The 288,358-nt window shown below is 43.0% G+C and overlaps 1 protein-coding gene and 2 long non-coding RNA genes across 5 annotated transcripts; all 3 read right to left on the reverse strand.

Moving 5' to 3' along the window:
• Positions 1-22,908: 22,908 nt before the first annotated feature.
• LOC310757496 lies at positions 22,909-26,216 on the reverse strand. Its single transcript, XR_014545268.1, has 3 exons — positions 26,192-26,216; positions 23,530-23,700; positions 22,909-23,316 (listed from the first exon to the last, which is right to left on the reverse strand). It is a non-coding gene; the product is annotated as an uncharacterized lncRNA (long non-coding RNA).
• Positions 26,217-43,001: 16,785 nt separating this feature from the next.
• SRGAP3 (SLIT-ROBO Rho GTPase activating protein 3) lies at positions 43,002-234,388 on the reverse strand. 3 transcript variants are annotated; one of them, XM_083600535.1, is made up of 22 exons: positions 233,449-234,388; positions 149,559-149,754; positions 137,895-138,057; positions 122,400-122,462; positions 116,100-116,285; positions 111,814-111,942; positions 92,481-92,702; positions 91,295-91,396; positions 90,087-90,284; positions 85,640-85,724; positions 79,579-79,606; positions 75,777-75,879; positions 71,259-71,319; positions 69,835-69,912; positions 68,264-68,398; positions 64,421-64,526; positions 63,936-64,163; positions 61,697-61,776; positions 54,785-54,965; positions 53,455-53,604; positions 52,893-53,220; positions 43,002-47,914 (listed from the first exon to the last, which is right to left on the reverse strand). In XM_083600535.1, the coding sequence occupies exons 1-22, from the start codon at positions 233,513-233,515 to the stop codon at positions 47,498-47,500; spliced, it is 3,306 nt and encodes a 1,101-aa protein (XP_083456661.1). In that variant the 5' UTR covers positions 233,516-234,388; the 3' UTR covers positions 43,002-47,497. The 3 variants fall into 3 exon arrangements, 2 of the variants coding, with proteins under 2 accessions (XP_083456661.1, XP_083456662.1); XM_083600536.1 differs by lacking the exon at positions 75,777-75,879 and adding an exon at positions 71,964-71,994 and having other exon boundaries at positions 233,449-234,376; XR_014544879.1 differs by lacking the exons at positions 43,002-47,914; positions 52,893-53,220; positions 53,455-53,604 and adding an exon at positions 57,990-60,144 and having other exon boundaries at positions 54,836-54,965; positions 233,449-234,383.
• LOC310757495 lies at positions 72,652-74,296 on the reverse strand. Its single transcript, XR_014545267.1, has 2 exons — positions 74,176-74,296; positions 72,652-74,143 (listed from the first exon to the last, which is right to left on the reverse strand). It is a non-coding gene; the product is annotated as an uncharacterized lncRNA (long non-coding RNA).
• Positions 234,389-288,358: the final 53,970 nt, after the last annotated feature.

Consider the following 288,358-nt stretch of genomic DNA (forward strand, 5'->3'; position numbering starts at 1 on the left):
TTAGCAGAATTACACAGCGTCTGTGTGTGAAAGGGCAGTAAAAAAGTCCAGACGTTTCTTCTATTTTAATACTCTGTTGGAAGCCACCCAGAGTGGCTGGGGAAACCCAGTCAGATGGGCGGGGTATAAATAATAAATTCTATTCTATTCTATTCTATTCTATTCTATTCTATTCTATTCTATTCTACAGGAGCCAATGAGCTGGCAAAGCAGGGACAGAATGCTCTGTTCACATGGTGGAAGAGCTCTCTCACTTCCTCTATGGGCAGCCCTCAGTGGAAGAGGAGACAAGGAGGAGGACAGGACAAGCAAGAGGGGTTTGAGGGGTAAGGGGGGTGAGCTAGGTAAAGTGTCAGATTAAGATTCCTTGTGGGCCAGGGGTTCCCCATCTCTGCCCTAGCAGGGAAGCCTGTAGCCCAAGCAGGGGCAACTTCAGCAACTCAGGGAAGAATCTCATGGGTAGCCTTTACTGGGAAGGTCATCCTATGCCAAGAAAGCTGGGAAATAGTGTTTGCTATTAGGAGGGGTGCAGCTGTGACTCTGACGCCAAACTGAATCCTTAGGAGGAGGCCCGGCAACCAAATTGCCCCACAACTCTCTTGCATAAAGGCCGGATTGTGCCCTGTTGAGGAACGAGAAATAAAAGGTAGGCCAGGAGGGGGAGGGGGACACAGGGAGCCCAACATTTACTGGATGCCAGAGGAAAGATAGGTTGAAAGAAACAGAGCAAAGAGAATTCCCCTCTCTGTTCTTCCTCCAACATACAGCTTTTGATCTAACAGATCTGAACTTGGTTTAATTTCCATTTGTTCCTCACATTCCAAAGCTGCAGGCTGAAGGGCCTCTCTGCTTGGCCTGTTTGAAATATAGCTTAGATCAATCTTTTGCTAAGCAATACAGACGACCCTCTGCAGCACAAAAAAAAGTCTGCAAAAGGATGGGAAGGATTTCTTAAATGTATGAGCTCACAGACCAAAATTCAACTTATTTGGCTACAATAATCTGAATGAGGGAGGGAACCTAGCTTTCATGCAGAAACAAGGAGCTTCTGGTGTTGTTGTTTTCCAAACTGCCTGTTACGAGCCTGGAGTGTTAAACTGTATGCCAGACCCCCCCTAATCCCTGGTTCCAGTGACTGTTGAAAGCTAATCAAATCTTCTAATTCCTGGAACAGCAAATTTAGCTTCCTGGTGAGATGATGGGAGATTCAGGGGCTCTGTTCAAGATGGCAAATGGGTGGGGTCCCTCCCTCAACATAAAAAGACAGAGCTGAGGACAGAGAGTTGCAGTGATGTGAGCTTCAGGCAAAGCAGCAAGCTGGAGAGAGAGAGAGAGAGAGCGCAATGTTTGATTTCTGTTTGAATCCAAGGCTGTGGCTATGGGAGAAGCAAGACCCTTTTGGGGTATTAATGCTGTGAACCCCTCCATTGTAGGCTCAAGTTGTATATGTGTATAAATAAACCATATATCATAAAGACACCACAGTCTCCGCTGTGCCTCATTTCCAAAGGAAACATGAACCTTAGATAAATGCCTGGAACCCCTGGATGCACCGCTCAGAGATTGGGGTGGCATGCAACACTGCCCAAGGGTGCGATGAGAGGACATGAAATATGTAAATATTGTTTATATGAAAAGGTAACCTTGAACCAGGAACAGACTTCACCTCACTCATAACTTGCCTAAGCTGTACCTCAACCCTGAGAGTTTGTCAGCAAAAATGAACCCCCACCCTTGTTGTCAATTAGCCAATGCAATGTATAACAATAAAAAATAATGACAAACATTAAAAGACAGCAAAATGCACTCTTCCTTCCATCCTTCTTTCTTCAAGGACAACATAAAACAATTTGCAACCTGGATTTCAAACACATTTTGAGAGCGGTGGTGAATTAAAAAATGCATCGCCTAGAGAATTCAAAACTGCACGGAAAGGTTGTTAAACTAATAGCTTCAGAGAGGGCTAAAGTTAATTATGTCTGTCCACAATCTATGGCTGCCCCTCCCCACGGCACCATAGTGCTGCTCTTTAAGGCTGCAATCCAATAGATACTTACTTGAGAGTAGGGATGGGTGACTCTGTTTCCCATTTTCCCAACAATAAGTTCACTTCTCCATATTTTCGCATTTGTGTGTAGATATTTCTTTAAAGTCCTAATGAAAATTCATCAGCATTTTAGTGTAAATTTCACCTAATATATACCACATTTACTCAAATCTAATGTTCACCTTTTTTGGCCAAATTATGTTGAGAAAATTAAGGTGTGCATTAGAGTCGATGGCATGTTTACATTAACCAGTCAGCAAATACTCTTTTTGGTTTCAAGGTTCTGAAAATTGAAGTGCGCATTAGATTCGATGGCGCATTAGACTCGAGCAAATACGGTACATTTTTGCAATTTACTCTGAAGTAAGGTCAGCTTTGTTATATATTGCAGCCCAATATATGACTTGTGATACTTATTTGAAATATTGGTTGGTTTACAAATAAACAAGACAACTATACAGATGATCAACCTCTAGATATACTAGTCTTGAAATGGGATGCGTCTCTCGAAACAAGCTTAGGGATGGGGGCATTTTGCATAACCAAAGAGTGAAATTTCATCAATATGTACATGAAAAATAGGATTATTTATTTACATACCACTGTACCAGACCATAGTCACTGAACAAAAGGATTAGTTTCACAGAATGTAAGAGAGATGTAATCCCTATTAAATTTATTGGAAGCTGCTTGAGCATATCTGAGTGCACGATCTGGCGCTCAGCATTAATGTCTTTCCTATATTAATTTTTGTAAAAATACAAATGTTGGCACGCTGAATTGTGATATTCAAATACCTTCTAAAGGTATTTATTTTAGCTTTTTTCCTAAGCCTGCCCCCACTTGGTTTTGTCATTTTTCCAGCCTCCCAGTTTACAAGCTTAATAAGAAAAGCAGTGTGGTGGCTGCAGGACAGATAAGTTTCTTACCCTAAATCTGTTGCTTTTACCTCCTCTGTTGAACCACAGGTGCCCGTGTTGCCTTTTAGCACTGTTAATCATTCTTCACTGAAACGAATTGGAAGTGAAGGCCACCCAAATGCTTCTTATATAAATGTTTTTGCATGAGCTTCAGATTCTAATTAGAAAACCTTAGCTGAGGTTCATGCCCTGCATTTTTGTCTCTAGAGTTAGCTTCTTTATAATGCTGTTCCTGTTGTTGTTCTACTAAGCTCACTTTTAACCCCTGTTAAAATGAGCTACACTAAGTTCCATTTTCAATATTTCCATAGGTACCTTATTTATTTTTTGACTGGGGGTGGGGAAAATATAGTAACTTGCTGCTGCGTTTCTGAATTGAAGGAAAGGATTCCCACTAGGCCTGGCATTACGATCCAAAAACATGAACTGACTTTCTTCAGGTAGCACCACAAAGGCAGGGGGTGCTATTCTGTATGCCAAGGGGTTCTGTGGTCCAATGCTAGTGCTTTGGGGGTCTTTTGTACTTCTGCAGATTGCATGATACAGTGGCTCAGCAGTGAAGCTTTGGCTGGATCTACACTGACCTGTTTAACGTTATTAGAACGTTATTACCATTGTTTTCTCCATCAAAACACTGTCTCCCTATTGCTAGTTGCTCTGCAGCGCTCTCTGATGTCACATTTTAATAAGGCATTATGAACGTTAAAAGTTAGACGTCATGCGTCCATCTATGTTATGAAAACCATTCCTTAACCCGACCTTAACATTAAAAACCATGAGTGTAGATCCGCCCTTTGTCTGGACACATTATGTAGCTATAAAGGACAACTGTGGTATTTAAAGGCTCTCCTGCCTTATTAACTTCTGCATTATATTTGAGCCTTCACACAACATAAAGCCACTTCCAGAAATATTGGGAACTATAGCTCCTTATGAGCATCATAAATACAGGTCACGAGCATGTGCAGAGCGCACTTGCCTTGTGGATGAGGAACTTTTCTTTGTATTTACTAAGATGATTCCACAGTGCAACAGTACTTTCAACCTGAAATATAAACTTGTTATTGCTCCACCGTATGTGTTATTACTGGGTTCTTGTACAAAGCAAAGCAAAATCACTGAGCCTGAAATCTGCTCTAGATCAGCCAAGAGTATGAGTTGCTGTCAGCTAGAATGCACAGGAGTTATGGATTACTATGATCTCGAGTTACAGGGCTGCTTTCCTCTGGATAGTCTGATGAGCGCATTAAGACAGGTGGCAGAGTTAGTTCCTTCCCTAGAACGTATTTTTCTGCCAAACCACAAAAACAAAAGTATTTTATAGGATCAGTTTTTTAAAAGGAAAGGAGAAGTTTGGTATATTTCCTGGGAACCTGCTGATGCAATATAGCTCAACTTGGTGAACTATTCTCCCCTTTTAACAATGGAATCCAAACATACTTTTGTTTATACCTCCCATCCACCCAAACCCTTTCTTAACTGTAATCTGTAATCATTAGGTTGCTTATTAAGTCACTCCCCCTTTTTTTCTTTGAAAAAACAAACAATAATTGTTCTTTGATGGTGCGCCCCTCTTATCTCAAATAATCATTTTCATACAGGGATAAGCTGTTCTTCATTAGTTCTCCTTAGTCCTGATCCTAGACAGTGATAAAAACTGAAATGAAAAACTGTAGGATTTCCCTGATGTCAGCACCTGCTTATCTTTCTTTCTTTCTTCTCTTTTGGCCAACGATAATATTAAATGACTAGTATTTCTTCTTTCAAAGGCATCTAGCTGTAGCATCTGAAAACCGGTAGATTTGCTCCCAAATCAGTGTGATGACAGGTCCTTCAGGCCTTTTACTGTAAAAGCCCCAGCCTGCCGTTTATTTGAGCTGGGTATATCCAATTCAGTTTTTGACAGCCCTTTTTCATTCATAAATATATGCAAAGCTCTGGGGCTTAACAGAGAAGGTTTTCTTATCAGCAAAGGGAAAATTAATGCAAATGCATTTGATTATTATCCGTCCATATTCCTATAGTACTCGGGAAAATCTGTAAACTAACAGCCGCTTCAAACAAGTCAAGATATTCCCAGCTCTTGTGCGAATAGCCATGCGACACAGATTAAACGTCTGTAAAAAAAATATCAAGATTATAAATCAGCAAGCTATTCATTCATATTCTGAACTTTTATAGCCTCTGTCTCTTCCCCCACCCTCAGTATATCTCTTTTTCTCCTACCTCTTAGCAAAATGAAATGTTTGCACAGAATCGACCATTAGTCTCTACAGCAGCATCATTGCTTCAGGCTGTAAGAAGCCAAGAAACAACATTTGGCAACGTTCTGCACAATATCATTAAGGTTCATAAGCACCTAAAGTGTTGAACAATTTCACAGAGAAAGGTTTTAACTTAGTGGTGGCTTCTGTACTTTAAATGCAAAATGTGCCAGTTTCCATCCCTGGCATCTCTTTGGAGGGTTGGGAAAGACTTCCATCTAAAATAGCTGCTGCCAATCTGTGTAGACTGGACTGATCTGTTTCAGAATAAAACAGCTTCCCTCCACTGGGAAAGCACATTAGTCATGCAGCGAAGAATATTTTCAGTTATGGAAGTGGATGTTTCAGCTGACTGCTTCTCGCTCGCAGCATTTCCTTAGGATGCCTTAATACCTGCCAACATTGCAATTTTCTGTGTTGTCTTCCTTTAATAGCTTTACCCTCAAGCCATGTTATGTATGCATTACCATGGTCAGTGATTTAGCTATTAAGGAGCAAAGTCAACCACAGAAAAGGAGGCAGGGAAGAGTGGTTCTATCCTGGGCCGGATTTAGGATTGCTGAGGCCCTAAGCCAGGGGTAGGCAACCTAAGGCCTGGGGGCCGGATGCAGCCCAATTGCCTTCTTAATCCGGCCCACGGACGTTCTGGGAATCAGTGTGTTTTTACTGTACATGAGTAGACTGTGTCCTTTTATTTAAAATGCATCTCTGGGTTATTTGTGGGGCATAGGAATTCGTTCATATTTTTTCTTCAAAATATAGTCCGGCCCCCCGCATGGTCTGAGGGACAATGGACCGGCCCACAGCTGAAAAAGGTTGCTGACCCCTGCCCTAAGCTACTGAAGGTAATGGGGCCCTTTATATGTCCAACTGTCCTTTGTCAACAACAAATTCTTTCTGATTTTTGTGTTGAATATATGCTATATGGTCATTTATGGACCTAATAGGTATCTAAAGCCATTTGCACATAACAAAATATGTATTTTATCTAAGTAATTGTTGAATTGAAATACAATTAAGAAGTATATTAATAGTGAAATACATTTTTTTCTTTTATTTTTTTTGGGGGGGGAGCCAAGAGAGTGGGGCCCTAAGCTATAGCTTGTTTAGCTTATACATAAATCTGGCACTGGTTCTAGCATACATGTATACTACTTATGAGCCTTACTATCTAAGGCAGTACTAGACCTCGGTTCCACATTAAGTCAGCGGTGTCCAGAAGAAGAAAAAATAAGGACCATTGGATAAATATGTTCTGGATACTTTGGGGTTTGCAGGGACAAACTAGACATGACATTAAATGCATCTTTGTATTTAATGTGCAGGTTCTAGAAGCTGCAAAGAGCAGCTGAAGTGGCTGATACTGAAGCGGCTGGATTACAGCGGATGTGGAGGGGGAATGTGAATCCTACCTCCCACACTGTGGTCCTGAGGAAAATCCCTGCTCTGTGGATGGCATTTGCTTGAGGGTAGAGGAATCCCTATGTTTAGGAGTAAGCAAGGGTAGGAAGCCCTTTCTGTGTAAACATAGTTTGCACATACTGGGTCATGGTAATCCAGTATTGCCTACAGTGCCTGGGTTCTGAAGACGCCACACTAAACTGTGGTTAATTTAAAACAGAAAGAGGACTTTCATCTCCTCTTTGCAGACATGCCAAAGGAAGAAATTGGAGAGGAAAGTGTATGAGACCAGGGCTTACTAAGACTCATCCTTATAAACCATGGTTTAGCACTACATCTGAATGCAGCCAGTCTTGAAGTAGTTACCAATGACAGGGCAAGGGCAAGGAAGATTGCATGATGATTATGCTTTGCATTTGGTCAGTAGTACTCTTAGACATTACTATAGAGACAAGGCCAGTACCAAATCCAACTTTAGCAATTAATCCATCTGGTGGAAAAAAAAAATATTGTGCTAGATGTGCAGTATTCCTTGCCTCAACATGCCCACTTCTCATCTCCATTTTCACTAATAGCACTTGCAATATTATTCCTAACATTATTCATTCGTCAGGTTTCTGAAACTATCATGTTCCCAAACCACTGAATGATGTAAAAGAAGACCACACGAGGCAGGGAAAACTGGAGGTATTCAAATGTAAGAAACATAACCATTAAAACTTATATGTAATTAGCAGCACTATAAATGCGACCTCAGGTTAAAAGAGATTTAAAAAATGCTGATGTTCAGTGTTTTATTAGTTCTCTCTTGCTTTAGTGCCATTATTAATGGTTAAGGAAACAAACAGCTGTCAAGGGAACCTGGAACCGTATCCATATTTGGAAGCCTAAAACACTGATGGGCTTTGAGTGTCCACATCCAGAAAGCAATATGATATCCTTGCTTTTTGACTTGACGCTAAAGAAGTTCCACTGACATCATCCAGATTGTTCCAGCTTGACCAAAAAATGAAAAATGTACATGGAAACAGTTGGGAGATTTGCAAACGAAACTGCAAACTGGAGGAAGCCCAAACAAATGCCCGGGGAATCAAATTATCTCTATTCTTGATCCTGCAGCCTGCTCCCAAGAATTAGTGTTCTGGCCCAGTGGCTTCAGTGCTCCACTTGATCCAGGGCTCCCCATGGAAGCTTACTGTGGGATTTGCTTCAGCCCTGAAATATGGGAAACAACAACAAGGAGGAAAGTCCCTGTGCGGGGTGCTAACTAAATGGGGGTCATTGCAGCCCAAATCCTCCTCTGAGCTTCTTGGGAGAATGGTGGGATATAAAATTCATTCATTCATTCACTTACTTACTTAAGGTAAAGGTAAAGGGACCCCTGACCATTAGGTCCAGTTGTGGCCGACTCTGGGGTTGCGGCGCTCATCTTGCTTTATTGGCCGAGGGAGCCGGCGTACAGCTTCCAGGTCATGTGGCCAGCATGACTAAGCCACTTCTGGCAAACCAGAGCAGTGCACGGAAACGCCATTTACCTTTCCGCCGGAGCGGTACCTATTTATCTACTTGCACTTTGACGTGCTTTCGAACTGCTAGGTTGGCAGGAGCAGGGACAGAGCAACGGGCGCTCACCCCGTTGCGGGGATTCGAACCACCGACCTTCTGATCGGCAAGTCCTAGGCTCTGTGGTTTAACCCACAGCACCACCTGCATCCCACTTACTTACTTACTTACTTATTTACTGCTTACATGGCTTCCTAGCAGTTTACAACTATAAAATAAATACATACATAGTTAAAATACACAGTAACAATTCCATTGGGACATTAAAACATCCTTAATTGAAATATATAATAAAAACTAAGCCAGATAAAAAGCATGACAATTAAAATAGTTAAAACAATCGGATCAGTATCTCAAGTAGACACATTTTTAAAATAACCATACTCTTCTTCAATGGAGCTCAGAGTGCTTAACATGTCTCGTCCTCCCTTTTTTATCCTTACAACTATCTCGTGAGCTGATAGTCGAATGGCCTGTGTTAAGCTTTTCAGGGCTTGAAACCATGTCTCCCTTTTCTGTCCCATACTCTGTCTCTCATATTAAAATAAGCCCCTACTGGCCAAACCTCTGGCGACCAGAAGTCATATAAACAGACTTTGGGGAACCTACAGCAAATAAATAAGCCAAGAACTGTGGGGTAGCCCAATTACTTCTGCTTATATTCAAGCTTTTACTCTCAAGTGCCTCACATTCTGAGGGGTGCCCCACATTTTTACTTATTAAAATGCCTTGATAGACTGATGCCTAATAAATTGGGTTTTAATCTGTATAATATTTGTGTACACCAAAATGATATTATTATGTTGAGGTTAATAAGTGCACAGTATGATTTTTAAAGGTCCAAACTTTATAAGTCACACTGTGGAGGAACTAGTTAGAAATTACTGAATGGAGATGAACACATTTGGAGAAACTTGGAAAGAAAAATATAATTATCCGGCCAATATGAATCTGGCTTGGATGTCTTGGCTAATCCTCCAGAACACATTATGACCTGTAAGCTCTCCAGATGCAAAGGGTTTTAGTTTTACGATTCCATTAGGAAAGGATCACACCACAGCACTTGGGTCAGAAGAGACTTGAAGGTGGGGGAAATTAACCACCCACAGAATGAGTAGAGTAGACCCACTGAATGGCTGGCAGCACAGCCTTAAGAACATTCTGAATCAAAGCAATTTTGCCTTCTCCAGACACAAATTTATCCCAGCCAGCAAGGGATAAACACTCTTGACAGGACAATCTCAGTGATCCCATCATATGTTTCCAGCGAAGACTGATGTAATTTGAAGAATGCGCATCTCCTTCAAATTGCTGCCACATCCATTAATTTATTTTTCATCTCCTTCAAGAAGTATGGTTTTTTTATTGCTGACACGAAAGGTCATTCTAATAGCATCAGTCTAGCCCGTCTCAAATCACACAGGAATCTGTCTGACTTGTGAATGAGTAGGAAGGAAGCACTGCCATGTTGGTCTCCGCTCTTGAGGGCAAGAGTTGCCCTGGCCAGTTCCACTGTGGCTGCATTCACAGTTAGTCAAGGCCTTGGTTTTCAGGTCAAAATGAACAGCTTTCTTGGGTGGGAATTTCTCCTGTAAATCCATTTAGGCAGCATGAATATTCCTCTTTTTTCTGTGTTGCTCAGCAACACTATTGTTTCCTCTGGTTGTTTACTGGTGATTCAGCTCCACCCCACCCCCCATAAGAGTGATTCCAGCTAATCAGGGATCCCATTGTAAATAGGATGATGCCCCCTACCCCAATTGTATAGCTAGCCACATTTTGGCTATGTGATAACATCGCTGAGAGCAACTTAAATTACTATACAAATATTTTCACAATGATGGCTGAGATGGGGGTGGATCATGAAAGCTAGAGGCATTTTTCAGCAGTTCATGAAAGCCGGCAGAAGTTTTAGTTGGGCTAGGAAATATTCCCTTTCTAGAATCCCAAAGACTGACTGCCAATCAGTGCAAGCAGTACTGAACTGGATGGATCAATAGTCTAAGTATAAGGCAGCTTTCTATGTTCCTAAGTTCTAGAATATATCATAGTTCCACAAAATAGATAACCACACAGTAGTCAATGGCTAACCTTAGGAGCCAGACCAACCGGTTAGTACCTCTGGCAGATACTGGTGCCTGGCTAGATCTTCCCAAGTATTCCCTAACAGGGCAACAACTTAAGCAATGTAAGTAAATGAGTCTATGGGCTAACAGACAAAGGGCAGGAGGCATTTTAATGCATGTCTGCCAGCAGGAAAAGGGGGTTTATACAAGAGCAAGGGGTGGGGAAAATAACCAATCACAGAGGGAGGGGCAGAATTACCTGGAAGTCTCATGAAGCTGCTTGGAGCTGAGGCTTTCAACAGATTGCAGCCTCCCCCCCCCCTCAAGAAACACTAGATTTATTCTTCCACAGTCATGCACACCATTTCATCTCTGGCTCATCTTCACCACTTACAGAATAATGTGGTCAGAATGAATCTCCATCAGTGCATATTCTGTTTCAAGGATTATTATCTTTTATTCACACGTAGTTTCCTAGAAATTGATCTGCCCCAGCAAGAGTGACCTAATTTTAAGAGCCAAAAGCTGTTTTTATATCCCCTTCTCACTGCAAATTAGCACCCTCTTTTTCACTGACTGAAGTCTGCTAGTTATTAATCATTTTTCTGCAGGCGTATCATGTTTCAGAGCCTTCGGTAATATGATTAGCTGAAATGCTGGTCTGTAATAAGCATAATATTTATGAAATCTGAAGTCAGGCTTTGTGGGAGGGGTGAGAATGACTGAAGGAGTTTCCTTTCTCACAGCCTGAATATTATAAGGCCCAAGCTCTTTTCTTCTTTATAAAGGAAAATTAACCCATTAACAATATTCCATCAAAACATTGAATGGAATACATGCAGCCATTGATCAAGTAGCCACTTTGCAGCAGTGTTGGTTTAACTACAGAGTGTTCATACACACATTGTCTTGTATCTCCCGCAAAGTGGTGAGAATAGTGGTGCATGCTCTGGTTATCTCACACTTGGACTACTGCAATGCGCTCTTTTTGGGGCTACCTTTGAAGGTGACACGGAAAACTACAATTAATCCAGAATATGGCAGCTAGACTAGTGACTGAGAGCAGCCACCGAGTCCATATAACACTGGTCCTGAAAGACCGACATTGGCTCCCAGTACATTTCTGAGCACAATTCAAAGTGTTGGTGCTGACCTTTAAAGCCCTAAACGGCCTCGACCAAGTATACCTGAAGGAACGTCTCCACCCCCATTGTTCAGCCCAGACACTGAGGTCCAGCTCCAAGGGCCTTCTGGTGGTTCCCTCCCTGTGAGGTTATAGGGAACCAGGCGGAGAGCCTTCTCGGTAGTGGCACCCACCCTGTGGAACACCCTCCCAGCAGATGTCAAGGAAATAAACAGCTATCTGACTTTTAGAAATCTGAAGGCAGCCCTGTATAGGGAAACTTTTTAAGGTTTAGTGTTTCACTGTGTTTTTATATATGCTGGAAGCTGCCCAGAGTGGGTGGGTACAAATAGATGGTGGTGGTGGTGGTGATTCCATTCTTTCTCTTGAGTCACCAATTTCGGATCAACTCTAGAAGCTTGATAAAACGCTCCTTACTTCTTTGCCAGCTTACTGTGTGGTGAGCTTCACACCATTGCTGTCACTTGCCCAACGGGTATCTCTATTCTGTTTAATCCACTGATTAAAATTAGGATGATGACTGACCTATTTTGTCCATACTTAGAAAGTAGGCCTGTCCTCACCTCAAATGTGACACATTTAGGTATTTGTGTTCAGTGCAGAGAATGTATGTGGAAACAACCCCACCAAACTTACGAATGAAGGCAGATATACTTCCCATGTGTGGTAAAAATGTCTGCCTACCTAACAAAGACAAATCCAGACTTGGTGATAAATAGGGCACATACACTTCAGACATAACTAAAGACTAAGTTAAATTTTCTGATATCAAAATCCTGCCATGAGAGTTTTAACTTTGGGTAGTTTACCTCACAATAAAACTCAAGTGAATGGAGAATCTGTGGCCTGCCCCTTCCCTCAATGTTGTTGGGCTCCAACTCCAACATGGCCAAAGATCTGGGATCATAGAATCATAGAATTGTAGAGTTAGAAGGGAACCTGAGGATTGGATTGAAGTCCAATCTCCTGCAAATCCAGGAATATGCAGCAGTCCCATATGGGAATCAGATGATGAAAGACTTACTTCAAAAGCAGCTGGGGGGCCATATGTTCTTCACCTGTGCTCTAGTGAGCAAGATTTTATTAACTAATAGATATTGAACAGCGCCTGAATATCAGAGCACACAATCAAACACTATAAAAGTCTAAAGATAAGCGAGGGAAATGCTCATTAGTGTTTAGTGATATTATTTAGTGATGGAAAGGAGAAGAAAAAAAACATAGTACTGGAGCATGCAGTAAAGACAGGCCTTACACAACCACAATCCCTTACTAATTCAGTTCTTGTTTTACCTCTGTTTCTAGTTACTAGATTCATGCTGCTTTTGGCAGTTCCTCACGATGTTGAACATTTAATCGTAGTGGAATCTAGAAATTCAGTAGCAAGAGGAGAATTGAATCCTTGGAGCCGATAATTGCCTGAAAACCTCAAGGTTTCCTAATGGAAGACCCAAACAGCTAATGTTCACTTTGGCGACATTGTGATTTGGAAGCTGCCTTAGATATTTCCACAGAGCTGATAAAAGTAGCCCTTCTCTCTCTCTCTCTCTCTCTCTCTCTCTCTCTCTCTCTCTCTCTCCCCCCCCCCCTAATCTTGTGTGGTCACATAATTCTGCTTGAAGCCTAGATGTCCTCTTTAATGATTTTACAAAAGAGCACCCCACTGCCTCCCCAATTTTGCTGCCTGCTCAGCTCTGTTTACTACTGTTTGGCCTGGCAGCGGTAGGGAAGATTTTCTGCTGAGCACCTTTGGCAGGGTCCTTCCATTCTACCTCAGCGACAGCAACACTGCTCTCTCCAGATAAAACCTGGAGTTCTAGGTGGAAAGGAATTACTCCCAAACTAAAACACAGCTTTAGCGGCATCATCCATGCTAGGTTTCATAGCAGGCATGCTGGAAGGCCTGTACAGCACAGGGGAATGGGAATGCAGGAAAGCATTTTGCAGAGCAGCAGCAATGAGATTAAGAGTCTCATGCTCTTCCAAGTGAGCTATCCCATAAAGCCCTGTGATATGCACAAATGAACACACACAGAATTCATACTGTCCTCAGCCCTCCACCACAAAACAATCCAGCCCATATCTTAGCTTTCGTATTTCAAGTGCCACTTACAATGCATCTCTTTGTAAATTTCCTGCACGAGTTTACTCATAAGTAGGTCTCGCTGTATTCAGTGTGGCTTGCACGGGACTTCCTGCAGTTTGTAGATTGTTATGAATGGCCTATGACAAAAGCACTAAGGATTGTCCTATCAAGAAGCAATCCAGCCTTGGCCAAGGGCTAGTACTTTTTGGCTGATCTCAAAATCTAGCAAATATTTTTAAAGGTTGAATTCGCGTTCCTTCAACAGGATAAACAAATTTAAATTTAAATTAGGAAAAACATTAAACAAGCACAGTCAAAATATTTCCGCTTGTACACTGAGTCAGCATGCACACGCACAAATCTTTCCTCCAGATGGGTCCCTTTTTTGAGATCTTGGCCAATTTAGCCCTTAGACTACAAATGATTATAGTAAAATGTCAACAAGCAACAAAGAAGTACAATTAAAGTGTCCTTTTCCATGGCAGAATCACTAAAGAGCCACTTTACATTTGAGCACTGTCTTTGGCCTCTTTTTGAACTATAAAATTGCAGTGAGTACACTGTTCCAGACATGTCCAATTGTCAAACATCTGAATCACCAAGTGAACATGCACACACATGCCCTAAGTTACTGAAGGTAATGGGGCCCTTTATATGTCCAGCTGTCCTTTGTCAACAACAAATTGCCGCTGTTTTTTGTATTGAATATATGCTATATGGTCATTTATGGACCTAATAGGTATCTAAAGCCATTTGCACATAACAAAATATGTATTTTATCAAAGTAATTGTATTATATTTAGGAAATGTACATCCTGTTGTTGTTTTTCTTCAAAAAATTTTGGGAGCCCCAAGAGAGTGGGGCTCTGAACTATAGCTTGTTTAGCTAATACGTAAATCCGGCAGAGAGAGAGAGAGTAAAAGACTTTTCAGGCAGCTCATTGATTCCCTAAGAACAGGCTTCGTGAGATGCCTCTTGCTGCATTCCTGTCACCTGACAGAAGATGCAGTTGATGGAAAGAGATGGTGCAGAGGATGCCCTTGCCACCTACCTCTTTCTCTTGCAAGTTGCTGCGACTGCTGTTCTGTGGGCAGTAGGTGATCCTGTTTCTCAGTGAGAACCCCTACCTTTTACAGCAGTGGGCCTTGCTTGGTGAGGAATCAGATCAGGTCCATTTCTCCATGCCCAACATCCTCCATCACTTCTCATAGTGTACAAAGATCCTACCCATGACTCACTTTCCCCACTGCGATTGATCGTCCACTGCTAGGATTGACTGGTGTCTGGTACAAACAAAGAACAACACAACAACCTCAAAGTGCATCCTCATGCTGACTGAAAGTGCACCTGAGGGGGCAGGCGCAGGAATCTGGAACACTCCATTGTCCCTTGGTTTTCAGTGAGCTGTGCTGACACCCCAGGATCCATCATGCCTTGGATGTATCTAGCTCCCTGTTCACTCTGCCCAAGTGTCTCCCTCCTCTCTTGGTTTTGTAGCTGGATGGGGAGCAAAAGCATGACTGGAGTGTATGACAGGTAAGTCTTCCTGTTCCAGCTGCTTCTGTGCCCACCATCTTATCAGACAGGAAGCTAGTTTGAAAACTGTAACAGCAGGTTTGATACAATTGAAGGGAGGCAAATGGCCATCTTGCTGAATTTGGCTCAGTGACGGAACCTTTGTAATAAGACATGTGGATCTAATCTTGATTGCACACCAAGAAGCTGAAATGTCATGGATTTTACTGTTTACTATATTTCATTTATATTTTTATGCTGTTCTTACTCTTCCGCTGTCTGCCAATCACACCTCCTTAGCTATGAAGAGTGGGGCAGAAATTATTTTAAATATTTTACACTTGTCAGTTTGAGGCACAACAACCTGCCTCCATTTTTCCAGCTTCCCTCATTAGAACTGAAAACCGTCCATCTGTTCCTCTGTCTTAACACTTGCCTTTGTTCAAGGGGAATATACCCTAGGATACTACAAATGCATGACAGGAGTCCAATCATTTTTCTGGCCCATTCCTGGATTTTGATTCCTGAAGTTATCACTGATGAATCTGTTGCTCACATCCAAGGACACAAATAGCCGTCTTCTAATGAGCCTCCTTAGGTCACAACTCACAAGTTATCTCTCCTTCAGGTTTCTACAAGGTTAAGTACCCACACCACCTGCCCACTCTGTGTGGCCCTGTCTGTAGATGCTGTGTTGTGATGGAACGCAGCACTGGGGAAATCTGTGACAAGGATGAAGCATATAAAGTCAGAGGGGCAGCAAAACTGCAACTGTTAATAGTAATACTGTTGAAGTTTGAAAGTGGTAGCCTCATAATGTGGTGTTTACTGCTCATGGTTTTTGTTTTTTACTATGATCCTTACCCTGGAACTCGAACTCAGGTTCTCATTAATAATGATACTTCTGTAAGTTTGGAGTGGGGAGTGGAAATAAAAGAATTAATGGCACTGGAAAGACTACAGGAAGCACGTTACAAGTCAAGGGAGTCAGCCAGCCCTGGATACCTCTTCTTTATGTTAGGGAGCTGCTGGATAAATGTCCAGTAGGTGCTTTTTGAACGGCTAGGAAATATGCAGAAGTCTCAAAAGGGAGCAAGCCTTTTCTCGCTCCTCCTAGCAAAGAACAACCTAGGCTGTGAAGAGGAGCACAAGATGAGAAACTTCAGGCTTTTATTCATTGACCTGGAGATAGAGAACAAAGAAGCGGCTGGATTCAGAAGGCACCTTTGGTGGGAGCTGCCTCTCTTTGGAGATTGGTTGTGGGGCAGTGGAGTTGCTTTTGGAGTGCTTGAACCAGCTTCCACTTGCCTGGTGCCTATCAGGTGCTTTGGGGGACAACCCCCATCAGCCCCAGCTCTACTGGCTGAGGATGGTGGCCATTGTACCCCAAAACATCTGGCACCAAACATCAGGTTGGCATAGGCTGGGGGGGTGGGTCATGTCATCTACCTCCATGGATGTTCAACTTGTATGTTTGTAAATATGCTGAAATAATACAGAACTCCGCTAGTCTCCAGCACACATTCAGACACATGGCATTGAGCCCTGACACTGTTTTTATAAATGAAACCCATTCCAGAAGTGGAGTGGAGAAGTAGCAATCGAAGGCTAACTCTTCCAACTCCTATCTGCTTTCTTTGATCCACATCCCATCTGCCAAGGAGAGTTCACTCCCAGCCTTGGTCTGTCTTTGAAACGGCGGGTACATGCAGTGAGAGGAAAAGGCAGGGAGCCAGATTCGTGGACATCACAGCGGGAACCCCTGACAAAGTGTTGTGCTAAGCTGAAGCCAAATGAGATCTTTTGAAAGGTGGTCCCGCTGCCACTCCAGATCAGCCAATTATCTATTTTCCTTTCTCATTTGTATGTTTTCATTCTTGGTTGAAATGCCTATTGAGTGCTGATAATATCTGATTAACGGTGAATTCAAACCAAAAATGGGACAGACTTGAAAGCAGGTGGAACACAAATCCAAGGAAAGAACAGGTGCACATTGCTTCTGGGCTAAGATCCAGCGCCTGCTTTTCATCTCTCACGCTTGATGATAATAATGAATGAAGACACCAAGATGTTCCAGTTCGTCTGCTGAAACCAAAGGACAAAAGTACAACTAATTATTCACCAAAGCACAGCACTGAAGTCTTCGGTAAACATTTGATTTGCATACCAGGTCCAGATGTGGCTTTCATCCCATTATCCTTTCTGCCTTGACCTCCCCAAGATTTAGGCCCATGTAACTTTAAGATGAGCTTCCTTTTTGCCAGAGAGGAAATCGCAGATAACATTACGCTAATGAGTGGAGCTTCTCAAACGTTTGGAGCGAATGTGGATGTTTGCTTTTTTTATATATCTTGGCAGTCAAATCAGCCTTCACATTATGCAAACTTATCAATCTCTTCACCAGTTGATTTGCATAGAGAGAGGTGCATACAAATACTGATTTCCACACCAGTTGATATTACATTTAGAAACAACCCCGTGTGTGCTAGCAAAGTGCCTGGCAGAGGATGAAAGTTTAATGTGGTGCTGCATGGAACAAACACGAATGCATTTCTTTATCCTCATTATGGATAAATTAATGGGGTAATAAATAATGTCACAAGGGAGCCATGCAATTGCTTAACTAGCAATAAGCACCTTAATATCCTTCAACCTTTTTCCAAAGCATTTGTACAAATAGATAAGCACCCCGGGCAGGAATGGCAATGCTTCTTTGCACTCTGGCACACTGAGAGTCCTAAATCAATGTTCAAAACAGCAGTAAGTAAAGCTGAATGCATATCCCACCCAGTGCTTTTTTTCTGAGGGCACTCAAGGGTACGCAGTACTGGCACCTCAATTTTTGTTGTTAAAAAGGATGGCACTTACCATAACAACTTCATGGTGAGTACCAAGACTTATTTTTCTGTTTAAAAAAGCACTGATCACACCCATCCAGTGTTAACTTTGGCATTATTTCATCAGATAAAATGGATTCGAGTTCACAAAAGTCTACGCCATATTAAAATTCATTTAATTTTAAGATGCCACAATACTTTTATATTGGTTCTGCTGCAACAGACCAGTATGACTATTACTCTTTAAAAAGAGTAATCTCATTTAAAAGAGGGGTTTTTGTGGGGGACAAAGTTGTTGAACGTGTTGTTGTTTTTTTTGTATTTTGAGAATTTTTTTAGGAATATCGGCAAAAACAACACTGCCATACGTCCAGATGTTCCTGGACATTTTCCCCACGAGTTCTGCCTGGACACTGCTTCTGACTACAGTATACTGGTTATGTCTCAGAAATTCCGGACGTATGGCAACCCTAATTAAAACACTGCTTTTACAAATGCAGCAAAGTTGCTCATTGTGGCATGTGGTGGCTACTTGAAAAAATTATGTATGCCAGCTCTCAGTCTGACTTTGGCCTATCATCTGCACCTAGTGAACATTTTGCTTAATATTGGATTGTCCACAGCAGTGTCCAAAGGAGGAATGGCCTCTGGGAGGAGTGAGGAGAAGAAACGCAATGGTGTATCAGCAGCAGCACAATCGGGCACCTTCATCTGCCCCAGCTGCAATAAAACATGTCTCTCCTGTATCAGTCACTACAGCCACAGCATGCACAGTAACTCTCCAATGGTTTGACTTTACCTGCTGCCGCCTCCCAAGACACACTCTTCCATTGTCTCCCAAGACAGACAGATGCAAACAGTGTTCCAGGAAACTATTTTTTAATGATCAACCGGTCCCATGGAGTAAAAAGTATAGCAATGTTAACTGTTAAAATTAAGGAGCAATCAAAATCATTTAGAATTTCAAACTGTCTTCTGTCCCTTTGGCCTTTTGTGTTTCATTCATTAGCTTCTGCGTCTGGAGCACTGGCAGTGAGTCCCATTGATTTCGGTGATATTTACATCTGAATAAGAAGAATCAGTGTGAGATTGCTTATATTTTGATGCTGAGTGATAGCCCTCCTTGACACTTGCTTAATTCTCTAATCTCAGAAACTCAAGCCTTTAATAAATATTAATTACAGGGTTCATTTGAACTGAGATTCTAGGGTGTGGAGGAACAAAAAATATTGTTCTCAAGGAAGAGAACAAAAGCAGGGCTTGATTTACCATTTGCGGGACCAGCAAGTCTGCCTCCTGCTGCTTCCTATGGTTATGGATTCACTGGTCCAATATAAACTCTAATGCTTCCCAGGGTAATTATTAATTAAAATAAATTGCGCAATACCATAAAATCTGCAGAATATATCAAGGATTTGAGTCCTGTTGTATAAATACAGGTACTCAGTGCCGTGAATATACTCTGAAAGACACTTATGGTAACTGTAGCAGTGATTCACCAATATGCTGTGGCCAGAAAATCTCCATTCAGTCCAACGAATCTCATTAATGACACAAAGATGTGTTAAGACAGGATGTCCCTCAGTTCTTACACTCCAGCTTTGGAACTCCTTTAATTCAGAGATTTGCCAATTCAGAAAATCAATTTTATATGGTGAAACCAGCAACATAGGAAACTGCCTTACACCAAGTCAGACCATGGTCCATCTAGCTCGTATTGGTGACATTGACCGGAAGGATCTCTCCAGGGTCCAAGCAGCATCTTTCCCAGGCTTGTCTGCAGAGCTACTGCTGTGTGTTTGGTTTTGTGGCACGGTGATCTTGTAAATGCATCCAAGCTTGTTGAGATTTGAGGTCCAGTACATCTCAGAAAACATTCAAAATGTGAGTTGATTCTGGAGCAGCTGAGTCACAGCTTCAAAGCGTTCACCGACTCTCGTGGTGCCTTTATGATTTCTGACCACGTTGTTAAAAGCGGGCAGATGAATAATCCTTGAACTTCTTCTGACAGCGAGCTAAATGGCTGAGATTGTTTCGCTGTGTTGTCGGGAGTTCATATCATAAGCATCAGGAGGGAGAATAAAGAAGGGAGAAATAAACAGGTGGACCAGGCAGGCTGCCACACCACTTCTGAATCAGCAGCAGGCAGGACATATCAAGTTTGGGGTGCTGTTTCCTCTAATTTCCCTGCACGTTTAACTGCTCACGTGTGAGGTCCACAGATGCTAGCTGTGTGACTCTGAAGGAGGGAATAATAGAACTTTGAAGCCATATCCAGGTGTTCTGCCTGCATCACATGAAGGGAAGCGTGAGGCAATGCTCATTGGCCCCATCCTTTAGCAATGTAATACATGTCTGCTCACTGGAAGGACAGATTGTGAAGCTGAGGCTCCAATACTTTGGCCACCTCATGAGAAGAGAAGACTCTCTGGAAAAGACCCTGATGTTGGGAAAGATGGAGGGCACAAGGAGAAGGGGACGACAGAGGACGAGATGGTTGGATAATGTTCTCGAAGCTACCAGCATGAGTTTGACCAAACTGCAGGAGGCAGTGGAAGACAGGAGTGCCTGGCATGCTCTGGTCCATGGGATCATGAAGAGTCGGACACGACTAAAAGACTAAACAACAATACATGTCTGATCATGAACTTGCTAAAGCCCAATTACTCATTTCAGCAGCGATCAGTAAAAGACCTGAGCAGCTCTGCTTTAGGAGTTCTGACCACCTGGGTTGATTCTGATGTGTCAAGTCATAGGATTCTGCAGCTGTGGCTGCTTTGGTCATGCTTACAGAGAGCAGGATGGCCTTGTTATGACTGCTGAGTATCTGGCACATATATTTTCACTCCCAACTGGGACCAGTGAAGGGGTGAGGAAGCCCCACGGCTGATGGAAGAAGAAACCTGGGAACATGCTCCTCCCCCCCGCCCCATACATCTGCTCTGCCAATGCAAACCCGGGAAAACATTGGGGTTGTTAGCTCCTCTTTGTCAGTTTCCTATACTCCCTCCATTGCCCTGTTTCCAGTGCTCTCTTAGCCAAAGGGAGCTGAATCTCCTGAACCTCTCGCATCTTGAGGAAACTGAGAACATGCTGACATCACTTTGCACCGCCTGCTAAAGCTGTTTCTCTTGACTTTGGCAGAGTCGGCTGAAAACTACCCAAGATGGAGAATGAGAAAACTTAAATTCAATTACCCCCATCTGCATCCTTGGGAATCTTTGCTTTGCCGTCATCATTATTCTCCATCAGTACAACAGGAATAATGAGGCTTGCTAATGTAAAGCAAAGTGATCGATGAAGTTCTTCCTAGGATTTTTGTTGTGGCGGCTCCTTCCGTCGCAACAGTCCTCTCTCCCACCAACTCCAGCACACCTGGTTCTTGCAAAAGCCAGTGTACGTTTCATAGTCTAGTTGAAGGACAGCCTGATTCACCCACATCATTACAGTAGATAAGAACATATAAAGAGTTGGATTGGGCCAATGAGCCATCTAGTCCCGCCTCCTGTTCTCACATTGGCCAACCAGATGCTTGTGGAAAGCCCAAGAGCAGGACCTGACTGCATCAGCCCTCTCCCCATTTCTGTTCTTTGTATATTGTTGTTTTACTGCTATGGCCGATGGCTGATGCAAATAAAGATTCATTCATTCATTCTCTCCCCATTTGTGATTCTCTGCAATTGGCATTCAGAGACACACGGATTATCAGCAATGTCACTATCATTATTGTGCTCAGGAAACTTAATTTCTATGTAAAGTTAACCCATGCCATTAAAAACGTTTCATTCATAGTGGTTACTAAAAAAGTAATTTATTCATTTTAAGGATGAACTTAGTCCTTCATATTCTAGGTGTTCATTCAATGCAGATCCACTGCATAATCAAGATCAATTACTTCTGGTTATTACCGCCTTATAATTAAAAAAGGGTTGCACAGTTTTACCACTTCAGAAGGGTCACAGAGTGGGAAGCCTAATCTCTGTTAGGACTTGAATGGAATCAAGGAAGGATAATTAATTAACCCTAGATTAATCAAAGCAGGCTACAATATATATATTTTTCTCTGCATCACGCAGTTGGTCCATCTGGATCAGTTCTGCCTACTTTGAATGGAAGAAGGATGTTAAAAATGTCCTGGGGGCCAAATAAGACTGGAACAGTTAATTGCACTAAGGCAGCAAACATCTTGCTTTTGCTATGTAAATAGCAGCGGAGGAGGAGGAGCCTGAACAGCCTTTCGACCATGGAGGTGGGAAGGGGGGAGGGAAGTTTAACTCTCTGCCTGCCGACCTACCTGCCCTCCACAGGTCAGAAAAAAATGCTTCTCTGAAGCTTCTTTTTGAATTTCAACAGAAGTATCAGATGGCTCTAGTGGGAGCATACTCTGAAATGCAAAGTTTCAGGGCCAGCCCAAGCCATTTTGGCACCTGAGGTGAACCACAAAATGGTGCCTCCTCCCTGCCAGAGAAGATGGGGTGAATGAAGATCTACATCAGGAACAAGGGGGAAATAAAGACCTACACTGGGAACAAGGGGGAAGAGACCAGCAGTGCCCCCTGTTTGCCAAGAGGCCCCTGTAGAGGAGCTGTATAACCAGCCTCCAAGGAGCACACCACTGCTGTTGCTGCCATTGTAGCAGTGGGTGATCCATTCCTTGGAGGCTGGATCTGCTGCTCCTGTGGATCATGCTCCCTGAGGCAGTTCCTTCACCTTGCCTCATGGAGGGCCGGCCCTGCTCAAGATCACTGGAACTGCAGGAAACAGAGGAGTAGGAACATCTCTAAGTGTTGGCCCTGAGACCTTGGAAATGCAAGGGATTAAAATAAGACTTTCTGCATGCAAATCACCTGTTCTACCATGGATATTCTCCCTCCCAGCTCAGAAGTAGAGTTATATTATTGTCTGTTTAGCACCAGAATACTTATTGTCCTTGTCCCAAAACGTGCTGCTGGACATCACAGCAAAAGGGCAATTTAACATACAATAAAAAAGCTAGCAGCTCAGCTATGCACTTGTGTTGATATGGAAAAAGCTCTTTGATTTCTTTATTTTTTAATCCATTTCATATTTACTTAGCTCCTCCTTTTTCTTGCTCTTACTACCTATGGCAGCTTAATTCTTACAAGCCCGCTGAATAAGATTTCCAATTACTCTTTCTTTACTTTAAAGAAAAAGACCCTTCTCTAGAAGTTTCATCTTAATTAAATTTGTTCACAATAGACAGAGGTCACTCCCATGCCGCCTTTAGAAAACATAGCAAGATGTCATAAATTTGTGTTGATTGCCATCTTCTGGAAGAAGAGGGAGAAGCCACCTCTCTCACTAAAGTAGATTTAAATTCACAAACATTTCCAACATCCAGAACATCTGCAGAGAGGATCTAGAAAATCACCAGTGGGTAGCTAGAAGAACTTTGTGTGGCCTGCCTTGACGGTTAATCCAATAATTTGTGAATTCATCAAGGTCATAATCCTAAAAGTACGGTGGAAACAAAAAAAATGCTAAAAAGGAGAATGAAGACCTTTGGGAGAGCTTATCTGTTTATGAGTTGTAATTGCCTGTAAATGTGAAATAAATTTTGCTAATTAGCCAGCTGAGGAGCAGAGCTATTACAAGAAGCCAGGGCAGGCCGTAGACATTTTGCTCTTGAGGTGAACCCTCCCTCCCTCCACCTTCCAGGCATACCTGCCAAGTGCCTTGGAAAAAACCAGGATATTCTCCTTTTTTTGCACAAGATCGTGGTGGCCATTTTGGGTGCCATTCTCTCGTGCCTCACAGTCGCCCTGGGAAAAGTGCTTTCTTCGGGGCCACTTGTTTTTGGATGCCTGGGTAAAAGTGAGGTGCAGGTCATGTGCTCTGAAATAATAAAAAAAACAGCTTGTCTGAAAGGGACCTGATTCTAATCTAGCTAAATGGCTAAGAGGTATGGAAGAAAATGAGAGGGCCCTTACACACACCTGCAACTGGGTGTGGGAGAGTGATCCTTTTGTGAAAATGACTCCATGAAACAACAGAGAGCCATTTCACAGAGAAATGATTGCAAATGGAATATATTATAAAACAAGACCTCACTGTATTTTTGTCAGGCAGGAGTTAAAACTAAAACTAAAAGACACTGAGCTCAAGAAAGCAAACCTATGTATACAAATAGAAGTTCTTTCTGGTTGTATGGTCTTTTTTTAGCTCGGCCATTGACTATTCATAAGGCATACACTTAGCCTACATAACCAATGAAGTGCGCAGCCGCCTTTTTTTTTATTCTGTGCCATCTGCAGACCTATTTTGTGTTGGAGAGAGGGGTTTGGAAGAGAGATCCTTACCCTCTTATAGCAGAGTTAAGCACAATGGCAAATGTTACCAAGCACGTTAAAACTTAGTTAGATTTGCATCTGCCACCTCTAAACAGATGTTCCCCAGGAAAATACTTAGGCTAGAATAAATCACAGACACTTAGCTTTGAAAAACCAAGTGTTTATTCACTGACTTTCCTGAAGTTACAGCAAACAACATGGGCGTAGCCAGGATTTATGTTAGAATCATAGAATCATAGAGTTGGAAGAGACCACAAGGGCCATCGAGTCCAACCCCCTGCCAAGCAGGGGGAGCAGGCTTTATGTTAGGGGGGCAGAACCGAGTTATCTGCGACACAATTGGTCAGTTAGATAAGTATCGTATTTGTATTTATTTACTTGATGGGGGGGACAGCTGCCCCCCTGCCCCTTCCTGGCTAGGTAAAACTAAAAGGTAAAGGACCCCTGGATAGTTAAGTCCAGTCAAAGCCAACTATGAGTTGCGGCACCCATCTTGCTTTAGGCCGAGGGAGCTGGCGTTTGTCCACATCTGCATTTGGGACGCGGGTGGTGCTGTGGTCTAAACCATTGAGCCTCTTGGCCTTGCTGATTGGAAGGTCGGTGGTTTGAACCCTGCGACGGGGTGAGCTCCCATTACTCTGTCCCAGCTTCTGCCAACCTCCTAGCTACGCCCATGGCAAACAAGTTCCATCTGATGGCCATAAAAATGAAGGAGAAAAGGCTTCCAAGTGACCTAAAAAGAAAATAACTTGATTTCCTTACAAAAAGGTTCATGCAATATTTGAGTTAGCAATGATTCAGGTTGTAGAATCTCCTTTTAGAGAGGTTCAGTAGACTTTCAGGGAGCTCCACCCGCCACAGGCAACCTGAGCTCAGGTTAACCCTTTCATGCACACAAGTAAGTAAGTGTATATTACAACATTCTGGTCATTCTTTCAAAGTTTGATATATAGCCATAAAACCTAGAAGCTTCATACTACAGTGGTACCTTGGGTTAAGTATTTAATTCTTTCCGGAGGTCCATTCTTAACCTGAAACTGTTCTTAACCTGAAGCACCACTTTAGCTAATGGCGCCTCCTGCTGCTGCCTCGCCACTGGAGCATGATTTCTGTTCTCATCCTGAAGCAAAGTTCTTAACCCGAGGTACTATTTCTAGGTTAGCGGAGTCTGTAACCTGAAGCATCTGTAACCTGAAGCGTTTGTAACCCGAGGTACCACTGTACAGTATTCTTTCTAAAAGCTGGGCTTCTAGAACATTCTTTTGCATATATTACTAAGCAACTGGATTAATGTCACTTCCTACCCCAACCCAAGCAATCATATTGAAACCACATCATATATCCCCAAATTTACTACTGGTGGGCCAATTTAAATAAGTTGTTGCATGTGTGGAACAAGGTCCACTTGCACAATGAGACTCTCCCCCCACCCAGTGCTCCCCCTGCATGCCACTTGTGCACCCTAAATCTGCTCTGAAGGGTGGGGAGAAACCCCCAAACAGGTTTGTGCTAGGGGCAGGGGGCACACAAGGGGGAGAGGAGAGAAACGTTCCTTTGCGCAAGCTGGCTTCATGCACACATTAAATGCCACTTTCTGTGCAACATTTCAAAGGTGATGCTGTGAATGTAGGCTTGTGGCCTTCTGAAAGTCATTGGGGAAACCCTAATATACCCCCCAAAATTAAATATTCTAATACAAAGGGATACCTTTCTGAGGCAGCAGTGCAACTACAGTGGTACCTCAGGTTAAGAACTTAATTCGTTCTGGAGGTCTGTTCTTAACCTGAAACTGTTCTTAACCTGAAGCACCACTTTAGCTAATGGGGCCTCCTGTTGCCGCTGTGCCACTGCTGCACGATTTCTGTTCTCATCCTGAAGCAAAGTTCTTAACCCGAGGTAATATTTCTGGGTTAGCGGAGTCTGTAACCTGAAGCGTCTGTAACCTGAAGTGTCTTTATCACAAGGTACCACTGTAATATGAGAAAGACCTGTTGGGAAGGAATTATTTTGGGGGGGGGGGTCTATAGGAAGCACACTTTGTGTTACTGCTGGCTCTGTTCCCATGATAACTTAAGTATGCTCTTCCTTAGGTTCTGATTCAGTAGGCAACAGAATGGGGTACAATGGAAAAAGGCATGAGCATTTGGCTGTCACAAAACATGTAACTCAGATGTCAAAGGTGAAGATGTGTGTCTTCAGAATATGATGGAAACCAACATATTGAAAGTCATTTGCATTGCAGGGGGTTGGACTAGATGACCCTTGGGGCCACTTCCAACTTTACAGTTCTATGATTCTACAATTCTAAGTTGTTTGATACTTCTCCACCTGGCAAGACACTGATTCTTTAATTTTGGTTTTCCCCCAACAGTTTTCAGTGCATGGTGAACTTGCTATCTTACCACACTGAGGTGCTTTCAGAAAGCTAGTATAGTATATAAAAAGGCCAGGAGGGAGAAAAATAATAATCATGATTTATCTTTTCACTTCAGATATGTGTGTTCTGCGCGTTCTTAAATTCTACTGAACAAAAAAGTATTTGCCAGAGGTAGAGACTGGGCACCTTTTACCACTACTAGAAATTCCAGAGCAGGGCTTGAATTTTCAAGAAATGCTCACAAGATGGCAGCACATCACTTTCGATTCAGTGGCAATCAGTCCTGGTAAAATCATTACCATGTTGCCAGGAGGGTAATGCTATTTTAGGACAGATTTATAGGATCTATTGGTTTGCACCCTGGAAAGAGAGAATGCACGAGTGTTTTAAGTTGCCTTACGGTGGTGAGATCTATGCGAAATGAAGTCTTGTGAAAAGCGACACACACAAATTGCAGCCTCCATATTTTTAAGGTACATATGGATAGGATTGCAGCAACACCCATACAGGGCTTTTTCTCCCTCCTGACCTACTCATGACACAAACTCTAGGCTGCCCTGTGGCATGGCAACAACAGCGACTTGGGGGGGGGGGTCAAACACAGCAGCAACAAACAGGATATAACAGGGAGAGAGGGAGAGAGAGCTCAGCAGGAACAGTGGCAGATGCTGAATCACAATACCTTGGGTACCTTGGGTTAAGAACTTAATTCGTTCTGGAGATCCATTCTTAACCTGAAACTGTTCTTAACCCGAGGTACCACTTTAGCTAATGGGGCCTCCCGCTGCTGTCGCACTGCCGGAGCACGATTTCTGTTCTCATCCTGAAGCAAAGTTATTAACCCGAGGTAATATTTCTGGATTAGCGGAGTCTGTAACCTGAAGCGTCTGTAACCTGAGGTACCACTGTACATTCCTAAGACAAATGCTTGTCAAGACATCCCTTCTTCTTGATAGGCCATAACTTCAAAACAAAACATCTTACAACCAGGGTATGGAACTGGATCCAGCCAGCAGGCCAGTTTTGTATCTCCCCTACTCTCATCCAAACAGGGACAAATCTGGCAGGTGAGTGGGACTGCCTGCCTGTCAATCACCTAGTGCCACAATGAAGTCAGTGGCATGGCACTGGGCAACTGGGACTTCCAAGCACTAATCAGGACTCACTGCGAGCAGCTTACAAAGTCAAGTGGTTGGCAGGGGGCGTGACTTGGGCCAATTGGGGAAGATGTTTGGGGGGGGGGTAATTAGGCCTGTGAGCCAGAGGTTCCTCACTCCCTGACTAAGAGGTAAAGCACATACTTTTCATACAGAAAGTCTTGGGTTAAATCTCCAGCATCTATAGGTGGAGTTGTAAAAGGATACCTTTGTCAGAAACCATAGAGAGCCTCTGCAAGTCAGTGTTGTAGACACTACTCAGCCAGTCAAGCCAATTGCCCCTTCCTATGCTATCATAGGGACGCGGGTGGCGCTGTGGGTTAAACCACAGAGCCTAGGACTTGTCAATCAGAAGGTCAGCAGTTTGAATCCCCGCAACGGGGTGAGCTCCCGTTGCTCGGTCCCTGCTCCTGCCAACCTAGCAGTTCGAAAGCATGTCAAAGTGCAAGTAGATAAATAGGTACCGCTCCGGCCGGAAGGTAAACGGCATTTCTGTGCGCTGCTCTGGTTCGCCAGAAGCGGCTTAGTCATGCTGGCCACATGACCCGGAAGCTCTACGCCGGCTCCCTCAGCCAATAAAGCAAGATGAGCCCCGCAATCCCAGAGTCGGCCACGACTGGACCTAATGGTCAGGGGTCCCTTTACCTTTTTTGCTATCCCTGGGTTACTGGTTCTTCCTGTCCTTCTGGACTCTTCACCACACCTCCACCATCTGTGTGTCTCCACTTCATACTCTTTCTTTTAGGAGCATTTAGGTCATCTTGCCCCCTTCCTAGAGTAGCTGCTCTCTCTTTTATTTATAGTCCTCTTTGTAACCTCCCTTGGTTCTCTGTCCAACTGATGCTGCCTCCCACCCTGCTGCTATTCACTACCATTCCTGCCTCTCTCTTGCTCCCCATCACATTTCTCTCTCCCAATTAGAGCTGCCTGGACTGAGTGACCGCTGGCGCTTTCTTGTGTGAAACCCACAAAAAAACTTCAAGCTGGGCCTGTCTACAGTCCAGGAACCTTTCATCTGAACACTGGTTTAATGGCAGTTGCCCTCATGTATCTGTCTGCCTGCCTCTTTTTATATGTAAACACGCACACACTCATATACATATTTAAAAGGAATAGATTAAATTTTCTGTTAACAATAATCAGGGCACAGCAACACGAGCCTTTATAGATGTTTAGATTCCCAGCGTGGCCTCTAAATCGATGGCTAAACTGGTTAAAAAAAGAGGAAAAACTACGAAGTCAGCATGCTGGAAATCAATCAGGAAGAATTATAGCAAGGTCTGGATTAAAAATGTGCCGGGATGACAGGGAATTAAATATTAATTTGTGTTGCACAGTTAAGGCCAATCAGTCTTTGGCACGATGCTGCAGCAAGAACAAAGGTCATGCGAGGAGGGCAGCCTGCCAGCACAATCCATCTTTCCTTCCCCTCCCTGCTCCCACATAAGCAGAGGGTTTTTTAAAAGGATGCTGTTCTAAGTTCTCAAGCGCCTAGACAAGTGCCTAGTGAAAAGAGAGTGATTAACCCTGTCCCTGAACAAGCCACCTCTCCTACTGAAGTGGTTCAGATACTCGGCTTGCCTTTTAAATATCACAACTTAACTTTTTGTCATTAGAAGGTTATATATATTTTGGGTCCCTGGCATGATGCACATCTGCACTGCAGAGCCCTCAGACATATGCCTTGGCACGCACCAAGGCCTTCTGACCCTCCCATTTTTTAAAAAAAACAACAACACAACTTTTTTAAAGAACAAAATGATTATTTATTTGTGGGGAGACTGCTTGCATTTTTTGGTTCTGCGTCTTATTTGTTTTGGGGGTATCTCAGTGTTTTGTCTGTTGTTTGGTGGAAGGTTTGTTATTATCACTAGCTTTTCCGCTGTTAAATTAGTGTGTTGTGGTGTCCACAACAGTGTTTTATATGTCCAAGTGTGTTCCCAGGCCAGAAAAGGTCGGGGACCCCTGTCATAGCATGTTGACTGAAAGGAATCATGCCCCTTCCCCTCCCCTCACTACAAGAGGGGTTAGGAGGAATGCCCTGGAGGTTGCCTGGGGCAACCCAGTCATATGGAAGGCATATTATTATTATTATTATTATTATTATTATTATTATTATTACCTCTTCTCCACCTGCCCCAGCAGCTGATGCCTGAGGTGGCAACTTCACCCTGCCTAATTGTAGAGCTGGCTCCAAGGAAAAAAACCCAAAACCAAGACAGCAGCAAAATGTACAAACTCCTGTCCTTTTCTGTAGTGTGTGAAGATCCCTAGATGTACAAAATGGTGGGCAATCTGTACTGCGCTTCACTCAGCTAGAAGCATAACTAGTACCTGCAAGTAAAGAATGGATAAAAGTGCCTGGGATCCATTTCCAAGTTGCAGTTAACAGATTCAGTGGTTGGTGAGTCCGTCTTATTTTGTATATACAGAAATAGGAACACAGGAAGCTGCCTTATACAATATGATAGTAGCTTAGTACTGTCTACTGTTAGCAGTTCTTGAGTTTCAAATGCCAGCCTTTCCCCACCCTACCTGCAGATGCCAGAGGTTGAACCTACGATGTTGTAAATCTCTATCACTAAGCTATGGTCTTTCCCCTCCCCCTTAGCAATCTGCTAAAGAAATATTTTGAAGACATAACATAATGAAGATCACATGTTTTGGGATGGGGGGTGATGGGAAGGTGAGGTCCCTGCAGGATTTCATGGAGCGAACTAAAAGCATCAGCCAGGGCGGGGGGTGGGAAATTGATCCCTTAGCACTGATATTGTAGAATAATTCATGGCATGCCTAACTTTAGTACCATAAAATGGCATGGAATAAAAAATGGTCATCTTTGAAAATGTGCACACCAACACGCACAAGTATGGGTGAAAGTCTCCCGTTGCTTTTTGCTTTGGTATCATCTGTGTTTGCACTTAAGCAATTTTGTGCTATCGGTTTTTAATCTTCAGTTCTTGTCATTTAAATGCGGAACAAATACCATCTGTGAAACTGACATTGTCCAGGTATTTGTTTTGTTGCCAAGGAGCTTGGGTAAATCACGCAAACCAAATTACAGAAAGGAGAACTGCAGATATTACCCAAACAATTGGTTAATTCCCTTTTTAATTCTTTCACCCTAGCAGGGGTGCCACCTTGAATAAAATATCACTGTGGGGGAGGAAAGCCCTGCCCTGAATATTCAATCACAAGATGCGGCACATGTGCACCATTTGAATGACAATGTCCATCAGCTTTGGGGGGCTTGGCCTCCATAAATACTTTATTGGGCAGGGGAGGGGGGCAAAGGAACCTCAGCCCCTAGGAGTTGGCTCCTATGCACCCTAGAGTAGGCATGGGGAAATCTGTGGCCTTCCAGATGTTGCTGGACTGCAACTCCCATCATTCCCTGGCCATTCGCTTTGCTGGCCGGGGCTGATGGAAGTTGGAGTCCAGCTACATTTGAAGAAGAAGAAGAAGAGTTTGGATTTGATATCCCGCTTTATCACTACCCGAAGGAGTCTCAAAGCGGCTAACATTCTCCTTTCCCTTCCTCCCCCACAACAAACGTTCTGTGAGGTGAGTGGGGCTGAGAGACTTCAGAGAAGTGTGACTGGCCCAAGGTCACCCAGCGGCTGCATGTGGAGGAGCGGGGAAGCGAACTCAGTTCACCAGATTATGAGTCTACTGCTCTTAACCACTACACCACACTGGCTCTTATCTCTTTTAAAGCCATCCAAGAAAGCAAATATATTCTGGCAGGAAAAAAAATTATTGTGCTGATTTGTCCTGCTGTCCCCCTGCTGTCCTTTTCTTCACAGAACATTCTCTTCCCATAAAAAGGTTTTGCAATTACTTCAAATTCCAAAGTATATTTATAAAAAATTCCCAGCTAGTTCAAGAACCTATGGCCCCATTCAAACCTGAATGGCCACACAAAACTTGAAACAGATTTTCAGAAAAGCGTATTACTATTACTATTCAAAACAGAAACTAGCAGATCAAAGCGGAGCACTTTGTAAGAAAGCTAGTGTTCCAATGAATGACATTCATAAAAGCACAAGCAGAATGCAGTTCAGAATTCTTCTTTGTTTACTGCAGTGAGAATACCTTTGCTTTGGCAAATTAAGCCGAACAGTATGCATGAAAGAAATGCATGAAACCCACTTGAGCTTGAGGCCTGTATCAGCAGTGCATCCAGAAGCCTTTCTGCCTTCAAGTACTTAGAGGGAGACAATGTAAAAATGTAATCTATTTAGCCCAAAAGAGGGTCAGCCTCTTATCATAGTCCAGATACACAGCAGAAAACCATTTAGAAACTCTCATAAAAAAGGATAAGGGGGAAGCAAAAAGGCAAGAATGCTACAGAAGCAGTCTAAGAAAGGCTCTTGTTCATTTAAAGCGTGAAAAGCTGATTAGAAAGATCACCATTATGATGCCAGAAAAGCAAGGAGAGCAGACAAATTTCAACTATTGCAGTGTAATCCTATATAATTCAGAAGTATTTCCTATTGCATCCAATGGGTTCTGCTCCATATGATTGAAAAGTAAGGCCTCACAGAACTGAGTGAGACGTGCTTCTGAATAAACATGTACAGTGGTACCTCGGGTTACATACACTTCAGGTTACATACGCTTCAGGCTACAGACTCCGCTAACCCAGAAATAGTACCTTGGGTTAAGAACTTTGCTTCAGGATGAGAACAGAAATCGTGCTCCGGCGGCGCGGCAGCAGCAGGAGGCCCCATTAGCTAAAGTGGTGCTTCAGGTTAAGAACAGTTTCAGGTTAGAACGGACCTCCAGAACAAATTAAGTACTTAATCTGAGGTACCACTCTATAGGCTTGCAGTCTATGCCACTAATCTGACTTCCTGTTCTCCCCTGACGCATCCCACTTAGACTGTGAAGCAATCCTCTATTATACAAATACTTCACATTCTCCTGACCCCAGAGTAGCAGAATCTGACTCTACCAAACCCATATGAGTTTAATTACATTTCCTGTACTTTAATTCAGATTATCTCCCTATTGAGATACACAATGTTCCCCTGCCTATTCAAATACATTGATATTCGCGGTACGTTACTGATGTTCTGGGGTGTTTTATGTTGTACATTGCCCTGAAATCCAATAGCATGGAGTGTGAAACATAAATGGTTTAATAAATCAATTAAGCAAGCTCTGCAGCCAAATTTTAATTGTTGAAATGCGAATCAGTGCACTTGAAGTAGAACCCTTCTCTGCCATTCTATAAAATTTGATGCAGTTGTCATCAGTGCTGGCTGGTGCCCGCCAGATATTTTGGACTACAATTTCCATCAGCCTCAAAGCAGCACAGTGTGATGAGATATGTAGTCACAAACGCTACTGATCAACTGCATTTATCTACTGTCTGTTTGCTAAGGCACCCAAGGCAGTTTGCAACTTCAAAATACAGTGGTACCTCTGGTTACGTACTTAATTCATTCCGGAGGTCCGTTCTTAACCTGAAACTGTTCTTAACCTGAAGCACCACTTTAGCTAATGGGGCATCCTGCTACCACCGCACCACTGGAGCACGATTTCTGTTCTCATCCTGAAGCAAAGTTCTTAACCCGAGGTACTATTTCTGGGTTAGTGGAGTCTGTAACCTGAAGCGTATGTAACCCGAGGTACCACTGTACTAAAACAAATAAATGTAAAGTTCGCCCTGTGGGGAGAGAAGGCTGTACAACAGGAGCAGGCAATGAAGTTTACCTTTACTTCATTTTTCTTCCCCACAGGACAATTGGTGGGGGAAGTGACAGAGTGGAGCACAGCCTGCTTTTGTCTTTGCCTCAGTGCCGGATTTACGTATAAGCTAAACAAGCTATAGTTTAGGGCCCCACTCTCTTGGGGCCCCCAAAAAAGGTAAAGGGCAAAAAACCTGGATTTACATTTCCAAAATATAAGATAAAAAACAAATAGAATAAAACCTACATACAGCAACGGTATTGTTTTGTTTTGTGTAGGCTCCTTAATAGCTTAATAATTATTTCACTATTAATATACTTCTTCTTAATTGTATTTCGCTGTTAATATACTTCTTCTTAATTGTATTTCAGTTCAACAATTACATTGATAAAATACATGTTTTGTTATGTGCAAATGGCTTTAGATACCTATTAGGTCCATAAATTACCATATAGCATATATATATTCAACACAAAAAACAGTGACAATTTGTTGTTGACAAAGGACAGCTGGACATATAAAGGGCCCTGTTACCTTCAGTAGCTTAGGGCCTCATCAAACCTAAATCCGGCCCTGCTTTGCCTGCCTGCCTCATGCTCTGAAAAACTCAGGAGGGCACCAGCTCGGGGAAAGAATTCAATGTAGCGCTAAGTGGGGTATGCATGTGTGGAACAAGGTCTGCTCATGCACTTTTCCAACTTTTGCCCACACCTGCAGGACCCCTAAACCTGTTCTGGGGGTTTCCCCAACCCTCTAGAGCAGATTTAGGAGTGGCAAGTGGGTGTTCGGGGTGGGAGGCGCAGTTTGTTGTACAGGGGAACTTTGTTCCATGCATGCAACACTTTAGATGAATCCCAACTTTTGCCTCTATGTATCCCTTTGGTCTTTCAGTCCCAAGTCTCTTCCTCTGCATGATGGCATAAAACGAAAGCTCCTGCACTGCTTGCTTAAGAAGAAGAAGAAGAAGAGTTTGGATTTGATCTCCCGCCTTTCACTCCCTTTAAAGAGTCTCAAAGCGGCTAACAATCTCCCTTCCCTTCTTCCCCCACAACAAACACTCTGTGAGGTGAGTGGGGCTGAGAGACTTCAGAGAAGTGTGACTAGCCCAAGGTCACCCAGCAGCTGCATGTGGAGGAGCGGAGACGCGAACCCGGTTCACCAGATTACGAGACTACCGCTCTTAACCACTACACCACACTGGCTGCAAGTATTTCATGTAAAAAAAAGGGGGTTTAGGGGAAGTACCCCAATATATAACATATAGACATTTGCAATTTATAAAAGAATACTGCTTCATGTGGTAAATAAAATATAGTATGTTGATATATTATGATACGTGTGATGGGATGGTGAGCTGCTTGTGCGTAAAATCCTGATCCCTCAGAGTTTGGCTAAGTTCCCAAACCTCTGTCTGTGATGGAGCTCCTTAAGCATGGCTCCATCAATCGCTCGTTGAATCGGACAGTGGGCGTTTACGGAACTTCTTCCAGCATAAAAGCTCCTTAACGGAAACGCGTCTTCTGGACTCTCGGCGTGACAGTTTCCGCCGAGGAGTGGGTGTCCCTACGGGAGGTCCTGAAACCTCTCCACTGTTCTCGCTTGAAGTATCTCTGAGCCCTCCCTCCGACTCACTTTCCCTTGTAACTCCACTTCTCCCCCTGCTGGTCCCCTCCTCCGCTGAGTGGTCTCTCTCACCCTCCATGAGCCCTTTCACCTCCTTCGTCTCAGATGACAGTTCCCTGACATCCACCTCCCCTCTAGGGCCCCCTTCACCCCCTTCCCTCCCCTCCTCTGCGGGAGGCGAGGGAGCAAAACCCCTGAAGGAACCTCCCTCATCTTCCGAAGTTTCGAACACTTCCCTCCACCTTTTGCTGTTCCCGGTTTCCAAGTACTCCTCCTCCTCGGAGTCTGTACCCCCTTCCAACTCCGATTCCCTGAATCCCTCCAGTTCCTCCTCATCGTTGGTGGTGCCAAAGTACTCCCTCCGGAACCTCGCTACTGTCTGAGGTTTCCTGGGGAACCTTTGGTGGAACGTTTCGATCAAGACCTCGTCATGGACCTCCTCTGCCTTCACCCAGGTGTTTTCCGACTCCGGTTCCCCTTCCCACGCGACCAAATACTCCACCTGATTACCCTTCCACCTGGAGTCGATGATTTCCGCCACATAGTTGCGGCTTTCCCTTTCTTGTATGGCTGGCCCCCGTGTGGACACCCCTTCACCTTCCCCCCTGTATGGTGACAGTAATGACCTGTGGAATACTGGGTGCAGTTTCATGTGGTTCGGTAACCGGAGTCTGAAAGCCACTGGGTTGACCTGTTGGATGACCTCAAATGGTCCCAATCTTTTGGGTCTCAATTTCTTGCAACTCCCCTTGAACGGCAACCCTTGGGTTGATAGCCAGACCCGACTCCCCACCCTAATTGTTTCACCTTCCCTTCTGCTCTTGTCTGCCTGCCTCTTATATTCTTCTTTGGCCCTTTCTAAGTTGTGTTGGAGTTGACGATGGATCGCTTCCATTTCTTCTACAAAAGGTTCAGCGGCCGGAACACTCCATCTCTCTCCTCCTTCCCCTGGAAACGCCCTGGGGTGGCACCCATAATTAGCCAAAAAGGGGCTCATCCCTGTGGACACATTCTCTGCATTATTGTAAGCAAATTCCGCTAGTGCCAACTTTTCGACCCAATCGTTTTCTCTGTCATTGACATAACACCTCAGGTATTGTTGAAGGATACCGTTTGCCCTCTCCGCCTGCCCATTGGTCTCAGGGTGCCTGGCAGTCGAAAAGTTGACCTCTACGTGCAACAAGCTCATAAGCTTCCTCCAGAATCTGGACGTGAACTGTTTCCCTCTGTCGGAAACCAGCCTCAAGGGGGCGCCATGCAGCCTAAAAATATGTTCTACAAACAATTTTGCTGTCTCTTCCGCCGTGACTGCATGTGAGCAAGCTACAAAGTGACCCATCTTAGTTAACTGGTCTACTACGACTAGTATGGCGGTTTTCCCCTGGGATTTGGGCACATCAGTCATAAAATCTATCGACACCGCCTCCCACGGTCGTTCTGGTGTGGGTAACGGTTCTAGTAACCCCGCTGGTGCCCGCCTTTCTCCTTTGGCTCTCTGGCATTGGTCACACCTTCTCACATACTCCCGTACATCCTCCCTCACCTTGGGCCACCAAAACTCCCTGGTCACCAACCACATGGTCTTGTGTTGCCCAAAATGCCCCGCTGTGGGATTGTCGTGCAGCTGTTTGAGTACTCTCCCCCTCAATTCCCCTTCGGGTATATATAGCGCCCCTTTGTAATACAATGCCCCGTTTCTTTCTTCAAAACCTCCGGGGTCTTCTCCCTCTCTCCTTAAACCTCTGAGCTTCTCCTGGGCGTACTCATCATTTACCGTTCCCTCTACCAGTTCTCTTTGCCCCACCCAGGCCGCACCACACACCCAGTGGTCCTCTGGGATAATATGTCTCTCTTCTGGCGCTCCCTCCCCCTCCAAATATTCAGGTTTGCGAGAGAGAGCGTCCGCTCTGATGTTTTCTGGACCTGGCACATAGCAGATTTCAAAATGGAATTTGGAGAACTCCTGGGCCCATCTCACTTGTCGTTGGTTGAGCACTCGTGCCGTTCTCCAATACTCCAAATTCTTGTGGTCCGTACACACTTGCACCTTATGCTGTGCGCCAATTAGTAAGTGTCTCCATCTCCGGAACGCTTCGTGAATGGCGAGTAGTTCTCGGTCATATACCGTGTAATTCCTCTCGGATTTGTTCAGCTTACGCGAAAAGAAGGCACACGGTCTCCATTCCGACTTATTGCTCCCTGGCTGAAGCAGCACCGCCCCCACCGCCCGGTCTGAGGCATCAGTTTCCACTCTCATGGGTTTTTGTAAATCCACATGCAGGAGCTGTTCTTCCGAAGCGAATGCCTTTTTCAATTCCTCAAAAGCGTGCTCCGCCTCCGCCGTCCAAACGAATTTCTTCTTGCTGCTTAGACAGTCCGTGATGGGAGCCGTTAAGTGGGCAAAGTTCTTGATGAATTTACGGTAAAAGTTCCCAAACCCTAAGAACCTTTGCACATCTTTTTTCGTTTTCGGTGTCTTCCATTCCAGCACCGCCTGTACCTTGCCTGGATCCATGGCTAATCCCTTGTCTGATAAGCGGTACCCCAGGAATTCCACCTCCTTGGCGTGGAACTGACACTTCTCCAATTTCACCCACAACTGGTTTGCTTGCAGCTGGCTCAGCACTTCCCTGACATCCTTTACATGCTGCTCCTCATTCTCTGAATATATCAGCACGTCATCGAGGAAGGCCACGCAATTCTTGTAGAGCAAAGGTCCCAGTACACGGTTCATGAGCGATTGAAAACAGGCGGAGCCTGCTTGTAATCCAAAGGGCATAACGAGATATTCGAAAGCCCCTAGGGGGGTGAACATCGTTGTCTTCCATTCATCCCCCTTCTTTATTCGTATCAGGTTGTACGCTCCTCTCAGGTCCAGTTTCGTGAATATCTTTCCCTTCCTCACCCTGGTCAAAATGTCATCAATCCTGGGCATGGGGAAAGTCACTGGTTCTGACACGGCATTTAGCCGCCGGTAGTCCACGATCAATCTCGGTTTATCCGTGTGTTTTTTGTCCACAAAAAACACTGGGCTGCCCCCCACCGCTCTGGACTCTCTGATGAAACCTCTCTTCAGGTTTTTGTCAATAAACTCCCTCAACTCCTGCATTTCCCTGTCTGACATGGCGTACAGCTTGCCCACGGGCAGCTGGGCCCCAGGGACCAGGTTAATTTGGCAGTCAAAGTCTCTATGCGGTGGTAGTTTATCTGCTTCCCTTTCGCTGAAGACCTTGCTCAGGTCAGCGTATTGTTTGGGCACCTTCCCTTTGTCCGCCACTTCCATCCCTGCTAGGGAGGCTTTTGCCCCTTCTGGCACCTTTCCCTCTTTGCAGTGTTCCAGGCAATGTGCTGACCCAAAGGAGACCACTCTCTGATGCCAGCCCACTAGCGGGTCATGCAACGCTAGCCAGCTCATTCCCAAAATGACTGGCGCCCCTCCCAGGGTGGCTACATTGAACGCTATCCTTTCAGTGTGCCTTGCCACCTTCATAACCATTGGGACGGTCTGTAGGCTAACTTCTCCCCCCAACAGCTCCCTCCCATCGATCGTGGTGACCTGCAGGGGGTTGCTTAAAGGGAGTGTCTGTATCTGGTGTTCAGCTGCAAACTCCTTGCTCATAAAATTACAGGAGCTGCCTGAGTCCAACAGCGCCTTGGTCTTTAGTGGGTATCCGTTTGCCAGCTCTAGCAGCACCTCTATTACTAGAGCTGGTCTTGGAGGTTCCGGAGTGGGCACTTTTACTGCTCCTTGGCCTGTCTGCAGTGCCCTGACAGTGGCAGACAGGCGTTGGCTTTTGCTGGCTCCTGGACTTCCTCCTCCTTCCCCCCAACAGCTCCCGCCATCCCTTGCCATTCCTTTCTTTGCGGGCAGACTCTGGCAAAGTGACTTGGCTGCTGGCAGAGGTAACATTTCTTGGCGCTCTTTCCCTCCTTCTTCCTCCCTTCACTGGGATTTGAAACTGCGCGCGCGCGCGCTGTTCCAACTTCCATCGGCTCTCCGGGCGGGAAACTGGGTTCTGGAATCTCTGGAATGCGGAAATCCCTCCAACGCTCTCCTTTCCCCTCCCGCTTCTCCAAGGCTCTTGCCTCCTGGCGCGCTCCAATGGTCAGCGCTGATTTGGTCAGCTGGTCCATAGACTCCGCCCTGGGAGCCCAGGAAAGTTCGTCTTTCACCGCCGAAGAAAGCCCCTCTTCAAAGAGCATTTGAATGGGTTCCGCCGATAGGTCCCACCCCAATTTATGTATCAACATTGTAAACTCAGTCCAGTACTCACGAACCGATCGGCTCCCCTGTTTGCAAGCCATCAATTGTCTGCGCACCAGTCCCTGTTCAATCTCGCTGGAAAACATCAAATCCATGGCGCGAAAAAACTTCCTCGCGTCCTTCAGCATGTCACTATTCCCTGCCATCAGGGGCCGGACCCAGTCTCTCGCCCCCCCTTCGAGATGGCCAATCACAAACGCCACTCGCGATGCCTCATCGGGAAAGTCGTTAAACTGCAGTTCGAGAGCATACTGCATCTCTGTCCTAAAGGCTTGGTAGATCCTGGGGTCCCCCCCAAACTTCTGCACCATTCCTGGCATCTTTCTTGCTAGTGTAGCGCCTTTTGCCTTTTCTGCATCCTGCGCCCTCCTTTCTTCTAGCCTCGCCGTTTGCATTGCTAGCTGGAGTTCCAAAACTCTGTACCTTTCTTCCAGAGTTGGACCTTCTCCAGCTCCTGCTGCTCCTCCGGCTCCGGCTGGGTTGCTCATGATGCCTCTCTGCACAAGCTGCTTTCAGGGACTGTCCGATTGCTGTGATGGGATGGTGAGCTGCTTGTGCGTAAAATCCTGATCCCTCAGAGTTTGGCTAAGTTCCCAAACCTCTGTCTGTGATGGAGCTCCTTAAGCATGGCTCCATCAATCGCTCGTTGAATCGGACAGTGGGCGTTTACGGAACTTCTTCCAGCATAAAAGCTCCTTAACGGAAACGCGTCTTCTGGACTCTCGGCGTGACAGTTTCCGCCGAGGAGTGGGTGTCCCTACGGGAGGTCCTGAAACCTCTCCACTGTTCTCGCTTGAAGTATCTCTGAGCCCTCCCTCCGACTCACTTTCCCTTGTAACTCCACTTCTCCCCCTGCTGGTCCCCTCCTCCGCTGAGTGGTCTCTCTCACCCTCCATGAGCCCTTTCACCTCCTTCGTCTCAGATGACAGTTCCCTGACAATACGGACTATTCAATGGGCACATTCTGGCTGGTAAGGTTTTTTGTGGGTTATTGAGAGCCTAGCAATCTCTGGAGGGCCACAGGTTCTCTATCCCTGAGTGATAGCAATGATTTGCTTAGAAGAGCCCAAATTAGGTTAAGCAGGACCTTTGGCTACATCTAGACACATATCCAATATCAGTATTCATAACTGAGAAGGCAGTCCAGGTCTTGGGTCCAGAAGTTCTGAGGAATAAAGCTATAAAGCAGTAATAATGGTGCTGAAAGCATGAAACAAAGAACTTTAAACAATCAAGCCTGGAAATGTGAAAGGTACTTACCTCAGTGTTTTTGTTCCTTTTATCGTTTTTAAACAAGCTCTCAACAGTAATGCCACAAACTCAAAACTGGGATATTTAGTATCTTCTGGATTTTCCTCAGATTTTATGTTGGTGATTGCTTACAAACCTTTATGGGAGACTAGCTTCCTTTTCTCCTGCCAACCTAGAAGTTCGAAAGCACGTCAAAAGTGCAAGTAGATAAATAGGCGGGAAGATAAACAGCGTTTCCGTGCGCTGTTCTGGTTCGCCAGAAGCGGCTTATTCATGCTGGCTACATGACCCGGAAGCTGTACACCGGCTCCCTCGGCCAGTAAAGCGAGATGAGTGCCGCAACCCCAGAGTCAGTCACGACTGGACCTAATGGTCAGGGGTCCTTTTACCTTTTAGCTTCCTTTTACTAATTTTACTGGGGACAACACTGAAAACTATGGTGGCCTAGCTGCCCCTATGCTCTCTTTGCAAAGTGCCAGCCAGCCTGAGCACTCGCAGAGGCTGGTTCTGAGGCCTTTGGCTGCTGCCAGTGAATGGATTGGATGCATCTATCCAGTTGATATATTTAACATTTCTAATGGTGCAATGATGCCCAGAGTGAAATTCAACAGTGCTGTCCTGAAGCATATTCGAGAGACCCCCGCCAGAATTCTGGGAGGAGCACTCTATGCTGAGAGTTGTGAGTTATTTCCCTTCCAGAGCTACAATTCCCAGAGTTCCCTGTGAAAAGGGATTGTTAAATCACTCTGGAAATCATAGCTCTGTGAGGGAAATAACTCTCACAACTCTCAGCACCCATAACAAACTACAGCTCCCAGAATTCTTTGGGCGAAGCCATAACTGTTTAAAGTGGTATCCTAGTGCTTTAAATGTGTCGTGTAAATGGGACCCTCATGTCAGCCCAAGGACTGTGATCCCAAATAGCTATGCAGAGGAGGATCCAAGGAGGGGAAGATGGCAAGTTTAGCACAGATGTGAAACCTCAGACAAATGCAGCTCTCTCAGCTTATCTGGCCTCCAGGATTCCAGACCCTCCAAGTGTCACTATTTTCCTGGGACATCCCTGATTTAGAGAAGCCATCTCAGTTTCTGATCCCGGAATGTCCCACTTTTCCTTAGGATGTCCCTATTTTCCTTGAAGAAATATTGGAGGGTATGGAGATTTCCAACCCCCAAGCAGCATGAAGGCAATCCTGTATAGCGAAGTTTTAAAAATGTTTACTTTTTGTCTTTATATATGTTGAAAGCTGCCCAGAGTGGCTGGGGCAACCAAGTAAGATGCGTAGGGTATAAATAGTAAAATTATCATCATGGAATGGGCGGTCTCTATTTTCATCAGAGATATGTTGGAGGATATGGGACTCTCTCTAGTCCATGCCCTCTTCTAGGTCACACTGCTCTCTGGCCTGACTGTTCACTCTCCTCAGTCTTCACTCATGTGCTTTTGTTGGGCTGGAACTTTGATAATACTTATTTTGCATACATGAAGAGGGGTGTGTTGAAACCTCTAAATTGTGCATGGCTTGAATGCATCTTCCTATCCAAAGGAAAGAGTCATGTTTGTTGCTCCACCCCATAAAGCTTTTTTATTTAGAAGTGCAAATCTAAAGTGTATATATATATAAAAACCCAATGCTAAAATATCTGAAAGGTTCTTGTTGAAGGTAACTGGTCACAAAGAAGCAGAGGAAGTGCAGAGACATGTTCACTACATTATTATGTTCAATTATTATGTTCAATACATTATTATATATATATATATATATATTAAAAACAAAGGATATTGCGTGATCTATCTGGCTAGTGATGGGCAAGCTTTCCTCACCTTCCCTCAGTTTCCTTCCCCCTTTAAAATGGGCTTGTAAAGCTTCCCCCAAAATGTGTGGGTTAGGGGCTCCCCCTTCTGCAAGTGCCCCCCCTTCTCAAGCACAAGACTATATTGTGTGAAGTTTTAACTGTTGCAAAAATGCTGTGGTTAGATTGTTGATGTGGTCAGATAACTCTGGCGCTCATAAGCTTGCACTGGCTGCCCATATGCTACTGGGACCAGGTTCAAGGTTCTCATATTAATTTATAAGGCCCTTAACAACTTGGGTCCAGGATACCTCTGGGACTGCCTGATCCCTTATATCCCTGCTTAAACACCAAGGACTTTGAGGGAATTAATGATCACCCATGGCGCCCATCCATGTTGCTTTGTGTCGAGTCTCAAGGGTCCAATTTTGTGGTACTCTCTTCCAGTTGAAAAATATGCCTGATGACAAAGGGAAGTCCATCAGCATCTGGAAGATAATAAGAGTCCTCATTCCTGCTATAGCTTATTGGTGTCCAACATGGTCAATTCTGTGATATAGGCTTCAAGTTTCATTCTTCACGTTCTAATTGTTTTACCCACTTTTAGTTTTATTACATGGAATTGATTCAATTGTTTATAAAGATCTAAAATTGTGGGCTGTTAAATCATCACTGGAAAAACGTTTGAGAAAAGGTAAACTGTTTATTCAACAGGATGAGTCCACACCCAACCAGTGGTTTGATCTACATGGCATCATCAGCATACATAACATAGGATCCAATCAGACACTCTAACTGAATGGCATTTTATCATACATTACAGAGACAATATCCATAAGAGGGGCGACAATCATTATACAGGGCAGCCAACCAGCAGTTTCCTAAGGTTTTCTGGCAAGAACAAAAAGCAGCCACTCAGAAGCAAATTGGATTCAGAAGGCCTATTGCCATACTGTGAAAACTGCAGCACTGCTAGGAAATTATATAGTCCAGGATTTACAAACCGAAAGAAACCCTATCAGGTACTGTATTGTTTAGTCAAAGAGGGAGGAAAAGTGCATGGTCTTTATATCATTAAAAGGTCTTAAACATTTACGTTGTTTGCTTATGACAGTTTCTGTACAGCAATAATATAAGGGTGGGTGCAATTGCTTTTAAGTCAGCACCGTTAACACGCATCACTTGGTTGAACAAAAGGAATACTGCCATCAAGTTACAAGGGGGTGAAGAAGAGAAGAGGCTACAACATCTACAGTCAGCCATTTCTGGGTGCAAGCTAAAGCAGCTGTGATTGAAGAAGAGCATTCTGATTTTATGGGGAGGATCAGAGGTCAATTCTATGATATTTTACTTGCTTTGCATTGGAAAAACCCTCCCCCCTCCATTTTAGAGTGCAGTGTCCATCAGTACTGTGACATTGAGACACTCTCCCATTATTTGCCCAGAGGCCAGTAAAGAAAAAGGAACAGTTTTCATTGTTAGGAACATTTTGAAGTTGAGAATTTTTTATTTTTTTATTTAAAGGCTGCATCTGGTATTTTCTTCAGCCAATTTAACCAACACTACAATCCCCCCCTTCATTTTGGCACCACACGCCAAATTATATATGCCCTGATATTGGTCTCAGATCAACTCAACACAGATGCTCCCATTACTGATTTAGGAATCGCATCAGCATGAACAAGACGTAATTAGCAAAGTGAGCAAGAGACGAATTTGCTTCATTCTCCTGCCCCCCCCCAATGATTTACAATATCCAGCCCATGCACTTCACATTCACTACTTTAACGCATTTTCAATTGTCCCTTGAAATTATTGTGTTGAGTCAAGCCAGATCCAGTTGTGTCTGAGGACACAGACAAATCTACCAGGAATTTCTCTGGTGCGAGACCGCACAGGAAATGGCACTTTGCAAAACGAAAAAGTTGCCAGTAGATTATTGTGCCCAAAACCTACACAACTGAACTTTGTAGACACGTGCAAACTCTACCCAAGATTTGATGATTCGACAACATATTTTGCCAATGTTGTGATTTTTGTACTACACACAAATGCAGAAGGTCTTCTGCAATTCCTAGTGGTTGCCTGCAATTTGACAAACACTGCGATTTGTATGTGAGTATCTTTAAAAACGCAAATACATTTCTTGTTCATACAACAGAAAGAAGAGGGGGAAACTTTAAAGCAATGCACCCACAGTATAACATTAACTGTACAAGAGATATCTTGATATGTCTAGTTCCCAAGCACATTTAATCCAAGCATTTGTTCCGGTGCTCAAAAGGCACTTAAAGATTTTTTTTAAAAAAACACAACCCCACCTACAGATGATGATGCAAAAAATAATTTATTTTTAAAAAGACACTGGAAGTGTATCAAAGTAAACCCTCAAATAAAGTCATGGTTTTGTCCTCAAGTCACTTTCAAAAGTATGCTTTTAAAAAAATCCTGCTAAAGCAACTGTTCCCCATGAGCTAAAGTGGGGAAAACGTAACTGGCAATGGAGATAAAATAGTTTGACAAATGAATTTTCCTCCACCCCCATCCCAATGCCTAAGACTTCACTTACTTGCTCTTTACTACAGCAAACTTAACATCTGCTGTCATAATGACCTTTGGGTTACTCTAAAGTTGGAAAGGCAAGGGAGGGGGGGTGGGAGAGATAAAAATAATTTGATGAATGAAAAAAACACACTCCTATATTAACTAATTGTGGCAATTACAAATGCCTACAACATTAGCAGACATGTAGGTAAACACAGTTTCTCTTTGTAATATTATATTAAGGAACAATAATAGAATAAACTACATACATTATTTTCCCTTCACACTATACATGGGAAGGTCCGGACTGTTTTAGGGATGGGGAGCTTGTTTTCATTTTTACCGATGCATTTTTGTTACACTGAATTATCTACTAAGTGCAAAGATTGGGTATCACTGGGTCTCAACTAAAATTTAGCCTTAAAAAAAAGTTACATTGTAGCAGTTACTTTTCATCATTTAAGCAGGTACACCATTATATAAACAGACTAAAACAGGCAAGGGGCAGTTAAGAGAAGAGGGAACATGGATGAAGCATGCTTGCACATGAGGTATTTAAAGAAAGGAGAATCACACAATGACCGTGTGTGTTTACTTCAGAGGGTAATAGATATCCCACCCAATACTTTGCTATTCTATGCATTTTATGTACATAGACGGGATTGGGGATGTATTTGTGCAAATAAAGAAGGATAAAATGGCAAGTTACTAAAGGAACAATCCTAAACTCATGGGAAGGTTGCCTGGCAGGCAACTGGGTACTCCCTCTCTGTTTTCAGTGGGGGAGACCAATAGCTGGAGGCCTCCTGCGTGCCATTGCTAATACAGTCCTCAGTGTCCCCAAGGGCAGTGAGGGCAAAATGGGAGAATTCCAGGCATATATTGGTGCAAATAATCTCCCCTCCCCTCCAGGCATGTCCCAGACACCTTCTCATTGAAACCAATGGCGGGGATGGGGAGGCAAAGAGCTGCCGCCGCCGCCGCCGCCACCCCAGCCAAACCCAGATCCAAACTGGTACAACCCTTGCAGGGCTTAGGAAGTGATGGGTCCTCCATCGCGAACTCCCTGCCACTGCCAAGCCTCCATAGGATTGCCTGACAGGTCCTGCTTTAAATATGGTACACCATCCTGAAAGATGGTAGATGCCATTAAAAGCAACCTCTAGGGAAACGAGTCCAGCTTCTTTTTAAATGATGGCCACTGCAAAATTAAAGCCAAAAGATGCCAAGAAAGCAAAGGAAAGTGCAGAGTTAATCAAGTGCACAGCCTGAAAGAGGTTTGTCAAGAAGCACAATGGTGTTTAAATTAAAAGTGAAAAAGTCCAGCCAGAGATGTACACAAAAAGGAGACAAAATAAAAAAATTGCAGCAAGAAGAGTCTTGAGTTCAGTAAATAGGGAAAAGTTTTAGCTATCATGCAACCCCGAGCTCTCGCTGCATAATTTTTTTTCCGCCTAGGTTAAATTTTAGAAAGAAACGTAACTTTGTTTTCATAAACTCCAAACAGCTGTATATTGTTATATAGTACAGTACAGAAAGTGCAAATTGTCACCTCATCAGATCAGTTATATATCTGACGTGGTCAAATATGGCTCATGCTATTCATGCAAGGGGACACAGTTTGAGTCAAGACCCTCTTGTGCTGCTGAGTCATTTTAAAGGGAATGTGATTTTACCAAAATCTTCCTTGCCTGTTTTAATCCAGATTTTCTCCAAAGGAATCATTAGGATGGGGGAATAAAATATTTCAAACACTATATAAGTTAGCCTATTTATTTATTGTTATCAACCACAGGTTACTTCAGAGTCCTCTTCTGTTTTGAAAACTTCAAGACAGCAGGAGTTGAGTTTCTTTTGTACACACATAACATTGTGCTACAACATGAAGTACGTACAGAAAATCCTAAGTTTTCCCTTCACGCAAGGGGAAGGTGTACTACTTTTAATTTCTTTGCGTCCACAGGTGGTATACTCCTTCCAACCAGGAAATGACCACAAGCTTCCATGTTTCAATGAACCAGTCTTTAAGAGATGAACTTGCAGACAAAAATCCATCCATCTACCTAGCAGGGTAAACATCACCATCAGATGCACTTCTGTATTTGCAGGACAACAGCTGAGCCAAACCCCCACGGTGTTTCCTTTTGCTTGCTGCAACTCTAATGCCAAGCCAAGCCAGTGTGAATATTCAGTTCAAGGACTGACCAATCTTCTATTGCTTAATGCACGGTTGCTGTGTAATCCACACACGCACACTCACTCACACACACAAAATCGCTCTCCAGCAGAAGTCTAGGGGTGAGTTTCTGAGGTAAATCTACTAAAATGTTACTGGGCTATGGACAGTGTCATATATATACTTCTACACAGACCAGAATGTTCCAGTGGTAATACATAAAATAGCCATCTTATTTGGCTACACCAAATATTTCCAGCAATCTTGATGAGTATGCGTGTAAAATATCATGAAATCCTTAAGCCACATCTACTGTCCTCAGTGCCATTGTTTTTCCAAGGGTCGTTTTCGCTGCCTTTTCCCTTCAGTATATGACATCATTTTGTACAATCACACAGGAAATGAAAATCGGGGTGGTTACCCATTTTTCCACCAGAGATTCCCTCGGGATGGTGCTAGCTACATGGTGCCAGATTTATCTGAGGAGCTATTTGGGAAGATCTTCTCTGTGGGTGTCACTGCAGGACTACCCATTCCTGAGCTACTGCTGCTACTTGATCGATGCTGGACAACTGGCCGGATGGGTCTCATGGGTGGGGGCCTAAGCTGAGCTCCAGCAAGCCGGGCTGAGAGGGCGGGCTTAAAAGTAGTCATCATCTCCGTGGTTGAGCTGCTGCTACGCCTCATGGCAGCATCAGGATCTCTGATCATGATGGTGTGAAGGGGGCTGGCAGGTTCAGAGTTGACAGAACCTATCTGAGGATTCTTCATTGGTTCAAGGGTGTCCAGGACAACGTCAGGGGCTTGTTTCACAGTATTTTGCCTTTCAAGCTCACGCAGCTCATTCAATGCTGTGCTCATTGTCTTCTCAATGTCCTGTAAACACAACAAACGGAAGCAGAGGGGTTAAACTGTTACCATTCTTGCATTAAATGACTTAAACCTGTCCATTACTTGTTTCTCATGGTCACTTCTTTGCTTGCATTATTCAAAGGGCTGGATTCAAAAAACCACAAATGGACCAATTGGTAGAATTTTGCCATATGTGATGGTGGAAGTCTTTTCAGTACTATTTTAGGTAGGTTCTAAAACAGCTCTCATGTTTACATTTGCCCAAGAGCTGCGGAAGAACATCAGACCATTTCACTTTCCCAGTGCTCTATTGCAGTAGTAGTGGCCCTCCAGATGTTGTTGGACTACATCTCCCATCATCCTGACCTTTGGCCATGCTGGCTGGGGCTGATGGGAGTCAGACCAGCAACATTTGGGGGGCCAAAGATTCCCCTGCTCTACTTTAAGATGTTGAACCCGTGAGCAACTCTCTGGACTATAAATAACCCTCAAAATTGCTGAACCTCAACAGCTCTCAGGATAATGTGAGCCCACCAATCAAGTGTCTTGATTAGGAGTTCACTTTCAGATGAAAATAAACCCCATGTTGTCCTGGTCAAATGGAAGTTAACAGGCCCAATTCTCCATAACTATTTGTTAATTAAAAGTATGTATAGTCTGCCTTTCAGCTTCCAACATTATTAAAAACATATCAAAATAGAAACATAGAATAAAAATAAAAAACACAGCATGATTAATGAAACTAAAGGTTGTATTATTGATTTCAACATGAAGTGAGTTCTCCCAGCCATGTTTTCAGTTATGGCTATTAATTCTCCAATGCTCTTCCATGCAATCCAGCAGGACAAAGTCCTCTTCCCTTTTCTGTATGGTACAAGTATACTGGTTGGCCACCTTCATGTTTCTGCTCATATGATGGCATCTGGCTGCCAAGAACTCTTTTCCCCACTATACTAACGAGTGGGAGTAGCGTCATCCATCATAGTCATTTAGTATTTACCAAGAAATCTGTTAGTGTATCCGTTTTGGATGGAAGGCATCTATCCTCCTATGCATTTAAGGATAATAAGCTGACATGAAGGTTTCACTAGAAGGCCATTGCAGCCAAAATTAGAGCCCAATTAAACTGAAGTGGGGGAAATGAAACACTACCCTGTAAATTATACCAAAGCACTTAGGAACACAGCAGCTATGCCAAGAGGGGGGTTTCCCTCCTATTCAGTATTGTTTTTTTATTCAAACCTCCGTAAGATTTTGAGTTGAAAAGTGCATGAGAACAGGAACAATCCAAACGTCCTTTGTGCTGGCTCGATGGGGGCAGGTTGGGTTGGAAAAAGGTATCCCTCCATCAACAGCCTTTGCTTGTGAAGTGTGGCACAGAGGTCCCCAGTTCTGCCTGCTGAATGTGCAGTTGGGTGAGCAGGAAGTGTTACCACTAGACCCCCCTGAAAGAGGGCATGCCAGGGGAAGGGCTGAGCCCATGTTGGAACCTGAGCTTGCCCCTCTGCTTTCACATGATGGCACTGTGACAGCTCCAGGCTGGTACTGCAATTTGCCTACCATCTTTCACGGACCATGGATGTGGCAATGGCCCCTCTTAAGCTGCACCAGGCTGTGGCTGAGGTGCGTTGTGCCTTAAGGCATTAGGGATCTGCAAGATCCCACTCAAAAGTAATGTGGGTGGAAGGTGGTATCAATACTGATCCAAGAAACTTTTCATCTTTAACTGAATCTAGTTCGGTAAAACAAAAATATTACTGTATCCTTTAACTTAATACTCCACAGTTATAAGCCTCTTGAAAGTAGGTTTGGTTTTTTTTAAAATAACTCTTTTGTTAAAATAATTCCCCCAACACTGTAGGCATCACAGATACAGGATGCAAATCCTATTCTGATCATGTTGACAGTAGAAGGAGCACAAAACAATTCCAATTCTCAATAAACTAGCGTTTTTACAGATCAGTTCTAATTATTATATTATATATTCTTTCCATTGTCATAGTTACTATTAGGCCATTTAAGAAAAATAATGTGATTACGATTAAAATTATGTTGTTGTAAAAAGAAAGAGTTGCATTGCCCACCCCCTTTACCTAACCCCTGACATTGGTACTTGAGCAATCTGCACAGTATTCAGCAAATAAACGGCTTCTTTCAGGCCCATCTAGTAGAAAAGCAATGTGAAATATACATTTTGTCACAAAGACAGGCTCAGCCTCGACACATAACTTTTGATAGCTACGTATGAACAATGCATTTTAGCAGCTTCAACCGATAAAACTGACCCATGTACTATCGTGGGGGGGGGGCACCACCTTGATTTTTGGATTGCATTATAGCAAAATTAGCATATGTATGTATGGCAATGGCCATAAACACTGTCATTTTATGTAGAAACAAAAAGAGTCATATATATTTACTTTAGGATGGAGACAGAAGGTGATTGGAAAGAGGTAGCGCCTCTCTTTGAAATCCCCTCCAGCTATTACACTTCAATGAAAACCATATGAATTCCAAGTTCCATAATTTTCATTTGCAAACAAAGGGGAAAAAAGAAGAAGATAGCCTTGGATGCCACATAGGTTTTGAGAAAGGATCTTTGCAGAACGTGGACTTGAAAATGTACACAGGATGTGCTGTGAGGCTGTCTACTCAGAACTCTACTCCAGAGTTCAATGAGACTTATTTCCAGTGTGTTTGGAATTGAAGCATCAGTGCTGTAAAGGACATATAATGCCAAATCACACCACTGGCAGCTTATTTGCTGAGGAGTACTCATTTGATTATCATGCTTCATTCTTTCATTTAATTTGAAGATTAAGTAACATAGTCCAATCCGAATTTTAAATAAGCGTCCTTGGCTATCCAGGACTCTTTTAGGTCCCCTTGAATGAACAATTAGCTATTTGCCACATTTCTTGCCAATGTGAAAAGGTGCTTTGATAAAACATAGAGGCATTTCTCTCTTTAAGTGTTGCCATTTGCTCTGACTTTACTAGCAATTTCTTTGTGCTCTTTTCTTTTTCCTTGCATTTCTTCTCTGCTGGTTAAAAGAAGGAAGATATTTTAAGAAAATAGTCTAGAAACAGAATTTGTGGCCTGGAGATCATGCCACCCTATTTTGTTTTTAGGACAAATATAATAGGCTGCTCTGTCTATTATTAAGGAAGGTTTTTTCTTTCTTCTAGATAACCATCATCTGCCTACAGAAGTTTTTAGATGCTCTGTTGGCAGTTCCCTCTGCTGGCCTCTGTGCTCACCCAGATTAGGAGTAATGGCCCACAGAAACACCAATTCATTCTAATAGCATAAGACAAAGAGCACCCACTGCTAGGCAAAGAAGTAATGTCATTCTATTTGGTTTACTGCTGTGCAAATTAAACACTAAACAAAAAAAGGAGGAATAAAAATGAGACGGAGTAAAGAAAAGAAAAACACAATTTGAATGAAAACAAAGTCTCCATAATCCTCAAGCAGGGATGTGTGGGATAATGGCATTAAACCTAAATCATCAAACTGCAAAAAAAATATATTGATGACTGCCTTTAAAAACTGAACACCACCAGCCACTAGTGTTACTATGGCGAAAAGTCGGACAGTAACAAGCAAGCAAGCAATAAAGTGACAACATAATCAATCTATCAACAGCCCACACAGAAAAGGTTGAAAGGTGTCAAAAGCTAATAAGTGTTAGATTGAAAATAAACAGCTCCACCAACCTTTGAGCAACCCAGGCAAGCAAAAGGTAAAGAGGCTCAGCTGAGAGTTCAGAGAAAAATGTTCCTCCATTTGGTCCTTAAAGGCTACCCACTAATACTGCCACTTACAGCTTCAGATTAAAAAAAACCCCAGAAGTCTCCCCTTCCAATCCCCTTGTTATCGTTTGTCTGGATGCTTTATTTCATACAAATCAACGTTTTCCTCACACATATTTCCCCCCCCCCCCCGCAAAGGTTCAAGTCTTGGTGGTGGCAGTTTTTGTTGGATTAAACTTCCCCTCCCTGGTCAAAACTGACTCAGCGACCTGCTATAAATTTTAAAGACCTAACCTGGTTTAGACTGACATCTAGTTTGGACCTGAGAGAGGTATGAACATTAATCTTCCCCTTATCACTAGCTGCTAGTTTATTGTTTATTTACTGGTACAAACCTGGTACAAAACTTCTCCCACTTGCCAGCCAAAATTGGCTCATAAAGCCAGTTAAAACTATATATTTTATTTTTTAGTTCTGTGAGCTGGCAGTCAGCACAGTTCAATGACCAGTATAGTGGTCAACGACCTATACGACCTAAAAATCATCTGGTTTTATGCAAGATTTCTGATCCTAGTCTCAGTTCCCGTTCTGTAAAATGGGAAAAATCAGGGAACCTTTTTATGAAGACATTGGTTTTGTTCAGATTCTAATGATATGCTAGCATGGCTCAGTTGGTAGAGCATGAGACTCTTAATCTCAGGGTTGTGGGTTTGAGCCCCATGTTGCATTGCAGGGGTTGGACTAGATGACCCTGGGGATCCCTTCCAACTCCACAATTCCATGATAATTAGCATTACTTAGCTTTTGCCTCTCTCTGGTCACAGGCTACTTTACTTCTTACTTTACACAGTTTGGAGACTGCTCAAATTCTCTAGGGGGACACATATTGCACTGGAAGGATAAGCACTAATGCGTTTTAAAAGTATTTGCGTTTTTAAGATTGAAATACACTGTAGTGGCTCAGCATATCAATCCCCTTGAGTAAGAACTTGAAAGCGGTTGGCTTCTGGTGGGTCACAGTGGTCAGTAAGCTTCAGTCCAGTCAAAAATTTAACTGGATCCACTGCGAAGTACAATGCCGTAAAAGGTTGGCATGGTTGTTGATTCACATACTGCAAATCTAGAAACTAGTGCATCTTAAAGAATCCAGTCTGGATGGCTCAATATAGACATGGCTGAATCCCCTGAAATCTGTTCCCTGAAACCCTCAGTGAATCTCACTTTTTCATAATTGCAGCCTCTCCTACCTCTGCAAGTGCTTCAGCTTCTAGTGACTTCTGATCCCCAAGACTACTGTGCCGAGTTGAGCTGCAGGTGGGCCTCAGTGGGTGGCCGTCAATCAAGGCCTTCCTGTCTGGATAATTGATGCTGCCAGCACTGCCAAAAGTGGCCATCCTGCGCTTCTCTGGGCTCTCAATCCTGCTTCTGTTCAGTGGTAATATGTGGGGACTGCTGGGACAAGCTGCTGCTCGAGGAGGGGTGTCTATCCCAGGACCAATTCCTCTGGGAGGGCTGTGTGTATCGCCTCCACTGCGACGGCGAGGGATTGCTGCCCCGTCGGATCTCAACCTTACTCTGTGAAGAAAACAACAACAACAACAAGAGCCTTGTGAAATCCCCACTCCAAGCTTCCAGAGTCATCTAGACTAATAAATGGATCTCTACAGACCCCTTCCATTTAAAACACAGTATAAACCATACAAATTGGCTCATAAATTTCCTCCAGTTCATGCACTGACTATCGTGCCCGTCACAAGAGGAGGAGAAAGACAACGCTTGCATCCAGATGAGAACAAATCAGTTTCCTACCGTCCCATTACTCCCCCAAATCCGTAGTCTGGAATATGGTCTGTTGGAGACTGGATGTCATTCTTTGATGAGGCTTTATCATCCAGCAGAGGTCCACTACTTGCCTCGCTGTCTGCCTTCTGACTCAGGCTGTCTGAGAATGCATCGTCCCTATGAATAATGAAACTCTCTGTCAGCCAGAACAGAATAACTGAATGCCTTCTGCATGAGGGAGAAGCTCTGCTTGAATGTGGAGGAGGGGGATGCAAATTATTGGGGAGAAGCGGAGCTGAAAGCAGGCAGCTCAAAGTTCCACTCTGCTGCCTAACTTATTCCTTTACCTTATGTAAGCCCCTACAGATATGAAACACAAAACTCTTGTGCAGCTGACCAACAGGGTCTTCGGCTTGTTTTCAAACCTTTTGCTCGCTACTACATAGAAGCCAGTTAGTGCAGCAACCTGTAGAGTTAATATATTAAATCTACAGGTTGCTGTACTAGCTGAAAGTACAGTACATACAAAATAGAATAGCAGCCAATGCCAATACAAAGACATTTTGTAAGAGGGGAAGAAACATATTAAAAAGAGGCCGCTTATTATTAGATATTAATTGGTATTGCTATAATGGGCTATTATTGGAATAGTATTGGAAAACTAATTTTAAAAAATAGAAGAAGAGGCCTTCTTTTGTGTGGATGAATGAACAGACTCAAGGAAGCTATGCATTATATGGCTCTATGCCCCATAGTTTTTTGGGTGGTGTGTGGGTTGGGGGAAGGGATTCTGTTGAACAAAGTCTTTGAAATTTTCACGCTTGCAGCTGTCAACATCTGGAAGAATATTCCACTTCTGCAATGGAATGGGGAATGATGCACAAATATGAGGAGGAAAGATAGTAAAAACATTTTTACAGCACAAGAAAGCTGAACTTTGATCCAAAGAACATGAAGAGTGGAAAGGGAGTTTTCTGCTTGACTTTTTCTAGATCAAGAATTCCAGATTTATTAACCAAATCTATCACGATATTTCAGTATATTCTGGATCTGACACACATACAACCACTCTCTTACATATTGTATCAAACTATCCTGGATGCAATTCCTGTAGAACATAGTAGACATATGCTTTTATGTGAATACTGCTTAAGAAGAATGGCACAGCGTTCTGCCAAAAGTGCAATTATTAATGGCATTAAAAAGGATGTGCAGGAGGGCATCAAATAAGATTTAAAAGAAAATAAACCCACCCTTCACTCTAGGAGTGAAGCACAAGACAACAGACCAATTTCCACCCAAAACAAACAGCTAACCTATCGCACTTCACTTGTTCAGCAAACTTCTTCCTACTTACATATCTTGCACCACTATGTACTGATGTGGTATGAGGCCATCCACACCATTATGGCGACCTTCCCACCAGTCTTCAGATGCTCGGTGGTACAATAGAAGTGAGGCACCTTTCTTGAAAGACAACTCGCGTGGGGACCGCCCAATGTAGTCAAACTTGGCAATAGCTTCAATCTGTTCCACCTCTGTAAGCAGGCAGGAGGGAGAAGACGAGAGAGACAATTAAAAGGAAGCTGCAGTAAGAAAGCATTGGAGTGCACTCTGTGATGTAAGATATGATTTCACTGAAATGTTTAGTTTTCTTAATAAAATTGGTATACTGCTTAATTGTTGAAACCTCTCAGTGGTTTACACAGTACAGCTAACACCATCCTTTTTCAATTTAGTTTAATGCTGTGACAAACTTCACAGCTGCCTTTGATTTTAGCCTCATTAAAAAAAATTGATGTTATTACAGTAATCTGAATTACTGGTAAAGTAGCAGCTCTTCATGGGGCGGGGGGAGAGAATGAAATACTAGGCCAGGATTATGCAGATGCACACCATCAATTGTGAAGACACCACTCCAGTTATCTCCACCCTTCTGCCACCATCCTACATATGCTTTTCAAGAAACTCAAAGAGTCCACCTGGATACACATTGGAGCTGCCCCAGTATACAACAGATCTCAGAATTAATGTACGCATTGTTGCAAATTCCTCCCATTCTGTCCAAAGGACAACGTACCCCAAATGGCAACAGATATTCTTCATATACTTGTTCACCTCGCCTGATACTTTCGTCTGCTTGCTTTTTGCAAATATGTTTCGGGGATAAGCTATAAAGTCACTGTGGATGCATGCCTTTGTATGGGAGTGGTCAGAGTCAACTCTGTATGAACCATCCAGAACCAGCCCACACGCTGTGGGTCATTTTGACAGGTGGGTGCAGCTGCTCAGCTATCAATCGCCTGACATATGACATCAGGTGACTCAAAGTTCAATCTGTGGGAGCTGGTGCAGATTGGAACTAAAATAGAAGATAAGCCACTCTCTGTTTAAAGAGCAGGCTGCCTTTTAAGGAGCAGGAAGAAACCTGTCTCCAGTACTACAGTGTTAAATCAGACACAAGCATCTACTGCTCCTTTTTAGCATCAAAGAGCAGGTAGAGAAGGCATCCCCAACCTTCGGCCCTCCAGATGTTTTGGCCTACAACTCCCATAATCCCTAGCTAACAGGACCAGTGGTCAGGGATGATGGGAAATGTAGTCCAAAACATCTGGAAGGCCGAAGGCTGGGGATGCCTGAGGTAGAGGCTTAGATCTGATCTTAATGCTATGGTTCTTAGATAAGGCAAAAGAGATCCCAACATCTGACATCATATGATGTCATGTGAGTGACAGTTGGGTGAAGTGTGCCCAAAACCTTGCTATGGGAAGTATGTACAGATCTTCCATTCAAACTAATATCTCACTGTGATTTCTACATATAACAATACGCACAGTCTGCCTGAACTGAAAAAACAGGCTTTATTGAGAACCTTCAGGTTCCAATTTACTGCCCCTCTGACCCATACTGTTCCAAATTTGTTATATTTTGTCATTTTCTGAACTTTGCCATTTTAAAATTTCTATTTACTTTTTGTATGTTCTATTATACTTATATTTCTAATATATTTGTATCTAGGATGGCTGAATCTGTCAATTTCAGTCTTAATTCAGTTTCCCAAATTTTGACATCAGTTTGCAATGGTTTTTTTTAAAAAACAAAACCATGAAGTCATCAGAATTTCATGCAAATTTCTCTTCATATACAGATTTCTGTATGCAATTTTACCTAAAATACACATTTTTGCAAAGCAAAATTCCTCAGTGCAGTGCATTTATTTATGTATGTTATTTATGTATGTTATGTATGTTATATGAATCTTTATTACGACCATAGGCAAGCATAAAATATCTGCATATTTACCCAGGTATATGCATTTTTGTCCACATTACATAGCTGGAGATCTGCACTACAGAATTTGGACAAATATGGAGGGCAGGCTCTGTTTTGTTTCGCATATTGTTTCAGAAAGTGAAAAATTAAGTTAAGTTCACCTTCAAATGTGAACTGAATTTTTCCTTCATACCTATTTGTCTCTCACCATTCTTCCAGAGAACTCAGAGAAGCATATTTCATTTTCCTAGGTGACCCAGGTAACAGCTATGTTCAAATGAAGTTAGCTTCAGAGGCAGAAAACTTTGGACCATTATTTACATCACCTCTTCTCTACATACTTGAAATTCATTCCCTCAACCTAGGTCACTTTCAGGATCACATAAATTGGTTGTCTAGTTCAGGCCTGGTCATTCCAAGCAGTGAATGAAACAAGATTTGAGACCTGTGTTAAATTCCCATTTTGGAAATCCATACTTCATAATAGAAGATAGCCCAAACTCATTTCAATTGTGGCATAGCTCATAATGGGGCCCAACTCTTAATGGGGTTGATCCCAATGAGTCAGACTGCTCTGCTAACCACCCATCCACCCTCGTCCCAATAACAACTTAGTTTTACAAAAGAAGTGGAGGAAAAATGCAGGCTTCTCATAGGCATCCAGCTGGCCACTGTGAGAACAAAGGCTGGACTAGGTGAGCCACTGTCCTGATCCAGCAGGCCCTTCTTATGTTCTTATGGCATGAAGAGCTGGCTTGAGATAGGAGAAACCTTGTAGGCCACTTATAAATGGCCTGGATGCTCCTGAGCATACATATAAGCTAGTTAAGGAGAAATCTGCAAGGTGTAGTCCAGGGTTCCCCAAACAAGGGTCTCCAGCTGTTTGCGGACTACAATTCCCATCATCCTTGACCACTGGTCCTGCTAGCTTGGGATGATGAGAGTTGTAGTCCAAAAACAGCTGGAGACCCAAGTTTGGGAAACTCTGGCCGAGCCTATTTAAATCTCGCATTTCTTGCTACTGTAAGTGAACTACAGGGTTTGTGTGAGGAGGAAACGGCAGGGGAAACTAGAGGCAAAATCTCCTATGTTGGGCTTATTTCTTGGGAGAAGTTCGCACACACCAGAAAGCTTGAAATAAAACCAAGCATATTAGGAGGCAAGCCAGAGGAATTCACCCACGACTTATTCAGAAGTGTATGGCTCTTTTTGGCACATTTCTTTACATATATTTTTAAATTATGAGCAGAGGAAAGAAATTCTAGAAAGTGTCCTTTGAGCTTGTTTACCTGATCCAGGGTACACAGGCTGCAAGTTCAGAACGGTTATCCTGAAATCAACAAGCTTTCCTCAGATTTGGTAAGACTACACAGAAATACAGGAGGAGTTCGTAGTCTTCCATCCCAAGGCTACCACATGAACAACATCAGTAAGGCAGAAAAGATGTAATTGTTCAGAGGCATGCCTGTATACATCTCTGTTTCCTCTATACAATGCAGAAAGTGAAATGTCCGATTCACTTGGACAACTGGTTATGCCACTTATTAGACCTTCTATAAGCCCACCCTGTGACAGATAGATAATCACTCACTTCAGGAAACTCCTGAAAGGACCAATTACCCACAGGATACCATCAAGCTAAGGATGTCTCCTGAGAGACCATCTTTCCCACTTTTAACTTGTCTTACCCCTTGGAGTGACTCACATAAACATGCAAGAAAATTAGAGGCTGAAGCGGGATAAGAAGCTGCTACCCTGCAACACAAAGTTATGTAAACAAATCTTCACTGCAGTGTGCCAGATTAATATTCTACAACCACATGTCACTTCCTGGACCACTCTAAAAAAAATGGTTTCCAGTAGATGCCATCAAGCACTTCATTAGAGCAATTTCATTTTTTTAGATGCTCAATTATCTTTTTTGGGACACAAAAAAGTCCTCAACCCCCTCCCATTCCCAGAATAGCATATCAAAGGTCCAAAGACAAAACTAAATTGGGAAAATGGACTTTAGGTATGTAACATTTTAATTAAGGGGAAACAAGTTTATTTGTTTGTTTGGGGCAGCACCTAACGATAAACAAGGCTTCTCTTAATATCCAGATAACAATAAAATAATCTGACAAGGATTTGGCATGGAACAGAGCATAAAAACCATGGTCTGCTAAAGATACTTGAGAAAGTTTTTAACTTCCCATAGATATATGTACACACAGGCACACACACACACCCCACCCCCACCCCACTGTCTCTGATGAGACACATTTCAGAGTTTTTCTGAAGCAATGTGAAATGTGCCAAAATCTGTTTACCAGAGACAAAAATAGGATGAGCACAATGCTTCTTTCAAACTACCTGTCTCTAAATAAACAGAAACAAAAACGAAGTCTAATCTGCTTCCAGAATAAAATGGTTTCAAAAAAATGAAGAGTAGATGCATTCATGAAGGGCAGGGTCCTATCAGTGGCTATTAGTCATGACAGCTAAATGGAACCCCCCTGATTACAGGCAATTTAGATGGTATGTTGGCAACAACAACCTGGAAGCACAGTACACCATATCATCTTGATTATGATTTTTTTTTCTTGGGCACTGTTTGAATCAGAATGCTGGACCCAAAGAACCTTGAGCAGATCAGTTCTTATGTTCCTGTGTGCAGGAAGGTCGAGACAGTTTTAGGAACAGACTTCAAGACCCGTCTTGGGCAATATTGGGAAAGGCATCTTACCTCTTTACCCAGTCCAAATAAAGTGACATTTGGTAGTAACAGGCAGAACCTATAAAGGACTCTTACAGAATTGGAGATAACTGTGGTGGCGAATGTGGGTTATTTCACATAATCTGAGAATTGCTATGTTCCTCACTAGGGCTGTGGGTTAGGTGGGGAGGGGAAAGAGACTAGAAGAGAGTATGTAAATTTATAAAATGAAACAACTCTTCTTCTCCATGCTTGTGTCATGGTTAATCACCCAGAAACTCCAATCAGAACTATTAACATAATCATTCAAGCATAAAATTGCCTAAATGGAAGCTTGCTTGCCTTTCCTTTTCAGTTGAGGTAGGTTGTTAGTCACCAACAGTGAAAAATGAAGGTTGACATCTCCCTCCCTTCCTCCCTTTAAACATCCATCTTCAATTATTGGAATTATTCTTTGTCCCTTCTCCCCGTCTTGGGCCTTTAGTACATTTCAACTGTTTTGAGCCACTGCTGCCATTTCCCCACAACATGCATCAACAGGGCACTGGACTTTATTTGCAGCGTTGAAGGGAGAATATTAATGGAACAAAGACCACAAAGCAAGCAGACAACATGCAGGCAGAGTCATGCAACAGGCAGGATTCTGTAACAATGTTTTCTAATCTGCAAAATAAGCCAATTGAAATGGCAACATGTGGTTCCAGGTTTATTAATTCTCACTGATGTCCAAATCAAACTTGTTCAGTCTGTAAAATAAAAATAAAAATAAGGATGGATGGGTAGGTGTGTGAATGGATAGAATACAAATCTCCCCCCGCCCCCAATCATGAAGGTGTGGAATTTAATATGGAACGAAGGAATCCAACTGAGCTCCTTAAGGCTACTGCCCAATATCCTTCTGTTCGTATTTCTGAGCTGAAAATAAGTATTTTGGGATGGGGTGAATTATAGCTGCAGAAATGTTTTAGCTGTGAGAATATTCAGATTATTTTATTCCGTGACACTGGTCCCCCCCAGCCCCATTCCCTTCTCTTTCCCTCACTCTGGTGATCCCAGTCAATCACAGATCACGTAGTGAGTGTGATTACCTTCTAGTGCTCCATAGCCAATAAGATTTTACTATGTGCTGATGGAAATTAAGGCAATTTAGAGTAAGAGTACTGTTTATTGGATTACTCACATGAATGATTCTAGCCATCAAGGGTCAGATAGTGAATTTATGATGCTATGAGGCTATATATTTCATTACGAAGGTAGCATCATTAAGGGCAAAGTCAATTCAGAAGAAGTAATGCAAATTAGTAGTGAACACTTTCAAAGCAATCCCTGGAAAATAATCAAAAGGTGGTGGGGGGAGATTTGCAACACTGCTGAAAATGTCCCCCTAAAAATGAGTACCTTCAGCGCAGCCCTTATTATTGATGCATAATTTTAAGCAGGTTTCCACAGTCTAAACCTTATCTATCTATGCAACAATCTTTCTGTGGTCATGGCAAGTACTGATGATAGCACAGATTTAATCAAAAGTGGGATCTTGTCTTAGAAATGGAAAAACGTGAACACCCTTTTGCAAGAACAGACTCCAGCTCCTTTAACTGCCGCAGCACTTTAAATACAGCAGAGAGTAAACAGAAAGGAGCAGATTCCATAGTGAGAAAGTATCAAGCTGAGGAGGTACTAGTTATTAATGAGAGGGGCTGTGGTGACAGCTTGATTTAAAACTCACCAAATCTTTTGGAAAGGTTCCACCAATATCAAAAGGCTGCCGTCACTTATTTTAATTAAAAAAACACTATAGATTTCTATTAAGTTCTATCACTGTTCTTCCTGGGAAGCATATTATCAGAAGCATATTAGGAGGTGAACATAACAGAACACAGGCCACTCAAATAGTTATTTTATCACAACATCTCCATTTTTTTATTCCCATGACACTGGAACAACAAACATAAAACAACAAACAATCCAGAGATGCCATTTTCAGGCCAAATGGAAGAAGGAAAGGCTAGCTTGTTAACTAGGGCATAAAGGCCAACTCCCATAATGCCTTGGAATGAAATCACAAATAAAACAGGTAACCTAGTATGCTCCCATATGGTCTACTTTGATTACATATCTATCAAGGCACTTCATCAGTATCCGCTTGCACTGTCAAACTCAGACATATCTCCCCCTGGAAGCAGCCATATGTTAGTCCAGGGTAATCTGATTAGGAACTAAATGCATGTTGCTGTTCTCCACACACAGCTCTTGATAGCCTTCCTCAGGCTCATTTCTACCTCTTGTTTCTACACTCACCATCGTCACTGGTGTGTGGCTCCGTGCCATTGTCATGGTCTGCTTCATCAATGGTTCCTGGTTCACTGTGTGGGCTGTCACTAGAATTAAGATAGGTCAAGTAAATACACATAAGTTTTAAAACAGAGAGGAAAGATTTGACAGTTCCTTGCTACTCAATGCACACATAAATCCACATTTCCTAGATCTAAGGTCTTAATTTTGTAGCAAATGAAATACAGTGGTACCTTGGGTTACATACGCTTCAGGTTACATACACTTCAGGTTACAGACTCTGCTAACCCAGAAATAGTACCTCAGGTTAAGAACTTTGCTTCAGGAAGAGAACAGAAATCATGTTCCGGCGGCACAGCAGCAGCGGGAGGCCCCATTAGCTAAAGTGGTGCTTCAGGTTAAGAACAGTTTCAGGTTAAGTACGGACCTCCAGAATGAATTAAGTTCTTAACCCGAGGTACCACTGTATGGAACTAAACACCACTGGATCTCTAATACGGGTTTATGTCAGGGAACAGATTTTGTTATTCCGGCCTGAATAAGTTGGGGAAGCACATATTTGTGTTTGCTGGACCCTAAGCTCACATGACAGGAAATGTTCTCTCTACTAGCTGGTCCCATTTGAATTTATTGATCCAGTGGAAACATTCCTGGGCTTTGCTTCCATCACAGAGGCCAATAGTGACTGGTGAGCAGGGCCCAAGCAAGCTGTCAACACAATTGTCACCATCTGCTCCAATCCCTCACAAAAAACCGCTGTAAGAACCAACTGCCTTCTGAGCGGGAAATAAAGGAAGAGGCATGCAGGTACTGACTATCACCACATGCTACTACCGTCACCACCCAGAACTTGCCCCTTCGCTCCAGAGGTCGTCATTTAAGACCCAGCTGGGCTGTAAGGAGAATAGGAAGAGAGGGTCTATCACCAGCAACTGTGATAGCATCACATGCAAATTTCGTCCTTTTTACAGACAAGTTTAGGAACAATTCAAATGCTATGGTGCCACACTGAGGGCCCCTGGAAACACATCTCCACAGTAGAAGGCGAGTCTTGAGGTTTGGGCAGCCTTTACCAAGGACTAAGCCTTTAGCCTGGCAGGCCCTGTGCTGTGGAATTCCCTACCAGAGGATCTGAATGAGTCATCCCTGCCTTCTTTTAGACATCATTGGAAAGCTGTATGGGTCAGACAGGACTTGGAACATGATTGGTTTTTTTTTAAAAAAAACAGTCTTTTTATCGATGTTATTGTAAGGTTATCTTTTTACGTTGGACACCATCTTGTTTGTTTGTTTGTTTAATGAAAGTGCAGCTTAAACATTTACATTAATAAATGAAAATATGCTTAGGTTGCATCCAATGTTAGTCCTACTTAAAGGAGCATAGGAAGAGACTGGTAGGTTTCTGAAGACATGGAACTCATTCCCCCTGCTCCAAAGAGGAATACAATAGGTATGTTAAATGGAAAATAGGTTTATCAATGGGTATTAACCATGAAGGTTATATAGGACCTCCACATTCAGAGGCAGCATGCCACTGAGTATGTGATATGGAACAAAAGTGGGAAAGGGCTCTTGCCTTGTTGCTTTGCTTATGAGATTCCAGAAAGCATTTTATTGGAGCCCCTGTGGGATGTAGGATGCTGGACTAGATGGAATTTTGCTCTGGAATCCAGCATATATTCACAAAATAACAGCAAGTCAGAAGCCCTATTTAGCTTCTAGCAGATACAACACTATTTCAAATCTGTTCTGGCTACTAACAGTGCAACCCTGACTATGTTTCTTCAGAAGCATGTACCATTGAATTCAATGGGATGCACTCCCCGGTAAGTGGGGTTAGGACAGCAGCCAAAGAGACTTAAAAACAAAAGGAGTGATTCTTTGTACTGCATTTTTTAAAGAGCAGATGCATCCAAGTAATATCCCTGCATTTCCTGATAGCATAAATTACTATCTCCTAGCTCAAATAGCAATTGGTTTCTTAAAAGTAAACTGCAGACACAGAGAAATGATCTGAATTAGCATTCTATTCTACCTGCAGGGATAAGGGGCTTTAAACCCAACCTGGATCAGACCTCCTGCACCTGCTATTTGCATCCAAGAAAAAGTTGTCATTAGCACCAATACAAATAGCAGGCATAGAGGACTACAGCACGAATTGTGTCAAGTCCAATTCATTCATTCATTTTTTAAAAATATATACTTTCAATATACCAAATGTACATTTTAATCCTGATCTCCTTACCAGTACTCTTCGCCACCTGTCATGCATTTTTCATAAACGGGTCCTTCCAGCTCCCTGAGGCTAGGGAAGATGGCTTCATGATTGATTATGATAGTTTTGATGACCTCGTTGACATGAGCCTGGCAGGACACTGGATCCTGCCCATCTGGAATATGCATCAAAGTTGGTCCAAAGCAGATGGCCAGGTTGTAAGGATCCATCATGTTCTCATCACTGTACTGTGACAAGCTGCAAATACAAGCAACCCACAGCGGCATCACCAAGCCATCAACTATTAAACACAAACAGGAGCTCCACAGGCATTTCCTCCAGATGAGTGAAAGGCAGCCATCGCAGATATCAAGGGTCAAGTGGCACCCCACCCTTACTGCCCAAGGACTGGGTTTGAACAGGAAAGAGAGAGGAGGAGGAGAAGCGAAGGCAGTTTACAAGGGAAGGGAATTTACGGCTCCATTAAATAGTAAGCAGCAGGTGAAAAGACTCACTGGTTGAGGAAAGCAAAGAGATATCTCATGACAATGATGACGGCCCGTGGCAAGGTAATAACGATTTGCTGGATCTGGTGCACTCGTTCTGCAACGCTTTCAATTTCTGCAACATAAGAACGTACAGCAGTCCATTGAGGTTCACAATCAGGCACACACATATAGCAGACCAAGTCCAAGGAGTTTTGTTGCTCATGTTTCTTTTACAGGCGCAAGCAGGGGTAGTTGACTTCAGCCCTCAACAGCTATTTCCTGCACCTGCCTCTATCTGTGAGACAGGTACTTGATTTTCACATTTGAGGGCCTAAAGGGGGATGGGGGACACTTCTGCAGTGGGGCTGCACCCAAATAAAGCACACCGCAGTCTGATAACAAGCCCGATAAGAGGTCTTGTGTATGCTTACTCTGGAGAACAGAACAATGATTTAAAGCTGTGGGAGGATACCTCAATAGTACATACTGGGTGTCACGAGTCTATCAAATGCTTTTTTCAGGAAAACTCCCAACTACCATCAGTGGGGCTCACTTATTTACAAGTACAGTGGCCAGCTACAACTGTGGGCTTTACTTTCCAGAGGACTTCCAACGAAAGAGGACAAAATTGAGTATTGGGGTGGAATCTATAACCAGAGGGAAATAGTTTTTTGCAGCCTGGAGATGGACTTTGCATTTTGACAGTTCTATCTTTTCCAGCAACAAGAGAATACAGTGGTACCTCTGGTTGCAGACAGGATCCGTTCCGGAGCTCCGGTCAGATCATGAGGTTTCCGCAACCGCATGCGTGCGGTGCGGTAGAGCGCTTCTGCGCATGCAGCGAAACCCGGAAAAATACTTTTTGGGTTTGCCGCATTCGCATCCTGAAGAATTCGCAACCAGAGGTGTGCATATCCAGCGGTACCACTGTACTAGACACTTGAGCTTCAATTGATACTTTTACCTAACAAACCAAGCAAAATTCATTTCTAGCTTTGGTGCTGTTGCTATGTTCTCTGCCTAACAAGGAACCTGTGTGTTTCGCTTAAGGCATGGGACAAATCTGGGTAAACAGCCTGGTTTTGGTTTGGTTGGTTGTTGTTTTTTTAAAAACGGGAGGAACAACTATTGTTTCTCTATCACAAAATCTATCCTAGGTGTATAGCCAGGTTTCTGCAGCACCTATCAGAGTCTCAGTCTTAAAAGTGAGACTACAAACTGACCTTGTGGATACAACACTCAATCTGACTTCTGTACTTTTTCATTTTCCTTGTGTTCCCCCTTCTACCACTTTGTGTAACAAGTCCCCTGAGGCAACAATTTTGTTGCACTGACTGATCATTTGGGGGGGGGGGGGCGGATAGAGAACTAATGCAGGTGTGTGCGAAATGGAAGGATTGAGACTCTGAACCTCTTGCTGAAGTGCTATATTTCTTGTGTCAATAGTAAAGTCATTCTATAAGTTCCTATCCTTATATAGTTAAAACACCATCCATACACGAGGGAGGTATCAGGAGGTTAGGGAACACCCTTTTGAAGAAGTAAGTACAAAAAACCCAAAAAAACTAAGGGGGCAAATCCTACCACAATCCGGTGGAGACCGTATGCACAATGGGCAAGGCATGTCAATTGCCGGGGGGAGGGTCAAAACCAGGCATAGGCAAACTCGGCCCTCCAGATGTTTTGAGACTACAATTCTCATCATCCCTGACCAGTGGTCCTGTTAGCTAGGGATGATGGGAGTTGTAGTCCCAAAACATCTGAAGGGCCGAGTTTGCTTATGCCTGGTCAAAACCAAAGAGGGAGGTAACAGAATGGAGTATTCTGTGTTTAGGCATAGCACTGCACACTGCAACCTTTTGTTGCAGGTTCCACTTGTATATACTAGATCTAGGACAAACGTTCAGCCCAGCTTTTTCAGCAATTTGAGGCTGAGGTAGAAACAGCACAGTCTCAGTCTTCAGCAGGGATGGGAGTAAAATCCAATAATCACTTCAGGATACTTAAGTGTTTTTGTTGTGAGCATATCTGAATATGTTCTGCCCACATTAGAGATTGTAAATTCACTCTACAGCCAATTTTGAGCATTACATTTTAGAATCAATTTCTGACCCTTCTTGTAATATATCTTTGTTTTCTTTCGACTTTCTGGTGCATATCAACAGCTCTGAAGTGAATTACTGAATTTTATTTTTGTTCCCATTACTTTCCTATTCTTATATTGTTTGGTTATGTTATTTGTAGAATAAAAAAACTTTTCTGGAAGGGGGGAGGGATTTTGTGACATATTGGTTGGTCCTAATAAAGACATTTTCCAACTGTGGATTTTTTCCCTATGCAGCCAAACAGCAACCTTTCCTTTTAAAATATACAATGTAAGTATACTTGTTCAGCTACTGTATATTTTCCCCAGGAGGCCCTAGGATTCATTCACAAAAGGCATTTTGTGCATTAATATTGGTTCAAAAAAAGTAAATAATAAATTAACTTGAAAAAGTCAAGCTATGATTTATTTTATTTAAATCTCTTCTTCCATACTGCATTTAGAACGTAATGGTTATCAAAATAGCTAACAATAAATAAATGATATGTAAAAAATATTCACAAGCTGGCTTTATGAATATAAAAGAGCCCTTATTCAAAAGCAGCTTGAACATTGGTATGCAATTTTAATTGGTCCATCTTGACTGGGCACTGCATGGCATTAGGTTGCATGCATTTGTATTCATATTTGCTGCTGTTTTCCACATCAGAGTTTCATGCAAATTCCAGCCTTCATTCCAGCCTAAGTGACAGGGAACTTCCTGTTTGTTTCGAGAGTGAGCCTTCCCTCCCAACCACATAATAAACAGTGGATTATGTGGCACTGCAGACTCTCAGGGCATGCAAATGCCCTGTGACATGCACAACGTTCTACGCTGCCAAAAGTCTCTCAGCTTAAGTTAGCACCGGCCAAGGGAAATCAAATCAGCTTTCTGTTGTGCGGCAGTCTGCAGTTTAAGCTCCAGAGGAAAGAAGGCTGCTCTGCACTCTGCAAGCCTTTCTTCCTTTGCAGCCGTATGAGATGATAAGCTGTATTTCTATTTTTTTTGGCTCTAACCTTTTACATTTTTTGTTCAAACCGGATGGTGGGAGTTCAGGTAGGAGCAGCTCTCAAACACGAAATATCCGCTCTTCTATTTTAAACAGTGTCAGAATATAATACACCGCATAAATCTGTTACACTGAAATTATCACACACACAGGACCCTGAACCAATGTGGAGTGCTCCTGGCCAGTCTTCCAATGAGTCAGTCATGCACTCTTCCAGGATATTCCATTAACGCAGACACACCTTCTGCTTCCCCCTGAACAGGCACTCCATGGCTACTGTGCATGCTCCTCCTAACTGGGCTCTTAAGGGCAGTTGTTCTCCTGTTTTTTTCTAAAGGGTTTTCCTTTTTGTATTTCTGAAAACTTTGGCATTTCCCCAAGCCTGCTAATACCCCACTCTCATTTCTCAGAGGACCCATTTTTGCTACATTGCTGTTGGCACTCAGCACCTAGGTTCCCTACTAGATGAAAGAGAGAGAGAGAGAGAGTCGGGGCAGAGAATAGTTAGGAGAGAAAGCAACCAGAATGTAAAGGAAGAAAAGTGGACCTACTATTGTTGCTAGAACATGGTTTTCTAATACTAATAACAATAACAATTTTATTATTTATACCCCACCCATCCCAGCCACTCTGGGTGGCTTCCAACACATATAAAAACATAGTAAAACATCAAACATTAAAAACCTCCTGATACAGAAGTAAATGAGAGAACAACAGATACCATGACTTGCACTGTTCACTGGCATGGTTCATTACAAATCGCTGACTTGTACTTACTTATAGTAGAGATCAAGTCTTGAAATCTTTCCTTAGGAAAGAGTGGATTTTCCAGTCCTCGGAAATACAGCTTTAAGACCCCAGCAACAGAATTAATGTCACGTTCATTTTGATCATCAGCAAGGGGATCTTCACCTGGACGAATAAATAAAAGGTTTATACCATTAAATTCTACTTCTGGATTAGGCAGAAAATCCAGAGCACTTAATAAACAAAGGGAAAGATCAGAGTAATTATTTTATCCAGTCATTTAATATAGTATTGTTTTGAATGGCATGGCACTAGCTTATAACACATCAGAGGTTACTGACATCAGGATAATGTGGAGTCATAGAGAAAATTTTAAGCCAGTGAGTACTGCCATTTGATATTCTTTCAGCCTCACTATTTTACGGATGATTCATGAAGGTACTGAATTTTTTCATGTATAAGACAATGCTTTTTGCTATATTTATTTATTCAAAAATTGGGGGGGGGGGAGTCTTATGGTGAATGCATAGGGTTTTAAAAAACAACACTACTTATCTTCCCATGACTGCCATGAAGAAGTTGACCTTTATAGGTAACCAGCTTGAGCGATCTCCCCAAAAAAGCTCAACAACTTTTGAGGGGCTGGTGGTCCACTGCTGCCACACACCCCACCCCAGGCACCATTGGGGGTTACCATGCTGGTGCCAGTGCTTTGAATTTGTAAATAAAATATCAAAGATGTTCTGTTTGATGTTTAAAATACTGATTTCTTAATTTGGGGTTCCAAAAAATAAGGGTCTTGTTATACATGGGGGTGTCTTATTCACAGAAAAATATGGTAACTCTGCTCAGCATGTAATATGCCCAATAGTTTAGAGTTTGGTCTTATGAAACAATATAGACAACAAACTGCCGTGAACAGAATTTCATCATAACTTGATTATAACATAGCTAAATATTATAGATACGGGGATGGAAGATAACTTAGTTTAGTCTGTATTTTTAAGCAAACTGACTTAATTTGTACCTTCTGAACTAAACATAGATGGATTAGAGTGTAGTTATCCATCAGATTTTAAACTTCCCTGACTTTAGTATTTGGCTCCAAACACGCATTAAAAATATGTACCATAGGATAAAATATGACAGGAAAACGCACACTGAAGTATTTATCTCTCATTTGCGGATGTTAACATCTGGTCGTATTTTATATTTCTGAAAGAAACTTGCCTAGAATGGAATAGATATTTGTAACACTCATTTTATAACACTCATTTCCCAAGAAGAAGAAAAGACATTCTGCATAGGGTCAAGACTTGTGTCTTTTTGGTTGGGCTGAATTCTGGCACTGAAAACAGCTTATGAGGCTTTCGCTTAAAAAAACTTGTGCCAGTAAAAGCTCCGCCTTAGGCTTTGAAAGATCCAGAGGTGAAACAGTATTCACATGTTGCAATCTGGGGTACAGCATTCTGCTATGTGGGAAATAGAATACAACAGATACTTGACTGCATCACCCTTTGCTAGAGCTTTTGTACTGCACTACAAGGTGGAAGGAAAACAGCTTCGCATCGTTTTGTGAGAAACACAGACTTCTCACATACCTCTCTCAAATGAGTTCTTGATATCATTGACTTCAACCTGAGATCCAGGAACTCTAAAAATACCCTGTTGTTGTAGACCTGGGCATAAAACAAGAGGTAAACGAAAGGCTTATTGCAGGACTTTGAATATCAGTCATTTATTTCAATTTAGAATTATCAGTCATTTATTTCCATTGCAAACCGCCCTGATAGCTCCATGTATGATACGGTATATAAATTCAATAAATAATAATAATAATAATGCTGAAAGAATAAAAATATAATTGAGAAAAATGTAAATTAGGACTGATTTTCACTTCTAAATGCTCTAGTACTAGGGAAGGCAACCGAAGGCTCAGATGTTATCCGCAGTCCACCAAGGCTTACACCCAGCCTACAAACCAGTGAATGCACTGCTATGGTCTGGACAGCTGTTGTTTGGCGGGTGTCAGGGCGGGTGTTGAGAGCAGATCAGCAACAACTCACAAAGTGTCAGTGAAATTAATTCTTTATTCAAAGAAACAAAACAGCTCAGGCCTAGTGAGCACAACCACTCTTCCCAGTATATCTTGCCCCAATGAGGCAGTTGCAAGGACTGAAGGACCCCGCCTTCCCATAGCTCTCTATGCCTCCTCCCTCCCACTCCTTCTCAAGTAATCTGAGACTCCGACACCTTGGCTGTCTCTGCTCTACCCTCTTCACTTCCCTGTGTGTTATGAGAGACTGGAGGGAGGGGAGCTGGTCAAAGCAAGATGGGGAGACTCCCTGGATTCTGCAGTGGCCTGTGTCATCTCTGCCTCTCTCTGTTCTCCAGCCTCCGCTTCTGTTTCTGGCCTGCTCTCTGCAGCCTCTTCCTGCTCACTGTTACCTCTTCAGCTTCCGACACACCCTCCTCCCAGTCTGCTCCCTCTTCTCCCTCTGACCACTCATCATCGTCCCACCACGAATCCTCTGGCTCTGAGCCTTCTTCCCCTGGGGGTTCCCCAGCTGGTGCCTCCCTCCATTCCTCTGCATCCAGCCAGTCCATGCCAGCTGGTGGAGGAGAAAGAGAACTTTTCCCAAAAGAGAAAACCTTCAATAAGCTGCATATGGTTAATGGGCCTTACATCACCTACCCTGCACTAGAACAATGCTGATACTTTATCATGATCTTGGATACACTGCAATAGATGGAAAGGCATCAGTTGATTTCTTTCACAAGTGTCTGGACTGAGGTCCACAAAAGCCAGGAAGAGCACATACAACCCAAGAATTTATCACACACAAAATGTTATTGTGTTGACGCTAAATCAATGCTATATAAACTAACAATAATTAAGACTCAGGCCCATATGATTAAGCAACGAAACAGGAATATCTGTTTGCATTTCAGGCAGAAGAAGTTCTTGAACAGAGAGTTTCTTAGAAAAACTATAGCCAACGGGAAGGCTACCAAAAGAACTTACCATATAAGTTGATGTACCGAATGCAACTTTCGACCACAAGTGGAATAGCCTGTCCTGAATCCTTTGAAATAACAATCAAAGAAAGAAAAATTGAGCATACTGATTTGATGAAGTCAGTGCTTTAGAAAACACATTCTAGCAAAGATTGCACAAAAAGTCTCAGGTTGGAAAAAGAGCACCATTAGTTTAATCATAAGAGTTAGCAATAAATTAAGATAACAATCGCTGCAAGTTTTTGAAATAGCGCTTCACATATGCTACATACTGTCAGCTTTGAGAAAAATCATAAATTAGAAGCTGGTCCCTGGAATCAAGCTGATTTAGTCTGAAGTAACGTATGGGGTATTATGCAGCTGGATCATAACTATCACTTTACAGAAATGTAGCTATGAGCCAGGCCTTCTGTAAAAATGCACTATTGCTTGGTTGTACCATTCAAGTGTTTTCAAACCAAGAACTGTTGCCTAGAGGCAAACATTTTTGAAATGCTAGCCTGAATCACAGAGGAAGGCAAGGGGAAAAGTTATCCTTCCACGAGTTTTGTCTTTTGTATCCATCACTAAAAACTTAATGTGAACTATAAGAGTATAGCGTATTTTTGGCAAGGGATTACAATTGCTTCCCTTAAATTTAGATTATGCTCATATTATATAAACATATATGATTTTTTTCCCCAGAAAGGGGGGGGGCTCTTCTAGTAAATACCTGGTTTCTGGTTCGAGCATTCCTTCTTCCTCTGATAAGCAAACAAAGCAGCAAAGTAGGGAAAAAAGAAAAGGTTAAGCAAGAATAAGATCAGTTAAAGTAAGCACAACTTCCAGAGGCTATGAAAGCTCAAATGCAATGGCAGCTTAGAAGGATCTAGTTGAAGCTCCAACACCCCATATAACTGCTTAGTATGCAATCTCTTGTCCTCAGTGACCAACTTTCAGATTACTCTTATAATAATTTATTGCATTCTCCTCATCCCCATATTTAGTTCTTCCAACAGACCCCCCCCCTCAGACCTCCACATTCGCAGGCATCAGCAAGACTATCTCACAGCCCTGCTGGCAAGAAAGTGAAGATTTTGCCTGTCAAGTTATGGGCATGCCTGAGTTGGCTCTTGGAAGTTTGTTTCTTTGACTCATTTCTTCCGCTTTGTGGGTGGTTTGGATTATTATTATTTTTGCTGCTCTGGTTTAAATTTTATATGTGCATTGTTTTATATTTATATTTTAGTTTGACTTTTTATTTTGTAAGCTTCTTTGAAGGCCTTCTGTGTGGAAAACAATGTAAGGTATTAATATCAATCTATACATAAAGCAAACCTTTCATAATGGGTAGATATTTCTTTGTTGTTTTCTGTGGCTGAGACCCATAATGAATATCCCTCAACTTTTTTTTTTAAAAAAAGGAGCATACTTTAGGATGTACTTAACCATCCATTTTGCCACCTGGAGCATAAGCAATAATCACAGGAGAACAAATAGAATTATCACCTCAGAGTAATATTTCTCTCTCTGGAGTTATTAAGAAAGCTCAGTTTAAATGGAGGCAAGTTTTCTTTTTCTTCTTATCCTGAAGCAGCCATTGCTTCTAGGAAAACATAGAGCTGCTGCTTTGGTTTTGATCTGACACTGCAATCTTATTGCTTGAAAATTCACCACCACTAGTTTCCTTCAGGAAAATCTTTACTGGAAGTGGGCCAATCCTTTTCAGATAGATTTCTAGTGGCATTAGTTCCTTTGGTGCAACACTGAGTATGTTGATTTAATATTAAAATATGAAGCTTAATGTAACTGGAATAATTAAAAAAAATACATTTGATAGTCCTACCATGTTTATAATCACTAGAAGGAAACAGCTGAAAAGTAGTGGCTGGTCAGTTTCAGGTGTGGTTGGATGAAGCAAATTATCTTGGCCTATTTCATAGTGGTTCTGGAGTTTGTTTTTGTACTGGAATGACTTTTGTTTGCCCAAAGTGAGGACTTTCATTAGGAGAAAGGCTGGGGGAGTGCAACATTGCTTATTCTTCTTGATCTCTCAAGTGGCTTTTGATACTATTGGTGTCACTCTATGACTTTGAGGCCCTGTTATATGATAGTTCTGCTCCTACTTACAGGGCGAGTTCCAGAAAGTCCTGTGTTTCAACCCACTGAAAAAGTTACATTCGACATGTAAAAAATAATCATGAGACTCTACCCTTGAAAGTATCCACAGTTTCACTTTTTGGGTGGCTGGTGGCTGGACATTATACATCTGAATGGTTTGAAGTGGTGGCAGTGTTAGATATTGGGGCATGCAGTAACAACATGTTGATCAGTGCACTGCTCTGGGAGTTGTGAAGCCCCTCACACCAGATGGCTGAACTAGCACAAAATGGAGCTCTTCCATGCAAGGAGGGAGCCTGGCCAAAGTTGGCAAGACTCTTTCTGGTGCACTTTGCTCAGAGAGAGATATGATAGGTGCAGGGTTGGGCAAGGCTGCTGATGTGGCTCCTTCCACAGCTTTATTCAGCGCATGGAGAGGGGTTGTGTCAACCCCTCGAAGGTGACTGAATGAAGATGGCATAGGCAGTGGACCACGCAATAGGAAATTAATGGGAAAGGGTAGGTGGAGAATGAGGGCTTGAAGTCAAGCTAGAGGAGACAGGGATGACAAAAGGAACTTCCTTGAGTTCAGGTGGCACCATAAATAGGAAGTGGGCAGGGAATCGGGAAAGCTAGGCATTAACAAGAAGGAAGGTAGCTCAAAGAAGTGGGGGAAACTCAACTGTGATGTCACATCCTGATTTTACTTATTCCACAAAGATCTCAGAGCAGCTTATATATGGGTCCTCACGTGGCCTTGCACCCAGACAGCTTTAAAGGGTCACACCTAGTTAGTAGAATTGCATTGGATGCCTTCACACTTCTCTCTAGGATATACATTAGACCCTGTGGTGGCAAAGTCCTGAGAGCAGGACAAGCTCTTCGACTTGACTTGATTAATACGCACCATAGACTTTTATAGCTATATCCCCATGTATATAGACAAAATCAGAGACAAGACTACTGGAGCCATTAAAAAAGCAATTTGCTCCTGTGCTGGAATAATAATAATGGGAAAGCTTAAATGTGTTTCTGTTTGCAATAATCAGTACTGCTTTAAAGAATACAGATCTTTCTAAATTCCTAAATCAGCATCCTATTTTTAAGCTGTGCCTAAGGCATAAAACTGAATGCTGAATGGAGATTGACTCCAAAATGGCAGCAATTCTTCAGCCCACTCAAAGCTTCTATTTCCTCAATGTCTGTTACACCATAGCTCTTTCCAAATAGCAGTGAGATCAATGCATCTTCTTCTGTAGCACTCAGGGCAATCCCAGACGCTGTGCATATTAATCTTTTATGGGATGGAGTGGGGACGTAAAAATGAGCCTGCCAAATGCTTATTTAAAGACATGCACAACTTTGCTGAACAGTTTTAACACAACTATATTAGGCTCATGTAAATAAAATGCTGAAAATACCTAGCTTGTCATTCAGTTAGCCATACACGGGACAGGTATGCAAAGCTCCCGCCACCTCACTCAATCCTTACAAACTGTGAGCCAAAGCTTGTTATTTCTTTTTTCTCACAGCCATTGGAGAACAAGTTGCTGAAATATTCTATTATTATTATTATTATTATTATTATTATTATTATTATTATTATTAATCAGGGCTTTTTTTAGCCGGAATTCACTGGAACTCAGTTACAGCATCTCTTAGGAGGGTGGCACTGCCATTCTAAGAGAACAACGGAGGTGTTCATGATGTGTTCCGGCACTTTTTTTCTTAGAAAAATAGCAGTGGCTTTATTATTCTTTTAAAGGTGGACATCCAGAATTTTCCAGAATTAGGGAGTAGGAAGGGTACCTCAACATGGGTCAAACTTTCTCAGTCACTCCCCTCTGTCACTTTCCTTCAAAACAAACATTCAGGAGTTTTCTGCCTGTGGAATAAATCGTTGACTATACATTTTGTTTCTGCTAATAGCATCTTGCCTTTCTTAAATTACAAAGAGCCATATCAGTCTGAGCACCCTAATCTTTTAAGGATTTTTGTTTAACTCTGATCCACTGCAAATCTCTTTTAACGGAAGGCAGGCATGCTGCATTTAAATTCCAGGATGTTCATATAAACAGCAGCTTATAAAACCTCGGTAGTTCTGCCTGCAGTGATAAGATATGGCAGATTGCAATTAGCACGCTGGCAGGCACAAAGAGTGTTGCGCTTCCATACTGTTCCACAAGGGTCATTACACTTATCTCATCCCTCCCAGTTGGCACAAACAGGAGTGATGTGCCTCACTATTGCAGTAAGGAGGAGCAACAGCCACCAATAGAAATTGTCACTGAGGCAGAGGCATACTAACCACTTTAATGGTGTGATGTGCAGTGCATGGGAAAGGCCAGGTCCAAGAGAAGGAAACAGGTCAGCAAGTTAGAAGAGAAAAAAATGCTACCATTACATCCACAGTGTCCACAGATTCTCACTGTTAGACAGCAAGTACCTTAATGAATGTTTCCATATTGCCGTTAAAGAGTTTATGATTATAGACTGAGAGAGGCCTAGGTCTCCTCATTTTCTGTGGCTTAGGGGGAAGACATGGGGGCCTGAGAAAAATGGAACAAAAGAGACCAACAAAACATCAACTTGAATACAATGGCAGGGAAAGATTTCAAAGACTGCAAATAAAAAAGAGCTAGAAGGGGAAAGGTCACTGTGAGGACGAGTGCATTGGCTCCAACCATATTGTGTGACCATTACCACCTTGATATATTCCTCATGTATCTGTCATTTTAAATATCAACGTGGGGAACCTAGGACATGGACTCACCTGCATCTCATGGGTACAATGCCAGCTCTCCACTCCGAAAGAAGAGGGGAGGATACAGGGCAAGAGAGAGCCAAGAAGCAACAATGGGTATGGAGACAGACAGGACAAGGAAGTGGGGGAAGTAGAGACACAGGAGCTTGTCCATATTTTTATGGATAACTTATAGTAAAACTCACTTGGGACTGTAGGTTGAGGTCAGCAATAGGCAAATGCTTTCCGCACTGAAAGAGGTTGTACTAGATCACCCTTCCCTTCCAACTCTACAATTCTATTATTCTATGTGTGCCCCAGTTTCTAGAGACCCAGGCCTTTGTCAACTTGTCTTTTAATGTAGCATCTTTCATTTCCAAAGGATCATCATCAGTTTTGCACACAGAATCTATTTATTATCATACTTACCCATGCTGGCTGGGACTGCTGGGATGTTCAGCAGTCCCAGACAGCATGGCCAATGGGTAAATATGATATTAGGTGTAGTCCAACAGTATCTGGAGGGCCACAGACATCTCCCTTCTGAACACAGTATGGCTGGCTTTTCCTTTTCAACACTTCCCTGGGGGGAAACCACTGGCATGGCCTAGCAATCCATTGCATAAACCAAACTGCTGACGTGGCAGGGACACATTCCTTACTCCCAGTGTAACTTTGGAAGCATTCAGTAAGCTTTGCCTAAGAGTGGGAGGAGATGGCAGCCGCTGGCCCTAATACTCTGATTGAAAGACTTTACAGAAATTCTAACTATATAAACCTATGGGAAGGCACTGGAACAATAATAGCAATGGACAGGCCTCTTGGGAGATAGAGGCCACAAGAAAGCTGGGAAAGAACCGCTTTTGATAGCTGGAGAAGATGGAGCAAGGGTCTGCACTGGGTGCTGCCTCTATATGTGTGGAAGGAATACCCCTTGGAGAAAGATGGGGAAGCTGTGCATGTTCAGGTGTTTCATTGTGCCCTTAGTGCCCCTGAAGTTTAAATACTTTGGATATTTTATCATGTATTTTTAAAACATAACCAACTCTAAGCAGGATAAAAACACTATGAGACAGAGTATATAGCTACGATTGCCAGGAATGCTGCAGTGCAGAAATAGATCTGTTCTTTTTAGGGGTAAACTCTGAATTTGGATTCAGTCCCACAGCCTACCACGGTTCTGGCATTTTAAGGTATTGTGTAAATTCTGTCCCATACGTGCCATTGTTATCCCTGGCTATAAAAAGACAGTCTCACTGAGAGAATATAAAGCGTTATACCTCTTTACAGTAGCTTGGAAATTAAAATTCATTTGCAGCCGATTAGAAAGGCTGTTTTTCTCACAGTCTGCACTGACCAGCATGATATGCAACTCAGTATTTCACATGCTTGGCTGGAAAAAGAGCTTCTCATGCAAAGGGGGCTACACTCTAACAGCCATCGATGCTAGCATTTGCAAAATTGTTTTCTCAATTTCTTCACTAGTACTGCAGTTTATTAAACACTGAGGCAGTGCTATATTTAAAAAAAAATGAGTTTGACAGCCCAGCTGTCCTGTATATCAGAGTCCTATATCCTACTGTTATACATCATGACAAAATTCTTGCAGCTGAGCTGAAAAGCAATTGCTGCATTTCTTTGAGAGTTCTTCAAGCAATGGAGAAAACCTCCCTCTCCGACCTCTACCTTCTTCCTCCTCAGCTGAAAGCATGCAACCATTTTAATGATTCTTCAAGACTGCGCCAAAATGACCGGCTTCAGCCCTGCAGGGTGCTATGCTGTGCACACTTAAGAAAGCTGAAGGGTGAGCAGAAGCTGCCTTTTGGTGCAAGGATAAAAATCTGTGCTCTGCGCAGCCCCTTGAGCAAAGTGAATTTCAGATGTTCAGACTTGTTCCTCTACAGAAACAAAAAGAAGAAGTCATCTGTACAGAGCCATCATGACTCAGGTCACAGAATGACACATGCTTTTATGAAGCAGGCATCTGAAAAGCTAACCATTGAACCTAGCAGGTAAATATTTGGGGCAAAACTTCTTTTCCTCCACTGAAGCTTTTAAATCAGGGGAAAAAACCTTTAGGGGACACAGATGTCATGGCTCCCAACAGACCTGACAATAGCTTGTAACAACTGCAGCAATTACTCAGTCCGCTTTCTTTTGGAACCACACTGGTAGCAATGGAGCCTGGCAGGAAACAAGAACTGTTGCAGCACTACCTGCCTGTTCCAATGCAGGTACCACTAATCTGGCCAGGAAGTAACAAGAGCAAAACAGTGCCTGTGTGGGAGCATCAGCGCTACCAGCTTCTACAGATTTAACAGCTACAGCTTCTCTCAAGGATCCTTGAAAACTAGAGCACTGGCATGTGGGTGGGGGCACTAAACACTACCGCAACCCCCAGATGCCCTTATAGGTAACTACAACAATTAAGTCAGTTTAAAACTGATGGAAGTTTGTAATGTAAAAATTTTTGGAATGGGAAAGGATTATTGTAGTCACAGGGGAGAGTGTGGCGGGGCAGAGACAGAGAGAGGAGTGAGTGAATTGAGATTATAGGATGGTGAGGGAAGGGGGTGAAAGACAGGGCAGCACACAGGGACAGTGCATTCCAAACCTCCAAATTTTTTTTTGTAAGTGCTCCTTACACTAAATAACTTTGGCCAACCTTGTCATACAAAACACGCACACTTCTAAATATATGTATTTCACCCTGTTACACAATATGTGTCCCTCCCTTCATCTCTCCCATTCAATCCTTCCCCAAGTGGCTTTTCATCGCCACTGCCTGCTGAATGATCTTTTCATTGCTTAACTGAATCAGGTTATGCTCTCTTGCCAATTTCTGCCAGCAGCTCTCCTTTTCTCGGTTTCCTAGACGCTGCTTATCCTTCTGAAGTGACTTCTTTCCCTTCAAACGCCCTTAGATTTTTCCTCACTCTCCCTTACCACAATTATCCAATATTTACTTTTATTCTCAATGCCTATCCTTCCCTATTTTTTTGTTACAGAGAAGGGATCATTTAGGAGACACTCCATGCCAAAAGGTAAGAGGAGATCAATCCTAGAGCTGGATGGATTGATGGATATTCTGCCCCTGAATGAATATCGGCAAGCAAGGGAGGTCCTGGCAGTTAGGCCAAGATGGCTGGTCAGTGTCATAAACAGACTAGAAATAAGCTCCAATATATCCATGGAGACACTGCAATGCACCGAGCTGACACAGCATTCCTCATGATTTCAGAGCCAGTCAGCTAAAAATTACACTGCAGGAAAAACAAGGGCCTGTTTGTCATATTTCTAATTAATCCATTTAGGGAATGCAGATAAGAGGAGGCCCCTGGAGCAGGGTGTTGCCCCTCCACAGCACAATGGCTAAAGGATTCCACCACACAAAAATCTGTTTATTGCAGATGCATTTTAAACCCAAGCAAATTTATCTTGCAGTAGCAATACCAACTAGTCTCCAGAATGCAATATTAAATTTATATATACTGTTTCCACTTACCTGGTTGTACCGCATTCAGCTCTTTCACCTGGGGTGGGGAAGAAATCACACATTAATTCCATCCTTGTTTACATAATATAAAAGGTCACAGCTATTTGGTTTGCTTTTTTTAAATCGGGGGCAGGGGGAACTCTTTTAACGTTAATCGACAAGTTAACTGCTCATACATGGCAAGTGAGAAATTGCAAGGGTCTGAAGACATTACATTTTACTCATAAAACCTCAGTTTACTATTAATTTACACATTAGGGAGTGTATCCAACTAAGTTCTACTCAGAGTTGACCTACAGAAATTAATAAACTTAATTTGGTCTTCTCCATTAATTCCATTTCTACTCTGAGCAGGGAATAGTGTTCAATACAATCCCTTGACTGCCGAAAGCCATCTTACAAGTCAAGAACCATGTTGACTTGAGAGCATCTCTGCACTTCCCTACTCCAATCAATTATCTCAGGATGATGCTCAGAGGCATTCGGAGCTTGTTTCCTTCATGAATCATAATCTCAGACATCAGCCTCAGCACTGCTCCTTGCATCTTTCCAATAGTGAGATTCAGACGCAGTGAGGATCATCTTTGTGGCTGCACAGAATCACAGAATTGCAGAGTTTGAATGGGCCACAAGGGTCATCTAGTCCAACCCCCTGCAATGCAGAAATCTTTTGCCCAATGTGGGGCTCGAGCCCACATCCCTGAGGTTAAGAGTCTGATGCTCTACCAACTGTGCTATCCAACTGCTGAAGACCTACTGTCTTCTAAAGCCATACAATAACTCTACCTAGCTGGAGTTAAGGGGCCAGCTGGGGATACAGCTGGTGAGGAGAGCAAATCTTTTAGCTGCATCTCTGGCTTTAGCATTTTGATTAGTATTATCTTCAGCTCTCTTATAGAGGCATTTTCTGCCTTGAGCCTTCAGGGATGATGTTTGTTAAGAGCTTAAATAAATTATTAAAAGATCCAGGCAGCTAGCATAAATCGAACAGCTCTACTGTCAATGAAGTTTAGTCAATCTGCACCAGATAAAAGATCTGTGCCTCAATAGCTCTTATTTTTAGCAGTTAAAAGAGCGGGGGATAAAGGGTGGGGGGAGGGAGATAGGGACGAGTACTGATAGGGACCACTATCCTTGGGAATCATGCAGAAGATTATCCCATCACCTCACTGAGGATATGCTAACAGCATGAGAATTCAGAGCAGTATTTAGCAGACCAGCTTTTCCTACAAGATAACTGCCTGTTTGACTTTAACCAGACAGACTCCCATGTTTGCTGTCTTTGCCCCTTCAAAGTATTTACAACAGTTGGGTTTGACAGAAGGTGGCATGCCACCACATACTGTTAAAGTGTATGCCATTCCATTTATAACTCTGTAAACAGATCCCTCATTTTCTTTGTGGAATTTCATTTGTTTTTGTTTCAGGACCAAAACTGCCTTTTTTAAAAAGAAAAAAGGAAAAAAAAGAAAGTTGTATTCTCCCTCTCTCTCTTAATCAATACAGTGGTACCTCGGGTTACATACACCTCAGGTTACATATGCTTCAAGTTACAGACTCCGCTAACCCAGAAATAGTAGCTCGGGTTAAGAACTTTGCTTCAGGATGAGAATAGAAATTGTGCTCCGGCAGCAGGGCAGCAACAGGAGGCCCCATTAGCTAAAGTGGTGCTTCAGGTTAGGAACAGTTTTAGGTTAAGAACGGACCTCCAGAACGAATTAAGTTCTTAACCCGAGGTACCACTGTATACGAAAGAAACATTTTTGGATGCAGCTCATTTCTGATTTTGAAATCATGTGCCCAAAGGGTCAACCTTAAAAGACTTGCAAGTTCTCTGTGTACACTTCCACTGGCAACATGAATTATCAAGAGATGATTGTAGATACAGGTAACAGTGAAAATAAGAAACGAGATCCCCATGAAAGAACAGATGAAGTTGCCTTTGGACCACTGGCTCATCCAGCCTGATGTTCCTCCTCTAAATGCCCTAGCTAACCTGGCATCCTAAGCACAAGGTAATAGTTGACTCCATTGCTCATGAAGAACATGTTGTTCAAAATGTGATAGGCTATTTATTCCTCTTAAAAATAAATAATAAACCTCCAGTGTCACTTCAGATTGGCTCTCCTGTTGTATTTATTATTTTCAGAAGCTGCCTCTACTTTTTAAAACATCTTTTTTAGCATGTAAAGTGTTGGACTAGGGCCTGGGAGACCAGGGTTCAAATCCCTTCTTGGCCGTGAAGATCACTTGGATGTGGCCTTGGACCAGTCACTGCCCCTCACCTAGCCTACCTCATAGAGTTGATGTGAGAATTAAATTAGGAGGGGGAAAATCATGTATGCCACCTTGAGCTCATTGGAGGAAAATAAATGCAATAAATAATTTTTTATGTTTAAATTGAAGGAGCAAAGAAATCTATTAAACAGTGGAAAGAATTTTCAGAATAAAGGATAATCAGGCAATGAAACATTTTTCCATGTGAAGTTGCGGACAGGCTTCAAGATTGTTGAAAGATCTTTTGTGAGGCACCTGAAAGGGTATGCTTGTGGTGACAGTGCCAAAAATAATCAACTACTCTGCCTTTTATCCTTATATGACTCATGGCTTTTGAATTTGAACTTCCAGGTCAGATAGTGAGTGAAAGCAGATAAAGGGAATTCAGAAAGACATGACGCAATTACTGGATGAAACCATGTAAGAATACTGCAATTTCTGATGAACTAATTAACAAATAAGCTAAAGTGCACAAAAGTGCAGCCCTAAAGCCCAGCTACAGCTTCACCTGGAAAGAAGGTATCATTTGTTATCTGCCCAAATAGAATATCCAAGATTGTGTTGGGAAACTGGTCAAGAGAGTAACGGCATGAGAGCTAAAGGAGCTGGGCCAAATCAAAGTCAGATGAAGGATCTTCATAAAAGAGAAAAGAGGAGCTAAGGTTAAAACTAGAGGTGACAGCATAGGCTCAGGACAGTGAGGGGCCTGGAAAAGCCACAAGCTGGCCCCGGAAGTAAGTTTGTGTGTGTGTATAAATAAAGGTGTGAGTCATGAAAAACTGGTCCAGCAACCTGGTTAGCAGAGGCAGCTGACCATCATACTAATGATGCAGCTCTTGGTAAATAAATAAGAATGCCTGGAGCCTTAGCCGGCCTATCTTGCTCTTGAAAACTGCTGAAGAATTGTTGCTAACTAGAAAGCTGACTAATAAAACATCCAATCACATCATGTGTTGATTGATAGTGTTGTCTTAGCACTGTCAAAACCTTAGAGGCTTCTTGTCTGAACTAAGGGGAGAGTCCATATGGGTCAGGCTTCAACTAGCTGCTAGCTCCGCCCTGTCTCATATGTTAAAAAGCTTGAATTTGGAATCAGCTGCTCTCAGATAAGCCTGGCAGCGTGCAGTGATTGATTATGCCTAATGAGACCTACTCCAATTTTAATATGAAACACAGACCAATCCACAGAAGGGGGTATAAAGAAACAGCCATTGTTCTAATAAGGCTGCATATGCTTGTAGGTTTACCAGCTCTGTGGCAGAGAAAAATTTCTAAGATAGAAGAGAAAGTATTGACACAATTTTTAAAAACAGTTTAAAGAACTGTGTATCAAATGCTGTCTCTTATGATGACTCAGGTCTTAAAATCATATTAACTTGGGAGAGGCAAATATCTATGGGATTAAAGCCAGCAAAATCCAATTAAACTTTTATATGTTTATATCTGTGTTACAAGGGCTGCAGTATTAAAAGTAGATCAGAGGCAACTGATTCCAAACTTTAAGAAGTACATTCACTCCTAGTATATGACAGCAAAATATAGCAATAAATCACCAGAAGCTTCTGCAAACTGGGCATCTCTAAAATGAGAAATAGTCCCTTGTTCACCAAGCACAACTTTTAAAAAAGTCTCATGGGCTCCAGTTCAGCTCAGGTTCCAATTTATATTCAGGATAGGACATAAATCATGCATTTAACCTTAGATACCTATTTGAGTTAAGGCAACCACTCTTCTTGAAGTATTTTTAAGGGCACACTTGTGCAAAGTAGAGACTTTTTGAGGAGATGGCATTGTTGGGGGGGGGCAGCATACATATCAGCCTCACAGATCCAGTGGTAGGAAATGACAGCTGTATTTTCTTCTAAAGGTAAAAGGTAAAGGTAACCCTGACCATTAGGTCCAGTTGTGACCGACTCTGGGGTTGCGGCGCTCATCTCGCTTTATCGGCCGAGGGAGCCGGCGTACAGCTTCCGGGTCATGTGGCCAGCATGACTAAGCCACTTCTGGCGAACCAGAGCAGCACACAGAAACGCCATTTACCTTCCCCCGCCAGAGCGGTACCTATTTATCTACTTGCACTTTGAGGTGCTTTCGAACTGCTAGGTTGGCAGGAGCAGGGACCGAGCAACGGGAGCTCACCCTGTCACGAGGATTTGAACCGCCGACCTTCTGATCGGTAAGTCCTAGGCTCTGTGGTTTAACCCACAGCGCCACCCACGTCCTATATTTTCTTGTGCTAAGCATTAATAAAACAAAGGGTCATGCGGCAGCTTACAAATTTATAAGGGGGTAAGCTTTTGTGGGTTTCTAAGAGTCTTTTTCATCAACATTTGGGTGAGGACAGGAGTTAAAGCATGAGCTGCTAATGCAGTTTCTGTGGTCCCACAGAGACCCTCCCTAGCAGGTCTGAAAGCAGCATTCTTCTGAAACCATGTGGCGCTCATGTCAGTTTCTTTGGTTTGCAAATGGGACTGCCCACAGTCCCTTTAAAGGTTGACAAACCTGACTTAAAAGCTCAGTCCCAAAGAGCTGAAAGCAACATGCTCAGGCCAGAATATGGCAGACCTATTCCCAAGTGAACAATCTCAATAGCAAACCAGAAGGAGACTAAATTGTAGCCTACAGCATCCCTTTAAAAGTTGATTAAAACATTCATTAGGCATTCCTTTTGGCATCAAGGACAATAATTATCACCAGAGGAGAGAGGAAAGGGCAGCAAAGTGATCCACAGGCAGGCCCAAACCATCAGCTCCACTATGTTGATAGATGTGGAAAGTCTGGCCTACTTACACATGCCTTGAAACAGGCCAATTATTTCCCAAACTCTGCTGTCAGGTAAAAAGATGAATGCCTCTCACACATGAGACCATGCACAGCTGTACTGATAGCCTGTTCCTCCCTTGCCTGCAGGACCTTCGCACAACAAGCCAACTGAGGCCAAATGATTTGAGGCAAGTTGCTTCAAATCACTAGTAGCAAAATACCTATTCTGGTAGAGAGGACCCAGCGAAATTTGGCTCAAGTTAAGTTACAAGAATTCCCCCTAGATAAAAAAAATCCTCAGCTGTGAAAAACACAATGCCTTTTGTTTTAATTCCACAGTTCAACATGACAGCTATCGAAAGAAGCATGCCACAAATCACCCCATCCATTGCACATATAGAGTATGCAAAATATTGAAATGACCATCTCATTTTTTTTATTGCCATTCAGTTATGATGCTGGAGGATATTTTGGAAAACTTTGTTCCAGATTATGGCTCTAAGCACCAATGCTATCATTTCACTACTTTGGGCTTTTTGGGTTTCAAAAACAAAAACTTACAAAGATTCTGAGGCAGGGGTATGGGGAATCCCAGTCCATTCACCTTGATAGTATTTGCAAACACAAAAATCCTTTATCCAAATCATTTATTTGCCAAATGAAATGGATAATTGTTAACAAGAACACAGCTACGGGGGCTTGGTGTTTTCATTTTTCTTTTTCACTAAACAAAGAGCAGGCAAAGCAGGGATAATGGGGCTCATCCCTAATGCCGAGAGGCCTGCCTTACGCCCTGAGGAACCAAATCAACGCAATGGGGCGTTCAAACGCCACTCTCAGCCAAAATTAAAAGTGAAAGGAGCAAAGATTTTCTGCCCCTCTTCTATTAAGCACGACAGAATCACTAATCACAAATGCTGACATAAGAAAGAAAACAATAGCAAGGGAGATTTAAGAAATCTAAGATCCAATTCTAAATCCTGTTGTGATTTAAAATGCAATCTTTTTGTTTAGGCTCATCTGAACTTACCTTCTCCCAGAGTCTGCTTCAGTAAGTCGTGTTTCGCCTGCAGCTTGGTAATAAGGTTGCTGCCATTCAAATACTCTTTAAATTTCTGAAGGGAGGAAACAAAAACAAAAACATTGCACACACACACAAAAGCATAGTGGGCAAAAAATATTAGCAAAATAAACTTTGAGGCATACATTTATTTCCCTGCGGTGCTGTTGAGAGTACCTTTCTGGAATGAAAGGATGTGTTGTGTGCCTTAATGAACCAGACTTCAGTTGTACATACAAAGATGGACCAAGCATTCAGTTGTCATTTGGGCTTTTTCTTTTTCCACAATTTCAGTATCAGTCCTGTTGATCTTATTAAGCCAGAAATCTTTGTGTTGAGCCATGTGCTTGGGGTTAAGGCCTCAGATCACAAGAAGCTCAAAGACAGCAGTTCAAAGAAAGCTTTCTTTTGTCCAGCTTCTGGGAATGGCCTCAATAAGTAAAGAAATTTTGTGGGGGGTGGCAGTGGGGTTCCTACAGAAAGGGCTCAGCTTTCATGCAAAGAGTGATAAAGCCAAGACGGATTCTCGCTGCATGAGGTCTGAGGGCTTGGCTGATCAGAAGCTTCTGCTGCGCTGATGGATTTCTTCTGAGTACGACTTTTATTTTGAGATTGCCTCATACCCAGTAATAGTGTCCTAGAGGCAAGTACCGTATTTTTCGCCCTATAGGACGCACTTTTTCCCCTCCAAAAATGAAGGGGAAATCTGTGTGCGTCCTATGGGGCGAATACAGGCTTTCGCTGAAGCTTGGAGAGCGAGAGGGGTCGGTGTGCACCGACCCCTCTCGCTCTCCAGGCTTCAGGAAGCTATCAGCAAGCCTAGGGAGCCCGCGGGAGTTCCCGCGGGGCTGTCTAGGCTGCGGATAGCAGCCTGCCACCCGGCGCACGGGGCGCCCTGAAGCAGAGAGCCCCGCGCGCCGGGCAGACATCGGCCAGCCCCACAAGCTCGGGGGACAGCGGGGAGGCGCAGCGCCGCCATCCCGCTGTTCCTCGACCTGGTTTGGAGGCTGGCGCTGGGCAGAAGTGCGCTTCTCCCCAGCGCCAGCCCCACAAGCTCGGGGGACAGCGGGGAGGCGGAGCGCAGGTTCCCCGACCTGGTTTTGGGGGGGAAATAAAGGGGGGGAAATTTCCTATATTTTCCCCCCAAAAAACTAGGTGCGTCCTATGGGACGGAGCGTCCTATGGGACGAAAAATACGGTAACTTCACAGATGCCAAGAGAAGAGGAGGAAGATATGGGGCTGGAGGAAAGAAGCAGGAAGTGGAAGATTCAAGAACTTAACACAAAACGCATCGTTGAAATTTCAGGATGCAAATCTCAGAAATCACTGAGTTTAAGAAGTAACATTTGTTAAATGTTACTTAAATGGAGTAGAGTAGATAGCATATCAGGATTCCCTGGTCCAAATCTCACTGCTGTCCTAAAGTTAACAAACAGCCTTGGGAAAGCCGCTTGACTCAGCTATGCAGCTGCAAATAAAACGTTTTAAGTGTGTTGTAAAGTGCATTATACAAATGTGACACTAGATGGCGATGGTGAGCTATGGCAAATTCAATATATATTTTTTTCCAAATGTTTCTTAAAAAACCATTTTCACGACTAATTTTTATATGTGCCTAGATTCCACCTCAGTCTCAGACCTCCCTTCCAAGATACAGGGATAATGGATGGCTGCTGCAAAGGTGATGGAATAACATGCTTTAAACAATTAAAAGCATTATGAAAATACTGAGTATTATAAGCTGTGCAATAACCAACGTGCATATGGGCTGGTTCAAACATCATAGCTGGAGGAGGAGGGGAGGACAGAGGGTGGAGAAAGAACTGTGGGTGGAGAGGGCCCCTTTCGCCATCCTTTGGACCCCCTGGGAAACCAAGCAAACCTGCTGTACCTGGAACTGGGTGCGGAGAGTACAGCTGACTGGGACACAGCTGTGGACAGCCTGATAAAATACCACCGACCTTGGGCCTACCCATAAAAGCAAGCCCTGCCATGGAACAGTAAAGTCTTAACCAATCAAACCTTAGTTAAAAACTAGCTGTACTTGGAAGTGGACCAGTAAGTTGGATTCAAGGGTTAGAGGCCAACTTGTGCAACCCCTGCTTAGCTTCTCCTCCTCCTTCCCCTGCTGTCCCCTATACCCACAAAGCATATCCAAAGGATCAGGCCCTCTAAAGAGCAAGAGATGGAAAGCTGATCTTGTGCCAGTGGAATTCCTGCTGGAGCAAGAGTTCTCTGCCTGACTTCAAACAAAGCCCCCAAGCCTTTGTATTGTAATAATGTAAGGCACAGCCTCCACTGTTTGGGGAGCTGATGAGACCGCAGGAAGAAAGAGGGGGGGAGAAAGAACTGTTGCACAACTAGCCTTCCATGTGTGTAACTGTTGGATACTACCCATTGTTAAATGGGATGTATTTAGGAAAAAAAGAGATATTTATATCACATAACACAATTTACCAGACATTTCTTGTGTTAGTTTAACCATAAAAAAAATGAACTGATATGCACCTCCTATACAGTTCCGCTTTGGCTTAACAGGACTTGCACAGAATAAGTTCTGTGCAAGTTTTACAGAAGACTGTAAAAAGTTTGTGAGGAAATTTTAATGACTCTTCAGGGTACCATGGATCTCTAGTTCTAGGCTGGAGAAACTGTGCAGGACAGGGCCAGAAGAGTTTACATTGTTCTCCCATATGAACAAATAGGAGCAAATAGTCACTGTAGAAACTGAGGAAGGGTTTGACTTTATTTTTGTAGGACAAACATTTTCCCTATCATCTATCTATCTATCTATCTATCTATCTATCTATCCATCTATCTTCCCTGATGTGAATTAAGGGATGATTAAACATTTTTCTTGATGCTCAGACTCCTAATCTTCAAAGCTCACAACTAAGTTTTGAAAGCCTGTGGTTTAAAAATTATTTTCAGTTGCTTTATTTTCTTAATCTTCTTCGCAGACATGGGGTCTAGACACATACCTAAAATTTGAAAATAAATAAGAACTGACATTTTATTTTTTAAAAAAAACAAACAAAATTCTGACAGTCCCATTGTAAAAGGGCTTCCAAGATGAGGTGAAAGTCTGATGAAATGGTACAACATTACTATAGAGGGGGAAATGAGGGACTCTGTGCTTGAATGGCAAACTAGGGAGTAGTTGGTCTTTAAAACATCTCATCTTAAAATACTTTTTAAAAAATAGTCCTAAAGGGATAGTGGTTCAGGGAATCCTGGTTCTGTTGTTTCTCCCAGTGAGGTCAGAGATACCTTTCTATAGGTGAGCCATACATTAGTGCAACCACTCTACATGGCTCCATATGGTGGGCTTCTTATTCCTTTCTGAACATCAGCCAAGCCCACTCCACGCACAGCACATCTAAACGGCCTACTTAAACTTTTCCAAGTTTCCAAACAAGTTTTCAAAATAACACCAAGAGCTACGGTGAATGTATAAGAACAGACAAACTGGTTTACTGCATTCTTGATCTTCTGTCTACAAATAAAGACCAGGACAGGCTATAGGTGAAAGTTGAACTCTGATTTACCGAAGTTGGAAAAGAGCGAGAGGCTGGCTTGTCTGGTTTTGTCACCTCAGTCCTTGAATACTCCCCTCCTCCATCCACTTCTACAGGGCAGGAGTTCCTTATAGAAGGGCTGCTTGTGTCATCATGTGAAAGTCACTCCTCCTCCAGATGTGACACAAACTTCGGTGATTCTGACAATTTCTGTTTCTCTCAGTTTCTCATTTTCCCCCAATCTTAAGATCAGTTAGTTCTCCACATCTCCACACCAGGTTGTGGTTTTTTAAAAAGTCCTCATGAAAATCCATCAGCAGTTTAATACATTTCCCCCTATTATATGAATTTTTTGTATGTAATGTTGCCCAATATACACAATTTCCCCTATTAAAATCCATTTTAATGTTATTTTTGTCAGAATATGGATTTTTACATAAACTTCACCCAAGTCTATGCATTTTTGTACACGTTACTTGGCTGGAGAAATGCAATGCAAAATCTGGAGCAGTGAAATTTTGGAGGAGGGCTATGTTGTGGTCAACATATTATTTCAGAAAGTACAAATTAGGTAGGTCCATCTTTGAATGAGAACTGAATTGATGTCTCCATCATCCCTAGACTCCCTACTGCCTTTCTAAGAGCTAGTCATGTGAATGTGTATGTGGGGAATTGAGAGGTCTATCTATTGGAATGCCAGCACGCTCTATTGTCACAAAAATGTGACGTCCCTACAGTTAAAATGGGAAGGGGAGGGGAAGCTACTGCTCTGTAAGAGCCAGCCTTTTATTAGCAGTATATAGTTTATACCCGCCTTTTTCCCTGACAGGGGATAAGCCTTCTTATCTACTGCTTTTTTACCACACTGTGCTCAATATAGACATAAGATTATCCTCACAGTAAAATAGAACATTTCAGTTTCTTGTTGGTTGGCTCTCCTCTTGGCAATGTTTATTTTACTCATGTAAGTCTCTGAAGCAGCTGATTTGACCGACTCAGTGGAGCGACTATGCTGGAAGGCATCTGAGACATCAAAATCTTCCACTGTCAGCATGTCTTGCAATGTCTGCATAGTAGCATCCAATGTTTTTCGCACCTGCAGAAATTAAAGGCACAGGCGATTACGAGACAAAGTGAATTGCTGTGACACAGTTAGGTCACCGTCAGTACATGATCTTCGATACACCAAGCTAGTCTTATTTTTTGAACTTGAAAGATTTCCTAGGGAGGAAAAGATAATATAGGGTCCCCGGGATTAGATGCTTTTGTGTATGGATGAGCAATTTGTTCTGTACCTGAAACCACATTAGAAATGAATTTTTTAAGAGATTTCTAGATGCCAGTTGCAATGACAATAGCACCCAACCAGGAAGCACTACAGGACACAGCACTATGAAGTTCTTACAGGAGTTTATAGCTACAGTGCTATAATGATAACATAACAGCTCCGCACCCCACGCATATCATCCTAGTCTGTATAAACTAGCAGGAACTGGTTTGGTGGTGTCCACCATCACCCAACCCACTGTGTGCCTTCCACCTTCAGGTGGCAGCTATAAAGAGCCTCTTTGTGACGTGCCCCATCTATAGTAGAGATTTGGTGCTTTCAAACAATGTAGCAAAACAAGTATTAGAAAGCAAGCCATTGTGCCTGTTTCCTGTCCAGAGTCAAAGACCTGGCATGGTTTTATTGTGCTCTTCTGGTTAAATATATCATTCATATAACAGGATGCAGGATGACCACATGGATGATCAGACAATATTTATAATATACTCAAATATACTCAAAGTATATTTATGTTGTTGGAGTGCTTCATGCAGGGGCAAGACCCTGAGGCAGCAAAACCCACTACCCCCTTTTACAATTTCAGGCACCCCACCCCCCACTTATGCGTGATCGGACTTGTGTGTGGCGCCCAATACAAACCTGGTCTGCGTTCTCCAAGGGATCACAAGCCCTTGGATTGAAAAAAGTATGCTTGTCCAATACAGTTTAATTCTTTAGCCATCTCTGTTAGTTTAAAAGTCACCTTGCAGAGAATTATTCGCATAAATGAATCAATAAAGCTTATTTACTTAAGGATTAAAGACAATTACAGCTCTCACCTCTTCGTTTTCTATTTTGAGCGTGGCAAGTCTAGACTGCAGCTGGTGATATCGCATGAGCAACTCTGTCTGAACTGGCTGCTGGGCACTCACTTGACATACCTGAAGGGACAACAGACAGGACTATGCAAATTCAAGAAGGATCAGAATATTGACAGGTATCAAAGAGCTAACACAACGAAGAATGCACATCCTCATGATTAAAATGTCCAAAAACTTTGGACTGATGGATATTAAAAACGAAAGACGGAGTACAGTGGAACCTCAGGTTACAAACACTTCTGGTTACAAACACTTCGGGTTACAAACTCCGCTAACCCAGAAGTAGTACCTTGGGTTGCAAACTTTGCCCCAGGATGAGAATGGAATCGCATGCTGGCGGCACGGCGGCGGCGGGAGGCCACATTAGGGAAAGCGTCCCTCAGGTTAAGAATGGTTTTGGGTTAAGAACGGACTTCCAGAACAAATTAGGTTCGTAACCCAAGGTACCACTGTATTTAATTTTTAACTAGTAGTATAATCCTTCTATTGGGGTTGAAATATAACCTCACTCAGACACAGAATACTGTGCATAGTTGTTATTTATGGCAATGCAGCAAATCTATTGTTACAAAATCTATTTGTTAGTGTTGGATTATAAAAGAAATTTCTCAAAGCAAGGATCTGACTTAAAGTAAAGGGACACTTGACCATTAGGTCCAGTCGTGGCCGACTCTGGGGTTGAGGTGCTCACCTCGCTTTATTGGCCAAGGGAGCTGGCGTACAGCTTCCAGGTCATGTGGCCAGCATGACTAAGCCGCTTCTGCCAAACCAGAGCAGCGCACGGAAACGCCGTTTACCTTCCCACCGGAGCGGTACCTATTTATCTACTTGCACTTTGACGTGCTTTCGAAATGCTAGGTTGGCAGTAGCAGGGACCGAGCAACGGGAACTCACCCCGTCGCAGGGATTCAAACTGCCGACCTTCTGATCGCCAAGTCCTAGGCTCTGTAGTTTAACCCACAGCGCCACCTGCGTCCCTTAAAAGGCCTAAATATTAGTAACTCCTTAATGCATTATGTATGTAGTACCTACGGCAACTCCCACTATCAGTGATAGTGAGCAAAGTGTTACGTCTGAAGGGAAGCTGGAAACATACTGCAATATGTGGCACTGAAAGCACTTTCTACAATGGTGATAGCATTACCTCATCCCCCATATGAGGCTGGTATTCAAACTTTAGTGGAGGACAGAAGACTTGGTTGCACATATCCATGACTGTATGCTTGTCACTCCGTGCATCCAGGTTGTCTACAGCATTCTCAATGATGTCCAGGCCCTCATGACGTGAGGTTTCTAGATTGTATTCAGCAGAAAGGTATGTTCTGAACGTCCGTGCCAGGCTGGCATGGAATCCCAAGTCACAGCACTAAGGAAAAGGGAGAAACAGTCATTTGCTTCAACCGCAGAAGCTAGTAATTTCTCCTATATTTTGGCATAATGGCCTTTTACCTGAAGAAAACCCAAATACAATATCTATTTCTTCTTCTTTATATTATTTCTAGAGCACCTATATAAAATGAGGTGTTGTCCAGAAAACAAAGAGAAAGACACAGGGCCTGCCTTCAGGCTTACACGCTAAGTTATACAGGACATGGCAAAAGGGCAGGTAAGCTGTGGGGAATGGTAAAAGTATGGAATCAAGGACACAATACAAACACTTATATGGGTAAATAATAAAAGTGAGTGTCCACTTTCTGGTATGAATCAATCCTACGAATATCACAACATAGGTGTCGTGTAGAAGCAACCTCCCAAAACTTTACCCTTTATCACTCATTGCTTGATCTAGGTTTTCTCTTCTCACATGCATTGATATATTTGATTAGCCACATTTTAAATCAAAGAAATGACATCAGTTGATCATATATACATTATGCAGAATTTTGTGGAATTCCCATGCAAGTTTGCATAGAACCGTATCCTTAATCAATAAATAGACTTCAAAAACAATCCAGGATTCAAAACAAATCCCTATTATCATAAAATCTTACTATAGTACAGAAGACGCCCCTGTTGCCACATCTCTTGTGACTGAGCAGCTTCTCATGCTTAATAAAATATTCCTGCATTATTCACCTTGGAGGGATATCTGAATTTTAATGGCTAACACAGAAACCTAATTTCTCCCTCCCATTCCAAATGCATAAACACAGGCAGTGCCTAACTTTAACATAAAAGTGCAAACATTAAGTAATTTGGTTACCTGCTACATCTTGGCTTACACTCAAGCAGGTAAAGCAAATCCTTCCGTAAGACGGATATGGAAATCTAGAGGTTCTTCATTATTCATCATAGAGTGGCAAGTCTATCAATGGCTACAGGCCATTATGGCTAAATGTTACCTCCAGGTTTGGATGGAATATGTCCCCAAACTACCATTTTCTGACAAAGACAAGGGTGCCACCTCCTTTCTGTTTGCGGGAGTGCTGTGTGGGTAGAATGACTGATGGACACTCACTGGTGAAATGGAGAGGGCGTGCAACTTTTAAACTATTTACCAACCTATCCATTAAATAGTGCTGTACTTTATACCCAGACCAGTAGAACTGGGTCTGACTCACTGCACTCAGCTCACCTACCCAAGACTAAGTAATGCACACCAAGTCTGCTCTCTTATCCAAGATGAAATCGTGGATAAGCAAGGACTTACAGTGAACTGACCTGGCATTGCAAAGCAACACCACCAGTCACAGAACACCTAATCTAGTTAATGTTGGGAGAGCTCTGTGCCCTAAATTGAAAGTGGGCACTCTACCTTCCATAGGACAATGTGGGACTAGGACTCAGAATGAAGAGGAAGGTGGTGGCCAGAAGAGCAGAAGAGCAGCAGTGGTGGCCAGAAGAGCAGGAAAAATATCCAGCAAAGTTGCAGCTGGAGATAACTGCTTTTTTAACTCCATCGGAGAAGGCAAGAGCTGGAAGAAACTTCCAGCTGTTATGGCTGCCTGCATTGCCTGCCAGAAGAGAATCTGTTCCCAGTACTGAGGTGCACTTGATGCCATACATTCCCTGAGTATGGGGATGTGTGAATTTGCTCCAAGCTTGCCTACCATTTACCATTCAGCTGAAGGCAGTAGACAAGTCATCTTGTTGCAATAATCCTTCTACTCAGTACAATATTGACCAGTTTTAGCATTAATGCTTGAATCATGAAAGACAGAGCAATATAATTCCATGACCTTGCATTGAATAATAAAAATGAGATGGTTGATGGAAACAAGAGAAAAGCAACACTTTGTTTTCCAAATATATGGCAGAAAGCTGCCAAGAGTGCATTTCCTGAGCTCTTGACTGTCCTCTGATCTCTTGTTATTTTCAATGCATGTTCACAAAAGGATTTTACAGCAGGATATTTTCTGCATTCCTAACTCAAAGTGAATATCAAAGCTCAGTTACTGCCATAATCAACTCTATCCAGAGACGACATCTCATCTTTACTGATGTGAAGAGACACCCCTCAATTCAAATTTAAATCATACCAAAGAGACGGATTTCTCTAACTGTGTGCAAAAAGAAGCAGCTCATGCATGTGCGCGCGCTCACACAGACACATACAATTCCCACTCTCAGGGATGTGGTGTGAACTTCTAGAAGATTTCAAAAGACAGCAGAAGTCAAGCTTTCAACAACTAATTTATGACACAAGCAAAAATATAGTTGGTGTCCCTTGGCTTAACTATGAATTAGCCTCCATGAAGCCAGATTATCACCACTGCCTTGGAGGGGGTTCGACTAGATGACCCTTGGGACCCCTTCCAATTTTACAATGTTATGATCCAATGATCCACTCCAGGTTACCAAACATTGGGCTCCTTTTTGAAAATGAACCAAAGCACAGAGGTAGTAATTCTAGATATAAACTCATGCAATTCTACTAAATTTTAGAATTTTAATTCAGCCACTGCCTGCTCCCAAAGAGCAACACTGTGTTCCACTGCTCCCAAAATATGCTCAGGCCAGAACAGTGGCAAACTTTCAGGGGAAAGGAGTTCCATTGCATATGACAGAGCTCCAGGAACATGTCCTAACACTTTCCATACTAAATTAATGCACTGGAGCAAAGTTATGGGTTGCAACAATTAACAAGGAAGGCGAAGGAAACATTTGAAAGGTCCAAGTCCTTTAGGAATTTTATAGGACTTTGTATTTTCTTATATAGCTATTGCAGAGTCTGGCATACTAGTGGAATTTACTCTCCGAGCACCTCAGGAAATAAGATGCAACCAGAGTTCAGCACTAAGTGCATCCTCCAAACAAACAAAAGGTTTACATATGCTCGTAGAGTATATTCTAAAAGTACTGTTCAAAAATTATATCCAAATGTTTCTACAAAATATATTCAAATTACCACTGCTTTGGCCAAGCTGAGCAGCAATCTGACTGGAAATTTGTTGACTGCTATGTCTGAAATCTAGTACCTGAGGCTAAAAGGCTCAAACTATGATCTGTGTCTGAATCTGCAGCAGCAATAACAAAAGCAACTCAGGAAGGTGGCACAATAGTTCCAGGAGAAGCTGTGTTACTCCTTGAAGCTCTCACAGTGCCACACTTTGGAAGAAGAAGAAGAAGAAGAAGAAGAAGAAGAAGAAGAAGAAGAAGAAGAAGAAGAGGAGGAGGAGGAGGAGGAGGAGGAGGAGGAGGAGGAGTTTGGATTTGATATCCCGCCTTTCACTCCCCTTCAGGAGTCTCAAAGCGGCTAACATTCTCCTTTCCCTTCCTCCCCCACAACAAACACTCTGTGAGGTGAGTGGGGCTGAGAGACTTCAAAGAAGTGTGACTGGCCCAAGGTCACCCAGCAGCTGCATGTGGAGGAGCGGAGACGCGAACCCGGTTCCCCAGATTACGAGACTACTGCTCTTAACCACTACACCACACTGGCTGTGGTGTAGGCAAGCTCTCCTTCCACCTTTCTCAGTCCTTAAGACTCCTAACAGATGCCAGCATATTGTCCAAGGTTTCATCAAGAAGTTCTGAACAGCACCTCGCAATTCTTGGGGTGGAGGAGTCCCATCCCACTCCAATCTAACAGGTGACCAGTTCTGTTCAAGCCTCCCTATAATAACAAACAAGTAATAGGCAAGGCATGGGTCTCCTAGAGCTCACTGATATACAAGTGCCCCCAGTTCCCTGGGTAAAAAGAGTTACTCTGGAGTTCAAAATTGGCATAGGAAACATCAGGACTACTTCAGTCCAAGTATCAGAAAGACTGAAGTCTTAGAAAATCCACATTACCGCCTTGGTCATAAGCATTTAACAGGCTCCATCATTTTATGGTGGGTCTCTTGAGTGTGAGTTTAGCATAATCCCGTTCAGGTACAGGGAACAAGGGTACAGGGAACTAGCACCCTAGTGTGGTTCTTAATGTCAGGCAACTTAGCAGAATCTATAATAATAATCTATGATTGCTTAAAAGCATAGGAAGCTGTTACGGATGAGATCAGTTATCACTCTAGTATGAAAAATGAGATCTCACTGTGACAGCCAAACTAGACATCACCAACACCACCACCACCACCACCACCACCATTTTATTTGTATGTCAGCTTTCCGTAGATAAAACCATGCTCAAGGTGACTTACAATATGATTTACATAATCACAAACATAACAAAAGTAGTTATAAATAAAACGCATCAAAAAGTACATAACCAAACTTAACCATTGCCACATAAATCATAAAAAAGCTAAAATGAAGACACAAAACCCTAAACAATACCCCAACCTGACAGCCTGTTCAGCAGCCTCAATTTTTATAGCTGGAGTCAGTCAGCGTCCCACCTCCCCAAGCCAGGTGGGAAAAGGCCTGCAAGACAGGGAGCAGGTCTTCCAGGACTCACAGCCAAGATGATACCTAGTCATATGATCGCTGTTGAGAACCAATCAGAAGGAAAGAATGTGAGGCATTGCAGATATCTTCCCTGCTATAGTGATTCCCCCTCTTCCAACAGGAGCGGGCCACAAAAGTCTCACAAAGAGAAGAGGTCCTGGAAACAGCAGCCATCACCCTAGTCTCTCACTCTAGAGTTGCTGTTGATGGGCACAAATCAAGGTGGAGGCTACTTCCTCAGGCTGTCCACAGCTGAGTTTCCCAGGGGGTCCCTTCCAGTCAAAGCTCTTTCTTCACCCTCTGTCCCCTCCTCCTCCTCCAGCTTTTCCAGACATGACATGGGAGATCTAGGGTCAGGCTCTCCTACATTTCATATACGGTGTTAACTGCAGCCACAGGGGGAAGGCGGAGTCAGATGAAGATACTGGATGAGGATGCTTATCAGAGCTCCTATGCCTGTTTCTCAATTAACACACGCATCGCACATAGCAATTTAGGGACAGTGGCTTAATTAGGAAAAAGCACAGAGAAAGGGTCCAGTCTGGCTCATGCATTCACACAGCTTCTATTAATACTGGGTGATTATATCTGCGTCTCTGTATCTGGCATACTGTGAACTCAGGATGCCACATTTTACTGTCACATCCTGTTGCCAGCTCAAGGCTTCAGCTGCAAATAGTCTGTGCACCAGGGCCCTGATGGAGGAAAAGCTGCTCAGTGTTGAAGGTGAGACATGGGAGGCCCTCAACTGCAAATGGACAGCCTCAGCATGACAGCAGCCTGCCTCACAGAAAGGGAGCCGGGGAGGGAGAGCAGGAGAGTTGTAACAACACTCGGTGAGAGATCAGTGCAACGACTCTTTTAAAACCTTCTCATAAAAATAAAAAGTTTGTACCGAAGGGAGAATTCAGTAAGTTTGCACCTAAATGCAAACTGAACCAAATCTCTCCACCCCACACACCCAATTCCTATGTGTGACCAGCAGGAGTATAATTCTTTCTGACTCCAGGAAGTGACAAACTAAGTTGTACTAAGGCAGGGGGAGGTGTGTCTCTTCTGCTTCTTTTAGCTAATCTGGGCAAAAGGACTCCTATTGGGAATTTCCCCCCGACCTTCTGTAGTTCCATTTCACGGCAGTGGGGTGCAGTGAGGAGAAAACATGCTTCCTAATACAGCTGCCAGTTTTCACCCCACTATGAGAAGGAAACAACCTCTTTCAAAGCCCCAATCTCACTTTACTGAAAATGTGAAGCAGCCATTGAGGGGTGTAAAGAGATTTAATCTGGCAAAGCTTTTAGCATTCCTTCCTAACACTCTATACAGAAACAGAATGAAATTAGAAAACAAGCAATATGCACAGTGGCCTAAATAAATCCCTCAGGTAGCCTGGGAACACTTGTAGAAGAATAACTAAAACCAGGACACTGACCAGCAGCTTATCTCCAGGATAATGATTGTGTTTAAATGTTCTCACTGTAGTCAATATCAGAAACTCTGATGGCTTCCACTGAACCATAGTACATTCTCAGTTCACACTGGGGGTTAGGATGAACTTGAACCAGTCTAAATCTTCTCTCAAGACTTTCGGGAAAATGTCACACTCCCTTGCATTTCACCTGCATTGCACAGAAGAATTCTGAAATGCTGCTCCTTATTTTCCTTGCTGGAAACATGCTGAAACCAGCATGTGCAGTGTAGTTCAAATAACCCAGCTGCTATTGACAAGTAGGGCAGTAGCCTGACTAACATTTTTTACAGCTCCTTTGGTCTCTGGCTATGAGCACCTTGCCTAGCACGCCACACTTCAGTGCCACAAAGAGGGGAGAAAAGATGTAGGAAAAGGTATTTTTTAAAATACCCATTTAGGAAAGTAAAAAAATATTTTAAAATGTGAAAGCTAATATTATTATAAATAAGAATGTATAAGAGCTGATATTACACTCAGTTTTTCAAGAATTAACTTTCCGGTGGACCCCTGCAGATTAGTGAAGTGGACCCTATAAAAAGTTGTGCTACCCCCTCAGTGTGGATTCTACAGTCCATCATCTGATTCTGATGTACCATGAAGCTATTGAACTATCTTTGCTCCCTTGAATAAAAGACAGCTAAACACACACAGAGACAGCTAAGCACACAATGGTTGGATGACCCCAGAAAGTGCCGAATTATAAACGGCTGGGTTTCCATATAGGTTACTAACCTGATGGTTCATGTAGTGGTATATACTAACAACCACTTGCAGCAAGTGTGAAAAAGAATTGCTAACAATTAGATTGTCCATTTCTGAATTGTGTAGAAGCTTCACATCCAAACCACTCCATTTGAAACGGCTGATTCACCTGTTAGGTAAAGGTGAAGGGACCCCTGACCATTAGGTCCGGTCGTGGCCGACTCTGGGGTTGCGGCGCTCATCTCGCTTTATTGGCTGAGGGAGCTGGCGTACAGCTTCTGGGTCATGTGGCCAACATGACTAAGCCGCTTCTGCCAAACCAGAGCAGCGCACGGAAACACCGTTTACCTTCCCGCAGGAGCGGTACCTATTTATCTACTTGCACTTTGACGTGCTTTCGAACTGCTAGGTGGGCAGGAGCTGGGACTGAGCAACGGGAGCTCACCCCATCGCGGGGATTCGAACTGCCAACCTTCTGATCGGCAAGTCCTAGGCTCTGTGGTTTAACCCACAGCGCCACCCACGTCCCTTGTCTTCACCTGTTACAACATTGTAAAAACAAAGAACTCAAGGGTTTTTATTTCTCTGAGAGTGACATAAAAGAAGCCCAGGTTGCATTATGAATTAAACAGAGAGGAAGTATACATGGCTACCCTCTTTGCACCCAGGCCTCAACATTATACCACACTTGCGCAAAGCAAAGAACTTGATCTCAGTGTGTTTTTTAAGTACTCAGTGGATTTTAGCATTTTTCAAGGTCACAACCTTGAAGTTAAAATTTAGGTGCACTATTCCTGTGGACATCTCTCCCACAGTATAGTATGCTGGTTCTGGCTTTTGCCATTTGTTGCCATATTTACAGTGGGACGAATGGCTATGCATTACAGGATGCAAGCAAGTTTTTCCTCTAAGTGTGTTTAACCAAGATGGGAGTTATTTCCTGACCTCTGCATTGCTCAATATATGTCCTAAAACCCTGTCTCTTAGTATGCCTAATGATAGATATTATTGCCCATAAAGTGCCAATCTTGTTCAAAAGTTTAGCTACAGTTAGTTAACTGGACTTGGGAAGCACACTTTATATATTAAAAAACAGTAACAGGTACTTATAACATCTTCAGCAAATATTTTTAACCTAGATTTTCTACTGTTCCCTGGGGCTTCCTCACAGTACTTTTCTTCTAGCTGCTGGTTTTCCTCACTTTACACTTTTCATATGTTACACAGAAGGAGGGAATGAAGAGTAATTCAAGCTTCTTTTTTCTTCTTCTGTAGACCATACAATGCACCCTCTGGATATATTTACTGTTGGAATATATCTTAAAGGGACCAGGGAAATTTAAGGCTGCTGCTTTCTTTCCAGGTATTAAGAACATTACTTATAGGCTGTTCCAGTAAGAATAACTCCATCATTATTAGAGGGGACTTAGGCTGCTTTTCAGTTAAATCTAACAAGCATTTTGAAACTTGTTCAGGGATCATTTCAAACTATAAAGCACACGCACACACACTTGTTCATAACTATGCAGATCCACAGAGAGAGAAATGAATAACTCACCCTTTGTTTGTGCCTTGTCGAGAGGAAAATAAATCCTTTATAAAGTGCAAGCTTTGGCAAACTACAATGTGCATAACTTGGCTGTACTATCAAGTGTGGTTTGAGTGAAGGCATGCCATCTAAACTGGCTATATTTTTAGGTTTATTAGCATTTTCTGAATGTGGGCCACTTTTCTTATTGTTATGGTCTCCTTCTGAGTGAGACAAGCTAATCATCTCAATACTTTTGATTATTAGGTCGTTTTACTGTGGAAAAACTCAGAAAGGCTACTGTCCCACTCATGTCACAGATTTCACGTCATAATGCAGAACACACTGCGCCCTCCTGAAATACATGCTTAGAGGGAACACAATAAAGATCTGGTGAAGTACACTTCTCGTACAAAGCAAACAACATTTTAATTCATGTGCTCATTCTACATGACTAAAATAGTTTTGTTTTTCATCTTTTAATTTTCATCTGTTGTTATAACTGTTCTCTCTGTTTTGTATAAATTTAATAATAATAATAATAAAGTTTACAAAATGAGAAAGGCAAGCAAGAGACAAGAAGTAAGAAGCACAAAGAAAATAGGGTTGGTTCACATATAACACAGATTGGTGTTCAGAAGTTGGGGCTCCCATGCTACCCCCTTCACTTTTTTTCCTCTTGTGAAACAAAGATTGGATTAAGAAGATTGCTGGTCAAAGTTCATACATGTTGGAAGTTTAATAAATCAATTAAAAGAATAAAAGTTCAAAAAATCTGCTTTATCTTGCACCCACACTTTCCCACCCCATATTTGTGCTTCTGGTGGGTGTGGCTGTCATTTTCTACCACAGTTTAAAATAGTGATAGAACAGCCTAACCACGTACTTCCTCATCTGAGGCATAGCAATATCTAATTAAAAGTGTTTGCCTTACAGCCAGGCTAGGAGTAGACTAAATTCCCCACATCAAGAAAGGCCCTTTCAGCCACATGAGCTTCCGTCTTGAGCTATTTTCAAAGCCACAAACCAAATGTCAAGTTTTCAAGTCAATGTGGGATTTGCCTATAAATTTAGCTTTAAAGAGCTACCAGAAGGGTGGGGATGTGGGGCATTTAGTTGCACATCTGCTCTGATCCCTTTAGGTCTCTTGAACCTTTAAATATTTACAGATGAACACTGTGAGGGTCATTTTGAGCTTAATTCAACTCAACACTCTTTTTCTTCCCTACACTGTATGGGACCAAACTGGCAATGTATGCTGATACACTTATTCTCCCAAGCGGATCTGATCCCTGCTGAAAGCAACAGGGACTTGTATTCAGCACCAAGTTTAAACAGCACTTAATGCAAGACCAGCTGCAATCAAGAGGCTTTACCAGTCCCATGGCTGATATCATATGATACTGGGTGACTGACAGGTGGGTCTGGCCAATCAAAAACAGCCTTATGGACCAAATTGGTCAGTCTGGTCTAATTTGGCCTGTAGGCCACATGTTCCTTGCCATTCGCTTACAGTAACCAAATTGCCACCGTGAGAAACTGAAAGATGACCCTTCCCAAATAGTCATGTGAATCAACTCCAACTTTAAAAGCGGAGGTGGGGGGTGGGAGGGACCAGATATCCTAAAGAGTAACTGCAACCTTTGCCTCCCATCCCAAAATTACTTCTTGCTTCTTGTGTACATAACAAGGCAAAGGAAAAGGAAAAGGACCCCTGGATAGTTAAGTCCAGTCAAACTTGACTATGAGGTGCATCTCGCTTTAGGCCAAAGGAGTCGGTGTTTGTCCGCAGACGGCTTTCTGGGTCATGTGGCCAGCATGAATAAACGGCTTCAGGCACAACAGAACACCATGACAGAAACCAGAGCGCATGGAAACACCGTTTACCTTCCCGCCGCAGCAGTACCTATTTATCTACTTGCACTGGTGTGCTTTCAAACTGCTAGGTTGGCAGGAGCTGGAACAGAGCAAAGGGAGCTCATTCCGTTACGGGGATTCGAACTGCCGACCTTCTGATCGGCAAGCCCAAGAAGCTCAGTGGTTTCGACCACAATGCCACCTGCTCCCACCGTGCATAACAAGGGCAGAGCACGCTTTTTAGCAATAGTCAGTCTAAAACAGGGATGGCTTACCTGTGGCCTTCCTGATGGTGCTGGACTCTAATTTCCATCAGCTCCTACCAGCACGACTAAGCAAAATGTAGTCCAGCAACATCTGAAGGGCCAAAGGTTAGTCATCCCTGGTTTAAAAGAACGCTGAAAATTACACAAGCCTCTGCCACATTTAAGTCTTTGCCATTTTGCTACTTGAAGCTAGGAGTCTGATAACCAAAGAGACAGAGGAGCTTTGCCCAGTACTTCCTGCTGACAGGAAGTATTTCTCATCTTTGTTTCACGTACAAAGGTGGGCGGGGGGGGGGGGAGTAACCTCCACAGAAGCTACAGAGGAAGTGAGTGGTTCAAGTGCTTAAAATTACCAGTGGCATTGCAAAATAGCCTCCAAAGCTGGAAGCAGCAGAGAAGAGCGGAATGTAAAAGCTGTGCATTCAAACTGCACTGAATCTTTTGAGAGAAACTAATTTCCCGTGATGGAAGAGGTTTATTCCTTTTTTATTGCCAGGCTGTTGACTTTATCTGAACAACCCCGTAAGCTAGGGAATGGAGAACAATTCCCTGTGTGACAAGCACACAGAGTGCAATGAGTTGGGGGCGGGGAGGCTTGATTAATTTCATTGTACACAGGTTGTACATTGACAATAAAGGTATTATTATTATTATTATTATTATTATTATTATTATTATTCCAAAGCAAAGGCACCCACCTTCAGTTCAGAAGGCAGAACAGTTAATGGGAGGTGGAGTCAGGGATAACAGTAAGTACAGTGGTACCTCTGTTTACGAACTTAATTTGTTCTGGAGGCCCGTTCTTAAACTGAAACCGTTCTTATCCTGAGACGCGCTTTCGCTAATGGGGCCTCCAGAGCGTGATTTTCGTTCGCATCCTGGGGCAAAGTTTGCAACCAGGAGCAGCTACTTCCAGGTTAGCAAAGCTTGTAACCTGAAGCGTTCGTAACCAGAAGTGTTCGTAACCCGAGGTACCACTGTACAGTGGTACCTTGGGTTACAGAAGCTTCAGGTTTCAGATGCTTCAGGTTACAGACTCTGCTAACCCAGAAATAGTACCTCGGGTTAAGAACTTTGCTTCAGGATGAGAACAGAAATCGTGCAGCAGCAGCAGGAGGCCCCATTACCTAAAGTGATGTCTCAGATTAAGAACAGTTTCAGGTTAAGAACAGACCTCTGGAACAAATTAAGTTCTTAACCTGAGGTACCACTGCACAGCTAAAAGTGCAAAACAAAACTTCACTATGTTACCGATAAGTTTATGTTGCTTTCTCTTTATTCAAAGTTCCTTTTTCCGGGAACAAGGGCTCTCAACTATTTTTCAAACCAGCAATTTTTAAGCTTCCATGCTTTTCAATTCAGTCAACTTATTGTGCTTAAGAGCCATCACAGTCTTAGTAGTAGTTTATAATCATGATTGAACTGTCAGATTATTGCTTCACTATGAATTCTAGTACCACAAGTCCAGCACCTCATATAGTAGCACTCAAGCATGGCCTTGGCACAAATACAAAATTTTCTAGCTAAAAGCTACCAGGGCACATTAGCAAGTGAATATCTCTTCTTGCCATCATTTTCTTTTTTTAAACGGCAGTTTTCAAAATACAGCAGTTCCTGCATTTGTGTTTATAACTCACTGCTAAACCAAAGGAAAACTGCTTCATGAAAAACTCAAATCGAGAAAACAGGCTCTCACGAAAAATCTCTCTCAGCTATCTACTCCAGTCACTTGGTTTTCTCTCTAAAACTTCCTGCCACCATTCCATTCCCCCATCAATCAATTCGCTTCAATAAATATTTACTGTAACATGTGTATGCTACCCAATAAAACAAAAGTGAAACATCAAACCATTAAAAAATAAAAATCCAACATAAATGCAACAAAACTCACCCAAAATTAAGAACAGCTTTTTTTTTTTTACTCTTATAGACCCAGATTACATAAGCTATTAAAAGGCCTGGATGAACAGAAAGGTCTTTTACCCGGTGTCAAAAAGACCACAGCACTGTTAAATATTCATCCCTGGGAAGGATATTCCGTAAACATGATGCCACTACTGGAAAGGCCCTTCATGTGGTAGTTATCCACCACACTTCATTTGGCAGAGATACCTAGAGTACGGCCTCTAAAGAGGATCTTATGGTTCAGGTAGGTACATATGGGAGGAAGGTGGTCTTTCAGGAAATCTGGTCCCAAGCCATTTAGGGCTTTAAAAATTAAAACTAGCATTTTGAATTGGACCTGGAAACAGACACAATAAGCAGCCAGAGAAGAATCAGGCTCCCTATAGGCTTCTCTAGAGTCACTAGAGAAGTGACTCTAGAGTGTGCTTTTGATCATGAAGAGCTTTTTCTGCAGGGATGGAGACCCTGCGACCTTAGAGAGGATGTTGCACTCCAGCTACCATTTACCCAGTGCAGATGGTCAATGCCACAGACACACACACACCCTTTGCTACACAGTGAAAATTCTATTCTCCATGCAATAAAAACTCTTGATGTCCTCCAAAATTGTTTACCAAAAATATCTGACTGACCCAAAACACCGCCGAGGGCCTTCTGGCAGTTTCCTCACTGAGAGAAGTGAAGTTACAGGGAACCATGCAGGGCCTTCTCGGTAGTGGCGCCCACCCTGTGGAACGCCCTCCCATCAAATGTCAAAGAAATAAGCAACTATCTGATTTTTAGAAGGCATCTGAAGGCAGCCCTGTTTAGGGAAGCTTTTAACATTTGATGAATCATTGTATTTTAATATTCTGCTGGAAGCCGCCCAGAGTGGCTGGGGAAACCCAGTCAGATGGGTGGGGTATAAATAATAAATTATTACTATTATTAAAAGGTAGTATAGTTAATGCAGCTATTCTTCGTATTCAACAATTGTTTACAAGTGGTATTACACACTGCGAAATTAAACTTCCTACTTTAAAATCAAGCTCTGAGTAACTGGGACAACATGAAAGTGGGTGTAAATAAACACTGCATTAAGATGCACATTCAGCTTTCTCATTTAAGGTGCTTACTTAACTGAGCTCCCATTCAACACTGGCAGCCCTGTTATTGATATTTAAGAGGCTATTTAATCTTTAATCCTAAAAAAGAAGTGTTATTAACTATGAGCCAGCATCATACACAAGTTAATGTGAAGTTTCTTTAATAATCCAAAGGTAACCTAATCTTCTGTAGCATTTTTGCATTTTAACATTTGTTCCAAAGGGCCTGAATGTACAATGAAAGTCGAAGTATAAAGTGCTTTCTGCGTAGAAATTAAAATATACCGTATTTTTCCCTCTATAACACGCAGATTTTTTCTCCTAAAAAGTAAGGGGAAATGTCTGTGCGTGTTATTGAGCGAATGTGTGGTCCCTGGAGCTGACTGTCCCAAGTACAGGGCAAAAATCAGGCAAAAATCATATTGCACCGTCACGGAGGAGAGGAGGCTGCTGCTTTCCTGCATTCTGCCTCAGGGTCTTACTGCCCACCTGCTTCTGTTTCGTTACTGTGTTTGCTCAAACGGAACAAAGAGCAGGCAAATCCCCTCCCCTCCAGGCAAGCAGAGGGGAAAGCGGAGCGTCTTTCCCTCTAATTCCTCTCCGTGCTCCGGTGCTGCTGCTGCTGCGTCTAGGGACTCGCAGGCAGCGGAAAACATGCAGGAGAGGGGGGGGGCTGGCTTGGGGGGGAAGACTTTTGCCTTCCTTCCCCCCCCCCCTTTAAACCCCTCTCTTGCATTCTTAGCCAGCTGCTTCTCCGCACACCCCTCTCGTGCTCTTTGTCCCTTCTATGTTTTTCCTTCCCTCCCCACTTAAAACGTGGTTACAAAGCACGGATCCACATGGATCCTCAGGATCTTTGCATTGGGTCACCCCAAATTCACCATCAGATCACATAGCAATGATCTGATGCAAAAACAGGGCTGCAATGGTGCAAAAATGTGGTTACAAAGCACGGATACACATGGATCCTCAGGATCTTTGCATTGGGTCACCCCAGATTCACCATCAGATCACATAGCATGTCCATGGCTACAGCCTGCACCAAAAAAAATCACACACCCACTGTTGCCTGGGGCTGCAATGGTGCAAAAACGTGGTTACAAAGCACAGATCGACAGGGATTCTCAGGATTTTTGCATTGGGCTACCCCAAACTCACCGTCAAATCACATGTCTGTGGCCACAGCATGAAGCACAAAAATGATACATCCACTGTTTCATTCAGATTTTTTTTCTTGCTTTCCTCCTCTAAAAACTATGTGCGTGTTATGGTCAGGTGCGTGTTATCGAGCGAAAAATACGGTAATGGCCACATTTGCGTGCAACTCTAAGCCAAAGTGTACAGTTTGATTAAACACAATCTGCATAGTGGCATGCTGTTGACATTCTCAAAGAATGATAATAGGTTAGTGAGATAAGATGTACTCTTTTCCCAGAAAAGAGGGCAGGCTAACTGGTATGTAATTTCCAGGATCCTCCCTGGATTCCTTAAGGTGTTTATTTTTAATGGTGTTTTGTTGGCCATTTTTCAGTGCTCAGGTATGGAGGCTGATATTGGGGATAAGTTACATATTTTTGTTAGAAGATCAGCAGTTTCACATTTGCGTTCTTTAAGAACTCTGGGGTGGATGCCATCCGGACCCGGTGATTTGTCAGTTTTTATTTTGACAATAAGGCCTAGGACTTCACATTGTGTCATCACTACTTAGCTCAGTTCCTTAGACTCCATTCTCGCTAAGGGTTAGGTGAAAATGTGCTGTGTATTCAAGTGTATGAGCTACCAAAAAAATAAAATAAATTTAAATTAAATTAAAGAAATGCAATTACCAGTATCAGTTGCTTTAGCCTAGGATGTATCTTGTTAAGACTTAATATCCTAATACAGTATCAAATTCCTTACTTTTATAAATCTCATCTCAAAGTTGCATGACCAATCGGAGGTCTAGAACCAAGACAAGACTCGGAAACCTGAGTCTTCTTTGGGGGCATAAAACATTGAATCAATATGGTCAAGTTATGGGCAAAGAAAATCCCAATTTAGCAATTAACTCACCAGATAGGCATGGGGAGAAAGTAAATCATTCATTTTGCAAAATGGTACTAAGAGGAAGTAAAAACAGTATTTCATAAGAAACGACGGGATAGAAATTGTGGCTAACATTGTGTGTACACCCTTTCTCAAACCAGCAGTGGGAACACACCAGATGCAGAATAAATGGGAGTTTGTACACAGCCTTAGTCTTGCTTCTCATAATCTAGAGATGTCTAGAATTGAAACAGATTTTCTGCATAGAAAGAATGTGCTCCTCTGCTGACCTATGGTCCTTCCCTTAATTTAGTGAGCAGAGGTTAAAATGAGGACTGCCCAAGTGTAAATAATTCCTGCTTGACTCAGGAAATCCAATATTATTCCTTGTTTATTGGACACTACGGAATTCAAAACTTGATGTTACAAGTCCTGGAAGATGTCTAACTGAAGGAATGAGTCTACTCCATTTATATTGGGATATTCTGAACTCTGCCCTATAAGGCTCTTCTGAAGCACACTATACATGTATGAAAGTCTGTTCAAACAAACAGCTCTTCTCTTGGGGAACTTGAAATTAGGACACACGTATACAGCTCATGCATCCTTAATAACACTTTGTTTTCTCAGGCAAGAAGAATATATAATTAGGCAAATTTAGTTGTACTGAATCAAAGATGTTTTGGTTTAAGTCCCCTAAAGGGATTTCCTGGAGTGAGGAATAAAAACCATCTGCTGACTCCAATGGAAGTATCAGAAAGGAAATATACTGGAGGGGAATGACATAAAAACAGCCAGAGCTAAACTGACATTCGGCAGCTCTCCAGGAAACCAGAGATTCAGCTCCATGAAAATAAAAACGTCGTACATCAAAATGTAGGAAACCTGAGGTGCAAATCAATCTCAAAGGCTCTCGGAGGCTCTTTGAGTGGGTGGTTCCCTGTCTAGGAGACAGGTACGTTACCTGTTCTGGATGGGCTGCACACCCTCTGAAGGAGCAGAACTACAAAGCCCTGAACAACTTAAGTCCAGGATACCTTAGGGACCGCCTGAATCCTTACATCCCAGTTGGATAAATGAGATCATCGGCAGAAGCATTATTGGTTTTTCCCCAAGTTGGCAAGGCTCGTTTGACAGCAACAAGAATCTAAGCCTTTAGTATCATTGGCCTAGTACGATAGAAAACCCTGCCAATAGAGATTCGGCAGGCGCTTTTGTTTCAACCTTTAAACACCTGCTGAAAACTCTTCTATTCCTCCAGGTTTATACAGGCAATTAAGAATATGCATTTCTATAATAAGTTAGCTGATCTCTGGTTTTAATTTTTCCTATAGTTTTTATTGCATGACTTTATGCATGACTGTTGTAAAACACTCTTATAGTTTTTATGAATAGAGGTGCAGGTGGTGACCATTTTAGCATGTCCAATTGATGCGCAATTGCAGACACACAGAACGTGGACATAATGGGGAGGGGCACACTTATGCATGCTCTGTTGATGCACACAGGGCCAGGAATGGTACCCCTGTGTGAAATGGTCACCGCCTGTATATATTTTAATAAATAAGTAAATGAATGAATAAAATAAGCTAAGCCTTTTACAGAGGGAGTGGGGTTACAAATTGCTCAAAACAGTTTGTTCAATAAACTCTGACGCGCTTCATCCAACGTGTCTACCTAAATATCTCAAAATCTTCATAAGACTTCAAAATCCCACAACAGGTTTCTCTTTTAATTCTAGCATGGAACAATAAATATGATTTAGAGGATTAATTAAATTAAATTACTTTACCTTCCAGATGCATTTACGTGACATTTAAACCAAAACTAAGGCTTCATACACAGACCACTGTTATTTACATGGCCATTACAGCAAACAGACGTCAATTTATATCCCACTAGTGAGAAGAAATGCCTTACTGCAAGACAGATTTCCCAGCATAAAACTGTAGAAACCTTATTTCTTGCATCATTGGACAGAACAAGTGCATGAATACATATGGTCAGCCTTATCTTGAGCCATTTCCAGCATCTAATGTGCTTACAAGGCTTTTTTGAAGTAGAATGAATAAGTGGAAAGTACATGGAATCCAGAGATTCCTAGTGTCCAAGCCTATAAGAGAAACTAGATTTATCTTATTTTATTCTACACATTGTATTAATTCTTATGCAGATGCCTTTGTAAGGGTCAGCCACCAACATATGAAATACCTGTTTTTAGGCATAACAGGTGCCATCTCTCTCTCGAGCCTTCCATAAAGGAGTGGGTTTTTTCTGGTGGTACTCAAATCTCAAAACTGGTACACTGCGATATCTTGGCTTCTAAAGCGAGCGTGTGGGGAGAGTGTGCCTTTTCTCTCATGCCCACAGCAATTGGCCCCTCAGCACTGCCAGCCCCAGAGGCGGTACTTCCTCCTCATCCTCATCCTGTGGAGGCACAGAGGCAGAAAGCTACTGGGCTGCCATTGCACCTGCCACTGCCACTGAGCCAGCTCCAAGACAGCTTCAAGGTGGGCAGCAGGCGAGCTGGGTCCATGGCGGTGGCCGAGCAGCACCAAGAGGACATAGCCTTCCTCAAAGCCCTCGCGGATGGTGCAGAGGTGGAAAGCCACGTCTCACAGCAGCAGCAAGTCCAGCTCCAGGCACTCATCCCACAACAAGCCCAGCCCACAGCATGGCCCACCAAGCAGCAGCCACAGCCAGTGGGCCGAGAAGCAGGAGCAGAGGAAGGGGTGCGGTGGGGGCGGGTCGCCCTAGGTGTCACCACTGAGGGGGCTGACAAAATGCCAAGCGGTACTCACCATGGGGCCTGCAGCGCGCCCGAGCGATGCATCTCTCCTGGAAGTGACACAGTGGCTTGGGCACCTGCAGGCTCCGCGCTGCCCCAAATGGTCCGCCCACCACCTTCCCCTCAGCTGTAGGGTGGCTGAGTAGGAGGAGGCAAGCAGACTCCTCAGAGGCCCCACGGAGCATCCTGCCCCGGGTCGTCCCACCCCTGCAGGTAGCTGCCCCCACCCCTGGGCGCAGGGCACATGTGCCGCCGGGCACATGTGCCGCCCCAGGCGCCTGATCGGTTGCTCCACCGCTGCCAAGAAGGGTATGCCATGATGAGTACCAACATCTTTTTTTCTACAAAAAAGGCACTGCATAAAATAATCTAATTGATCATGAATGGCCAGAGAAAAGATTCCCACTTTCTCTTTCAGCTCCCACCCGAGTACCTCTTCTTGTACCTCTTTGGGCTACAGCTTTACTAGTCTTTTTCTTCTGCCTGGCTACAGTCATGCCTGATCAAATTCCAAATTCCAATTCAAGGCCTTGACTGCTCTTCTCCCTATAGAATTATTCCAACACACTTCATATTGTATTCAGAGAAATAAATAGCATCTACTGCTGAGTTCCCTACGTTCTGCACTCACTGCATGTCCAAGTTCAGCCCAGTTTTAACACACCAGTGGTTCGAAAACCCAGCTGCCAGGTGATATGGTATGATAAACACAGTGAGAGTCTCTACATCCACTCACATGTCCTACAGAAGATCATAGTCCTGGGATGTATAAATATACTGAGCTAGACACAAGTAATTATTCAAAAATGTTGATCAGAACGTTGCAGTGCTGTATCTTGGTTCTGTGAGTAATGGGTAGCGAACAATGTTAAATCAACAATGCAGCACCACAGAAGCAAGGCAATTCTAGAGCACTGACATGCTCAGAGACACAAACAGGGTGTCAGGTGCAGCTGCCAGCTTGGGAAGAGAGCTGAGTATCTGCGCATTAACAAAAGAAAGAGAGAGAAATAACTCACAAACTCACATCAATCAGGTCTGAGACATCATGGATGTAGTATTTACTGACTGCTGCATTTGTTGCTGCCAGGTTCAGCAGATAATCGTTCCTAGCTTTAGTGCACTTCAGCTTATTTTCCGAGTATTTTGCTTGCCTCTGAAAAACATCAAAATGGTACACACATTTTTAAAAAGGTGAATAGGCCATCCCAATTCTTGCATTTGCATACCAAATTTTAAGCTCTTATAACATAAAAGCAGCTCTGATGACTAAAGGCTCCTCTAGTCCAACATCCTGTTTTTCACAAGCAGGACATAAGCATGGTAGCACTCTCCCACTTATGTTTTCCAGCAACTGATGATCAGATGCATGCCACCTCCACTGGTGGAGGTAGTATCTAGCCATCATGACTAGTAACCACTGATGGTCTTATTCCTCCATGAAATCTGTGATAAGGAGCACTGCACAGCATTGCTGTGTTTATGTAAAAACAAAAACAAAATTAAATTATGGTATTAGGGAGAAATGCAGCAGTTTTATCCAGCTGCAGCAATTTCTTCCAGATATACCCAGCACAGCAAGTGCATTCTATTTCAGTGAACACCCTACATCCACCAGGAACAGCTTGCACACTTGGAGAAAGGTTTCACATCAATCACATCAAACAGTTACTGGGGAGGATAAACTATTTCACATTCATATGGTATGCCTAGTCAATGATGTCAGACTTTTTAATGAAGAAATACGATACAGATCTAATATTCACTGCTGCCCCACTATATATATTGCTTTCCCTGCATCCTTGCTGAAGATTAATTCAGGCATTCCAAGTGCATCCCACTGTGTAGGATGACCTCATGGAGAGTGAATTAGTGTTGCATGGAATTTGCTCCATTAAATCTTCAAATCACACCCAGTGATGAGTGAAAGAAGTTGCACTTGAAGAGCAGTCTACATGCGTTGAAGCTAAGCAGGTTTGGATCAAGTCAGTGCCTGGATGGAAGATTGCCTGGGAACCATTTCTATACTTCCTTGAGTTCCATGATGGAAAAAAGATAAGAGATAAATGTCGTAAATAATGAACTTTGCTGAACAGCCAGATGTAACATATAAAGAGCTCTAAAGACTCTTTAGGGCTAGGGTTGTATAGTATACATGTACATTAATTTCCTTCACGGAAGCTAAGAAATGGTAAATCTGCAGGGAGCAGCAAATTTAAGATATACAAGGTCTCAGAATGCAGGAGCTGGCAGACAGTGTCAAACAGACTCAAAGCCCTTATTGAATAAGAACATCAAGTTACGGTAGAACCACTCTGCAGAAACCATTATAAGTGCTTACAAACAACTTGTTGAAGAAGTCAAATAGGAAATATGTGATCCTACTGGCTCCAGTTTGCAAACAGCATGTTACGTGGTACAAAGTATCAAGTGCTAGGGATCATGGTTTGTTTCACTCAGACAAACAAGCCTGGCCTTAACACTGTGGTTTGTTTGGAGTAAGACAAACCATGATTTCTGGTCTGGACACAACACTAAAGCAAGTATAGTGAACTGTTCTCTTTATGCCCCTCAACTACTAACACTCGTGTGCAAGTCTAGACATAGGCAAAATAGGAGTAAGTGGCTGAGGGTGTAAAGAGATAATGCTGCTAAAGCCTCTGTTGCTGCTCACAAAGGAGAGAAGGGAATTAAAGGAACGTTTTCTGTTCCACAGGTGTTGTCGAGTGAGGTGGCAGAATTCCAGGGTGACCCTGCACCACTTCAGAATGCTGGTGGAAGATGCCATTTTTAAAAATTAAAAAGCTTCCCCGTGTTTAAAAAAAGCACATCCAATATGATTATAACAGTCTGCTCTCTGCTGTGCTAGTGTATGTGTTCCTGTTTTACTAACAAAGAAAATTTTATGCATAAGTCTGATACGTATAAGTGGTATGGCCCATTCAATCACCTCATTCCCCTGAACAGAAAGAAGAGACTTGGAGAAAGTGCATTCTGGTTCAGTGGGCTTGAGGTCAGATAAGGAGTGTGCTGAGAACCAGTCAAAATTTTCTGGCACCCGTCACCTGTCCTGTGTGCAGGGTGCAAAAAACAGATGTGAGATAATTATTTGTATGATTTGTATAGAAATATGGCCTTTCACCATCCCTATACCCTCTTTAGGGCTAGGGTTCTATAGTATACACTAATTTAATGTTAAAAAGGAGGATGCCATGTTTAGCATATATCCTCAAGACTCAGTGTGCCTACAACCTGCCCAATTTTCTAACCACAGGGAAGGTCCCTCCGAGAGGAGAAGCAGCAACAAATATATCTGTGCATTTGCCAGTGGAAGGAAAGCGAGGGTGAAGGAAGGCAGTCCAATTAAAAACCACATAATCCTTCAAACCAACATCTCTGAAAGCATCTGTTATAAATCTATTACAAATCTGAGCTTCTTCAAATCAGCAGTCAAGTGCTTTCTATGGTATTTATTGTTCATTGGCACCAGAGTCAATTTAGGAGCAGAATGAATTAGCAGGTATAATTTAACACAACAGTTGGAGTGCTACCCTCTGGCTCTCCCTTCCCTTCCAAACCTGATTGCCTTGAGATTCAACCAGCCTCAGCCACTCCCACATAGCACTTTTCAGAGCTATTTTCTCATTTAAAAACTCTCAGTTTCACTTCCTGTTTGTACGTAGATTCTCCTCAGGCCCATTTTTAATTTAGTCATCAGATTCAGGTTCACTGCCCAGACAAGCAATACTGGATTAAAGGGCAGGCTACTATTATGCATAATACTTTGCTGCAGACACACAGCTCTAGCTCTGTTCATTATAGCAAACTGTCCCTTCCAACTGCAGGGCCCAAACATGGGAAAAGTGAGGAGGGATAAAATTTTCCAGGGGCTTGGAGATCCAAGGGCAGCCCAGCCTGGACAGAAAACCCATTATCATTAGAGAAATAGTGAGGCTAAATTGTAGATTAATATATTTAGCAAGCCCACCCATCATTGCATGTGGATGATATGTGGATATTTAATTTCATTTTTCTCTATTTCCAGAGTCTGCAACCAGAGTTTGAAGCATGGTTGCAAACTCTGTTTACAACGAACCATGGCTGCCTCTGAAAGGTGAAGGGAGAGACATTCTGCATATGAGGGGCACAGTACACAAGCCTGTGGCACATTTCTGATTTCCTAATTTCCATAGTTAGGACATCAGGAACGGTACCCTTAGAACTAAGGTTAATTCAGCTGTACAGTCAGAAATAATTTTGGTTATTTTCAGAGTGTTACTTTTGTTGCACTTCCCACATTTGTCTAACGAGCACATTACTGTGAATGGGTGGTGATCCCTGACTGTTTAATATTCCACTTATGACTGTAGCAATAGGAACTATCTTGCAAAAACAGTGTAACGTTCCACAGAGCACTAAACACAAGCATGAGCTGACTGCCACCTAGTACTGCATGCCCCCTCCATCTATTCAGATAAGCATTACTGTAGCAGACTAGATTTCCTGCTAGGTTCCTTCGCTCTGCAGTCAACCAAGCCTCTTGGAGCCAGAACACGACTGTCTCTGTTGGATCCAGGAGACGCTGCCTGAGCAGCTATTGTAGGACTTTTCTGCCCTTTTTGTACTGAATGTCTGGGTCATTTTTGTTTTGTTTGCTTTCTGAGCCATCACTCTGGAGGCCTTCCCTCCCTCCAGCTGCCCTTTTCAACTCTCCTAGTATTGGGCAATTTAATGGTTGAACACATTAAACCCTGCTGATGTAATACACCCCTCTCCTTGGAAGTGCTCCACAATGTGCCCCCAGGCTCTGCTTCTTGCAGAAAACCGCCTGCTTGTCTGCCTAAGACAGGCTTCCCGAACCTCGGCCCTCCAGATGTTTTTGGCCTACAACTCCCATGATCCCTAGCTAGCAGGACCAGTGGTCAGGGAGGATGGGAATTGTAGTCTCAAAACATCGGGAGGGCCAAGGTTGACGAAGCCTGGCCTAAGAGCTCTAGCTACCTGCTGTATTGGGGGCATTTCTCCACAACTAACAGGCAGTAAAGAGAAAAGGTTTTCTGCACGCCCATCCCAAGCAGTTCCGTCAGTGAAATTGCATGCAAACATTATCGCAAACAGGAGGCATTCCGAGCAGTTCCAATTCATTCAAAGAAATATTTCAGTAACAGAAGCGGCCAGTGATCACCAGCCATAAACCCTGGACTTGGGAAGCACTCTCAGTAGATGTGTGTTCATGAGTTGACGTGACACTGGCGACCGCATGGTTGGCATTGGCATCCTTCTGTCCAGCCACACGGAGAACCCTTCACTCACCTTTTCCTTCATCTTCTCAATCTTCTTGACAGAGCTGCGGCGCTGGGGCCTATCTTCATGCCGCAACAGGTTCACGCTGATGTCCCCTGCTTTGTTGAACTGTTTCTCTTCTTGCTTCTCGGCTTCCTTCAGTTTGCTTTCGGCACTGATGCTTTCAGCGTGGTACATATGGTATGTTTTCATCACCTGAAAGGTGAGGAAGTTCAGCGAGTCAGCTTATAACAAAAACAATGAATTCAGTGGTTGCAAAGGTTGGTACCTTTAAAGCACACCCAAAGCACTTTTCCCTGCATCAAAAAAACTGGGGCACTTTAGTTTGTTAAGGGTTGCTGGGAATTGTAACTCTGTGAGCACTAAACTACAGTGTCCAGAATTCTTTGGAAAAAATGAATGTGCTTTAAAGGCACAGAGTGTGTACGTAGCTCAAGACTTCCCCAGCTAATCATTCACTTCTCTTCTAATAGGCAACGTAGTTTACATTGTGTTTCATCCTCATAACAACTCTATGGTGCACCACCAGGATTCTCATTTGACCGGAGGGATTATGAGGCTGAGAGACTGTGACTTGTCAAAGGCCATACAGAATGTGATGAACATGTGTTTACAGATATGTATCTTATAGACTAGTTAAAGCACTGGGGGTGGCTGCAGCTCTTAGGTGTCAATTTCAGGTTTGCTTCAGCCTAGGGTGTGCAATCGCTCAAGGCTATGGAAGAAGAGGAATTCTGAACCCATCTACTCCAGACCATAACCATACATGTAGGCAACAGAGGACGAAAAAGGGATTTCATGCTAGAAAGCTGAAAACTGTAGTGGGGGTGGGGTTGAGAGGTATCTGGATCCATTTACTTTTAGAGAACCCTTTCACTTATTCTGCATTAGGTGACAATAATACAGATTGTCTGCAAGATACTTTATAAAATCTTGTTCATCCCCCCAAAAAAATCCTGCAAGAAAGGCTACATCATATTGGATTGGATAAGATCAAAGAATCTAAAATTTACTCCAGACAAGATGGAACTGGGTGTTTTGCTGATTTGGAGCAGGTATACAGTCAGCTTTGGATAGGCTTGGAAGATTCAGAACTGACAAAAATAAATTCTTCACACAGCGCACAGTTAAACTATGGAATTTGCTTCCATAGTTGGCAGTGACAGCTATCAACTTGGATGGCTTTAAAAGGTTAGACAAATTTATGAAGGATAAGGCAATCAATGGCTACTAGTTATGCTGTCTGTGTTCTATCTCCACTGTCAGAGGTAGTATACCTCTGAATACCAACTGGATAAGGGCTAAGTATTGTTGCCCTCGGGTCATTTCTGCTGGTTTCCCATAGGAATCTGACTGGCCACTGTGAGAACAGGACCCTGAATTAGATGGGCCTTTGCGCTGATTCAGCATGCTCATCTACTATTCTTATGGCTTGTGCTCTGCTGTAAAATGTCAGGCTCACAGTTTGGCAGGAGAGAGAAAACTCAGGGTGGGATTCATCTCAAGAATCCTGTCAGAGGAAGCCCTGTTGCTTGTGCAACAGAGATTTCCCCACTTCTCCATGTCCCCTGAAATTGCCTCTGAGGGGATCAAGAGAACCCCCTGGAACAGCATGCAGGGAGAAAAGGGGGTCGTCCCCTTTGGAAAACTGAAATGCTTGCACTAATGGAATGCTCAACTGAGTACAATGTTGAGTTCCTCTGTTGGAGTGCCAGCGAAAGTTTTTTTTGTGTGTTCAGACCCAGAAACCTCCTCCCGAAATAAATTCACACTTGACTCAAAATTTTGGTTTGGTTTTTGGCAGAATTTAGGCCACAACTTTATTGATTACAGAAAGTGACTGGTTGCATAGGCTCTGGTTCGACTAGTTCCCTGACATGCAGGTAGTGCTGACCCAGAGTTCCAGCATAGGTCAGCCAAAGGTGAACTCCTGGATAAGCAGAAAGCCGGGAATGGGCTAACTCCGCCACCCAAATGTCCCCCTGGACTCAGGCACGGGCACAATCCCCTCTCAGGGGTTGACCAAACCACTGACTCCTTGAATTCCTTTAATGGAATACCAACACATAGGGATGGCGAGAGTGTTTCCCCATCCCTATCACCTGAACAAGAGCCTATCCGCAACCTTACAAGTTGTGACGATTTGCTACGTAGCAGGTGAAACCCAAATGGCAACAGCCAATCAGCCAAGTGGGGGAAATTCCTGCCGTGCCCCTGTCCCAACGACAGACAACACACGATGGCATAGAAAGGTCAAGCGAATAGCCCTAAAAGTAGGGAGAGGTGGGCAGGTGTTCCGAATGCACGCACCAAAAGAGGAAGCTCTGGGTCATGGGCATGGGCATAAATAGGTCCCTCGAACCGTTTGGACTACATCCCATTGGCCAGATTGTACCCAGCTTCGAGGGACCTACCAATCGGGTGTTGTGGCTGACCAATCGTACCCACCCACAACACAGGGTGTCGGTTTTCCAGGTCTCACCACAATACGTGCCCTCTTTAAGGGAGGACGCAATTTCCTGAAAAAGTAAGATCTAATCCAAGTCATTCAGGTCCTAGTCATATCCAGATTAAATTACTGTAACACACTCTACATGGGGTTGCCCTGTAAGACAAGACACTTCAGTTGGTAAAAAAAAAAGAAAGAAAGTGTTAACTGGGACTTGCAGGTTGGATCACAAAACTCTAATGTTATGTCATCTTCACTGGCTCCCCACCAGGCTCAATTCAAAGTGCTAGTTTTAACTTTTAAAAGCATCTAAGTGATGGTTCCTCATTTATGGAACACTCTCCTCAGGGAGGCACACCTGGCGCCATCACTATCTGTCTTTAGGTGACAGGTGTGCCTTTGGATCTTAAATTTCTGCTTATCTTTTAGTGGGGTAGGTTTCTGTATATATATATATATATATATATATATATATATATATATATATATGGAGAGAGAGAAAGAATGTATTATAGGTTGTTTTTAATGTTTATTTTTGTAAGTCACTTTGAGTTCTGTTTTTTAAAAAAGCAGCTAATAAATAGGAGGAGGTGGTGGTGGTGAAAGAAAGAAGTCCTGACTAGATACCTAAAGAACTGTCTTCTCCCTTCCAAACCTACAAGAGAAAAATGGCAAATTCTAAGCTTCTGATCTGTGTCTCCAATCTGTCAAAATTATGGTGGGCAGGTATAAGACACAGGGCCTCACTGAAGACTAAAAACAACCTCCCAAAACAGAAGGTCTGTCTGCTTCCATCCCTAGCTACCATTCAGCTCTTCTTGCAGGGTGCTGTTTTTTTTTGGGGGGTGATGCTTCTTAATAATCTGCTGGGGCTATTTTTTAAAAGTATTTTTAAATAGTCTTCCATATAGTTTCTTTCTAAGCTGCTGCGGCTGTTTTTCAGGATTGCAGAGGCACATATTTGCCTAGAGCACACCTTGTTATGTAACTGTCCCTTCAAATGTCAGATAGAATCCAATCAGAGTCCTAAAGGACTTGGGCTGAATGTGACTTAGCTGGCATTTGCTGGCTGCTATGACATTTCTTTTTTTGCTTTAGAGTTAGTCACTAGATCCTGTTACTGCATTGATTAGCAAAGTATGCATATAGGTATATATGTATGTATGTATGTGTGTATATATATATATATATATATACACATACATACATATATATATATATATATAAAATATCTGTGTCACACACACACACAGAAGCATAGATATAAAAAAGCTCATTGCTTATTCTTACAAGGCATAGCAATAAAGTGTGTCACTTTTTGCATCATTAATTTGCATTACCCGAAGTATTCTGCAATAAATAAAACTAATATCTATTTATTGCACAGTACTCTAGGCAATGCATAGTAATAAAACTATTTCTAAATATTCTGGATGTTGCATAAAAATAAATTGGTTTTATGGCCCTGTTAACATGCATTCCACACGGTCCTCCTCTTCCACCAGTCTTTGCATATGATATCAGGGAAACATTTTTTTTTCACACAGTTACACAATGTGGAGAGGCACAGCCCATCAGACATTCCCAATGCCGTGTATCCATATTGCTCAACCATGCTTAGGAGCACAGACATTATTATGATCACGTACAATAAGGGAACATTAAAAGCATATCATATGAAGCTGCCTTATATCCAAATTGGTTCCTGCCTTAATTCTAGTCCAGGGTGAGAAACATTTGGCCTTCCAGATGCTGCTGAACAGCAACACCCATCAGCCCCAGCAAGCATGGCCAATGGTCTGGGCTGTTGGGTTATAAGTAAAGCACCAGCTGGAGGTTCCCCATACCTGCTCTAGGCAGTTAAGAAGAGCTGTTGTCCAGCAGCAGAGCATCTGCTTTGCCTGGCAAACGTCCCAGGTTCAATCCCTGGATCTTGGTATTTCCAGGGAGAGATCCCCATCTGAAAACCTGGACAGCCTCTGCTAGTCAATATAGGCAATACTGAGCTAGATGGACCAGTAATCTGATTTTGCATTAGGCATCATCCTATGTAAAGCATGGCCTCAAAGACTAACATCTTGAGACAGTATCAACCCATGATGATGCTTCACTCGCTTTGTTTTTGTCTTTTACACAGAGTAGCAAACTCTCCATGGACACTGGCATAGACAGCCAAAGTGCTGCCCTCCAGATGTTGCTGCCTTCCCATCCACCCAGTCACCGTGGCTAATTGTGAAGGAAGATGACATCTGTGCTCCAACAGCATCTGGAGCACACCATTCAGGCTACCACTGTTCTTTTTCAACCTTCCTGTCAACCAAGGATCTTAGGCTATGCCACACTGGTCCCCAAAGGAATACACAAAAGAGCTTATTTTTAAAGTGACCTGGCAACTGTATCCACATTCCTAGCTTACTTCTTTCTTGGCATAAAAAATGTTTTGTTGTAGAGAAAAATAAAAGCTGGAACTCATTAAATGGTTCTCTGTTAACCTGGAGTGAGAGCTTCAGCAGAGGGCTCTGTCTTGGGTCCTGTACTTTTCAACAACTTTGTAAATGATTAGAATGGAGGACAAGTAATGCTTATCAAACTTGCAAATGACACAACGCTGGGTGGGGTAGCTAACACTATAAAAAGACAGCATCCAGGTTCAAAATAATCTTGATGGGTTGAAATGCTGGGCCAAAACACCATGACAAACTCCAATGAAAATAAAGATAAAGTCCCGCATTTAGGTATGAACAATCAGAGGCACAAATATGAGACTGAGGTGAGAGAGGGAGATTAGAATACCTGGTTTGGCAGCATGACATGTGAAGAGCATCTAGCTGATTTAGTTGATCAAAAGCTAAATAGAATGAGGCTCTTAAAAAACACACAACCTAATTCAATCTTAGCTGCATTAACAAAAGCACAGCGTCCAGATCATGAAAGGTAACTGTTCCATTCTATTCTGCACTGGTCAGGCCACATCTGGAGTACTATGTCCAGTTCTGGGCACCCAGGATACCTCTCTGAATATTATATATTATGAGATTTGAGCACGGCATAGTTAGTAGAAAAACTAAGTTTATATATTAAACTAAATATCCCACATACCAATGTGAATTTAAACAGAAAGGGGGGAGTTTCCCCCCAGCTTTAATTATGAGAAAGTCCTTTGACTGTGCATAGTCTGGAATGTATGGTCTGTTTCAAAACTAACCAAAAACATGACCTCTTGATTGAGTTCCAAATGCCATGCCAAAATATCATCACCTTAAGCCATTTCTGTAATTTCTAGTATTAAATATATAGAGAGAAAATTGAAGCAAAGGCATTTGCAGAGGCAGGGGGATTGCCAGTTTAGTGGTGTCATACATGCCTCTTTCAAATCGCATCATAAACCATCTCAGAAACTTGCAATATCTTATATTACAAAACTGCTTAATGTACTTGTCACTAAACCCTCATGACCGTCTTCTTCCTTCATCTTGCCCCACCTCACCAGATGCCTTTACTACTGTCCCACTTTCAGTTAAGCATGCCTAAGCTGCAGTGCCTTTTGTTTATCTTGTGGTGATGGAGTAATAAACTTTCCACTGGTATACTACCTGCCACTACAATGAGATGTTTGCCACCAGCAACATGTATATTTCTCAACAGATATACAACTACACCTCTCAATTCTGGCACTCCCACCATAACCAGTATTTACAGTCACTTTTCATCTCTCCCTAGCTCCAGGGGAGTAGGAAGTAAATTCTGGGGTGATTTATTGGAGGAGGAGGAAAGTAAAAGAAGACCCTAGTGATGTCGGATTTTGGACTAAAGTCTGACAAAAAAAGTCATTTTAGAAGTGCAAGAGTCATGTTACTCACAGTGTAGAGTTCATTGGTCACCTTCAGGAGTTCTTCATGCATCTGAAGTCCAATTTCCTTACTCTGGAACACAAAACAAAAACGTTAAGTTGAAAAAAGGTAATTTTGTTACAAAGGAAAGAACTAAATGAACACGGAGGGTGGACTTTTAAAATGTTATCAGAGCTTATTTGACACTGCATCCAAGTTATTGTTACATTTCGCCCTATAAAGTGTTTGAACTGAATTGTATAGGTGAACTTGCCCACTGCAAAAAGTCTGTACGAGAGGCACTTCTATGTTCTTAGCACACTGTCAGAAAAAAATAAATGTTAAATAGAACTACAATTAGTAGAATCAGATATGGGCATCTTAGCAGTCAGAACAATAAAGCACTACATGGCTGGGGAAGAAAAATGGAAGATAGACCTTTTGACAAGGAATAGAGGGGGGAAATGGTCATTTAAGTTGTTATAGTTTTCCAAATTTATTTTTTAATTTGTCTACAAAAGAATATTGCTAATCCACTGCAGATGTAGTTCCATATTTATTATAACCACATTTTTCGTGCTTTCCTCACTTTACAAAAGAGCGGGAGAATTTTTGCAACAGAGTTAGTTTCTGGCAATTCAATAAAAAAAAAACCTCTTCTGAATGTGTTCCCAATTTCCTGAACAGCTATCCAGATGGTTTTCAAAGCCCGTGTTCTGCTCTGCAGTGGTGTTGCTTTTTTAAGCGGTGTGTGCATTTCAGTCATGAATGTGATTTTGGGGAAATAAAATTGCCTTGGGTTAGAGAAACGCCTTCAGCACTATATAAATGTAGTTCAAATCCTTTTTCTTCAGAAATTGAATTGGTATAATCCCAAAAGGGATGCAAATCACCATCTAGGCTCTGCTTCTCTCATTCAGAAATGTTGAGTCCAAATTACATGTGTTCTTTATTCTGAAACAGGCAGTAAATAAATGAACCATTAATGTAGTTCTCACAAACAGCAGATGAGGTAGCAAGCCATGTAACTCCACAGACTGGTTCCCTCCAGCTATTGTTGGACCATGAGTGTCAGTGAGCATGGCCAATGGTCAAGGATGATGGGACGAGTAGGCCAAAAACATCTGAAGGTCACCAGGTTGGAGACAGCTGTTCCAAGAGTTCTAAAGTCCAATGATGTCAGATAGCAGGATTGTGTGAGACCCCTGCCTGAGATCTTAAAGAGCCACTTCCAGGGCAGAGGAGATGGTTATACGCTAGAAAGACCAGTGTTATGAGTCCATCGAAGCCAGCTTCAGATGTTCATATATGAAAAAGCCTATGTTCAGCTGCAAGTGCTGTATATATGAAAAGTTGACACTGCTCCCAAGATACACTCTCTTTTATGGCTTAGAAGTTTAAAACAGGAGGTACCAGTGTGCTAAATCAGCAAGAGGAGCCTTCTCAACTGCATGCAGTGATGAGAAAAATATATTCTGTACATTTCCACTGATTTATCTCACAGTTTGCAAAACATGGCATTGAAAAAGCTTGGGGCCAAATCTTGTCTTAAGTTAAAGCTCCACTTAATTTGCTTAATGGAGGGTATGTCCTATGGACTTACCTCTTAGGCTTTCTGTATACTCTATGTAGCCTCACTTACAAACTTGATGTAACCCCAAAATAAACCTGAATTTAAAATATCCTAAAGTGGGGATAATCTACAAAAACAAAAAACAAAAAAATACAACTGGAAAAGAGGGGGGAGAATGGCATTGCTGAAAAAGGAGTACAGAAGAAACATGGGCATATATATATATATATATACGTGGGGATCCAGGGCACAGTCCTTCAATGGCTGCGCTCGTTTCTCTCTGGTCGGGGACAGAGGGTGGCGCTTGGGGGGGAATTGTCATCGCGCCACTCCTTGGTGTGTGGAGTACCTCAGGGTGCGATACTCTCCCCAATGCTTTTCAACATCTTTATGCGCCCCCTCGCCCAGCTTGTCCGGAGTTTTGGGCTGGGTTGCCATCAGTATGCCGATGACACCCAACTCTATCTGTTGATGGATGGCCATCCTGACTCGGCCCCAGACACACTGACCAGATGTCTGGAAGCTGTGGCTGGATGGTTACGTGGGAGCCGGTTGAAGCTAAATCCTTCGAAGACAGAGGTCCTGTGGCTGGGACGGGACGATATGGGATTGGGGGGGCAACTCCCATCTCTTGCGGGGGCGCAGTTAGTGCCAGCACCGTCCGTTAAGAGTTTGGGTGTAATCTTCGACACCTCCCTTTCCATGGAGGCGCAGATTGCAGCTATAACAAAGGCGGCATTTTTCCATCTCCGCCAAGCTAAGCAGTTGGCTCCTTACCTCTCTCGCCCTGACCTAGCCACTGTGATCCACGCGACGGTCACCTCCAGACTGGATTATTGTAACTCGCTCTACGTGGGGCTGCCCTTAAGACTGACCCAGAAACTCCAGCGGGTGCAGAATGCTGCAGCGAGACTCCTTACGGGGTCTTCGCTGCGAGATCACATTCATCCGGTGCTATATCAACTGCACTGGCTCCCGGTGGAGTACAGGATCAGGTTTAAGGTGCTGGTTTTAACCTTTAAAGCCCTATACGGCCTTGGACCCTCGTACCTACGGGACCGCCTCTCCTGGTATGCCCCACAGAGAAACTTACGGTCTTCAAATAAAAATATCTTGAAGGTCCCAGGCCACAGAGAAGTTAGGCTGGCCTCAACTAGAGCCAGGGCTTTTTCGGCTGTGGCTCCGACCTGGTGGAACACTCTGTCACAAGAGACTAGGGCCCTGCAGGACTTGACATCTTTCCGCAGGGCCTGCAAGACAGAGCTGTTCCGCCAGGCCTTTGGCCAGGGCACAGCCTGACTCCCTCCCTCGGCAATCTTCGCGGAGCTCTGGCCCAATAGTGGCCAGTGGCTTGAACTTAATTAATTTTATAATGAATGATTTTAGAGCGTCGTTTGTGTTGTACTTTTGTATTGTTTTATTGTTGTTAGCCGCCCTGAGCCCAGCTTTGGCTGGGGAGGGCGGGATATAAATAAAATTTATTATTATTATTATTATAATATATATATATATGAATGAAAGGGCATAAGGAAAGCACCTCATGATATTGTTTGTTTTTTAAAAAATAATTTTTATTAACAGGCCAATCACATCACATTATCCAAATCACATTAGTTCCAAATTATACAGCCAAATTTTAAATTTTGTTGGGGGTACCCATACATCAAGCTCCGAACGAGTCCAAACATCACTTATATTGCTGCTTTAATTAAACAGTTCTATCCAGTTCAATCCAGATAGTCCTTTATTACTTTCTTCATCTTCTTGTTGTTGCACCTCATGATATTGGTTACTTTTTGGTTCACACCATAAAGCTATTTTTTTTAAGTTCCCAGGGATAGAAAGGGGTGGCTCATACACTTCAGCAGAAATGTTAAAGAATGTAATGTAGCTGGAATTTTGGGCAAGTGTGTCCACTCCACACACATCCCTAAAAACCAACAGGGAGTGCAAATGAAAGGGGGGAGCAGTTGAAAGAAGACTGATATGCTCAGTGGGCACAGAATGCTGGCTGACTGACTGTTGCGGTGGGGGGACAGGACAGGGAGGAATCATGTGCCTGAAACTCTGACCATAAAAACAGTGCACACTGCAATATTTTGTCGCAAGGCCCTACATGTTCTTTATAATTTGAACAAACTTTTAAAATAGATTTCTTCTAAAACGGTGGCATACAACAAGCAGCTGGTATAATTTCATATCCCAGAATTTTATCACATGGTTGGTCTGAGCCAAGAGATCCCACATCTGACAGGAAGTCCTATAATTGAAGGCATCTGGGTAAGCCGTCTCCTGCCACTAGCAAAGACTACATTACTAAAATAAGGTGTTGGATATGGAGCATACACAGGCAGAAAAAAGTTGGCTCAAGACAAACAGATGTACACACACACACACACAGAGAGAGAGAGAGAGAGAGAGAGAGAGAGAGAGAGAATTTCTTTAACAGCAAATTCAAGTTTACCCCTTATTACAACAGAGGATTCAAATATGAAGAAATCACAAAACTTTTTCAGAAGTGATGAACGTTCAACATATGTCGAACGTTCCATCTGTGCAAGTATTTCCGCTCACCACAGAAGAATCCCCACTTCCCTCCCACTATGTGAGGTTTTAGGGGTTTGCCTGACCCACCCAATCCAATTGGGGGTGGGGTGGGGAGGAAACCCTGTTGCACAAGTGTCAAGAAGCCTTTATGCAGAGCATCCACGGACATAATTCATTAGGTGACTTCGGTGCTGCTAAGTGCTTTCCATTTCCACAAAATATCAGTTGCATAAACATGATAATGTGTCCAATACATGAAAGAAAACACATTGCTAGGACAAGGAAAGAGGGCACTGTTCTCCTTCAAATATCAAATAAGACTAAGATATTCTGTGCTTCACCTCTGACGCTTGTTGCTAAGGTAGCATATCCCTCTGCCATTTTGAATATTTCCCCAGAACCCTGGCTTAAAATCTCTCCATTTTGCCTGCCCTCATTGAAGCATCATTTGCCCAACATTCTTCAGAGACCCTATTAGCCATAACCCTTGTTAGCTTGCATCCACTATTTGCTAATACTTTTACACAGGGATGTATTATTCATTTTTGCTTATTTAAATGATTTATATACCACCCTTGAAGAAGTTCCCCATACAAGCAATTTTCTTTCAGCCCTCGAAAATAGCAACAGCATTATTTCTTTTGGTCTGCTGATATGCAAAAATGGGTATCAGGTAAAAACAACTGGTTGCAAAAGGGTGGGGGGAATAGTAGAAAGGATTTTTTTATTTCAGCTTTTATGTCCCAACTGCCTTAAACCACACATTACCTCTGAGTGATATTTTGTTTTTAAAAGAAAATGTTTAGCAGGAAAGGTGACAGTTCTAGCAATATGCCTGGAATGTTTTCATTGCAAGGATTTGTGATTTTTGCTGGCCCACAGCATCAGTGTTTAGCTTTCAGTGTACTCAGCTATAAACCTTTCCAAGGAAAATTTACTACTTTGCTCCAGAGGACTTATGGGTTTTATGCAGCAAGAAACCACAGCCACTAGAGGACAAGTGCCCTTTGTCATTATAACTTTGAACAGCTACTGGAACAAGCAAAGCAGTATTACTACTAAGTCTTATAAAGGTCTTGAAAGACAAGTTTAATATCAACCTAAGCCACCCCATCAATGGAAAAGTCACTGGTATGAGATTATAAAAGCTCAGTGAAACTAATGAGAGGCCTTGGGGCTTGGATCTGGAGAATGGATCATGTCTCTCAGACATGGATCATGTCTTGTTATAACAAAGGTTGTTATAACAAGTGGCCTAGCCTGAGACGGATGTGACAGTTTGGTCCACATCAGCAACGCAATCCTAAGAGTGGGGGCGGATTCTGTCAGGGAACTGCCATCGGAACTAGAGGAGGAGGCGAGGCCCCACAACGATGCTGGAGAGGGGCCAAGCAGGGAGAGAGGCAAGTCTCCTGTTGGGGAAGAAAATCAGCGCAGCACCAGGGATAGAGGGGGGCCAATGGGGGAAGCAGAGAGCAGGCTCCGGGACTCTTCACTGGACACCAGCGGGGAGAGCACAGGTCCTCCGCTACCCACGCCCTCCCTGCGCAGAAGACTTCCGCGCAGGGAGAGTAGGAGGAGACTGGGCGTCAAACAACTTTTATGTTGGAAAAGGTTTAAGAAACACCCACTGACGGATTCTGCCAGCGACTGAACAGCCACGGAGTGGATGGCTGTCCAGCGAGAAATGGTTTAACCAGCCAACCTAGCCCAGAGCGGCGGCTATTTACGCACAAGCAACCCCTAAAGCCATTACAGATTCCAAAGTTAGATCAGAAATCTAAGGCAGCAGAATGTTCTTCCATGCTCCACTATGCAACTCTAGCCTAAACCATTATAAATTATTATCATTGTTAAAGAATCATAAAGTTGGAAGAGACCACAGGAGTCATCTAGTTCAACGCCTTGCAATGCAGGAATCTTTTGCTAGCATGGGGCTTGAACCCACAGCCTGGAGGTTGAAACTATCAAGTTCTACCTACTTTCATTATCATCACCATCCACCTTGAACCAGCAGGTCCCAGTGGGAGTTACAACCATTTAAAACTCAATATCAGAATCAGTTAAAACAAATTCTAGTCGCGGGAATAGGGTGGGTCCTGAAACACACACCTCAGGTGTCAAAGGCAAGGGTAAAGAGGCGTGTCTTCAGCGTATGTCAGAAACTGTATAATGAAGGGGCCTGATGCACCTCTGTTGGGGAGGGAATTCCACAACCTAGGAGCTGCCACAGAGTGACCTCTCCAAAACCACCCTGCTGGAGTTCTGAGGGCAGTGAAACTACCAAGAAGCCTCTCTGCCAATCTTAACACCTGACAGGAGATGGTCTTTCTTGTGCCTTATGCATAAAAAGAGCCCTTCTAGGTCAGGCAAATTGCTTATCCAATACAGCATCCTGTTCTCACATTAGTTATGCAGAAGTCTATGGGAAGCCTTAAGGCAGAATGTGAGTGGAACTGGCAGTGAGGGTAGAACATAGCCTTACCCTACATAAATTTGACTAATTCTCTTTTAAAGTTGGTGGCCCTCACTACATCTTGTGGGAATCACACACAGCCATAACATAGTACTTCACACATGTTGTTAATGTGAAGTACTTTATGATGACTGTCTTGTACAGTGGTACCTCAGGTTACATACGCTTCAGGTTACATATGCTTCAGGTTACAGACTCCACTAACCCAGAAATAGTGCTTCAGGTTAAGAACTTTGGTTCAGGATGAGAACAGAAATTGTGCTCCGGCGGCACGGCAGCAGCAGGAGGCCCCATTAGCTAAAGTGGTGCTTCAGGTTAAGAACAGTTTCAGGTTAAGTACGGACCTCCGGAATGAATTAAGTACTTAACCCGAGGTACCGCTGTATCTTCCAACATCCAGCTTCACCAAAGAGAAAAGCTTCATTGTAACATGTACTGGCTTCCAGTACGTTTCCAAGTACAATTCAAAGTGTTGGTGCTGACCTTTAAAGCCCTAAACGGCCTTGGCCCAGGGAGTGTCTCCACCCCCATCGTTCAGCCCGGACACTGAGGTCCAGCTCCGAGGGTCTTCTGGCAGTCTCCTCACTGCAAGAAGTGAAGTTACAGGGAACCAGGCAGAGGACCTTCTCAGCGGCCTCCCTGTGGAACGCCCTCCCATCAAATGTCAAGGAGATAAAGAACTACACAATTTTTAGAAGACATCTGAAGGCAGCCCTGTATCGGGAAGTTTTTAATGTTTGACATATTCCGCTGGAAGCCGCCCAGAGTGGCTGGGTATAAACAATAACATTATTATTATTATTATTAAATAATTATTACTATGCTCAATTTGTTTTGGCATTAAACCCTTGCATGGGGCATTTGGAAAAACATTTGTGAATTTTTAAAAATACTAGTGACCTCAAATTGTGTATGTCTACAAAATATTCTGAATAATATTTTTAAATATTTAATAAACTCTTTGTTATCAATAGAACTCCTAAAGGTGGCAGAACATAATAAAACTTTCTATGTTGAGCATCATTTTGAAGCTTTGTTTCCTTTTGCAGGAGAGCGTATCAATATTTTTCGTTCTGCCCCTCCCTTTTTCTTCTTTCAATGTTGTTAAAGCAAGGCAAGAATTTATCACATTATATACTTGAAGAAAACATGTATCATAGGGAAAAATATAATATTGCACCTAGGTAGAAGAAACACTAGTGTAAAAACACTGGAGTGAGCTTGAAGCATTACCATCAGCTGTGATTTTAAACCACTACTATCATAACAATATGCCACATCAATAGACATACAGATTACAAGCTTTCATTCTTATAGGAGAATTGTTGTTGTTACTTATTAAATCTGTATTCCATCCTTCATCCGTAGATCTCAGAGTGGTTCACAACATAACAATACAAGATAAAAAAAACAAAATACATAATAAAAACAAGAATAAAAACAAACCAATAACCCCCACTCCCTGGAGGACAGGGAGGAGGCAGAGTTGTTACATTGGCTTAAAAGCAGAACTACGTCTATTGAAATGGAACCTCATTACCACCATAGCATGCCATATAAAGCCCAGCAATAAGAACAGAAACTCAAATGGTGGTGTGTGTTTTTTTAAGCTGATTTTGTATGAGCCAACTATGACTGTTAGCAGTAATCAAGATGCTAAGATTGTGTTCGTGGAAGACAATCTTACTTGGCTAAGAGTGATCGTCAAAGAAGAAGAAAGAAGAAGGCAAGATGCTAAACAGATACCCAGGGATTCCCTTTCACTTGCTCAGCAGAAATCATTTGCACTGTTTTATTTTACAGAATCCAAAGCACTTGCATTAATATTAGGGGACACGAGTTTCCAACAATCAAAGTGATTTCTCGTTAAGATCATGTCAGCACAGGATATTTCCTATGCAGCCTACCACAGAGACCTGTCTGGACAATTAGACACTCTCACATAATCCACCGTCTTGAGATTTTAGCCCTTTACCCTTGCAAAGTGAAATCTATCTCCTATGATTGTGGGTGATTAATTATTTATGCAAATGTCACAACACAATGATGCAATGTCTTCTGACACCATAAAACCCAGAGAGGCAGCAATGTAACGATGGGCCTTACTCCAAACCACAGTACATCTCAGAATGGCTATGAGATTACAGCAATGAAGGCATACCTGGAAGGAAAGATATTTCTAGCAAGGAATGGATACAATGGGAAATAAACCCATTTCAAAAATCCATTGTACATGGGATAGATGTATAACCACACACAACCAGCCAAGCAATTGTAGTACCTATATATGTGCATTATCTCCCTTTAGAGGTCAGCAATAAGCACAAATACAGTGGTACCTTGGGTTACATACGCTTCAGGTTACATACGCTTCAGGTTACAAACTCTGCTAATACAGAAATATTACCTCAGGTTAAGAACTTTGGTTCAGGATGAGAACAGAAATCGTGCTCCGGAGGTGCAGTGGCAGCAGGAGGCCCCATTAGCTAAAGTGGTGCTTCAGGTTAAGAACAGTTTCAGGTTAAGAATGGACCTCCGGAACGAATTAAGTACTTAACCCGAGGTACCACTGTAAAATGATTTACAAAAAAACCTGTCTGTTTAGAAATTACTTAATTCCTGGGAGTAACTGCATTACCACTAGTTGTAAGGAGGTTACCATGAAATAAACAACATTTTCTCCACTACAGATAGGTAGCCGTGTTGGTCTGCCATAGTCAAAACAAAACAAAAAATTTTTTTTTCCTTCCAGTAGCACCTTAAAGACCAACTAAGTTAGTTCTTGGTATGAGCTTTCGTGTGCATGCACACTTCTTCAGATATCTGATATCAGGTATCTGAAGAAGTGTGCATGCACACGAAAGCTCATACCAAGAACTAACTTAGTTGGTCTTTAAGGTGCTACTGGAAGGAAAAAAAAAATTTTTTTATTTTCTCCACTAGTCTGTAAAGAAGCTGAAGTACAGCTGGGTTTTTTAAGCATCGCTTTTGCAATATAATTTCCCCATAGTACTAATAGAGAACATCCCTATTTTGGGAAATGCAGTGATGAGCAAAAAAAATACTTTTATATTATCTGCTGAAGAACCAGAAAAGTGGCAAAGGAAAGTGTTTTGTGGAATCTGTCTCCAACACTCCCATTACAATCATGGGCCCAATTTTGTAATGCATCAATGTAACAAACAGAGGACAAGATAATGATCAGACAGTGGAGATCTAAGATTACTGATGTAAAAGCCTTGGGGTCATTTTAGCCATTTAGTCTTCAGTCTCCATCTAATCACCAGCAAGCAGTAAATGTACCAACATTATGAATCATAAAATCTCCAACAGTGATTAGGCAGGGCAGCTCCTAGGTATCTGAAGGTAATGGTTGCTCTTTACTCCTTATTTGTTTAGTAGTTTTGTTGTCCCTCATTTTCTCCTTGGCTCCTCTATAAAACTCCATCAACTTTCCTTTGTGCTTTAGCTGGATAGTGGCCTTTAGAACTAAACAAAGGATAACGTTTTCTTTTCCTAAACAAAAAAAAATTTTTCCTTCCAGTAGCACCTTAAAGACCAACTAAGTTAGTTCTTGGTATGAGCTTTCGTGTGCATGCACACTTCTTCAGATACACAGGTATCTGAAGAAGTGTGCATGCACATTTTCTTTTCCTGTTTCCTTCTTTTACACTGATTTCCTCTCCCCCATCTACCTGTCCTCACCACATCTTATCATTACAATAATAGTGCATTTCAAACTAACCAAATATCAGAACAAAATACCCCCAGATACCTTGGTAGTTAAGAGACACATACCAGCAGCACCATGTTCCTTACACCTTCACCTCAAGCATGCCCAGTAAATCCACCTGCCCTCACCCCTAGGCATGGATAGTTGGAAGTAGCAGGCTATTTGCTAAATCAATCATTGGGATCTACGTCTACAATTGGAATAAAGGCGCACCAGGAATTTCTATTCCTTGCAACTCCCTTTGCCCAAACCATACCCACAGAATAGCAAATGGAAGGGCAGTTGTGCAACAATGTTACCTACAATAAACAGGATCCTTTATGGCGTTTATGGTGGTGGTGTGCATTTCTTCAGCTTGGTTTAAGAAATTCTCTTCTTTAACAGCAGAAAACCCTGCGGCATGAAGAAAAGGCTGAAACTTAAGGAAGAGACCTTGGATCAGCTGCCCCTTCTTTTATATAGTTCTCTCTAAGTGATATCATGCGGGACACGGGTGGCGCTGTGGGTTAAACCACAGAGCCTAGGACTTGCTGATCAGAAGGTCGGCGGTTCAAATCCCCGCGACGACATGACCCGGAAGCTGTTAAGTGATAACATCAGCTGGCATAGAATCAATACTTGGTACGGATATTTCCAAGGGCTACTTCAATGGTTCTTAACTTGTGGTCCATAGACTCCTATGGGGTCCACAGATGGACTTCAGGTGGGGTCTGTGAACTGAGCTCAAAAAGGAAACCAATTTCTAATGCAATAAAATAAACTGTATGCAAAAAGTTTCCATGTATGTGTTAATGTGCATTTTTCTGGGGAGGACGTCCATAGCTTTCACCAGATTCTGAAGGGGATCCATGACTCAACAAAGGTTAAGAACCACTGGGCTACTTCGAACATTACAGGATTTCCTACAAAAAACACTTCCTATTTAAGGTGGTGGGGAGGGAAAAAACTTGGGTCTATAACTTATTAGAGTTGCATTAAGTATTTACTGTGCTCTGTGTACATGCTCTTGGAAGCTGTGACAAGCATACATGCACCATAACTACATATAGCAAAATAACTGCGCACAATCATCCTATTACATGATTATGCATGGTTTTAAAAAGAGCAAGCGTACAACAGAGTCTAATCATGTAGGTCAGATTTCGTATGAAATTTACAAAAAGTTAGAGCATTTATAGCAAACTTCTAAAAGGGGAGCGGGGAACTCTGCACCTTTAGTTGGGGTTTTGGAAATGTAACCTTAAAGGAATAAGAACGTAACAGGATCCTCTGAGACAGTTCTGCTTCTAGGGTTTAAAAATGTATTTACAATTCCACACTTGTGTAAGGCAGCTTAATCTCTTCATATCAGAAGGTGATAATGGCTCCAGGCCCTAAAAATCTTTACCTGCTGATTTCTGCAGATCAAGCTGCAGTTACAGGCACAAGAGAAGGCTGGGCTGCTTTGTGGTTAGTTGGCAACCCAATGTTCCACAGCTACCAAGGGGACTCCAGAAGCACCTGGGCATAGGAAAATGAATGGGTGAGGACTTTTTCTTTAAAACACTGAAGGGAGCACAGCACAGCTGAACATGGTTTGCCTTAGCTCATCAATACAGTGGTACCTTGGGTTAAGTACTTAATTCGTTCTGGAGGTCCGTACTTAACCTGAAACTGTTCTTAACCTGAAGCACCACTTTAGCTAATGGGGCCCCCTGCTGCCGCTGGAGCACGATTTCTGTTCTCATCCTGAAGCAAAATTCTTAACCTGAGGTAATATTTCTGGGTTAGCAGAGTCTGTAACCTGAAGCGTATGTAACCAGAAGCGTATGTAACCCGAGGTACCATTTTATGTTAAACCAATAGATGAACTGTGGCAAGGATGAAGAGTGTTAAGAATGACTTTGAAAGACGAGTAACATGCTTTTATTGATAATCTCCAGCTCCATGCAAACAAGTTAATTCACTGAAGCACTTTAAAATGGGGGGGGGGGTAGTTAACGATAGCCATTTTGTCTACTTATTTCTGAATAATTCTGCCGCTTCAAAAATCTCATATAGAACTTAATGGAGTTTACAGTTCCAGAGACAAAAACAGGTAATTGGTGGTCTTAAGGGAGGTAAAGGAGAAAAAGCTCCAAGGATAAACACTACTAGCAGATTGCTAAAGGCTAATAAAGCAAGGATAAATTATGGGTGTTTTTATATATCCCTCATATTTGCATCATGAAAATACCCATTTGCAATGGAAAAATTCACCACACATTACCATTCCTGTATGTATGTCCCCACAAGATGTCAAAACCAATTAATAATGGCTCAAAGAGGGAAATTAAAAGTGACATCTCTGAAACAAAATGTTGCTCCAATTTACCATCAGAGCAATCTACAACAGCTGTAGAACAATTAGGGGCTGTTCTTAACCCTTCTAGTGCCATCTAGCCTGCACAATTATTTTTAAGAAGAGCTTGAGCATGGCCTCCACAGTATGAAAGTTGGAAGGACTGCAAAAACAAAACAAAACACTGAAAAATAAGTTCCAGGAAATAATCTTGCATTGATGCAGCAGATGGGCCTCATTCACTTAGCCATTTAAGGTAGAGCCGCCAGATTATCTACCTCCTCAACATCTGCATGATAAAACCATTTTGCATTTGTGTTTTCTTTTGTTTGCTGATGTGAGCTAGCAAGACTGGATACAGTGGGTTTGCCGTTTAGGATTTTTAAAAAGTGTAGTGGGAAATACTCATGTGACAACATTTCAAGGAAATGTCTCGAAAAATATTAAAAGACTAGCTATTTCCAGGACAAATTAACATGTGAAAAGGACTCTAGTGGGTTTTTTTTTAAAATCACATTGTCACACATGTTATTAATCTGATTTATGAGCTGATCACTTTAAAAAGTATGCAAATCATGCTTGATTATAAATGCCTGGCCCAGATGGTGTTCTTTATTCTGGTCAGTAATATTATGGCTTCACACATGCCTTGGCTTTCCCAAATATTACAATAACAAACAAATAAGCACACAAATAAGAAAGGAAAGGCTAATAATGATACACAATGGATTAAAGCCTAGGAAAAGACCAGCTCCAGAATGTAAGGCGCGCACACAACAGTGACAAAATTACAGCATGAAATAAGCTGTTTAAAAATGGTTTTAGCTCATCATTGTTTCCCAGAGACTTGTGAGCTGTACTGAGACTTCAGCCTTAAGTGACATGTTGTGAATAGAATCTCAGATGCACACTCAACACAATAACTCTTTGCTCCGATTAAAAGCAGGTGCTGTGTGTGGCAAGCTGCGGATGGCATCAAGCTAATGCTACCTCTGGTTCATGCCAGGAACATATCAGCTTGGGGTGATGGCAGAGGGGCACTTAGTTGAGCAAACAATGGAAACACAGATCCCATTGGTTATGCTGGGGAAAGCTACAGTTCTAAAGGAATTGCCTAAGAGCCACTGTCCAAGAAAATAAACTGTTAAAGCTGTCAAGGCTTGAACAAGCACAGACTCCAGCTCCCTCTCAGGAGATGTCCACACTTCCATTTGCCCTGGTGCTTCCCGCAGGGAAAGCCACGGTGTGCTGCTGAATCGGAGCCAACGGCAATTAGATTTTTCCACAGATTGCTGTTTGTTCCAGTTCAGCGGCAAAGAGCTTGTTTTCCCAGGAAAGTTGCGGGGCAAACACAAAACCTCTTGGATTCATGCTTTATAGGTACGGGGCAGGCTGAACTGTGGCTGAGTCTACACTCCAGACAGAACCCCTGACTCAGTCAAAAGGGTCTGAAAATCCAACGTTCCACTGCTCTCGGAATGCCCACCAAATAATTCCTCACAGCTTGATCTTTTTTATTCCAATGACCCCTATAAAAAGTGGCCTTTAATGCCAACTGACGTAATGGGAAACCTCACAGGGTGCGTAGTCACCTCTTTAGTAACAACACAAGTCTAGTAGTTTCTTGGCAGAATGCCACCTGAAGAACCTCTATACATTGTATCTGCCAGGCCTCAATTAGAAGTACAGTCATACCTCGGGTTAAATATGCTTCAGGCTGAGCGTTTTCAGGTTACGCTCCGTGGCGACCCGGAAGTAACAGAATGTGTTACTTCTGGGTTTCGCCGCTCACGCAGACACTCAAAATGACGTCACAAGCATGCGCAGAAGCAGGAAATCATGACCCGCACAGTCACATTCTACTCAGGATGCGAACGGGGCTCCGGAACACATCCCGTTCGCATCCAGAGGTACCACTGTCCTGGTAAATAGTCAGTCTCGTCATACTGACAAACCAAATGGTTTTATAACAAAACATTTAGGGTTTGTCCACACTTGCCCGTGCCTATAAAGCACAACGCGGGTGGCACTGTGGTCGAAACCACTGAGCCTCTTGGGCTTGCCAATCAGAAGGTTGGCAGTTTGAATCCCCCACAATGGAGTGAGCTCTTGTTGCTCTGTCCCAGCTCCTGCCAACCTAGCAGTTCAAAAGCACGTCAGTGCAAGTAGATAAATAGGTACTGCTGTGGCAGGAACGTAAATGGTGTTTCCGTGCGTTCTGATTTCTGTCACGGTGTTCCGTTGTGCCAGAAGTGGTTTAGTCATGCTGGCCACATGACCCGGAAAGCTGTCTGTGGACAAACACCAGCTCCTTCGGCCTGAAAGCGAGATGAGTGCCACAACCCCATAGTCGCCTTTGACTGGACTTAACCGTCCAGGGGTCCTGTACCTTTGTGTGGAGTCTGAGCGGTTTTCCACTTGTCCTATGCTTCCTAGGCACAGGTCCAAGTGGTTTCGCGTTTGCCCCCCAGCTTTCCCCTAGAAAACATGCTCTCTACTGCTGAATCAGAACAAATGACAATCCACAGGGAACCCAACTGCCGCCATTTGGTCCGATTCAGCAGTTAACCGTAGGTTTTCCCAGGAGAAGGCAGTGGGACAGATGGGAGGTGTGGACGAGCCCTTATATATGTAACTTTAATTGTACAGTGTCAGTTTCTCCACAGTTAATGACAAGGAAACCCCAGAATACAGTTTTCTGAGAAGGCCCACAAGTCTTTATATAAGAGAACCTGTTCTGACTCATATGCTCTGGCATTTTGCCCCCAAAGTTCTCTCAGCACTGCTTCATTATGTGGCGCTTACTCTCTCAGGAGGCTATTGAGTGTACTATACAATAAATCAGATCAAATTAAGTGACACAAACATTCGTTTACCTTTTTAAATAGCCGGATGACATCCTCACTGATCTGGGAGAGTCTGACAATGACATTGTTCATGAAGATGTCATTCAGGGTAGCATGGTCTCTGCTTTCTCTCCGAGTTTGGGTCAGTACCAGATACCAGCAGTTCACGGGAGAAAGAAGGTGCTGATCCTTCCTATAAGCATACAAATTGATGGTTTAAAAAACGTTAGCTCACACATGAGGGCAGTCTTCTTGCTATGAGTAATAATGAGTTCCACTGACTAAAAGTTACTATCAAACAGGTTGAGCAGGCAAAGAAAGCCTGGATTAACTTTCTACCAAAAGTTATGTGCTTACAGCAGTTCACTATAAGAATCTAGAGCCAATATGATGATACAGTTCACAGCTAATTAAAAATTTTGTAAATAAAAATGAACAAATTTGGGAATTAGGAGTGGGCAATAGTTATGCCCTTTTTATACTAACAGCCCAATCATATACCACTGAAACTATGTCCTCTTTTATTCAATGTAGCTCACTTTCAAAATCTGTGCATTAGCAAATTGTATACCATAATAAAGTGTTTGCTTTATGATAGCAAGCAAGGTAAAAAGGAAACCATTTCCACTATGAAGTCTAATAACATACTCCAAACAAATTGGAAAATGTTCTTTTTCAAAATACACTTCATTCCAGCATTAACATTTTCAGAATAAAAACAAAATTCCATGAACACAGGTATATATTTAACTTCAGTTCCCAAATAAAATCGAATGTTTCTTAAGCCAAGTTGATAGGTATACCCCAGTATATAGTTTAAATGCAATCCACACCAACAAAGCAATAGTCATCGAAGAAACAGATACTGTACATGTTCAGCTGGGTACAGTTAAAGAGAACCAAGTTAGTTTCACTTTTTTGACCAAACAATTCCTATTCACACAAGTCTCTGACTATAAATCACAACCATAAACTGATTTGCTACACACAAGAAAACAATCAGCTCCATACACACCTTTTATTTATATACTGCCAAAAGACTTTGCCTTAAAAAGGCTAATAAAATTTCCAATAACACCACAGATAAAAACAGTAAACACATTGAAGACAAACAAGCCAAAAAAAGAAAAGCTGATAAAACAATAATAATCAAAAAAAGGCCCTCAAGTGTCATAAAAGGGCCAAATGCCTATCCAATACACACCCGGTTCAGCTTCCTCTTCCCAGCGTTAGAAGCCAAACAAGAGGCTGGATGCCAAATCACCCTGAACCACTGTCTTGTTGAGGAAAGAAAATTACAATGAACGATATTAGACCAATTCTTTGCCATTAAGAAATCTCAACAAGTCCCTAGAGAGCAGTCAAGACCCACAACGAACATCTCATCAAGTCAAGAATATTATGTGCCGACAAAGCAATGCAGCAAGACTTAGAAACTATGCAGTAGGGAACAATTCTGCATTAGTGGGGAGAAGGACTAGGTGACTTATTAGGGTTTTTCCATCTCCCAGGCCAGCTATCCTGACAAACCATTTAGAGGCCTCCTTTTGTTATAGACATTGTTGGCTGTACTGCCAGTCATAGTTTTGAGTCAGAGAATATTGCAGCTTGCTTCCATTCATGTAAACTGCAACAGTGCACAAGGGCTACAAATTAGAGATTGGAGACCCAGTGGAAGATTGGGCCATGAGCCAGCTTTTATTGTATCCATTCATACAAGAAAGCTAGTTGAAATTCTAGATGAATACAAGCCAAATGCAACTAACCAGACATGCATGGAAGTCCACTAATAGCTCAATAAGCCACTTGTTTTTGCTGCCTACACCCAGGACAGCAAAAATGGAGACGTTTTCAAACACCTGGCTGGACCAATATTGTGACTAGGACTGGCACTATTGCAAACCATGTGCCACGAGTTGCACAGCCCTGCTCAAGTCCAAGGACATCAGGAAATATGCACATTCCATTCTGCGGTATTATAACATACCATTGGCCAAGAAAACAGAAGAAATGGAGTTGTTTTTTAGTTTATACTTATGTTGCAACACACTTCACTTGTAGCCACTGGCCAGAAAAATACTGGGCTGCAGTAAACATACACCACTTTCTTCTCCCTGTAGCAGTTTGCATGATTAACATTGGCCACACTGTTCATTCTATGGTGCCAGCAGTTTCTTCTTTTCCCTTCCTAGCATCACTGTCAAGAAGCAGAGGCTGAAGTTACAGCCCTGCATTCCTATACGCTGTGTGTCTTGCAAAGTGTTAACTAAAGCTTGGTAACGCAGCTCAGCCGCTTGCTTCTCAACAAAAAATGCAAATCCATCTTAGCATCCCTGATGTAGCAGAAACATTTTTACACGTTTCAGTGATGTTCATTATCAACACAATGAACACCAAGAAGCGAAGGGATGACAAATGCTAGGAATGTGTAGCGCCACACTGTTCTGATCTGTCTCTCCCCATCTTATTAGCCGGAAAACATTCCAATTCTCAAAAGGATTTCTAACTAATGAGGGGACACTGATAATCATCTGGATTCCTTCTACACAGATACACATACACACCCGGTGTTGTGCATGAGCTTGGCAAATAGATCTGTTCATAGAAGCCATTTCCACAACTGAATATTTGAACCTTATGGCTTCATGGGGCTTTAAACAAAGCCATCATGATTAATGAAATTTTAATGGTTCCGAGGAAAACTGCCATGTTTTCAGGAGCATTTTTCCAGTGCACAGGCTACTCTTGGTAATGCTTGCAAAATGCAAAACATTGCAAGTACTAATGAAACCCCATACATAGGAGGATCTCAAAGCACTTATTATTCATTTTCAAAACAACTCTCAATGTGCGACCGCCAAGCACTAATTGGCTTATTATATTTTCCTATGTTAGTAAGTTGAAAAAGTGGAATGAAAAACCATGGAATAAGCAGTGTTCATGACCTTTAGAAGAACTAACTGAAGGACAGTAGAGAAGAAGGGATAACACACACAGACACAGACACATGCAAGAGTAGAGGATGGCCCAGGGAAGCTGGACCAAGGATAAATGGTCTCTCAGGTCAAAAAAAAGAACAGCCACACATGATCTAGATAAAGACCATTCAAGCAGTGACCCAATCTTTCTATGACATCTGTGTCACTAAAATATACCTACAAGCAACAGGGGAAATTTACTGATTGTAATTATGCTTCAGCATAAGTCTCCCTCCCCCCCTTCTTTTCTGCAGCAACCCATGTGGATATTTAATTAGTTCCTTTAACTTCTAGCTGTCCTTACAGTTTGCAAAGGGTGTGCTTTCTAGGCAACAGGCAGCAATGAAACTCACTAAAAATAATCAAGTGGCGTACATTACCATGGAGGGAGAATCCTCAGTTAACTATAGGACTGGAAGCAAACATTTTCATAGCTCTGAAGTCTGCTATCACAGCTTAGGAAACCCTCCCACATGGAAAAGAAGAGCAAGGAAGTACACTATGATATGATTTCAGCTCAAAAGCGTTTACAGAAAGCACCATTTCCAGACATGAACAGAGGACTGCTTCCATTCCTAGCCAGCTCATCAAACATTTTGGCCTGAACAGAAGTTCTCAGCTACGCTGACACCAACAGAAATGCTGCTTTTTCAGCTCTCCACAGTCTATAACAGAACAGCCAATGACAACACAAAGTGAGCACCGATGAACCAGAAGTGCACCTGTTGTTTATTGCCTCTTCCTTCAAGGCATCACTACTAAACTTTGCATAGGTCATTTGCCAACAAAAGAATCTGACAATCCAGCTGTTCTGCGTGCTCAACAATCTGGGGAACAATAGAAGATACCCAAGAGTGAAGGTCCAAAATGTGAGGAGTCAGCTATTATCTGTGTACAGAAACAGGTGGATCAAGGCTGCCCGCCAAAGGTTTTGCAAGGTAATCCAGCAATAGCAAAAAGGGCAGGGGAAAATAGTAGGCCGGGTGGTGCTGAAGATTATTAATGTATAAAGCAAATAAATGGTTCAGTTTTGTTAAGCTCATTTTCCATTTTCCCTTTGAAACCATAATGTTCAATAATATATTACTGCTGTTTAAAATTGATGAACCACTTTATAAGCCTCAGCAGCTTCTTCACTTCCAATCTACTATCTTAGAGCCTCCAAAAAGTGAGGAGGGAGAGTCTCATGACCTTATTAAGGCTTTCCTGGACACATGAAAACACCTTTCAGCTCAATGAGCAGCAGCCAGCCATCACAGCAGATACAAAGTGTGACAGAGCTACCTGTGGCCTCACCAGCATCCCAAAAAGACTGAAGCATTCAAAAGCAGATAATATTCGCTGAACTACAAAATTAAGCCCACAAGATGTTGAACTATCAGGGCAAGTACAACATTGATACATGCTTCTTATGGCTGTGCCTGTTTGAAACAAGTTGATAGAAAACAGATGTAGAAACAATTATTACCCTCTAGAACACAGTATTGTTAACACATATTGTTAAAACAGCTCATATTATTGGAATGAACTGCCTCAGAAGGTGGAGCACATTTTCATTAAAGAACTTATTAAACAAAGGTTGAATGGCCGTCCATGAAAGATGCTATAGTAGTTGATTGTCGGCAGGTTGGACTCGATCAGGGTTTACCAAACTTGGGTCTCCTGCTGTTTTTGGACTACAACTCCCATCATCCCTAGCTAGTTGCACCAGTGGTCAGGGATGATGGTAACTGTAGTCCAAAAATAGCTGTAAACCCAAGTTTGGGGAACCCTGGACTAATATACTTTGTATGAGTCTGTCAGATGAGCCTTCGTGGTCCAACAGTCAGATATGCTGGGCCTTGATTTTAGTAAACATCCTGGTCTGTTATGGAAGTGTGCTGGGTGACTTAATGCATAGTGCTCTCAATTCCATGCCTCAACTCACAGAAGCAAATGAGTAAGAAAAGGAAAGGCATGCAAGGCCTTCTACACAAAGGATTTTTGCAGGACTAAACAGTGGTGGGTACATATCTCCTATTCAGGGGTGTCAACTTGAATAAAATATGGGAAGCAAGTAAGCCCCACCCCACATAATCAATCACATGACATGGTGCACGTACACCATTTGAATGGCAATGCCCATCAACTTTTGGGGGACCAGCCCTCTCAAAACATTTATTGGGGAACCGAAGCCCCCTTGACCCCTAGGAGTAGGCTCCTATGCTCCCATTAGGGCAAGAAAAGTTTGCAGCAATCCTACTAGTTGGGCCTTGTGAGCATTTAAGGTCCCCAACCGTAATCTGCCGGTTGCCATCTGATTGGATTTTATTCTGATCCTGATCTGATTTTAGGATGCATTTTAATTGATTGCCTGATTCTATGTTAATGTGCTATACATTTGATGTTAGCCGCTCTGAGCCCGGTTTTGACCAGGGAGGGCAGGGTATAAATAAAAATTATTATTATTATTACTACTACTCTTAGAACAGGGGCTCCAAATGCTTTCCATTATGAGACAGTATAGTAAAGAGATTTCCTAGTCATCTTCAGATTTTCAATTTACACATATTGCTGCATCTGCCCACATTCTTACAATCCTAAAAGAATGGTGCAAAAACAAAGGTTTTAAAAGTGCCATTCTTCAAGTAGCAAAGAAAGACAGGCACATAGCATTAATAGCACACCTTTTCTAGCCCACTCACTGACTGCACACACTATATGAGGTACAATGAACTAAGTTAATATCCGAAGAAATACTAATCACCTTTGTAAATGCCTTTGCAGGGCAATATATATATATATTTATAAGATATTTATTAAGATTTTTTAAAGTATTACAATAAAAATGAAAAAAATAACAAAAATACAAAATAAAAATAGTTAAAAACACACAGATTTTCCATTGCTTATTTTCCTTTAGCTTGTTTCCCGGACCTCCTCATACCTCCCTTTTTTGTATTCCACTTCAAATTGTTGGTTCAGCAAATCCTTACCATTAGATTTTTACCTATTTATAACCCTTTTTTCATATTCTCTTAAAGCATTACAGCTGGAAACCACTTAATTTCTATCCAACATCATTCTAACATTCATTAATTTTACAATATTTCTGTAGATAGTCTTTGAATTTCTTCCAATCTTCTTCCACCGACCCTTCTCCCTGGTCTCAGATTCTGCCAGTCATTTCTGCCAATCCCATATAGTCCATCACCTTCGTCTGCCATTCTTCCAAAGTGGGTAGATCTTGTGTCTTCCAATACTTTGCAATGAGTATTCTTGCTGCTGTTGTAGCGTACATAAAAAAAGTTCTGTCCTTCTTTGGCACCAATTGGCCGACAATGCCCAGCAATGCAGGGCAATATAGCCTTCTATAGCTTCCTCTAAAGGAAGGTAAGAAAATGAAGCACCACAACAGGTTTAGACTTATGAAAAGAAGCTCTTTTAAAAGAAGCAAACCCAGGTGTGCCATGTCACTAGGTTGGTAAACAAGGACAAGAATAGTGGTGTTTTCACATTTCTCTCCAGGACAGATCTTGAATTTGAAACTCATACCGTGGTCTTTGTACCTGATAATGTTGCTGATGAACAAACAATTTCTTTGAAGGAAAAGAGAAGTTGCCTTGAAAATGTTTTGGAATGGAAAGGCAGGATAAAAGTGCTTGAAATAAAATAAATATAGTTGTTTGCTATGACAACCAGACTTCCTTGTTCTACTCTTCTGCATGGCTTTAATCACGTACAGGAGAAATCAGACGCACACAACACACTCCACCCCAAAGCTTCTGCAATTTAAACCGCAACACTGCAGAGCATTAAAAGACGACTATTTTCCTAACAAAGGCCACTATGCTTTGCAAAGGCAAGGCCTCTCACAGCATTTGTGGAACTCAGGGCTCTTTGTTTGGCAAATGGAATGAAGGACTGTATAAAAACAAATTGTTCTGATCTTCCATTATACTACTCATTCACTCCAACAATACTTAAGATTTTCTGTCTGAAGCAGCCTTAAAACCACTTTGATACAGCTCACAGACCACTCAAACTATATTTTGCATTTTCAGACACGGAGGTCCTTTACAAATAAATTTATAGGACTGAAAGCAGGATTTTCTTTCATTGACTTAAAAATATGAAATAGGCCTCTTATGCCTTATGTGGCAAATTAACTGAGCTTTGTCTAGTCCCATAGTATTCAAGCTGCTGTTCTTTTGGAACATTTTCTCCAACACTAAATGATAATCATTCTTTACATAAGCAATCAGTGAAAAGGGTAAGGGACCAGAACAAGATACAATGCTTTCATTAGATAAACCTCAGAACAAATCTGTCTTATAAACAACCTTGTAAAGTAGCTATCAGAGAGAAGTAGTAAGCAAAATGCATAAAACATAAAAAGCCATCTCTCTCTAACATGTAATTATTTTTCTTAATGCAAAATTTAGTTCAACGTCTAAACAATAGTTCTGAGTCTTCCTCCTGCCCTGCTCACACACCTTCATTTACAGCCCCCATTTTTCCATTAGCACAGAAGAGCCAGCACCCTCCAGCTGCTTTTGCTTGGGGACTTAGTAATAATTAGTTCAACATTCACAGTATGTTCCAGGGCCTGTTCAATCCATTCGCCAGATGCTACTCTTAGCTCCATCTGGCTGCCAAAATGAATGGAGCCACAATGAGCTGTCTTTGCTTTTCATCTGCAACAACAACCACTGAGTTAAAGGGTCTCGTAAGGATTTCTAGCCCATTAGGTTTCGGTTCCTCTTTTCATTTCACTCTGCCACCTCCACTATTTAGACCACTAGCTGAGGACGGTTTACATAAAGAAGGAAAGCCCAAAGTGTATGCTGGATAAAGGAGGAAGCATTACTGGTTGGGGAATAATTTAATCCAGAGTTAGGTGAGCAACCTGCACTGGATAGTTACAGGTAGGTAGCCGTGTTGGTCTGCCATAGTCGAAACAAAATTAAAAAATTATCCAGTTTGCACTGGATAGGTTACACTCCTCCTTAACACACAGGTTCCTATCCTGAGCAGCTGCTTCTGGATGCTCAAGTGATTAGGTATGCTTTTCATCAGGTTTGATTGGTTTCCCAACCATATCTTTTCTTGGGAAGGAATGATATAACCACAATCATTTGTGTTTTGGTAATTACTAGATTGGAAGACAGCAACATGTTTGTTGTTTGCTACCCTGGGCTCCTTTGTGAAGAAAGGCAGCATATACATTTAATAAATAAAGAGGCTGCAACTTGTTATTTTTGTCTATTTGGTGTTACAGTGGTACCTTGGGTTACATACGCTTCAGGTTACATACGCTTCAGGTTACAGACTCCGCTAATCCAGAAATATTACCTCGGGTTAAGAACTTTGCTTCAGGATGAGAACAGAAATTGTGCTCCGGCGGCGCGGCGGCAGCAGGAGGCCCCATTAGCTAAAGTGGTGCTTCAGGTTAAGAACAGTTTCAGGTTAAGAACGGACCTCCGGAACGAATTAAGTACGTAACCAGAGGTACCACTGTAAATTGTCTGGTATCTTTCTCTATACCGTTTATCTCCTAAAATTAAATAATAAAAATTAAAAAAAAAATAGGGGAAGTGAATGAGTTGATCAGCTTTGACCTACAGTTTTGTAAATAAGCACCCAGTCATGTTTTTAATGCAGCTACCTTTGACTTCAGAGGAAAGAACTACTTGGTCTAAATTGAGTTAGACCAAGACTTCACCTGCTGCAGATAGAAAGCTCCTTCCTTTCACGGCTGATGGCAGTGGGGGGGGGGCATTTTGCTGATTTCCCACCACCACCTGCTGACCCAAGCACCACCTCCCACACTATTCCAGAAGGTCCCCCTCCCCCACAACCCCTTCTCAAACAATTTGGGAGGTGACACTAGGAGCTGCAGAACAAGGGGTGAAATCAGCAGAAATGACCTCCCCTTTCTCCATTAGTGGGATCATCCCATGAGCAGAACCTTGCTCAGGGTGTGCTCCTGCTGTTGGAAGCAAAATCTGGATCCAGCTCAGTATGTTTATACACCTAAAAATGTAACATGTGCACATGACCAACATGGGCTGTCGGCTACATGCATTTATTACTATATTTATATCCCACCTTTTCTCCAAGACATTCAAGGTGGCAAGTTCTTCTCCTACATACATACACACACACAACACACACACAACACACACAGTAAAGTAGAAAGGTATCAGTAAAACTTGGGACAGGGGCTAGGAATTAAAACACTTAAGGGGCTACATAACTGTAAAAACTGTATGGAACCATTAAAAACTGGTGGCATTTTGGCAAAAAGAAAGATCGTACCCTGTTATCCTCTGAGGGATAAAGTGCTTGTGTCTGCCTTGCCTATTGTCCTAGACACACCCGAGTGAAACGAATACATATAGCAGGGAGTTAATTCCTTATTGTCAAAAGCAATCACTTACAGTAGCTTCTATGGGACTCTGAATACACTTGCACACAACTTCTAGCATCTAAGTGGCTGTTCCCAGCCAGTGTCCTCTGGAGCAGCTGCAGAAATAAAAAACCACGCCCCTCTCCATCAACTTAAGTACTTTCCCCCCACAGGATGCACATGCAGCCTGAGATGATACCTGCACAGCAGCCACCACTGTTCTTCACTCTTCAATCCTCTTCTGGTTCTAGGAGACAGTGGGGCAGGAGATGGTGGGGATTCAATCAGCCGCCCACTTGCCTGATCATCCTCTCCTCCTCTTCCGACAAGTCCGGTGTTCCACTCTCTATCCCTGATAGCTCTGACGCTTCTCCTTGGGGGGCACCAACCCCCATAAATTGCTGGCCCCCTCTCCTCTCTCCAAGTCAGTTTCCAGTCCCCTTGTGCCCAACACACATACATCCAAGCCCTGCCATCCCTGACACCTATTGAGGAAGGCCACCTAAACATTAGGAAGAACTTCCTGACAGTAAGAGCTGTTCAACAGTGGAATTTGCTGCCAAGGAGTGTGGTGGAGTCTCCTTCTTTGGAGGTCTTTAAGCAGAGGCTTGGCAACCATATGTCAGGAGTGCTCTGATGGTGTTTCCTGCTTGGCAGGGGGTTGGACTCGATGGCCCTTGTGGTCTCTTCCAACTCTATGATTCTATGATTCTAGGCCATTCCACAAAAAATGAGAAGGCTCTCCCTCCAGGCAACACCCAACTAACAGAGTTGGGAGGCCTATCAAGTGGGGTGGTGGCTCTGCTACAGATCTAAACTTCTCAAGAATGAGGGTTCTGGTCAAAAGGAAGTCAAAAGACAAGGGGTCAAGTTTCTCCAAAAAGTTGTTGTGTTATTCCAAACCGTGATAATAGAAGGCCACTGTTCTTCAAGCCTGGGTCCCCAGATATTATTGAACAACAGCTCTCTGATCATTTGCTAAGCTATCTGGGGATGACTGGAGTTGTAGTCCAACAACAATGACATATGGAAACCTATTTGTACACTAGGAGAATCAGAGTAAAGAGATTACAGTGGTACCATGGATCTCAAACTTAATCCGTTCCAGAATTCTGTTCCAAAATCAAAGCGTTCCAAAACCAAGGCGCAAAATGGATTAATCCATTCCAGACTTTTAAAAACAGCAACTTAACATGAATTTTGCTATCTAACAAGACCATTGATCCATAAAATGAAAGCAATAAACAATGTATTGCAGTCACACAATCCATTAATGAGTAGCTGAACTGGGTTCCACACGGCTGCAAAAACAAAAACACAAAATAAATAGCAAAAACAGACAGATCTCAGCGTAACACTCAAAACGGAAGTGTGGCACTCAACTCAAAAGCGTAGCACTCAAAACGGAGCATGTTCGGCTTCTGAAAAAAGTTCACAAACTGCAGTGTTTGGATTTGCAGTGTTTGGATTCCAAGTTGTTTGAGTACCAATGCGTTAGAGAACCAAGGTATCACTGTACAGGGAACTTAGCAATATGAAGTATATAGGATTTTAGTAATTCAGCAGTACAAGCTGCAGCTCAGAATGAGGTGGAGTACAGTGGAGTGAGAGACCATCACCATTCACCTTGCACATTCAAAAATTTTAGATCACCAGGAAATGAATGACACAAGGGATTATGTCCAACAGACAAATGGCAATGACAACACAGGAAGTACTTTGCAGCTATGATTGTCAAAAAGATTAAAAGGAACCAACTAAAAACAACCAATATGGCCAGGGGCAAGAAGAAGGTAAAAAATTCCACTGAGGAGCTACAAAACTAGACAGTATTAATATCCTCCTTTTCTTCTACATTCTTAGTTCATTTAGAGTTCAGAACCTCAAAGGCACATACTAAAAAGGATCAGTCATGTTCATTACTCCAGCTTGAAATATGGAACATTAAATATGCAAACTGAATTACTTTGTGGTTATAAATAAATATGCAATATCAATGCATGCAAGCTTTACCCACCAGAATGTCAGGCGTGCCCAACACGTTGTCAAAAGACTGACAGTAGCAGCCAACCCTTAAAGAGACTATTTTGAAAGAAGTAGGGAAGACACTAAAAAGTTTGTAAATAAGTAGCTCAGCAAACCCAAGAAACCAGCTGAGGAGAATACTGAATCTCTGTTAACATTTTTCTCATTTCCTCAACCACATCTGCTCCCATCAGTCATCTGAAAAGGCCCATCGCTTTGAGATCACACTGAAGACTGCATTTATTCAACAAGTCTGGGTCTCTTGTGCCTCCTTTCAGAAATAGAAACATATATGCTTACTTGAACTGGTGGTGTTCCCTGGAGCTGCGAATCTTGGAAGAAAATCTTTCCGCAAGTTTTTCTAAGTTCCTGGAGTACTCCAGTTCAATCTCAGCCTTTCTGCGGAAGAACTCCTGGAGGTCCTGCAGGAGCTGCAACCGGGATTCAGACTGCTGTTCTAGGCATTTGAACTGTTCCACCAACTGGGTACGAATTTCTGGACACACAAAACAGAAAGCGAAACAGCATTATAAACAAATGGTAACAGAGCCTGTAAGCGCTCATTTATTTTGCTGCCCTGCTAAAGACCTCTCAACATTGACAGCACTATATTGAGCATGCCCAGATAAGTACAGATTAACAGGCTACATAAACGGATTAACTTCACATAAGTACATAAATACATAAACAGATTGACTTTAAACCTTTAAACATTGGGGGAAGGGGAATCCTCTCTTATGTACCCTTGTAAGGGGGAAAGAAACTGGACTGAAATTGAAGTGTCAGCGGTGAGATTAGGTTAAGAAATAATTCTCAGTGTCTCAAAGAACTGGAATAAAAGTGGGAGGTGGTTGCATATAGAAGACTAGTCATATATTCATTTATTAAGATTTTTTACTCTCTCTTTTTTCCATGCACAATTTGGGGTCCAGAAATGATCACCCTTACTAAAATTACATTTTACTGATATCAAGCAGAATTTGACTGGAATTAAGCAGTACATTCGGAATTTAAGTATTTAAAAGCAAACCTTTATGTTATTATATACTACAACCCACTCTTCTGATCCTTTGTGATTCAACAGGTTATAACATACATACATACATACATACATACATACATACATAAAAAGCATACAGCCATGCCATCTGTGTTTGCGGGGCCTCCAATATTTCTGATATCTAAAATATTTGGCAAATTACTACTGTGTCGTAACCGCTAACAAATACTGACATTAAGCAACATTAGTTTCACCAATCTGAAACACTATAATATATATATATATATATATATACACACACACACACACACACACACACACACACACACACATATACACACACACAAGCGCACACATACATACATATATACACATACATATGCAAGTGCTTTTGCAATACAATAGTGTGATAATGGTTGAACAGAGATATTGTCCAAAATCTCCCAGACGCAGAACATCACATCCAATTGCTAAGGAATAAATACTGGTAACAATTCAAACTTCCATAGAAGCTCAGGACCTTGAATCCAAGATACCCGAGGTCTGTTTTTTGGCGCTGTGGTCTAAACCACTGAGCCTAGGGCTTGCCAATCGGAAGGTGAGCGGTTCGAATCCCCGCAACGGGGTGTGCTCCCGTTGCTCAGTCCCACTCCTGCCAACCTAGCAGTTCGAAAGCATGTTTAAGTGCAAGTAGATAAATAGGTACCGCTCCGGTGGGAAGGTAAACGGTGTTTCCATGCGCTGCTCTGGTTTTGCCAGAAGCAGCTTAGTCATGCTGGCCACAGGACCTGGAAAAACTGTCTGCAAACAAACATCAGCTCCCTTGGCCAGTAAAGTGAGAGGAGCGCCGCAACCCCAGAGTCTTTCGCGACTGGATTTAACCAGCAGGGGTCCTTTAGCTTTACCTAGCATAGTCTTGATTTAAAGGGGGGGAAATAATGCATTGAAGCGGTCAGAGGACTTGTTCTCAGGCTAAAAGGATACCCAATATCATATGGTGGCCTGGTTGTGGGTCATATATAACCCTCATTGTTTCCCTTGCATGTGTCCACCTCTACTGCCACATTCACAACAGCCTTCTCAGGACCAAAAGAAGATCTGGCAGAAACAGGATAGCCAGCAGGAAGGATAGCCAGCAGGCTAGGACTATAGTTGCTATGCTGCTCCAGCGCATGCACTCTGCTGTTGGGTCACAGCCAACCAAGTGCACGCACAATCTGACCACAGCATGGCAGAGCGCCATAGATTATGTCATGTGCACACTGGCCGCCTTCCTGCTGGTTCCTTGGTTTCTCATTAGGAGCGGTACAAAGTTTTCTCTGTTTCTCAGGGTGTCAGAAGTGGAGCAGGCTGGGTGCGAGTGGAGGCTTGCGGGTCGGTTCTGGGGGCCTGGAGGGAGGCCAGCAGGCTGGAGGCAAGCTGGCTAGTGGGTGAAGGAGCCTGTTTGTGTGTTGGTCTATTGTGAGCGAGTGACAAGGGGAGAGGGAAAAGGCTCAGCGGGGGAGAGGGGCTATCATTTGTATGCAAAGATGTGTGTTACAGAGGGATAAGACCCTTCAGGCTTTGGGCTCCCTCACCACCAATTAGTGGTACCCCACCAACCTCCATCATGCTCAGGAAATGGAGCCCTCTTCACAAAGAAGTTGTCTTCTCTGCTCTGGAATTTTAGCTGCAAGGAGCAGAGAATGAATGCAAAGCAATTTTCACTTCATTTGTAGTTCGGCCTGTTTTTGCCACACTCTCAGATGCATCTAGAACCGACAACTTTCAGAGATAAGTTTATAGACTACATGCACCCAACAGCAGCTTTACATGAAATATATCGAGATAAATTGGCTGCTTCCCATGCTGATGTTTATCAAGTTATAGCTGTATTCAGTAATATCTGTCAGATTAATATGCCCTCTTTAGTAAATCAGGCTCTCTTACATGATATATCGCCTTGTACATCAAGAGAAAAAGAATTGTTTCCTTTTGACGTTTATCTCCTGCCACAAAAAACCAACAGCTTCTCCAAACACAACTCACTTTTTAAGCCTCTTAGATAATGTAGCAGAGTCTGCAAATCTCTTTAAACAGGATTGATCCTTGGAAGACAAACAATCAGAACTGGGAAAGAACAATGTTTTAACTCTTAGCCTCTATTTTGAAAAGTGGCCTCTGGCTGCAAGAGGAACAATACCCCCATCTGTATTTATGGGTGTGGATTTAGCAAACAAAAACAAAAACTTTCTGTTGAATATTGAAAATACTTAAATGTTATTTTTTTCTGAATGGTTAAGGAATATGAGGAGTAGCTATCCCTTTTTTCAGATGAAAACAAAATTCCATTTGAATCTACTCAGACTCTGTAATCACCATCAAAATCTTTCAAGTCTACAGTTCTATAATTCTATGACTCTCTGTGTACATCTGCTGAAGGTGGTATGGAGGGTGGCAACCAGAAAATGAACTGTTTCCTAGTAGGTTGGGTATGTTTACCCCATTCAAGTCCATTCAGCAACCTTTGTTGTTGTTTTTTCTAAAGAAATGGTTTTCAAAAGAAATGATTTGGGCTGAACGTCTTCCTACTCCTACTTGCTTGCTTACATGTGAAAAATGAAGGTTTGTCAGTTAAGCCCTATTCAGATGTTTCCCCTCGTGTGATGACAATTGTGCAAGGAGGGAGAGGGAGGTTGAACTTCCCTGCCCTGTCACTTCTGTTGCATCCTCATCACCCAGTCCACATGCCCCTTACACAAGGGTGACTTGCAACTTTCATTGTAAGGGTAAATTGTGCAGGAGGGAGACTAATCTACTCATGTAGGCTCTCTAGACAACTTAGGACCTTGGAAAATCCGTACAGTGGTACCTCGGGTTAAGTACTTAATTTGTTCCAGAGGTCCGTTCTTAACCTGAAACTGTTCTTAACCTGAAGCACCACTTTAGCTAATGGGGCTTCCCGCTGCTGCCGCACGATTTCTGTTCTCATCCTGAAGCAAAGTTCTTAACCTGAAGCACTATTTCTGGGTTAGCGGAGTCTGTAACCTGAAGCATATGTAACCTGAAGCGTATGTAACCCGAGGTACCACTGTATTCTAAATCATGCTGCGTCTCTACACAACTAGAGAAAGCTCTCCACTGCAGAACTGCAGCCTACAACAAATGAAAGGCTGCAGGAATGGGGAAGGAGATGTGAGAGAGGTGCGGGGCCGGAAAGTGAGACCCCACTTCATAGGAGCCAGCTCCTAGGGGACGTGGAGGCTTCAGCCCCCACAATAAAATATTTGAGGGGGCCGGGGCCCCACAAAATTGATGGGCATTCCCATTAAAATGGTGTGTGCGCTGTGTCATGTGATTGATTATGTAGGGCAGGGCTTACCTGGGCCCCCACAATATTTTATTCAAGTTGGCACCCCTGCCCCACTTTCCTCCCTCACACAAGTGTAATTGTGCAAGAGGCAACACCTGAAAAAAGCTATAGTGAATAGGGAACAGAGGTTGCAGTCATGTACACATTCGTGCATATATCACTTTTTACTTTAAAAAAAATTACCTCCTGAGATTCCAGCATAAAATTTCCAGGCAGCCTTATTAAAGACTTTAGGGTATTCATGAGGAGCAGCCATCTACGCCCGCCCGCCCCCCGGTAACCCCCATACCTCCTGTTTTTCCTCAACCCACCGAGGTAAAGCACAGGACAGGACAACACCTATTCTATAAAAAATGATGGGGGAAGCTGAGGCAACACTGTATTCCAGATAGATCTGAAAGCACAATAGGCAGTCGTTGTATTCAAATCCCTGTTCTGTATTTGTTATTTTGAACTGCTGAAATATTTCAAGGTTTGGGTTGCTTATTGCCTTCTCCCAGGAATCCATTACTGGTTATTTATTACTATCCTTTTTTTTCCCTTTTCCGTGAAGTGGTTTATCCCAAAGAGCATATCTGAAGCACAGAGAGAGATGCTATTTATTATTCATCAGATATCAACCATAGTTGTCTAATTCTACTCTTAATTGGCTGCAAACAAGGATAGTAAATGCACTGGCAAAACACAATAAAGAGGAGGGGGAAACAGCATATGTAGCTCCCTGGTCTATGCTGAGAAACTACTAAGTACACTCACACAGCATCCCTTATTTGCTATTTTGTGGCGAAGAGGATTGGGATGGGCTCTAATTTTTTTAAAGTGGTTTATTGCCTAGATATCGATTACAAGCTGAAGCACAAAGAAAACACACACATTTATTTATTTATTGGCTTTAACATTTGTTTTGAAAAGCAGAATTGGCCATGACATCTTCTTTCTGAAGAATCTGAAGATTCACATTGTCTTCTGGCAGCTGCCCTGTATTTGTAGCTTTCCCAATTGAACAGTAACAGCAAAGGGACATCAGAATAATCACGGCTGCATGCCAAGAATGCTGCAGATTCCTTCTTACAGAAAGAGATTGCTCTGTGAAGGGTGGAGCTGACACAATCAGTCCCCTGTCTTTTCCCTATTTTTGCCACACTGGCCTGAGGATCTCTAGGCAACAGTCCCTCTTTGCCAAGCACACAAACAAGCAATCACACATTTTGCTGTCGTAATCAACAGACAGCCCTTCAGCTCCACAACCCCACACAGGGCACTACGCTAATGATGTGCCACTTTGGCATTTTCAAAGTTCATGCCGGAAGTTCACCCACATCAGCACCATCTGAGTTATGAGAAGACAAAGGTCAAACCTAACAGACACACAAACAGCTAGCTAATTGGTATCCAAAAGGCACTCAGCTGTGAGCAGACATACAAATAATGGATACAACTGGCAAACCCTAAATACAGGGGTCAGCAAACTTTTTCAGCAGGGGGCTGGTCCACTGTCCCTCAGATCTTGTGGGGGGGCAGACTATATCTTGGGGGGAGGGATGAACGAATTCCTATGCCCCACAAATAACCCAGAGATGCATTTTAAATAAAAGCACACATTCTACTCATGTAATTGATTCCCGGACCGTCCGCAGGCCAGATTTAGAAGGCGATTGGGCCGGATCCGGCCCCTAGTTTGCCTACCTATGCGGCCTAGAATAACAGGACCGTTTTTTTTTTTAAAAAAATGGAAAACAGGATTGAAGCAGAAGATAAAAGAAGGGGCTAATACAAAATAGCCAGGAAACCAAGAAAAATCTGCAACTAGCCTTTTATAGGGATTGAAAAGTTTTAAAATATTTCAAATGACCAAATGAGCTTACTTAAAATGATAAATTCAGGTTTACAATCATGATCACTTTGAATTGACAATAACGGCAATTTGGGTTTTCTGTGGAATGACGCTTGCTCCGATTCAGCAGCAAAGAGTGGGGGGGGAGGGAGTGTTCGGACACAGACCTGGAAAGCCTAGGAATTTAGAACACAGTCTCCTTTCTGTGTCTGCTTTGCCTGCTTCAGAAAGGTATTATCCACTAAATGAATCCAGGTATTTTCCACAATTTTCTGAGTAAGTGCACACATTCCATTACAGTATTCTCATAAGGGATTTAAAGGGGTGGGGTAGCAGAAACCAAAGCAGATGTCCCAAGAAAATTGTCCAATTGCTCCAAAATACAAAAAGAAGAGAACAAGAATGAGCTTTCAATACAGAGAACTACACTGTGGGGGGGGGGGACAGGACAATGTTGACTAGATCACCAAAATACTGGTGGACAACAAAAGAGGTTTAAAGACACTCTCAAAGCAAATAAAATAATTGTAATATAAGCACTGATAACTGGGAAGCACTGGCCTGTGCGCACTCCAATTGGAGAACAACCCAGTGTTCGAAACTCCCATTGCTCTAGGCGCATTTTAACAACAGGGAATTTCATCAGCGCAAGCACTTCCTGAGCTCTGGGTGCAGGACTGCACCTAAGATTTCAGATTAAAACTGCAGAGTGGAAGGAAAGGAGGACCTTTTTCTGCCTCCCCACTTCCAGCTACTCTCTGAAGACCTTCTTAAGGATATTAGGGGCGTGGGCAGGGGAAGGACTAGACCATGTGAAAAAAGAGCATAATATTTTAGCTGCAGTTCATTCATTTCCAGCTTTGTATTCTTGTTATAAAAAAGCACGCCTAGACAGTCCTTTGTTGTGCCCATAACCTAGGTTTAAGGTGCCATTTAGCTCCTAGCTTTCATATCTCAGTTTCTAACACTGGAACAGCCTTTGCTAAAGGTGTCATGGACTTCAAAGAAGCACGAACTCAGGGCAAAAAAAGGAGAACAAGCTAAGAGGAAGGCACGCTTGGCAAATTCACACTGTGATCAACTCCCACCTGGAAACCTATGTCCCAACTGTGGAAGGACGTGTGGATCCAGAATTGACCTCTACAGTCACTTACGGACTCACTATTAAGGCCTCTTTCATGGAAGACAATCTTACTCAGCTACAAATGATATCAAAGAAGAAGGTTTCAGTAAAACAGGCCTATATATAAGACGGATTGTCCTAAACCAATAACTTTTCCCTGTTGACAAACACAGAGATGATGTAAAGGAATACATAAGCAGAAGGTGCCAGAGTGCCAGCTGTCCACACACAGAGAAAAAGAACAACCAAACGCCCTAAACATACAGAACTCTGTTTGGCCTTGCATTGTTCTCCGGAGGTTACTCCAAGCCTTTTCACAGGTTCAGGCCTGTAACTAACACTCTACACACAGGAGCGTCTCAAATGCTTCCCTAACCCAGGCCATAAATAAGGCTTGTTTTAATATATTTTTTCCTGGTTTGTTCTCTTTGCCCTGCACCCTCCTGAGAAGATCCAGCCTCTGAAAAAGGCAGCTGCTTCTGGCATAGACAGACAAAAGAAGGGGGTTTCTCTAGCAACGGGGATCAGATGAAAGCTTTCAGAACCTCCTCCCTTCTCAGGTTTCTTTTCAGCGGAGTGGTGTTCACACAACTCCCACAGAGACTTAGACACAGAAGTGCCCAAGAATTTTTTGGGTGGGGGGGTTGGAGGGTGAACAGAGGATGAATCAATTGAATGTGCACTGTGCTCCTTCAATTTCCTGGTCTTTTCAGTAACTTTAGAAGCAGATGGCCCAGGAACTGAGAATTCTCTTATTCCAATTTCCCTGCTCATAACCCAAGCAAAGGAATCCGTCGGAGGACGTTCAAGTCAAAAAGCCAAGGACATTTTCCTGTAATTCTCCCCCAAATTCTCTCATCTTTCCTGATCACTTCAAGTGCTTGACTACAGAATATTCAAAACTTGCTATTTTAAGCCCAGCCCTGTAAAAACTCAGATGCATCCAGGCTGCCCAAACCAGTTGCAGTGATAGCGTACAATTTAGAGCAGCCTTCCACAGTATGGTGCCTTCCAGCTGTTTTGGAGTGCGGTTCCCATCTTCCCTGATCACAGGTCATGCTGGCTGAAGCTGAGAGAAGTTATAGTCCAAAACCAGGGAAATTTAGAGACACTCCTTTATTTGGGACACTTCGTCAACCTTACCAAAGTTGGTCATTTGTGAAAAAAGTCAAAGGTCACGTTCAGCTGGAGAAAGGCAGGACACAGTCTGTACTTCTAGGTGAACTATTTATCTAGCATTCATCCTGATTTGTTTGCACAAAGTTTATGCAGAGGTTATACAACATCCACTGCTTGCACACTCAGATTGGTTTGCAAGGAGGTTATACAAGGTTGCATCAAGCAACTGTTATCTCACACTTCCCAGTAGTAGTAGTAGTAGTAGTAGTAGTAGTAGTAGTAGTAATTATTTATTTATACCCTGCCCATCTGGCTTGGTTTCCCCAGTGCATTTTCTCCTCACTTTTATTACTGCAAAAAAATCCATTTTTGTTTGGAAGCAGGTCTGTTGCACAAGAACACCAAATCTACTTTGTGTAATCTGAATTTGCCAGTTTGTGATTGAATTCCACCCACTAAACAACAACAATCTGGAAGTGAACTTGTTCTCTGCAGTTTTAAAAAGTTGATTTTTATGCTCAGGGACTCAAAACCTTTGTACAACTTGGATGCGAAAAAGGAACTTATGAGTTGGATAATGGGCAACCTGTTCCTAGTAGCGCTTCTAGATCAGTCAGTACAGATTTACAGACAGTGCACCTGCAATGTTCTCCGCCTTGTCTGCCAGAGGAGTAGACAATTCTGACAATTTTGCTTAGGGGCAATGGAAACAACTGAAGTCCAAAACGTAAATTTGAACCAGCATCCTTTCACCACAGCCAACAAATTTAAATGCCATGCTTAGTGCCCTCACTTTCTAAAGAACCTTGAATTCCTTATGACAAGGAGAATCAAAGAACTGGAAGGACCCTCAAAGGGCATCTAATTCAACCCTCTCCTCCCAAAGCAGGAAATCTACTACCCCACTATTTCTGATCGTGTTACATTATTTAGCAGGGGCTGGATGGCCACCTAACATGATTTCCGGCATACCGTAACTAAAGCTTTACAGCTTCAGAAATATAACAAGGGCACAAGAATATTGGTGATAAAATAACTCTCTTTTGCTTAATTTTTGAGATACACCAGGCACCCACAATCTGTATTTTAAGGAAACAATGGAATACCTCAGGTTAAGAACTTAATTCGTTCTGGAGGTCCGTTCTTAACCTGAAACTGTTCTTAACCTGAGGTACCACTTTAGCTAATGGTGCCTCCTGCTGCTGCCACGCTGCCGCCACGTGATTTCTGTTCTCATCCTGAAGTAAAGTTCTTAACCCGAGGTACTATTTCTGGATTAGCGGAGTCTGTAACCTGAAGAGTCTGTAACCCGCGGTGCCACTGTATATTTTCTTGTTCTGACAGGCTTTTCCAGCTGGATTAATGGATTGCTTCCATGAGTGTCTATTTTACATTGTTTATGTTTTGCTTTAAATATGTGTTTGTGTGTTTACATGTTTTTTGCCTTCAAAAAAAAATCAGACATCACATTGAGATGATTGATGAAGATAATGAACTGTGATAATCAGGACTGCACTTGAAAGAAAATCATCTGAGTGGAGGCTTAGGAAAACAATTGCTTGGAAGTGATTCTCTCTCTAAAATTTTGGACAACACACAGAAAGCAATTTTTTTAGTGCCTTGGTGCAATGAACTTGCTCAGCATCACACTCAGCTTCTCCAACACACCATCTCTCACATAGAGGCTAACAGTGTTTTTAAAGGGGGAATTGGTTTGGGTTTTTTAACGGGAACTACAAAGTTATAAAAGCCATTCCCCAACCTTTCTGCCTCCTGCCTCGTACCAGTTGCTTAGTACTTCTGAAAAGCAGTTTATCCAGTTATTTATCAAAGCTGCCCTTAAAAAATGCCACCCAAAGTGATCACACAAAGATTTTCTCCTTTCCAGCTGAGGCTTTAATTGAAACTTGCATCACCTCAATAAGGAACCTTGCAGTCTCCTGCCCTAAAGCCAGCCAGATGGTCATCTCTCCTCCCTTAACAAGAATGGAAAGTCATAAAACAGTTTAAGATAGCTAGGAAGAGAGAATGAATAGTAATTCCAGATTAGAAAAGACTCATTCTTGGAATTTAAATTCACTACATTAAGTCAAATCATGAGCAAATGAATTGCTTTGTGCATCTTTTCTTGAACAGTCCAATTCTTGTTTTTAAACTCAACATGTTATGGCTAATATAAAAAATATCTGCTGTGCAATTGCCTACTGGGTCATCATAGCCATCTAAAATGGATCAGTTCAGAATAATCAGCTATAGCATTTGGATTTTCCAGTATGTGGTTCATCCCATCCACTTTCCTAAGTGAACATGCCGTTTAAGTGTGTGAAGTGATAAATGAGGATCCACAAACGCACTAGCCAGTGATGAGCAAACCTAGAGGTGTGTGGGGTCTTTTAAGGCACTCAGAAAGCATCAGGGCAGTTTCCTGCTTCCGGGTGTCCCTGAGGGCCCAGAACAAAGCTGGAGACAATAGCCTATGCTTCCCTCAACTCAGATAAGAGGCATTTTATGGTCTTTATAAGCCCACCTCAAATCACAGTTAATAAAGCTGAGTTGTTTCAAGCAACCATAGTTAATATTACCCACCGTTTAGGATTTGGGTGAAATGAAAAGCTGTGATTGAACTAAACCAGAAGCAACAGCTTCTGAACTCCTGTTCATGATGGCGCAGAGTGGAAGCATAGGAGGAGCCTGAGGTTTGTTGCAGTGCATTCTTATCACACTTAGGACTAGTCCACACCTCTGCTTGTCCGTGCCTGGAAAGCACAGGTCCAAGCGGTTTTCTGCTTGTCCCGTCTGCGTGGTTTTGCCTTTGACCCATCACTTTCCCCTAGAAAACCCACTCTTTAGTACTAAATCAGAATGGCAACCCATGGAAAATCTGATTGCAGCAGCAGGGCAAATGGAGGTGTGGATAAGCCCTAAGATACATGCCTTAGTAGGACATCCAAACAAAGCCAGTGTGAAAGCCCAGGGAAAGAGACCTTTCTGAAGCATAAAAGGATTCCTCTCTATTTTGACTCTAGAGCTTTACTATGCGACTACTCCTTGGCCTGAAAAGAAGTACAGTGGCACCTTGGGTTAAGAACTTAATTCGTTCCAGAGGTCCGTTCTTAACCTGAAACTGTTCTTAACCTGAAGCACCACTTTAGCTAATGGGGCCTCCCGCTGCCGCTGCGCCACTGCTGCGCAATTTCTGTTCTCATCCTGAAGCAAAGTTCTTAACCCGAGGTACTATTTTTGGGTTAGCGGAGTCTGTAACCTGAAGCGTCTGTAACCCGAGATACCACTGTATCACAAACCAAGTCTAAACCAATGAGTTAACCTGTAGTTAAACTCTAAAGAGCCTTTTGTTGTTGTCCTCATTTTAAAAACAGCATATTGACTCAAGGCCTGGATCAAGACACACACAGGATTCCCTGAGAAACAGCTTGTAATTGTGTGGTTTGGAAATGTAGGCTAGTATCTCTGAGGAACCAGGGTCAAGAAAATATCAACTCCTTTCTGCTGCTAACCAACCAAGCAGCTTTCCAAAACGCAGTCCCTTGTTTATTCTACGTCCCTTCTGAAAAGAATCAAATTGCCCCATTTTCTTATTATCCTACATCAAGTCCTAAATACACAACTCAGCATAAAGAGGCTTGAGTCCCAGGCCAGAGTCCAGATGGATTTGGTTAGCTGCCTTGCCTCAAAGTTGTGAGCGTGAACTGCTGGAACAAGTGGAGGCTGGTATTTTTAGTGGGTCCAAAATATGTGATAGTGCTGCTCTAATACTCACTAAAGCACATCTACATATTTTAGATGGCATTCCAATTTATTGTTGAATTTAGCTCTCATTTACAAAGCTCTCCATTCAGCTAACATTTGGCATTTTCACACTATGCATCTAACACCAAGTAAGGTTTTTTTTAAAAGGAGACGCCACTTTTAGTTTTCCTTTCGGATGTCTTCCAAGCTAAACAATGAGACTTGCAGTGTAAACAAGCTACTCCAGCTTGGTCAAATTGAACAGCAGTGCTGTGTTTCTGAAAATTGGGCACCCCAAGTAATCCACAAACTTTCTGGCATACTGGCAAATTCCCTAAAATAACTAACACCCAGAAAAGTCTGGCAGTGTCAATGGTGACCGCAGGAAGGCCAAGAGCCATTCAAACCTTCACTGTACTGTTTTTATTGCCTTTCAAATAATTCATCTGCTGGACAGAAGTTTATTGCTTTCCACAACTCACCTTGGCAGCAACTCAACTGTAATAGCCTAACTACCACTTAGAATTGCTATTTCACTCATATGTACATGCAACACACACCTTGCTATAATTCATATATGTTTTAAATTTGATCCTAGCTTTTTCCCTTGCACAAAAAAACAAACATAAAGCACTTAACTTGACTTCCAGATATTACCCATATAGGCATACAATGCAGAATGCACTGGATTTAGGTATATGACACACAATCGCATATCACTGCAACCAAGACGTGGCTTACCAGGACCACACAAGTGTGCTGCTCCTAGAGAAGAACTCATACCTGTTTTGCTCCTCTCCAGTTCTTTTTAGCACAACGTGACAGCTAAGCCACAGTTTGGCTTAGTGTGTCACCTAAAATCATGATCTTGGTTTGAGGTTTCTTCTTCTTGTGGTATGTGAAGAAGGCCCCAAGAGCTTGTCTGTGCTAGATATGCAGGTCATGACATTCAATAATGGCATCCTGGCAGTGGAGAATTCCTATTTCTCCGCACTATCTTCTCTATTAAATATATTAATGGTTGCTGTTCTTTAGGATCTTGTGTACATACATTATAATCAGGGGCATTCTTCTCATCACATGGGGGGAAAACAACCAGCACCTGATCATTGCTGAAAATAAAAAAAACAGCTGTTTAAGAGGGACAACTACAGGGGTCTAGTATTTTAAAATAAACTCATTCAGGAAGGTCACTCTAGATTTATTTTTATTCTCAAAGTTATACTACTTTCTCTTCAAATATTTTGGCAAACAACTCAACACTTCAATGAACACTCAGAAAGGGATAACAGCATTACACGCCCATTCTACTCGCCAGACTGTGGTTTCATGCTTTATCCTTTGTAAACAGGAAACTGTCCAATTATAGGATGTACTTTTTAAAGCCAGTGAAGTATCAGGCTCATTCCAGCAAAGCCTTGCTTGCTCTTCAAGAGCAGGTTTGCCCCTCTCTTGTCTACAAGATTCAGACAGACCCGAAACACAGGAGGAAAAATAACAATAATAATAATCAACAAAGGTGTCCCATCCAAGGGAGATGCCTAGCTTTTCAGTGCTATGTAGCACGTGCTTAAACCAAAGAGGAAAGTGCCCAAGATTCCCCTTTTTTAATGACATGCTTCTTGTGTTATCACTCCTCTTTAAAATCTCTGAGCCAACCTAGCAAGGGGGGGAAAGGCTTTAAATAGGCTACAGCTTGGGGTATTCCATATCAGGATATAGCTCTTCTGAAGACTAACTCTATAGAATGTAAAAACTGATGTTATAGGACCTTTACCTCTATTTAGTTTACGATTTTAAGGCAATTTTCTACCAGTAGTCCTGAGGTTTCACCTTTTTTATTGGCTTTCCAAAAAACCAACACCTTCGTCTTTTGGCCTTCAGTTAATCTTCAGTTCAGTCCATTTGTTTGGTGCTATTTTATTTTATATAACTTGCTTTTTTATGCCAACTACCGAATTATTTTAATGCATAATTTAAAGATAGTAATTTAATAATAATAATAACAATAAGCCAATTCACCTTCAAAATCTAGAGGTCTTTAGGCCACACAAAATGTAAGCTTGTACTGTTGTTGGGCTTAGAAGATGGGGCTTTTTAATAAATAATAATAATAATAATTTATTGTTTATACTCCACCCATCTGGCTGGGTTTCCCCAGTGACTTTGGGCGGCTCCCAACAGATTATTAAAAACATGATAAAACATCAAACATTAAAAGCTTCCCTAAACAGGACTGCCTTCAGATGTCTTCTAAAAGTCAGATAGTTATTTACAACCATGGATAAATACTGTTTACTTTAAAAAAGAAAAAAGATGTTATATACTCAGTTATTTTAAAATTTTACATACTGTTCTTCACCACGACTTACAGGCAGGTATCTAAAGAATTCTGAGGCTATGTACAGACAGCATGAGGTTTCCACGAGGTTAATTCTGTACTATGGTAACAAAGCTGGCCAAGGGCTTATCCATACTTCCTCTTATCCCCCTGCTTTCCAGGGGAAACTGCTCATTTGGAGCAAACAGCAATTTGGGTTTCCCCCAGATTGCCACTGTTCCAAACTATCGCCAAAGAGTGTGTTTTCCCTTAGAAAGGAGCGGGTCACGTAGAAAACCTCTCGGATCTGTGGAAAAGTTACTTCAGCGACTAGGCATCAACTAGCATGGGGATTTTGCCGCACAGAGTCTCTGGGCTTATCCCCACTTAACTTTCCTCTGCGCTTTCCAGGCAGGGTCCGCGCTTTAAAGCTCTGTGTCCAAGCAGCCCCTTCCCCACCCCCCTGGAGCTTTCCTCCCAAAACCCCACTCTTTAAAGCTGAATCGGAGCAAACAGCAACCTGTAGAAAACCCAAATCGTTGTTTGCTCTGTTTCAGCTTTAAAGAGTGGGGTTTTGGCTAATTCCTTTGCTAGTGGCAAGTAACAACTTCTTCTTGGCAACCAGACAACGACAAAACAGCACACTGCCATGTTAATCTGCAGAAGTGTCTCTGCTTGTCTCTCTTCTGCCTCGAAGGGCTACCGAGGCTTTTAAGCAAAAAGTGCTGAACACACTGTCTGGCATGGTAGAAACCAGCACCAGCCCTGTGTGTGCATGTCTTCTGGAGTTTGGCCAGGTCACCAATGTGTCTTAAGGGCAACTTGCCATATAAGACAAAATGAGGACCAGGTTACAGATGTATCCTGATACAGTAAGAATAGCAGTTTCTGTTGTTGCTTTTCTTAGATGGCTCCAAAGTCTGTGTGTATTGGAGGCAGTGAATTCACCCTTGTGTTCATCTTTCCAATGCAAAATCAAGGTCCAGGGATCCCACCACCATCTCTTTCCCAGGACTCAGCAATGGTACTGGTAGCAGGCGGAAGTGTAGGGCGGCAGGCAATCAGCACAAACGCTGCCTGCTCATCCCTATTAGTTTATCATTGCAAGTCTGCTCCAAATGAACTATTTTTTAAAAAAGTTAGCTTGCGTCTCTTTAAAAAAAAGGAGGCTTTTAAAATTATACAAGAGCTCTTATTATGAGCGTGACAAAAGTAAAAGCTCAAAACATTTTTGTCTGTTTTCAGAACCTCATCAAGTTACACTCAGGCGCATTTCAATGCGAAAAAACACAAAATGTGACTGAGGAATGCAGAAGTAACCAGAAAATCCCTGGCTTCCTTTTCTCCCCGCTCAGTTCTGCCTGCTGCTACTGTTCCCCTAAAATGTTGCTGGCTAGCTCCATTTCCACCTCCCAGCCATCTCATTACATGAGCCCAGCCAGCCAGGAGTTGGATAATTAAACCATCACCAAACAATTCCAATTTGCCAATGTCCAGTGATACCATCAGTAAGGTCACACAAACCCTCCCTCTGAAGCCCTGATGCAACTCTAGTTGCACCAAAATGTGCATGCAGGTACAGATGAGAGAGGTGCCTTCAAGCAAGCATGTCATTTAAAGCAGAGGCCAAATTACACTGAACAACCTCTGCCATTTCAAAATCCAGTTCCCATTTTTGTGCTGTAAACCACCCAGAATAGCTGGGGAAACCTAGCCAGATGGGTGGGGTAATAAAATAATTAAAAAATTATTATTATTATTATATATTAATAATAATATATTGTCATTATTTATGTATTGTTGTTGATGTATACTGGAATTTTGTATTTATTTGCATATGGCAAGTTCAACATGTGCAAGCCCATTTAACAAATTAAATAACGAAGTCCACAGTGATGAAAAGTGGATGATATATTTCCACCTCACACTCCACCCTGACCATAGCAAGCATTTCATGACATTGGCCCTCTTCCCAAGAAACCTCCAAGAGACACAGTTAGGTACATCAGTGCAATGCTCACTCCAGCCCTGAAAAAAAGTCAATTATTCCCATAGGCTCCTGCAACATATGAGGTTTTAAATAATTCAGGGAGAATAGAAATTTCAAAGCCAAAAGAAACACCACACAAGCACTCTGTCTTTTGGGTGGCATTTCCTGGTGCATGCGGAAGGTCAAGCTGTGCTCTGCAAGATGCCATTCTCCAGCCAAACTTGACAGAGGCCAGCCGCAACATTTTTTTTGCTGCCTGTGAACACAAGAAGGTTCGTGCAAATATAAGCAGGTTGCAAGAAGGCCCAGTTCCTACACATATATGTATCTGACTTGGGGCGCTTCCAGATGACATTTTATTCAGCATTCTACCTGATTTGTTTGCAGAAAGATTAGACTATGTTGGCTGTGAAATGTGCATTCTTTCTGATTTGTTTGTGGTGTGGTGAGGTTAAATGATGTTGCTTCAAGCAAGGGCTATCCTACACTTCCCAGTGCAGATTTCTGTCACTTGCCTTATCACAAAGAGTCCAGTCTTTTGAGGAAGCTGCTCAAAGCCTCCCAATCAACTATCATTGCACAACCTGAATTTACCGAATTTGACTGAATCCCACTCAAAACCAGCAGCAGCCTAGAAGCATCCTTGGAATCCCTTCTCCTACACCTTGACAGAAATCCTAAAATCCCCCACAGGGTGAGGAGGGAAGAGTTCACCCTAACCCTTAAAAGGAAACCTTAAAAGAAAACTATAAATGTTTGGCCAGGAATTTCCATGTAACGTTTTGAAGCGCCATTGAGTAAGTTGCTGAGCAGGAACAGCACGTCACAACTGGAGAGACTGATTAGTTAAGAACATTAGATGCATGTCATTAGTCAGATAGAATGAACAACTGCACCCTTAAAGGTAGAATACAAATCTGGAAATAAATACAGAAAGGAACAAAACATGTTAGGCATACCAGGCACAGGGGCACAAGTGGATTACAATGAAGTATTTTGCCTTTGAAGCCAAGCCTTCATTGTTTCTGAAGCAGGAGACACCACAGGGGCATGTGATGAAACCAATTTGTCTCTACAAATCATAAGGCAAAAGGGAAGCAACTATCAAGAAAAACAAGGTAATGAGGTCATATCTCATTCCACCAGCCCTCGTTTTCTTTCAAACACTGCATTAGGTATGTTGGTCTGAGAGAAAGTAACTCGTCCAAGGTCACGCAGTGCGATTCATTCCAAGCACAGATCTAAACCAGGTTCTCACTGGTCTAACTCCAACATTATCAACTGCTAGGGAATGTGTCTTCATTTCAGAACCAGTGACAAACTGAACCTCACGTGCTCCAAAAAATTCAATTTTCATCTGTTCCCAAAGAATTGCATTTGGCATTTAGTGTGTGTTCTGGTACTCACATTTGTATACATATTCTAACGGTATCTTTTTAAGGATATCTGTATACATATTCTAACGGTATCTTTTTAAGGATATCTTTCTCATGTGACAATAGCAGCAGGACTGGTTTTGCCAGCCACTGCCTAGATTCCACCAATTTCTTTTCCCAGAATGCCTCAGAAATTGCAGCATTCAATTATTTCCAGAACGGGGGGGGGGGGGGGGGAGAGTCATGGCTGCCACTGAAATGATGAGACGCCTGGGGCATTTCCAGAGAAGGGGATGAAGAATAGAACATAACTGTGCCGATTATAGAAAAAGAAACTTTTTTAAAGGGGGGGAGGGGCTCCAAACTTTCAAGAATCTTCTAAACTTCAGTACAATGATCAGGAAAACGAATAAGTTTCAATGTGTGTGAAAAGGTGCTGTTAGAAGAATGAGGAAATGCTGAAAGGATGAGGAAAAGGCATGAAAGGAATCATTCCTTTTCCCAATTGAAACCATTGGCTATGTAACCCAATAGCAACACCACTTTTACCTGAGAGAATGACAGATATAAACAACGCACCCTGAATGTCCAGGTACGTTCCTTATCAAACACATTCCAAAAGACACAGAGCAAGAATTATTAGAGTAGCAAGTGTCTGCAACTTCCTTCTGTCACATGGAGTTTCTCCATGAACAAGGGTTTGGCTGAACTTCTAACAGGGACTGCCAATGTTGCAGGATCCTGGAAAATAATAATCATTTTCCTCCCTCAAGTCCTCCAAGGAACATCACATCTGGCCCCTTGAAATTCCTTGCATCCTATCCAAAACTCAATTCCAAATAACAATGGGAAGCTCAGGTTGTGAGAAACAAGGTCTGGGATATATCTGAGGCAATCAATAGTATTAAAAAGAGACTGGCTATGGGATAATATCACATTTCAGTTGCCGGGGGGGGGGGGCAGAGTTGAACTATGCTGCACTGGCTTCTGTCAAGTTTTCTGGAAGGGAAAAGAAAGAGAGAAAATATGTCATGACTGAACATATTTGCAATTATCCTTACACTCACATGCCCCACCACAACACGGCAAATTGTATTTTACTAATTACGAGAACACCTCCCAAACCAAGTAGGGTCCATATTTGTAAGAAATATGGACCAAGCTAGATGTGACACTAGTTTTATGGATACAGTAAGCATGTCCAATTATTCCAGTGTAAACAGAAGACACCAGGGAGGGGAGGCAGGAACAAGCAGGCCTGGAACCATGGTACATGGACCCCCGTCCATGCATTATCCAGCTTTAAATTCCTCCTCAAAGCTATTCCTGGGATATAGGCTCCATTGGCACAACTGAAATTTTCTTTCTGGCTGTAACAGTAATGGGGGGGGCGGGGATTACCATGGGGATTGCAGCGCGTATAGAGGCAAAGGATTAACTCCCATTCCTGACTTCTGCAGTTCTGATCCTGCTTTCTTTCCTCCTCCCCCACCCCACAACTCATGGCAATTATTTACATTTTTTAAAAGTACGTATTAACTGCTTTCACGGAATGTCATGTCTCATTTGGCCTTAAGGCAGCATGGGGGATGGCTGACAATATTTTCCTATCCTATTTGCTCACTGAAGCTTTCGTACTATTTTGTCACGCAGAAGGAGCCCTGGACACAGCACTGGGAAGGGCAAAACGTAAGTCATTCATTAAGACTCACAAATGCCCAGAAGCCTACAGTGGGGAAGCTGATGCTTCTATTCACCAGGCACACAGGGATGACTCGTTAGCATGGAGGGCTCACTGAGTTCAAGGAGGAAATTACGGCATATATCTGGGACAGGGGGCTATTTCGACTCACCCGCATCTCTAGAAATTCCAGGCAAAAATTTCCAACAAATCTTGTGTTGTTTAATTCCCAAGTACCGTATTTGAAATAATCATGATTTCCAGACAATTGCAGATGTTGTTTCAACTGTTTGCCTATCCCTACAATCCCATTAATTCCATCTGGACCAACTGATTGCATATCTGGCTACTGAACTAAAACGATTAAAATTAAGAACTTGGAAACAAATCACTGGGAGATGAGAAAGAGTGCCATCCGTAGTGTCTATTCACTGCCCAAGATATTCTCATCTGCTCCATAAGATCTTCCTGTCATTTTCCTCATTCGGTTTCCAGTGATTGCTGAAAGCGTGCAGAGTTCAAGCACACCTGTGAATAGGGATCAATCACCTTCTTAAAGGGACTGTCACATGGACGATGTAGCAAATAGGTTTTGTGTTGCTCCACAGGGCAGGACCCGAAGCAATGCCACAGAAGATAGTGGGAGGGAGTGGTAATCTGATCTGCCCCATTCCAAAATTAAGATATGAGGGGATTACGGGATTACATGGAAGTAGCTCTGCCCCTCACTACCAACATGCCACTGGGAAGGCACTATACAGTGGTACCTTGGCTTGCATACGTCTTGGTTTGCATACATTTTGGATTACACAAACGTCAAACCCGGAAGTGCGTGTCCCGGTTCGCAACCTTTTTTTTTGGATTACGAACATTTTTATATATATTTTTGGAGGCCCCATTGGGTTACAACCTGTTTTGGTTTACAAACGGACGTCCGGAACAGATTGTGGTTGTAAACCAAGGTACCACTGTATATGCAATACCAGAGCCAGGCCCCTGCCTCCATCCTCCTCTTTGAAGCGGTTGTGCAGCCATCCTCCTCTACTCTCTATTCCTCCTGCTCTGACCCCCCCTTACACTTTGCTGCTACAATCGATTCCATAAAAACTGCTCTCTGACTTTCAGAAATCACACAATTTGCATCAAAAAGTTATGTATGTAGGAAAGGAAGAAACAAACTCCAAGGATCCTGGAAAAATTGGCCTATCCTTAAGGAACATAGCTCTCCTCAATGAATGCAGCTAAAAGTTACTAATAGCACACATTAAAAACTAACTTTTTTTTTTTTTAAGGCCCAGATCTGCACCACACTGAGCTAATCTTCAGGGGCTGAAAAGATTACACACCTCTAGGGCAACTCTGCTTCTAATGTTACCGTGGCAACCGTAAAAGCATCCCAAGTTCAAAGAAATCAGAAAACCTCCCAAAAGGAAGCAACCACGAGTGCATAGATGGAATCAATTCAACTTCAGAAACCTTAACTTTAAAAATTTTCACAAACCATGCACTAAGGAGCCCGTGAGAAAAGCGATTAACACTGGAGCTGGCAATTTTAATGAAGGCGGGAGCTGTTTTAGCTTACATGTTTTGGAACACTTAGACTTAGAGAAAGGCAATGTCCCTCATACTTAAAAACCAAGATCAGAACCTTGCACAATCTGGATGAAAAAGTTTGCCTAAGGAAATGCTTTTCTGCTGAAGGTCTCCCACTATAATTACTGTCTGGGCTAACAGAAATGACTCAGGGGGTTTGTAATAGATCTCAGGCACCAGACATCAGCTGCAAGACAAACTGTAAGCAACACAACGAAGAGGGGTTTAAAATCGCCCATTCTCCTACCTGAGAATAGGGTACAGGCAAGCTGTGAGTTTAAGATAGATTCCAAAGAAAGATAATAAAGAGGAAACAGCCATGCTGCATTTAAACCACCTTCTTATCTTAAAACACAAAGCTCTCAGCTGAAGGACATGTGCCACAAGGTAGGCTGGGGGTGTTTTAATGCCTTCCCTTGCAGTCCAAGCAACATGCATCCTCTGGTTTTTGCTAAAGGCGCAGATTTTAGACTCACCTGTCCCCAGCACTCCCAGTGGATCTAATTTAAAGCTGTTTTAAAGGACAGAAAAAATGCAAGTAGCAATACGCTTTATTTATTTGAGTTTGAAAAAGTATGCAGACACACACTGTATTACAGCTGCAGCTATTAAAGCCACAATAAACACAGAATGAAAAGGAAACGTCAGCTTCCTTTTTAACAGAAGAGGAGCCAACTGCTAATACTGCTGCATTAGAGCGGGCCTTCAGTGACTTTGCTCCAAACACTTGCTGCTAATTTAGGCAACATCTTGCCTGATAAAGAGTTCTGAAGAACTCAAAAAAATCACCACTGTTCTGGAGCATTTTTATTTGTCTTAATAAGGTATTGCCCAACTTTAGACTCTGGAGTTCTCTTTCGTATCAACCAACTTCGCTGCTGTTGCTTTCTATGTACCAAAATTATTATTCCTAGCTGTACAAACAAAAACACTGCAGTAAAATGAAACTCTTGAGTAAAGGATCCTACCAGATGGTGTCTGCTTTGGACATCATGAAGCTGACAAATGTGGCTGTCATAACTGAGGGGGAGGAAGAACAACAGCCACAACATTTGACAAACGCTCCCAACCCCAGCAAAAGGCTCATGGAGAGCGATTGAGAGGCAAAGGCACATCACTCTGCTCAGATATTTTAAAAATCTGCCAACCACAGTGAATCACTTCAGATGTTAGGGCCACCAACTTGGAAGGCTTTAAATGAGGATTTTAAAAAATCATGGCGGTAAAGACTATCAATGGCTACTAGCCACAATGGCTATGCTCTTTTCTCCAGTGTCAGAGGCAGCATATTGCTGAATATCAGCTGCTGGAAACCACAGGAGAGGTAAGGTGCTTTTGTACTCAGATCCTGCTTCTAGGCTTCCTGTAGCATCTGGCTGGCCATGGTGAACAGGATGCTGGACCAGATTGGCCATCAGCCTGATCCAGCAGGCTTTTCTCACATTTTTATGGCAAATGTCTGTGGCCTTCACCATTACATTCAGTTTCTAAAACACTCAAAAAACAAACGAATTAATAAAATGTACAAATTGACTGAGTTTTCAGAAGTTGCCTTATTACAAAATGTGGAATGCCCTTATTCACTCAGGTTTTTCTGTAAGTGATCTGGGGATTGGGGTGGCATACCTCTGCTGGATTTGCTGATCTGTTGTATGTAATTAAAGTGTGTTGATGGTTATTACGGGTTGCATAAAATGACATTGTCCCATTAACACGACAACTTCCGCATGCATAATGGGACTTCCTGTCCCTCTCTTCTCCCACATGCTGGCACCACAGGGCTGCAACATTCCCAGTGTAAAACACAAAATAAATACACAGATTTTGGAGAAGATGCACACGTATTTGTCTTAAAGTTCATAACTTATTATCTCCAGTGAATGCAATTGATTCCAATGTAGTCAATACCACTTAAATTAAGCTGCATACAGAAATGAGAACCAGTCTAATTAATAACCAATTTAATTAAGGTCCATGGCATCGTGGGTGTATAATTTGGTGACTGTCATCTCTGTCTCGCACACAAATGCTCACCGCTGCATTTTATTTCAGCTCCATTGTTTTATCTTCCCATCTTTTGCATGCTTTCCTCCTTCCCAGTGAAGGGTGGCACACATTTTTATTAGATAATTACAATGTAGTATAATTCAGCAGAACCTACACTTTAAACAACCTCAGATTACAGAAGGTAAAAATACCTTAGGCTAAATCAGTATATACACAAAGGTCTGTGCTGTGATGGAGGGAAGGGGCCACCAGCTCTGCCCACCTGCCTCTCATCACTGCTCACCATGATTTGGCAGTCACCCAGACCACCACTAGCTTTTTGTTCGATGTCTGAAAATAAAGTGTTGGGCAGAAGCTTGCATTAGAGCTGCCACAGCTGTTGCTGGAAACCTTTACATGCAATTTTAATTCAAAGTGTCCTAGACAAGGGAGGATGGGAGCACAGAGCAGCTTCACATGGAAATGGAATGACATCCACCCCACGCACAATTGAGAGAAAGAGTGGTTGTCCACAGTATCAGCCCATACAGCTTTTGTATGTGCCCATCCACCACAGGATCAACTTAGGAGAGCCTCTGTGATGCTAAAGCAGAGGTGGGAAACTCTTGGCCCTCCATATGGTGTTGGGACTCCAGCTCCTACTAGCCCTGACAAGCAGGGCCAATGATCGCAATGGTGATGTTCTACCTCCACTGTCATCATAATAATAAATTATTTCTACCCCACCCATCTGGCTGGGTTTCCCCAGCCACTCAGAGGCAGTATGCCCCCAAATACAGTCGTACCTTGGAAGTCGAACGGAATCTGTTCTGGAAGTCCGTTCGCCTTCCAAAACATTTGAAAACCCAAGCACGGCTTATGATTGGCTGCAGGAAGCTCCTGCAGCCAATCAGAAGCCACGGAAGCCCTGTCGGACGTTTGGCTTCCCAAAATCGTTTGAACACTCACTTCCAGGTTTGAACACTCACTTCCGGAACACTCACTTCCAGGTTTCGATCATTAGGGAGCCAATTTGTTCGGGAGCCAAGGCGTTTGAGAGCCAAGGTACAACTGTACCAGTTACTGAGGATCACAACTGGGGAAAGTCCTGTTGTGTTCAGTTCCTGCTTCTGGGATTCCTATAGGTATCTGGTTGGCCACTGGGAGAACAGAATGTTGGACTAAATGGGCAATTGGCCTGATCTAGCAGGCTGTTCTTATCATGATGCGAGTTGTAGTCGAAGACATTTGGAGGGCACCAGGTTGAAGAAGGATCCCTACACCTATACAGTGGTACCTCTAGTTACAAACTTAATTTTTTCCGGAGGTCCCTTCTTAACCTGAAACTGTTCTTAACTAGAGGTGTGCTTTCACTGTTGGGACCTCTTGCTGCCGCTGTGCCGCCAGCACACGATTTCCGTTCTCATCCTGGGACAAAGTTCTCAACTCAGGTAATTCTTCCAGGTTAGCGGAGTTTGTAACCTGAAGCATTTGTAATCTGAGGCATTTGTAACTCAAGATCCCACTGTATCTATATGAACCTGCCATTGTTTTAAATTCAGATTTGGAGGCCTTCATTTTGAACCTGCCTTTAAGATCAATTAGACCAGTAGGCCACAGACAGCATCATGATACTATTGGTAGTTTTATTTGCCATCTCATTCTTAATTATCCCCAGCCTGGAATTTGTCTTTTTCACAGCTGCCACAGACTGTCTCAATGTCTTCATCAACGTGTCCACTGTGACCCCAAGGTCTTCCTCCTCATCAGTCACTGTCAGTTCAGATCTGACTAGCATATATGTAAAATTAAAATATACCATTAGTTTTCCGTGTACAAGATGGTGCTTTTTGCTTTAAAAAAAATTGGCAAAAATTGGGTGTCGTCTTATACACAGATAGTGAATGCAGAGGGGGGACGTGCGATTAATGGCAGCAGCAAGCAGGAGATTAACAGCGGTGATTGGTGGCTGCGGCAAGGCCTGCTGGTGATTGGCTGTGGCTGCGGCAACTGGGCAGGTGATTGGCAGCTGTGGCGAGACAGGCAGGCGATTGGCGGCTGCGGCAAGTGTGTGTGTGTGCTGTTGGTGGCGGTGAGCAGGCAAGCAATTGGCGGCTGCGGCGAGGTGTGCAATCGGCAGTGGCTGTGGCAAGCGATCGGCAGTGGCAGGCAGGCAGGTGAGCAATTGGCAGAAGTGACTTCCCCCACCCCAAAAAAGCTAAACAACTTAATTTCTTAATTTTGAGTTAAAAAAATAGGGATCGTCTTATACATTGGGGCGTCTTATACACGGAAAAATACGGTATATATTTGCCCCCATTTTCTCTTGCTTACAATGAATTGCATTTGTTATTTAAATGCCCAAGCTCCCAGTTTTGAGAGATCAATGGATGTCCCTTGCTGTAGTCTCTTTATTTTATTTTTTATTTTTTAACCGGCAATTTCCTTTTTTTTTTTAATAAATATTTATTAAATTTTCCAATTTTATACAAACACAAAAAGAAAAAGAAAAAGAAAAATATTAAAAACAAACCAATTTCAATAACAGTTTTTCAATAACATGTTTCTTTGACTTCCTCATACCTCCCCTTCTTGTTTTCTAGTTCAAATTATTAATCCAGCAAATCCTAATCTCTTAACATTCCTTTTAACTAACGCCTTATTTTCCAATCAACTTTTTAAATTTTATGACTTAAACAATTTTAATCCCAGTTATTTTTATCATAACAGCTAGAGACCACATAAATTCAATCCAGCATCTTTCAGAGTTCGCTGTAGTCTCTTTAAACATACATTCACGTGTTAAAAGTGTGGGATGGTGTCCCATGCCACCTATATGTGATCCTTTAAATGTACAAGCCAAGGATTTAACTTGGGACACTGCATATGCAAAGCATGAGCTCTACACCAGTGAGCTGTTGCTCCTGTCCCAATAATCATGTGATAGGCTACAAAATTCCTACAATAAAGGACCTATCAGATTTATATGCAAGCACTTAGGCAGATTCCTGTGCGCAACTACTACATACACATATTTTGCTATGTGGACATGGTGCTCCCATTATATCTGAGTCGCAGGCTTGTGTTACTCCAGACTTTGTTTGGGTTTTCAATTCTACAGGTCTGCAAGCAAATCAACAGTTTTAACAGTTCCACATATATCGTGCATACAGTGAACTGACTTGTGCTGAATATAGCCTGAATTAAACGCCAAACTCTTAATCACATTAACTATTTTTCTTTCATTATCTCTTGAGTTCCTTATATTCATTCAAGCGAGGTGCCCCACATACAAGATACCTGGCAGCACATTTTGAAACCCAAATAGTGTTGGGTGGATTTAAATGATATTCCTACTTTCCCTTCTGTTCCCCTAGTTCAGAAGCAAGAACAAAACCTCATTTTTAACACTGATGCTGTTTGGCACTGGCTTGAAATGAAGTGTTAGAAAGGGTGGGGGAGGAGTGTAAAAATGCAAGAAATAACTGTGCAAGGCTTTATTAACATATTGCTACTTTTTTTGAAAATGTACTTGCCAGATGTTACCAAAAAGACAGTGAGAGGCAATGGTGGGCTAGTTTTTAAAAAAGCAGGAGAGCAAACGAACCACACCTGAATATGTGATGTTACCCTCCCCTCCATTTTTGTAGCATGTGTGCCCTACTGATCACATGTGAAGGTTCGTGGGTTCCAGATTCTATAGAGAACTAACACTACCCTTCTCTGTCAAACATGACCTGAATCAGGCCAAAAAGAGAGGAATTGTTATGTAGCATTTCACTTTGTTTGGAAGCTGTGCGCCAAGAAAAAGAATATACCACTATAGAAAGCTTCAGATGGAACAGATGCTCATCCTGTACTTGCAGGAGCGGGGGGAGCCCAAGATCACTTACTGTCTCTGCTCAAGTTGCTTTACTCCTTTCATTTCACTGTCACTATAATTAACAACTTTGTTCTGAAGAGGACAATAAAATTTGCAGTTGATTCTTTATTTCTGTTTTTGAGAACGGTGATGAAGAAGAAACTTGGTTGTGATGGAAGAGGGAGATTACCCATTGGGGGGGGAGACTTTCAAATGTGCATCCCATTACCTAGGACAGGGTCTTTGACTCTCTCATGATGAGCCTAGGGCAGGGGGTGGGGGAGGAGAGAGAGCTAATTAGGTTTGCCTGCTCTTCCCATTTGGCCTACTGGGGTGGATCTGAAAGGCACACAACCTCCTGTCCATTACTCTGGCATCACACAACATCAGGCACTGCACTGTTGAAGTTGTAGATCACTCAGGAACATCAGATTGCACTTTAAGTGTTCCTGATTCCTACTTTACAGCCCCAGCTTGAATTCAAAGGAAGAACTCTTAGGTGTGCTCCCAACTGTTCCTTTGTGGCTGCAGCTTTAAAGTTGAATCACCTGACTTCCATAACTTTAGCAGAACGAAGGGTGACCAGTCTCACCTACATATCCAAGTTGTCCAAAAAGGGTGGGCCAATTCTGGATCCAGGTCACCACCTCTGCAATAGACCCTGCAGTGGTTCATATTATTTTTTTACAGACAGGAATGTCTGGAGGGGCTCACTGGTCCCAGCACTCTTCTTCAAGGTTATTTTTCAATGAGAATTGCGTTAATAAGCTCAAAACATAATTTTGGGGGAAAGAAGAGACCAAGTTGCGGGGTAGGGATGGGTCACAGGGACAGGATGTGTGTGCAGCACATTCAGTCTCATTCTATGCTTGTCAGGACACATTTCAGGGGACAAGAAAGTGACTGGGGTAGCAAGTGACTTATATGCACAGGGACAGGGAGAATGGCCAGGCTCTGGAATGTCTCTGGCCAAAGGAGGGGATGCTGCACTCTCTGCCTACTGCAAACAGCTATCACTGAAAGGTAGCTTTACATTAGAATGGTGGAAGAGCAACCTAAGCCCATTCACTGTACAGTAACTCTCCAGCATAAAACAGAGTCCTGCTGTTTTAAAGCAGCAGAATCATGCCTCCATGCAGTTGACACTGAAAGGGCAGTCAGGTTCATAGATGTTATCTGCATGATGGAGCAAAGAGACTGGAACTGCTCTTCCACTACACAATTGCAACACCACCGGAATCTGAATGTATATGCCAGAGCCAAGTCAGCCCAGAGTCTAGCTTGTTGAGATGACTGACACATCACAAAGCCCTGAGAGAATTTGGAACTTTGTGAAGGACGTTGTGCATCTGTCAGTGAGAAAGAGAGACCAAACAACCAAATTCAGCAGTTCTGCATTTTCCCTTCTATCAAGGAGCACAGGACCTTGCACAACTAATTGCCAGGAGTCAAATTCTAGAATCGCATTAACCTCCCTGCCAGAAATGCAAATGGCAGAGTACTGCATCATTTCTAAATGAACAAAAACCAGGACCTGGTACCCCTTTGGGTAGCCAAAGTAATTTTCTATTTCCTAGATTTCAAAAGAGTTCTCAGCTCTGCATTAACCAACTTTAAAGGAAGGCTATACAAACAGAAAGGCTTAAAGTTCAACATACTGCCACTCAAAGAAACCTCAAAGGCCTTTATTGCTGAGCCTCAAACAGAGATGTCTGCAGGAAAACTAAAAAGCAATTAAAGCTGAAGCTCAGTCTTAGTCAAAGGGGGCAGAAAGACTCAAAATGAAAAACACACAGTTGGCAGAAGAGCCGTTTTGCATCTATTCAATCTATATATGGATCTTAACCTATCAGACCATGTTTACAAGATCAAAGTCAGTAGAGAACAGAGTCTCTCAGAAACATGCAACTCCAGAATTTTAAAATATCAAGCAAGGCCTGTACAAACTTTATGAATTGCAGCAAGGCACACACTACACAGCATCCCTCCAGGCACTGCAAGATGAATCATAGAATCATAGAGTTGGAAGAGATCACAAGGGCCATCGAGTCCAACCCCCTGCCAAGCAGGAAACACCATCAGAGCACTCCTGACATATGGTTGCCAAGCCTCTGCTTAAAGACCTCCAAAGAAGGAGACTCCACCACACTCCTTGGCAGCAAATTCCACTGTCGAACAGCTCTTACTGTCAGGAAGTTCTTCCTAATGTTTAGGTGGAATCTTCTTTCTTGTAGTTTGGATCCATTGCTCCGTGTCCGCTTCTCTGGAGCAGCAGAAAACAACCTTTCTCCCTCCTCTATGTGACATCCTTTTATATATTTGAACATGGCTATCATATCACCCCTTAACCTCCTCTTCTCCAGGCTAAACATGCCCAGCTCCCTTAGCCGTTCCTCATAAGGCATCGTTTCCAGGCCTTTGACCATTTTGGTTGCCCTCCTCTGGACACGTTCCAGTTTGTCAGTGTCCTTCTTGTACTGTGGTGCCCAGAACTGGACACAGTACTCCAAGTGAGGTCTGACCAGAGCAGAATACAGTGGCACTATTACTTCCCTTGATCTAGATGCTATACTCCTATTGATGCAGCCCAGAATTGCATTGGCTTTTTTAGCTGCCACGTCACACTGTTGGCTCATGTCAAGTTTGTGGTCAACCAAGATTCCTAGATCCTTTTCACATGTACTGCTCTCAAGCCAGGTGTCACCCATCTTGTATTTGTGCCTCTCATTTTTTTTGCCCAAGTGCAATACTTTACATTTCTCCCTGTTAAAATTCATCTTGTTTGTTTTGGCCCAGTTCTCTAATCTGTCAAGGTCGTTTTGAAGTGTGATCCTGTCCTCTGGGGTGTTAGCCACCCCTCCCAGTTTGGTGTCATCTGCAAATTTGATCAGGATGCCCTTGAGTCCATCATCCAAGTCGTTGATAAAGATGTTGAATAAGACCGGGCCCAAGACAGAACCCTGTGGCACTCCACTAGTCACTCTTCTCCAGAACTATTGGTTAGGGGACAGAGTTGGTTGTGATTCCAGTGGAGAATGTCCACCTCAGTAGAACTCATTCAAGCTAGACTGGGTTCTTATGTGTCAATTTCCAGAGGCAGGCTTGGGCACCAAATTGAGTCTTTTGCTTGCAGCATCTACTGTATTTGCATTTTGAGAAAAATGTTTTCCATAGGCATTTCTGCATGGGAATACCACAATGAAAGGAAATTGTTACATCAAAATTGGCCCTATGTTGGATTGCTGTCATTTGCAAAACTGTTCACTGTGTGTAAATAAATAATAATAAAATTTATTTGTACCCTGCCCATCTGACTGGGTTGTCTCAGTCACTCTGTGCAAGCAGCACATTCTATAACATCTGACAGTTGTCGGGAAAAGGAGCGAGGTCATATACATCAGCCCAAATACAAGAAATAACTCTGAAAAGGAACATATGATATATTCCTTCATTGCCTTAAGCTTACTTATTAATACATGGGCAAAACCAAACAATTCTAATTTAAGTTGAAACGCTTCAAAAAGGAGTCTTTAATTGCTTGAGGATTCAAGTCCCAAGAGTTATAAATATGTCTGTCCTGCTTTGACATTCAAAGCCTGCTGCAGAATAAAATAATGAATTTTGCATTAAGATAAGCAAAGAAGGTCACTGGTAAAGCATCTATCTTAAGGTTGCTGAAAATATAGAATAGGATGCACCCATGCATACTAAGCCAGAACTTCTCTGGAGGGGCGGGGGGACAGGACGTGAAAGGAAATAAACCATGTTCTTTAAAAGATAGGTGGATGTACAAAGACCCCCTTACATTTTCTTCAAGCTTAGCTCATTAAATTTTCTTTGAATGTCCAACTTTCCAAACATCTACTGAGACAGGCTCAAATGCACTTTACTGAGGAAGGTATTCTCTCCATGGAAAATTTCTTCCATCCCCTAACCAGTTTTGCCTCTTTACCATTTAGCTGGGAATTCCAAGTATGTCTTAATTGAGTACCGGGGGCATACATGGTGGGAGAGGCACTCTATCAGGGTTTTTGACAGTCAAAAGCAACACATGCTTCAGGGGTAGGGAACCTTTTTGGCCTAATGGGCCAAATAATCACCTGTCCCCATCCCCCAAAGCTAACTTTAACAGGTGGATGGGACAACCCACCTGTCAGTCACCAGACAAGTGACACTTTGGTTGTCCCACCTGTCAAACTTTGTGTAGCACTTCCTAAGCACCCCACAGTCAGCTGGTTGTCGGGCTCCTGGGAACCGCAGCACAAGGGCTTTGCTGGCCCTATATGCAACCCTTTACTGAGCACAGGGCTGGCAAAGCTGCTTTGCACAGGGATCAACTATGCAATCAATTTCTCCACAGGGAACTTGGTAGCGCAACTGATCCAGCAGTGTTGAAGTTCCCGCCCATCACCTCTGCTTTCCTCAGGGACCAGCTGTGCAATCAAGTTCCCCAATGGTAACTCAGTCACACAGCTAATCCAGTCGCATCTCTACCTGTCCCACATCTCATATTGCACCTGAAAGCTTACTGGCAGGCAGAATACTTGTTGAAAATGATTCCCACTACCCTGTTTCCATAGGAGTCCATTAATACAATATTTCTCCCACCAGCTTTTTGCCAGATACAATATTCATATGTGTCAGAGCTACCCTAGGTCCCAGCTCACAAAGGACCAACGCTGCTTCGTTGTTAAGTATAAAAGTCTTTATTGAAGTTCAGTTTCACTTCCAGAACCGCAGCGCGCAGCCCCACGTCTAAAGTGTCAGACCACTGATGCTCCGTCTGAGTCTCCTCCCCCTTGACACCAATTTAAGATTCTAGCCTTGCTCCACCTTCTCCGCTGCTCCTTCCTCCTCTGGGTCCGCCTGCCCGCCGGGGTTCCGCCCTTTCTAGCCTCTTCTCCCGCTGATTCCCCTGAGCCTTCTCCCTCCCTCCGGCGGGCTTTAGGAGCTGGTTCCCCATCCGGGTCTCCTGCTGTTCCGCGCGCCTGCACATTTGAACTTGGCGCGCGCGCGCAGCCAGCAGCTTTCCTCCTGACCGTTCCACTGCTGCTGTCACTGCTTCCCCCATCGGGGGGGCTAGCTGCAACTGACCTCCCCTCCGTTGGAGGCGTGGTCAGCCCTGACTCCCTCTCTGGAGGAGACACTTCCCCTGACACATGTGACTCCTCCCCCCCACTACGCTCTGGTGGGGAAACTGGTCCCGATCCTCCACTGCTGCTTTGGGGTTCCCCTCTGGCTCCTTGTTTCTGGTGCGTCCCCCCTGGGACCCCCCTTGCCCTGACCATCGGCGCCCCCTTCTGGGAATCTTCTGATTCGCTGGAGAAGCTCATGGAATCTCTCGGGCCACTGTCATACTCCCCTACGCTGCCCTCGGATTCTTCCCCTTCGCTCTCCCAATTCTCTCTCCCCAGTGCTCCTGCTCCTGATTCCCTGACAATATGCATATTAATGCAAACTATGGTTTAGAAAAGACGAATGCGTGTGAACCTGTAGCACTGCTTCCTGCCACCTCAATCTCTTAAGCATAATTGGCAACACTTCACTCTCATTGTGTTCAATGGGACTTACGTCCATTGCACAGGACTGCAGCTTAAGAAAATGGAACCATTATATATGTTCCACACTTTGAGTGCAACTTCCCATAACAAGATTTTTTCATCACCTGCAATACCAGCATACAGCAATTACCATAAATATTGGTATATGACAGTGCTACTTCTTGTTCCTTGGCCTTGGGCGTCAAGGAAATATCAGGTCCATTCTCCCCCTCCCTGCACCCAATCTTCCTCTAATGCGGGCCAGACACTTATGGGCTGTTTTATGTTGGTTTCTTGAGTGTTGGCATCTATCAAAACTAATTTGCTCCCGTTTTTGAGTTTTAAGAGAAGTGCCAACTTGGGGAATGACGGCAAGCAAATACTCTGGGTAAGCATTACTTTAAAACCATGAAGTAACTTTTTAAACATTAGCAGCAGCAGCATAGCACAGTACTGGCACAAATCAAATGACTAAGCAACCAAACAAAGAAGTAGAAAGCTTCTGCATCTTGGCTTCACCAAAAGCAAGAAAGCCAAAGCCAGAGGAAGCATGAGGAAGCAATTGTACCAGCAGCTTTTCCAGCCTCTGTCCAGAAGTTAAGCAGACTCTAAAGAACAGAGGGCCTTTCAGAAAGAATACCCACTCTAGAAAAGGGGGTGGTGTTAAAGCAATGTTTCTTTCTATATTGTGTCACGGTATCACAGGGACTCCATCCTATGCTGTCTGCCAGTGTTAAAACTTGGCAATGAAAGTCTCTTGACACCTTTTGTGGTTGATCTAGAAATCCACTGAAACTGGTATAATGAAATGAAGGGACAACTAAGTATTCCTATTTCCCCACGCACCCACAATCTCACAGTGCCAAGCAGTATCCTATATTACACACTTTTTCAGAAGTACGGCTGAATGTTGTCTTAAGACACTGGTTTCTCAAGCTATTTAGGAGGAGTCACAGAAGGGCTCCAACTTCTTCTGACGTTTCCTCTTGCTGATACACTTTCGAGCTAGAAGGCAGAATGCAAATTCACTGTGATTACTGCCAGTGTAGTAGCAGAAGCAGCATTCATTATAGAAGCAGAGTGGTCAATGTTTTATATATTTTGGGATGTTTTTGTATCCAAGGAGTTTCCCCCTCCACCCCCAGGGATTTTGGAGTCCATATGGCACCGGCACTCCAGACCCTTTCACAGTTTCTGCTCCACGCAATCATGATCACATGTTTTTGAAGAGCAGGGTTACACCCACAAACTCTGCCCCAGGAGCTGCACCCTCCCATCTTCCAAGCAGTGGATAAAAATGGTCTCCCATCTTCCAAGCAGTGGATAAAAATGGTCTCCCATTTACATCTGAGCACACAGAGGTTGGAAAGGTGGAGCTAACAGGTGCAACTGTCTGTCCTTGTTATGCCTTAAGTTGCAGTTAGGGGGGGTTCAGTTTATTTTTCCTAATAAACTAAGGGAATTACAAAAACAAGCAATTTTTAGCTTTGCATTCTTCCATCCTTTTATCTTAGGAAATCGGCCTCAAATACCCAAAGAGGAGCATGCAGTTCACAAGAATTAGTTTTGGTTTTTTTTAAAAAAAGAAAGCTATGTTCTTCTGAATCTTTTTTTAAAAAATACTTTGCTGTACAATTTAAAAAGTTTTATTTTATTTTTTTAAAAGCTTTCCTGAAAAAGGCACACATGGCTCTCTTGCTCCTCACAGAGAAAAGCACTCTGCTGGAAGTCTATACTGCAGCAGAATGCAATGATTACCAAGGGTCAATCTTCCCACTCCCTGCAGTATTATATCAGCACAGAGCTTTTCAATTCAGACATACTGTCAGCTCTTGTAGTTGGATGAGGCAAGGTTTTGTTTTTAAACACACTGAATGTGTTTAAACACATCCTCACTGTGATGCAGCTTCAACTGTATGTTTGGAGGCAATTAACATCCCAAAATTGGGAGGATGGATTTAAACTTGCAGGGCGTTGGGTGTCAGGGAGAGTCAAAGTTAAGCCAGCTGCTTAAAAATACAAGTCATACCCCGAGTCACTATTCTGGTGTTAGGCGACCCCTATTCCCCTCACAGAGATACAGTTCCCAGACTGGTTTAACAGTCAATATCCCTTTCCCAGGGAACTCTGGGAATTTTAGCTCTGTGGGGGGAGAGAGGTCTCCTAACAACTCTCAGCACCATTATCAAAGTACAGGTCCCAGGATTCTTTGGGGCGAAGCCATGACTGTTAAAGTGGTGTGATACTGCTCTAAATATAGTGCAGATGTGGCCAAGAGAGAAACACTGAATGCATCCTACATTCTCAAGGACTATATGAGATGAGAGACAAAGCTTTTATTAATGTAGAACCTGGGCATCCACGCAGCAGGAGCACTGAGCTAGCTAGGCAGGTATGCACCTCTCAGACATCTGGCTAATGCAACAGAATACCTGCAGCTGCACCTATGTGGATATCAAAAAACAAGAATGCAGCCATCTCTATTTAGATTCTGCTGGCCTAGCAAAGTTAGGCATTCCTGAAGCCCCCAAAAGACAGGAGCACTTAAAGGCCATGCAAATAAAGCATTACCAAATAAAATCCATATTGCCCTGTAATGAGCAAAAGTAGTATAGCCTTATTTGTGCTAGGCAGGATTTATGGGAACAACAAATGTATGTAACATAGCAAGAGAACTCATCTTTGAGAATAAGAGTAGTGCTTCCACCTTTGCAGCCCCATGTAAAAGTGTTCGCCTTTGATCATTCTTAAGCTTTCCTTTAGCCCTTGAGATTGCTTTCCTTAATCCTGTGTAAAAACTGCGAAGAAGTTACTTTTAACAGGACCTCATTATTGACTGAAAATCTTCGAGAGTCGAAAGAGGGTACTGTACATTACAGGGTTGGTATTTTCGCTGCAAGAGGATTAGGTTATCTCCAGTACAAAATCCCTGTTTGCGAGCTGAGGCTCTGCAGTGTAAGCAAATTATGAGGATGAGAAAGAAAGCATGCCTTCAAATGGTTAAACTTGGAAACAGGGGGACTGAGCGGAGGAGAGAAGAGGCAGAGGGAAAATTTAATAGATGGTACTGAGTGACCCACTTAAAAAAAATTATGCCTCCAAACCAAAAATGGCCTGTGCAGGTCTTTATCATTTGAAGCGTATACTAATCAGCTAAAATACTTTGCTTTCATGTCCTTTTGGTTAATTATCCCCACTGTGCATTTTCTGCTGCTCTACTGAAAATCACGGCATAGATGGGAAGTGAAGACTATGTTTGGTGTATCACTGAACACTGCTTACATTTATTTCCCTACTCCAGAACTAAGTTACTTCAGCTACCATGCTACTGCAGAATGATCATCTCCAAATCAATTTCTAGCTAACACACATTCTTATCTCCCTTCTGTACAGTTCTGATCACTGCATCTCAAGAAGGACACTGTATAACAGGGATGCGGAGAACACAGAAAATAACCAAAGTGATGAGGTGGCTACAACACCTTCCTTCTGCGCAAATGTTTATGACTTTTTAAGTTTAGAAAAAGGAAGTACTATCATGGTTTAGACAAAAGTACTTTTTCCACACACAACACATTCTTGAACGTGTGGCATTTGTTTCCCCCTTTCAGGGCAACGGGCAATGCCCTTCGTTCTGCACTCCCAGCTGCGGAACAATTTTGCTCCTGAAAACCAGGAACAAGAGCAAAAGGTAGTGGGGCACAAATACCAAAATAAGCAGAGATTCAGAGGGACTTCTGCCGAGCTCTGACCACAACCCACATCAAAATACAGAACTAAAGCAAACAGAAGTTCTCCCAACTCCTTATGACTATTCTTTATAGCTTGTGTTGTTAAATTTACTGCAACTAATTAAAAAGAACAAAACAACTTCTAGATTGGGCAGCTGCTGCACCAGAGCCAAAACTCTGAATCGGCCTGAGAAAACCAGTTGCTGGGGGTGGGGGGAGGCAAAGATGTCTGAAGGCAGAAGGACATTTTCACACATCTCCATCCTAGAAGTAGAGGCTTGATTTAATTAAATTAAATTCCCCACTCAAAAGCACAACTGCTCTCTACAATAGGGCAAGGGTCCTCAGGGTAGGTTCCTTAGAGAGGAGGGCAAGCAAAGACGGGGGATGTATTTTAGTGGCAGAATGTCTGCTCTTTGCAAGCAGAAAGTCCCAGATTCAATCCCCAGTGGGGCTGGGACAGCATCTGCCAGTCACTGTAGACAATAATGAGCTAAATAGACCCATGGTCTGACTATGTGTGAGGCACCTTCCTGAAGGAAGGGGGTGGATTCTTCTTTTCTCCTTAGCAACAGAACAGGAAGTGATGAGCGCTTGAGCAGGATAGAGAAAGTTTGTAAAGTGGTGATAGGTCCATCAGTGCATATGTCAAAACCACACCTCTTTGAAAAATCAGGTGATTAATGCTATATGACTGTCTAAACTTGGAGATAGCATAACTCTCCCATGCTTTTAAAATGTCACTTTTTATTTTATAGTAGTATTATTATCATCATCATCATCTAAAAAGACAACAGAAGGACTCTAGGGAAAACACAGCAGGTCAATGAGTAGGGAGCCAAGTAGTGAATGAACCAAGACTGAGTAATCCCAGAGTAAATACATTGTCTAGAAACACTCATACATGCAAGTTCTGTTCAGTATAAGGATATGAAGTTGGCACCTCAATGAAGCTAGTGCTACTCATGCCCAGTTAGGTACTCCGTTCTAATGAAACAGCTGAAGGAATGGAAAAATGGAATTTGCAGGGTATTGTGAAGAGGGGGGTAGGAAGTGGAGGCAAAGAAATCAGTATTGAGACTACTGGGGGCAACATAACCCAACATTTTCCGCCAAGACTGTTGAATACATCAATTTTATGCATTTCAATTTCTTCCACAACATCCTTATGGAAAAGTATGGTTGCTAATTCATCGCTTTAGACATCACTCCTTAGCTGGAAGACCAGAAATAGCCAAAAATTGTATAGGTATCTTCAGTGCCCTTTAGCTGTATCCAAGTTATATCTGCTACGTCAGCTGCAGTGTTTGATTCTCTTCTCTCTGCTGAATCAGTATGTCCCATGCCAATTTTAATTTCTATTCCTGGTTTATGCATATTTATTTCCTTATCTATCATTTGGATAGGTAAATCCAGTTAAGCTGTTTTATTGTGAAATCCAGAATTTTCTTCTTGCATGTAACTGGAATTTTTCAGTTCATCCTTGCATCTTTTCCACCACTTCTACAGGAGTAGCACCTAAATTGGCACCTGCTCAGAAATTCTCAGAACAGGAGCTATATATAACCAATATTTAAAGAAGGCGAGAAATGCATAAAGAGGGATTGGTTTTGCTGTACCATATGTCACAATGGGATTGCCAAAGAATCTGATATTTTCCTAGTTCACACATCACATTAAACTATAGTTTAACCATGGTTTAACACAAAGGAGCAGCACACTGGCTCATGCTACTCTAAGGCCCTCACTTTGCTCCTTTGCCACTCCTGGCCATGCCATAAGTCTATGCTTGTTGTGTCACCTGAACCTATACTTATGGTTTGTTTCTATCCAAATAAACCACAAGTAGTGAGCCAAGAACTAAAAAAAACTTGGTTCGCTGCTTGTGGTTTGTTTGGTCAGGAGTGGGTGAGAACAAAAATAGGGACTTTTCAGCAGCCTACACCAACACATTAAGCCACAGTGAAGCACAATGGGTGGTATCCAGCAAAGTAGCTCCATTAGCACAAGGCTTTCTGGCTATGCAGCAGAACTTCCCCTCCCTCAGCTCTCCCAGTGTGCTCCCTAAATCTGTTCTGGGGTTTCTCCCAACCCTACAAAGATGAGCAGAGGGAGGGGAAGTTCTATTGTGCAGACAAACATCCTTGAGCTAATGGAACTATTTCATTGGATCCTGACTAAACTATGGTTTAATGTGATCTGTGAACCAGACCAACTACCCCACATAACTTCCTAGATCACCTACATTGCACAAAATCATCATCAACATGTATCAAGCTCTACTGGCCACTCACAGGTTGCTGTTTTATTAGATTTTTTATTTGATTAAGGAGAAATGTTTCGCTACACAAGTTCCTCAGAAGTTGACCTGCCAGGATCTTCTCCTTCTTTATGGTTCTACTTGGTCCAGGAGCAAGTCGGGTTAGCATAAACATGATCCAGCAGATAAAGCAATAGACCAACTCTATGAAAAGTTGGCATTCAAAACTCACATCAACCCTTGGTTTGATTATTGCGATTGTCCTACTCTCAGTTCCTCAGGATGCTGAAAATGTGAGCGTGGTAGGACAATAACTGTTAAATTTGCAAGCTTGCTTTTCATTGGGCTTAATTGCATAATGTGCCTTTTCAACAGCAACTGCCAAGACTATAAATAACTGGTGTGGAAAAGACTTTCAGCTGTTAGTGCTGATATTCAAGAGAGGAACACAGGCAAAGACCATCCTAGAGCCGGTTCCAGCTGGCCTTTCCCTCTTCCTTCACCCCAGGGCTATGGACCATCAACTGTTCTGTGGGAAGGATCCCAGTTAAATTTACAGATTGATACTGATTGTGTTTCTTTTGAAAATGTAGTTTAGTGTTACTTGTAACCAGCCTTGGAAGGAGTTGTATTCTAAATCACAGGATATAAATAACGGCAAAAATTAATTAATGTGCTGTCAATCACTAAGATGTAGGAGGTGTTTTCAGTTGCCTCCGTATCGGGGTTTCAACTTTTAAAATTAGCCTTTGGTTCTCCATTTGTTAAAATGGGAACAGCCCAAGTTATTCAAAAGTAAACAAGGGAAGTAAGGTAAACTCTTTTGTTTAATTTCAAATTCTTATGTTTTATTAGGATTTCCAGCTCTGCATTCTAGAACCATAAAATAAATTGAGTGGTCCAGTTTAGTTTGTCAAACTACCTTTCCAAGATGTTCAGGGCTTGCACACAAAGTTTTTGTTTCTTATTTCAAGTCAATGTGGAAATTGCAGGCTTTCTCACCTCTCCACAAGCACAATTTCCTCTCCGTTTTCTCACCTAGATTTCTCACTCTATCTTTCACCTTCCTTCATACAATTCTCGTATTCTAGACTATCAGTGCTGCCACCTTAGGTCCCTGGCTCTTTTTACTAAGCCTTTCTTCCTAGCCTCTCACTTTGTAGGTCATCTCCCCAACCTCAGCAGAAAGCCCTCAGCTAAGACATTTCTTTACCACTGACACTCTGAGCCACTATAGTACTTAGCTATTGCACTGCAAGAGGGGGAAACTACAGTTCACAACAGTATTGAGAAGGAAGGTACATCCCTGCACACATTTTTCCCTGCTGAAATCGCAACAAAATTCATAAGAGGTGTCAACAAAACGCAACAGCAGGAACTTGGCCACAGAAGCATATTGCAGGCTGCACTGCAGAACTCCAAAGGCCACATGTTGCTGTTATGTGCAGGAGGATTCAAGCACCTCACCCACTGGCAACCAGAGACCTTGGGTATGAGGGATATTCAGCCAAATACCACCACCAAACAATTAGGTGCATTACAAACCAGTGCAATAGACATTCTTTTCCACCAGCAAACCAATTAGCAGATTTACTCTCAACTTTAATATGGGATGGCTGTGGCTTTTATACAATTTTGCACAACAGCTAATTCTGGGATAAACTGAAGTTCCAAATCCAAGCCTGAAATGCCCAATTTGAATTAACTGCAAAGTGCTCCTCAATGCAATGATGTTCCAGCTCACAAATTTGGGGCACTACAGAACCTATGTCAGGTTAGTCCACAGCAATCTTCCACAGCCTTTGCAGTAACTGCAAGAATTCTCCTTTTGCCTTTCTAATCTTGCTGACTTTTCCCAACTCTTGTCTGTTTAATGTTCTTTCCATGCAAGAGTCTTATATTGCACTTAACTAGGGCATTATCCACTTCAAAAATTATTCCTGGAATCACTACTAAGTGGGATTCTCTCACCAGGCTGTTAATGAAGAATGATTTGAAGGAGACATCTTTTAAAATATCGTAATAAAGTCCAGATGGAGCCCAGTATACTTTCATTGCTGCTGTCAATCTCTGTCGCATTTCACGTAATGAGATGCTGACATCTCAGTTCCTGACCAGCATATTTAGTTGCTATGCTATGGTGTCTGGAGAAGTGGGGTGAGGGGAAGGAAACCAGCCATCATTTGCAGACAGGTTTTTATTGCTTAGGCCTTAGGTTATGCATATCAAGTTTGGCCAGCATTATGCCATTCGCTCAGGAGTTATGTGATTTTCCAGCATCTATTTTCCAGGATGCTTTCAGACATCACATTCTCCAGTCTTCCAAATCATGGCTTGGGAAACTGGGAACAAGCAGTGTTGATGTGTGCTCCCCTACTTCATGTACCCTGCTTAGCAGATCATTTCCTAGTTTGAGAGAGGACAATTCTCCATGGCATTCAAACCAGCACATGGGTTTGAATTATTCCTTCAGAATGGGAAGGGCAAGGCACACACATAACTTGTTCCCAATCTAAACCATGGTTTGGATGATTGGCTGTATTTAGAAGTAGTAGAGCTTTTGCTGATATACATGGCCCAATACTGAAACGCCACATGATTAAGAATTCCGAAGTCTTGCATATCCAATCTATTCAATTTCCTATTCCAAATCTATCCAAGTTTCTGTTCATGATAAACTGCTGGCATAAGATCCCTGTTTCAGTTGCTGGCATCTCCAGTTAAAGGAGATCAACAGAACTAGAAGATATTTTTGCCCAAGATTCTGAAGTGCCATTGACTAGCTAGATTAGACTGTCATGGGATTAAATGGGCCATTGATCTTATACCATACCAAGAATAAAACACACTCACATGTATATTTCAGTACATTAGGAGCTCAAGCTCTTTCACCAGCTCCCATTCAAAACCTTCAAACATTTCCCTGCATGTTTTAAAAATAAAAACAATTACTAGAGCTTTCAAGCCATCTTTTAAAAAGGGGTCTTATATTAATTTACCTACAATCTCATCAAGTCCAGCAAAATTAATTAGGAAATCTAGATTCGATAAAACCCTGTGGCATTTATATGACGCAAGAGGTTCATTTATCTTTTGAAATAGCCACAATAAAAATTAATTAAGACTTTCTGTAAATGGCCAACACTGGTCAATATTCCAAAACATGATTGTTCTTCTATATTAACCCTAGCTAACTGAACTTTGACAGAAATCTTACAGAAGGCAATTCTTCACTTAGAATAATACATGCGAAGATCTGCATCCAGCTGAACAAAATCAATCCAAGCTTTTTTACTTCTAACCTAAGTACATCTTGCTGATGTTCTCCTTTTTCAATGTGATCACAGCCACTGCAGCGAATATTATTGTTCTGAAACTCTTTTTATTGCTTACACTGTCATTTCTAACTTAATCATAAGCTTGCTCAATTGGATCCTTGCCCTTTTCCTAAGGCTATTCATCCAGCATTTATGTTTAGAGGTTTTGCTGCTTCCATCTCATTCCATTTAACTTTCTTGCAATTATCTCTGCAGAGCTCAACATCAGGACAAAAATCTTCATCTGGGAAAAATAGCAAAAGGATAGGGCACGCAGCTCTCTGACTTGGATTCAATTATCCCACCACACAAATGGAACATGCTTCATCTTTTGCAGGGGAAAAACTCATTTTCCCTACTTCACAAGTTTGATGCAGATGATTGGAGAAAACAGGTGAACACACACACACACACACACACACACAGAGAGAGAGAGAGAGAGAGAGAGAGAGAGAGAGAGAGAAAACACGATCTTTGGATCCAAACCTATATGTCAAATCTTTATTCACATTTAGTGTCTGTCCAGATCCAGTAAACAAGGAGACCAAAAAATTGTGGTAGCCAGGATCTGCCCTTTCCTTCTAGGGTATGGCGGATAAGAGTAATATATTTTCTACACAAATAAACTCCAGCATGCAGAACCATTAAGATCCACAATAGAGAAAGGATTTTGCCTTTCACAAATGGCAAAGAGCATACCACCAATCGTAAACAAGCCTATGAAACAGAAGTTGGCCATCTTTGACACAGAGCAGCAAACATACCAATGGTTAAACTGAAGTGGCACAAAGGAGCAAAAGGAAAGTCTTGTTGGACCAGGCCAAAGGCCCATCTAGATCAGTATCCTCTTCTCACGGTGGCCAAGTAGATGCCCATGAGAAGTCTGTAAGCAGGAACCTAGTGCAACAGCCCTCTCCCTGAAGCTGGTATTCCCAGAAGCTGGTATTCAGAGTCATACTTAGAACCTTATTCTCAAACAAGTTCTCTAATCGTCTTTTAAAGCCATACAAGTTGATGGCCATCCTTTCCTCCTGTGGGAGCAAATAACATGGTTACAACCATGTGCTGTTTGAATAAGTACTTTTCAAGTGTGTCCTGATAAAGTTAATTACGATCTAGAAGAAAGGCATGTTGAAGTTTATGGCACAGCAGCAGCAAAGTGTGCCCCCCCCCCCTTAATCTTATACAGAATTCTTTTTTGTCAGCAATTTGATCCCAATAATTCAATAGCTGTTTTTTAAATGAGAAGAGTCAGACAACAGTGTTTGGATTCCAGAGCAGTTTTCAGCATTGCTCCAAACCTAGCTCAATTCTGCACGGCAGAGAACCTAGTACAGTGGTACCTCGGGTTAAGTACTTAATTCGTTCCGGAGGTCCGTTCTTAACCTGAAACTGTTCTTAACCTGAAGCACCACTTTAGCTAATGGGGCCTCCCGCTGCCACTGCGCAATTTCTGTTCTCATCCTGAAGCAAAGTTCTTAACCCAAGGTACTATTTTTGGGTTAGCGGAGTCTGTAACCTGAAGCGTATGTAACCTGAGGTACCACTGTATACAGAAAGGTCTTAAGAATCATGGATTATCCAGCAGATTTAATACGGAAGGGAACACTTACAAGGCATACACATGGATGCCCCCCGCAATAGATACTCAAAACATAACTTCCTGTTCTTCTTTATGAAGCCAGAAAGTCTTTGCTTCAGTTTAAGAGGCGTGTCTGAACACATTTGAAGCACTTGTTTCAACTCAAGCACCTCAACCTAGCCCTCTCACAGTTCGTACCACTGATCCTGCACTCAGACTTTTAAAATGGTGGGTTGGGGAGCAAGCCATATCCTCTGCACTGTAACAAAGCTCTCAGCTCAGGTGTGTACTCAATGCTGAGGGAGCTGTATTCCCTATACAATTAACATTATATCCTCCATAGGAGCCAGGTCATGGAAAACAAAATCCAAGTCCAACAGAGGGTAGATTGTCTCATTTCTGGGGCTACATATGAATCGGTATGTTGTACAGGCAATCCCTCCTCCAATTTATGCGGGGATTATGTTCCAGGTCACCACATGCGTCAACCTGCCCCCATTCCGGTGCTGAACGTTGTGCACATATGCGCAGTTGTGCATGCCTCTAACGCGCACAGATTGAAAGTTGCCAACACTTAATCAGCTGCTAACTGAATTTAAAATAAAACTCTCATACTCTTAGCACAATATCACGGTTTGATCAAAGTGCTACTATGTTTTTATTTCAGTGCTGTGGAACATTAAGTTTGCATTTATTTATTTTAGAGCACACACTCCAGACAGGAAGGAAAAGCCCTCTTTTTAAAAAGCGAGTTGACTGGTATTTCAGTTGTCATCATTTCACCACTGCCATCATCATTATCACTCCAGCAAGACGACATTTCTCCCCACTATTCCACAATGAATGGGCTTTCAGGTGGAACGCATATGACTTATGCGCTTGGGTATAAACCATCAGATTGAGTTCAAATAATTACAACTCCAGAGAGAAACCTGGCAGTTATTTGACATGGTTTGTTACATTAAATGGCACCCTATTTCTTACGTGCTGTATCTTTATTCACTTTGATGTATGATCACTCCATGCACCCCTTGATTGCTTTTGAAAAGCAATCTAAATTAATGTGAATTGGTAAAGGGTAATTATCGCTATGAATAATTAGTGCATGCTAATAAATGCAAATAGGACAAAATGTTAAGTCTTACCACTGCTAATAGATCTTGTTCTTGATATGCTTCCTACTAAGAGGGTTTCTACAGCATGAACAAAGATAGCTGTGTCCATAGCTACAAGGAGCATTTGTAGGGTAAGAGGCAATTTTAGCAAGTATTGCAAATACTGAGAGAGCTCAGTAATTTGGACTGAAAACTGCAGACACGGATAGGTGTTGGTAAAACAAAAAGGGAAAAAAGCGGTTTTAGTTCATGCTTTTTCTGCAAATATAGATACAACATTCCAATTTCAAAAGAATTTTCCTTCAGTTGCCACACTTATGGATCTACACGGTTCATTTTTAGTAGTTCTATCATTCATTGTTTATAAATAATGCTTTTTACCTCAGCTTGCTTTTTCATTTTCCATATATTAGAGTCATTACCAATTTCACTGGTTTCCTACTCTTATATTTTTATTGGTCTTAAAACTCCTTTTTAAAAAACTCTGACACGCAGTGACACACAGACAACTCTCATGTTAGAGAGTGTAATCACATGATGGGAGCGGGTGGCACTGTGGTCTAAACCACTGAGCCTCTTCGGCTTGCCGAATGGAAGGTTGGCGGTTCGAATCCATGCAACAGAGTGAGCTCCTGTTGCTCTGTCCCAGCTCCTGCCAACCTAGCAGTTCGAAAGCATACCAGTGCAAGTAGATAAATAGGTACTGCAGCGGTGGGAAGGTAAACAGCGTTTCCACGTGCTCTGGCACTCATCACTGTGTCCCGTTGCACCAGAAGCGGTTTAGTCACACTGACCATATGACCCGAAAAGCTGTCTGCGGACAAATGCCGGCTCCCTCTGCCTGAAGCGAGATGAGCGCTGCATCCCATAGTCGCCTTTGACCAGACTTAACCATCCAGGGGTCCTTTACCTTTACTTTTAATCACATGGTGCAACATTCATTGCTAATTTGCTTCACAGTGCATTCTCTTAAGCTGTAGAACTGTCAAAATACCAGCCTAATGCAATATTATTTGTTCTGTTATGCTTGGGATGTTTCGAAATATCCACTCAGAATTCAAGCAACTGACATATTGTTGCTGTTCATTATTTAAGACACTAGGTTTTAGTTTGCCTTTCTTGAATACAATTTTTGACTTCAGTCCCCAGACTACTGTTGGCCAGCAGGAATCAGGAGTAAAGTCTTTTTCAAGATGTTCCGCAAGAATAATTATAGCCACAAATGAGTTAGAGGTGGCACACATCCTTTTTGCCCTCAGACTTTTTCCCACTTGACTCATATCCCTTCCCCACAACCATAGTAAAAATAAGTTGTTTCCCTACTCTACATAGATGACAGAAGTGTGTATATAGTAGATTATATATAACTCTCATTTTATATAGTTCATGACACCTATGAATCATCTACAAATATGAGCACTCCTTGTTTCCTTCTTTATGATGTATCAGTTGTCCAGCCAGGAACAGAAGAAAGAACCATGTAGTTACCAATAATGTACAAGTAGGAAAACATCAGCCGCCACCAGACTACACAGATCAACAATATTACTCTAATCATCAAACTAAAGTCTAATGCTCTTTGGATCTGGGTTCAAGGGAGGTTACCATCTAAGCTTTGCAAACCTCTGTCAAAAAGGCACAATGCTTGTAGCCAAAAAATACACTGGAATCATGGGTATCTTTTCTTTTATTGTGTGTGCGCTTTGAGCGTACTTGAATATATTTGTCATCAATTTTTATGTACTACAGCAGGGATAGCTAGTGTGGTGCCTTCCACCAGTCAACATGGTAATTGGTCAAGGATGATGGAGTTGTAGTCCATCGACATCTGAAGGGCACCATACTCTGCTATCCCTGGTTTATAGTCTGCATGTGTTGGAATAAGCATCTCATATTTTGTTATGTCCTGGGAGGAAGCTATCTAGAAAGTTGAAATTTGCCAGGCAACATAATTATTGGCCTGTGAAATATATTTTGTCCCCATAAAATTGGTTTTTATTCCGCTTGAATTTTCTTCTGCATTGGGGTTCCTCAATCACAAATATTTTTGTTTTCAAGCTGCTTGAATTTTTATCTGCTGCTCTGCTTTTTCATATATTTTTTAAATGAGTTTATGATCTTAACTGCCCTAGGCATTTTATGGAAAGAGGCGTATAAATGTTTTTAATGATTTTTTTAATCATAACATATACTTACCTTTACTGCCAGAGACTATATGGAGTACATAGCAAGTCTGAATCTTGAAATTTCTATCTAAGCTTTGAAAGAAAAGGTTGCAATTACCAGTTTAGAAGAAGGGTACATAATATTCCAAAACCCATTCATAGTTATTTCTCCCCAAACAAGCCCTTTTGACCTTAGTTTTCCCTTAAATTTTGTGTACTGTATACAAGGTATGTTTTCAGTATAAAGGTTCTGTGTATATAGTATGCAGCTCTGAGGGATAGAAATAACTTGAAATCAATCTTGGAGGGCTATTGCATGATCTACCAGGTGCTGGCAGAAAAACATCTTTTTTAAAACAGCTCATTTGAGTTCCTGAAGGATAAGAATAGCATCTCACTTTCTTCACCAGCTCAATTTGGGCATAGTACTACCACAAGAATTACAGTTCAAAAACGTGGAGTTCATGACATTTGCATCCAGTCAGGGATCTTTTTGTAACAGTACTCATATGGAGTACCATCACCTCTTTTTTTGGTGCCCAAGGCAGCCATTTTGTGCTGGCACCCACAACACTTTCACCAATGTGAGTACCAGCACATCATTTTTTACACACATCAGGAGATTCCGTTATTCAGGCTTGCCTACATTGTGACTCCTTTTATAGAGGAAAGCTGTCTAAAGTGGTCAGCAGTCCCTTGAGCTTCCTTTGAGGTACATCAGCAGTGAGACCAAGCTACATAACGTTTGTGCAGAGATGGGAGGGAAGTGCTCAGGTTGCCATTCAGAGTTTGAAACCAGGTCTTCTTCTGGAAAAGTATCAGCGGCAGCCACTGAGCCTTGTAAGCTGTTGAGTTTTCCAACCTCTCTTACTCATAGCTCTATACCTTTTGGGTGGGGCCATTGTACAACCTATGACTAAGTGGTTTGTTCATGTTAGACAACCATGGTCAAGGAGCTGGACCAGGTCTGGATGATCCATATACCATGGTTTAATAACCCATGCCTTAACATTATGTGTGAACCTGGCCAGTACGATAAGTGTCAGGTATGTGTGCCCAGAATGATGTTATTACTTAATAAAATATTGCCTTTCACATGCAGTAAAAGGTGGCATACATTAAAACAGAAGTAAAATAAAATTACAGTTCAGAATACAAAATGGCAACCATTAGATCAATGGCAAAAATGTTAAAAATAAACCAGCTGGTGTTAATGGCTAGCAAAGGCCTCATAAAATAAATGGGGATAAAGCAAGCACTGAAATGGCATCATTGTAGGTGCCTGCCGCAGTACAGAGGGGAAGTAGCTCCTCAGAGAAGGCACCAATACTGCAAAGGCCCTCCCTGTGGGCTTGGCTAAATGAGCCTCAGCAGGTCACAGTACAACCAGGAGGGCCTCATTGAATTATTTTAATAACCAAGCAGGCTGATATGGTGGAAAGCACTGCATTTCAGGTAAGTTGGTCCCAAAATGTTTATGGCTTTGTAGGTGAAAACTGTTGTCTTGTCCATGGAGTTTTCTTGGCAGGGATACTGGAGTGGCTTGCCGGTTCCTGCTCCATGTATGGAAGTGAGAGCTGGACCATAAAGAAGGCTGATTGCTGAAGAATTGATGCTTTTGAATTATGGTGCTGGAGGAGACTCTTGAGAGTCCCACGGACTGCAAGAAGATCAAACCTATCTATTCTTAAGGAAATCAGCCCTGAGTGCTCACTGGAAGGACAGATCCTGAAGCTGAGGCTCCAATACTTTGGCCACCTCATGAGAAGAGAAGACTCCCTGGAAAAGACCCTGATGTTGGGAAAGGTGGAGGGCACAAGGAGAAGGGGACGACAGAGGACGAGATGGTTGGACAGTGTTCCCGAAGCTACCAACATGAGTTTGACCAAGCAGTGGAAGATAGGAGTGCCTGGCGTGCTCTGGTCCATGGGGTCACGAAGAGTCGGAAACGACTAAACAACAAGGTGAAAACTAAAATCTTAATCCTGGCCCTGCAGGACGCTAGCAGCCACCACAGGCCCTTTTCAAAGAGTTGTGTAAGAAGTGCGCAGTAGGATGCCCCACTCAGCATCTCAACTGCTGCATTTTACATTCGGGGCACCTTCCAGAGCAGTCCCACATCAAAGTATTACAGTTCTCCAAACTTGGGTTCACCAATGAATGAACCACAGTAAGAAGGCTATCCCAGTCTATGAATAGTTGTAGCTGGTGCAATAGCCAGAGCAGGCAAAAGGCATTCCTAGCCACTGTATCTATCAAGTGACAAAAGATGTCTCTTTTGTCACACCCAAACTATGCAGCTTCTGCTTGGGGAGGAGGGTGCAACCTCATCCACAGGGGGTGGGCAGCCCAATTATTTCCTATCAACTATTTTTCTCTTTTTATATTGTAAACCACCCTGTGATCTTCGGATGAAGGGCAGTATAGAAATAACAACTATTGCCTGGGTAAATAATGCATTTACAATAATAGGTAAAATGGATGCAGCAAGAAAACACAATGTACAGCCTCAGGTTATGTAATGGCTTTAGGGGTTGCTTGTGCGTAAGTTACCGCCGCTCTGGGCTAGGTTGCCTGGTTAAACCGTTTCTGTCTGGACAGCCATCCACTCCGTGGCTGTTCAGTCGCTAGCAGAATCCGTCAGTGGGCGTTTCTTGAACCTCTTCCAGCAAAGAAGTTCTTTGACGCCAAGTCGCCGCCTACTTTCCCTGCGCGGAAGTCTTCTGCGCAGGGTGGGTGTGGGCAGCGGAGGACCTGTGCTCTCCTTGCTGGTCTCCTGCGAAGAGTCCTGGAGCCTCCTCTCTGCTTCCCCCATCGGCCCCCCTCTATCCCTGGTGTTGCGCTGATTTTCTTCCCCAGCCGGAGACCTGCGTCTCTCCCTGCTTGGCCCCTCTCCAGCATCGCTGTGGAGCCTCGCCTCCTCCTCTAGTTCCGATGGCAGTTCCCCGGCAGGTTAGTGTTACAATTAATCTTATAAAACTGTACTGGTGTAGTTGCACAGATTAGCATTAGCACACCAACAAACCACCTCTATGGCATAGTATTTATGATTCTCTCAAGGAGCTTCCAACCATCTCCATCAGTAACTTAATTGGCAGAGACCAAATGCAATTGTCACCAACATAATAGCAGAATGGAGTTGCCCCACCACCCAAGACACAGTGGTATGGCACTGTGCATATCAACTGGATAAGTAGCAGTCCATAACAGTTCCTTCAAGATACGTAACAGCAATACATAAACAAGTCAAGACAGCTTTCTAACATCTACACTCTCTCATTTTAACTAATGTATACACACACAAGTGCCAGTAAACAACAAACACACAAGCCAGCTGAGGAATTGCTCAATAACTCATCAGTAACTACGGATGCTCATCCAATGTACATCTCCAGTGCCAGGAAGTCTACAGCCAGATGGATATTTTTACTAATGAGGAAGATCAGTTTTGGCAGAGTCTAGTTGGTTTTAGAAGAAGCAGAGCCCAAGGTTTCAAACAAACCACCATGAAGCTAACAGGGTTTTCATAATGTATATGCATAATAGACAGCATCGAGTTCTTCACTAAGAAGGATGAGGGTGTAGAATTAAAGATGATGCTCCCCAACCTTCAACAAACAAGAACCCAGGGCAAAAGTCACTAAGCCAAATAAGCATTCCCAACACAAAAATGTTTTGTTTTTGTTTTAAAAAACCTGCTTCCATAATTAATGTGTCAATTTAAAGAACAAAGATACGCAGCAAGTTTTTCCTTTCAAAAGGTAAGAAGTAATCCATGCAGTTTTGGACTCTGAAATAAAAATGTTACTATGCTGACTGCCTAAAGCAGGAATTGCTAAATTGTGTATTTCTTTTTGGGGGCATTCTGCTTAAATTCAACAGTGTTTTACTTGTTTAATTCCATTTTTGAATCAATTCCCATCAAATATATCAAAGCAATTTCACAATAAAAACACCAGTAAGAAAATTTCACTATTTCTTACATTTTAAAAAATGGCAGCAAATAAAATCATTTTCATATGTAAAAAACAATTGCTACTAAAAAAAAAGGTAAGAGATAAGAAGGAATACACATATGATTCAGTATTACTGTTATAGCCAGGCCCAAGGATTTCATATAACTCCTGTTTAATGTAGAGAAAGATGCCCAAGTATACAGGACATTGAAAATAAGACTGAAGGGAAAGCTGACATTTATCTTAATTCTAGATGACAAGGAAAGTCCCACCTGCCAAGATCTGTAGAAACCACTGAAGTATATCTTTCAAGATGACTGGGAGCCTGCTGGGGTCTAGAGAGGGGGAAATGGTAGACCACTGTTCTTATCTAAGCATTTGCATTCTCTAATAAAGCTCCATGAAAATTCTAACCTTCATTTGAGACACGTTAGAAGTTCTTTGCTTTTGTGACCTTTAAAATTTCCACTACCCCTCTCCCAATAAGAAGCTGTTTTCAGAATTGTTACTGAGGGGAATTGCAATACATTGTATGAAGAACAACTTTTAGGGCCTAAAATTCAGCAGTAGCACTGCAAAATCAGGGCAGAGACAGGCTGTACTGAGTCATTAGCAATGCCCCAACCCAACCCAACAGCCCTCTTGAAATGGCACAGAGTAATTTTATTTCAAGTAATTTTATTTCAAGCTCCACGTTTCCTAAATTTTGCTCTTGCGGGCTATCTTTACACTCTAAGCTATAGAAACCAAGTCACTCTTTAGCAAACGTAAGTCTAAAATATTAAATATCTTTAAAATCAAGTCAGTCCTGAGCCTCTTTCTGCCATATCCTTACGGAAAGAAGAGAAAGTCCTGTTCCATTGAGCTATTGGATAAGTTGGAGGGCATGAGGGAAGAGAGAAAGAGGGAAGAGTCTCCATGCAACAGGAAGCCCACTTGACAGCTCTTGCTGTTTATTTTCCCCCAAAACTCTCCAATACTGCAGGAGACTCTTGGAGATTTTTTTAGAGGAGGAAGCAGCAAGAGGCAGCTCATTTGATCTCCTTCCTCGCTCTCAGCAACACAATCAATCCTAAGGCGCTTTAAAGCTGAAGTTGAATGTCAGTTGGAGAAGGCTGGGAGAGGTGAATTATCTTAATTTACAGATGGTTCACAGCATCCACAGACAGACACACACTACTCAGAGCACTAAGCAGTCGCAATTTCTTTTTGTTGGTACCGATCCGGCATAATTCTGCATAAATCAGAACACTTTCAGTTGAATTCATTTGTTAAGTAACTGGGGAGAGGACAAAAAACATAACCAGGATATCTTCTGCCAAATTCCACCCAATGGTGTGGACAGCAAGCAGTGGAACAGCTATCAATATGATGACTGAGTGTTGACACTTATGTGCCAATCACACACACAGAGAAGTTGGGTCTGAATGACCCATTTGCAAGATAAAGCCCCCATCTGAACATAGTCCACATACATCCTTTCAAGGAACAAAAAAAAAATGGTTTTATCTAAGGGACCATCCACTTTGACAGGCTGTTAGTATTGTTGACATGGTTGAATTTTCCCCCCATCCAACCTCCTCACTTGTGAATATATGAATAGGCAAATGCACCTCAGATGCAATTTTCTGATTTGCCTCCCATCACAGTGAAACTGTAAGCCAGCTATTCAGTCCTAAGCTTGGAAACCTATTTGTCATATCAGAGATCAAGGTGTCTTGGCCCCTCTGGTTGTCACTGGCCAAGCTGCTATGATGTTATTAATGTCATTACAAATCTAACCCAAACAACTGACCGCTAAAAGGAGGGAGGGATCCTTATTTGCCTTCTGAGATGCACTATTACACCATAGGTTTTTAATTATACCTTGTTGGTTCAATTAATATGCACTCCCTCTCAGTCTTTTGCTGGAAACAGAGAACTCTTCCTGCTTATGTATGTAAATGCCCTACATTTAATTTTCCAGTTTCTAAATCAATTCCTTAAGGGTTTGTTTACATGCTCAGTGATGCCTGAAGTAGTTTCTGGGTATTGCTACGAAATCATACTAGAAATTGGCCATAGAACAGATAAGCCCATGTACATTAATATGTTAAGTGAATGAACACAGCAAATTAATATAATGCATGGTGTACTGCAAAAGTTACACTCACACAGAATACCATTTCTCGGCAGACACAGCCAGAGGATCCCTCAGCCTCCCTTGGCAACTGATTCAACCGCCAAGTCCATCTCCCAATAATCAAATTCAACAGCTTGTTAACCTTCGTTCAGTGACGAATGTGAAGAATGGTTTTTCCTTTAGTATTTGCAAGCTGTTGAGGCCCCCACTGATCTCCTTTTCACTGAGCTAAACAGTTTATTCACACATATGCAGTGCACCATAGCTGCAGTACCAGACTGAGGGTGGCATGGTTGGTTCTCCTGCACAGGACACTGAGCCAAGGGGGCTCAAAATAAAACAGCAACCACCTATATCAGGGGTAGGCAACCTAAGGCCTGGGGGCCGAATGCGGCCCAATCGCCTTCTCAGTCCGACCCACGGACGGTCCGGGAATCAGTGTGTTTTTATATGAGTAGAATGTTTCCTTTTATTTAAAATGCATCTCTGGGTTATTTGCGGGGCATAGGAATTTGTTCATAATTTTTTTTCAAAATATAGTCTAGACCCCCACAAGGTCTGAAGGACAGTGGACTGGCCCCCTGCTGAAAAAGTTTTCTGACCCCTGAACTATATGGATACCTACTGAGAAAATCCATTAAAAAAGCAACTATACCAAAGGGAATTGTTGTGAAAATTAGAAAGATATAATGGAGGTGACAAATTTTGTCATCAGGGCATCATATTACCAAAATCCATCCCTGGTAGCTGCTAAACATTTTGGGAAGGGCCACAGCTCAGTAGCAGGCTACATGCTTTGCATGCAAAATATCCCAGATCCAATCCTAAGTCTTTTCAGGTACCGTCAGAGACCTTGAGGTGCACATAACACCAAGCAAGACAAACAAGTAATCTGACTCAGTGTAAGGCACTTTCATAAGTACAACATTTCTGGTTTGACAAAGCCCTTCTTGAAAGATAGGAATCAGAAGAGGGGGGCGGGGGTGAATCCAGTGACCAACAGATGCCTTACAGTAGTCCTTCCTTCAGAATCATGAAAAGCATGCCAATATTGTCAGATACTAAAATGTGAAAGCCTTCTTCCAAAGGTTATTGGATTTTGCCCAAACATCAAGGGGTGAGGGGACAAAAAAACCACAGAGGGGACACCTACCGAGTTTGGACAATAAATTTTCAAAAATCTAATGATATATTTAACTTTTTAAAAAATAATCCATAGCTATTCTACAGTTTCTCATAAGGAACTTGCAACTCAGATCCAGACTTACAGTGCTATCGTATTAATACCTACTCAGAAGTAAGCCCTAAGCAACCTAGGCCATGGTTAGAGTGGCCCCACTGAAATCAATAGGTCTTAAAATAAAGTTTGGATCCAAACTAGAATCTCCCCATCTTGTTCCCTTTCCATTCTTTTTAAAATATTGCACACATTTTCAAAAGAGTGTTGCATTCACCACATTCAATGGCTATTTTTATGGCAGAATTGTGCAGAGAAAGCACAAGCTATAGCAGCAGGTGCAAAACACAGCTACTTCAGAATTCCATCTGTCAGTTTTAACGGAAAAGATTCTAGAAAAGTCAAATGTCAGTCAAAGTCTCAGACGTTTGAAGAGATGGATGAATAGGACAGATAGGCAGAGCTTCAGGTATGCATACCACTCTCCCTCCATCCCATGACTAAGACTTGAACGAACTATGCAAAGCAGCTACGCAAATATGTTCAATTTGTATTAATTTATACATGTCACAGATTTCAGCTTTTCATAGCAAAGAATTTGGAATGCTTAGAGGGTTTTTTAATCAGCGTCATCACTGCACACACAACTCTGATTATGCTTCCACTGTTTACCAACAACAGCTAGTTAAGATAGTTAACAACCCACTGCTTCACTGCTATCCAAAAGCATAAAGCAATTTGGTGACCATAGCAACAGAGTCAACGACTTCCTTCTATGCAAACACTGCCAGTCTACTGAATCATCCTAAGCAGAGCTCACATTAGCCATTAGGCTAAGTATGTTAAAAAGCATGGATCCGGCAAAATAAGGTTTCGTATTCCCTGAAAGCACATTGGATAAGAGTGTTACCTATTCCACCATCCTCTTATTATGTGAAAAGGGGGCAGTGGCCATATATCCAGCTGTGAAACACACACACACACACACACACAGAGAGAGAGAGAGAGATGAGAGAGAGAGAGAGAGAGAGAGAGAGAGAGAGAGAGAGAGAGAGCCCTGCACACAAGGCCATGATCCACAGTTGGCATTACTCAGAGTACATCTTTCTCCCTAACAGCAGCATGGAAGGATGCAGTGGCCAGCAATGCCTTTTGCCACCTTTGGCTACTGCACCAGCTACAACTGTTCGTAGACTGGGCTAGACTAATTACTGCGGCACGTTCACTGGTCAATGCAAGTTTAGATAAGTACAATACACTTTATTTGGGGCTGCCCTGAAAACTACCACTAATGTAAAATGCAGTAGTTAGGGTGCTAAGTGGGGCATCCTACTGTGCACATTATACCACTCTTTAAATATGTTTTTAAAACAGCATAAAATAAACAATTTATCAGCAAATCAAAACCGGGGTCGTGTGCACTTGTGGCAGCCATCCTGCTTTTTTGTGCCTACAACAGCTCTTCTCAGCAAGTTTCCAGCTGACTGGATGCTATGAGTGACATTCAATGGTGTTTTGCTTAGAGTAGGCCCATTAAAATTAATGGACCTAACTTATCCAAGTTAAATCATTTCAAGGGTTCTGCTCTGCATAAAATATGGCTGAATACAAAACCTAAACTTTTATACAATGCAAGCTTCAATACAGGTTGAACAGGGGCTTACAAAATTGTCATTTCTGTTTGTGGTGCACACCAAGAGCATTTCCAACGGCAGAGAATAGCCACCATGGGCACAGAAAACTGCAGCCACCACCAGGTGCCAATTATAGTTACCAGCTAAGTACCAGCTGCAACACACCGCATGGGAAGGTAAGAACAATATCGCAATCTGGGATTCTGACAAACTGATGACAAAGAGATTGCTGGCAGTTGTAAACTTCCAGGTTCTAGTGAAAATGTCCTAAAGCAATGAACAACTTCCTCTATCTCTGGTCCAAAGTCATGGTACACTTTTTGGGGTGGGGACCAAGCCGGCCCACCCATGAGGCAAGGTGAGGCAACCACCTGAGGCAGCAGAATCCAAAGGGAAAGCAGATCCCAACGTAGATATTTATTCCACACCTGTCCCCAGTGTAGATATTCACTCACACCTTCTTCCCTGGCAGGGAGCGGGACGTAATCTTGTGGTTCTCCTCAGGTGCCAGAATGTCTTGGGCCAGCCCGGGGTGGCGATGAGTTGTTCAACTGACACACTGAAACTCAGTATATCTATTTCAGACAGTAACTTGCTGTCGCTGTCATGGATAGCACGGCAGTCTAACAGCTACTGATGCAAAGCCAGCGTTCAAAGGGGGAAAAGATGAAAAGAAATACAGTATGGGAGGTTTTCTCTCTCCTTTGTTCTCTTCAATGGGCCCGTGGAATGAAATGTGTAAATCTAGTCCCTTGACAGAGGTTTGAAAAATGTGAACACCATCACATTAATATACTGTCCCTTGCAGGAGCCTATAAATATATCAGTTACACAAACTACAAGAATTTGGTGCTGGACTCAACTTAGCCCTTTAAAAATTATTCACTTGGAACCAGAATGAGATACAGCCTACAGCAAAACCAAGCAGGAGGGTATTTCTTTATTTTAAGAGATTAGCAGTGTCACTTTCCAAGCATCTTTACTGACAGCCACCCTTCCCAACAGACAGCAGTATTTATAAGAGTGTTAGCCTGTTGTCCTGGAGCACAGCTCCTTTGCCAAGCAAAGGGGGCATCAAACAACTCAGGTCTGCTGTAGAGTTTCCTATTTCTATCCTTAATAAAGGCAGAGAACAGCTGGCAGTGAGCCAAACTAATTATAAGTTACCTTGACCTTCTGAGGGTCTGAGGTTAAGCACAGCTCATAACTGGTCTAGCTTTTCCAAGCCAGATGAACTCATTTTCAAACCTGCCTCAGTTTTGAAATTCTGATCTATACTTTCTCAAAATAGCACAAACACCCATTCAAATTCTTTGCTTACTTTTTCTTTATACAGCATGATCAATGTACAATGTTAGCAAACAAAAAATAAATAAATAAATCCCTATCCCAAGGGGTTTTAGTCTCTTAAATTTAAAGGGGACTAACAGATGGACAACTAAAACAGATCCTGTGAGCCCATAGGGTTGCAGAGAGACTTCTACTCCAAGGGTAGAAGGATAAACACTTGCCATCCATTACTCAGCAATCTAAAGATCTTACTGTCCTTTCTACATTTGAACATATATCTTACAATAGTCAATCTTGTTTCGAAATCTATGTGGGCACATGGATGGCCTACATTAGGATTGATAGTTATTCTTAATGTAAACCAACATAGCCAGTGTGGTGTAGTGGTTAAGAGCGGTAGTCTCGTAATCTGGGGAACCGGGTTCGCGTCTCCACTCCTCCACATGCAGCTGCTAGGTTACCTTGGGCCAGTCACACTTCTTTGAAGTCTCTCAGCCTCACTCACCTCACAGAGTGTTTGCTGTGGGGGAGGGAAGGGAAAGGAGAATGTTAGCCGCTTTGAGACTCCTGAAGGGGAGTGAAAGGCGGGATATCAAATCCAAACTCCTCCTCTTCTTCTTTTCTCTTACACACACACACACGGGACGAAACAGGAAAGCTAGAATAGAAGAAGCAAGGGTAAGAGAGACAAATGCAGTTACACACACATGCATTGCAAGTCTATCCCTTCACAGGCAGGAGTTACATGCACACTATGGTCCTCATGAACACATGTGTACACACACAGCTTCTGTTTTCATTGGATAAGAATTATCCATTGGAGCTAATTGGAGCTTCCTTCCCAGTGTAAACAGCTTCTGGGGATATCAGTTGTCAGGATATCAATTAGAATGAAAGAAGTTAAGATATCAGCTCTACACAAAAAGTTTAATTTGCTCACTCACAGCTATTTACACTATTTTTTCCAAGTGTGCATGTAAATTGCACTCATGCAAATTTAATACATCACATCAAGTTTGGCCCTTAGCCTTGATAACAGCCGGGCACGCATACCAGTGTGTTCACTGCAGATGTACATTCTGAGAAGAAATTAAGGAGCAGTGTCCCATTTCTCTGCATCTCTGCTCCAGGTAGATACCACTAACGCCTTCATCCATGTAATTAAGTTTGTCAGAAAACAAAAGAGCGGGGGAAGACACCTGTTGCCATAACAATTAATGGTTCCATCTCTGCATCCCACCAAATATACACACAAAGTTCCAAGAGAGTTGGTGAGGAAACATAATTACTGTGGAAAGGAACAGTCAACACACATAACACTTATCTGTAAACATCTAGCCAACAGTCTCCCTCACAATTTTTTCCTGCTTCCTTGGGACAGCTGGCACTGTGCTGTCCCGTTCAGGTTGTGGAACAAAAAAACTTAACCAGGCACAAGGCCCTGAACCACTCAAAGCCACTTCAGAGGTTCATTCATCAGGTGAATAGGAACGAGAACCCTCACTTATCAGAATCACCATTCCCATAGTGGAAACCCTTTGTGCAAGAACTGCACCCACTTCAGAATCGGTCGATCACAGGCCAACTTGGGAGCACAACATGATGTCATCAACATGGTAGACTTAGCACCACACACTCCCACAGCCAGCACTTTGTGTACTACAGAGAATGTCTGAAAGGGCTTTCATTACATTTAGGAACATATTCATTCCTCTTTTCAAATGTAGACTTTCTTTGATCGCCCTCTTGTTCTTTGCAGAAGGTTTCTGTTTCACCAGAAATTCAACAACAGGTGGAACATAAATAAACAAGAGTGAAGGACAAAAAGCCTTCCAATCTAAGCCTCTGTCCCAACCATTATATACCACACTTTGTTCTGATTCCTTACTCTCAAAGGGCCCTCAAGCCAGTCATGGTTGGGGTATGTGGAGCCATAATGGCAAATACACTGGCTTAATCATGTTTGTCTGTCATTCTTTCCTCCATTTTCTCTGCAGAAAATAAACTATTGTGAGATAGGAGCTTCTACCCCTGTTATCAAGGGCTTATCCCTGCAGTGTGTATAACTGAACAGATTGCACAAGCCACCTTTGCTTCGACCTTTTGCTTCTTTACAATAAAGACCTGGATTTGAGAGGCTCCTCACAAGGCCGTTCTCACAAATGCAGTTCTTATACAGATCAGGCTGTAGGAAGCTACTGTTTACAAAACTTCACCTGTGCAAAGCAATAGTATTTAGGAAAGGAGCTAGAGTAGTGATTCCTAAACTATTCCCCCCACCCATAGAATATTTTAAAATTGTTGCTGATCTTGTTGGATCTCTTAATGATTTTTCTGCTGTTGAAGCTGCTGCAACTGTGCTAGATGCTGTACAATGTTTACTTTTTATGTCTTATATTGTGTGTTATTGTATTGCAATTTGAATTCTATAGAATACAAATTTCAATACAACAAACAAATTGCAATACAAAGTGCTTCCATATTAGGTGTCTGGTGTAGAATTACCATGCTTCCTTCACTCAGTTTACAGGGTATCCACAGAATACCGTCATCCAACTATTGCCATGTTCCCTGTCATTGTATGTTCTCTGTGGCTCTTCCCATCCTATCAGTCCACAGAAAGGTGCCTCCAGACCATCACAGTTTTGTGGGAGGGATTCAAGTGTATACTGCAAATTTAGGTTTGTGCAATTCAAGCACTCAGAAACAAGTCTGCTTTCTAAGTACCTAACTTTTAACAGTTAAAAAGGTGATGGAGATCGACACTGAAAAGTGTGGGACAACAATTGACAGGAAGATGCACAAGCTTGGTGCAAGCAAATCAGGAAGAAAGCTCAACAAACAGAAGAACAGAACAGGTGCAGAAATTCTTAGCACCACTCTTCCATCTTTTTCCAAGGATCAGTTTTGACATGGAAAGTGATACATGGGGCAGAAAAACCTATCACAGTCGTTACAACTTTGGCTGTGGGCACCATTTTATAACCCCATTTGTTTATTTTTAATTAGCTGTGTGGAGAGCTCCTACCTCTGTTGCCACAATGCCAGGGACCCCACTCCCTCAGCCTCACTTAACTACATTTTTAATTCCTTTGCTGCCACCAATTCCCTCACAAGGCTTTACAACCTCCTAGTACTGTGAATCTCCATCTCTGCAAAACCTGTCACCTAGCAACCACTGCTAAACAGGCTCGTAACATCATAAGGCCTCATGGCAGTTACAGAGGTCACCGATTATATCTTCCTTTAAAACAGGCTTCCTCAACCTTGGCCCTCCAGATGTTTTTTGGCCTACAACTCCCATGATCCCTTGCTAGCAGGACCAGTGGTCATGGATGATGGGAATTGTAGTCTCAAAACTTCTGGAGGGCCAAGGTTGAGGAAGCCTGCTTTAAAACAATAACAAACAGACATTATATATTCTCCACAAGCATTAAAACACTTTTCCTGATATTTTTAAAGCACTATAGTGCTATATCTGATGCAGTCACACAAATTAAGAAATAATTTTAAGAAACTGTTTCTAGTCACTATCATAAACCACACTGCTAAAATAGAAGTGATGGGTAAAGGCTTTGACGCAAGGGAGGGATGGTCTTACCTTAGAATTAATGCTCTGGCTGCCATGTAGTGCCTGTGAAGGACCGTGGCACCCAACACAAGAGTTGAAATTGCAAGAGAAGGGAGCGGGATGTGCTGCTGTGTGCACACCTCCAGTCAAGGTGCAATAGCCCTGCTGTTTGTGGAGGTCAGGTAGGAGTACACCTTAAGTATTTAGCTTAGGAGACCTTCCTTCCTTCCTCCTGATAACCTTAACCTAAAGACAAATGGTTCAGCAATAAAAACATTTCAACACACACACACACACTGCTCCTGCAGTTCAGTCTTGCATGCATACAGGCACAAGTACAATTTTCGGTTGCTTTTTGTATGACGCCAACCATGCTATCCAGTGCCTTCGAATTGCCGCATGAAAGAATTGCCATCCAGTCATCTGCTTGCTAACCCAAAAGATTAAGTGGATTCTGACAGGCAGAGTTTTCCAAGAACCTGCTGACTTAGTTGAACTCTACTGGCCTATATGCAGAAATTGTTCTGGATGTTAGCTTAACAGGACGCACCTATGATAGATTCAATTTGTTTCCATTAGGGAGGATCAATTAATCTTTATTATGAATAGCAAAAACTGCAACTCTTGCTTGTGGCCTCCTGGCTACTGCTTCGTTCTGTATACTGTATTAAGCCTCCTCAATCCGTGTGTCAAATATCCTCATGCAGAATGGACTGCATTTGAATCAAGCACCATAATAATGCATGCTTACAGAAAGAGTAAAGGATGAAAACTGTCATCACATATAAACCCCTAGGGTATAAACCAATTCCAGAGACATCCATCACAGTTATTCATGCTTAAGATTCAGGATTCTGATTTCACACCAAGATGTAAATTATGAAAAAGGGGTCAACAGTCAGTTCTTCAACCAGTGTGTTTCCTCCAGCTTTGCTATTTGAACAGAAATAGGGCATGCCAGCAAACTGAACACTAGTTTGGCCATCAATCTTGTGCTTTTCCCATCGTGTGCAGAACTCAGAGCTCGGCAATGCAGAAGAATTAGGATTTCATGTGGCAAGGCCAATTCCAAACCAATGCCCACAGTTCATATATATTTTGCAGGAAGAAGGCAGGTGCAACTACCTCAGAACTCTGAACTAAAGAGTCAAGTAGTCTGTCAGCCACCACGGAAGAAACTATATGCTTACAAACACACACCAGCTGAAAGTCCTTGTGCAGCTTCAATTACTCTCAATGAAAGCAAAATTATTCCACCTGTAGTCCCTTTTTATCTACGTCCATCTGTTCTCTAAACAGGTGCTAAGTGCCAGTGCTGTTCATGCAGAAGTCACAATGAAAAAAGGTACAATAGTTACATATCAACCAACACCCAAGGGGGAAAGTCTGCCTTTTCCTTATTATTTCATTTCTCTTTACTATCTCTCTCAGAATCTATCACACTGCCCTAATGAACAAATAAAGGCAGTGTTGTTCAGTTGTATTAAATTCCTGTTAATTCACAGCAATCCTCAAAGCATCTTGTAATAAATGAAGGAAGGCAGGAGAGATTGCTCAAAGCAAAATAAATAAATAAATAAACCCACCCCAAAATAGAACAATTTTAAAACAGCATCTGTATAAGCACTTACCAATCTAGCACAAAAGTTTTCAAGAATGAATTCCAGTGATTCCAAAAATGCTATGAAAATAACCACCTGGAGCATTTGTAAATGGAAAGGGAGAATATAAATGTAACCAGTTAACAAGTATGGATTCCCTAAATGAAGAATTTCATAAGGAGGGCTCTGTTTAGGAACATAAGAAAAAGATTTACCATTATCTCCATATGACAAATTTGCCTTCCAAACACTTAAGCCAAGATTCTGAGCATGTCGAGAGAATAAAGACTGCAGTTTCTCCATTATAACCTTAGAATGCTGAAGTCAGGGAGTTGGACCTTGCTTGGACTAAGCAACTTTTGTGAGGATTGCTAGAGCATCATCCCAAGTCATTAACAGCACACATCTCTGGTTCCATTTCTCTCCTGGTTCTTCTATTGGCCAAGATGCCCTTCTGGGCTGCTAAAGGAAGCAAAATTTATCTTCTGCCCTGTAGCAGCAAGCATGGATGAAGAGGTAGGCAACAGACATGGGGAAGAACACACCAAGAGAACTGAAGGAGGATTTCTGAGACTGCAGTTCAGCAATTCCACAGTTTACCATGTTTTTTAATGCATCCTTAATCCTAGGCACAACCCAGTGCTTTTATCTCCATGGGGAAACAGATTCCAGCATCATTGGGGATTTTTAATACTGTACTAGCATAGCAAAGTGCATAAGAGGAGCTATGCTCCAAGAAAAATGTTTACATGCTATGTTTTTCTAGAAGTCACATTCATGATATGATCCTCACTACTTTGTCTTAATTTTATCCCATTTCATAGAGCAATTATGAATAAATTTTCATGCCACACAAGACTCAAGCTTGAAGCGTCTAGTGCTCCATTCACAACTATTTTCATGGCCCTCTCAAATGCACTAGTAGAAGACAAGGCCTTTTACAGCTACTGTTGATAAAAAAGCAAAAGAGGAAATATGATTATGGGTATATTTTGCAGTCTAATATAGAGATTGCCAAAAGATGAACACCAAACTAGCATTTGCAACAGTTAATGAAAGATTTAGCCAAAAGCAAAACAAAACAAAAAAACCACTACCTAACCACCAGAGAAGATATTTCCCTGCTATATTTATAAGGCTGTATCAAAAACAATTGCCTTTCTACCATTAAAGCATATTAACTCAGCCATGTTTTAGAGATCTGATAGTATACACTTGTTGTTCTGGCAAGACAAAACAACACAATCATATGTATGACACAAACAAGGCAAACCCATAAAAGTCAGTGGTGCTTACTCCCAAGTAAGTGTTGTAGTGGCAGGCCAAAGTATTATGCCTGAAAGCTTATTTTTAAGAGCTAGATAGTCAAGAATCTACCATGTCTTTTGGAATGAACTTTAATTTGCCTACATTAAATAAGTTCCAATCCCTTCACCACTGAAATGATGTGTGCTTTGTAGAAAATTATTCAGTGGCCTAAATTGATTGGGGTCCAATTTAGCATGTTGATTTAACTTAGTGGAGAAAATTGAAAGAATTATCCAATGTTATTTTTATAAGCTGTATAAACACCTCAGTTTTCTCTAATTGCCCAAAGTATATGAAATGAAATATTCAGTTATGGGGGAAAATCAGCAGAACATATGAAATGCCCAGTCCTATACAAGCCTACTCAACCAACAGCATTTATTCATATATGGTAGTTTTAATGTAGTTTAATTTTGTTTTTACTTAAATAATTATGATCCTAAAATATTTACAATTCAACAGCATGCAGTTCCTTTATATAAATTAAATACAAGAGAAAATGGCACTAAATTGTTAATATACTGATTTTAACATGCCCAAATAGTTATGCAATTATATGCTTCCAAGGAATAGGTCACCTGAAAACAAAGTTAATTATAACTTTGAAACTGCCCAATCTGGTACCATATCCACTCATGATCCTACGGATTAATTTGGTCATAAAGCAATGCTTTTTCACATAAGGATCCTTTTCCACAGAAAAATGCAGTGGTGGAAAATGTTCCACCCCACTTATTCTCATTAGCATTTATTTTAGTGCATCTATTTACAGGTATTACAATCCAGTGTTCAGATAACATGCAAAGGAGAGCGATGGGGATGGGGAGCCCATTGGCCTTCTTGTGGAGACTGACTTGTATCAGGTTGTATCCATAAAAACCCCATGGGCATTTTAGAACCCTGGAAAAATCAGAGTGATAAAGCACAGGGAGATTCTGCAGATACAGGAAACACTCCACAAGGTCACCCTCCATGAGCTATGTGGGACAACAACTAAGGGGGAAGAGTTAGGATACTTATCCTCCCTGTCCGTCTGTCCCCCCTAGTGTTCATAAAACATAATTCATAATGCCTCCCTAGCACTTTTGCATCAGCAAAAACTGAACCTCCAAAGTATCTGGTCCCATCTAGTCTACTTTTGTGCTACTACAGTTTCATTCTTCTACATTCCAGCCTGTTTTGCAAAATTATAGAATCATAGAATCATAGAGTTGGAAGAGACCACAAGGGCCATCGAGTCCAACCCCCTGCCAAGCAGGAAACACCATCAGAGCACTCCTGACATATGGTTGTCAAGCCTCTGCTTAAAGACCTCCAAAGAAGGAGACTCCACCACACTCCTTGGCAGCAAATTCCACTGTCAAACAGCTCTTACTGTCAGGAAGTTCTTCCTAATGTTTAGGTGGAATCTTCTTTCTTGTAGTTTGGATCCATTGCTCTGTGTCCGCTTCTCTGGAGCAGCAGAAAACAACCTTTCTCCCTCCTCTATGTGACATCCTTTTATATATTTGAACATGGCTATCATATCACCCCTTAATCTCCTCTTCTCCAGGCTAAACATGCCCAGCTCCCTTAGCCGTTCCTCATAAGGCATCGTTTCCAGGCCTTTGACCATTTTGGTTGCCCTCCTCTGGACACGTTCCAGTTTGTCAATGTCCTTCTTGAACTGTGGTGCCCAGAACTGGACACAGTACTCCAGGTGAGGTCTGACCAGAGGTCTGACCAGACTATTACTTCCCTTGATCTAGATGCTATACTCCTATTGATGCAGCCCAGAATTGCATTGGCTTTTTTAGCTGCCGCGTCACACTGTTGGCTCATGTCAAGTTTGTGGTCAACCAAGACTCCTAGATCCTTTTCACATGTAGTGCTCTCAAGCCAGGTGTCACCCATCTTGTATTTGTGCCTCTCATTTTTTTTGCCCAAGTGCAATACTTTACATTTCTCCCTGTTAAAATTCATCTTGTTTGTTTTGGCCCAGTTCTCTAATCTGTCAAGGTCGTTTTGAAGTATGATCCTGTCCTCTGGGGTGTTAGCCACCCCTCCCAGTTTGGTGTCATCTGCAAATTTGATCAGGATGCCCTTGAGTCCATCATCCAAGTCGTTGATAAAGATGTTGAATAAGACCGGGCCCAAGACAGAACCCTGTGGCACTCCACTAGTCACTCTTCTCCAGGATGAAGAGGAACCATTGATGAGCACCCTTTGGGTTCGGTCAGTCAGCCAGTTACAAATCCACTGAGTGGTAGCATAGTCAAGACCGCATTTTACCAGCTTCTTTACAAGAATATCATGGGGCACCTTGTCAAATGCCTTGCTGAAATCAAGGTAGGCTACATCCACTGCATTCCCTTCATCTACCAGGCTTGTAATTCTGTCAAAAAACGAGATCAGGTTAGTCTGACATGACTTATTTTTCAGAAATCCATGCTGACTATTGGTGATCACAGCATTCCTTTCTAGGTGCTCACAGACTGTTTGCTTAATGATCTGCTCCAGAATCTTCCCTGGTATTGATGTCAGACTGACTGGACGGTAATTATTTGGGTCCTCTCTTTTCCCCTTTTTGAAAATAGGGACATCTATAACATCTAGGGTTGGACTATACTCCCTAAGCATGGTCCAAAGGTGTATGAGGCTGCCACATGGTTCTCTGTTCATAAAACTATATCCTCTCATGAATGGACACAATTAAGAAAATCACTATGGTAATCTAAAAGATTTAGACTACCAGATTTTGTAAGAACTGCCATAAACCATACCGAATAGACCAATGTGTTCTCATTTACATTGGCCTCGTCCACATATAATGGTAACTCAAACTATGACTTATTTGGACCACATGAACACACCGGTTCTTGCTCCTTTCTAGTCCTTTTAGCACAGTGTGGCATGGAAGACTGAGCTCCCTAATACTCAAGCTCCATTCTTCTTATTCAGAATGCAAGCAACTAAATAAACTTCACAACTATTCTTCGCAAACCCACCAAAGACAAGCACCCTGGTCCATCTAAAAAAAAGAGACAGAGGTTGTGCTTTTTTCTGTCTTACATATCAGCTCTCTTAGAAACGCTTTCGTCGGCCTGGCAGAAGTTCCTGGATAATGGCTTTAGTGGGTGTTTAATAGTGGAACTACATAAATCCCATTAAAGCTATCAGAAGTAATGATGTGGCTGCACTGTGCACCTCTGAAAGGAGGCTGTGTTTCACTGTCTGTGACTTTTCTAATGAATGAGGAGAGTCGGAGATCTGTCAGAGTTTGAACATTAGCACTTGAGTACACAAAATGGCAAGTTCACTCCAGGGCTATGCCAAACGGACAAATGTTTACAAAAGTACATGCAGACAATGATATTTTTGAGAAGTTTCATCTATATTGAAAATTGCCTGCTTCTTCTTTTTGATGGAGACACAAAATTCTTTTGGGGGAGGGGATCCAAGTACCTAGAATTTCATTTTTCCAAAAACAAACAAAGCCTGTTTTGAGGTCATTTTTTAAATAATGACTGCCACCATAAAAATGTCTGCCTCCTTCGTCACACACTGGGGGCTACTGCTAGGATGGGCATCAGCTGAATGAATATCTGCAGGAAAGGTGCAAATGAGAACAGCCAGAGTGGGTACAGGACCCCTAGAGCAGCTCATTTTTTCCAAGAGTTGCAGTACAGTTATTTTTAAACCTCAGCTGCTAAGAAATATGTTTTTACAGATGGATTTCTTTCTTTTTTCCCTTCCTTTTTGATGAGCATGTCTTACAAAAATTCCAAAGATGTTTTATTTGAATGCACATCCAAATGTCCCATGTTTTTTGGGGGTACGGCAGGTAGGGGAGAAACAGAGATTAGACATACGTGGGTTTGTTATTAATCAGAAGCAAATCTCACCGGATTCCAGCATTATGTGACTAACTGCCAAGGAGGGATAGGAGCGAAAGATTGGGTTCAGATAGTATCTAAAGGCAAGTCTACCCAGTTTGCTCTTTGCAAAGCACAGCGACCCTTCAAACTGCAGACTTCTCCAAATTATGCAATGCAGTTCTCTAGAACAAGCAATGTGTACTAAGGTAAATGCATATACAGCTGCATATGTTAGTGAACATGTACACAAATAAACATTTTGGAAAATATAATTATAGAAATATGATTTGCAGAAATATGTACGTAAGGCAAAACTGCATATGAAAAATGCATATTAACAGAAACTCACACTAAAATGCTGGTCAATTTTTATGAGAACTTCAAAAAAACAATTCATAAACTGTTGCGGAAATGTGGAGAACTCAACTCAAAATTGGAAAAATGAGAAAGAGAGAAACCATAAGTGACAGATCTGCCCAGTTCTAAAAAGGTAAAGGTAAAGGACCCCTGACAGTTCAGTCGCAGATGACTGGGGTTGCGGCGCTCATCTCGCTTTACAGGCCGAGGGAGCCGGCATTTGTCCGCAGACAGTTTTTCCGGGTCATGTGGCCAGCGTGACTAAGCCGCTTCTGGTGCAACAGAACACCGAAACCAGAGCAGTGCACAGAAACGCCATTTACCTTCCCGCTGGAGTGGTACCTAGTTATCTACTTGCACTTTTGGGTGTGCTTTCGAACAGCTAGGTTGGCAGGAGCTGGGACAGAGCAACAGGAGCTCACCCTGTCGCGGGGATTTGAACTGCCGACCTTCTGATCGGCAAGGTTTAGACTCAGTGGTTTTGCCCAGCCCAAGTAAATTTGCCGACGAATGAGTGAAACCATTCAAAGAAACAGAATCTGGGGGCTTTTCATGAAAGCATCTGTCCTCAAATTACTGGGATAATTTCACAAAAATTTGGTCAAATCAATTTTGTTCTTCTCAAAGTCACTCTTGCAGATTTTGATCATTGATCAGGGGTTGGGGAGACTGTCCTTTCATTTTCTGCTATCCATCCCTTTTCATCCCAGGTAAAGAGCACATTTTAACACCCTTTGGCCTCCTCTTCCATATTCTTACTGTGGTTAGCCAGAAGTAGTGGATTCAAGATGGATCAGGGGAAGGAGTACCCAACCTACAGAAATCAAATGCTGTTTAGCAATATCTGCTAAAGACTTCCAATCTGTCATACCAGCAGTTGGAAGGTAAGGATTTCCCATTGTTTATTGTGGGAGAACCTCAGCTGAATTTAGGCAATGTGCTACACAGAAACAGTTGAACTCCTTTGAGTACTGACTCTGTGTGTGTGTGTGTGTGTGTGTGTGTGTAGCTTTTTCCCCAGCCAGAATTCAACAGAATTCTGTTCTGGCACCTCTCAGGTGGGCACCATTGCCATTATCCGAGAACAAGGTAGGCATTCATGGAGAGTTCTGGCACCCCTTTTTCTAGAAAAACAGGAGTGTGTGTGTACATTTTCAGTGTACCTTCTGTATTCAGGTAATACACTTGAGGGTTTGCAGATGTCCTTGTTAAAAGAAAAAACTGGGGAGGAGAGAAAGCTAAAGGACTCTCACAGAATACCCCAGAGAATGTTCCACATCTGTTTCATAATGGTATCTTTTCAGGTTTGGATCTGGCTGCACTAAGTGTGCCTTCACTCGCTCTGTGGGGGTTTTCTGTTTATAGTCTAGTTTATCACTTGATGGTTAATGGATTACAGAGCACAGATTCACACTTGAGCTCCCTCCTTTATAGCTCCTGATACAATGGATCAGAAAACCGCCATTTAATATAGCCATAATATTTGTCAGAGCCTATTGAATGCCTTGGAGCCTTCCACTGCAATAAAATGCATGGAGTGCGTGCATGTTTTTGAATGTATGCATGCTGGCTGTCACCTACTCTGTACTAGATTTCTCCTTTTGGGGCAGGTACCTCCCATCTACATTGCCTTTATCTCAAGCCAGCCAGGCATATTTCTCTCCTGGAAATAATGGGCAAACTTCTGTTTACCAAAACTCTCATTTTGATCTCGCATTCTGCAAGACATTGCAGCCTTCTGCTCAGATGTCGAGCCCCATCCCTAGTACAGGGGGACATGCCTCTTCAATTTTCTCTCATTATCATTTTCATATGTCAGCTGTTCTACTGCCAACATGCTGTTTCTATTAGATTTCTCTCCCCTCCCTCCTTACTAGCCTACTTCATTTTGGAGGAGTCATTCTTTTTAGAGAGTCTGTAACTGAGACCTAAGCATGATATGTATAGAGAGTTAATTTTTTGTGTGACGGTACCTCCACGTTTTTTGCTGCCCATGGTAACCATTTCGTGCTGGTATCCATAGCACTTTTATCAAGATATAAGCCCCAGCATCTCACTTCTCATAAAAAATGTGCTAGATACAAATCTTCAGAATTATCTTCAAACAACCCTTTATCTTTTAACATAGAGGTGAACATAGGAAGCTGCCTTATACCGAGTCAAACCATTGGCCTATCTAGCTCAGTATTGTTGATACCAAGAGCAGCTCTTCAGGCAGGATTCTATCCCAGCCCTACGATGCTGAGGATGGAATCTGGGACATTCTGCATATGAAAGAGATGCTCGACTACTGAGCTATGGCCCCTGAGGAGTTTAAGATGACAATTTTTTAAGGGAAACACCCAATTTAGAGATACAATCTGGTACAGACAAAAAGACACCATAACACCACTCACACTGGCTTTCAAAGAGCTTTTGGCTAAAGCAGTACTTTGAAACAAGGGCTGGGAAGTATAATGTGGGGGTGTTATCAATTTTAGACCATGGGGTTGGAAGACTGCCATCACTGCTGTCAGAACTTCAAAAGGCAAGAGGGCTTTTAACTAAAGGTTTTTGGACCACTTTCCTGAATGTTCAAGATTGCAAGGAGAAGGCTTTCCCCCCCAAATACTGCCTGCCTTGAAAAATATGCTCATATTTATATCCCACCTATCGCTCTGTTATGAACCACAGCAGCCAACCGAAGAAATACAAAACCACAACTGGCCTAAACTGTTCCAACTGCAGGACAGAACGCCACCTATGAACCAGATTGTTTGAGTCCCAGACTTGAGCTGGCATTTGTAGGATTTACTAGAGATTATCAATGCTGTCAAGTTTTGGCAAAATTATTATTTTCAGTTTAGGCCTTCAGAGGAAAGAAACCATACAGAAAACACAGAAAAGAGAACTGCTGCCATTACAACACTGCTGCTGTCCAAAGATGCTGTCCAACTTGGCACCCCATATCATGTCCATTATTTAATATCTGACCTCATTTTATTCTAGGCCTAGTTCTGTCTTATCACACCTCGGCCTACAGCCCCTGCTCCATTCCATTCCAATGTTCCCTGTTGGCTAAAGCCAAAACTAGTAGGACTGAAACATTTGAAATTAATATGAGTCTAACAGATTGCAAAACAGTATTTAGGGGACACTTTCCCCATAGATTCTACTAAACGTTTAAAAAATTGCTTCCCAACTGACAGAAGTACTTATTTTCAAAATCACAATCTGCAAGTGCTGCCTTTAAAGATATCTCACCTTCTTTCACATACAGAAGGAAATGACCATTCTAATGTTGGTCTACTTCTGTAAGTCATCTAAAAAAAAAAATGCTTCTTGCTTCAGAACCAAGTTATGGAGCCACATTCAGGAGTAAATGTAAAACATAAGAAGCTGCCTTATACTGAGTCAGACCATTAGTCCATCTTGCTCAGTATTGTCTACATTGACCAAGCCCACAAAAACAACAACTGAGAAGCAGATGAAGTTGCCTGGACAAGAGGAACGCACCAGGGTTGGATGGGGTGCCCATGTTGCTCTCTGCCTGGAAGCTGCTTCAAGGACCCCTTTCCATCCCAACACCTTTTCCTGCTGGAGATCCTGGCAGATTTCCTTCTGCTGGCAAAGCAGGTGCTCTAGTGTTGAGAGCCAAGGGGGTGCTCCAGGTGGTGCACGAGGACTCCAACGCCTGATAGGTGATTTTTGCGCCTCCACCCATGGGCCTACACTGCGAGCGAGGGCCAGTTTTGCCAGCCCCTGGGTATGCCTCTGCTGGTCAACCAACTGCAATTTCTTCAATCAGGTGACAATTCCAGGCTTTACAAAGAACTACACATTAAGAAGATGGCAGGAACCCTCAGTGCAAATGTCACATCCGTTTTGGGCTTGCCTGATCTTTCAGGGGAACAAGCAAAGCCACTTATGCTTTCAGCCACCACCACACAGCCCCCATTAATCTGAAATTTCAGCCTCTGTTGGCTCTGGTTCTTCGAGTTCTTGACCCATGGCTCCCATTTGGCTCATGTTCCAGCCTCATACCCCAGTGCTTTCCCAACTTCTTCAATTTAATAGTGGCTCGCCTCCAATCAGCAATTGTCAGGGCAACCTCAACCCTGCCATCTCCAAATTAAGCTTCTTTCTCTGAGCTCCCAGTAGCTGACCTGCTAAAGCACCTTGCAATTTTAGATGCACAGACCATTCCTGGCCCTCAGCATTAAGCTATCATTAGCTTATACATTTCATTAATGCAACATATATCATCTTGTGTTGATGCAAAGAGGTAAATAAGCGCAATACATGCCCTTTTCAGGAAGGAACAATTAAAAGCTTTCCTTTCCAGGTCTTCGCTTTCGATGCTGGATTGCTCACTGCCTGGAATAATCAGCTACTCTGTAATTTGGTGCAGAGTTTTATAACACCATGATCAAAAGCCATTACACAAACAATCCTCCCCAAACTATTTCTTTGACAATTTCCAGGCGCCGTTACATTTCACTTCATCTTAAAAGCCACCTTGTGAGCATTAGGAACAGAGCAATTAGCTATTTTATGCTTACAGGCTTAGAATCACACAGCAGGTGAGAATCTGATCATCTACTAATCTAGTCCACTGTACTGAGGCTGGTTCCCCTCTGCGTTAATCTACATCCACCTCCATGCAAGAAAGGTTACATCTGCATCATGCATCTAAAGCACTCTGATACCACTTGAATGACTGTGGCACACACACACACACACACACACACACACACACCAAGAATCTTAGGAACTGTAGTTTGTTCAGGGTGCTGACCTTACAGAGCTATAACTCCCAGCACCCTTAAACAACGATGATTTCGCCATCCAATGGCATGGATTTATAAGATGGACACAAGACCTGATGACAACAACAAAGACACCACAGACAAGTGGTGAAATCTGGAAAGACTTGTTAGGATGGAAAAACAATTGTGAATATACATATTCTACACACAAGCTTATTATCACGCAATGGAAAATGCATGCAGCCTATATTTTTGTACCTTGACTCTTTTTTATTGTTAGTGTTAGACTTGTTTGCATGAAAAACTTAAATAACTTGTTTTAAAAACAAACAAACACGAACTACAGTTTCCAGGATTTTTATGACTGTTAAAAGTGCCATTAGAATAATTAAAATGTATGGTATAGCTGTAACCAAAACTGAATGTCACCCACACAACAACAACAACCACAAAGAATGGGTGTGTGGCAAACAAGGCACCTTGTGCTAGAGGCACCTGTACAGTTTAACAAAGTTTAGACTATAGCTAGTTTAGACTATTTGCATCCTGACATCTTCAAGGGAAGTTTCTCTCACCCCAACTGTATTGTGAAGGATCAAATTCAAACAGCAGACTATGCTACGTGGATTCCCTGCTCTTGATCTACATCAGCAGCAGCCAGGACTGAAGAAACCCATTGAATCCTCATGGCCTCAATTCATGCAGCAAGTTCTGCTTTATGACATAGCTAGAACAATGCACAATTGCCACAGGGTGCCAATCCCCATTGCAAAAATAATGATCAGCACAGTAAGAGCAGCTGTGAACTGAAATCACCCATCGTCACAGCTTAAAAGTTCCCTCACATGTTTGTGCAACAGACACTACTTTCCGAAAGTACAAGACTGGAGAGCATGTTGACGCTAAGGAACCATTGCTCCATGTTATAAATTCCTACGCAGAGAACAACTTAATGCAGAAATTTGTCTTTACCTAGTACAAACCACAATATGCTTTGCCCAGCTCATATCACAGCATGCAATAAGCTCACACGCACCCATGCAGGGTCATAAGACACAATGACATGTAGGTAATACAGCAATATCTGCACATGCCTTCCATGTGACCATTTTGTAACATGTAAAACAACCTGTACTTACCCAAGCTATGAGCCACATATCTATTTACGAGTTAATTGACAGTTGTTTCGATACTAGCATACCTTTCCTAGGATTCAGTCCAAGGCAACTATCCATAAATGCTGTGCAGGTGCTTGACGAATGTCTGGAAGCAGTACTAGGTTGGCTGAGAGCCAATAATCTGAAGCTGAATCTCAGTAAGATAGAGATGCTGTGGATGGTGGTTCTCATGTCCCGGAATTAGGTAGTCATCCTGTTCTGGAGAGGATTGCACTCCTTCTGAAAGATCAGCCTGGAATTCCAGCCTGTGTTTCACTTTGTCACTATACCCAGGTGGCCTCAGTGGCAAGGAGTATCTACTCCTTGAAATGATTCAATCAATCAATCATTTTAATTGAGCATGGTTTTGGCTTTGGAAAGGCAGCATACAAAGTGGACAAACAACATATAAAAAACTACATTACTGCAAACACAGAAAAGCAGACATAAACAAAAAGCAAGACATCAAAAAGCAAACAACCAAACTGAACCACTTCTACACAAACCTTAAAATCCGAAATAAATATACAAAAAATGAACAGCAACAACAGCAACAACCTCCCCCAACAAAAATCCCCAACCTCAGTCCAAGATTCTGTTCAACAGCCTCAGCTTTTGCAGCTGCAGTCAGTCAGGGCTCTGCCCTCCCAGACCAGGGGGGAAATGGCCTGCAAGGCACAGAGCAGGTATTCCAGGACTCACAGCCTAGTCACCATGATCCACACTCTTTATGGAGTTTTACAGTGCCCCCACACTGACAAATTTTAAAATGGACTTTGAAATCCACCTCCAACTGCTTTTAACTGACATTTTAATGTTCTGTATTCAATGGCTGCCTTGAAAAAATAATGCCCTTGTTTATACTGAAACTGATATTTAATGATATAAACAATTTTCTGCTGCTATCATAATATTTTCAGATGGCAGTTTTATGGATTACAATATTTCATAGTGAAATGTTATCTTAAAATGTTGTGAGTCAACTTGGGAGGGTTAACTCTGAAAAGTGGCTTGTAAATAAGTAAATTATCACCTGCCTTCCCCCTACCTCCAGCCACTAGTCACAATGAAACCAAAGGCCACAAAACAGTAGAAGGCACATGTAGAATTCAGCCCCTCTCAGCAAGCCTCCCCCCAAAACATATCACCTGTACTGCCCATTACCCTAGGATGAACAGTTGGACATGGCAGATTCTACTAACACTACAAAAATAAAGCAAAGTTATTCACAAACCAACAGCAGCCACAATAGGGAATCCAAGTGCTACAGGTGACGGCATCTAGTTAACATTTTCTCACACTTGTCAGAAACCTTCTCCTTCCAGACAAGCAACTTAAGATACAGAAGCCCCCTTTTCTCACATTCCAAAAGCATGTAAAATCTTTGGGACCTGCCACAAAATACTTCAGCTGTTCCACAGCCCCTCCCACCTTCACATCCTGCTTGTGGGCTTTCCAGAGACATCTCGTTGACCACTGTTGGAAACCACTGTTGGAAACGGCTGGATCATTGATCTAATCTTGCAGGCATCTTCTTATGTTCAGTTCAAGAATTAAATACTCTGCCAAGTCAGCTCTCTTAGCAAAATGCTTGGGCTTTCTTGTCATCTGAACGCCAAAGACGAGAGACGCATTAAGTAAATAAAAAGACCCAGTGCAATGACCCAACAGCAGAAATGCATTCTTTTATCTGGAAGAGGAAATAAGAAAGAGAAGCCTTGGATGATCAAAATGAGTGAACATCGGAAAGAGTTTTGGAGCAGTCCATAGCAATAAAAGGTTGAAGGATAAGGGATGAGGCCACATTCTGTGAACCATATTACAGACCCACTGGTATATAGAGGAGGAGACGTCCAAAACTTGCCATGGGTGATAGCAAATGCTGTATCATGTAGGACAGATATAGCTCAACTGTGGTCCTCTAGACGTTGCTGGACTACAGCACCCATCATCCCAGCCCACTGGCTGGGACTCCTAACAACTTCTGAGGTTAGCCACCTCTGATTTAGGACAACTTACTGCAGGAACTGAAGCCCTCACATCAGGCCCACCAGCAAAATGCCATCCATGTAGATCATGTGATCCTGACTCAAGCAGCAAGTTGCCATCACAGTTAGCAAGTCCTGCCTCATGTACCCTGGGAACACCACTGTAAGCACTCCCCTTTGGTTGCCAACTGGCTCGTCTTCAACTGGGAGGGGCTATTTAGATCAAGAGCTAGCTTTACGGCAGAGCACCAGCCCCGAGTTAGTATGTACTGCAACTATTTAAATCCAGGGCACGATAATATGAAAATTGCCCAAATTATACACAAACGGCTGACAATTAGCATACAGCAGCATGTGTTGTGACAGTTGCATCACTGTTCAAAGCAAAGCACTTAAGACCGAAAATGCCGAACACAACAAACAGATACACAAGACCAAAGATCACTTCCCAGTCCCAAAAATACCCCTTTTCAGAAGGTCTGACAATGATCCAAGAAGCAGCATCGATCTATTTAAAGTAGGGAGGCGGAACCTTAGGGCCAGGGGAGAAACAAGACCCCCCAGATCTCTCCGTTCATAGAATGATAGAGTTGGAAGGGATCCCAAGGGTCATCTAATCCAACCTCATGCAACACAGGAATCCATGCAGCTCTCAGGATTTTACCCAAGCCATACCTTCTGCCCCCCAGCCTTCCCTAGGCTGCCTCCATGCCCTCAAGTCATGGCTGTAGCCAAGAGGGGACAGGGAGGGGCAGCTGCCAACCCCCCATCAAGTAAATCAATACAAAATAACCACTGTATTTTTCTGTGTATAAGACTAGGTTTTTTCATCTTATGCACAGGTAGTGTTGAGGGCTGTTTTCTTAATTTGGAGTCCCCAAAAATAGGGGGTGTCTTATACATGGGAGCGTCTTATACACAGAAAAATGCGGTAACTGAGGTTCTCCCCCCCCCAAAAAAAAACCATAAAATCTGACACCCCTCCAACATAATTCCTGGCTACCCTAATGCCTTGAGTACTTTGGCAGGCTAGGATGTGCCCTTTAACTCTGATAACCCTTTGGTTGCCTGAGTAGTGACGTGGGGGCGAGGTATAGACACGTCTGACTGTTGCATGGCTGGGAGCTGGAAAGTTAATAATCACCTCTGCTGCCCCGCCTCCTTCTTCCTCTGACCACGCCCATGGCTGCCATAGAGAGTTGGGGTGGAAAAGGTTCCCCTCTCCTGCTTAAAAGCATCTGGGAGATGATGGGGTGGAACTCACCTTGAAGGTGACTCAACCAGTCTTAATTCTGCTGCTCAAAAGAGTTCCCAGCTTTTAATTTAGTGCTTCAATTAATATTGTGCTTAGTGTGTGCATTCTGATTATTTTTATTCAGAAGCTTTCCAAGTGTGCTCTGGGAAGAGGAAATAAATCTGAAAGTGTTTCTTCTCAATATAAAATTTAACTGTATTGAACAGAGGAAAGACCAGATCCCCATAGCTATCCCTAGTCTTAAAGCTACGTAGCCCTTTTAGAACTCTCTCTGTCTCTGTCTCTGTCTCTGTCTCTCTCTCTCTCTCACACACACACACACACACACACACAGACACAGAGGAACACTGCAAGCTACTCGACTACTAACAATGAAATAACCGCTGACTAAAACACAACATTATGGCAACAGCAGCAGATTAAGAAGTTTCCTGTAGGAACTACTACAGGATATCCAAGAACAATTATATGGGATAATATGTTCTCTTTCATTTTAATCTGTCAGATCTTGCCTCTATTGAAGTTAATGGGAAAATTTCCACCAACATGCAAGAGTTCCCAGATTTCATCCTGTCTATTTTGGCAAGGGATATCAAACTGCAGCCCTAGAGACTCAAATATCTGTAAAATGGTCTAGTCTAATGCCAACCTTCCCATCACAGAGGGTGATACCCAATGTTAATCGGAGTATGGATCTGCTCTGTTAGAGCCACTGAAATCAATACGCTTAAGTCATTTGATTGGGTGGGTCTATTTCATGTGTGGCTTAGCTGGATAACATCCAAAACTGTTCATTACAAGGACTGTGGTGCTTACACAGATAGTCTTCTCTTGGTTTTACTTTGGTACTTCCATGCCTATAGGTGTTGAAATATACTCAGAGTCGCAAAGTGATTTCATGCTCTTTATTCAGCTCATAGTGGTGAGGAGGAATGAATGAATGTCCCCTCAAGGTATCTGCTTTATATACATTATTTACACAATGGGCTGCACATGATTGGCTAATTCCGGAATTCTACTGTAAGCCAATCAGGTTGTGGATTCACTTCTATCTGGAGCATGATTGGGTGGTTCCTGCCAACCAATCATATTGCTGCATTGTTCTAGGACCAATCAGACTGCTGCATTCTGAATCCTATTGTTCTAGGACCAATCAGACTGCTGCCTTTTGGATCCTATTGTTCTAGGACCAATCAGACTGCTGCAGTTTGGATCCTATTCAACTCAGTACATAACACCCCTCCCCTCTAAGTTCCAGTCCTGCCCGGGAGGTCGCATTCATAGTCCTCGAGGTACGCCGGTGGCCTACGTGTGCGTTGCGGCCTGGGGTGTTCCCTGGTCCGGGGTTCAGGTTCTGGCTCATGTTCCAAGGATGCTGGCTGTGATGGGCCTGTTTGGTCTGGTGCAACCGGCTCGCTCAGTCGTGGTTCTGGTTCCGGTGTCCTTTCGGCCTCGCGGGTCCTCTCTGTATTTACTGATTCTGCCTCTCCTGCTTGCCCCTGCTGCTCTATGGGCCTCACTGCCCCTCTGTTCCCTTGGGACTCCTCTGACCTTTCCTCCTCCTGGTTTTCTCCCGGGAATCGTCGCCGTATCTGGTCGCAGTGGCGGCGCCAGCATTGCCCTCCATCCGTTAGCACCTCGTACGACACGGGACCAGTGACCCTGGTGACTGTGGCGGGTACCCATGCTGGGCCTGCCCCAAAATTCTTTGCGTACACTGGGTCCTGGGCCTCGAAGGTCCGGGGGTTCCTGCCTTCCCCCACCACTACCTCATCCTGAGCTCTATCGGGGTGAAGGCGGTCCAATCTGATTGCAAGGCGCCGACCCATTAGTAGTTCAGCGGGGCTCCGGCCAGTCGTTGAGCTGGGGGTGCTGTGTTGTGCTAGGAGGAATGTGGCAAGGCGGTACTCCCAATCCCCTTGCGTCATGCGGCTAAGGGTGTCCTTGGTGGTCCGCACCATGCGTTCTGCTTGGCCATTGGTGGCAGGGTGGAATGGCGCCGAACGGATGTGGCGGATGGCGTTCTGCGCTGTGAAGGTTTGGAATTCTCCTGACGTAAATGCAGTCCCGTTGTCTGAGACGAGAGTGTCAGGGAGCCCGTGGGTTGCAAACAGCCTGCGTAGTACCCGGATGGCTGCGGACGTAGAAGTGGACGGTACCAGTGCGACTTCCAGCCATTTGGTGTAGGAGTCCACCACTATGAAGAATATTTTCCCCTGAAAGGGGCCAGCGAAGTCCACATGCAGGCGTGACCATGGTGCTCGGGCGGACTCCCAGGACTGGACTGGGGCCCTTGGGGGATCTGGGCGGGATTCTTGGCAGGCCTGGCAGTGTTTGACCCAGGCCTCTATCTCTCCGTCGATCCCCGGCCACCACACATAACTCCTGGCAAGGGCCTTCATTCTTACTACCCCTGGGTGTGTCTCGTGTAGGGCTGTGAGGACCCTTTTGCGGAGGGGCTGGGGAACAACGACCCTGCTTCCCCATAACAGGCACCCCTTGTGGGCCGACAGTTCATGTTTGCGGGTTGTGTAGCCGGCGAATTCTGGCCCGGGGCTGCTGCTGGGCCATCCCCTCCACACCCAGTCCAGGACCCGGGAGATGACCCTATCTTTCTTGGAATGGTGTGCAACTTCTTGTGCCTGAATGGGGCGGTCGGGAAGCAGCTCCAGGCTCATAACCTCTTGTGCAGGTGCTGGGTCGGGGCCTGTTTCCGGTAGTGGTAGCCTGCTGAGGGCGTCCGCATGGCCCATCGCCTTCCCAGGGCGGTGAATCAGTGCATACTGGTAGCTGGCAAGGAAAATTGACCACCTGAGGACACGAGGAGACAGCACTTGGGGGGTCTGCTTTTCGGGGGCAAACAAGCCAAGCAAGGGCTTGTGGTCAGTCACCACGGTGAAGGGCCGCCCGTACAAGAAATCATGGAATTTTTTTACTCCCTTCACGATTGCCAGACCCTCCTTGTCGATTTGCGAGTAGTTCCGCTCGGTTGCGTTGAGTGTCTGGGAAAAGTATGCCACCGGTACCTCTCTTCCATCCGGAAGTTGGTGTCCCAGGACAGCGCCAATGCCATAGGGTGAGGCGTCGCATGCTAGCACCACCGGCAGCCTCTCGTCGAAGTGTGCCAAGACCGAGTTTGAGACAAGCAAGTCCTTGACTGCCTGGAATGCGGCCTCCTGGCGCTGGCCCCACACCCAAGGGGCCCGCTTGTCCAGGAGTCTGTGTAGGGGCTCCGCTACCGCCGCCTTGTGGGGAAGGAAGGAATGGTAAAAGTTCAATAGTCCCAAGAAGGCCTGAAGTTCAGTCTTGTTCTTGGGCGCTGGGGCATCACAAATGGCCCGTACCTTGTCCCCAGTCGGGTGGACCCCTTCTGCGTCCACCATAAATCCCAGAAAGTCCACCTGAGGCACTCCTAGTAGACATTTTTCCCGCTTCACCTTGAGACCCGCCGTCTGGAAACGATGCAGAACGGTGCGGAGGCGGTCCTCAAACTCCTCTGGTGTGGGCCCGGCAATCAACACATCATCGAAGAAGGGGGTGACGCCAGGAATCCCTTTAAGGAGAGAGTCCATTAGGTTCTGGAATATGCCTGGTGCCACGCTGACACCGAATTGCAGCCGCTTTACCCTGAACGCTCCTCTGTGTGTCACAATCGTCTGTGCCTCTGCTGTGGCCTCATCTACTGGCAGTTGTTGATATGCTTGGGCCAAGTCCAGCTTGCCAAAAATTTTCGACCCAGCCAGGGTGGCAAGGACATGGCTGACCACTGGCACTGGGTATGCATGGGCCGTGAGGGCCTTGTTTATGGTACATTTGTAGTCTGCGCAGATGCGGACCGAACCATTCGGCTTGACGGGTGTGACGATTGGGGTTTCCCAGGGGGCATTAGGCACCGGCTCCAGCACTCCTTGCTCCACGAGTCGGTCCAATTCCTCGTCTATACGGGGTTTCAGGGCGAACGGGACCCGGCGGGCCTTGAGCCTGACTGGTCGTACTGCGGGGTCAAGCTGTAGAGCAATGGGGGGGCCCGTATACTGTCCCAATTTCCCATCAAAAACCCCCGGAAATTCCTTGCATATGGCGTCCACGTCCACTTGTAAGGTAGTGTGGTTCACCCCGGTGATGGCTAGCCCCAGTGGTCCAAACCATGCCAATCCCAGTAAGCTAATGTAGGGGCCCTTGACCACGAGCAAGTCCAGTTGCCGCGTCCGCCCTCGGTATTGCACCCTGAAGGTCCCCACCCCCATTGTGGGGACCTTACGTTTCTGGAAGTCCCGGAGGGTGAATGGGGCCGGCCTGAGTTTGGGACCCCCAGTAGGACACAGTTTCCTTAAGGTCCTTGCCGAGATTATGGATAGAGTTGAACCCGTGTCAAGCTCCATGCGGCATGGGGCCCCCTCTATCTGTACCTCTACATAAATTTTCTCTACGTTGGGGTGGGGCAACTGGTATACCTGGAAGTCCGTGAGCTCCGTCGAGTTGCCTTGGTGTGTTGGGCCCCGGGACCTGGGGCTCTTGGATTGGTCATCTGATGCCTGGCGTTGGGTGGGCCGAGCTCGACACACCCGGGCGATGTGTCCCAATTTTCTGCACTGCCTGCACTCTGCGTTGCGGAAGCGGCAGGTCCTCCTCTCGTGACTGTCTCCACAGCTTGCGCAGTTCCCTGCTTCTCGTCGAGGCAGCTGTGGTATGTGGGCTGCTTGAGTGCGCTGCTGTACTCGGTGCACCTCCTCCCTGTTGGATCCTGAGTCGTCGGTGAGGTCTTCGTGGTGGACCCTCGGTTGGGACGGCTGGCTCGGCCATGCCTCTTGCGTCGACCTCTCGGCAGCTTCCGTTGCCAGGGCCTCCTCCAGAGCGACCTGGAACGTTAGGTCCTTCTTAGCGTAGAGGCATCGTTGCAGCTTCTCATCCTTCAGGCCACCGACGAGGCGGTCACGAAGCATGTTCTCCAGCTCTGAGAAGTTGCAGAACCGGGCAGCTTGGCGGAGAGAGGTCACAAACCCAGTTATGGTTTCCCCAGGGGCTTGCCGCTTTGCATAGAAGGCATTCCGACGAGCCACCACAGAGGGCTGTGGCGAAAAGTGCCCCTTCAGCTGTTCCATTATTGTTTTGTATGGAACAGTAGCGACGTCTTCGGGTGCAAGGAGAGCCCGGGCGATTTCAAACGTCTCCTCTCCGCAGATGCTGAAGAATATTGCCCTCTTCTTGGCGTCTTCTTCATCGGTGACCCCTTTGGCTTCTAGGAGGAAGGTGAAACGGGAGGCGTACGCTTCCCAGTCTCCAGATGCTGGGTTGAACGGCGAGAAGCTGCTGTCGGTTGCCATTCTGAGTTCCTTGTGTCCCGGAGCTGAAGCCTGGATACACGGTGCGAGGCAGCGGTGCGGCAGGTGGCGGTGCTGCGGTGCTGTGTGTGGCAGTCAGCTCAGCGGGATCCCACCTTCGTCGCCAGTGAAATATACTCAGAGTCGCAAAGTGATTTCATGCTCTTTATTCAGCTCATAGTGGTGAGGAGGAATGAATGAATGTCCCCTCAAGGTATCTGCTTTATATACATTATTTACACAATGGGCTGCACATGATTGGCTAATTCCGGAATTCTACTGTAAGCCAATCAGGTTGTGGATTCACTTCTATCTGGAGCATGATTGGGTGGTTCCTGCCAACCAATCATATTGCTGCATTGTTCTAGGACCAATCAGACTGCTGCATTCTGAATCCTATTGTTCTAGGACCAATCAGACTGCTGCCTTTTGGATCCTATTGTTCTAGGACCAATCAGACTGCTGCAGTTTGGATCCTATTCAACTCAGTACATAACAGGTGTCATATGATTTTATTTACGGATTTAAAAAAAAAATAGTTTTATTTTATTATGTGAACATATACTGCATGAAACTAATATTTTCAAAGGCCGCCCAATGACCATTTACTGAAGGATGGGCTAGAACGAATAACGTAATCGACACGCACCACCTTGAAAGTTGTTTTCTAGTACTTTATTAAGTCCTTACACACACACTCAATGTAATGTAGGCTTCCAAAAAAACAAAACAAAATTGAACTACTTGATAAATAGCATACATATCGTCTTATGACATTATGTCACAATCACAGGAGGAGCACCAATGGTTGGTGCAGATGGCAGAGCTCACCATTAACTTTGCCATCAAACACCCCCCACCCCAAATCTTTTGCTGGCACTACTCACCATTCAGCACTGAACATGCACATGCAAAGCTAACCAGACTACTTGCCCTTTCAGCATCAGTCCATCAGTAATCCATGGATTAGCAAAACAGACGTAAACACTGATACTTCATGTCATGTCAGTCCCATAGTAAACACTACAATGTGTGGGGTGAAGTCCGCACCATGTTTCAGGTTTATACTGCTAATGGGCTTTGATTTTATCAATGAATGAGAGGGAAGAGAGTTCTGTTTTTCTAAATGCTTGATAAAAACCAAGAATGCAATGTGGTGCGTGGGTTTTATGTTGCACTTTGGGGTGTTGCTTAACGGACAAGAGGAGAGAGATGAGGCTGTGGCAGAAAACAACAGGCCGGATCCCACCAGATTAGAGCAGAACCTTCATCCAAGGGTGTGTCATCCATAGGTACTGGTGTGGAAGCGGAACAGATACCCAAGCTTCCTTCCTCCCTTGTGCAGAGCCTCCAGCACCGATCAGCTGAGATTGCTTGTCCTCAGCCCTACCCATTCCCCTGGGTTGTGTAACCTAAGAGCTAAGGAAGGCAACGAAAGGGGGGGGTGCTCTGTGTAGTTTTTAAAAATAAATAAAAGATAGGCTTAAGACACAGGCATATGAAGAAATGCAGACCCTTTCGTCTTAAAATGCTATTTGACGTGATGGAAAAGGCACCACATCAAGAAGCATCATTCTACATATGGGAGATATACACACACGCATATATAAATCGACGCCTACATACTCCATCTATGCAAATGCAAATCTAGCCAGCCACATACATATCTGTTATATACAGATGGGTGCCCCCGCCTACACCGAAATGGGGCTTTAATCGAAGGAAGGCACCATTTATCAAGCGATTTCGCGAGAAGGCTCCAGACCTCGCCGTAGTGAAGATTTTTTACTTTTCTTTTCTTTTTTTTAAGTGAGGCTCTTACTCTGAACCGAGACTGCTAAAAAGCCACCATTCACACAACTGCAATGCAGCTTTTACTACCCCCACCGCGATTCCCACCCCCCAACCGCACGACCTCTGCCGTCCACAAAAGCGAGCCATCGGCAGCCAGGGCTTGCTCGGACAACGCAAGGGCTTTCACAATAAGATTAGCGGTGCATAATAAGATTTATAACAATGAAAATGGGAGGGCGGCAGAAGAGAAAGGAGGAGGGGAGGGAGGCTGGGGGAGGGGAGGAAAAGGAACCGGGTGAAAGTGAGAGAGAGAGAGAGAGAGAGAGAGAGAGAGAGAGAGGTAGGTACAGCTTCCACTCACCTTTTACTTGAGTTTCATATTCTGCTATGATCTCTTTGTCTTTCTTGAACTTTGCTTGAGATGACATCTTCGGGAAGATCTACCAAGATCCCAAGGATTATTATTTTTCCCCACCCTCCTCTCCTCTTATCTTTTCTTTTAGGAGGAGCAGAAAGTCTCTCCCTCGGCTTGGTCTGCTCCGCCGGATCAGCTTTGCAGCCTTCTCCGTTTCTCACTTTGCTGCAAAGACAACACAGCTTCTCTTCTTCGCTCCCTTCCCCGGCATTTGCCTTCAGCGACCGGCGATCAAGCAGCAGCAGCAGCTTCAGAGAAGAAGAGGAAGAAGAAGAACCTGGCAGATCCAATAATCTACAGCTATTGCCCTTGTACTAACAAGAGGAGTGAATGAAGCGCCGGGGGTGCGGGTGGGGGGAGAGAGGGAGGAGGAGGAGGAGGGTGTGTCACCTGCACCCAAGTAGCCTTCAAAGAGACGTTCTGTGTTGGAGAGGACGATTCAAAAAAGAAAGAAAAGGCGGCGATCCAATAAATCAATCAATAAATAAATACACAGCCAAGCCCTGGAAGCAGCTGAGGGGAGGGGAGGGGCAGATCAGAGAAGAAAAAGCAGCAGCAGCAGCAGCACACGCAAAGGTTCCTCCTTCCTTAGCATGCAGGCAAACCCAGAGCAAGGAGGAGCGGCGTGAAAAGCTCTCTGGCTGTAATCCAAGGGAAGGTCAGGTTGCAAACGGGGATCGCATCCCCGGCTCCGCCTCGACCCACAGACATACACGCCCCCCCTTTCCAAGCAGGCTCGAGGCTCCCGATGCCGAACGGGGAAGGTGACAGGCGGCGAGGGGTGGGGATGGGGGGGAGCGAGCGCCCGAAGTTAGTTTGGCTGCTGCGAATGCATTGGCTCCGGTCTGCGGCGCCGGTGCACGGAGCTGCTTTTGACTGCGGGCTTGAATTAAGTTCGCTCCACGTCACGCACAGGCAAGGCCCCGCCTCCCGCATTTTGTAACAACGGGCACTTTGCAGCCTGCAGGGCGCTTCGGCTCACTGCAAGGGGCAGGGAAATCGGCAGCAGCCCCGCCAGCAAAGCAAAACAAACAAACAAACAAAAACGTGCAACGGGGGGAGATCTGCGGGAGCAGTCCTGTCTCACAGCAGCGCCTGGCCACCTCTCCTGCGGAAATAAAAGATTTGGAGGGACGGGTAAATTCGAGCAAATTGGGTCTAGAATGATTTACATTTTAAAGAAATTGCCTTGATCTCACTATTTGACAGAGGATTATTTTTTTTAGCACCGAGCAGCGTAATAGTTTCCAAGTTAGCTTCGTGCAAAGTTTAGGGCGAGGGGAGGGAGGGCGAAATCAAATTCTGTGTTGCTTTGCCCTATAGGTGGTTCCAGGTAGGAAGCTGAGATCGCAAGCAGTCGTCAGCTTTTCCGGGTGCACGCTTGGCACGTTAGCTTCCACACTGCTGCGGGCGGTTCTTGGCATTTTTTGTCCCACCCCTCCATCACTCCTTTCCCCGCCCTTTTCCCTATTCTGGCAATGGGTGCCCACTATTGGCGCTGTAAGTTATTGACAATGCAGCAGATCCACAGTGCGGTCGTGGGCATGCTTGCTGAGAAGTAAGCCCTGCAAAGTTTAGTGGGACTTCCTTATTTCCTGTGTTACCTGACCAATCTGGTGCCAGAGGGTATCGAATAAATGCCTGATTTTGCTGAGCGAGGGGCTCCTGGGCCTTTGGCGTACCACAGCTGGATGGATCTGGCCTGTGAACCACAAGTTTACCACCCCTGGTAAATAGGCTAAAGAATGCAAAAAGGGTCGTGCTGGATCTAGCCAAAGACTCATTTGATCCCACAGGAAGCCCACAAGCAGAAATGCTGTCTTACAGTATAATCCTCAAAGTAAGCACCAATGAATACAGTGCCACTTACCTCCGTGTGAATAAGATTGCAGCCTTGCTTGCTATAGCTATACAGTGGTACCTCAGGTTAAGTACTTAATTCGTTCCGGAGGTCCGCTCTTAACCTGAAACTGTTCTTAACCTGAAGCACCACTTTAGCTAATGGGGCCTCCTGCTGCTGCTGCGCCGCTGGAGCACGATTTCTGTTCTCATCCTAAAGCAAAGTTCTTAACCTGAGGTACTATTTCTGGGTTAACGGATACTGTAACCTGAAGCGTATGTAACCCAAGGTACCACTGTATTGCACACAGAAAACTGAAGTTAAGAAATAGTGGGTGCTTCCAGACTATTGATATTTTGGGGTGGCATTCAGTCACATACTGGTAAAGAATGAGGTTTTGCAATTATACTGGATTAGGAAGTCTTGCACAGCAAAACCACTTCCCCAACAGGCTTTTGGTAATAAAGTGATGGGAAAACACACTGGGAAATGGGGGGATAACACTTATTCGGACCCAATGTAATCTAGTCTGCCCTCAAATAAATCAGGAAGAATGCTCGTTAAGCAGGTCATCTGGAGGCACCCGGTGAATTACTGCAGGCCATATAATGAGTCCAAGGAAGAAGTGCCATTTGAGCCCAGATACAAGGGCAACCCTCTCTCAACTGGGACTACACGCTTTCAGAAATTAATCTTATGTGCGACTCTTGTGCTTCCACAATGATACACAGAAGTGAATCTCACTGTGTTTGATGGAATTTACTCCCTGCATAGGACTGCAGCCACGAGGACCTTTGCGTACACACCATACATTTAAAGTGCATTCACACTCCAAATGATCCTGGGTACAGTGGTACCTCGGGTTACGAACAGTCCTGCTTACAAAAGCTTCAGGTTATTCCACAAACCCGGAAGTAGGTGTACCGGGTTGTGAACTTTGCCCCAGGATACGAACACAATCCGCTTTTTGGGCCACAGGAGGCCTATGTAGGGAATGCGCCTTGGGTTAAGAAGGCTTCAGGTTAAGAACAGACTTCCGGTGTGAAGGGAACATATTAAGTTCATAACCCAAGGTACCACTGTATTGTAGTTTACCCCTCAAAGAGCTACAGTTCCCAGGTCTCTTTGAAAACCACAGTTCCCAGGATTCTTTGGGAGAAGTCATGTGCTTTAAATGTGCCTTAAATGTACAGCTATTTAGTTCTTCCAACCCCCCCAGCGCAATTTATTTCTGCACTGTTACTATTTGCACTTATTTATGCTGTCAGGATAAGTGAAATCATTTTAAAACACTTTAAATTCAAAAGTGCAATGGAAATTCTGAGTAATTATTAAAGATTTAAAAATATCAAGCCAACAGTGAAGCACATACGAATGATCATTTGATTTTAAAGGAAAACTTATGCACACTTAACTCTTTTGGATGGTATCCAACATGTGAAATGTATTCCAGGAAGGCAGACAGGCATACATGCATTTATAAGCTATCCATTGCTACTGTGTTTGTTTGCATTTGTGGTCATTTTGAATTACAATGCCATCTTCCTCCTTCCACCTCCATCCTCACTATAATGTATGCTGAATATTTAATTATTACAAAGAGCAGGAAAGTGATGTTGCTTCATAAAAACTAAGCCAGACATGGAAAATCATAGACCCTGACTATAACAACCAAATGTGTACAGGTGAAAGAGTCTGATCACATATTGCAATCTACTCTGGAGTAATGTATTCTGTGTCTTCATATGTTTAATAGGAAAAGTTAATTACATTTCTTAATTAAAATAACAAAAAGGGGATAATAAAACATCACCCACCACAAACGTCATAATGAATGTGTGCCCATTACTGCCCATGTCCAAAGCCCACCTTTTTAAAAAACATGCTGGCGGTATCTACAGCTGTGGTGACTGCACAACCCTTCTGTTTCTCTTAGAAGTATTTATGCAGCCTGAGAAAAGATGGAAGGACCACAGGGAACATACAGGTTCACGACGATAGGAAAAAAGTGCTGTGTGGATGCACTGTATCAAGTGAAGGAAGTGTGGCGACCCCACATTTAACACCTAGTGTGGAAGCACCCTTAATGTTGGGTGAACTTCAACTCAGCAGTTATGAGCTTTCATGGTGAGTATCCAGGGGGAAAAAGATATTCTTTTATTTGAAGTATTTTTACCCTACTCTTTTTTTAAAAAAAAGGCTTCCAGAGCAGTCTACAATAATATAACAAAGTTGCTTTTCTCAGTTTACAACAGAATGCAAATCTAATCTATTTTTGAGGGTGAGGGTCTCCTGAAGCCTTTTGCTTCTTTTGCAGGGGCAGGAGTCATCCCTCTCACCAGATCGTCCCTGCCTGTGGCTGGTGAGGGTTGGGTTCTTTAATTCCTCTCAATAACCTGCACTGCTAAGAAATTTTGCTACTTGCTTAATAATTAAAAATTGTATCCCTCCACCCAGTGAAATGATAGTCAAGAGACTCAGGAGACTGCCCTGGAAGGGACTGTGTAATAACAGTGTTATATCACACTGTATATCAGTGTTTCCTGATATAAACTGCTTTTAAAAAGAAAAATTGACACTGACTCCACCTCTTAGTTATTACAAGGGCAGTATCTGTCATTTACAGGAATTGTGTTATATGCACCCTTTTGAAATTTTTGAAGGTAAGGCATTAAGGTGTGGCAGAGGAAAAAGCTTTCCTGTATTTGGGAATATATCAAAGCCAGGCAGCTAAAAAAAAATTAGAGTAGCTTCCAAATTAAGAACAAGTAGCACCACCAGCACATACAGGCATAGACTTTGAATAAGAAAATGAGATGAAAGGGAGTTGGGAGGGAGGAGGGGGAAACGAACCCAGAAACTTTTCTGTTTTTTAAAGGTTCTCTTCCAGCTTGCAATTCTGGCATCAGCACATTCATTTCACCTTATCATACTGCTCGCTGGGAATCGTAGTTCTCAGCACCAGCTATGGCAGAGAGATGCTTGGAAATTCAGCTCCACACAAACACAGCACACCGCCAACAAAAACAAACATATGCAGGACTTGAAGCGGGTTTAACATGTAGATAGGAAACAAAAAATGTGTATAAGAAACAACTGAAAGAACTAACCACAACAGTGAACATATGCACCTGACAAAAAGGCTGCTTAGTTGAGTCACATAGTTCACAACAATAAATAAGAGTTTCATCGAGAATGGTAAACATTAAGGAACTTTGTAGTTCTACAAAGGAGCTGGCTGTGTAGTTCATTCATATAGTTTCATAGCAATCAAAGATAGTTTCAATGAGAACAAGGGGTTTAGCATTAAATAACTTTTGTCCACGCTCTTACAATACAGCTGGCTTTAACGTTCACATAGTTTCACAGCAAAGAGAATCTCAGGCTGTGTACAGATTACTGTTTACTATGGCTCCAATGTGCTCCCATCAGTGGCATTTGAAGCCAAAACACACATGACATTAGCTACAATCCATTTGTAGCCTGCAGTTTCTTGAGAAATACTCCTGTTTGACGCATTTGCCCACTAACCAGCTTTCATCCAATGTGAAAACAAGCCGTGTGACTCAGCTACATTCATAACAATAATATGTTTTGAATGCGTTATAAACATGCAACGCCGTGTGGCGCCAGAGAGCAAAAAGGAATTGATATTATATTTTTACATAGGCTTTTTTGGGGGTAACGATTTAATTTCTGACTTACTTATAGCGTTTTTAACCTGTGCCTAGATCCACCCAAGGTTAAGATGAAGTGTGTACATTTGAGACAGCCATCGCACATGAATAGATGACAGCTTCGCTGAGCTTCAAGAGGTTGCAGACACGCGGAAACAAATTAGGTAGTGCGTACTGGGTGAAGACATCCCTGCTCCATCTCTGGTGTGTATAGCAATGTAAAAAATGCAGCTTGAAATGTAGCAGGAGGAAAGAACCTTGCAGCATTTTAAGTCACTGACGTGTGCTTAGCCTCAGTAAGAGCAAGGGAGTTTCCATTTAATAAAATGTTGCACATACATCTACAGATCAACTGGCTAGGCAAGTGATGTGATGAATGCTGACTGCGTATGCGCAGATGTAACCAAAATGAAACATAACTTTGAGAGGAAATAGCTCAATACAAAATATATATAACAATACAAAATATATATAACAAAGCATTACAAGCTGAACAAATTCTTTTTCTGAATTAAAGAATGACGAACTCTGGCAACCTGATTATTTCTCTTGTACTGACTCCAGGCTTAAGGCATGAAAAATATTTGTGTGCAAGACCCTATAGAGCTGGAGAATCAGAGTTAATAGCTTGACCTGAATGGATCACAAACCCAATTCAGTTTTGTTTGTTTTTTAAATTTTTTGCATAGAAATTTATATCCCACTCGTCAGTATGTGGGTCTCAACTATGAGATGGTAAAGATTACCTGTACCATATTCACATTGCCAAATAGCAATTTTAGAAACGGAGAGAACAGCAGACTGTGACAACTAAGGCAGTACTGGATGGGAGACAGAATTAATATATTAGCACAGGATGGGACAGGTTAAAAATGTGGGAGACCCTATCCAAGATAAATGCTTTTGTAATGCATTAGCTCTCCAGCACTGATATTAAGATGCAACTTCTCATGCGTCCCATTGAAGGCAACGGACTTGATTCTCCCCTTCTCTAGGTCTATAAATTCTCAATAGTATTTTTGCTTAATCTTTGCCTCTGCGATATAATAGGGAAATCAAAGAACAACGGTGGTATTGCAAAACACTATAGTAATAGCAGAAAGGAAGGAATTTGGGTCCTCTGTGAAAGGATCTCAACTACAAGCACTAGAGCAGACGTCTTTTCAAAGACATTAGAGAGCAGCTACCACTCCACGTAGACAATGCTGGGTTAAACAGATCATTTTTCTGTCTCCATATAAGGGAGCTCCTTGTGTTCTTTCCACCTACACAAAGCTATGTTGCCTGACAAGTCATTTCTAGGTCAAGGCTTGCTGAAGGCTTAGTTAGGGCTTCCACTGCAACGCTGGCTAGTTAAGCAAATAACTGGAGAATTGTGTCTGAGTACTCAGGAACACCTAACACTAGCACTAAAGCCTTTTATTTTTCCATTGCTTTTAACTGTGAATCATCATAAGATTTAAGTCAGTCTATGGGTAGCCCAACTGTATCTTCACGCTTCTACAACAGTACTGAGCACCTTGATTCAAAGGCAATAAGTATGATAGTAAGAATATAGAAAGAATCCCACTAGATCAGAGCAAAGTCTGTGTGTCCCAGGAGCCAGCCTCCTCCTTAATCTTGGCATTGTCCTTGTACAACATAGCAGGGAGGAGAATGGGGACAAAACTAGAATTAGTTAGCTCTGCTTGTAATTGGCTCTGGTTCCACCCATTGTTGGCCTCCCTGCCTTCTCAATGAGCATCGCCCAGCACAGTACCTGGGAACAGGTACTGCACTATGTCTTCTGCTTTATGTGGGATTCTTAAACCACCATTCGCCAGCAGCCATGCTTTACATTCAGGAGTAGACAAGCTTCCCCAGCTGTATGAATAGATCTGTGTGATACAGGTCTACTCGGTATCATTTTTAAATTTATCTGTTGCTATTTTCTGTGTTGCTTTTGTTACATTTTGTGTATCACCTTGAGACATGTGGGTAAAGTGATTAATATAGAAACTAACAAATAACAACATACATACATACATACATACATACAGTCAATTGGCCCTGTTAAGACATTTAATTCACAAGACTGCAGTCTTCAGTTGAGTGAATAAAGCCCTTATGGCTACTTAGCCCTGGCTTAATTGCTCAGTAATAATAATAATAATAATAATAATAATAATAATAATAATAATAATTTATACCCCACCCATCTGGCTGGGTTTCCCCAGCCACTCTGGGCAGCTCCCAACAAAATATCAATAATAATAATAATAATAATATAAAATATCAAACAAAAACATCCCTAAACAGGGCTGCCTTCAGATGTCTTCTATAAGTCACATATTTGTTTACAGTGGTACCTCGGGTTACATACGCTTCAGGTTACATATGCTTCAACCTCATTCTTTACCAGTATGTGACTGAATGCCACCCCAAAATATCAATAGTCTGGAAGCACCCACTGTTTCTTAACTTCAGTTTTCTGTGTGCAATACAGTGGTACCTTGGGTTACATACGCTTCAGGTTACAGTATCCGCTAATCCAGAAATAGTGCTTCAGGTTAAGAACTTTGCTTCAGGATGAGAACAGAAATTGTGCTTTGGTGGTGCGGTGGCAGCAGGAGGCCCCATTAGCTAAAGTGGTGCTTCAGGTTAAGAACAGTTTCAGGTTAAATATGGACCTCCGGAACGAATTAAGTACTTAACCCGAGGTACCACTGTATTTTCTTGACATCTGATGGGAGGGCATTCCACAGGGTGGGTGCCACTACCGAGAAGGCCCTCAGCCTGGGGCCCTGTAACTTCACTTCTCACAGCAAGAGAACCGCCAGAAGGCCCTCAGCGCTGGATCTCAGTGTCCAGGCTGAACGATGGGGTGGAGATGCTCTTTCAGGTATACTGGGTCAAGGCCATTTACTGCTTTAAAGGTCAGCAGCAACACTTTGAGTTGTGCTCAGAAATGTACTGGGAGTTTAAAACTTTCAGCATTTGTTTTTGAGACTTAAAATTTATTTTAATCACCTTTGCAACGTCCATCAATCAAAGCTCCGACGTGATGGACTTATCATACAGCAATAAGGAAAAGTGGTGGTTGGAGTGTTCCCCATGGACACTGGAAGACACTAGAATCATCCTCAGAAGAAAGATATAAAAGGTAAAGGTAAAGGGACCCCTGACCGTTAGGTCCAGTCACGGACGACTCTGGGGAGAGATATAGGAGTCATAAAAACAGTGGTCTTATTTAATCTCTACAAGTGCTGTTCTTGAAAGATCTGTAGCTGTTTCCTTCATTGGACTGGCTACTCTTTTAAGGCCAGAAGTGGCCAGTGAAGACACCTTCCTTTCTGTGTGTCTTTATAGCACTTTTTACACTCCATTCTGGAGCCTCCAGATCTTACAACCATAAAAGGTGGCGTGGAACAGTCTGCCAATCCAGACAGCTGGCCATATTAACAGTTCATACAGCCAGCCTGTGACTTCAACCAGAGAGACTGCCCCCCCAAAAAAAAGATTATTTAGGAAGTGTTTCAAACTATTTCTTCAGATAATATTCTTCTAATGTATGGAGTACAGCATATAGACTCATATGGCAGGAAGTGTTCATTGTGGAAGTGTTATGTACTGAGTTGAATAGGATCCAAATTGCAGCAGTCTGATCGGTCCTAGAACAATGCAGCAGTATGATTGGTTGGCAGGAACCACCCAATCATGCTCCAGATATAAGTGAATCCACAACCTGATTGGCTTACAGTAGAATTCCAGAATTAGCCAATCATGTGCAGCCCATTGTGTAAATAATGTATATAAAGCCGATACTTTGAGGGGACTTTCATTCATTCCTCCTCACCACTATGAGCTGAATAAAGAGCATGAAATCACTTTGCGACTCTGAGTATATTTCAGGAAGTAATATATGAAGCAAGTTATTTTGTTTAGTTTAGTTAAATGGAAAATATTTGTATTTTAGAACTTGTTTTATGGTTTTAATTGCCTTTGGGGGCCTAAACTGTGGCTGGAGAAACCCAGCCAGATGGGTGGGTATAAATAATATCAATAGTAATAATTTTATTTATTATTATTATTTATTACTAAAATGCAGTGCATTAAGTACTTTTAAGTAGGGCTTGTTCACACTTCCACTTGTCCTGTGCCTAGAAAGCATGGGTCTGAGCGGTTTTCCTTTTACCCTGCTCCTTTCCCAGGGAAAACCCACTCTTTAGCGATAAGTTGGAACAAATGGCAATCTACAGAATACCTGAGTTGCTGTTTGCTCCAATCGAGCCCTAAAGAGCAATTTCCCTTAGTGGAAAGCCACAGGACAAAGGGAAGTTTTTAAGCCCCTTTTTAAAGCAAAATATAAACATAAGGAATGCTTATTATATAAAATCAGACCAGTCTTCCATCTAGGATAGCACCAGCTATCCTGACTTACAGGCTCTACACCAGGGATGGGGAACTTCAGTCCTGCAGATGCTGTTGGACTACAACTCCCACAATTCCTGACCATTGGCTATGTTGGCTAGGGCTGATGGGAGCTGAAGTCCAACAACATCAGTTGGTCCACAGATTCTCCATCCCTGCCCTAAACAGATTGAGGCTTGATCATGAAGCAGTACCAGAATCTGTCAAGAATGTATAACTTGCTGTTGAAATGGAATACACAGGATGAGACGGTTAAATCAGCTATGATTAAATGGGCACAAGACATTGGTCATGACATTATGTTTGCTGACTGGGAACAGTTATGGACTACCGGTATAAAATTTACGGCATGCAATGCCTTAAGAGAGAACATTATGAAAATGATTTATAGGTGGTACATGACCCCAGTCAAGCTTGCAAAAATCTATCATACGCCCAATAATAAATGCTGGAAATGTAAGGAAACTGAAGGTACTTTCTACCACCTTTGGTGGACGTGCCCAAGGATCAAGGTCTTCTGGGAAATGATTTATAATGAAATGAAAAAGGTGCTTAAATGCACGTTCGTAAAGAAACCAGAAGCCTTCCTCCTGGGCATGGTAGGCCAATTGGTGTCAAGGAAAGATAGGACGTTTTTTATGTATGCTACAACAGCAGCAAGAGTACTCTTAGCAAAGTATTGGAAGACACAAGAGCTACCCACACTGGAAGAATGGCAGACAAAGGTGATCGACTACATGGGACTGGCAGAGATGACTGGCAGAATCCGTGACCAAGGGAAAGAGACGGTGGAAGAAGATTGGAAGAAATTTAAAGTTTATCTTAAGAACTGTTGTAAAATTAATGAATGTTAAAATGTCTTGGGTAATGCAAAATAGAATTGCAGTGACAAACAATTGGATATGAGAAAAAAGATCTAAAGAAAGTGTTATAAGAAATTGAAATTAGGGGTTGCTGGAATGATTTAAAACAGGGATGCAGAAAGGGGAGGTATGGGGAAGTCGCTGAAAGAAGGTTTAAGGAAAGAAAGGTTAAGAAATCATACGTGTTTATATGTTTGTTTGTTTATGTATTGTGTTGTATTGTCTTTTATTATGTGTTGAAAAACCAATAAAAAATTTATAAAAAAAAAAAAGATCATGAAGCAGTACCAAGTACATTAGTTTTTCCACTGAGCTATGCTCCTAGTAAATTAGAAAAATATAAAGGAAGCTTGTTATGTCGATCAAATTATCTTATATTTTGTTTTGGAAAAGACAAAAGAATTTCTTCTCTCTGAAGGCATTTGTTCAGTTTTGAGATAGCGATACACTTTTTACAGAAGAGTCCTATATCCAAGTTCCACAGGCACAGCAAATGCATATCTCATTTTCCGGCCCCAGCATATTTAGAGTTTAGAATTGCTCTGCCTGACTATCTAAAAAAGATGTACAGTGGTGCTTCTGGTTACATACGCTTCAGGTTACAGACTCCGCTAACCCAGAAATATTACCTCAGGTTAAGAACTTTGCTTCAGGATGAGAACAGAAATCGTGCTCCAGCGGCGCAGCAGCAGCAGGAGGCCCCATTAGCTAAAGTGGTGCTTCAGGTTAAGAACAGTTTCAGGTTAAGAACGGACCTCCGGAACGAATTAAGTACTTAACCCGAGGTACCACTGTAAAAGCATTTGCTGAGGTGAGGACACCAGCATCAGATTCTCCAGCTAACAAGCAAGCTCTACTGTAGTCCTGAATTTGATTTTTTCTGGCAGTCCAGACGCCAGACTCAGTCCATGTCTCCCCCGCCCCCACCCCATCTGAAGCATAATATTCAAGGCCCATCCACTTCCTCAAAGATTTGTGACTATTTTACCAGGAAAGCAAAATCAATATGAAGGCAATAACATTGCAGTTATATAATCTCGGCGAGCCTGGCTGCTCTTCAGACATCACTAAAAATAAAGCAGCAGCATCTGGAAAACTTGTTACTCTATGAATCAGTGGTCTTGACTAAATATATTAGTATTTGAAAAGAAAAGGGAAAGAAAGGGACACTTTGCATCACTTACCAAGCAGACAATTTTCAAATAAAGGAGTGTGGGAGGAGAGAAAGGCATCTCGTTGTAAAAATAAATACTTTACAGCTTCAAGGTATAAGGAAGCCAATGGTAGCTATAGCAACATGGTCACTCCAGTAAGGCTAATACAGATTACTTCCAGGGCAGTAGCCTTGATTATGCTCAAGAAGCAGAGGTAATGCTAGCTCCAAGTGAGTCCTAAATGAAGGAGAATTCCTGAAGCTCTGGCTGGCAAGCATTGTATATGACTTCAGAAAGTAAGTATTCATGATATACAGATCATGCACACTTTAGAGAACGAGGCAAAGGTTACTTGAGTTACTTGCGTGGATAACCACACATGCCTGAAGCGCTCTATCTCCTGACACTAGAAGAGAGAAGAGTTTGGATTTGATATCCCGCTTTATCACTACCCGAAGGTGTCTCAAAGCGGCTAACATTCTCCTTTCCCTTCCAACAAACACTCTGTGAGGTGAGTGGAGCTGAGAGACTTCAGAGAAGTGTGACAAGTCCAAGGTCACCCAGCAGCTGCATGTGGAGGAGCGGAGACGCGAACCTGGTTCACCAGATTACAAGTCCACCGCTCTTAACCACTACACCACACTGGCTCTCTTAGGAAAGTATGCTTAGACTGAAGCGCACAGGAGAACCCCGTCATAAAACAGATGACAAAGACACATATCTTTGATCAATCCATTCGGGTTCTAATGCAAGCATTAATGACGACATTATTATTGCTCTCACTTGACGGAAGATGATAAGCTGGGATGGAAGAACCTTGATTTTTCCTGATTTGCGTTTCCAGTCACAGCGCCCGCCTCCCTGTGCAGTGGCTAGAATGTGCTGAAGGTGCACGGCAGTTGGATTTCAAGCGTCAATGGTGGACCAGAGTGGAAACATCCGATCCACAGCCCACCAGTCTGCCCACTAGAGGACCCCTGATTGGCCAGTTCAAATTAATACTTTTGGCGGGGAATTCTGTCCTGCAATGCAGTTGGCTGGATAGAGTCTCAACAGGCCATGCTCGTGCATCCTGGCTGCTGGGGATGGTGACTGTCCCACAAGGGGCCGCAACTGCCACTCACCTGGAATCAGGTAAGTGGCCAGTCTTTCACATGCATAGATATTCAGGCAGTGCACAAACCCCCAGTGTGACCATGTTTCACAGTGTCTTGCAAAGGGTTAACTCCAAATTGTGATTTGCCATCTCCACGGGCTGATATATATATATGTATATGTGTGTGTGTGTGTGTTTGTGTGTGCATGTATCTCAGTTGATTGCCCTGGATGATTACTGCACACTTTTGGTCTGGCAACTGAATATATATGCACCAAATGACTCAGTGGGAATGCACACCATGTTTGAAGTGATATAAAAGTTCCTGTACATGGAATATATAGCTGTGACTAGGGATGGGGGAAGACATTCGCTTCACATACGGTATATTATTATTATTACTACTACTATTATTATTATTAGAATTTATATACCACCCTATACCCAGACGTCTCAGGGTGGTTCACAGAACAAAATCAAAATACAAAACCACAAAATACATAAACAAAATAAAAATAACCCCCCCAAAAAAACCCCATATTTTACAAGGGCGTAGGATTTTAATGTGAACCTACCTAATATGAACTTTTTGAATCAATATACAAAGTGAAATTTTAGAAATTTTAAAATTCACACTTTTCTGAATTTTGCAGTGCAGGTCTCCTGCCAAATGATGTCAATAAAATGTCTATATAAGGGGACAGTATACTTAAAATGCATATATATTTGTGAAAATAACATACATATATTGGGGAAAAATGCTTGCAAAAATGTGTACATTAGGCAAAGCTACAAATAAAATGTGTCTGTTTAGTGAAATGCATATTGAAATTATGCTGGACCTTTCTGAGGACCTTTTCAAAAAATAAAAAACAACTGATGCAGAAATATGATGAAGCAAACAAGACTGGAAAAATAAAAATCCAAGAAAAACGGAAAACAACAGGCTTGACCATTCCTACTTGAGACAACTCACTGCTGCACACAAGTCATCACTTAGCAGTCAACCTACCTATATGAATATGCATGTGTGAATCCACCCTGTTCTACAGCAGAGTCATTACAATCAATATTCATGGAGGGCTAGTTTGCCGTTTCTCCACTTTCAATCATCTTGGAGAAAAGAGTAACAAGTCCAGTGCTCCTCCCTCCCCTTGTTCACTTCGAGTTATTCAAGCATCTAGCCACAGGCCCTGCAATCACTGCACAGCAATCTCCAAATAAAAAGGCATTTAATGAATAATACTCTGTTTTGTAGCACACTTCTGTGATTAAAAACCTTTCCTGCTGAAGTGCATCTGCTTAACATGCTACCCCCTTTGGAGAAGAGACCACTATTTTGACTGTTCTCCCATCATGTTTGCAGTCTGTTCTATGCTCTGTGTCTTCTCAGTCGCTCGATTTTTTAATTCCTCCCCACTCTCTGCAGTTGTCCCATCCTCTCATGAGAGTCTGCTAATATTCAGAAGTCAGAACTTACTTACTTGTGTCTGACAACCAGCTGGTGGACACAATAATGCAAAACAGGGAACTTTCCAAAACTCTAAGGTCACACGTATACAATTTTAGGAAAATGGGAGGCTCCTCAAAAACAAAATATCCACAATGGTTTGCAGGGCTATGATGTTATGAAATAAGGGATGATGTCTTCAGATCATGAAGGGAGAGCTGCCATCATTTGTGAGGTACACCACTGCTTACCTTCTAAAATGATAAGATGCTGGGGTTCTAAAACCTCTGCAAAGCACACCCTCCGCTTTGGAAGCTCCCAATTCTCTAAAGTTGTCTTGCTGATTACAGTTCTTCAAAGCCAAAGTGGATAAAACATTAGAAGATCTTCGATATTGCTTTTTAAAAACAATAGAAGTCATAAGGAATCATGCAGGGCAAGGGTGAAATTTGATTGGCACTGTGACACTGAAAAGGAGCAAACCATTTTCCCCATACTGTTTTTCTGATTAAAACAATACCACCAGCCAATGCGCTATTTGCTCTATGGGGCAAAGTATACAGGTACCACATTAGTTAGGCTAAAGTATCCTAAATACAGGGACGCGGGCGGCACTGTGGGTTAAACCACAGAGCCTAGGACTTGCCGATCAGAAGGCTGGCGGTTCAAATCCCCGCAACGGGGTGAGCTCCCGTTGCTCGGTCCCTGCTCCTGCCAACCTAGCAGTTCGAAAGCATGTCAAAGTGCAAGTAGATAAATAGGTACCTCTCCGGTGGGAAGGTAAACGGCGTTTCCGTGCGCTGCTCTGGTTCGCCAGAAGCAGCTTAGTCATGCTGGCCACATGACCCAGAAGCTGTACGCCGGCTCCCTCGGCCAATAAAGCGAGATGAGCGCCGCAACCCCAGAGTCAGCCACGACTGGACCTAATGGTCTGGGGTCCCTTTACCTTTACCTATCCTAAATATATTTAAAATCACTCTCTTATTTATTACTTCTAAATATGGTAGCTAAGGCTTCTCATTGGAAGAGGTTCCAGCTAAACTTCAGTGAGTCCTGGCACAAACTTTTGAGTTTATCTGATTTTGCAAAATGTTCTGTGATTGCTTATTTGTATTTTTTCTTCTTCTTTGAAGAGTGCTATAGAAATGAATTAATCGAATAGACAAAAATCCATAAGGAATTTGCACAGGCAGGATTGCAGAAGACTAATTACCATGGTTATGTGAAAACTAATCCAGAACTGAGAGATGGAGGTGCCATTAATATTAGCAAAGATAATTACTGTGAGTCAGTATCAAAATCTTTCTCACTGTTGAGTCTGTGTTTGGAAGGCTTCCACCTTATTCCTCAGAGAGATATGCTGAGCTCCACATGCCAGTTGAAAAACTGTTTATTAGACTGCAGGCATGTCATATCTGTTCATTTCATTGCTATCGGATCTCAGGAACAACAGAAGCTGTCGGCAGCTAAGGTCAACCTTCAGTATTTTTCCCAGTTTTGTGGCAGGGAGATTTTCAGCTGCCTTTAACTCTGCTTCCATTGAGAGACAAGCACTGTGCAATTTGCAAGCTGCATATGATGTCTCACTAGACCAATTATGTCGCTACAGAAAAAGTATATTTCTTTGTTGATCCTGAAATATTAAATTTTGTCATAATCACAATCTCACTATAAGGCTGGGAATAGCTTTTAATCTCCAAGAAGCAATAATCAAAATTAGTTTCTAATCACACAACTTTGGTGTCTCTTGCCTTAATCTGAGCAATCTACCAGTGTGGTGTTTTAAATTAAATTTAGGTATTTAAAATTAGCAAGCAAACTATAGACAGGTGTACCAGAACTATTATTTTAGACAGAACAACTATCTGATATTCCAAGTCCTCATCATTTTGTTCCTCTGATGCAGGAATAGGGAACCTTTGGAAGTTGGACTACACATCCCATCATCCCTGACCACTAGCCATCTGGAAGGCCAAAAAAATCCCATACCTGCTCTAAGGCCAATGTTCTGACAGGATAGGTCTGAAAGCTAATCAATCTCATGTTTTTTATTGTGCAGTAGAACTGTAAGTGAAAGCTGGACCATAAAGAAGGCTGATCGCTGAAGAATTGATGCTTTTGAATTATGGTGCTGGAGGAGACTCTTGAGAGTCCCATGGACTGCAAGAAGATCAAACCTATCCATTCTGAAGGAAATCAGCCCTGAGTGCTCACTGGAAGCTGAGGCTCCAGTATTCTGGCCACCTCAAGAGAAGAGAAGACTCCTTGGAAAAGACCCTGATGTTGGGAAAGATTGAGGGCACAAGGAGAAGGGGACAACAGAGGACGAGATGGTTGGATGGTGTTCTCGAAGCTACCAGCATGAGTTTGACCAAACTGCGGGAGGCAGTGGAAGACAGGAGTGCCTGGAATGCTCTGGTCCATGGGGTCACGAAGACTCAAACACAACTAAACAACAACAGAACTGTAAGAAGAACCCTCTGTATAGAATTCAGAGTCAATCTAGTTCATAACTCTATTTTTGTAGTATGTACGTAACCCACTGAGGTTTTTTTTTTAAAATGTGGGGTTGTTTATAAATTCTTAAGCAAAATAAAAATAACCTGTGTCTTCCACATTGTCCAGCCAAGTTGGTTCCAGAAAACAAAGGCCAGAGCATGAAGAGAACAGTCTGCCCCTACTGTCTGCATTCATTTCTGTGTGAAATCACAGTAGACTGAATTAGGCACTTCAAATAACAGAACTATTGCTGCCCCATAATATCATGCTGCCTATTTTCTCAGCTCTTTCTTCTCACTTCAGAATAAGACAACAGCCTATTATCTGATGCACTAGTGAGGAAATGCCATAGGTTGTATCCAATGTTCCACGAATAGATTTCTACTCTCCTCTCAATTCTCCAATATCTGCTCCAGAGAGTCCTTCAACCCTTCAGAGCCAATTTTGAGAGCATGGGGGGGGGCTGCAGGGGAGAGGAAGAGAAAGGTCTGTTCCACAGGTGAAAGACACTTGCACTAGTGGAACAGAAATGTTGAATATAGCCCCATGTGCTGAATTACACCACACATTGCCAGGAAGATGTGACAAGTGTCTGCTCTATATGCCATGTAACATGTCATCCCACCTTAAGTGATAGGATATTCTAGGTACAACCCAGCAAACCTTTGTCCAAAATACTTATTTCATGGGGCTCCATATAGGTTTCTTTTAACATTTTCTGGTTTTAACCATAGCGGGCTTCAATACTTTAGCAGTAGAGAGGGAGGGTTGCTTAAGTCTTTCCCTTCTGATTTTCCATTCAAAATCACGTAAAGGTAAAGTGACCCCTGACCATTAGGTCTAGTCGTGACCGACTCTGGGGTTGCAGTGCTCATCTCGCTTTATTGGCCAAGGGAGCTGGCATACAGCTTCCGGGTCATGTGGCCAGCACGACTAAGCTGCTTCTGGCGAACCAGCGCAGTGCAAGGAAACGCCGTTTACCTTCCTGCCAGAGCTTTGACATGTTTTTGAGCTGCTAGCTTGGCAGGAGCAGGCACCGAGCAACGGGAGCTCACCCCGTCACGGGGATTCAAACCACCAACCTTCTGATCGGCAAGTCCTAGGCTCTGTGGTTTAACCCACAGCGCCACCCGCATCACCAAAATCACATACGCATTCCCAAATTGCTTTTCGCTCCATATAGGAAGGGATACAAGCCCCTGGATCTTTTCCCCAGCTGTGAAAAGCAGCTAGAGATGGGACTTCGAACAGAAAATAATCTAGAAGCAAAAGCCTTAAGTAGCCCCTCTCCAGTTCATTTGTCTATTGAAACTCACAGCTTTAGAGAGGGATTTCGGTTTAAAATGACTGCTTGTAATGTGTAGTATTGGGTCTAGTGCTGCAATCCTATACACACTTATTAAGGATGCAATGCTATTTTTACTTAGAAGGAATAAGCCCATTGAACTTGCTTCTGAGTAAACACACTTAGGACTGAACAGTAAGGTACCCAGTGGGACTTTTTTGAGGGGAAAACTACATGCAGGCTTAGCACATAGCATGAAGCTACATGTTCTGTTTCACCTTAACTAATAGCACACACATAGGCATCTGATTGTCACTGTGATGGCAGCAAATGGAAGGGGAGGCTTATTCACCCCTCCAAAGGGATCACAACAGAGACCCCACAGGCAACAGTACTTTCACAGCGAGAGACAAAACCATCTATCTCTTTTGAGGATATGCTTGGTTGAGAGCAGCACCCCTCTTAACATCTGCAGGCAGTGATCATCCTGCAGGTGATCAATTGCCTATAAAGAGTCGTTCAGAAATGATTAAAATAGCATGGTGTGTGAAGTACAAGAGCTCTTCTTCTCCTGCTCCAGTGCTAGTTCCTTTTTTTGGTATGTTGTTGCTACAGCAACTATGCACCAAGAAAAAAAAGATGACAGAAAGTTATTAAATTTTGTAGCAATTTAATTTTCTCTGGAGGGTTTTCTTTTTCCTTCCTAGGAGAGAATCCTACTTAACTAATCACGTTACAGATTGCAAATGGAAAATATGAGGCACAAATTCCCTGCACTGCTTTCCCCTTCTTCCCTTTAGAATCCAGTTAGACCAGATGGGCCTTGTTCAGAATCATCCACTGGTTTCAAATATCTTGGGGGTTCTGTGTGTGTGTGTGTCCAACCAGTCTTGATACCCAATACTAGAAACAAATCGTGTTTTCATGCACTTTAGTCTGTGTTAATGAAACTGTTAAAAGTGCAGAATAATGAAACTAGATATTATCGGGTTTGTATCCAATGCTAGTCGTACTTAGAGTGGACCCATTTAAGTTAGTGGACCAGATGAACTTAGGTTCCTCTGAGAAGAACTTAGTTGGATACAACCCATAGACTCTTTAGTGTTTTTGAGGAGTCAGTCAGGCCTAACAAAGGGCCTGCCAACACGACTTCCATTCTCAGTGTGCAAAAGCCAGACAAGAAGGCCAGAAAGCATAAGAAAGCATCCATTCTGCCAATTTCCACCCATGTTAAGGGTGTCCATTGAGGGTGCGTTTCCTGAGAGCTCCCATGCTCAGCAACTGGCAGTACCTCAGCCCCCGCTGCTACTGAATACTTGGAATTCTCCATGTTGGAACAGCCACATTTTAGATGACCACACACACACACACACTTTTCCCCTCCACACGAGTTCAAAGCAGCTTACAAATATAAAAGCAAAAATTAAAAGAATGATCCAGTTGTTTAATCTCAAATTATCAAGAACACAAAAGAGCAGCACTCACAGACCACTAGATGAAACAGCAATATAATAAAAATTAAGTTTTAAAAGGAATGTCTTCAACTGCTGGTGGAAGACAAATGAAGAGGAAGCTCACCTAACGTCTTGGGGAGGGAGTTCCAAATACAAGGGAGTCACTGCGGAAAAAGCCCTGTTGAGTTTGCCACCGACTGTGCTTCAGAAGGCACACACAAGAGCAGTATAAGAGTTTATCTTAAAGGATGGGTAGAATTGTAAGATGGAAGATGGTATTGGCTAGATGGTCCTGGAGGTTGAGAGGGAGGAAGGGAGCAATTAGGAGTAGAAGATAGCTACATGCTTTTTTTTCTTTTAGGCTTGGTAGGATACAGGCATACCAGACTTAATGAAGGTTGTAAAAAATTCAGAAAATATTATTGGACTTCTAGGATGCACAGACAGCCTGATTTGGTAAGGATTTGTATGTGTGTGTTTCCAAACAAGTGCATCTGACTATGTTAAGTGGATACAGCATTGTCCATAAAACTGGAAGTCTTCAGCTTCAAGTCCCTGAATTGCTATGGACTTTCTTGCTTTGATAAAATCATTGTCTCTCAGTCTTTCTTCAGCATCTGCAAAATGGGGCTATTGCATTACCTACATTATAGGGTTGTTCTGGGGTAAATTACAATGTGTACTGAAAAGTGCTATATCATTATCAGCACTGCGAAAGAAAATATTCCTTTGTAGGAGGAAATTTTAAACTACTAGTTAGAAAGGCAAAGTGCTGAAGTTTTCAGTGATAGAGCTCTTGATAAAATGTCACAGCAACTTTAAAAAGAAAGGCAGAAATGTGAGGAAAACAAAACTGGATTAAATTACTAAATACTGAATCTTTCAGCCTTCATGAGAGTCAGAAAAAATGGAAGCATATAACAATAACAGAATTACTGTTTTGTTCTTTCATATCCTTGAAAATATTGGCAGAGGAAAAGCTCACCTACGCAAAATGTAGGATAACAGAAAGAAATCTGTGGTGTCAGGACTGCCTCTAGGGTTGCTCTTCGTGAGATTAACAACCCTTTCTTGAAACTACAGAGAGCTTTGTTGCATCATAACAAATGTATGGTTGCATAAGATTTCATGAGCTACAGCCCACTTCTTCAAATTTATTAGACACAATTTATTAGGCATTAAGATCCTACAAGACATTTTGCCATTTTTGCTACAACAGACTAACACAGCCACCACATCCCTGTCCCAGAAGCCAGTTATGGTTTACCAATTTATGTACACAACGTGAAACATAAATGCACACTTAACATTTGTGTGTGTGTGTGTGTCTGTGTGATCATCTGCAAATGGTTTGCATACATTTTCCTATACAGAAATCTTTTGCTACATAATCTTTAGACTCGGAGAATTCAATGTAGTGGGCTTTTCAAACATTCTGCCCTTAAAAAACTTTATGTAACATTTCTAAAATCGAATCTTGACATTGTCACTGATATTTACCGCAGAAATTTCTGAAATACAAATCACTCAAGTCAAAACACCCAACATCTGTAGAGTCTTAACTTTTAGGCTACAGTCCTATGCCCTATTACCAGGGAGCAAACAATACTTAACTTCTGAACAGATTCATTCATATATATATATATATATATATATATATATATATATTTGCACTGTTAATCTCTTTCAAAACTCAGCTATTTGCAATTGCACAGCTTAATTTCGACAGTGCTCTAGTCACCGTCTCCAGGTTAACAATAGCCACGTGCGAATGTAAAACTTTCTAACTTGTTGTAGGAAACCTGTTTTTGTTTTGATGGTAAAATAAACCTTTGGTGGATTCTGAACTGTTGCCTCTAAGAACCTGCAACAAAAGCCAGCAGCTGTGGGAGGGTGAGCATTCTACAATCTGGCTGTAGACCTCAGGATGCCCTCTCAAACTCTTGGAAGGCCTCTCTCTTTTGTCTAACAGTAAATCACTGCAATACACTCCCTCGGTTCCCCTCATTACTAGGCATCTCGGGGCGAGAGAGAGAGAGAGAGTGGGACGAAGGGAGCCTGGGAAACTGTGACTTCACTGTTTTTATCCTACAAAGCTCTATTGTTCAGGGGCTTCGGCAATTCATTTTAGTAGGCCACAGTGTACCCTTTGCTCACTCCAGCCAATGGGGCGCACACAAAACGAAAGGAAGCTACATGCAGGGGTCTTCTGTTAAAGTGACAGCAATTGAAAAATGAAAGGGGGGCTGAATGGAAGACGTGCTATTGAGTAAGAATTTTGCACTCTCATTAGACCTGAATTAAACTGGTGAAAGGGGCCTTCCCATGGCAAAACCCAGAAGCTTCAGTCACTCTATTCACAACTTCATTGTGAATTCAGGCACGATAATGTCATTTCCTGAAACACAAAAATGCAAACTCCCCCCCCCCACAGCCGCCCAGTAAAACATGCCTGTTTTATTAAGAAGACCTTCGCTTTAACACCCTCCACACAGAGTTCATAGAGAATCAAAGTGGGTAAAGTTTTGCCACTTTCTTTTTCCAGTATTGATAGTGCATCTCTGCTGCATTTGGCATCAGCTGAAACAGGGATACTGCGAGACACCTGCTGCTATGGCTAACTCCAGCTGGTTTTGTTCCATCTCTCTCTCTAGCAGCCAAACTGGGGCTCTTCCTTGCAAGCTCCACTCAGTTCCCTGTCAGACTCCAATGCCCCCAAACCATAGACATACCTGAGCCTTTTCTCTCCTCAAAAGTCCTTGCAAGGGAGACAGGTTTGGGGGTCTCCTAAATATATCCCTGCTTTGAAGTGGATTGTCACAAATGATACAGTTTCTAGCTATTGTATCAGGTGAGTGGATGATGGGCAAGAGCAGAAGCAAGCGCCAAGGTAGATGACCAACTCACTAAGTCATTTACCTGTGTATTACAGACAGCTGTTTATGCACTTGAGCAAATGCACACAATTCGGGTGTTTCTACACACCCATTGGCGTCTCTCGATCTAGGCAAGCAAGAGGCATTATCACAGTTCAAAGACACATTCCAGCCAGGCCAAAGCAATTGAGGAGACCATAGAACAGGGCCGGTGAAGCAGGGTGGCCTCGGAGAGTCCTGGGACCCAAACAGAGAGGCTTTGAAAGCTGCATTCTGCCTCCAGGCCTGAGATTCCCCACCCCTACTGAAATTCTAAATTAGGGTTACCATATTCCAAAAAGTGAAAATTCGGACTCACACACACAAAAATGCTGTTTTTAAGGGAAATTGGCAAAAATAACACTGCCGACATGGGTTGCCATGCATCCAGATTTCCCTTGATATTTTGCCGATTTCCTCTCGGAAACTGCTTCCGACTGCAGTATTCTAGTTATGTCCGAGAAATTCCGAACATATGGCAACCCTATCTAAATTAACTCACACCCCATCTCCACTATACATTAAAAGTACTATTATACCACTTTAAACAGTCATGGCTGCCTCTAAAGAATTTTGGGAACTATAGTATGTTAAGGGTGCTGAGAGGGTGTTCTCAGCACCCTTGACATACTATGTTGTTGTTGTTGTTGTTTAGTTGTTTAGTCGTTTAGTCGTGTCCAACTCTCCGTGACCCCATGGACCAGAGCACGCCAGGCACTTCTGTCTTCCACTGCCTCCCGCAGTTTGGTCAAACTCATGCTGGTAGCTTCGAGAACACTGTCCAACCATCTCGTCCTCTGTCGTCCCCTTCTCCTTGTGCCCTCAATCCTTCCCAACATCAGGGCCTTTTCCAGGGAGTCTTCTCTTCTCATGAGGTGGCCAAAGTATTGGAGCCTCAGCTTCACGATCTGTCCTTCCAGTGAGCAATCAGGGCTGATTTCCTTCAGAATGGATAGGTTTGATCTTCTTGCAGTCCATGGGACTCTCAAGAGTCTCCTCCAGCACCATAATTCAAAAGTATCAATTCTTCGGCGATCAGCCTTTTTTATGGTCCAGCTCTCACTTCCCAAAATTCCTATTTTGGGAATACTATACTTCCCAAAATTCCTATTACTATACTATACTATACTATACTATACTATACTATACTATACTTCCCAAAATTCCTATTCCCCTCAGACAGCTACAATTCTCAGTTCCCTAAGAAGATGAATTGATTGTTAAACCACTCTGAAAATTGTACCTCTGTGGCATGAGAGGCCTTCTTGCATCCCTACTTTACAGCAGGGTTAGAATTACTTTCTTAGACTATGCAATAGCAAAAAACAAACAAGATAACTGCAGTATTGAGAGACAGTTGCAGAATTTATTAAATAAGTATTAGGAGATGAATTAACAAGGAACCTAATTGAGTCATCATTAAATTATTTAAAGTATAGGATTGAACAGTGCTATCTGAAATTTGTCACATTTTTTAAATGAGCTACAAGCAGCTAAATGGAAATAAAATGAAGTATCCACAATTGATGACTGTTTGAAAAAGGTTTGGCCTGGCAGATCACAGAAATGTTAAGCTAACTAATTTTGTTATAGTCTGAACAGCATAAAGATAAATTTCTTGAAAATTTGATAGCCTGTTCTCCATACTGTACAGTCGTACCTTGGATCCTGAACGTCTTGGTACTTGGATGTTTTGGCTCCTGAATACCGCAAACCCGGAAGTGAGTGTTTTGGCAAACATTCTTTGGAACCTGAACATCCGACTGGGCTTCCACAGCTTCCGATTGGCTGCAGGAGCTTCCTGCAGCCAATCAGAAGCTGTGCTTTGGTTTCTGAACATTTTAGAAGTCAAACGGACTTCTGGAAAGGATTCCATTCAACTTCCAAGGTACGACTGTACTAGTATAATGAATCTGTGTATCCTTTTTCTTGTATTACTATATTCTATAATGTCTGATGTTAATGCTTCCAGACCTCAGTAACTTCAAATTTCTGATGTTGTGGTTCTAGAATGGTTAAACAGGCTTCAGATAAGAGATCTTTCCCAATCCTACCTGAACCTTCTAGATGCAAGTACTTGCTCCACCACTGAGCTATGGCCAGTAATAATAATATACTTCCAAAACAGTTACTCCCAGTGGTAGACTACATTTTGGGGGCCTTGGAGTTTGAACTGTTATGGGGACCCCTTCACAAACAGCAATAAGTTCTGGGTGGATACTGTTCTCTTCTTCAGTGGGGTTGTCCCATGACAGATCACCACAATTTTTTGGTGGGTTTCTGATATTTGCCGTGGAACAACTCCATTGAAGAAGCTAACAGTGATTACCCAGACTTTGTTGCTGGTTGTGAAGAGTCCTCCCTAACAGTTCAAGCTTCAGGGCCCCCAAAATGTATGTCCACCACTGTCTGTGTTTGAAGGTAAAGTTGCAGAGAGTGTGAGGTGGGTCAGTTCCTGAGATGCAAGGCAGTTCCTAGATACTTAAAAGAGTATGGACACAAGCCCATTTCACCTCACAACACATGGCAGCTTCCAAATGCACATTCCACTGGCTTCCACCCACTAACATCCATCAGCTTCCACCAGATCCATTGTCCGTCAGCCAGATTCTAGTCATGGATATCTGTTGCCTTCCATCTGCAAATTGGCTGACCACTATCCTATGCACATTCCAGCAGCTTTCATTACCAAACTTGCCTCCAGTGCATGAGAAACATCACCCTGCCGTATGATCACCTGCTTACATGCGCCAGATCATCTCCTCCACATTACGGCATCCCTGTAGTCTGCCTGAGAGAGATAGGCAGAATGGGTATTTCAATGTGGCTCATAATAGGCTTATCAAGGAAGGCAGCAGTAGCTCTGTCTTTGCCATCTGGATAACAGTCAGCACACCTACGGAGAAGAGGTTCCCATGGTTTAAGTGTTCTTGGAAATCCTTGACTAGGAAGAAGACCAAGCGATGCTGATCAGCACATCCATTGCCCATGGTGTTCTTTTAGGGAAGAGCAAAAGGGGAGTTGAAAGAAGACCTAGCAACCTCAAGGAGAAAGGGAACTGTCCTCGCATTACCTAATAAGCCTTGTTGTGGTTCTTTTCATTGGTGGCTTCAGATAACTCTGGAAGGCACACACAAACACACATGGCGACTGGGACAGCTCATTTGCTGCCACCCTCCACCCAACCATATCCACTGGCTTCCATCCGGCAATATCATCCTCTAGCTTCCGCCTGCCAACTTCCACTGGCTTCTGCTCAGTAATATCCACTGGTTTCCTTCCATCTACCACATTCCCTCACAGCATCTGGAGGCTCACCTCTGCCAGTCTCTGAAAGCACACATACACCAACATTCACCTGTTGCCTCCCATATATTAACACAAACACACCTCAGAACATTCAGCAGCAACCAACCACTCCATCAGCCGCTCTCCTATCCATTCACATATGCGTTCCAACCTCAATCCATGAATATTCAAAGAGCTTCCATCAGCTCGGTTGCAAAGGCAAACTTCCACTAGCTTAAATCCACAAATATCAGCCAGCTTCAACCTTGGGACATCTTTCAACTTCCAAATGCACACCCCATCAGCTTCTGTCCACTAACATCCACCAGCTTCTCCCAAATCCATCACCCAATATCAGTCAGATTCCAGCTGTGCATTTCTGCTAGTTTCAGCCTGAAACTCACCACTCCTATATGCAATTCCACTGGCTTTCGCTAGTGAACTTTCACCTCCTCTGCCATGAGCCACATGCCACTTCCAGATGATTGCCTGCTACAATCTGACAATTTGTCTCTTCCAAGTGGTGTCACCCCCACACATAGCTGTCAACGTTTCCCTTTTTTTAAGGGAAAATCCCTTATTCCGAATAGGATTCCTCGCAAGAAAAGGGAAAAGTTGACAGCTATGCCCCCACAATCTGCCTGCAAAAGAAAGGTGGAACAGGCACATTAAAAATAATGCAGGGGCAGCTGTGTTTCTACCTACCAGATAATGACTTACATGTTCTTAGGAATTCCCACTTTGCCCAACAATGGAAAAAGCTGTTGCTGTCAGAACTCTTCCTCCTTTGTATTCCAAAATGGTACTAGACTATTTTCTACGCTGGGTAACCTAAACACTGTCCCATTGCCTCAAACATTTACTTGACTGCTGGTTTCTGCTGATGATCAGCATATGATGCCGATCCTGGCCCAACTGCACTAGTGACCGTTTCTGGGCCCAATTCAAAGTGCTGGTGCTAACCTATAAAGCCACACACAGCTTAGGACCTCAATACCTTAAGGACTGCCTCTCCCCATACAAACCAACACTTGTCATCCAAAGGCCTTCTCTATGGCCCTGCTCCTTGAGAGGTTTGGAGAGTGACAAGAGAACTGGCCTTTTCTGTTGTTGCTCCCCATTTGTGGAATGCTCTCCCCAGAGAGGCTCACCTGGTGTCATCATTATATGACTTTAGGTGCCAGGTGAAAATATTTCTCTTTAACCAGGCCTTTGGCCATTAAACAATCAGTAGCCTTTTAAAAGTGGGCAGACTGTTACTGTATTTTTTTCTGTGATCTTTTTTATTGTTCTTTATTATCATGCTATGTAAATTAAATTTTTAATGTTGTACACCACCTTGGGAACTTCAGAAAAAGGGCGCTATATAAATTGAATAAATGAATAAATAAATAAATAAATAATGATGCAAGAAAGCCTGTAATTTGATTTTATGTGCTTATTTTCCCCAGTCCCAATCTCTCCTTGGCCCTTTCTTTTGTAATGTATTTCCTATCAGATTGCTCTAATCATGCCTTTCATTGTGGACTGCCCTAAAACCTGGCTGAGATCTCATCCATGGCAAAACTATGTTAATAACCCATATAATATCCAGGTTGCCTGTCTCCACAGGAAATCATCCTTTATTAAAATGTTCCACTGGAAACTAATATAAACTTCTACTGAACTATTCTTACATTAAATCCATAGTGGATGATTTAATACTAGCTGGTGCCACTGAGCTGTGAATTCTCTTGCCTCGCCTGTCCCACTTCAGTTCCTTATTCCATACAAAAAATGTATTATGTATAACTTGTTGTTGTTTAGTCGTTTAGTTGTGTCCGACTCTTCGTGACCCCATGGACCAGAGCACGCCAGGCTCTGGTCCATGTATAACTTAGTTTGCCATTAAATTATTGTATTTGGTGTCGGAACACGCCTGGGGGGCACACGCAGCCCCTGGAATGAGACAAAGCTCTCTGGGTGTCTTCTTGATGCAGCGCAGCCCAGGACATCCATAAATCTTCAGTCCCAGCATGCACCAGCAACACATATCAGAAGACTATGTGCATGCTCATTCAGCAGAGTATAGCAAAAACGATCGTGGAACGTGAGTGTGATGGGATGGTGAGCTGCTTGTGCGTAAAATCCTGATCCCTCAGAGTTTGGCTAAGTTCCCAAACCTCTGTCTGTGATGGAGCTCCTTAAGCATGGCTCCATCAATCGCTCGTTGAATCGGACAGTGGGCGTTTACGGAACTTCTTCCAGCATAAAAGCTCCTTAACGGAAACGCGTCTTCTGGACTCTCGGCGTGACAGTTTCCGCCGAGGAGTGGGTGTCCCTACGGGAGGTCCTGAAACCTCTCCACTGTTCTCGCTTGAAGTATCTCTGAGCCCTCCCTCCGACTCACTTTCCCTTGTAACTCCACTTCTCCCCCTGCTGGTCCCCTCCTCCGCTGAGTGGTCTCTCTCACCCTCCATGAGCCCTTTCACCTCCTTCGTCTCAGATGACAGTTCCCTGACATCCACCTCCCCTCTAGGGCCCCCTTCACCCCCTTCCCTCCCCTCTTCTGCGGGAGGCGAGGGAGCAAAACCCCTGAAGGAACCTCCCTCATCTTCCGAAGTTTCGAACACTTCCCTCCACCTTTTGCTGTTCCCGGTTTCCAACTACTCCTCCTCCTCGGAGTCTGTACCCCCTTCCAACTCCGATTCCCTGAATCCCTCCAGTTCCTCCTCATCGTCGGTGGTGCCAAAGTACTCCCTCTGGAACCTCGCTACTGTCTGAGGTTTCCTGGGGAACCTTTGGTGGAACGTTTCGATCAAGACCTCGTCATGGACCTCCTCTGCCTTCACCCAGGTGTTTTCCGACTCCGGTTCCCCTTCCCACGCGACCAAATACTCCACCTGATTACCCTTCCACCTGGAGTCGATGATTTCCGCCACATAGTTGCGGCTTTCCCTTTCTTCTATGGCTGGCCCCCGTGTGGACACCCCTTCACCTTCCCCCCTGTATGGTGACAGTAATGACCTGTGGAATACTGGGTGCAGTTTCATGTGGTTCGGTAACCGGAGTCTGAAAGCCACTGGGTTGACCTGTTGGATGACCTCAAATGGTCCCAATCTTTTGGGTCTCAATTTCTTGCAACTCCCCTTGAACGGCAACCCTTGGGTTGATAGCCAGACCCGACTCCCCACCCTAATTGTTTCACCTTCCCTTCTGCTTTTGTCTGCCTGCCTCTTATATTCTTCTTTGGCCCTTTCTAAGTTGTGTTGGAGTTGACGATGGATCGCTTCCATTTCTTCTACAAAAAGTTCAGCGGCCGGAACACTCCATCTCTCTCCTCCTTCCCCTGGAAACGCCCTGGGGTGGCACCCATAATTAGCCAAAAAGGGGCTCATCCCTGTGGACACATTCTCTGCATTATTGTAAGCAAATTCCGCTAGTGCCAACTTTTCGACCCAATCGTTTTCTCTGTCATTGACATAACACCTCAGGTATTGTTGAAGGATACCGTTTGCCCTCTCCGCCTGCCCATTGGTCTCAGGGTGCCTGGCAGTCAAAAAGTTGACCTCTACGTGCAACAAGCTCATAAGCTTCCTCCAGAATCTGGACGTGAACTGTTTCCCTCTGTCGGAAACCACCCTCAAGGGGGCGCCATGCAGCCTAAAAATATGTTCTACAAACAATTTTGCTGTCTCTTCCGCCGTGACTGCATGTGAGCAAGCTACAAAGTGACCCATCTTAGTTAACTGGTCTACCACGACTAGTATGGCGGTTTTCCCCTGGGATTTGGGCAGATCAGTCATAAAATCTATCGACACCGCCTCCCACGGTCGTTCTGGTGTGGGTAACGGTTCCAATAACCCCGCTGGTGCCCGCCTTTCTCCTTTGGCTCTCTGGCATTGGTCACACCTTCTCACATACTCCCGTACATCCTCCCTCACCTTGGGCCACCAAAACTCCCTGGTCACCAACCACATGGTCTTGTGTTGCCCAAAATGCCCCGCTGTGGGATTGTCGTGCAGCTGTTTGAGTACTCTCCCCCTCAATTCCCCTTCGGGTATATATAGCGCCCCTTTGTAATACAATGCCCCGTTTCTTTCTTCAAAACCTCCGGGGTCTTCTCCCTCTCTCCTTAAACCTCTGAGCTTCTCCTGGGCGTACTCATCATTTGCCGTTCCCTCTACCAGTTCTCTTTGCCCCACCCAGGCCGCACCACACACCCAGTGGTCCTCTGGGATAATATGTCTCTCTTCTGGCGCTCCCTCCCCCTCCAAATATTCAGGTTTGCGAGAGAGAGCGTCCGCTCTGATGTTTTCTGGACCTGGCACATAGCAGATTTCAAAATGGAATTTGGAGAACTCCTGGGTCCATCTCACTTGTCGTTGGTTGAGCACTCGTGCCGTTCTCCAATACTCCAAATTCTTGTGGTCCGTACACACTTGCACCTTATGCTGTGCGCCAATTAGTAAGTGTCTCCATCTCTGGAACGCTTCGTGAATGGCGAGTAGTTCTCGGTCATATACCGTGTAATTCCTCTCGGATTTGTTCAGCTTACGCGAAAAGAAGGCACACGGTCTCCATTCCGACTTATTGCTCCCTGGCTGAAGCAGCACCGCCCCCACCGCCCGGTCTGAGGCATCAGTTTCCACTCTCATGGGTTTTTGTAAATCCACATGCAGGAGCTGTTCTTCCGAAGCAAATGCCTTTTTCAATTCCTCAAAAGCGTGCTCCGCCTCCGCCGTCCAAACGAATTTCTTCTTGCTGCTTAGACAGTCCGTGATGGGAGCCGTTAAGTGGGCAAAGTTCTTGATGAATTTACGGTAAAAGTTCCCAAACCCTAAGAACCTTTGCACATCTTTTCTCGTTTTCGGTGTCTTCCATTCCAGCACCGCCTGTACCTTGCCTGGATCCATGGCTAATCCCTTGTCTGATAAGCGGTACCCCAGGAATTCCACCTCCTTGGCGTGGAACTGACACTTCTCCAATTTCACCCACAACTGGTTTGCTTGCAGCTGGCTCAGCACTTCCCTGACATCCTTTACATGCTGCTCCTCATTCTCTGAATATATCAGCACGTCATCGAGGAAGGCCACGCAATTCTTGTAGAGCAAAGGTCCCAGTACATGGTTCATGAGCGATTGAAAACAGGCGGAGCCTGCTTGTAATCCAAAGGGCATAACGAGATATTCGAAAGCCCCTAGGGGGGTGAACATCGTTGTCTTCCATTCATCCCCCTTCTTTATTCGTATCAGGTTGTACGCTCCTCTCAGGTCCAGTTTCGTGAATATCTTTCCCTTCCTCACCCTGGTCAAAATGTCATCAATCCTGGGCATGGGGAAAGTCACTGGTTCTGACACGGCATTTAGCCGCCGGTAGTCCACGATCAATCTCGGTTTATCCGTGTTTTTTTTGTCCACAAAAAACACTGGGCTGCCCCCCACCGCTCTGGACTCTCTGATGAAACCTCTCTTCAGGTTTTTGTCAATAAACTCCCTCAACTCCTGCATTTCCCTGTCTGACATGGCGTACAGCTTGCCCACGGGGAGCTGGGCCCCAGGGACCAGGTTAATTTGGCAGTCAAAGTCTCTATGCGGTGGTAGTTTATCTGCTTCCCTTTCGCTGAAGACCTTGCTCAGGTCAGCGTATTGTTTGGGCACCTTCCCTTTGTCCGCCACTTCCATCCCTGCTAGGGAGGCTTTTGCCCCTTCTGGCACCTTTCCCTCTTTGCAGTGTTCCAGGCAATGTGCTGACCCAAAGGAGACCACTCTCTGATGCCAGCCCACTAGCGGGTCATGCAACGCTAGCCAGCTCATTCCCAAAATGACTGGCGCCCCTCCCAGGGTGGCTACATTGAACGCTATCCTTTCAGTGTTCCTTGCCACCCTCATAACCATTGGGACGGTCTGTAGGCTAACTTCTCCCCCCAACAGCTCCCTCCCATCGATCGTGGTGACCTGCAGGGGGTTGCTTAAAGGGAGTGTCTGTATCTGGTGTTCAGCTGCAAACTCCTTGCTCATAAAATTACAGGAGCTGCCTGAGTCCAACAGCGCCTTGGTCTTTAGTGGGTATCCGTTTGCCAGCTCTAGCAGCACCTCTATTACTAGAGCTGGTCTTGGAGCTTCCGGAGTGGGCACTTTTACTGCTCCTTGGCCTGTCTGCAGTGCCCTGACAGAGGCAGACAGGCGTTGGCTTTTACTGGCTCCTGGACTTCCTCCTCCTTCCCCCCAACAGCTCCCGCCATCCCTTGCCATTCCTTTCTTTGCGGGCAGACTCTGGCAAAGTGACCTGGCTGCTGGCAGAGGTAACATTTCTTGGCGCTCTTTCCCTCCTTCTTCCTCCCTTCACTGGGATTTGAAACTGCGCGCGCGCGCGCTGTTCCAACTTCCATCGGCTCTCCGGGCGGGAAACTGGGTTCTGGAATCTCTGGAATGCGGAAATCCCTCCAACGCTCTCCTTTCCCCTCCCGCTTCTCCAAGGCTCTTGCCTCCTGGCGCGCTCCAATGGTCAGCGCTGATTTGGTCAGCTGGTCCATAGACTCCGCCCTGGGCGCCCGGGAAAGTTCGTCTTTCACCGCCGAAGAAAGCCCCTCTTCAAAGAGCATTTGAATGGGTTCCGCCGATAGGTCCCACCCCAATTTATGTATCAACATTGTAAACTCAGTCCAGTACTCACGAACCGATCGGCTCCCCTGTTTGCAAGCCATCAATTGTCTGCGCACCAGCCCCTGTTCAATCTCGCTGGAAAACATCAAATCCATGGCGCGAAAAAACTTCCTCGCGTCCTTCAGCATGTCACTATTCCCTGCCATCAGGGGCCGGACCCAGTCTCTCGCCCCCCCTTCGAGATGGCCAATCACAAACGCCACTCGCGATGCCTCATCGGGAAAGTCGTTAAACTGCAGTTCGAGAGCATACTGCATCTCTGTCCTAAAGGCTTGGTAGTTCCTGGGGTCCCCCCCAAACTTCTGCACCATTCCTGGCATCTTTCTTGCTAATGTAGCGCCTTTTGCCTTTTCTGCATCCTGCGCCCTCCTTTCTTCTAGCCTCGCCGTTTGCATTGCTAGCTGGAGTTCCAAAACTCTGTACCTTTCTTCCAGAGTTGGACCTTCTCCAGCTCCTGCTGCTCCTCCGGCTCCGGCTGGGTTGCTCATGATGCCTCTCTGCACAAGCTGCTTTCAGGGACTGTCCGATTGCTGTGATGGGATGGTGAGCTGCTTGTGCGTAAAATCCTGATCCCTCAGAGTTTGGCTAAGTTCCCAAACCTCTGTCTGTGATGGAGCTCCTTAAGCATGGCTCCATCAATCGCTCGTTGAATCGGACAGTGGGCGTTTACGGAACTTCTTCCAGCATAAAAGCTCCTTAACGGAAACGCGTCTTCTGGACTCTCGGCGTGACAGTTTCCGCCGAGGAGTGGGTGTCCCTACGGGAGGTCCTGAAACCTCTCCACTGTTCTCGCTTGAAGTATCTCTGAGCCCTCCCTCCGACTCACTTTCCCTTGTAACTCCACTTCTCCCCCTGCTGGTCCCCTCCTCCGCTGAGTGGTCTCTCTCACCCTCCATGAGCCCTTTCACCTCCTTCGTCTCAGATGACAGTTCCCTGACAGTGAGTGTAGCATTCTAAGTATTTATTAAGCAATAAATATAGGACAAAGCAATAATGGCGACCTCTCAGTTCTTCTCCAAGAGAGAGAGAGAGTAAAGAAAAGTACAAAAGTACAGTACAGCTGAAGAGAGATAAGACTGACTTCTGTTCTCACACTTTCCAAGCCTAGAAAGTAAACACTGACATGTGATGTAACAATCACACATCCAGAAACGGAGAAGTGAAATGCTAACATCTGGTATATTAAAAATATAATTTAGTCAGTCAATAATTACAAAAAGAATTATTATTTTTTGTTAGCAATGGAGCTACAACTTGAACGCTTTCATTTTGCCAGTTTATGAGGAGCTGGCAAAAATCAATAAACACAGGAGAAACCATAAACATTATAGAAAAAAAATATTCTGAAAATTATAATGGGTTGTATTTAACCAAGTTCTACTCAAAGCAGAACCACTGAAATTAATGGACCTAAGTCTGTCATGTCTATTCACTTCTGTGGGTCAAGCCACTGCTTGTGCTTTGATGGTATGGACCAATCCAGGTTTAAGCTTTAAAGAGCGGGTTTTCACAGGGAAAGCTCCAGAGCAAAAAAGGGTGCTTGGACACAGAGCTTTAAATCACAAACCATGCCTGAAAGGTTAAGACAAAATGCAAGTGTGGATAATGTTGTGGAGTGTAGGAGTGATTTTTTAAAAAAACAATTTTCCTGTCAGACTGGGAATATCCCCTCACCCACCCAAGTTGAGGATACTCCACCATTCTTCAGCAGAGTTTCTTTTCTTTCAGCAAAGTAAACAGCTCGCGTATATGTCAAGCAAAGCTTTAATGATAAAGAAAATTGAAACACAATAACATACTGCCTGAGAGAAACTAAAACAACATCATGAGGCAAGAATGACAGTTGGCCTCTCTAACTGAACTTAAGTGAACACCCAAGGGGAGGGGCTGATTCTGGAGCATAACATAAAACCCCCACCCACCAGATGCCAGACATTCTACTATTCAAATTAGGCCCCAGTGTTTTTCTAACAGATAAGCCCTAACTTGTTCCATTAGTATGAGTTCCACTTGTACAAGGGAACATCCTCCTCTCTCCGCATGGTGGAATGGGAACCAGTTACAAGTCAAAAGAAAGAAGCTGAGGAGAGAGTCAGGTGATCAGAACCCAAGAAGAAGCTAGATCCAGTAAATATTATTGTAGCCCAAATCAACTCTCAGCCTAGGTGGGTGGAATCACTCTGGTAATTGGAAGCCATCTACTGTCTAGGAGAAATACTCCAAACTTTAGCTCTGGTGGCTTACCACAACAGTCAGCTGTGCATCAGTTTCCACTTCTAACTTCTCACAAAGGGATATAAGCGTCATTCTGGAACATGTCCCAATTCTTTTGGTAAAACATGGGGGTTTTTTGGCTGACAAATACATGTTAAAGAGTTCCCTGAGGATAAGAAGCATGAAAATGAATAGTCTAGGTCAGGGGGGGCGTCCAATGAGGCACCCTGCAGACGTTGTTGGACTGCAGCTCCCATCAGCCTCAGCCAGTGTGTTTTTCTGGGGGGACGCAGGGGTATGCATACCCCTAAACATTTTCTGAATCTTTGTACTTTTGTTCATTTACTGTATTTATTTTTCCCAATTTGAACTATAAAATGGTGGTTTTCTTGAGTCAAAATGAGAGTACCCCTAAACATTTTTTTTGAGGGGGAAGCACTGGCCTTGGCCAGTATGGCCAGTGGTTGGGGGTTATGGGAGTTGTGGTCCAACACTATCTGGAGGGCACCTGGTTGACTATCCTAGTCTAGGTGATTGACAAAAAATATACATCAGTAGAGAATCAGGCCGGCACATCTCTGATGTTTGAAATTAAAGCATTGCCCTTAGTAATAATAGAAAGCTTTAATTATTGTAAATTAGTTGTGGCTGTACTACTGTTGTCCGCCTAGAGCTTCGTAGTTGGGGGTAAGCTGGAAGAACTGAAATGGCCGAATTATTCATTAATGTTTCATGCTGTGGATTAGAATGTGATTAGATTTCTCTCCAAACTAGAGACACTGCCAGTATTGAGTTGCACCCAGGGGTTCTTGGCTTCAGCATTTAATTTGCCAGGCATCGCTCTGTTGAATCTCCACCCCCCCCCCATTCAGTCAGATGTGAAATAGTATGCCATAATCACAATTCCATCTTGAGCCATAGACAGTCTTTTGCAAATGAAGAATGCAAGGCTGGGTATAGATTATTCACTACACTGCCAAACTGAAGCAAGTCTTGCTTTGAGAGCAAACTTGCTTGCATTCCCCTAAACACCTTATTTGCTTTCTAAAGCTTAAGTGTCTACCCTTTTAGGAGGCAACAGTTGATTTTCCTGTCATGACCAGGATATTGCATCATTCTGGGACATTCTACAGAAAAAAATGGTAGTCCTTACTGGTGTCCATCATTATTTTCCCAGAATGCCTCAGAAGTATATGCCATGTGGGAAATTCGGGGGGAGGGAAACATGACTGGGGCCTCTTAAAAGAGTTAAACCCCAGCAGCCCTAAAGGACTGACAAAAGAGATAATGAAAACCAGCATCTGTACACATTTGTTACCCATGGCATTCTTTTATAATAATGGAAATTGAACCAAATTGGGTCCATTCACTTCCATGTATAATTCAAACCTGGTGGAGGTGTCAAGTATTGAACCCTGGGGCATGATGCATGCAAAGGAAGCGCTCTGTCACTGAACTATGACCCTCCCTTTACATTTGTCATTGCTGAAGTTCAGTTTCTATCCACTCAGCCCCACAACAGATCATTTTAAATTTTTAGTCTATACCTGGTACAGCAACAAAAGGCCTTTGTAAACATTCAGTGTGCTTCTAGCTATTCATACCTGAAGGAATATACCTGAAGGAGTGTCTCCACCCCCAACGTTCTGCCCGGACACTGAGGTCCAGCTCCGAGGGCCTTCTGGCAGTTCCCTCCCTGCGAGAAGCGAAGTTACAGGGAACCAGGCAGAGGGCCTTCTCAGTAGTGGCACACGCCCTGTGGCCCTCCCGTCAGATGTCAAAGAAATAAACAACTGACGTTTAGAAGACATCTGAAGGCAGCCCTGCTTAGGGAACTTTTTAATGATTGATGTTTTAATGTATTTTTAATCTTCTGTTGGAAGCCGCCCAGAGTGGCTGGAGAAACCCAGCCAGATGGGCGGGGTGTAATTAATTAATTATTATTATTATTAATAATAATAATATTCATGGAGGAGGGGTCTCTATCCCTGATGGCAAGTCCTGCCTGCTCCATACACTTCACATTTGGACTTCAGCATGTGCATTTATTTCCATGCAAAAGGTTCAGCCAGTGTGGTATAGTGGTTAAGAGCGGTGGACTAGTAATCTGGTGAACCGGGTTCGTGTCTCCGCTCCTCCACATGCAGCTGCCTTGGGCTAGTCACACTTCTCTGAAGTCTCTCAGCCCCACTCACCTCACACAGTGTTTGTTGTGGGGGAGGAAGGGAAAGGAGATTGTTAGCCGCTTTGAGACTCCTTAGGGTAGTGATAAAGCGTAGCTCTGAAATGTAGTGGGGTGGCTGCTTGCTTTTTTGTACAGGCATCCCATCTCATCTCCACAATTTCCCCCTAACCTTGTGCTACATTTCAGAGGTACTGCACAGAGTCAAGAACCTGCCTCTTAGAGGAACGGGGTTATGGGGGAAGGAGATAGATATTTTGTTGGCCAAAAAGACAGCTGAAAATGGTTGGCCTTTGGTGTAGACCCATGAATTCATAGGCATGTTTTGCACAAGCTGCTCGCTCACTGTGATCTGAAGCACTTTGGAACTTGCTGGTTAACCCTCAGGCCATGTTGTCCTGATTTTACTTGTGTACCTGACAAATCATTGATGCCTCTCCAGATTCTTTAGGCTCCCTTTGGCAGCTTCCTCTTGTCATTTATTTAAGCCGAGGGAAGTGAGCTGACACACGGCTTTGGCTTGGAAAGATTACATTATCCAAGTGTTGTCCTTGGCTGAGAGGCGCATTCACGATTTCCTGATAAAACAGTCAGCAATCACGATGCCAGGCCAGTGTTTTGGAATGCCTGGAGCCTAGATAAAAGACTAACAACTAAAACAGTGAAGTCAGAGCCCTTGAAAAGGAAGAGCAGATGGACTAGCTCCCCAGGGAATAAATCTCTGTGGATCCAGGGGCATCTGTGGAAACTGTTTCTTCTTGTGCTTACCCAACAGATCAATGGAGAAGAAAAGCGGGATATGTCTGATAGATAATCATAAGGAAGGGACTTGGCTCTCCTAGAAATGCCACACCCAGAAGTGCCCCATCTAAATCAGTGGCCAACAGACACCTTCCTTCTTTGCAATAGCTGCTTGCCTTCTCCCCTCCCTCCTGTTTTTAGTGTTGTACTATAATGTTTTAGACAGCATCTTAAAAAGCAGAGACATCACCTTGCCAACAAAGGTCCGTATAGTTAAAGAGCTATGGTTTTCCCAGTAGTGATGTATGGAAGTGAGAGCTGGACCATAAAGAAGGCTGATCGCCAAAGAATTGATGCTTTGGAATTATGGTGCTGGAGGAGACTCTTGAGAGTCCCATGGACTGCAAGAAGATCAAACCTATCCATCCTTAAGGAAATCAGCCCTGATTGCTCACTGGAAGGACAGATTGTGAAGCTGAGGCTCCAATACTTTGGCCACCTCATGAGAAGAGAAGACTCCCTGGAAAAGACCCTGATGTTGGGAAAAATGGAGGGCACAAGGAGAAGGGGACGACAGAGGACGAGATGGTTGGACAGTGTTCTCGAAGCTACCAGCATGAGTTTGACCAAACTGCGGGAGGCAGTGGAAGACAGGAGTGCCTGGCATGCTCTGCTCCATGGGGTCACGAAGAGTCGGACACGACTAAACGACTCAACAACAACAACATAATGTTTTAATTCTGTTATCATCAGCCTCATTGAGCTCTGTCAAGGAAAGGTGGTGTGTAAATGGCTTGAATAAATAAATAATGGCAAATTGGAGGCTGAAATGAATCAGCTGATTTGCAAGGGGCTAGTGGGCAAAGATTTATGGCGTTGGGCCTTTTCATCTCATCCAACTTGGTGGAGTCCTTTTAGTAGTAGTTGTCTCATTGCAGTGATGACATGAGCCAGTGTGGTGTTGTGGTCAGAGTGTTTAAATAGGACCTGGGAGCCCAGGGTTGAAATCCTCACTCACCCATTAAACTCACTGGGTGGTCATTGGGCCAGCCACTATCTCGTAGCCTGATCTACCTCACAAGGTTTTGTGAGGAGAAAATGGAGAGTGGAAGATGTGTGTATGCTGCCTTGAGCTCCTTGGAGGAAAAGTGGGATATAAATATCAGAGATTAATAAACAGACAGACAAATAAATAATGCAAGTGGGCCTGAAGTATGAGGCAAACCTAAATACGCTGAGATTGTTAATCAACTTGAGTTCAACACATCTCAAAAATTAAGCTGGCCAAATTTAGGTTACTTTTTATATTAATGCATCTTTAATCCGAGCCAGCTCTGGATTGCAAGAAAACTTAGCCTTATGAATCGACACAAAGCCAACTAGCAAATAGCAATGATGTGAGAACTTTCCCACTGTGCTGAGTCACAGGTAAATCAGGTTCTCAGAACCATAAAATAAAATAAACAAAACAAAACCCTCCCAGCGTTATTCTAAGCCATTTTTAATGGTGCTCTGTGTCTCACAGTTAGGATCCCCACAGAGAGTGCCTGTCTTGCTTTCCACTGCACTTCTTCACCAGAGGGAACAGCAGTTGGCCCTCTCAACATGCTGTCAGGTTGTATCATGTGTATAAGACTATCACATTTGAAATGCATAATGCAATAAGAGGCTATTATGATGCACCTAACAAGATCCATAATATGAAAAGTATGTTTATAACCCAGCTGTATTGTCTTCTCTTAATATCCTACAGCTAGCATAATATCAAGAGAAAACTAAAAGAAAAAAGGACGACCTCTACTCGGTGTTACAGCAAAACACAGCAATATATATGCATCACATTTTAAAAAAATATCATTCAAAGGCTGCTGGGAAACACTTCTCTTGGTTGGTGTCAAGTGGAGCCTTGCTGTTGTGTTTATGATGTTAGGAACAATTCCTTTACGAGAAATTGGGCTCAACAGAATTTGTTAAAAATGATCATATTCAAAATTGTGGAAACTGTTATTGAAGAAAAAGACCATAGGATAAGATCCAGTGTCTTACTAACAGAGATTGTTGTCAGAGATTCTAAGGTTTATCCCTCACAGAGCTACTCCAATGTGATTTTTTTAAATCAAAAGAATGAGAATTAAAGACCCTGGAGCACCCGGAAAAAAACTTTTAGTTCACCCAGGCTTTTGGCCCTTAATTTGAAGGGTACTTAGGTATTTTAGGCCTCTTTTTCTGCTTGTCTTTTCAATGGGGTGGCTTGAGTTGGATCTTCCATTTTATATATTGCTATAGGTTTTGAGGGCCTGAGTTTGTGGGTGCAACGCACTCTTCTGTGTACATTTAGTAAATGTTAGAATATAAGCAATACTTGGAGTAGTAAGAGAACGTGCCAGACATTGAATTTAGCAGTGTAAAAATACAGGCTAAACTTGTTTTTTCCTGACCAGGGAATTACCTGGAAATAAGCCATTATGAAACAAAGACAGAATCATGACCCATCAAGATTGGAAGAGACCCAAGGGTCATCTAGTCCAACCCCCTGCAATGCAGGAATCTCAACTAAAGCATCCATGACAGATGACCATCCCACCTCTGCTTAAAAACCTCCAAGGAAGGAGAGTCCATTACTGCCCGAGGGAGACCATTCCATTGCTGCACCAGATGTAAATGGGGGGTATTTAGTAAGACAAAAGACCAGTAGTTTCTGTTTAGGACTGCAGTTTGCCTGATGTCAGTGAACAGAGGAAAAGTGTCAGTTTTGCAAGCCAGAGGACCAGAGTACAAGGCAGGCTGTCTGTTTTATGCTGCAAAGAGGGTCAGACCCGATATTTGGGGTCTCTTGGAATCTGAGGCTGCAGCAACGGAAGGAACAGGACCCTCCTGGGATGTGAATGCTCTGCACGCTCTCCATCCTGGCTCAGGTTGTAGGTATGTATAAATAAACCATATATCATAAAGACACCACAGACTCTGCTGTGCCTCAGTGTTGCAAAGTGAAACAAGTACCCTGGTTAGCGTGCCTGATAACCCTGGAATCCCATACCACTCAGAGACTGGAGTAGAGTGTAACAATGCATTGTGGATGAGCAGTTTAAGTTCTTATTCTATTTTCATTTTTACACCCGATTTTAATACCTGCTGTTATTTTGTAAGATGCTTTGAGTCACTTTTGTGGAAAAAGTGACAAATGCAATTATAACTAACTAACTAATGGAGATCAGGAACTGTGTGTAATGGAAGAGGCAGGCCTCCTTTTATACTCTAGGAGTGGACCCAAGTGAAGCCTGCTGCTCAGTTGGGCCCGCCCTCTGGATGAGTGCCTGCCCCTAAGCCTGCTCGCCATTGGCCAATTAGGCAGCAGGCTTGGATTCAAACTTCCCGGCAGCTGAGGAGGCTCGTTTGGCCTTCCGCCTGCTGGAAATCCTCCACCGTGTCAAGGCTGTGTCGGATCAGTAGCAGGGAAGGAGGGAGCCAGCTTCCATTGCCGCTGCACCTATTATGAGGTAAGCGGGCTTCAGCAGGGATGAGGAACGCCTGTGGTTCTCCAGGTGTCTCCACAGTGGCAGAAAGAGAGAATAATAATAATAATAATAATAATAATAATATAATAATAATAATAATATCTTTATTGTCATTGCCCCCTCTCAGGGACAACGAAATTACTTGAGAAGAGAGACAGAGAGAGATTTGGGAGGGTGGATAGGCAGAAAGGAAGAAAATGAAGTATTTTGCCAACTCTGGCTCAGGCCTTGCCCACAGAGGACCTCTGGTATGCAGCCCTTCAGCAAAAAAAGGTTCCCCCAGCCATTTGCATGGATATGTTTAGAGCTAATGCAGTGATTCGTGATAAAAGCTAATACATATATTTATCTACTGTATAATATGCAATATAACCGTAGAGCTAATCATCATGAAAGCTCTATCTTACTCAACCCACTGTAGAAAATGACCCCTAAAAAGTGGGTGAGAACAGCCAAGTCTGTAGAAACAGGACCACAGAAAAGATCTCGTTATAAACAGATACATTTTCTCCCAGACCTTGAAATCTAACCTGTCGTTTCAAGGAAGAAAGCAAATAGAATGAATGTTCCTATTCTTATAGTCATATAATTCTGAAGAGCTCCTGCAGCATCCATATTTAATGTAGCAACTGGAAAAAAGAAACAGCACATTAGTGTTATGGCTTTGAGCTGCAATTAACCCATTAAGTCCACAGAAACAAGGCCAAAGGTCTCAGAAAAGCCACTAGAAATTTGCAAGAGGAAGAAAGGGTTATAAATCATAAAATAAGTTGGTTTCTGCTCTGACCAACAGAGGAACAAGATATTTTAAAATGACATTGGTCTCAAGAACCAAAGTCTCAAAGATGTATTAATACTTCACCTCCCATCAGCCCCAGTTATAACAGCCAATAGTAAGGGAAGATGAGAGTGTAGTTCAGAAATGTCTAGAGGGCCACAAGTTCCCCATCGTTGCGTTAACATGGCAGAGATGTGAGCTAAATTATAGACTGGTGGAACTGAGGAAAGAACTTGAAAGAATTTAATAAATGCACATCTGTTACCTGATTAAAGAAATTTCAGCTAACTAATTGTGTGAGCTTTAATAGGTTAAATATCCATGCATTTGCATATAAACAAAATACTTATGAAGGGGAAGCTTTTATTATTTTCATATTGTTGTGGTGGTGGTTTCATTTATATGCTGCTCTTCATGAAATATCACAGAGCGGTTTACAGAATAAAACCTTTCAATACAACAACTTCTAAATAATTATAATTAAAACACAAAACGGCTCAAAAGGATGGGCCATCCACACTTTTGTTTTTTCCGTGATTTCAAGTTAGTTGTCTGGGAGTGTTTCTTCTCTCTCTCAGTGCTTTCCCTTGGAAAACCTGCTGTATACTGAATTGAAACAAACGTCAATCTGCAAAAAACCCAAATGACATTTCTTCCAATTCAGCAGTAAACAGTGGGTTTTCTTGGAGAAAGTGATGGGACAAAACAACAACAACAACCCCATCTCAGGTGATGTGACTTAAAATCACTTGAAATCATTGAACAAAAGTGTGGATAGGCCCTAACAGTGGCTTTGCAGAAAAAAACAAAGAAAAAAGAAACTCAAAAGAGCAGTGTGTACAGTGCTATAATCATCCTATAACAACAAATGTAATACAGACTGCTTAGCAGTGCCCTAAGGTCCTGCTCTGCAGACAGGACAAAGATCCAAGTGTACAGAGATTTCACCAGCAACAGAGGTTTCGTAGATAAAACTGTGTGCATGTCACAGCAGGTGCATTGAGCCTCAAGCGACAACAAAGGATCCAGACGCACCGTCAAGCTACATACCAGCTTCCATCAAGAGCAGGCAACCTCCCATTTATCTGGATAACCACCCCCTAACAATCTTATCTGGATTGAGCTTCAGTTTGTTGGCTCTCATTCACTCTATTACTGAAGCAAGACAACAGTCCAGCACATCCACCGCCTCACCTGCAGATGTAAAGGGAAAGTAGAGCTGTTTGTCATCAGCACATTGCTGACACCATACTCCAAAACTCCAGATGACCCCACTCAGCAGTTTCATGTAGATGTTAAATAGCATAGGAAATAAAATTGAGCCCTGAGGAACTGTACAGGGAAGGCTTGATGGGGCTGAAATGAACACCCCAAGCATCACAACCATCCAAGTAGGACCGGAACAACTGCAAAACAGTGCCACCTACTCCCAACTCAGACAGCCATTCCAGAAGGATACTGTGGTTGATGGTACTGAAAGCCACTGACAGGTCAAGGAGAATGAACATGGATATATTTCCCCTATCTCTCTCCCAACAAAGGAGACCAAAAGCAGGGTGACCAAAGCAGTTTCAGTGCCAAAACCAGGCCTAAACCTCAATTTCATATCCTTCTTTCCCAGATTTGCGGTAATATTAAAATACAAAGAACTAATCAACAGGGACATCAGTCAACCTTTTGACCAGAAAAATACATTTGTGTACTGAATAAAAATCATATTTTTTTAAAAAATCATGAGTCACGTTCCACGTGGGCCAGTGGTCATAAGAGTGCCAAAAGTTACATTAGTCACAAACATTCTTAGCCAGATTGTGAGCATTATTTGAGGATACATTCTCCACTTTGACTTAGGGGAAATGATGCAAATCCTTCAGTCTTGTTTAAAAGTCTTTGCATAAAATCAGACTACATTGTGTATCAATAGCAGGGACTTTTTGTGCTCATTGTGTCTGTTTCGATTCCTATAAAAAGCTGTCCCAATTTGGTCTCCCTTCTCCACCCCAAACCACAGAAGACATATGAGCAATCATAACAGATGGTTCATTCAAATTTGTTTTGTATTGTTTTGGCAACATCTAGCTTTCTGACACTGCCAGAATGGGGTGGGAGAGGTGGGAGAATCCACACTGGTTTTCAATTAATACAAATTTGGTACAAACGTTTTATGTCTGCATGTGCGTGGTGTGTTTATAGAACTTCCCCCATTCCATTCCAAGTGCCATCTAGGAACAATATGTCTGCAGAATGCAAATTGTATTTAATTTTATGTGACAGCACATGAATGTTTATCTTTCATTTTTATAAATACGCTAGGGACTGCGCCCCCACTCACTCCACTGCCATTCCAACCACATTAACCCCCTAGAGTTCCCCCTTCCCACCCCATGCAGCTACTAAGCTTGCTTTTCACCACCCCAACCCCACTTCTGAAGTCTCTTCTCTCTTCTGTTTTGCAGCCCTGCTATGCACCCAGGTATTCACTTTCATCCCTTCATTTTGTGCACCCCCTGCACACAAACCAACTCCTGCTAACCTCCTGCATCTTTTTCCTCCCATACATTCCAAATACCAAGCACCTTTTTCACCCTCTGCCTCATTATGAAGCCACCATCCCTTCCTATTCTTCATGCCCCCAGTCATTTTCAACCAGAAGCATATCTAGGCTCCTTTGCACCCTTGGCAAGGAGCTGTACTGGCACACACAAACACATCCCTTACATTGCTCCGCCAAGGCACCAAGATGAGCCTGTGTGCCTCACCTGGCCGCCCAGAGTAGCGGCCTGGAGAGCTCAAGGACGTAGCCACTCCGAGCCAGAGTGGAGAGCTGTGAATTTTTTGTGTCTCCAGTGGGGGCTGTGTGATGACAGCCTTACATTCATATATCTATGAGAAGATATGGCAAACAAAAATAATGGCCCACTGGATTTACAGAATGAACAAAAACAAGCTAGCTGCCTGTCATCTACCCACAACGGAACTATTCTCATACTGGATATTCATTAACCATTTGGAGGGAAGAGTTAGTTGAGGAACGTTATCCATCAGTGCAGTTGCTATGACAGAAGCAGAAAGTCTGTGAGGCTAATGAGGAAAACCCACACCGAGCATGGGGATAGTAATGGGAAGGAGCCAAAGTGGTGGTAGAACCAAGGAAGCAAGGTGGCTTTCTTGGAAAGTCAGGGGGCTGCATTTCACACACTGATGCAAATAATTGGATGATTTCTTCCCTACAGGACATTAACAGGGATATAATATCCAAGATGAAGTGCCACTAATACATCTCTGTTGTATGTATAAAGCACAGCCAATGCATGGGGCAGCACTGAGAATGAAAGGATAGGTTCCTGCTTCAAGGGCCTTACCATCTAAAATCTGACACAGGAAAAACAACAGAGGAACGGGGGTAGGAAATGCATGGTAAATAGGGTAGGAATATGCAACTCTTTCATTTACATACCGGTATGCTCAGGTTTGGTTCGCTATAGTACAGCATGAGAACTTGGGGGTGAGTGAAGGGCCAAAATCTCTGTTATCTTCACTACTACCCACTTAATTTCCTAATTTAAAAAACCCTGAGGAGATGGCAGTTAATTGATGATGATGATGATGATGATGATAATAATAATTTACTATTTATCTGCCACCCATCTAATTGGGTTGCCCCAGCCACTTTGGGCGGCTTCCAACAAACTCTCTGGCAAACGGTTGCCATCTTATGACATTGTTGCTAGGTGATAGCTGCCACAATCAGGCTGGCCTTCTTCCTCGCTGTATACCAGTGAGGATACCTTGATGCCAATCGAGTGAATTGCATTCTATAGAAATGAGTGCAATGTAAGCCACCAACTGTCTGAACTTTCACTATGCTAACACCTGCAAATATGGTTTCCATTTTTATCCACAACATTTTTAAATGAGCTTCCCTGTAACCTTAAGATCCGCTGATACAGCCCTACAACTTATTTGCAGACCCTTGTCAGTCTGTACTAGAAATAAGACCTTCTCAATTTCCACCACACTGCTTGGAATAGCTTTCTGTCCGAGCAAGGCTCTCCTCATCCAATATCCTTATGTTTGTTAGGTTCCTATTTTTGTTTTGCTTTTGGTTTCATTGTGAATTTGTTGTGTTGTCTCGAGTCTATTCAGAAAGCTGGTTTTTAAACCACCCTGAAAAGCAGTGTGTGAATGCTGGTATCCAAAGTTTGTCAGTTAATTAGATTAAAGAGAATTTTTTCTTCTCATATAACCCAAGTATCATTCAGACTCTTCCACCCACAGAAAAGTTCCAAAGGATACGTGGCTGCATTAGCAGCATCTGGTTTTCGCGATGTTACTTTGCACAACTGCTTCAGAAGCACACAATCTGCAATAAATTATCCAAAGATGCAGCATACGTGCGTATTATCTTCCTATGACTTAGCTCAGTAAAACTGTACAAATACTTGATAAAAGAACTGCTGGAATTCACAAAATTAAAATCATAGCACACATACCAGCTTAGCCACATTACCAGTTTTAATCAGAACACCCATGTGCACAAAAATGATAACGTACTTAAAACGTATTCATATTTAACAACCAGGTTCAGGGGGAAAAAGGGGTTTCTTGTGGTCAAAGAGAAAGGTTTAGCAGCAGAGCACACACAGCCTTACAAGCAATGCATGCCAAAGTTTTCAAATAAAACCTACTAAGAGAATGTAGAGGAAATATATGAGTCAGTTTTTTCTCAACTGCTCAAAACGCTTTCCAGCTGGGCATTACAGGCATCTTCCATCTGCTTCAAAGATTTTGGGTCATGTGATTTGGCAGACTGTGGATCTCTCCCCGCCCCCCTCCCCAACCCACCCACACTTTCCACTTTTTGTAAAGACGATGGACTGTTATTACACCCTTGGATGCAACTTCTTCAGGCAAGCATTCTCTTCAATTTACAGTATCATGTACTGCTCAAAAGATAAGCAAGAAGGGTAATCTTGTCACATGAAGGGAAGCAGCTGAGCTGGAGGTCTTTTCTTACTAAGCTCGGAAAGGCACAGTTTACACATTAGCAATGCTAACGTGCTCTATGAACGCCAGGACAGGATTTGGAATCAGATGAGAGGATAGGACTCCCTCCTCAATCCCTCATTTACTGCCCCGACCCCAAGCTTAGTCTTTATCCCAGGTTTATTTCCATCTGTCCCCCATCAAAAATGTATATCCCACCTTTCTCCCATTTATAGAGCCAAAAGCAAAAGGACATGCGATGCTGGAAAAATGAAGGTGCGTTTGTGTCCTTCTCAAACTGACAATTTTTTTCACTCCAAATTACCCTGTAAGTGCTTTCTCGCGATGAGAATGTTTTATGAGGGTTCAGAGTTCAGTGGGGCTTGATCTCTGCAAAAGTACATATGACTGCAGCAAAAAAAATATTTATTCCCTACACGCACACACTTTTTCAGACATCTCTTTGATCTTACTGACACATGGATCATATTATTCCCTTTTCATATATACATGGCTTTCAAGTTTTTAAAAAAACTCAATTACCTTGGTTGTCTTCCATACTCTATCTATCACTTTTAAACATTAAGATAAAGGTAAAGCTCCTGTTGCTCGGTCCCAGCTCCTGCCACCCTAGCAGTTTGAAAGCACGCCAGTGCAAGTAGATAAATAGATACCGCTGCGGCTTGAAGGTAAAACAGCGTTTCCATGAGCTCTGGTTCCCATCACAGTGTTCCGTTGCACCAGAAGTGGTTTAGTCATGCTGGCCACATGACCCGGAAAGCTGTCTGTGGACAAACACCGGCTCCCTCGGCCTGAAAGCAAGATGAGCACCCCAACCCCATAGTCATCTTTGACTGGACTTAACTGTCTAGGGGTCCTTTACCTTTTAAATATTACGATGGTTTGTTAAGAAATGATCTCCCAGCTTTCAGAAGGCTCCTAGTTGGTTTTGTATCATTTATGTTTATTGTGATTAAATGTGAGGTGCATCTCTATTGCAAACACAGTTTGCAAATGAATTGTTCTGGAAACATTAGATTTAAACAGTAAACAGGAAATGGAGTCTGTCATTTGCACAACAATGGTGGTGGACAGTCATTCTTATTCCAGGGTGACTTAAAGTAGCCCCACAAAAAAATAGGTAGATTGATAGAGTGTCTTGAGCAATGGAGGCTGGTTCATAAGGCAAATGGGGCTCTACTCCACCAACCTCCCTCTGCCAGTCAGGGGTGGTTCTGCCAGTCACTGCCTGTGGTTCAGCTTACTATTGGCCTCCCTGACGTCTGCTCCAATGGGCACCAGCCACAACTGATTTTGAGAAGAACCTGGGTAATACAAGACAAATTATATACACTCCTAACTATCACTAGCTCCTAGCTGTTGATTCCCTTTATCAGCACCAGGCCATCAGATTATTTTGAGGAAACTAAGTTGCTAGTGAACTGCACCATAGCTGTCAACGTTTCCCTTTTTTTAAGGGAAATTCCCTTATTCTGAATAGGATTCCTCGCAAGAAAAGGGAAAAGTTGACAGCTATGAACTGCACTGAAGGAGTGTGACTGTAATATTTGAGGAGTGTCAGTTGTGGACCCTTGGGTATTTAATGATGTTCACCTATTGCACTGTGTGGATTCTGATGCTGCCTCTTAAGAGAAAATAGTTTGCATTTGTCCTGGTTCACTTTTCTTCTTGTTGTAGGTACCGTATTTTTCGCTCGATAACACGCACCTGACCATAACACGCACATAGTTTTTAGAGGAGGAAAACAAGAAAAAAAAATTCTGAATGAAACAGTGGATGTATCATTTTTGTGCTTCATGCTGCGGCCACAGACATGTGATTTGACGGTGAGTTTGGGGTAGCCCAATGCAAAGATCCTGAGGATCCATGTGGATCCATGCTTTGTAACCACGTTTTTGCACCATTGCAGCCCCAGGCAACAGTGGGTGCGTGATTTTTTTGGTGCAGGCTGTAGCCATGGACATGCTATGTGATCTGATGGTGAATTTGGGGTGACCCAATGCAAAGATCCTGAGGATCCATGTGGATCCATGCTTTGTAACCACGTTTTTGCACCATTGCAGCCCCAGGAAACAGTGGGTGCATGATTTTTTTGGTGCAGGCTGTAGCCATGGACATGCTATGTGATCTGATGGTGAATTTGGGGTGACCCAATGCAAAGATCCTGAGGATCCATGTGGATCCGTGCTTTGTAACCATGTTTTTGCAGCATTGCAGCCCTGTTTTTGCATCAGATCATTGCTATGTGATCTGATGGTGAATTTGGGGTGACTCAATGCAAAGATCCTGAGGATCCATGTGGATCCGTGATTGGAACCACGTTTTAAGTAGGGAGGGAAGGAAAAACATAGAAGCGACAAGGAGAGGGGTGTGCAGAGAAGCAGCTGGCTAAGAATGCAGGAGAGGGGTTTTACCGGAGGGAGGAAAGGAAGGCAAAAGTCCCCCCCCCCACAAGCCAACCAGCTCTCTCTCTCCCCCCCCCCCAACCTGCATGTTGCCTTCGAGTCCCAGACGCACGGAGAGGAATCTGTTTTCCACTCTGCTTGCCTGGAGGGGAGGGGTTTTCTCTGCTCTTTGTTCCGTCTGAGCAAACACAGTAAGGAAACAGAAGCGGGTGGGCAGTAAGACCCTGAGGCAGAATGCAGGAAAGCCGCAGCTTCCTCTTTCCTCCCTTCTCCGGACGATTTGATATTTGCCTGATTTTTGCCTTCACTCACGCTTCTCAGCTCCAGGGACCACACATTCGCTCTATAACACGCACAGACATTTCCCCTTACTTTTTAGGAGAAAAAATCTGCGTGTAATAGAGGGAAAAATACGGTAGTTATAATATTTTCCAGGCAGACTCATAAATGGTTCGGCCTGGTTTCAATACAGGTCTCAAAGTCTTATATTAACAATAGGGTTGGCATCCATTTGCTTCAGGAGACAACATAGGAGTGCGCCTTTGGGGATGAAGTTAAACCACTGGAGATTTACAGTACCTGCTGTGGCTGTAGAGACCGATACAGGAGAGACATGTTTTGTTGCAGCTGAGGCAGATGAAGGCGTCTGGTTGTGCTGCTGCAGATGTACCATGGCGTTTCTTCTCTCTGCACTCCTCTCAGCAGCCATTTCTCCTCTGGTCACAGCTATGGATTAAACAGCAACAACAAATTAATATACCACTTACTTTCTCACTTGCCTTTCTGGTACTCAGCTGCAGTACTTCAAGAACAAATTCGAAGGAACCTTTAACGGACAGTGAAAATGCCAGTGTGTGCTGCCTTATTTACAATCCTAGCTGCGTTCTGTGTGATAGTTCTTATCCCAACCCTGAGGCCTGAGACACTTGGCCTTTCACGGTTGAAAGGTTTTTCATCGGATGGATAGCACAAGGCTGTAATAAAGAAGGAAAGAAATTTAATGTTGAGAAAATGTGCATAAAACTTGATGACTAATGGTTTCATCCAATCATGTAGGAGGCTGCAGCCTTGGCAGTATTAATGAGGGTACCACGTAGTTTCCGTTAGAGTTTCCAGATTACTGTGATTACATTCTGGCACAGCAGCTTTCTTGAAGCAGTAAAGCAGGCATAGGCAAACTCGGCCCTCCAGATGTTTTTTGGGACTACAACTCCCATCATCCCTAGCTAACAGGACCAGTGGTCAGGGATGATGGGAGTTGTAGTCTCAAAACATCTGGAGGGCCAAGTTTGCCTATGCCTGCAGTAAAGTCCAGAGAAAAACTCAGTGCAAGACAGCTCTGATTAAGATCCCTTTTTATTGGGATCCAAATTTAGATTCATATACAAGCGGGGGCAGGAAGCAGCTCATAAGTTTTTACTTTAAGCCATTTATGATGCATTATACCTGTGCACAGAAAGATTTTACAAGCAAAATATGTTTTGTGTTTTTCTGGACCATCTTAGTTTGCAATCTACATATGAAGCAAAAATCATGCAGTGCTAAGTGCCACCCTGCTCTGCCGCTGGCACCACCACTGTGCCACCCGCAGCTGCTGGCACCACACGCCTCTGCCAACACTGCCACCAGAGAAGCGGTGCCAGTATTGACAGCGGTTTCCAGCCAAGATCTCATGAGATCGCATCGGAAATCAGCTCCGGTGCTGGCACTGCTTCTCCGCCGATGCCAGAGACAAAGGAGGGACCACTTCAGGGGTTTCCGCCACCTGTGGCAGATGCTTCACCCTGCTTCCTGGTTGGGCTGGTCCTGCATAAGCACTAGTAATCCAGCCAGATGGGCGGGGTGTAAATATATTATTATTATTATTATTATTATTATTATTATTATTATTATTATTACTACTACTATTAGAGATACAACGTCAAGAGACTAAAGCTTATGCACATTGCTCTAGTCTTCTGTGTTTGAGCACAGCTGTGTCTGAGACAGTTTCAGTCCATGCAGGTCCTTGTCAACACACACAGGCGTGGCCTAGTTTATACATCTGGCTGCAAGTGGTGCTGTAATAATGTGATGGTGACGTGCAAGCCTGTAGTTTGAGCTGGGCCCTCAAGTGGAGGCCTGCCTATTGACAGGGGGAAGCAGCCAAATTGGGCATCTATGTAATTAGGTCCTCGCATGGAAAATTCGGTTCATATTCCAGACCCATCTGCATGATGGAAGGAAGGGGCTTCTGCCATTTCTCTACCACACCACTGCAGCGCTGCAACCCTTCACCCAAGCCCACAACTTAGAGCAAGAGGGGACTTTAATTCAAATCACCAATCCCTTTGGCTTGGTAAAGATTCTCTCAGCCCACCTGGCTTCCTCCCCCCCCCCCCCTTTGCCTTATAGGGTTTCCACCTCTGGGCTCCCAGCACCTCAAGCCATCTTTTTAACTACCAGCATTCTGCTGCCACCATATAGGCACTACTATCTCTGACTAATTTTTGTCACATGCTTGATAGCTTGGCCAAATACGAGACATACCGTATTTTTCTGTGTATAACACACCCCTGTGTATAAGACTATTTAGGGGGACTCAAAAATAGTTGTTGAGCTTTTTTGGGGAAAGGTTGCCCACAGTTGTTGAGCTTTTGGGAGGGGGTGCCAAAAAAGGCTCACCCGACTGGCCAACTGCTTCTGATCGAATGCAACACAGAGGCCTCCATTTCCTCTATTTCTGCTCAACGCAAGCAGCCGCTAATCACCTGTCCATTTGCTGCAGCAGCGCCCAATGGACAGCAGCCATTGATGCAGCCTCCAATCTCCCGCTCATCATAAGCAGCCGCCAATCACCTGCCCAATTACCGCAGCACTGACCAATCAACAGCAGCCATTGACGCAGTCACCAATCTCCCACACTAACGCCAGTGACAATTGACTGCTCGTGGCAGGAAGCAATACACCCTTTGCCACTACCCGTGTATAAGACGCCCCCAATTTTTAACCAGTTTTATCATTAAAAAACCCCTCATATTATACACGGAAAAGTACAGTAGTTTGAATGAACAAACCTTTTTTTATAATCTAACAGCTGAATGTAACACGTTCTTATACGGTTTGTTTTCAAAAACAGCGTTTGGATTTATTTTGTATGTCATGACATGTGTTCATAAATCTATTCCTAATACAAATGCAAATCCTAATCTTGTCCTATTCCCTGCTTCTCAGCACCCACACCAGCCCCCTGCCCCCGTCTCCTCCCTCCTGAAATCCAACTCTCCCCTTTCCTCTCGCACCCGTCTTCTAACTGTCACACTCCACCCTCAGCATATCAACACATGACACACTCCTTCATTCCACCCCCTCTCCCCCACTTGCTCTCACCCCTTACCTTACACCTTATAAATATCTCCTTAGCTACATAACATTTTATCATATATCTCTTAGCATGCAAATCTATACAAGTCAGATATCATGAGTGACGCCACACTGCCCCTATCTGAATGTTTGAAGTGGGGCAAGTCTTGTGAGAGACATGACATGTTTTCTTTAAGACAATTCTGTTTGGGTTCCTTTTGTAAAACAGATTTTACGCCCTCCCATCAGATGTCAAGGAAATAAACAACTATCTGACTCTTAGAAGACATCTGAAGGCAGCCCTGTTTAAGGAAGTTTTTAATGTTTGATGATTTATTGTATTTTTAATATTTTATTGGAAGCCACCCAGAGTGGCTGGGGAAACCCAGCCAGATGGGCAGGGTATAAATATTATTATTATTACTGCTGCTGCTACAGCTACAGTGGTACCTTGGTTTAAGAACAGCTTAGTTTATGAACAACTTGGATTAAGAACTCTGCAAACCCGGAAGTAGGTGTTTTAGTTTGTGAACTTTGCCTTGGAATAAGAACATGTTCCGCTTCCTGTTGAGTGTGTTCCATTTGTAAATTGAGCCCCCCGCTGCTATGGGAAAGCAGGCCTTGGTTTAAAAATGCTTTGGTTTAAGAACGGACTTCTGGAACAGATTAAGTTCGTAAACCAAGGTACCACTGTACTTCACTATATATAGAAGCATTTGCCATCACTTCATTCTTGACTCAAAATTGTTTTGTCTGGGTGCAGCCGTGGTTGGAAAGTTTAGGTTTGATTGCTATCATATAACCCCTTTAACCATGTATACATAGGATTAACAAATATAATTCCAGGGGCCACTAGGTGGCGCATCGGAAGATGGCTGACAATAACATCTCTCCGACCCACAGAGGTAATTTGGAGGCTATGATGGGGGTAATTAGCCTCCTTAACCCCCCCAGGATTGTGGGGGGGACGGCCCTTGCCTGCTGTGCCCTATACCACCCCCGAATTTGTGGGGGCACTAGGCACAAAGCCCTCCTGTGGGATTCCGGCACTCCTGGACGCCCTCCCTGATTCGCGCCGCTAGTTGCAAGCATCTTCAAAAGAAACAATTTGGACGAGATAAATTGCACATACTTCAAGGAAGGAGGGGGAGTAAAGACTGCTGACAGAAGAGATCTCTGATAACAAGACAAGAATAAAATATGAGAAGATACGTCAAGATACGGTATGACAAATGACTGAGGGGGGAGGGGGGAAGAAACCTGCCTTCCTTTTTCTTATGTGATTTAACAAGAATCCCCTCCCCTAATGAGTCAGAAACTAAGGACTTAAGCTGTGGATTTAAGGCTGTGTGGAGATAAACTTTCGAACCAAAGCAATGTTTCAAGATGAAGCTGGAAAGCTAAGAGTTTTGGAATGACGCTGTTAAAAATGCCGTCGCCATTTTGGGAGGCATTGTTGGAGCTCTTGGGTCTGGGAGGAGAAAGAGAGAAATAGAGTTGTTTACATATCGTGGATCAACTTCTCGGTGGGACTTAAGAGCGACAAATGCCAAATTCATGATGGAAAGAGCGATGCTATCTACGAAGGAGATATATGGAAACCATCTGGACTTAGTGGAGGAACGGGAAATCCACACAGGATTATTATTTTGCTTATTGGCTTAAGGAGACGAACAGAAGAGATCGTAAAGGAAAAATAGAAATTATATGAACAAGATATGATGTGGAAACACCAAGATAAGACTGGATAGAATTATGAACTTTGTCTGGACTGATTGGGACTGATTTGGACATTAACGCAGTAATAAGAAGATGATTTGAATCCCCCTTTGGATCTTGAAGTATGGGTTCCCCCAACAAAATTTAAAAATTTGGCTTTGTAATTTGGAATTATGTGATGTGATTTAATTTGATGTGATTGGCCAGTTAATAAAAATTATTTTTTTTAAAAAAAAATATAATTCCAACAAGCTCTTAAGTTAAGAATCAAGAACTTTGCATGAAGGGTTTTAATAGGCCTTGAGTGCTGCTCTTACGGTCTGCCAATCTCATTTTATCTTCACTCAGCATCTAAAAATGCACTTAACCCACGCTCAT

Source organism: Podarcis filfolensis (assembly GCF_964270895.1).
Source record: "Podarcis filfolensis genome assembly, chromosome: 2".
Classification (NCBI taxonomy): domain Eukaryota; kingdom Metazoa; phylum Chordata; class Lepidosauria; order Squamata; family Lacertidae; genus Podarcis; species Podarcis filfolensis.

Bases quoted from the DNA above. Each gene is read 5' to 3' on its own strand.
- SRGAP3 (XM_083600535.1), bottom strand. From the start codon at position 233,515: ATGTCATCTCAAGCAAAGTTCAAGAAAGACAAAGAGATCATAGCAGAA. The intron at 64,164-64,420 runs GTGAGTCTTTTC...TTGTATTTGCAG, and splicing joins CTCTTTGCTTTCCTCAACCA to CTTGTCACAGTACAGTGATG. The intron at 47,915-52,892 runs GTAGGAGAGGCT...TTGTGTTTACAG, and splicing joins AAGCTGAAGCACTTGCAGAG to GACATTGAGAAGACAATGAG.